This window comes from Accipiter gentilis, chromosome 26, assembly GCF_929443795.1.
Source record: "Accipiter gentilis chromosome 26, bAccGen1.1, whole genome shotgun sequence".
Taxonomy (NCBI): Eukaryota; Metazoa; Chordata; class Aves; order Accipitriformes; family Accipitridae; genus Astur; species Astur gentilis.
In genome coordinates, this window is record NC_064905.1 from 7,453,029 (window position 1) to 7,741,386 (window position 288,358).

A 288,358-nucleotide genomic window follows, 5' to 3' on the forward strand; every position below is an offset into this window, starting at 1 on the left:
TTCCAAAATGTAATTTTAAACAACTCAGATTATGTCCCATTTAAACTTTATTTTAAATAATATGGATGAATCTTGTAAGTTAGAAAGCTAATAGTCTTAGTTCAAAGTTCATAGCCACACAATTTGGAGTTTAAAAGCCCAATTTCTAAGCCTAAACCCATGCCAATAATTATCAGATCTTGCCATGAAGACTGAAAGGCTTGAAACTGTAAATTACTGACTGACAGTGGGGGCTCTCAGGGTTTGGGGATTCTGGACGGTAAATTGCTTTTCATGATGAACTCTAGGGAGGAAGAAGATTTGGCTGAATCTTCTATGCAAGTAGATGTACTGATAGAGAAGCATTTCTAAATAACACATTCTTTCTACCAATATTAAAACTGAAAAATTTTGAGCAGCACTATCAATAACTTCAATAGTATCACACCTTTGTGTAAAAAGCCTGTTTTGATAATTAAGCAAACAAACATCAATAATTTGAAGGCATTTTGTTAGCTGTCTGGACATCTACACATTTCAGTCTGAAAAAACAAAGATTTCATCCAAAATCACTGAAATTAAAGAGACTCTTTCTCCAGAAGTCAGTGGTTTTTGTTAATGTGGCATTAAATGAGAATAACATTCAAGAAGCATGTGTTTTATCCTCAGAGTACTAAATTCTTACAGTTAAAAGGAGGATGTTTTCTGTGTATCGGGCTTCCACTGTATAACTGCTGAACACCCTCTTGCTCAAACAAATAAGAAAAAGAATGGCATTATTTTAGACAGGAGATAATATAAAGGGAAGATAAGCTCCATGTAATCAATATGGTCACAACACTGCTGACAGTTTCTTTTCTTTCTATTGTTCTTGTGTCAGACACCTTCTGACATGCTAACAATGTTCTTGGTTACAATGCGGGGGAAAAAAATCCCTTATTCAGAGCTGCATATATTACTGTGTAACATAATTTCTTGGTAGAAGAGGAGAAATTAAGACTAGAATTTTCACTGCAGATTTAGGTAACTTGGCGAAAAAAATTCCATTAAGATTAGACAGGTGGTTATTCCTTTACGTGTCTGTGAATGTGCCACCAACATTGTCTCTCACTGATGTCTTACATATGTTTGCCAGCCTGCAAAAGTGTGTGCTCCTGCTTTTTAACCATAGCACTTAAATTCGAGTGATGAGCAGAAACTTTCAGAGGTAGTTGCCAATCCTGGATTACAGAGCAAATGCTGTTCTATGATGCTCAGAAGGATCCCACCTAGCACGTGTTTTGTAGTTTGCTGCAAATCTGGAAATACTTCAGTTTTTCAAGCACAGTAGTAGACTTTTTCAAAGATGTCTAACTGCTTACTTGAATTAAAGTGTACTTTACAGAATATTACTGAGAGCACCATAAAACAGCAGAATTATTTGGAACTTAGCCTACCGAATGCTAGCTGAAGTCTCTAAATCTCAGCACTTTTACACTTGCCTAATATCTAGGCATAGCATTAACAAAGAAGATTATGCACTTGAAGTATTCTATTTAACTAATAAAACAAAGGAAATTAGCATGGCATAATTAGCTCCAGCCTTACTCAAGGTAAGAAAAAGCAATGAAAAGCTATTCTTTCAAATGTGGAAAATCGAACAGGTGATTTTATAGCACATCAGATGACATCATTACTCTTTCCAGATAAATATCTAAGTGTTTGCCACATTAATGAGCCACAGGATAAAAATGCTTCTCTGGGCTCTGTAGAAAGATCAATATGGAGAAGAGATATTATACAGGCTCTTTGTTTCATTTTTGGAGAACCAGTCAATTGACTTAATTAGAACAAGAGTCAAATTTTAGCAAAGAAGCCTCACACAAGCTTCAGTACCATCATAAACACTGCAAGCACATTATTGGTATTGCACATTTATCAGGCAAACTATTCTGGATATGTAATGTCAGAAATTATGAAGAGAGACAACTGCTTACAAATCTTTCTGAGTTGTGTCTCCTATAACAACCTAATGTGAAGATTTCACTTTTTAAAAATTGTCATGTTTCACTGTAACAATGAAAGTGAATATATTAATGTTTCAGAGCTGTTAAGAGTCTCCTAGTATGTCACAGTTGTACTGGTAAAGTTTTGGGAAAAAATGGCTTAGAGGAGTCACTGGGAATGTATTTTTCCCTATTGCAAGGAGTGTTGCAAGAAAATTCTTTTGGGGATTCTGTTCACACTCTCCATATTCAGCCAGATGTATATTTTAAGTCAATATATATTTCTACTGGTGTAGAAAGTTCGGATTCTGCACTAATGCCAGACACAATAGATGTAAAAAGAAAACAAATAAATAAAATGCCACAAAAGACCTGAACTGGATACAGAACCAATGATAGTAACAGATGAGAGACTGCACCAGCAAGGAGATCAGCCTTTTTCAATAATACTCTGTAGTCACCTGTCATGGTTTAACCCCAGCAAGCAACCAAGCACCACACAGCCACTCTATCACTCCCCCTCCTCAACTGGACAAGGGAGAGAAAATGTAACAAAGGGCTTGTGGGTCAAGATAAGGACAGGGAGAGATTACTCAACCAATTACCATCACGGGCAAAACAGACTCAACTTGGGGAAAATTAAATTAATTTATTACCAATCAAACCAGAATAATGAAAAATAAAACCAAATCTTAAAACACTCTCCCCCCACCTCTCCCATCTTCCTGGGCACAGCTTCACTCCCAAATTCTCTACCTAGACCCCTCAGTGGCACAGGGGGATGGGGAATAGGGATTGCGGTCAGTTCATCACACATTGTCTCTGCTGCTCCTTCTTCTTCGGCAGGGGGCGGGGGGGGGGGGGGCGGGGAGGATGACTCACACTCTTCCCCTGCTCCAGCATGGGGTCCCTCCCATGGGAGACAGTCCTTCCCAATATGGGTCCTTCCCACAGGCTGTAGTTCTTCACGAACTGCTCCAGCATGTGTCCCTTCCATGGCATGCAGTCCTTCAGGAGCACACTGCTCCAGCGTGGGTCCGCCATGGGGTCACAAGTCCTGCCAGAAAACCTGCTCCAGCATGGGCTTCACACGGGGTCACAGCCTCCTTCAGGCACCCACTTGCTCCAGCATGGGCTCCTCCATGGGCTGCAGGTGGAGATCTGCTCCACCATGGACCTCTCCGGGCTGCAGGGGGACAGCCTGCCTCACCATAGTCTTCCCCACAGGCTGCAGGGGAATCTCTGCTCCTGTGCCTGGACCATCTCCTCCCCATCCTTCTTCACTGACCTGGGGGTCTTCAGGGGTGTTTCTCTCCCATGTCCTCACTCCTCTCTCCAGCTGCAGTTTCTGTGCCCCAGCAACTTTTTCCCCCTTCTTAAACATGTTATCCCAGAGGCGCTACCACCATCACTGATGAGCTCGGCCTTGGCCAGCAGTGGGTCTGTCTTGAAGCCAGCTGGCATTGGCTCTGTCAGACATAAGGGAAGCTTCTAGCAGCTTCTCACAGAAGCCACCCTTGTAGCCCCCCCAGCTACCAAAACATTGCCATGCAGACCCAATACATCACCCTACAGCTGTGGAACAATCATGAAAAGCTGGGATGCACTGCATGCTTGTTCTTATCATTGGTAATGAACACAAGATGAAAATATTCTGCCTATTTTCTTTTGCTTGTACCCTTTCAAAACTACAAAAACAGACATCAAAAAAAAAATCTCAGAAGGGATTTACAGTTTCTATACACATAGTTCCTCAACAATCCCTGTCCTGAAATGATTAAAATGCATACACAGCAAATCAGCACTCCAAAAAATCAATGGGATTATTCAAGCAGCTAGCCCTCACCCAAGTCAAATAGTTTCAGTCTACAACCATGAAGCAACTGTCCCAGGTGAATCTGACAAAATGAGTATGTGCCACTGCCTCCCCTTAGTATCCATTCAAAAATATTTCACACATTCTTCCCTGGCCTTATGAGCTCACCGAGCAGAACCAAATGAGAGCCTGCTGCTAACCTTTTTAGTATGCTCAAAAGAAAAAGAGAGCTGCTGTGACATAGCTCACATCCAGGCACAAGCCCAACATTATCAATACCATAGTATAGATGCATAATTTTTTTCAATTCTCTGATAACAAAAGATAATCTGATACTAAAGAGTGGTTTAAAACCAGACTGAAAACAAGCCAATTTAATCAACTGTAACCACATTCAAAAAAACATGAGAATTATTATTTTTGGAAATGAAATGGGCACAGTTCATACTGCTTATCTTAAATGATGCTTTGTATTCTCTCTGAGGCACTTTAAGCAGAAAATGCTTGGCTATAGAAAAGGTTTATTGTTTAACTGCAATGGTTGTTCTTCTTATTAACCTACTCTCATTTGCTTTTTCCAAGTGCAATAATACTTTTGATTTCAAGGGTCACATTCAAATGCCACTATCCCAAGGACTAAGTGGAGAAAATTTAAGCACAGGCCAACATCTCGCTGGGATTTGCAGAACCTTCTGTAAAGTAAATAAGGCCCTTGTGGCTTATCAGTCATTGGTGTGTTCAGCTCCCTAAACTAAGAGAATTGAGGGGATTAGTTAGAGGAGAAATGAAATGTACCTAATTAATTCCCCAGATCCCTGAAGATTATATGGCATGTTTGGAACAGCAGGAAATTGTGACTGAAATTAAAAATACATACCTACAGCAGTGATGCTGAAAAATGCAGCCTTTTTTCCTACTACTACAATATCATTGATATATTAACAGAAGTTATTACATTTTAGAAATTTTTATCATTTTATGAAAATTTTTCCTGTCATGCTTTTTTTGGAAAAATATATATTTAATACAGAGCTGAGAATTCTAAGTTTCTGACAAGCAGAAGAAAATAATAATGTTGGGAAATGGATATTATTTATCCTTGTAAATTTGTGATGTTTTAGCTTTGTACTGTTTGTTTCTCCCCTCTCTCCCATGCTTTGTTTTTCTCTGACTCTTCATCCGTTACATAAAATACCAACAAGATAAGACTTTATATGCTACTCTCAGTGACAGAGATATAAACTTGGAAAAAGTCAGGGGAGCCTAAAAGACTTTATCTGGATTTAAGTAAGGGCAGGAGAAAAGCAGAATCAAACTTGAGATTTCAGGGAGAAAAGAAGGAGAAGGTAAATAAAGAAGACTAGTTCCAACAAAAGAAAAATGAAGGCAGTTTGAATTTGTGAAAGTCTGAAATGAATTTTATATTTTATTTCCTCATTCTGTCTCACTTTGGAAGAAGTACCTTAGCTGCCTCTACATATTCTCACTTCATAGCAGGGAAGGAAAAAAAAATGCTGTTTATCGAGAAAATTACAGAACTTTTCAAAAACTATCTTCAGGAGAAGATTACATAAAGATTTCTCTAAATTCATGTAAATATCTTCAGAGTTCAAACCACATAAACTGAAACTAATACATATGCTTCTGCAGTTCTAGTCAATTTTATAGGAACATTTGCCAGGTGCTTCTGCCTGTGACCTGATTATAGGTTTTTCATGTTTTCCTAACAGGGAGTATAAATTAATATCTTTCCTTGTTTGTCCATCCTCTTTTGTGGTCCTCTCACATGCTCTCATCCATGGAATTGAATACCCATGAGGGATGAAGGTTATTTTTCTGTGGGAGCCCTGTGTAACATCATTGCCAGTAAGTAAAAGATTTAAAAGTAGTTTCAAAGAAAGGGGTTTTAACAGCAAAAGAGGAACCTCGCCTTCCTCTCGCCAACAAACAATGTGACAGCATGGAGAAGGGATAAAGAATATAAAAACAGTTAGCTCTGGAAAACATTAAGAGAAATCAGACAGGAAATCAAGTGCTTTTTCATACATCCTGTAAACAAGAAGGGTAGTCTGAATTGACCACAGGGAAGGACAGACATGAATTCAACAAAACCAGTATTGTGTGAAAATCACTCAACTACATCAGTTCCCATAGGACAAAACAATTCAATTTGCAACCCATCAATCATCTGGCATAATAATGAAAGTAAATACATCATAATAGAGGGCTGTCACAGGATCGATGTCTTCTACCTTGGAAACAAACAATTTGGGATTGCTCCAGTATTTATTTTCCATAAAACAGATAATTATAAAATAAATAATTGGTTTTACTGTGGCATTTATGTGGCAGCAGGAAACCATTACTCAGTGACATTTTATTTCAACAGCATTATCTCTAAAGAAAAAAAAAAAAGAAATGGAAAAAAGGCTGAACACTTGCAGATCTGTCTGTCACACATTTAATTTACTTAAATAAGAGCCACTGACTGACAACAAGTAATGCCGTTTTAAGGGAAATCAAAAGGCAGTAGACTAATATTATGCAGTTGTCTTCATCTGCAGATTTCCAGACTTCCGATATTTTAGAATGGTATCACTCATATAAGACCTACACACTTTTTAAAAATACCTAAAATTTTGCAATTAATAAGCTATTTATATTTTGCACCTCAACTAATGCTTGCTGTGAGGTAGAAACGTATCTGTTGAGACATTTTTGATAAGAATGATCAATGAAGTACTTGATTACAAATGTCAACAAAAATACAGAAAAATCATACTCTCAAAAATCCTTCTGTCCTCCTATGTTTCCTTTCACTAGTACTACTATAATTCAGCAGTTTCAATTCCTTGAAATTGTCTCCATTTTTGAGAAATACTGAATTATTTCAATTTTCTCCATTTGACATCTGAATAAACTGAAAAATAATGTGTTAGATTAATTGAAAACTGTCAAATGCTATCAGATTTTACATGCTACTCAGATGTTCTAAGAGATTAAAATTCTAACTCCAATTTATAACTCAAGTCCAATTAAACTGAAACTCAATGCATCTCAAAAAGTTCAAGAAACTTGGGTATTGTGCCTACACCTATAGATCAGGAAGAAAAAGTATGTGTGGCTCTGCCTATAATGAGCTCTTGCCTGTGGCAGACAGAACCCATAAAAGATTGATCCATTGTGAGAGACGGACTTATCAGTCAAATTCCTTGGAAATGCAATTCTCAGCTTTGGTATGCTCCAGTTTGGGGTAGAAGTCTGTATTCTATGCTATGATTCAGGTCTTGGCAGGTAATGCTTTCCAGTTTACCTTTAGTTTAGTCATTTTAAGTTAGTACTGTTCATATAATGAGGCAGGCTAGCAACTTCAGACACCTCTAGATCTTCTCAATTAACTGCTTGCAGAAAGTTGTTTAAGCATCTGCTTAGCTCTCATAAAGCACCTGAAGACATACCAGGTAAGTCAACCATCTACTAGAAATCTGCATAATAATTTAACAGTGCAAATGTTTCTAAAGGGAAATATATGTAGTATGACCAAAGTATTACGCAAATTTTGTTTTTACAGTGATTTAGCCTGCCATAATATCTTATGCCATTATACAAGCAGCACATTAAGCCATGTCATTGCTCACAAAAGCAGGCAGGAGCTGGACCAGATATCCTGCAGCCTTAGCCTGAATGTATGGCTGCCTTTGGGGCACACTACCTATTAATTTAAAATTCTGAAACTAATTATGTATGTCAGGGTGACCTCTTTCTAATCTACATTCATCACAGAACACAAGCCTTCTGTCTCTGTTGTTTCCATAATAAAATAGCTGTTGATAGACTTATATAATTGACTGTATCTGAAGTGGACTCATACCATGGTGCTACATTCAAATTGTATGTAATCCCAGCTGAATAAAGATAAGCAAAAATAATCCAACTATCTCAAGTAATTAACTTCTAAGGTTTCATAGTAACATTGGAAAAAAATTATTACCCATGATCCTAAAAACAATGTTGCAGGGTATATAGAAGTCACATTCACTGCCAAGCTAGCAAGAAATTATTTGCAACATTTAAAGATGCATGTAGTGCAAGATATATTCACTCCTATTTATTTCACACATAGCTTGACTTGTTAAAGACACATAGATGAAATATGCACCTATACCTAGAAAGGCCCCCAACTTGACACTGTGATTTTTAGAGGTGCCTAAAAGAATTAAGTACCTAATTCTCATTGATTTCTAAAGGAAACGAAGAAAAATCCCAGGTAACACTTTAGTAACAGGATAATTTTGTTAGAGCATGCATCTTCCACTGGACCTCCACCCACATTACAACGAAAAATAAACAGAAAAAAGAGCCTTCTTCTCCAGCCCACTTTGGAGGACTCCTTGGAGTTGCCTTTAATCACATTAAGATAGGCCAGACTTACAAACAGCCCATTCATATGCCCAGCTCAGAATACTAACATGAAGAAATCCCAACATCCTCAAGCTCCCTTTTCTTTGGCACTGTGGTTTTCAGTGAGGCTTGTGATCAAGGGAATTCCCAATGTTTTTAAAATAATTTAGGCAGTGCTTCTAAAAGCATCCAGCTCTGTACACCTGCTCACTTTGTAAGCAGTCCCACAAACTTAAGCCAAGCTACTCAGGTACGTGTTCATAGGATCATGTTTCTACTGAAGTGAAGAGCTTAAAAAGGCAGCACTGGAAAAAAAATCAAACCCCAAACAACTTCACTGTATTGCATGTTTGAACAGCAAGATGAAATTGAAAGATCATCATTAAACAGAGATTGATCTCTGAAATATCCTAGCCCAATGAGCACATGTACTCTAAGGAGACTTCAAAACTGCAATACAGACTGAGGTACAGAATGCAATAAGCAATCAACAAAGCAAGCCTCATAATAATAATATGAAGAGACATGACAGATACATCTTTTGTGAGGCATATTGAATTTCTAGTGTTCAGGAACAGACAGTTTAGTGAGGTAAGAATTCACCTGCTTTTCCTCTTAGAAAAAAATCATGAGTACAGCTACACTACAAAAAACTGGAATAACACATTAAAAGATGTGAAAAAGATTCAGCTTAAAAGTAAAAAAATATGTTTATGCTTGGAAATAAATATTAACTTCTATTGTAAGGAGTGCATCAGATCAATGTCTTAAAAATCACAAAAGCTGACTGTTATGTATAAATGAGTTGCAATGAGAAGAGGAGGAGAAGGTAAATGCATTAACCAATCTGTGTGATACCATAAATATTTGATTTAATCAGTTAAAAACATTAATTTAACATTTAATCATCAGTTAAAAAAATTAGCATTTTCAATAAATAGGTCAACATGAGCTCCTATGATCAATCTCTGAGCTATAACTGTACAACAGCTACATGCTTGAACTAAACCAAGGCTTTCCCACTTCTATGTATCTTATTCACCAAATCAGTTCTGCTCTGCAGTAACATTATTCATTTTCTCTCCTATTTACAGCCTGATTTCCCCCAATATTTATTTATGCTAATAATTAAATATTCAGACTTATTGTTTCACTGCAACATGTTCATTTGCACAATGGAGTGCTCCACTAGAACCTACCTCCTCTGGAAGTGACGGACACTCCACTTTTTAAAGGCTTCATGCTTTTCTAGAATAGAAGGGACACTTCAGATAAACATGTTATTTGGCTCAAAGATGTAGCTGGATGAAGTTCTGTGGTATCTTGCACAGAGCATACTAGATCAGCTTTGGGGGAATCTAGCTCATAGCTATGAAATGACTCCATAGGTCTAAGGATCTACGTTTGCCACTTCTGGTAAAGATGAGGGGTTTTTGACCTCACCTGCTCCAACAGATGCACTTGTACATCATTTCCAAATAAGGCATTCCCTTGAATACATTTTCTGCATGGGAGAACAAGCACTTGTAACCACCTGCACTGCACTACACTGCTGGTAGGATCCAAATACTATGGCAACAGATGCAGTGCAAGGACAGGACAGAACGGCATAGCATAGGAAGATGTTCTGTGCTATAGGCCTTAAAATCTGAGGAACCACTACTTTATGACTAAGGTTAATTTTCATACAGTTTAGTCGCATATTTTGCCCATTTGAAATGTCAATCACTGACATTCTAAGAAAACATGAAGAGATCACGTTTATTGAAAAACACGTATGAACTTGTCGTGGTTTAACTCCAGCCAGCAACTAAGTACCACGCAGCCGCTCACTCACTTCCCGCATCCAGTGGGATGGGGGAGGAAATCGGGAAAAAAGATAAAACTTCTGGGTTGAGATAAGAACGGTTTAATAGAGCAGAAAAGAAGAAACTATAATGATAATGATAACACTAATAAAATGACAACAGTAGTAATAAAAGGATTGGAATGTACAAATGATGCACAGGGCAATAGCTCACCACCCGCCGACCGACACCCCGCCAGTCCCCGAGCAGCGATTCCCTGCCCCCCCCCCCCCCCCCCCCCCCCACTTCCCAGTTCCTAAACTAGATGGGACGTCCCATGGTATGGAATACACCGTTGGCCAGTTTGGGTCAGGTGCCTTGATTGTGTCCTGTGCCAACTTCTTGTGCCCTGGCTGGCCATGAGAAGCTGAAAAATCCTTGACTATAGTCTAAACAATACTGAGCAACAACTGAAAACATCAGTGTTATCAACATTCTTCGCATGCTGAACTCAAAACATAGCACTGTACCAGCTACTAGGAAGACAGTTAGCTCTATCCCAGCTGAAACCAGGATTACAAAATACAAAGCTGAGTTCCTGTAACAATACTACGAAATGGGACTAGTGAATCTGGGTTTACAGAATTCCCCATTTAGCTTCAGAAAAACCACAGAAGTCAACTATGCACTCCCTGAAGGAGTTACTCTGTAGAAGTCACTTTTGACATTTCATACTTAGTGGCATCTCCAAAAAAAACAAAAACATACCACTCCAGAAAATGTTCACAAAATATCAAGTACTACAATAACTAAGCAAGTATTTCTTCAAAAGACATGTCAGCTTATCTAATGCTTATTGTTTATATTCCTTGTCTTCTTACTATAACTTCCACAAAAGATGGCATTTCTTTGTGAGATTGCAGTGTTTTGGTTTTTAAGACCTTCTACATGTAAATTTACACTTTTCCTAAGGCACAGTTTTACCTCCTTTGTCTGTTTGCTTGGGGGATTTTTTTTTAAGCTTTTGTTTTTACCTCTGGAATATTTGCACCATTGCCAAAGTCTATATATTTTCATCAGTTCTATCCAAGCCTCCTTCCAGTGCTTTTCACCGCTGCTATATCGGCAACAGTTCCAAATTACAGAAAAATTTCTAATTAGAAGAACACATTCTTATTTCCTTCATGACTGACAAAAACATTTCTAAGGAAAAGTGCAAGCAAATGATACATGTGTCTGGGTGGGATTTTTGAAGTAATGACTAAAGGACAGAAATGATCAAATCCTACAGACCTTTAGGATATCTAGATGTGCAACTTCAGAGCTGAAGTTTTGTTCTCATATTATGCAGCTAAGCTAGCAATGAAGAAGCTGAAATTCCAAATTGTGATGCATCCCGAAGTCACAATAGACATACCAGTCTTCTGTCTATCCTTTGGACATCAATATCCCTACTGAAGCTCTCCGAAATTTTCTAATATACCAGACAAGTTCTAGTACGTAAATAATCTTATTATAACATTGATGGGTTGGTTCAGTTCTTGCTAATGTAATACAACAGTTGCTAATATAGAAATCATTATTAACACAATGGGAACATCATTAGCACATAATAGTTTTAATTTATTAACAACCTGCTTCTATCTTAGCAATTCTGGTGTAATTTAAGCAATGGCCCCATTACAGTGGTGGATCATGTTTTCATTAATACAGCAAGAAAGACATCAATACAAAAACTCCTTCTTCTGAATCACATTAGGTAATGTACTTATCATACTATCTAGGGGTAGATTTTAACCCACATACTGAGCAACCCGTGAAGCAGCAGCTTCCAGTGGTGTCACCATCCCAATGTTCCCTTAATGGCTTTTATTATTCTTCTGTGAAGAGTTCTGAATAATTTTTAAGACTGCACGAAAAAACCATTGTTTTCCAGGAAATATCTCTATATTACATGCACAATGCTGCATTTAGGAAACCCCAAAGTGCGCCTATCTCTTCTCATAGATAAGAGATGACTCCTAAGAGATTTAGGAATGAAAGCTACCTTGAAACTTACTAGAATTCAAGGTCTCGAGTAATTTGAATAATTTTTACATCTTTAAACAAACAAACAAAAAAAACAAAACCAAAACTGAACACATAAAGCATCCGTGCTCAGCTCAGCATTCGATGAAAGGCACATACTGGCAACCCCAAAGTTTTTCCCTTAACAGTAATTAACTTCCTATTCTCAACTTTACGTTACAGCAATGTTCTCTCCAAACATTGTGCTGCATCCATCTACCATGACATATGATAGCTCTCCTCTGTAATTCCCTTCCAAAATCAATCCCTCGTTCCTTGCACAGCTGTAGCCTAATAGTTTTGGGCTGTGTAATGTGAATACATGGAAATAATAGCATGAACTCTTCACGAAATGTGTCTTTACCTCAGAGTATTTGCATATATTTTCAGCACTTAGGAGTATACACTAGGCTAAGGAATGAGTCTTAATCAGCAACCTTAACTTTTCTTTTTTTTAAAAAAAAACAGATCTCTTTTGTCAACCTATTTTAACACATGAAATGATATCTATTCTGATAACAATTTTCTCCCAGAATTATGACTACCAGTGGCAAAACAGCATGGTAAGTCAGAACTTTACCATCCACAGTACGACAAAAAGGCACAATCACCTTTCAGAAGCTTTCTCTGGTTCATGAAGCAAATATTTAATTTGGTCTATGGTAATGACAACACCCATGCACCGCAGACAGAACTAATCTGGACTTTACTATATGTAGTCCACCAGGGTATCCAGAGCTTCTTTGGGCTATTCCTTGTTTTTCTTCTCCTGTTCTCCCTAGCATAATGCCAGATAACTTCTTAAATGAGCTTTACATTTAATTCCAAAATACTGAGCGCAGTGATCATCAGGCATTTGCATTATATTGCATTATAATTGTACTTTTCAAAGAAGATAGAATAGTCATTCTCATCAGGAAATTAAAGAAACACCTGAACAGAACCTCTCTACACAACTGATCTGTTGTGATTAGAATTCACTGCTGAATCTCTACATTTATTTCCTAGGACTTAATCCTAAAGTCCAAAGTTAAACTTCTAGGCATAAAGCTCAAGAGCATTCAGAAGTGGTTGCAAGGCTGTATCAGTCCCTTCAACTATCCCACTGATGATAATTCAGAAAGCCACAACTATTTTTCGAACTCTATCACAAGAACTTCAACAGCTCTTAATAAATTGTCTATAGCACCTCTCTATAGCATTTGCACTTCTTTTGTTGCAAACTTATTTTTTTACTAATCAAGGCTAGGAGCTACATACCTACCTACTCCTCCATTAGCAAGTGACTGATGATTCCTGAAGTAATTACCATTACAGTACTTTACAAAAAATAACAAAATGGGGATTTTGTCTTTTTCTTAAAATGGATAGTACTCTACAAGTTCTCATATAACTTTATGTAAGCCCTTGCAAGAGGGCATCTTGTCATCTCTTATAGGTAAAGATTGTCCGTACCTTTTTCTTTCAGTGTCAAAGGGCTTTTGTGTGTGCCCACTTGTTACAATCAGGCATAATTCTAGGATTGTCAGTGAAGAGTGTAGAGCCTTGCAGAACATAACAGCTTATCTGTGAGTTGCGTGACTGATCCAGCTCCATCATAAACTTACACCTCCCACAGTACATACAGAGACAATGCCATGCTCAACATATACCTACAGTTTTCTCACGAAGGACCATGGAATGATGCTTATAGTTTTGCTGAGTTTGAACTGTTTGGTGGAAAATGATCATGCAAAACATCTGCTTTGGCTTACTTTTGTTTACTTATTTTATTTAATATCAGTCAAACCAGTATCACATTCCTGGAAAACACACTTTTCCAAGAACAAAGGGGTAGGAAGAGATACGCGTTACGACTGATGTTGAAATAAATCTGCTATTTTTATGCTAAGAAGCTTCAGAAGTACCTCTATGTTTCACAGTGATTACCTCACAATGAATATACACAAGGAGCTGTTTAACTATTGTGATTTCATAATTTCTGCTTGATTTTGCAACCCTTAATGTTACAATGTATTTGTATACTTTACACTGTATGAGGTGACACCAATCAAATGTTACGTTTGAAAACAGATGTTAACAAATCAAAAGAAATGCTAGTACTTTGAAAAAAAAAATAAAAAACTTCATATCACTAATAAGTTATGCAGAAGATTTAGTACATACAATAGGCAAGCCATATGCTAATAAACTACACAGCAGACTATACTTCTTTAAAGTTGCATTTTCTGCTGTAGGGGCTTGTGTAAGAGCTAGTTGGAAGAAAAGTATATTTTCGCAATTTTTCCCTTCTTTCAAGACAGAGTGAGCCATTAAAAAAATAATTTCTTGAGCTAATTTGAAATGGTTCAAGTAGACCTGTATGCTGACTGGGAGTAGATTTTTTATATATCTACATATATATATTTAATTTTTTAATTTTTTTTTAAAAGACCCTCCAAACAATATATTTTTCCTTGTAATCCACTATTTGTGATTCTGGGTGGACCATGTTATAAATGTAGCAACAATCACACTTCTAGTATAGCCTGTTCACACAACATAAGACAGGTAGAAACGCAGGAAAATAGGGCACTAGAGCTTATCGATGTACAGCTGTCAAACCTTTTATTCATCTCAAGGTTTGGTGATTTCTGGACAAATGCACTATGGTTGAAATCCCATTGCAGAAGTAAAGCTTTCAAGGTGAAATAGTATTTCATTTTCATTATCATGAAAGAAAATAAGAAATGTCTGCAGTAGCAGAATGCCACAGCAATATGTTAAGACTGGCAATTTTGTGACATTGTTAAGTGTAAATAGAATGGTGTTCATTGCTGTCTTTTCCCTTCCTCCTGATCCCCACTTGTTTCCTTTTCTTTCTCTGCACTCTTCCAGCAAACTGAAGTTATGAACAAGAAATGTTGCACCAAAAAGATGTGATTTTGAGGCATTATTCAGAACATCATTGCCTTCTCTGGAAATAAAAGCCATTGCTTTGTCTCAGGTACTTTATGAAGAAAGGCAGAAAATTGTGAAATAACCTTATTGTTACATATTATGCATAACAGTATTTTTACATATTAAAGAACCAAATCGCAACATTTTGTCTGGTGCAAATCAACTCTCTTCTGGAAGAAGGCTGCCCTCTGTCCTTAATCTTATAAATTTGTCACAACACTGTTCCCAGTACTGCTTTACTAAACATGAAAAGAAGCAGCTTTATCTTCACTGTAGCAGTAAAGCAGGGGCTCTAGCTGCCCGTACTCTACGTCCTTTGCATTTCAGTTAGCAGGGTCCTCTGCTAAACAACTGTCTGGAGGGAGCACTGCCAGACAACATGCATTTTATGACCGTATCTACCCATCAGGTTGGCACTGCAGGGCAGAAATAATCAACCAGCCCCAGTACTGTCCAGAACAAACTGGTAACGTGGAGAAATTCCCCCCCAAATTCCTCAATAGAGAATTAGCATTATATATTACAGAAAGCTCCCCAGATTTGGTTGACTGAAATCATGAACAGGAGTTCCATTACAGATATAGGAAGCACTTGAACTATGAAGTAAATTTTTTAATCTGAACACCAGGCTTCCCAGGAGAAGCCAATATTGGGCTATGTTAGGAGGGGGTAACAAAAACAAGGCAGAAAGATTGCTAACAATTATTTTCTTACCTTTTCTCTCAAGCACAAGACCTTCCTTAAAAAGACCTCCCTTTTTAAGCTCTTGAAGAAGTTAATACAGAACTGCTTCTCCTGAAAAAGAAGCAAACAGCTTTTAAAAAATTAAATAAACTAGGCTTTAAAGCCTTTTTTTTTCATATCCCAAGAACTGATCATAGTAAAGTGCTTCTATGATGAATTTCACCCATTTCTCTAGGTTTCATTTTAATCTGCCAATACATTTTCTTTTGCTGTTTTAGGTTTAAGCAGATGTACCCATGCTTTCTGGTTGTTAAGGAGATAAGGTTCAGACAATTGTTTCTGTATGAGTTCTATGTGTTCATAACTGTTGCTTGACCTATGTTTTCAAGTATTTGTTTTTCAGCTTATAAAGTAGTTAATTTGGTCACATTATACTGGTTCTGTTTCTTTGGTGGAGAACTGAAACATCAAACACACCTGTGGGTAAAATTCATGCATTGTCATTCATGCCTGCTCACATATGATTACATGCATTCACACAAAAACTGGTAAGTCCTGATGTTCAAACAGCCAAACATAAAAGCAATTAAAACAAAAGTAATCACACAGAGAAAATTTAACACCCCCCACCTTTACCCCAGCAACAAATGTTTCCAGAGGCCCTTGTTGCAGATAGAGTGAATATAAGTCTCATGAGCTTCTGAATCATGCTAATATACTGTGTTAGAATTATACAATAGAAAGGAAGGTAATTAATAGAGTGAACCCACTGAGAAACAGCTCTCACTCGCCATTCTTAGAAGCAAGGCAAGAAGTCTGAACATAAGAAAATGAAGGAGAAACTTTCAGACATCCTAGGAGGAAAACAAGCAACATAACAAATCAGTACACACAAAGACCACTAGACAATATGGATTTGCTAGCTCTCCACCATCAGCGGAACAAATAAAGACATACATTGATGCATATCATATTTTGGCTAGGCAGGATATGATGGGAAAAAAGGAAGAGTAGGGATAAACATGGAGGGAACCATACAAAAAGATGTAGGCACTGAAGAAAGGATTTTAATTACTTGAGAAAAAAATAATAAGACATGGACATGTTAGGGAAGGGTGGGGAAGTCAGTGGGAGGAGAGTCAGAGTCAGGAGGGCCAACTTCAAATCCTGTGGCTCCTGACCATAAATAAATTTATGTCTCATTATACCAAAACTCCCAACCCAGCCTTATCAGGGATTATATTCAAAACTCAGTCATTGATAGATTCTTGTTTCTAGAGGAGGGAACCTGTGAGGTCCGAGGAAGAGAGAGAACTGAAATATCTAGCTAATAAAGTACCTCAATAATACAGTATCAGAGAGCCTGTGGTAATCACTACAGTAGAAGGGAAGAGATTTATTCAGAGTAAAATCAACTGTTATCTTCCAAATAATGAAAATATAACCATTAGGAACAGAAAAGAAGTCAATGCAAAGGAAAGCAGGTTTAACCAAAAATCCTTCCCAGGAATGATGCCCTCACCCAGATTCAAAGGAAGTGACCCAGAGCCAAACACGACATAAGGCAGGTGCAGCAAGGATATGCCAGCTGACCTCAGGATCACATAAAGGTCCCTATTTCATTAAGCAGTAAAGAGTTCATTTAGTAGTATAGAGACTGGCCTGGAGGATATCTGACCAGAAGCCGCCCCGGCCATCTGTAGAATCAGCCAGAAGTGGCTTTCTTGACAAGGACTTCCCTGCTGTCCCTGTTTGGCTGCAAAAAAGGGGGGTTGGGACTGCCAAAACAGCTAGAAAAAGGCCTGTGACAGGGCTGGTGCCACCTACCAAAACCTGGGAAGGCTTCATGGTACAGAAAGCAGCCACCTCTCCTCCCTCACTGCACGGCCACAGACAGCCTAACGGGAAGAGAGGGCAACTCTCACCCCCCGTCCCCTCCTTGCCTCCTCCCAGAGACTCGTGGGAGCCTACAACACCTCTCCTTCCTACCTGATCTGATTTTGTAACAAATCACAGCTTCAGAGTACACTTACAGTCTATTGCTTATCGTCTTGCAGAAAATTTTGGTATTTTTCATGACCTTCTGGATGGTGGTAACTTGAAGTACTATTTCCCACACGCTGCTGAGGGGAGCAGCCTGCAGCAGGTCCTGCTCCACCACAGCCACATGGCCTCTGCCTTCTCCTCAGCCCTGTCGTCTCCTCTTCCTCAGCAGGCAACTGCATCTCATTACCTTTTCCCTCAGAAGAGGGTTACATTTCAGCCACAGCAGGAAGAGGGAGGCGTGGGACACCCTGAAAAGGCAGCTGGCCGTTTCTCCCCAGCAGGAGAGCCGCAGCCCTGACTGAGGGCATTAACTGCCCCTCAGGCTGGAGGCCGCCCACCTGCACAGGGCCTGGCTGTGGCTCCCAGCCAGCCCTGGGGCAGGCACAGCCTGGCAGAAGGGAAGAGGGCTGGGGAGAGCAGGATCGTCCTGAAGGGCTGCGCAGAGGGAAGGAAGCCCTGGGCCTTGCTTGGGGCCTCCAGCCGTGAGGAAACCTCGGGGGACGCGCACGGGTACGTGGGGGCAGGGGACGGGAAGGACAAAGATTTGGTTGCAGCCTGGTTTAGTTAGGTTTCTCTGATCTACTTAAATTCAGCAGTATCATTTTTCTCTCTGTCTTTACCAAGCCCCCATTTATTTTTGCACATTCCAGTCACTGGGCGAGTTTTGCATCTCTGCTATGTGAGAGGAACAGAAGGAGGGGCAGCGCTGCACCAGCCCCAATACAGGGCCCTGGCATAAAGACATTATGTTCACAGTAGTGCACAAATACCTGGGAACACATTAACAGTTTGAAATATTCACTTAGGCAGCAGTGAAAATGCCACCCCAGACATTGTATTTCTTGGCCATAGTCAACACTTTATGGCACCCAAATGATTATTGCTATACAGGAAAAAGGAAGGAAGAAAAAAAAAAAAAGATGAATCTATATCATTCCCGTCAAACACTGAGAGCCCTAGAATATCACTGCACTGTATTATTAATGGATGGAGATTAATTGCTTGATGTTGCAATTAAATTTGGGACAGCTTTTCATTGATCTGAGAAAGACAAAACACTTAAAATGGCAACAAACTGCATCTCCAAGACACAAGAAACAACTCTGTTCCTAGGCAAGTTTGTCTCTGACCTCTTGGATACATGGTAAAGGGTAAGCCTAAAACATCTGCTGCAAGATAGGCTTCAGAGAAATCTAATTAACACCATGTCCAGGAATGAGGAGAGCAGATGTATCCTGGATAAAGTTACTGACAGGAGATCACTTTGTTATGCCAACACAATTTTAGCTTGGAAAGAAAAAGGTTTGAAAAAGTCTTCATTGAAAAAAACATGTAAGATTTAAATGACAAATTATGGCAAAGGAGGAAGAGAATCACACATTTAAAAAATAAAAAATTACACACAACAGAAAAAGAAGCTAAGAGGAGGGATCCCATTCTTACTTACACCAGACCTTGCAACTGTGAAGGTCAATATATTAAAAAATGGCTGGCGACATCCTAGTGAACAGACTAGTGCACTGAGCTGATATGAATATTTTAGAGCCTGCTGATGGTGTTCACTGTGATTAAAGCCCAAATAACAGCCTTAAAATACTGACAGCAGATATCAGTGTTTTTCTCTCCCTGCATTCAGCAGCAAACCAAGCTGAAAACCAGCTTGGAATCTCATGAGTTCACTGCTAACATTGTTCAGGATAAGGTCACTGCAATCTACAATAAACTGCTCTGTCACCTAAACAAGAAGGAACCCCATACTTTTTTTCTTTTTTTAATTAAACACTGCCATTTTACAGCTTTGCAGCCCCCTTAAAACAAACTCAGACCCATTTTTGAGTGCAAGAGATTAATCTCTCACTGTTGCATTTATAGCATACCCTTTAAGATGATTTTCACTTTATTGATTGGCATTACCCAAATCTATTTTATTGCGTCCTCAAAGGATTGAACTCACAGAGGGAGATAAACAAAAAATACCAAGTTCATGATGTTTAGAACCATTTCTCAGCATCTGTGCTGCCCGTCTTCTCAACCACCTTTTGCTGATAGGCTTTTCAGAGTAATTTTCAGAATCGCTGAAAAGATGCAATAGCAGCCAGGTTTGCTCTAAGTTTTGTGATATGTGTCTGAAAGATTAATGTTTTGATTAAGAGAACCTTGATTGAATTTTCTGATAGAAAATTGTTCCTAAGCACATGTGCCCCTTATTTTTTGATCCTAGGTTAGTTTTTGTGCTTACAGTGGGACACTATATGTAGAGGAGGAAAAGAACGGAGATGCTAAAACCAGGCAGTGCTCAGACATGTCATGGTTAAATGGTAGGTGGCAGCACAAAACAAGCTGGCAGGCTCAGGCGTTCATTTTAGTGCCAGCTTGGACAACAGTCCTTCTCCTTGATCAGAGTTCACAGGTTCCCATAAATAACAAGTGATTTCATTGTACTGTCCACTAAATATTTTACATATGACAGGTCATGTTTCAGGAATGAAAACAGATATAACAGATCACAAGTAACATGCTCATTCATTTTGACTTACAATTAAAAAATTGTCACCTCAGTGTTATTAAATGGTTCCAAGGAGATTGATTTTTTTTCTTTTTTTTTTTTTTTTTTCAAGTAGAGGCATGTACTAGAACAATCTTTTGATCACATATTTATGGAGTAACTAGTGTCTAGTGGGTAGAGAGGAAGCTGGCAATGAGGCTTCCTGAATTTTACTTTTAAGCTCAGCTATTGATCTTTATGTTGCTTTTGGCAAGTCACTTTTTGTATTAGAGTTGATCTAAGCATAAAATACTGTAAATAATGCAGGTGTGCTGAAGTCTATTTAATCTCTGTAAATCATTTTGCAAGATTTAAGCAAAAAAGATGTCCAAACACTACTGTGATGGGAGATATAAAATCCCAACTGGACTAGAAAACCAGTACTGTGTCTATTGAGGTTTCAAGGGTCAGTCTCAAAACAAGCAATTTTCAATTATCATTCGCATACTACTTGCATCTCCCTGATTTTTTTTCATTAAAATGTTTCCTTCAGTCACTGACAAAATGACAGATCCTGTTAAGTGCTAATGGTAAGGGCAGCTGATTTTTTTCTTTTTTAGTTTCATGCCTGATTTTCCATCAACTTTAATCCTGAATAGTCCTTTTACATTATGATTTCACATTCACTTTGAACAGACATAAATGAGAATCTGCAGTTTAAGGTAGTGAAGAAGTAAGCTTTTGATGCAGAAATTTGAATAGCTCTGCAACTGTTATTTAGCTTTCATTTTAGTATCCTGAGATGGGATGGAAGGAGACATCCCATCTCCAGCATCCCATAATTGCTACAAATATGAAGGCAGAAGGCTATTTTCAGTTGGTAATTTCTGTGCTGCTTGTATGTAATAGCAGTAGAAAAAGAAGATATTAAGTTATACATCAGCCTTAGAAGGATGCTCCATGCTCAAGAGACAGTAAGAAAGAAGACTTCAAGATGTTTAATGAAATACAGATATTGCCAAAGAGGAAGGAAGCAAGGTATCAGTAAAAGAAACTTGGGTTTGGGATTGAAAGAAATACAGGCTAAGAAGATATTAAAGTAGGGATGCAGGGTGACAAAAAAATTCAGGAAATAAGGAAAACTTGGGGACAACATGTCTTGAGTGAAGTAACAGATTACAAACAGGCAGCAGTTACAGTTTTATGCAAGAAGCAAACTGAAAAAGAGAGCTGATGACACTGCGTAAAATAAGTAGAGAGATGGGGGGAAAAGAGAGAGGAGTAAAATCAAATATACAAACCACTGTTCTTTCTGAAATCCTGTATTTCAGCTTTTTGAATCACCCCTTGTGGTATTCTTTCTTCGTACCTCTTATCTTTCATACCCTCACCCTTTCTGCAACATCTAACAAGAGTCTCTTGCCATTCTGCCCTTCTGTCCCACATTCTCCCAAATGTTTCCTCCACAAACACAACTCAGGCTCCATCTGTGATGTCTTGTCATTCTTCTCTATAGTCCAGACCTATCTTTGTTCACACTAGAGAAGTGAGCTGCATCTGTGACCTCTCCTCATGGATCTACATGATGCTACTTCCATAGAACTACCTAGATAACTAGAAGAGAGCTCTTAAACCCTCATCCCTGACATCTTCCCTTATCTCTCCCATAAAACAAATCAACAAAGCACCTACAAGCTTCTCCGCATCCTTATCCTGTCCTCTCCTTGTGGCCTAGGGCATTCTTTATAAATCCAACCTCTCTCTAGGACCTCATATCCAGAGCATGCCAAACCCTTACAGAACTTTTCTGCATTACATGCAAAATATGTATGTAATCATGCAACCTTTCCTACTAGTCTCTGAAAACACCATTTTCCTAACTTAACTGTTTTTCCTAAGTGCCCTTTCTTCAGGCACTTCCTCCTCCTCCTGTTACCTCAAACATGATCTGCCTATCTTCATGTTCAAAGCCCTTCTTAGCCTGTGTCTATCTTATTTGGTTCTCATTGAGTATTAGAAGGTCAATCCCTGCCTCAGGTTAGCCCATGACCCCATCATTATTCATCTGCTTGCTACATTTTAAACAAGCACTTTCTCCCCTACTGCTCTCATACTGGGAAGAGGTCCCATAAATATCCACCAAATTATTCCATTATACATCTTCAAACACCTCTTTAAACCACACTATGATGCCCACAAATATTTTAACAAAGCACAAGCCACTTGTTTTATAAGACCATAGCCAGCCAATACTGTTTCATATGTTCCTGTACATCTAAATCTGTTGTATCCTGTCAAATACTTAAATGAAATGCCTGTATAGTCTCTTTTTGATCTGTGTTCGTACTGTGTCTGGCATATATAGGTGAATTTCCAAATGCTACTACATAGGGCTTTTATTGTTAAATATATAAATACGTACTTTACTAAATCATGCAGGCATAAAGTCCTGAAATCACTGACTTCAAAATCTGGGCTTTTACAACAGCTCTGGTTTTGTCATATTACAAGTATTAAAAAAAGAAGCTATACCTCAGTTTATGGGGAAGCACTAATGAATTGTAACACAAAACAACAGATACTGATTTATAGACTGACATGAAGAAAGCTTGTTGGTATTATCGGTATATGATTAGACCAACATTCACAGATATAGGAAATGAGTAATTTCTTCCATTTTCTGTCTATTGCATGTTTATAATCCTTTCTCTTCTTAAAACAGGAAATGTGAAGCAACCTGAATTCTAATTTGGACCAGAAAGTTTATTTCGGGGAGATGTGCTGAGTTTTTTAAATATCAACAATATGCAGGGGTTTTATTATAAACAAAATTTAGTGTAAATGAATGAACAAAACATTAAAGCTTCCAGTGCTTCAGAAGACCTCAGCAGAATGGAGATTCACTTATTTACCAGACTTTGACATATGTTTGATTCCTCAAAGTCATATTTTAAAATAAGCGATAAGTCTGAAGAACCTCAGTGTTCTAAATGAAATCATTATTCTGCAGACTGAACCTAATGCTGAGGTAATGTAGAGTCTGACCTTTACAAATAAATCTCTCTTAATAAATGTTCCTCTCTGGTCTCTGAAACAACAGAAGCCTCTAAGGCAGCAACAAACTAGGAACAAGGGCAAGATGCAAGAACGTAGCAAGAGGCAATGTGATTTAAAGGTGAAAGTATTTGGACATGACCCTACTGGGCAAAAAGAGGCAGAGAGGCTACATTTTTCATGAGTGCCTAGGGCATCTTGTTTGCAGAGTCTGAACCTCTGGTGAACAGCTCACTGCAATTCCTGTCTTCTATTTTTGAATTTTATCAACCTGTTTTTTATGTCAGAGAGATGAGAAGTACACCAGCTGCTGTACATCAGTTTTCATCAGGGAATTATCACTACATATACTAGCCATTCATAATACCACTAGAGGTGCTATTATTTTTACCAGCATCAATAAGTTTTAATTCCCAGGTATAAAGTAAACTTCTTTTAAAAAGTTCCATACAAATATAAAATGAAATAATCCCACATAGACCCATCTTTGGTAGGATGATGCTTCACTTTTCTGGTAAACCAGGGATAAAGGATTGCAACAGCGGTGAGACAGAAATGATGCTAATAACCCAACTGAAATGAATATTTGAGAAGAAATTTTCGGAAAGAGGATTAAACAAAGGGGCATAGCAGGGGAGCCATCCAGAGTCTACAGGGCAGCACTAAGAAGCCACTTAGGGCACTTTGGTGGAGTCCTTAAACAAATTGCGCCACTTACTGAGTCCAGGAAAAGTTCCTTTCACATGTAATAGGCTGTAATGGTTCCTCCTTTGTTAGCCTGAGTATTTCAGACAAAGCAACTCCAGTTAGACACTGGTTCTGATTGGACACCTGTAGAGGTAATAGCATTCAATGACATCTTCTGAGTGACAGGCCAAACACAAAAGGACTTTTCAATTGCATCTAGGATGAGGTTGATACACACACACAATCACACACAGCAGAAATGCTGACAGAAAAGCACAGCAGAAAAGCAACTTGCTCACACAACTTAAACCCCAGAACTATGTAGTTATCCTGAGATTTCAAAGTGATGCTCTCTGCTCAAAGCCACGCTGATGCTTCTTCTAGTAGATCTCTGCTATCCGGATGGACAGCAGCTATATACTAGTGAGGTCCCATACTGAAGTTCAGTCAGTTTATTCAATGAGTTCATACTCAAAAAAGAAAATTCTGGATGGATTTTCTTTTTCTCCTTCGAACATGGAAAAGATTCTTTAACAGAATGTTAATGTCCTCTAAAAATCCTTCTAAAGAAAATATATAAATAAAAATGCCTTGTATGTTTGGTAACTTTACTCTTATAGAGGACAGAGAGAGACCTATGCTGAGGTAATACTCCAGTTATGCATTTCTAGGTAATGAGCTTTATCTCTCAGGATCAATTTTCCATTAATAGCATTCAGTGCTCTATCCAACTTTCAAATTAATGCGACCTGTGAACCTGGGGTGTTCTGATGCTGCTTTTTAAACTACTGGAACGTAATGTCAACATAACACAGAAAAACTACAGCAGCAAGACTTTAACGGCCAAACTGATGCTTACTGGAGAATTTTAAGGGAGTTTAAAGACAAGTAGACCACGTAAATTCAGAAGACACTAAACAAACAAAAAAAAAAAAAAGAGAAAATTTTTAAGTACGAAGGTTTCTGCTGTTTCTACCTAAGCTGTTGAGTCAGTAAGATAAGCAATCTAAAACTGCATTTATCAGGATTGTCTGAGGCAAGAAAAGAAAGAATGCTATGCTATTGATCTGCAAGAAGTTTATTTCTTCCACTCTGCAATGTTAAAGGAATCAATCTCTTAACTAGAAAAGAAAAAATAATGGTATTGATAATCAAAATGATGGCTTAGCTTTTGTAGGACGAGTGGGTTGTAGTGGTAGTGTAATAGCGTAACTGCCAGGTTTGATTGTGTCTTTGACATGCTAGCTGGTAGGTTATGATTACTGGAATCAATTCTTGACCATGAAAGAGACATCTCCAAAATGTTCAGTGGGACAAGCAAGTTATTAGAAGACAAACTGCATTAATCTCTCAGTGTTGTGCACGGCACAGGTACATTTTACTACACATAGTCCAGAGGGCTGAGAACATACTCAAGTGAATGCAAATGAAATAGCTGTAGCCAGTGTCAGCTTAAATAACATTTCTAGCCCTGTATGTGTGGCTGTATAAAGGAGTTTACAATCCTACCTGTTCTATTTAATTTTTGGTTTGTTTGTTTTTTTTTTTTATTAAGGAAGGTTTCTTAGCAGGCATTGTTTGGGTTTGAAAAACAAAATCTGCTATACCAAAAAAAGAGTTTATTGGAAAAAGATGCTTAAACTTCTAGAATGATTAGCTTTGCCAGAATCCAATATCTTGTTACAGGAAAAAAAAAAAAAAATATTAAACTGTTTCCACTTATTTAGAAGTGTACAGCAAAAATATAAGAAATTTCAATTTTTTTTCTTGAATTTCTAATAGGGAAGTAAATATCACCAAACATCGATCAACTTTTGGAATATCAAGGGTTTGGCTGTGATATCTAAGTTACAACTGTTTTAAGAGTCACAGTTAAAGATGCACACTGATGAATTGAATTTTTGAAGGTACTGAAAATACACTGTTGTGTTCTAACAAAAATATTATCTCAAGGAAATAGTCTACCTTATCATTGAAAAAAACAGGACATCTGAGTTTATCATTGAAATGAGAAAGTACAGGCATACTGAGAGTAAGTACCGCAGATCTCTGGGTACAGGGGGCTATCTGGAAAGGATAAAAACAGGGGGTTTACTGTAAAAAAAGTACACAGACCTTTAGAGTAGCAAATCAGAAAGCCTGTCTTCTATGCAATTCATCAACGAACTAAGGCACAATAACAGCAAGTAAGATTACAAACAACAATCCCTGACCTCTTCACTCTAGTCTGACCCACAGTAATCATCTTCCTGTAGCTATATCTGCATAAGAATTACAGCCTTTTTTGTGGGTTTTTTTGGTGTGGGGTTCCCCCCCCCCCCCCCCTTTTTCTCTCCTTGGCCTTTTAGAAGATGATGCAACATGCTATTTTAATTTAGGGGATGATCTGTCTTTACACCCCCAGCAAAGGAGAAGAAACAGTAGGTACTACACAGTTGAGCCTAACAAAACAACATACTTGGGAGCTCCAACGAGCCACATTGCAGCCACAGAAAGGCACAGTCACACTAAGATTCCAGAGCTGGCACCAGCCACAATAGCAATAACATCAGGTATTGGAGAATCCAGTTCAGAGCTTTAGGAAAGCTCATGGAACCCTTACTTTCTCTAGGATGCCCACAAAAATAAATATCACCCATCAGGCTAGAAGCCTCCCACCTTGCAAAAAGGTGTGCACTCTGTCTCCCTTCCATTACAGCAACGCGCTATACCAGGAAAAGCATCTGCAAGGCCTGTGAAAGTTACAGCTACCACAGGATGCTGCAATACATCTCTTCTGCAACAAGGACTACCATGTGCATTTCTAAATTGTCCTCTTTTGTTTCCCAGAAAACCTCCAACCTATTACATGTGCTTACTTTTCTTTCCTCAGGGAAAGGCAGGTAAGTATAACCACATGACAGATATTAGGTTGGATCACATGGTAGGATGCTTCAACACTAATGGGATACTTATCCTTCTATCACTCCAGTGTAGAGCATGGCAAAGCATGCTTTACAGAACAGATGATAAATTTAGCTTGTAAAGAAGGAAAATACTTTTTTTTTAAAAAAACCCAAAACTGAAGAACTGCCAAAATATACAGAAGTGGCTTGATTTTTGCACCTTTCATGTGCCAGGATGAATTTCTCCTTTTCCAAGTAAATCAGATATTTCTCTTAGTATATATCTACACTACTATGAAACCCTGAAGGTTAGCCTATGTTACAACAAGGTTCATTTTCTAAACTCTGCTTTTAAGAGTACTTTAGGTCTGTAATATTAAAGTACACCCTCACACAGTTATTCCAGAATATCAGATAGCCTATCTTATTACATGCAGAACAAGCAAAAAGAACACTAGCTCTGGTTCAGAAATCAGGGTAATTCTTACAGCAGAGTAGACAAAGATTACATTTCAGATAACTTTTAATTAGTTGCTAGGATGATTATTAAAAATATATCAGGAAAATCTGACAAACATAGGTGGTAAACCTTTAAATATGAAGCTCAGAAAAAATACAAAAAAGGAGAGAACCATTCAAAAGTAGAGTTTTAGAGTGTATCATTATGATAGGTGTTCCCATTAAAAATGCTAAATGCATTAGAAGCTCTACAGTAATTTAGCAGTTCTTTTTGTGCTCCATGTCACAGCATGCCTCCACTGAAATGAGAGAGGATGTAGCTAACATCACTTTTAACCTTTTCTGGGTGGTTAATCTTAGAAAGTTTTGCTTTTAAGAGATTATGGAAAGACACTCAGTTTGCATGAACATTTGGATGTCAAGTCCTCTCTTCATCCGCTGAGAGGAAGAAATAGATAACAGATTTTAAGGTTTTTACATAAAATTTATAGTAGTCACTGAGTCAAGCTCTTCAATAACATAATTTTATCATAGCTGATAATCTTAGTGGATTTCAATGGTTGTAAGGCAGAGCACTATGAATATGCTTTGCTCCAACACTGAATACAATTTTAGTATTACTCTGAATATTATATGACTTAGAAATAATTCATTTCAAGCTAAATATTGCCTTATAAACACAGTCAATTGAAAGAAGCAATACAAAACTGAAGAAATCAGAAAACGCTTTACTGAAATCCTGTCTTACGTGGGGTTTATTTATTATAGTTCCTGAAGATAATCTGTATTCAGGAATACTGAGCCATAGCAACCGATGAATTTGGATCATTACTTAGAAAGACCTAAAAAACCCACCACCAAAGACAAAACGTATGCATTTACTTAAATAGACATAATTACCTTGTCTAGTGCACAAAATGCTACTCCATCACACTTTTTTAAAAAAGCTAAACACCATGGTGATTCATTCATATTCTTCTGAGGTATCTGTTCACTTATTGATTTACATTCAGTGCTCTTAAAGAAGATGGCTTATTTTGCAATTAAAACAAAGATGTTTTAATAGGTCTTTGCCTTTCAGTGTCTCTCACTATGGTTGTGGAAAATTCAGTGTTTTTATAAAATACTGTATGCACTCGGTCAGCATTTTTGTTACAGAAAGCCCTTGATTTCTTCCAACAGGAACAAAAATTGCTATTGGAGACACTTCAGTGTATACTTAAACAAACATCCTTGACTGTTAGAATTGACTAAGCTGACTAATGCTTGCTACAGAAAACAAGTGCATTACTCAAATATCACATCAAGTAGGGCAAAATTCCAATAACGACATTCATATCTAAACATATTTTTGTACTAAATAAGTATTGCAGAGCTCTGATTAACTCTGTTATAGACACCATTCCTTCATCATGTAGGGGTTTTTTTCTAAGGCTTGATTTAGTGAATTTACAGAGTATTGAATTTACTTAGTAGCCCCCTTTTCTGAGCCGAAGAGTAAAATGGGATCATGAAAACAAAGTCAGCAAAAAGCTCAACAATGTTACAATTCCTAGAATGCCAAGAATCACTGAAATGGTTAAACACACCACCATCAATCATTTATCAGCCAATGCCATGTCCCAGAATGTTAACTATATCTGAGGAAGGAGGAGTCTGACTCACACTTCTTTCAAGGCTTGCCTTTGACTCTTATTCTTAGGAAAAGCAGCTAAAAAATATAGATAATATCTGTATTTTTACATTGGCTAGTGCAATGGGGCTAGGGCCTCTGAGAAGCTTACAGTATAAATAACACAGAGTAAATAACAATGACGCGTACTTTTTAACTGCAGAAACTCATCAACCATGCTAAAACGTACATCACATACACTGCTACTGTCTCTCACTGTTCATTAAAAGAGAATGAATCCTGAGGGAGGCATCATTGAATACAGATATGTCTCAAACACACCAAATCATATCCTGAGCCTACAGTAAAGCTAATAAAACCATATTAAATACATTCCAAAAGTTCCCTTGGCTTAGTCCATGCCACTTGGGCAATTTATAATTTAAAGGAGAATACGAGATTAGAGACAGATGAAAATAGTGTGATCTAGAATTTGAAACAACAGTTTAACTGATCTGTCATACTCGGAGAATGTATTGGTTTACAGTACAGAGTACTGAAACTTGCTTATAAAGAACACTGAAATTCTCTGTATTTTCACTTTCATAAATTCTATGTCCAGTAATATTGGACTCCCAAATAAATGGCAAAAATATACTACTTGTAAAATCAGTATAGTCAAACCCACTACATTTTAAAGATGTCTGTGTGTCACAGAGATCACATATCTATGTACATGTTGTATCTAACCTAACAGTCAACAGCATCCTGCTCTCTGGGCTGATGTGGCTTTTAAGTGGCAATGCCCGAGATGCACTCTCTGCCCTTGGCTGAGCTTTGAATTTTAAATGGTGTAGCATCATGGTTTTATTATTTTAATCCAAAAGCTCACCATATGATCAATCAAGAGGCTTTTACCATAAACATTGATTCTTTATGAGTAAGTGCACCAAAATTCAGCTTCTGCAAAAGAGTGAACTCTACAAAAATTCCTTACCAGGTTTTTTAAATTATTAAGATTACATTAACTCTTGTTTCCAAGCAAGAGCAACAGAGGTGCTGATGCTATCCTGAAGCTATAATAGGTATGCCCCCTTTCTAAGCAGAGCAGTTTTACCACTTGATTTCTACTATAGGCCCACAAAACAATGTAACAGTATACACACCAGTAAAACCTACAGCAATAATAAAAATTTTTTTGAATATTTATAGAAAAGACTGTCTGTATTGCCCTTCCAGAGAAATATAACCTCTGGATATTTTCTTCTCAACAAAGAGTCTATGAGAAGTGCTGGTGAGATAAATAAGCTTGGTGTTATGTCAAGTGACAACTTTATATTTTTTTCCTATGTTCTGTTGCAAATACAAAATTTTGACTTGTCTGTGGCTCAACAAGAACCTGATAATACTTAGTACTGACTAGAACTAAAATTCTTTCAATGCAGTTGACTGGTAAATCCTAAAGCTTATTGTTTTAAAAGGAATACCTCCCTTTGACAAAGAAGGTCTACTTGAGGTAATCAAAGCTTTTCAAAACTTTGCTCATTTTTATAGACTAAACTATCATGGAAGATTAATCTAAAGACTACACAAAAAACCTAGGTACCATTTTCATCCAGAAAGATGTAATTCCAGCATGCTGTATTTTGAGATATACTGGGGACGCATTCAGATTAACACCTTATATCAGGCTAAGGTAAAAGGAAAAATAAACTTGCACATATAATAGCATCAAAATCTGTAAATGCTCTCTTCCAATTCATCTTAAGTGTTAAAAATTCTGGGAATTCTTGAAATAAAACTATTATTATTAATATGTCTGAATATGCTAAGAAACAGATTCCATGAAAGCCACCTTAATTTAACATTAGCCGGATTTGTTTCAAGACTAAGGAATATACTGTTTATAGCTTTTTCTGGAGCAACTAGAGAACTTCTTAACCAGAAGAAAAGAACTCTCCTGCTTATTCAAATAAACAGACAGAATGGGTGCTGGTTATATTTTCCTACCTGAAGACTTCAAACGAATCTTCATTGCAATTTTGAGAGACAGTCTTATCCTAGTCTTAGAATAAGCTGCTTTTCCCACATACATTAACACAAAACAATGGAGTGGGGCATTCCTTGTGCTTTTCATTTGTTCAAGGATAAGACGTAAACAGTAACTATATGCTGTAGACAGCTACTGCATTGTCAGCTAACATCTGAAAGGGGGCAGGAAATTCTACATCTTTGAGTACTATGGGGGCTGTACAGAAGGAACTGCTGAAAATTAATTTCTGACTGTGCTTACAATGTTGACATACGCTCCGGGGAGGGAGGCGGGGGGAGCAACACAGGAATCAGCCTTACTGTTCTTTGACTCTTTCTGTAACAATTTCCACATGAGAACACAGCGGCAGTGGAAGGTTTAATTCCCCACCGCCTGCCACCAGCCCACTCAGCACTGCTGCAAAGCAAGCTGAAACATCACATCTTGGCCTCGCAATGCTGAGCAAGCATTTTCACATCCGAACATTCCCTCAAGTGATTTGGCTCATGAAAAAACAGTGAGACTTACCCGTTTTGTGAGTATTTATTGGAGAAAATCCTTGGCTCCTATGTTATGTAGGGTCTAGTTCTACCTTCTCGTGCTCCTAAGGCACAAACCAGACCCCAAAATCAGAGGGAACTAATTCCTAATCGCATAACTAATTCTATTAATTGCCTATATTCTCAGAACCTGTAATATCAACAATACAATCCAGCATGGTGCTACAGCTTCTTTACACATCTTTATCAGGACACAGTCAGTCACTAACACCCAGCTGCACCATATCAAGGTAGTATCTCCTCAGAATCATTACTACTTTTCAGGCCCTGCGCTGCACTTTGTCTCTTTCTTTTATCCTGAGCATTTAATAAACATGATACATTTGGATACCTGTATCAACTTCATATCTCTTTCCTCATGGGCAAATCTTGGCTTTGCTGTAGGCTACAAAAGCTTTGCCACATACTTGAGAGTGCCAGTATTTCATTCCAATTTCTATACTTCATTTCTAATAACTTCTGACACCAAAAATGGCCTGTTAGCTTTCCTTGACAGGATCCTAGAAAACTTGCTTAATCTGATTGAAACTTTTATCTGAAAGTCCTAACTAAAAAATACAAAAATTACCTCCCCACACCTACTAGCACAGCTCTATTTCGTGTCACTTCATTATACTGTGTACTGTGCACAAGCATTCAAGAAATAATAGACGAACAGTGACTAAAGAAATTTAGTTTTGACCTTTCTGAAACCTGCATTAAAATCTCTTTTCCTCCATCAGTGGGACTGAGCACAGGGGTATTACTTTCACACTAGTAGTGAAACCTTGTTTTCCTCCAGTGCTAACTGCCATGTTTTCTGCTGCTGTACAAGCCTACCCTGCTGCAGTCCTAGCAGACACATAAAGTGTTACTTCAGAGGCTGCAGTGACACATTTATTTCTAGCAGCTCAATTCTGTCGTGCTCCTAATTTCAGTGGAAGTTACAGCTCATAAATGCCCAAGAGCAGTACAAGGAATATTTGCTGGCCTCAACTCTCCTTCTCCCTTCATTCTTGCTATTCAAGACATTCATCTTAAGTCAATCTCTTAAAGAACTGAGGGATTCCTGAGAGAAAACTAAACTAAACTAAGAATGACCATAACAAATAGTTGATTAGTTTAAACAAACTGGTGAACAATTACTGGGGCAATGAAGTGATTAAGTAAAATGAATGAAATAATGAAAACTTATTCGCTAATTCTATTACAGTTCTTATGAGATTCAGCTGAGCGTGTAAGGTTTTCTGAAAGAGAACAGCAGTAAGCTGCATGAGAAATTTAACATGGAATTCAGCGATATGAGTTTACTTTCTTCTAAGATGTTTAGCACCTAAAATCCCTTTCCTGATATTACTGTCTACACCATAATGTTTCACCAGCAAATCTGAGCTTCCAGGGTGAGGTTGGCCTAGGAGAGGTTGAGGGTCTTTGCTCAATTCAACAGTCATCAGGAGGGCAGAAATTCACCCACTAACATACACTGCCCGTTCACGTGCTAATGATTCCTACCACTTGGGAACTTCTGCACAGTTACTGAAGGCTTCAAGCACTGCCTGCTTAGATAATATTACTAACCCAATCCTTAGCAACAGATTTAAGGAAACTCATCCTTGTGAAGCAATTGCTCACTTTTGGCTAATTATTGGTTCTTTGTGAGGTCTGTATAGCAACTGTCAATTTTATGTTGCAAAATATCGATTCCCTAAGATGCAGTGACAAGAACTTTTTCTTAGGGGTCTAGGATTCTCTCCCAGCTAATTTTCAGGGTGCATTTGTTTCTGCAGGGTACGTGAACTATTAAAACTAGACAAATCCTTTTGTCACAGCAGCTAATTGGCACAGAATCTACTAAATAACCTATAAACAATAAACTCTTTCTACTTAACAGAGACTCAGCTCTGGAGGGAGCAGTACATGCCGACAGAAAACTGGCTGACAGCAGAATCCATGAGCTCGATTTTCTCTTCACCAGTCACCCTGCCTCTCCATGCACCTGCCGATCACCCACTGCTCACTGGATGAGCAACTGCTCCTTTCACACTGCTAACAAGCATTCATGCTTCTATTTTTAAATAAGATGAAGTCTTTGCTGTTTAACCTGAAACGAGCTGCTACTTCACCACATCTCACTCCTTTGATCTATAGTGACTATACAGCCTGTAAATATTTTGAACCAGAGGTTGTCTCTTGCTGCTTTTGTACAGCACCTCCCACAACAAAGGACTGATCTCAGCTGGAACCTCTCACAACTGTTGTCGCCAACATGACTGAGCTGAAGTGGTGGGAGGGAAGTTAAGACCATCATTAGCTAGCTTGAATTTGTTTTCTATGGAAAGGTTTTTACTGTTAAGGACTGCCAACCCATATTCTCCTAGAGCAAAATGTTTTTCTAAAAAAAATAATAACAATTAAAATTTAAAAACATCCACCACAGTTACCAACACAACAAAGACAGTAATTCTATCTAGAGGTCAGAGCTTTAAACTTGTGTTCAATCCACAAGTCTACCATTATTTAGCGATAGATCTCTTGATTATAAAGACAATCAAGAATAATTTATTAAGAACTATATCTTTTTTTTTTTGCATATTCAGTCTCCCAGCTGAATATCTCATCTTCTTTGGTACTTTTAGTCTCACTTCTGAATGAGGCTGTCATCACAAATCTCATTGGTATTGTAAGAAACATACAAATTCATTGTTTGCCATCCCCACAAGTTTCTTGTCTGCAGTTTGATGTCTGTCTGCTTGTTAAATACTTTAAAATTCTTTAGTTAAGATGCAGGGAGTCACCTGATGCCAATTTTTCCTCAATTTTCTCTCGCTTTTTTGTTTGAACTACCCCATTTACTCATTTGCCCCATCCTTTATACTTACACTAAGTGCCTTCTGTTTATCCTCATGAGTGTTCTTAACAGTGGTTGTCAGGGTTATACCCCTAACTTCTTTAGAACACACTGACTTACACCTGAGACTTAGATTCTACTGGAACAAATAATTATATCCCTCTGTTGCTTAAATACCTTCCACAGTTGTGGTCAAAAGATGATTCCAATTAAAAAAAAAAATAAAAAATTCAGTATTTTTTTTTTTTTAAATAACATTTAAATATTTGGAACCACTTCTCTAAAAGATCACTGTGAACCTGTACTATCTGGATGCTATTATGAAATCTGTGGGGCATACATGTGCATTAGCCTGACATTTATTTATAATGTCTGTCTTGGTTTTGTGAAAATAACCTCCCCACTCCAAAAATCTTCTGCACGCTTCTAAATTGTAAAGAAATATCCTTTCACTTCGTCTTTTTTTTCTCCATGCATTTTATTCCATTAATCCAAGCAAAAGAAATATTCCAACTACTATGAATCAAAATAATGCTACACAAAGATTCCCTGATCTGACTCCATATTATCTCCTGCCACAACAGAAGTCACTGACACAGTGACTTTCAGTATGGTTTGGACTGAGCACTAGGAGACTGAAATTCACTCTGCCTCTGTTCCATACTCTTTAAAAAAGAGAACAATGGAAGGAATCTGATAGAAAAGTATAAAATCACATACAGTTTGAAGAAAATGGAACACAGATACATGTAACTTTTTCACAATGCAGAACATGGGGCATGATCAGAAATGCAGAAGTAGCCAGTTTAAACAAAACGAAAAAAAAAAAATCAACATGATATACACATTAAATTGTGGAACTCGCTACCCTGGGTTGTTGCAGAAGCTCAAACGATTGATGAGTTCAAAAGGGGGTCATAATTTAAGAATGACACCTATGTTCTTGTGGATATTTAACATGATGGTCTGAATACATATAATCTTCAGCTCAGGAGAGACTGCAAAGAATCAAAAACTGAGGAAGTTGCCATATTCCTTACACATTTTCTCTTACAAAAACTCCCAGAAAACCCTATATTACTGTCCACTCAGAGATCAATTCTGCTAACATGAAACTTCAAAAGTAGCTTTTTGTCTTCAGTGGTGCAGCAGGAATGCTAAGAGTTCCAATGTCCATAGCCTCTACACCACCCATATCTGCACTGATTCACAAAAGGCACTTCATAAGACATTGTGACCTACTGATGATGTTGACTATTATTGCCATTTTGTTTCTGAAAGTACAGACATTCAGCTAGAGTAGATTACGGACAATTTAACTTAACTTTGTATCTAAACCTCTATACATATCCTTGCATGCATGTGTGCCTACACAACAGTCACAAATACAAAACCTTTCATAATTGCAGTGTTTCATCTTGCAGGTTTCTTTTCATGGATAAATCCCCCCAGGGCATCAGCTTGGTATGAAACATGGAAGATTTCAGAGAAGTATCTATTTTAATCTCAACAAAACATACTTTTTTGTAGCTTTGCTCATTAAAAAAAACAGCTAATATTATTCTTTGAAGTTGTTTTGCACCAACAAATCTGGAATTAAAAATAAATCTAAGGAAGATACTACACATCACTGCTGAGCTCAGTCAGCTTTTCCTTTGTATATCAAAATGAACTTTTTGATGTTTACAAGCCACAAAATGTTTAAAATGGTGTACAGTTTTACATTGACACTAACACTAGTACATTATTATTGTATTTGTCAGTGGCATTTAGAGCAGTTGGCTTTTTGAAATAAAGCATGTATTCAGCGGAGTATCATTAAGAGCAATTGAATTGCCCTTCATCTGTTTCTGGGGCTCTGAGGACTAAAAAGCAGCGTCTGGAAGCTTTATGGGCATTAGCTGGCTTTCTGTTTTGTTCTGTTTAGGCAGCCTTGTCTGTGTTTTCATACGTTAGAGTCAAAGAAAAAAGGATTTCCAGCAATAACCTTCTTGTGATGAAACTCATCTTTATCCACTTCTTGTTTCTTAGTAAGTGATGAAAAAAACCATTATGGGCATAAGATTACTTAAACCAATAGCGATTTCTCCATGCAGAGCCGTGCTCAGTTGCCTGTTCATCAAAATGTCTGCTTACTGGCTGCACTGACTGTCAGCGGGAACACTCACCTGTCCAAGTACTTAGCTCGGTGCTGTAGTAAACAGGGAGTTATTTCTTTATGACACTAAATATTCCAAATATTCATGTTTTCAGGCTCATTGGTACCAGGAGCAAAGCCTGGTTTCTGTATTTGTGATGGCAGCAATGCTACACTTGAAGCGAAGACAGCTGGCAGTTCCTAATAACTGTACAGCTTGTTGCCCATATCACAGTAAGTGCCACCAAAAAGTGGCTGGTACTTGCTTCCCAGGAAACTTCCTCAGCTTGCAGGCTGGGCTCAGTCCCAGGTATGTGTCCATTCAGCTGTCACCATCCTCCCTGTCCAGACAGCTTGCAAAGTGATTACTACATAACTATGAATTACACACCTTGAACAGTCAGTTCTCTTTGGCAGTCCCACAATCCCCTGTCTGTGCCTACTGCCTCTTTTGACCTCTGCTCTCTGGAAAGCATTTTATATCACACTTATTGGATATTTAACTTCTCATTTTCCTTGCATACTGCTCCAGACAGCCAGTCCAGTTCTTGCTGACTCCATCCTGCCAGCTAATCCCTGCTGGGCCAAGCTAAAGATATGCTCCTGACATACGGTTAGCTGGCAAAAGAAGTATGTGCACATTTTGGTGAACATCTGGAGGGAATACCCCAAGCATAATGATTTTGGCTGGATTATGAGAAGTGCTCATTATTATATCACTTGAAGCCAGTTTGTTCAACTGGGCATTTTCAAGGCCAGGTTAGCATGCCCAGAGCAATGCAAGCACCACAAAGAGCTGTCACTGGCAGGAAAAGATACTAACTGGAGTTCCATTAATACCCAGCGTTATACCCCTTCTCTAAATAGGTGGTACCTGCCAGTTGCCCAAACATCAAAATCTTCCTTACCACTGACTATCTTTTATCAGAAAGAAAAAAAAGTCAGGCACATATGCTACAGAGATACCAGTCACTCTTCACGTCATCCCATGGAATAAGCAAGAAGTTCTATGGAATAGTTTTGTAGCATTTGCAGAGGGTGTTTGCCTGCCTGTGATCCCAGGAAAAAATGCAGATGCTGAAGGAGGTAAGAAAAAACTTCATCCCAAGAACTGCATCCTGGGAGACTTTTTGCTATAAAAAAGAAGGGATATGAACTGAACTATGAATTGTCCTTGTAAAGAACATGGTTCCTTTAGTATACATCAGCAGAAAGCACAACTTTTGGAGAACTGTTGGAAGAAGGGAGGGAAAGAGTGGCTACTTTCTGTTTTCTCTTCAATAAGGCTGAGTTACTGTGGAAATAAACGATGTGATTGACTGGACCGTCCTTGTCTGGTTCCTCACTCCTTTTCATTAGTGGGTGGCAGCCTAACCTCTAGCTATTAATCTAGTACACTGTAGATACCCTAGAGGTAGCAGCAAGACTGCAGGAGTCCAGCACGCATTAAGTTGGAGAAAAGAATAATTTCCATCCCAGAATTTTGAAGAAGGCAACATATTACACCAATGATCCCAAAATAATTACATCATAGATCTATTAACTGAAGTTTAAAAGCTATACAGCTAGAAAATTAGCAAATGCTGCATCTCAAGATAAAAATGGAAGCCTGAACAGACCTGTTAGAGGGTGTCTCCAGACTTTAAAGAAATTTTTTGAGGGAAAGAGTAAAGATACAAAGGTAACAGAAGATGACAAAAATGTAACGTTCATTTATCAGTAACAGAACAAGGCAGATTAATCCAAGGAGTGACTTTTTTAGAAGACACGGCAGAGCTTCCATCTGAACTTCATCACATTTGAATGGAAAGCTGGGAATGAGAAAGATTTACAGAGACCTGGAAGTAAAGCAACTGTCCTAGCTATAGCAAATGTATTTGTTGAAAGCGTATCATAGAATCATTTAGGTTGGAAAAGACCTAAAAAGCAAAGAGTTCCTACATTTTCATCAATTTCTTTGACACACAGAGTAGATGCAGTGCTAATGAAATAGGCTGATAGGAGGAGGCATCATTAGAATAGAGCAGGATTTTAATACATAATTTTATATATATAGATACACACATACACACACACATACATAACAAATTCAATGTTGAAAGATAGAAATAAAAGGAAATATGATACTCCAAGGTACATGGTGAAACATGTAAAGAATAAAAGCAAGAAATTCTACCCTAAACTGGGATAGAACTCATTTTTTAAGATGGCAAATGAGAACAACATATACATGAGTTGATAATTTTCCTCCAAAATGTGGTTTAAAAAAAAAAAAAAAAAAAGAAGCAACTTGTAGATGCTTCACGTGGGATATTTCTAGCAGAGGGATAGAGGTACTGGGCCAATATTCAAAGCACTAGTAAGAATATCCAACAGTACGCATTCTCCCCTGCTTTGCACCTATGCCTAAAACACCTTACTGTAAAATAAGATACTGATAAACATCTTTGCTTGGACAAGTGTGTCTATCTTTTACAGACCAAAAAGCTCTCCATTCATTCAGGCTATCACAGTGAGATCAAGGAATGGATGTTTTGAGGAATGCCACATCAACATAAATAAAAGAAAGAAAATTATTATTAAAGCTAAAGCCGAACGCTGTCACAAGAACACATGGATAAAAACACCCAGGAACAAAGACTGAAAAGTGCAAAAAGAACCCTAAACACATGCATTGCTACCCATTTGTTTCTCTGAATTTAGTTGCTGTTAGAAAATTTTATTCTGCTTATTTTAGTTGTGTTTACAATGCCTGAAATGCAATGCCCACACAGATGAGTTGCACATACAGAGGAGATTGAAAATTCATTATGATCCAAATGCATGTGCAGATCAGACTGCAGTGATCCATTTTGGTCTATGATGTGTTGAAACTATTGAGCAGCTACAGCTAATTGGTACATTCTCGGAAGTTACTCTTGGAAAAGGACAGTGGGGTTTCATACCAGGCAAATAGCAAATCTACCAAATCAGAGTAGTCAGGTTACCACATCAGTGTCAGCAATAAAAGAATAAGTCACATGCAAACTGGAACTAGTCTGAGAGAGAAAGGCCAGAACTCAGCAATGCCCCAGATTACTGGTAGTCCTGTATCCTATGGCCAGAGATTATAGTCAACAGTTGTGTCACAGTTAAAAGGACTTTTCTGGAGAATAAGGATCTCTGAGCCTTTAGGAAAGGCCCCTGGAGCCTATGATGAACTAGTTTTGTCAGCCAGTCAGATCTTTGTTGAGACATGCAGCACTCTCATACTTCTCAAGTTCCTTCAGCTAGCATTTATTATTTTAGCTTTCTTGTCACCATACTAAGGACTCAGTTGCAATTCTTAAGAGACTTCTCATTAACCCCCACCTCAAAACACTGTTTTTTAAAGCAAAGGAGATAGCATGGCTTGAAACAGGGAATAAAAGGAAGCAAGAAGGGTGACAAAAATCACGAGTTTTCCCATGACACTATAACTAAGATGTTCATGGATGAAGCCAGTAACTCAGAAAGAGTCAGGGAAGAATTTGGTCTATTCATGGATGGAGGCAGAGCTACAAAGGATTATAAACCAGTCATCTCCCACTTTTTTTATTTAAATATTACTCAGTCAGAAACATTAGGTTTTATATAAGAGTGTACAATTCAATTCAACCAGCTTATGTTACAGAGATTTGAAGAATACTGTACTCTAGTAGGAATCAAATTTCTAGATTATCTCAGTTTCATATGACAAATCAAAATAGAAACCTTAGAAGCACAGAAGTTTTAAGACTTGAATCAGACATATAATTTCAGAAGGCTTCTAGAACCCCTAATTCAAGATGTTTGTTTAACAAATCAGAGATTTAAAAGCTAGAGAAAAATAAGGACAGAAAATGCTGATTGAAATGTGGAGGGATAGCGCAGAGAGGAATTTCAAAGCAGTAAAATGGCTCAAATCAGTTAAGTTTTGATGGGGAAAGCTAGACATAGCCAGCATGGGCTACATTACCAAGTAAATAATCTGAACAACACAGGGATGCATGAAGAAGTCAAAAGTTTCTAGGAAGAACACTGAAAATGTAAGCAGAATGACTGTACATGCAGAATCAAGTGTTCACAAGGTACAAAGACAAACCTAAGCACTGTCCTATTTTTGTAAAAGGTTACTAAATTTCTGAGAAACCAAATCGTTTCACATAAGCTGTAGGCAAGAGAAAGTGATGCTCTTAAAAAGGTGTACAAAATACTTACCCTGCACAGCAATGAGGATCTAAGCAGGAGTAATGAAGAATTCTTTCTGGGACTTTGTTAGAAGACAAATAGAGCTTAGGATTGGAATACAGCCATGAATAGCCCAATTATATGACTGCGGAGTTGGTAGTGCCTTGCTATGGGTTTGTGTGGCGTGGGTTTTTTTGGTAGCAGGGGAAGGGCCGCAGGGCCAGCTTCTGGTAGAAGCTGCTAGAAGCTTCGCCGGCTCCAAGCCAGACCCACTGCTGGCCAAGGCCGAGCCCGCCAGTGATGGTGGTAGCGCCTCTGGGAGAACAGATTTAAGAAGGGGAACCTGCAGTGGAGATGGGGAGTGGAATGTGAGAGGAACCCCTCTGTGGACAGCGAGGTCAGTGCAGAAGAGGGGAGGAGGAGCAGGGGAGGAGGGGATGCCCCCTATGCCTGCGGTGAGGCAGCAGGCTGTCCCCCCACAGCCCGTGGAGGGGAGCACAGGCTCCCGAAGATGGCCAGGACTCTGTGGGAAAGCCCACGCCAGAGCAGTCTGTGCCTGAAGGACTGCAGCCTGTGGAAGGGACCCACACCAGGGGAGTTTGTGAGGAACTGCAGCCCGTGGGAAGGACCCACGCTGGAGCAGTTGGTGAAGGGCTGTCTGCCACGGGAGGGACCCCACAGCGGAGCAGGGGCTGAGCGAGGAGTCCTCCTCCCCCTGAGGAGGACGGAGCGGCAGAGACAAGGGGTGAGGAGCCGACCCCAGCCCCGTCCCCTGCGCTGCTCAGGGGGAGGAGGGGGAGAGAACCGGGAAGGCGGGAGGGCTGGGGGGAAGGTGTTCTAACGTTCGGGTTTACTTCCTAATAGCCTTGTTTGGGTTTGATTGGTAGCAAATTAAATTGATGTTGTTTCTTCCCCAAGTTGAGCCTGTCTTTTGCCTGTGACTGTAAGTGGGGAGTGATCCCTCCCTGTCCTTATCTCGACCCACGAGCCTGCCTTTATGTTTTCTCCTCATCCCACCGGGGCGGGGAGTGCAGGGGGGAGGTAGTGAGCGAGCAGCTGCGTGGTGCTTTGTTACCTGCTGGGCTTAAACCACGACATACCCTTTCAAATGCAAAGTATAGAAGATGCACATTCCTGATGACCACGCACACCACATCCATTCTGGGTGCTAGTCCCTGAACAACAACAGGCCAGTTAGCCAGGACTGCACATCAGGCTCCCAAAAGAAAAGCTACTGAAAGTTGGTAATGGCATGTGATTAAGTACAGCTGAACGAGTCTTACACACAAAGTATGTGATATGAAAGGTCAAATACTTTGTCTGAGGTCACTGGACAGCCCCATTCACCAGATACAATACCTCGAGACTACATCCATCTAGGAGGTGGAAAAGGACAAATACAAACTCATGAAAATTTTCCTCTCAGTCTGTAACAAGTTTCAACCCCACTAGAAAATAATACCCAGAGCTATTCAATAACCTTGATTCTGCAGAAGCTTTACTCTGCAAAAACTTTCTGGAAACCTACAGAAATTTTGCAAAGCATTTTTGCATGGGATTTATTTTTCCCTGATCTTCTTATATAAGCTTATGGTTTACATGCTGCAAACATCATGGATGGTGTAGCAAAACCACTACCATTTGAAATGCCAGATTGCTTGGACACAGAATTAAAATAATTTTAACTCTCTAGCTATTAACATCTAAAAGGCCTGCCAGACTTGGAGAAATGCCCTAATTTATAGAAGCCCTCTGTTTGGTTAATGGAAAAATACACCCTTTTGCCCCCAATCCAGTTTGGTGTGTTAAAGCATAGACATTTCATCCCAATAGAGCATTAGAGCACAACACTAAATTTTGGACACTCTTAGCATGATTACTTTGCAATTATGGCATATGCATTATGGCAAATCTCAAGTAAATTATGAACTCTATACATTACAAAGGCACTGTGAAACACTGATTGATTTGGACAGTTTGTAGTTAATTAAGTTCATTTCCAATTCCATCTCTTCACACAGTTTCAAAGCATTCTGCATTGAAAGCCCATTTTCAATTAGTAAGGAGGATGAAACAAAAAAGAATTAATTATAAAAGAGGCAATCCCCATTTAAATCTTCATAGTGCAGCAATTATTTATGTTAAGTGTTGAGAAATTGGAGAGTTGTCTAATATAGTTTTTTCCTTGATATATATCTCATATATATTAAATCAGTACAAAGTAGTGGCATAGCATTTTTTTTAAGTAAGGACTAAATTATTGCTCACAAACTTGTACAGACCTCCAAGAGGTAGAAAAATGTCTGTGCTTGGCTAGAGCCAAATTAAGTGTCTTGGTTTGATTCTTCTCACTGCTACTACACTCTTACCCTAAGGTAATTCCATTACTTAGACTAAAGCAAACATCCCTGTTGAGAAAGTAATGAAGGAATACTAGTATCAGTAGAACTTTATGCTGGGGAATGACTACCCAAAAGCAGTTACCCAGTTTTATTCTGGTGCTTCATGCTGTTCAAAATGGTATAAACCACTATTGCAAGTTACCACAGGGAACAATGGGCAGGAAAGCTTTCAGATACCCTGTTCTAAAATCCCTTCTATGGGTACATGCCCAAATCTTCACATCTGGTCATCATTTTCAGATTTTGGTAATTAAAGAACCTTACACTATCTCTTTTCAGAATAGGTCCAAGCACCCATTACCAAACTGCTTTTAGAAAGCAGTTCACACATTGAACTTTTGGGAATATGAGGAGATTAAAAAAAAAAAAAAAAAGGTGTGTGGGGGGGCGTTGTCATCCCTTGAATTACTGATGTTACTCTTCTACAAAACAGACCTTCTTTTGGTACATGAGTACCTTTCTTCATATGAGCCAAATACCTCCAATGCCCATTAAAAAGAGAAAGAAGGAGGAAAAGACTAAATGTATTTGGTGGTGCCATTTAAAGATGGCATATCTTAATTTGCTGATTGTACTGTCTTCACCTCTGTCAAAGACTGTCAGCCATAAACATGACACCAAAATGAATGGTATGAGGTTAGCTGTAACTGCAGATGCACAGTGCTGTAAAACAACTTTGTTAACTTCATTCACTAGATTTTAAACTCATCTATTGGCCATTTGTAATTGGCATCGGCTTCCTGCTCTACAGCCAAGATTACTGCTTTAACCACTGGTGCATGCTTCATTGCCTAATTCATGGTTGGCTCATTCCCTCTGTCCTTTTCTTTGCCATTTTGGTAGCAGGCTTTGTAACAGCACAGCAACAGTGGTGAAGGAGGAGAATGATGGGCACTAGAAAACGGAGTAAATGATTCAGGGAAGGTTGAAGGGTAGGCAATAACGGGGGGAGAAACAAAACCAAACCAAAAAGTTAAAGTAGGGCTTTATGAAATGGGAAACATAAGTTAAAGGCAAAAAAAGATAAAACAAAACAAATGCAGATAAATAGCCTTGCAGCTGTGAGAATGAATGCAGATTGAGGGAAAAAAACCCAAACCAACAGTGCAAATCTTTCATGTTCCTGAGCTGCCTGCAGTATTCTGTGATGTTCACAGCTCTCACCAAGCATTGTAAGAGGGAAGAGTCTGTTCCCCACTCTACTGGAGATGTTTTTAAGTACCAGAGGATAATTTTTGTTAGACAAACCTGGGACTCTGTGATGGGGGTTCAGATACGGCTAGACCTCACAGTCAGCTACAGACAAGCTGTGCCCAATGACAGCTTGAAAAAGGGCGTGAGAGAATCTTTGGGAGTATTATGAGATACATTGCAAAACGTTTCCTTGTTTTCTTCTCTTCGGCTTGTTTTCTTTGTTTGAAATTGCCTCCAATTGAGAAAAAAACTTAAGCAGTATGAAATTTTAACCAAATGTAGAGATCCATGGAAGATGATTTCTATCAGGAGCTTATTAGAAGCTATTTCAAAAAAGTATTCTACTCAAAATTACATTTATGTCGTCTGGGTAGAAAATCTCTCATCACTGGCACAATATATTTTTCCTAAATTAAACTGTACAATCAATGGAACTACAAATATTGTATTGGTTTTGCTTTTTATTTTAATGAAGGACAAATTATAAGAAATGTTTGTGCATTTCTTTTAAACACTTATGCTTACAGCTATAAACATGCTGAATCAAGCCATTATGCAGTTAAGTCTTAACTATCAAGCAGCATGGACTGTTTTCTTATCAACACAATGCATGGTTTCAAAATATTGCAGTGGTTCACTGTGACAGAACTAACAGTATGAACCAAGTTGTTAACACCTTCCATTTCTAATTCCCATAGCCCTCCTCATGAATAACCCCTGAATCCCTGTCATTCCCACAGTCTCTCTAGTATCCATAATTTTGCTCCGCTACTTCTGCCTCTGTTTGTTTATGAATTCCTTTGAATACATCCTACCAGATGATGCAGTCTCACATCTACAGGGAAACAAGAGTTATGACCATAGCAACCACCACAATCTACTTTAATAGACTCTAACTACTGATCTTGAATGATGTACAGCCTTGACAGTGATGTCCTCACTGGTTTAGGTTAACTTAAGAAAAGCTTTGCAGTTCTCCCTATCAGTGACTGAAAAGTCTATTAACCTGAAAGCAAAATGCCAATTTCTTATATTTTATCTATTTTTAGAAAGTTCAAGTTTTTAGATGAGGAGAAATACACACCATACCACCACCACCCCCTCCACCCCCCATCTTTTAGAACTGTAATGGCTACCACGCCTTCCACCCCTAAAGACAGGCATGCCAATAACCAGGGAAGGTAATCCAACATTAGTCCTGTAATAGGCAAGAAAGGTGGCATACATCTTACTCAGACACCCACAGTTTCAAAGTAAAATTTGTCACTAGCTTAGGAATATGTTATCCTGCATTTCTATAGAAGATTTTTATTCAATGTAGGAAAACAGCCTGTAATTTTGATACCCTATTTCTACACCTTCTGGCATCCGAACACACGGCTGAGCCCACACACACCAGTTACAGCACACCGGTACAAGCAGTCTCGCAGCCACGCGAGCAGCCTGCATGGCTAGATCGTGGGTTGGTCTTGCAGTGCTAACTTAACAGTCATACATTCCTCCAACACAGGGCATGAGAACTTTTTGGTTTGGAGACATTTATCCATCAATTCATATATATATATGGATAGATAGAGGATTTTTAGGATATATGGATATCTATATTTTGGTTATATAGAGAGAGGATATTTATCCTTTATAAAATTCAGGTGCAACTGAAACAGCAATAATGAAAAGATACTGGGGAAGGAAGTCTTGGAATCAGGGTCACACTTGCCTGGTTTTGAGGGGTTTCTGTGTGTGCGTGCATGCCTGCATGAAGGGGGTATTATTTTGGATTTTTATTTTTTTAATCAGACTGAGGTAGCCAATAGGCAGAGAAGTTACTTCTAGGCTGGTTCCCCCTTAGGAAAAATAGAAAAAAGAACAGCTGGCCACAGAAAAACCTCTTCAGGATTCAGTATTTTTCACAGGGAATTGCCTTCCTCAGTACTTGATATCCATTTGGAAACTGAATTTGAAACAGAACACAGCAATAAATTTGTAAAGGAGCATCAATTTAACAGACAAAATCAGTACTTTAGGACATATACAGGCTTGCCTATGGATTTCCTTGGAAAATTCAAGCAGCTGGGGTGTGGGGTTTTTTTGTTTGTTGTTTGGGTTGTTGGTTTTTTTTATATGTAGAGGTCCCAATGGCCTGAAACTGCTTTCATGGTGTGCAATACTGCAGCAATTAGAATCACAACCACTGGAATAATACCATCCTTGAGAGGAAAGTAAGAAGCTGCCAACTTTAGGGTCTCAGCCACCTTCCTCCTTGATTTGAATTAGCTCAAATCTGATGTGGAAAAGAAGGAAAATAAGAAAAAGAAAAAAAGAAAGGAAAACAAATGGTATTAAGAAGAGTCTGTTTGGTTAACAAATAAAGTCTAAGATGATGACAGTGCTGAATATTGATAAGCTTACCCTCAAAGGCCGGAATAGTCAGAACACAGTAATTATCTGGAGACTGAATTAATTGCCCATCAATTTATCATTTTGCATATTTATTATTTTCAGATAGAAGTTCACATCTTATTTCAATAGTGATATCTCAAACATACACATACCTCTATCCAACAACTCTGAGAAAGACCATAAAAAGAAAACATCACATTGACATTCTGAATGCTGCAGCTGAAGCACAGGACCACATTCCTGAGCATGTCAGGAGTGTTTCAGTTCTGTTGCCCTGCAGCGATCCTGTCACTGTTCCTTCTGTGCCCAGTAATAGGAAGTGCAGTATTAACAAAGAGGATCAGGCTGGAGGCCCAATGAATATGGACTTAACCATGGACTACACTGTCACTGGATCAGTAAAATACTAACTGAGCTACAGGTAACATCACCTGCACATGGGGCCAGCCAAAAGAACAAGGCCCAGTATTTATTCATGATACAGACTAAAATATTTTCAGCTAAGAGAAGCCTGGGAGTTAGCTGAGAGAAAGAAAAAAAAGTCAGGGTTACCAACAACACTGATTTTCCTGACCCTTGAATAGTTAGGGCAAAGTAGCTGGAATGATGCTAATAAGCAGAATATATCAACCGTCAGTTCTGCTTTTTAACACATAAGCATCGAATCTTTAACCCATATGTACGACAAATAGACAGAACTCCAAGGATATTAAACCATAGTACTTTAAAATTTAAATTAATATTAAAATAGGTACATTAAGTTACAAAGGTTGACACTTCTGATTATTTAGATTAGCCATATTGGGAAAAATTATCTTAGCCCAAACATCTGAGAGAGGGGGCAAATTCATAGAGCTCTCTATAAATATACTATTATTAATGTCAATATACGTCTTATTCACAAAGGGAAATTTTATTCAGGACAACCAAAGCTTTAAAGTGAATTGGATTCATTCTCTTTTATAAGAAAATGGTACATGTATTTTATATGTATATAAATTTCCTTAGTAAACCAGGTGTGCTAAACCTGGGCATTCTGTGTTCAGATTAGAGATGCAAATATATTAATTTTTGGATCAAAATATTAGACAAAGTGGGATTTAGTGTTAATTTGGAACTACACAGTAATTTATGTGCCTACTAATTCATAGTGATGTTTCTTCTTAAAATAATCTTAGGACATTGCAGAGAAAAAATTGTAAAAGCAAGTGAGAAGATAAAGTAAATTATAGAAGATTGATGTGACTAAGCAGTACTTAATTTTTTAAGTGAAATTTTTAGATTTTTTTATTTAATTCAAGCTGTTCTAAGAACTGATAAATACAATTTAAAAAAAAAAAAAAAACAACAAAAAAACAAAAAAACAAAAAACCCCCAAAATCCAAACAATTTTGTTTCACACTTACACTTCAATATCTAACTTCATATTTATTTTGAGTGGAAACTCTATTGATAATGGCTTGAAGAGCAAATCTTTTCTTCCAGATTCCACGCAGAGGAACTAGAGCTCTCAGCACACACTAACAATAGGTTCTAAACATATAACATATGAGCCATATAACATGAGCCATATAACAAATGGCTCATGTCCCTTAAAAGTCACTTCTCTCTATTAAAAAAAAAAAAAAAAAAAAAAAAGTTTAAAAAACCCTAAAAAAAAAAAAAAAAGTTTAAAAAACCCTAATGATAAAGCGAAAAGATGTGCATTGCTATTTTTCTCCAACTATTCCCACAATAATATATGTAAGCTCCTCAGGCAAGTAAAACAGAGGTTGGCATAGGACAGAAATTTTATGAGATACTATGAAGTGTTGCTTTGGTTCAAATTGGAATAAAACTTCAAAATACCTATGTTTTCCTGAGGAGAACTATTCCCCAAGTGTTTTTAGACTGAATTGTATTACTAATCATTAGATAATCTGGAATTTAAAACTGTGAGAAAAAGAAGAAAAATCAAAGTGAAAAGACACTTTGAAATGAAAATTGCAATACTGAATGTTTTAACATGGCTTTAATTTCCCTAGTTCTCCTGTAAAAATTAAATTTTGGAGAAAAAGTAATCTTGCAAAGCATTTTTACTTCAGTATATCCGTACTCCTCAGCAGCAAAAGATGGTTTGGATAAAGAATAACAAGTATTAAGAACCCTTACATTTACACAGCCTAGTGTCTCTGAACATCTCCAAACTTCTCAGAAATACAACTGAATCAAAGGTGGAAGGCAAAATGAAAGTAACGCCCTACAATGCTTCTTCCTTTTTCTCTTCTAGCAGCCTACAGAGAACTAAAAATTACATCTATGAAGAGCAAAGTTTTTAAAGGTGAAGAGTATTTTTGAAAATTTAAACTAACCATCCCTGATAATCTTCCCCATCACTGCAGCTACCTTTGTTGACTGAAGGAGGTGAACCTGTCACTACCTGACCTAGTAGTCTATCGTATTACTTCTGCTGCATAACCTCTGCCACAAAGTTTCATGACAAACCTAAATGCAAATATTAAACAGACTTTCTTTTACTCTTTACAGCACAACGAAGTATTCCCAATTTGAGACATCTAGAAACCAAGATTCTTAAATGGGAATACAACTTAAACCAGCTGAGTTTATACTGGTCTGGCCTCCTGCAGTTCACATAATGTGGTACAGACATTGGTGCTTTCAAGACAATATTGTAATCTTCTTTCCTTGGTAATTACACAAGACCATTGATAAACAGATGATTTGTCATAGGAAAACTGAATTTTTGAAAAATCTGTAATACAAGTGCCTGTGAGACCTTCAGTTAAATATAAAGGGTTTACAATATTGCTAAATACTGTGTCCACAATTATTCTGACATCCAGTTTAATCTCCAACACATACACTTGCATGCTGCTTACCACCAAATAAAGCCTCCCAGTTAATAGGATCACTTCATTAGTATGCATGAAAAAAAAAATAATCTAATTATATAGTATCTTGAGTTCTAACCAATTTTAAGATTTATTAGCAGCAAGAATGTTTAAAACAACCTGCATTCTAACGCCACCATTTTTGATTAATTAGAACATATTTAAAAAATAAAATCCTTAAAATCATGCCTTTGACCAGGTGGCAGATGATACAGAAGTTTGCAAAGCTGTTTTCAAATTGTTAACTCCCTTCCTCTCTATTTCAGTTTGGAAAAACTGAACTTCTTACTGAACATACACAAGCACATTTATCGAGCAATAACCACGTTGCCACGTGAAAGAGTTAAGGCTGTTACACATCCTACTGTAACAGAGCTGAAAATCTGTTTCTCTACATGGCATTGGGCATTAAGCTCTTCCAGAAAATTCAGCAATCTTTCTTGAATTCCTACCTTTTCTTTTTTTCCCCTCTTTCTTCTGTGTGAAGATTCTCCTCCATAGCTTCACAGCTACAAAGAAAAAAAGTCTTAATATGAGAAATTTTTCCTTCCCTATTGCTCACCAGGTATTCTGCAGTATAATGCCATGTAGTACCACTTCAGGGAGATTCCTTATCTAAATTAGATACTGTAATAAATTACAAAAGCTAGATTGCAATGGAGCAATCACCATGAAAGGCTCAGAGTAAGTTAGAAGAATAACATTTCTTTTATGGCATTTTTGCTATAGCTTTCTCAAGTGTATTTGGAAGAACTGTTTAAGGCTCTGTTTTCCAACTATACAGGCAAAAATATATTTAAACTAGTCTTATCTTTTGTTTGTTTGTTTTGCCCACCCACACTTGGCTCTCCTGCTTTGTGGCTTCAGCTGAGGCACAGGTGCTTACACAGTGACCCTGCTCATCACACTTATAGCAGTGACAGAGAAAGAAACAAGAAAGGTGCAGATCCTGAAAATTCTGTGCCACTCAGGAGCTTCTAAGGTGCAGGCTCCCATCTGGATATTGCGTACTGCTAGGGTCACAGAGAATTCAAGGCAGGCGAGTTAAGATTTAAGCTTTATACCATAATCTTGAGAAAGCCACAGCAGGTTCTCCTAAACACACACCAGTAACGGAACCACTGCACAATCACTGCTACTGCACCGGCCCTGCAGCAGGTGGAGGAAATCCTCTATTATCTTTGTAATCTGCCTTGACTGCGCTTTATAAAACTAAAGAAGCACAAAGCACCTATGTTAAGACCAGAGAATTGGAACCACTGCTGCCACTTAAATCAACAGCTGAGCTCCCATTAATGTCAGCAGAAATAAGAGTAGGTCTCCCGTTTCTTAACAACCTCTTCAAAATAATGGCAGCAACAAGCATGAGATTGGGTTGACAATCATTTACATGCAAGTGTGACCTTTTTACTCAGTGGTGACATTTGTATCCTATTAGCAAAATACTGTATTGTATTTAAGCAATAATTGCATTTTCTATGGAGACAAACGACATGTAAATCAATAAGTGACGAGGCTGCAGGCCAAGCACATTATTGATTTTCAGTCACATTCATCTCTGAGCTTAATGCTGAGAAAATACAGTATATGCTATGATTTTTTACAAGTTACATCTTTTGGGCCAGATAGAAGTTTTCTGAGAATTAAGAAAGGTTTTCTCCAGTTGAGAGAGAGGAGATTAAAGAGGAGTAAGAATTTCACAGCTGTAATCGAAGTTAACACACAGTATCTTAAAAGCAAATGCTGAATAGATCAATAAAGGCTTGTACGACACCCTTATCATCTACTCAGTTGTTATGGTTGATCAAACTATGCATGCATATCATCTGTATTAAACCAGTGGTTAAATGTAATATCATGCACTGAAACCAACAGAAGGTTTACAGAAATCTTAGTGAGAACCATTCTTACTGCTTTTGCCCTTTGTGAGAAAACCAAATTATTCAAAATCTACCCGAATAGGACCCTGGCAAGTGACAGATATGGAGAAAGGTCTTCCTGACACACGAATAGTGTGTTTCTAAATTTGCTGCATTTTTCAGTCAACAACACAAATTAGAAATTTCAATACAAATCTAGGAAGGGAATAATCTCCCTGTTTTCCTTTTATAAATAAATAAATCAAACTCAAGGGTCAGATTTTCATGGGAATAGGCTATGAGAAGGCCAGGTCTCAGAGGAACATAGCTTTAATTTAAGACCCAGGCTGTCAGTTATTAAGGATACTATATTTTGATACTTAAATGAGAACTGTGGTTTTAAACAAATTAAGTTTTAGAAAACACAAACCTAAATAGTTCATGATTCCTCAGTTCTGTACTGCAGAAAGAAAACCAAGAATAATCTGGAATGCATTCCTTAATGGATCAAAAAAGTGATCACTACTTGGTCTCTCCGAGATGTGCACAAGTGGCCTGAATCTCCTAAAAACAGAGCAGTGAGTGAAGAAAAACTTCAACACAGGCACTCAGCCTCAGACATCCTAGGAAGATACAAGCAACCTTCACTAGCAAAGGTACCAAGTCATCATTTGTGAATGAGACAAGATGTTTAGCTGCTTCTCAGGGTCACAAAAAATAGTAAATTAATTACACTCTAACTGGTACATTATTGAGTAAGAGCACTGGCTTTTTCTAGATCTCTTCCTAAATCATTAATAAGGTCATTCACTGAGAATACTTTAAGAGACTTAGTCAGGCTGATTTGGGATATTTTTCACATAAATTTCTGTGTGACAGCCTTGATTTAATATTATTCTGGTTTTAAGTTCTTTACTGTGGTTGAGTAAATTATGTGAAAGAAAAACTCTTAACACTGTAGCCATAATACCAACAAGCAGGGTTCACCTTCTCCTCTATATCAGGAATAATCCTGCAATATTCTTTCATGCTGACCAAACCTTTCTATACAATATAAAAGGAGCAGACACAGACATTAATTTCCTCCACAATAGCCAATTTTCCTTCCGCTAGAAGTTATTTTGAATATGGATTATACAATCTAAATGCAGTTGTTCAGTATGTAAGACTCCATAAAATCCTACAATTGAACTAACAGGTTAAGACACTTTTCATCTGACTGCACTAAATAATTGATCTACTGGTCCCTTTTTCAGATTTTAAATCACCAAAACAGAAGGAAAAATAAATGTGTTAAGACTTTCCCACTCTCAGTCAGAAAATATATGTAGGTAGTTTGAGTCCCAACAGTAAAAATAATCACATAGAGTATCTTACGGTAATCCATCTGATTTTGAATTAACCACTCAAAAAGCAGTTTATTTTTAAAATATATTTTTAGTTTGCTTGAGAGTTGACTATATAAGTCCCATCTATCAATTCCTGCAGTTCGGGTATTACAGTATGAATAATATATGCCTTTGTCGTGTGAATAAGATAACAGCCTTCACTCTTCAGCGCTCTGCATTACTTGTTCCATAAAACTTGTGACATAAAATAAAATTTTTCTTGAGTAACTGAAAAGGAATTTAGAATAAATGAATTATGAATACAGAGAGAGACACTAATTTTTTTTAAAAGGAAAAAAAAAAAATCCTAACCAAAATATCAAGAATTATGCATTAAATTCAGTGAGGCCCTCATAAGGGCCTAAAGATTTAGCTGAAGCATGGTGTTTTCTCAAAAACACACTTGAATACCTACACTTTTTTAAAGTTACCGCTCCAAGTTTCTTAAGCTCTTATGAGCCTTTTCAGTAGCCAACAACAAACGTAACCCTTGACCTCCTGCATGTGTGAATTCAGATGGATTCAATTCGAGTCACCTTGTCTTATTTTCAAAATTTTGTTTCCTCTATTTATTCTGGAGGCTCTGGCAATCTCCTCCAAAGCATCAGGAAACCACATCTGTTGAAAACAGGTTCCAAAGCTGAGCAGAACACTGATATCATCCAATACACCAGCCCTGGAGTTCCTGTTTGGCAGAATCACGATTTCTATTTCTGAAAAAATTCAAATACTACATTCAAATATCTGGTTCATTCTTCATAATGCAATACTATCGATCTGTCTGGATGCTAACTACAGTACCATATAGCTTTGGCAACATAAAAAAAATCATGAGAAATTGTGAGCTGACAAGAACCACTACCACGTGATTATTTGGCCCAGAACATACAACTGAAACCTCCTCTGTAAGTATTTTTGGCCTGTGGCCTCCCTCCCCCCTTTTTCCTTATGTTGTCAAAAAGAGTAAAGCTAAGTCTTAGCTTTCCCATTTTTCATTACCCCAGACATATTACTTTCTTCTTGGGCCAAAAAGCAGCTGGAGCTTTATTTTCACAGAAGAGTCAGGAAGAAGCCCGGTACGTATTTGTTTTGGACCAAGAACTGTTTATTTTTCTGACTTGTTTTTTCCAGGTTTTAACGTTTGGGTGCACACAGTTATTTGGACTGTCACAACAATTGTTAGAGACAACTCTGTGTTTGATGTATGCCTAAAGATTCATAGAAAGAGCCAGAATTGGAAGACTCAAACAATTACAGGCAAAATTAAAAGAGTTTGGGGCGGGGCAGGGGGGGAGAAGAAAACAAGAGGGGGTTGACCTTTTTTTATTTCAACTTCACATAGCAACAAATGCAAGAAGCACTGAAAACACTGGAAGTGTCAAAATTTTCAAAAGAAAGTATTTGGATTTCTATTTTAAAATGTGTATGTACCTTCATTTTTAAGGGCTTACAAGAGTAAAATGAGATATTTCAGAGAGGACCGTACTTACTAGTAATGCAAAATTATTTTCAAAATTATTTTTCTTTTCCTAAGGCAGAGGAAAATGCAATGCAGGATAACTCAACGTAACTTTCTTGCTGCGTTCTCCTCTGGTAAAATCAGCAATCTAACAACATAGTTTATTCACACAGAGGTAATCAGTATCTCCACAGACCTGTGAACAGCACAGCACTTTCCAAAAAATTTGAGAGCAAGCCTTGGCCCAGTGGTCACAATGAAGAAAGCAGCCCATCATTTTAACAGCAATGGGCTTGGCTTTTAATCTGTTATGGGAAAGAAAATGTCCTTATTTCAGATAGAGAATTCAGTCTTCAGGCCTTGGCTTGACCTTTAAATCACCAGGAACCTGAAGAAATGCCACAGATGGATAATAGTTAATGATGTGCACCAAGTTGCAGTGACTGAAAGAAACAAAGCCATAGTCCTGCACTCTCCTGTTATTCTTGTTAGAAATGGAAAGTCACAAGCACTAAGCAGATGATAACATTTGTTTTAAAGGAAATGTTAATTGAAATTGGCATGCCACTGCTCACAGCTAGGAGAAGGACCCCAAGAGATCAGCGGAAAGAAAAAGAAAATTAAAAAAAATAATAATAAAAAAAAAAAAAAAAAAAAAAGGTGAGAGAGTTTTGCCAGATGAGCACTGACTCCCAGCCAATGATGGGGAGGGGTCCATGTCTGATAATCCATTTTTAACTACAGCAAGATTAACTTTGACCTGAATAGAAAACCATTTCTAAAGTGCAGAAAGCCTATTATCTGCTCTTCTAAGCATATGAGTGGGAGATGAAGAAAATAGTCACAAAAGATCTACATTTTCTTGATTATTTTTTTAAACAGATACTGGGACCTGAAAAACTCAAAATTAGAAAAAAGAAATAAAAATATTCCTTTTAATGCATGACATGTAATGCTTATCACTTAATCATTTCAAAGTGCTGACAGGTTGAATTACAGCCTTCAGTGGCCCAGCAGGATGAATACGTCATGAATCTGAACACCCAAATCCAAATGGTGAAAGATAGCTTTCTCCCTCCCTCCCAATGCATACTGGAGCCCTTAAAAAAACCAACATATTTTAACACCCACTTTTAAGCAGAACACCAAACTAAATCCAATAAAGCCTTTGTTAAAAACTGGTTTTATAGCAGGGGCCAAAGTTGACTTATGGGCAAGCAGTAACCTAAACCAGCCTCATTCTGCATTAGTTACTGCTTAGTAAAGCAGGAGCTTTACAGGGCTGGGGGGGCCCTATAGATACTGAATAGCAGTTATAAACAAAAGATTCAGATACCAGTTACTGCAGTGACTGAGCAAGCAGAGAGACAGAAGAATCTCAGAAAGCTCAGTCCAGCAGCCTGCCAAGCCTGAGCACTGGCATGCCCATGATCAAGAAGTGTGGCATTCTTCCCAGGGATAAAACTCCAAGGGGAAGACTTCTTGAATGTTTGGTTGGGTTTTTTTTCCTGCTATGCTCCATCTTACAGGTATCCTGCAGGCATGAATAACCACTAAGCCTTATGCTGCTCATTTCCCCAGGAGTTTGTTTATTCATGAACACCTATGTGCTTATTCAAGTGCTTAATACACTCAAAAATTTACAAACATCTGAATGTTTTGATGAACTGCACTTAAGAACCCAATCAATGAAAAAATCTTTCACTGACTTCAAAAGTAAGTCCAATTTCAGACAAAGATATGAAACACTATTCTATTCAAGGTAACTGCTTTGATTCAGCAACTAATCTCTGATATTTTGAGGAACATGGTAGATTCCCCCCCCCCACCCCCCTTATAACTTGGAGAATAGTTACTGGCCTTTGGGAAGCAACCTGCTGGACAGCAGTTACAGAAGACAAGTCTGCGTGTCCAGATCTCTAAATAGATTTATTCACATCTCCTGCCATGAAAAAAAAAATCAATGCAACTACAAACTGAAGACAGCGTCGAAGTCACAGCCCCATGGCAGCCCCTCTGTAGGGTGAGAACCCTTGCTGATGTAGCTGGCCTTGGCAGCTGGACAATTCACTTCCTTTGTGCAGCAGGGTTACCCCTTCTCCCAATCATTGTACTGCCTTATTACTCCCAGATGCCCAGACAGCAGGAATGAGTCTGATCCAAAATTCACATTCTTCAGCAGGATGCCTTCATTTATTTTAAACAGGCTACCAGTGAGATTTCCCTAACTTTTGTTCTCTCCTTTGCTCTTCTGCTTTGCTCTTCTTCACCGTGTGAATATGAATGCAAAACACTGGTCTCTTTCCCTTCTTGCACTCTTTTTGCTCTCATTGGGTCTATCCCTGTTTCTAGATTACATTGGCTATGTGTCTGGAATTGAAAACCCATTTCCTCATTGCAAGAGAAAAGCCTCCTTACAATATAAGCATCTCCTAAGCCATTCCAGTGACTTCCAGTAATCACTAATGCATATGAAAATATTGCCATTAGACACCCCCTCCCTGAAAAAAACACATGTAAAAATTCTTAAGACCCGAGACAGTTAAAGTCTTGCAGGTACAGAAAAATAAGAAGTGAATTTGTTGATAAGATCAAAAATAGTTAAATCAATTACTCTGAGTATCAACATATGATTTTTTTTTCCTTCCTTTTCATTACATTCAAGTTGATTAGTAGTTGCAGTATCCATTGTTTAGAGAAGAAATAGGACATACTTTGCTGCCGCTCTTTTCTGACCTGAATGGGCTGTCGTATTTCTAATGTGAATACTCAGTATTGTCTCTTTCCACAGTTTTTGACTCAGCAGTAAAACGATGCTTTTAAGGAAAAGAAGGCCTAAGACCCATGCAGAAAAAAAAAGGATGCATTAGAGCTATGGAAATAATTTGTTTATACCCTAGTGTGCAAGAGCCACTCTCGGACAGGTATATGCATATGACAAAACTCTTTAGGAAATCATCTTCTATAATAGAACATATTTGGAAAGGTAAAGCTGATAACCTATCTGAAGTACATTCAATGAGTTTCTTCCTTCAAGCTTTTATAATTACAGCTTTAAATTCTATGCTTTTTAATGCATTAGACACACCGAGGACATACAACACTCACTTAACATTATACAGAAAGAAAAAAATGAGGTCTTCACAAAAGAACTCAGAAGTGGAATTGGTTTATATTTTACATAACTGCACTGAGCTTCTTTCTGAGAAATAGGAAGAAGAGGGAGAAACGTTGGTAATGGAAAGAAGGATCACCTTTTGCAACATTAGGTCTGTTGAATGTTACTTTCAAATACTACTTTTGACTATGTTTTATTTTGATCAATATTAAATGTGGCTATGTGTAGAAATTAAATTAGTTGGACAGAAAAATCCTAGCCCATAACCTTCAAAAGCTGCATTCCTATAAACTGGAACCTAAGCTTTGATACAGGCACATAAACAGAACATTGCACATCCCACAGCAAGAATTAAGAAGCTCCTGATACAGAATAATTAGAACCTTGCGGAGTGGACAGGTTGAGAATTCAAAAATGCTTATGAGTTTACACAGCTTCCAAACAGATGTAAAGGTAAGGGGTTTCTATTAATCTGTTTTCTAAGATGGTGGAAACTCTGCATTTCCCACCTGCGATTGTCTGCAATGCTTTTTTTTCCCCACTACCTTACTATCAACATTCATCTTCCTTTTTTGTACAGCTCTGAGGGGAAACAGCAGTTACTCTAGAGTACTAAACGAATTCATCCACAGAATACAGTGTACAGTTCTGAGTATCTTGTTGAAAGACTGAGATTATCAGAACTCTGATCACTTTTCAGTGTCTGAAAAAAACACCAAAAAAAACGGAGTACCTTTCCAGAGGTCAGAATAATTATGTGTGCATTTCAAAAAGTGTTTTAAACTTGTGTTATGATGTAAGGGGTTAACAGAACAGTATTTCCATTCAGTTTCTGGCGCTTTCATTATGCCATCAATTATTATAGTGCTGTCTTCTAATAGGAATTTCATCATGTATTCTAACTGGTGTGCAGAGTAATTTAGCAGCCACAACAAATTGAGCTCAGCAGGCTTTATTTCAACAACTACAATGGTGTCAAGTGGTCAGTCCTTCATTTTTATTTTCTGGATATATGAGATGCAAATTGCATGGTCTCTCATTCTAACAGCCAGTCATGGCAAATAGTTACAATTACATTCTAACATACTCTTAACTATGGGTAAACAACATTATCAAGCTGCAGATAGGGCAGTTTGGATCACAAAAAAAAAGATTTATCATAATAAAGAAATTTTTAGATTTTTTTATCTTCATTGACCACAGTCACGTTTTCCTAATCAGAAAAGTAAACACCAGAGTTTGTACTTTGATCTAATGTAGAGAATTTCAATAATTGTATGAATTTTTTCTTTCTTTCTTTCTTTCTAGATCTGCAAGCCTGAAAAGATCAAGTCATCTGCTTCATAAGAAGCTCTGTAGCTAGATTTTAATCACTGCTTAATGGTGGAACACCATGTCCTACTACACAGAACATACAGTGACATCTGCCAAACAGGTATCTGTCGCTATCTGTACAGCAAAAGGGTGCCAGCAGTATTCAGTGTTCTCAGTGACCAACTATCTAATGATGATCAATGTAATTGAGGCCTGATACTCCCCGCAGTTATGGGGATATCTCTCCCTATTCAGATCAGAGAATGTTGAAGCCTTACTGACAACTGATACTGGCCTAATGAAATTAGTGAACATACTGGCACTCTCTTGTGGCTTTAAGGCTTGGAGGACACAACTGGGCCACTGGCAGTTCCCAACAAGCAATGCAAAAACTTAATTAATTATTCAGTTCTTCAGCCAACAGTCTCTTTTCCAAGGGCTTTATTTAGTGAGACCAAACACATTCTTTTATTGTAAGCGCTTTTAACTATTGACTGTTTTATTTTTATTTGGCACTACCGAACAACTTCCTCTGACATATCAGATCTTTGAAGTCCAATCTACTCTTTATAACGCAAAAGTGAAGCTGACACTCCTTCCTCTACTGAATCAGAAAAAAACCAATCGTTCTAAATCAAGCTTCTGCTTCACACACAGATAGAAAACAATGCTGAAATTTGCTATAAGAGAGTTCAAAACATGCAAGCTTTACATTTGCTTTCTGAGCTGGCCAGGTCAGTAAAATTTTAATCACAACACTCATGCTATGAAAACGAACATAAAAAAGAAGAGGCTCACATGCAAACGAACCAAAATCATTCAAAAATACCAACAATCATGAATACTATCAGGAATGTTATTACTTTTTCTGTGTTGCACATCCATATTCTGAGCCTGAAAAGCACCCTGCCCTACAGCAAGCCATTTCTGAAGTCCTGATGAGCTGTAACCACTTGTTTCTATTGCCAGTGTGCCAAGCTATTGACCCATAGCACCTCACAGTTGTTCTCATTTTCAAAGAGTAGCTTGAGGAAGATGCTGATTTTAAATGCCAGATGTATTTTGCTGTTTGCACATGGGAAGCTCTTCTGTGACAAGAATTGGGATGAATTGGTGTATGTAAAAACCAGTGGAAGGCAAAGGGAAGAGGTCAGCTGGTTTCATAGTGGGCTACTGTAGAAAGCAAGAGTGGTTAATCCTCACCCAGACCAGTTTATGTCATATCTGCAGCCTTACTTACACTTACTGTCGCAGCAGTACTTACTCCAATTAGAAGGTTACACACCACTGGATAAAATGGAAGATGTCAGTTAATGAGGTTTTATGTCCTTTGTAGTGGTTTAATTGCGGAGTAATTTGAAAGAATTCTCTTGGAATGTACAACCAAATAAATTACAACAGAACCTGCTTATCTCTACTTAAGTTATCTTTTCCATTCATAGACCAGTCCTCAAACTCCAGACTCTTGTTTCACAGTGTTCTATTTAACTATAAAATGCTTATTGAACAACAGCTAACTAATTTCTTTCCTTTAAGAGCGCACAATGAAACTTTTCTACAGCAGACATTTGTTTAGTATTGGTCTCCTCACCCATATTACATTGAAGATAAACATTAATGTTTGGGAGTCAGTCACCCCACATATGTTCACTCACAACACATCTTCAACAAATATCTTAATGAAGAAACAGACATTTTTCTTTCTTCCGCACTACCACAGCGTGGCTAAGGTCCATCCACCCAACCTCCCCTCTACTGCCAGGACCCTGAAGAAGTGCTATGTAACACTACTAATTCATGCAATATCAACATGAAACTCAATCCTGACTTTACACTGGATAAATTACAAGCAATGGAAAGAATTTCAATAGGTCGCCCAGGGGAAGCAGAATATTTATTTCAACAATGCTCCAATTTCTAAATAGTCCTAAACTAGCTGACAACATGGTAAGATTACACTGCTGATTCGTTGCTATGTTAGCAGATGGTGAGGACCTGTAAAAGCAGAATGCGCTACCACTTGGCTGTTCTAACAAATTAAAACTGAAGTCTTGAAAAGTTAATTCAATCGACAGCAATAACAACAGAAATGTGAAGTTTAGACCTTTGATAAATACAATAATACACATAAATATAATTTTATGGGCACTTATGCCATCTTCTGAGAAATGCAGAGCTGTGGAAGAGTTTTTCTGTGAAGAAGATTTTGGATTTTGTTTTTATACATAACTTCGGTATCAATTCATAGTTCATTTATCATTTTGATATTAAGTCATTATAGCTGCAGATGTCTTCAAGTTCTGGCATGGAACTCAGAAGCTCCAGAAAAGACCTCCAACAAAAAAAATGAAACAGATTGTAAACACCTAAGTAAGTATGATAGCCAGCCTTGAGTGCAAGAGACTTGTCTTTTGATATGTTACATTATTATAGCTCTCTGTCGAATAATTTTCTTAGGAATAAGAGATTTCACTCCTTGGCCCAAATCCCCAAAACATCAAAAGACAGCAATGCTAAGTGACATACTTCAGACTTCATCTCTTGCTGTCTTCATATCACAAACAGGTTATCTACAGCCTTTAATCCACAAATTCCTGCTCTGTGGCCAGAACCATTGCAATATACTCACTGACTGATGCTAACTGAGTATGATTTCTGACCTATTTATAGACTACAGCTATTTTTCTTACAATTACTGCATCTCTTACAGTGTCTGCACATCATACAACAACATCTGAAATGTTTGTTTGTCCGCATGGATTTAGACTGACACTCCTGGTGAAACAGGCGATTATCCCCCTTTTACAGATAAGGCAGGAGGATGATGAGTCTGGTTTTGGTTTTGTTTTGGCTTTCTTTCTTTTAAAAGGCATTTGGATGCCTGTCTGCTCCACAAGACAGTAGTAAGTGCTTCACTAAATACTCATATTTTTACAAGCAAGTTTAAAACACTCTGTATCAAGTCAGATGTTCCTTAACGAAGATGCTTCTGGAAATAGAATTTATGCCTCAGAGCACTAAACAGATCCATACTTTGAAATATGGGCTATGGGAGTACCAGAAGGTCACCCAGGAAGCTCACAGCAGAACAGAAAAGTGAACCACAGCTCTATCAGTCTGCACTCAATCTGCTGAGACAGCCTCTCGCACTTGTCTAATCCCCACCCATTAAAATCTCAGGCCATTCTCTCCCTTTATCTGCTCTCCTCTCTTCCCCTCTCCTGCTTTAAAACTGCCCACTTCACTTTCAAATATCAATTGCCCTTGCTAAACCTTTTAACAAATTACACATGAACAAATAATCACTTAACTCCTTATCATACCTTTTCCTCATAATTTGTCTTTCTGCAGCCCAAAAGCGCTATGGAACTTGCTCGGCATTCCTTTGTGTTTGTACAGCACCTAGAAAACGTCTCACTGATCCACGTTGGCGTTTCTTTGGTAACTGTGGAGATAGAAGTAACAGCAAAAGGACTGAGGATGAAAGAGTCTAATAAGAAAAAACACACACCTATAAAAATTACATCATACTATCCAGACCCATTGAACTCAATGCAATAACTGACTGGGGTTATGTTTCTTCATTGGCTTATTTAATGAGGAAGGAAATCAAAATTTTTCTCCCTGATGCACATGACAACACTCTATTGAATGTCCAAGCTGAAACTCTACTGAGGTAGAAAATGGGGATAGGAAAGAAGCTTTAAGATTGCTTATATAGTGAGGGGGGTTTATCAAGATTTAGAGATAGATTGCCTGGAAGTCTGCTGAGGTATGCTGTGAAACCATACAAATGCCCAAATAGCATGTTAAAATCTGTTAATTTTGATTGATGCTACTATTTGGGCCTGTCCTGGTTTCAGCTGGGATAGAGTTAATTTTCTTCCTAGTAGCTGGTACAGTGCTGTTTTGGATTTAGTATGAGAAGAATGTTGATAACATACTGCTATTTTCAGTTGTTGCTAAGTAGTGTTTAGACTAAGTCAAGGATTTCTCAGCTTCTCACGCTGTGATGGGTTAACCCTGGCTGAACACCAGGTGCCCACCAAAGCCGTTCTATCACTCCCCCATCCTCAGCTGGATAGGGGAGAGAAAATATAACAAAAGGCTGGCGGGTCGAGATAAGGACAGGAGAGATCATTCACTATTACCGTCACGGGCAAAACAGACTCAATTTGCAAAACATACTCAATTTATTACAAATCAACCAGAGCAAGGTAATGAGAAGTAAAATGAAATCTCAGAACACCTTCCCACCACCCCTCCGTTCTTCCCAGGCACAACTACCCTCCCGGATTTCACCACCAAGCCCCCCCAGCGGCACAGGGGGACAGGGATGGGGTTTATGGTCATCACACGTTATTTTCTGCCGCTTCACCTCCTCAGGACGAGGGCTGATCACACTCTTCCCCTGCTCCAGCGTGGGGTCCCACCCACGGGAGACAGTCCTCCACGAACTCCTCCAACGTGGGCCATTCCCACGGGCTGCAGTTCTTCACGAACTGCTCCAGCATGGGTCCATTCCACGGTGTGCAGTCCTTCAGGAGCACACTGCTCCAGCGCGGGTCCCCCACGGGGTCACAAGTCCTGCCAGAAAGCCTGCTCCGTGGGCTCCTCTCTCCACAGATCCGCAGGTCCTGCCAGGAGCCTGCTCCAGCGCAGGGTTCCCACGGGGTCACAGCCTCCTTCGGGAACCCACCTGCTCCGGCGTGGGGTCCTCCACGGGCTACAGGTGGAGATCTGCTCCACCGTGGACCTCCCTGGACTGCAGGGGGACAGCCTGCCTCACCAGGGGCTTCACCACGGGCTGCAGGGGAATCTTCGCTCCGGCGCCTGGAGCATCTCCTCCCCCTCCTTCTGCACTGACCTTGGTGTCCGCAGGCTTGTTTCTCTTACATGTTCTCACTCCTCACTCCGGCGGCAGTTTCTCTCCGTCCCAACTTTTTTCCTTCTTAAAAATGTTATCACAGAGGCGTTACCACTATCACTGATTGGCTCGGCCTTGGCCGGTGGCGGGTCCGTCTCAGAGCCGGCTAATATGGGCTCGCTCTCTCTCGAACACAGGGGAAGCTTCCAGCAGTTTCTTACAGAAGCCACCCCTGTAACCCCCCCCGCTACCAAAACATTGCCAAACAAAACCAATACACATGCCCAGCCAGCAAGAAGGCTGGAGGGGCACAAGGAGTTGGGAGGGGACACGGCCAGGACAGCTGACTGTCCTGGTTTCAGCTGGCATAGAGTTAACTGTCTTCCTAGTAGCTGGTACAGTGCTGTGTTTTGAGTTCAGTATGCAAAGAATGTTGATAACACTGATGTTTTCAGTTGTTGCTCAGTAGTGTTTAGTCTATAGTCAAGGATTTTTCAGCTTTTCATGCCCAGCCAGCGAGAAAGCTGGAGGGGCACAAGAAGTTGGCACGGGACACAGCCAGGGCACCTGACCCAAACTGGCCAATGGTGTATTCCATACCATGTGATGTCCCATCCAGTATAGGAACTGGGAAGTGGGGGCAGGGAATCACCGCTCGGGGACTAGCTGGGTGTTGGTTGGCAGGTGGTGAGCAATTGCCCTGCGTATCATTTGTACATTCCAATCCTTTTATTACTACTGTTGTCATTATATTAGCGTTATCATTATCATTATTGGTTTCTTCTTTTCTGTTCTGTTAAACCGTTCTTATCTCAACCCAGGAGTGTTACTTTTTTTTCCCCTATTTTCTCCCCCATCCCACTGGATGGGGGGGAGCGAGTGAGCGGCTGTGTGGTGCTTAGTTGCTGGCTGGGGTTAAACCACGACACTGACCCAAACTGGACAAAGGGATATTCCAGACCATTTGACATCATGCCCAGTATATAAACTGGGGGGAGTTGGCCTGGGGGAGATCGCTGTCCGGGAACTAACAGGGCATTGGTCGGCAAGTGGTGAGCAATTGCATTGCTCATCACTTCTTGTGTATATTCCAATCCTTTTATTAGTATTGTCATTTTATTATTGGTATTAGTTTCTTCCTTTCTATTCTATTAAACTGTTCTTATCTCAACCCACGAGTTTTACTTTTTTTCCTGATTCTCTCCCCCATCCCTCTGGGTAGGGGGGAAGCAAGTGAGCAGCTGCATGGTTAAACCACAACAAGGCCCAATATAAAAACCTGCACAGATTTGCCAGTCTTTCTGGGTTGTAAATATCCATCCTTGTTAGATACATTAGCCTACTGGCACAAGATTTTCTTTAGCTGCTGTTCCTGCTTTGTTCTGCGTTTCCTCCCTCTATTTCATTCTGAAACTTTTCTCTTTCACTACCTGGCAGAATTAATCCCAAGTGAACAGATTAAGCTGTGTCACTACAAGGCCAAGTACCTTCCAGTACAATAATACGACTGACCTAATTCCATGCAGTCGAGCTCCATCTACAAATTGCAGCCTAAACCCAGAGCAGCAGAGACTGCTGAACAGCAACTCACACTATATTTCAGCATACAAGGGAGACAAAAAATAGTGGAGCAGGTGGTTCACAGAGGGCTTGAGATATACATACTGGGACTTTTCTCATACACTATCACTGGTTCGTAATTTTTGCCGAGATAGTGCAACAATCATCATGTAGAGGTTCACCTGTTCCAAGTGAGTGACCAGGACAATGGCAAGCTGAGAAGATATGGGAACCCACTGCTGAAAGCAGTAACACCACCATGGTGTTTCTGCATTACCTTTCATCCCAGATAAATTTACTGGGCGCATTTAGCTATAAGCAGGAATGGAATGTAGTTAAGTGCTGTGCAGCTATTTAATATTGCAGAGCAATACTGCACAAAAGTTTAGGAGAGGAATTGATAATGAACATCACATTCAAATGAAACTTTACGATCCTTTAACCTTAAGAATATAACTACCTGGTTGGAATTTGTCCAGAACATAGAAGATATCAAAAAGTACCAGGGGATAGTTAATGTGCACGACATTGTCTAAAGAACAACAATTTTTCCTCAAGGCCCCTTAAACATAGATGATTATGTTAACACATTAACTGCGTTGACACTAACAATCTTCTGAAGACACATATGGATAGCTATGTATATACATATTTGATGCATTACATCTTATATTTTTACAATGTTCATTCCCTTTGGACAGCATCACTTCTCTTGAGGTGTCAGAAATGCAGATTTATCCCTAATCTTTTTCTTTTAAATACTTTGTAACATGAAAAAAAAGATTTAAAATGAAAACTGTATGTTCATCTAACGTGGAGAGTCAAAATACCTCCTCCAAACCTTCACATTTCTCTTCTTGACATCAATTATTCTGTATTTTTTGTTAAAGTTAGACATGTAATCCACTCTAACACTATGTGTATACAAGGCACAAGGCAAGGGTAAATATGCAAAGGTTTCATCATTAGAAATAGAAACAAACCTCAAGAAATTTCAAAAGGCAAAAAAGAAAGTGTTACTGCTCTAGTAGCTATACATATATTCATCTGCTAAACGTACATACCCAAAACAGATGTACAGCTCACCACCTCCACAAAAAGAACATGCCTACCTCAATAACTATAATTATTTTTTTCCCCCAAAACAGGCACATCTAGACTATATTTGAATGTTCTGGCTCAGATCCACTGGTAGTATTCATGTTATGTATTCAGAAGGGAAACTATTCCCAAGGGAGAATATGGGCAGGTGTGCTCCTCACTGAAAATATAGTGAAGTTGTTTCATTAACTCTGCTTCAGATTTTTTGCACAGCTTATGAATAAACTAAGCAGTTATGTGTGTACCTGTAAAGCATGTGTTTACAGCGATGCGACCACCCACAGGGGATGGCTATTTGCTTCTTACTGCTGTTAGTAAAACTCAGGAACTCGGATCCCACAGATAGGTTCCAAAATCAGAGCCACGATGTAGTGAGAATGAATGAACTACAGGAGCTTTGCAGTTGTTTTTCTTGTCCTTCTCTACCTCTCTTGTCCGTATTGCTAGGTGAGGGAATTCAAGTGTTAACCTAAGTATCTAGAACGTAACCTTTGCCTTGAGGATTGTCATACCTTGCTGGTCATCTGTGTTACTTTGCTCACGTTACGGGGCAGCCCTGACAGAGAGCTCCCTAACCTCAAGCGTACAACGTGGAGTAAGCCCTTCTCTGAACTGCACCAGCACATCTGCTCTCGGTGCTCTACTGCCCAGAGAATCACCACCACCCGCACCGACCCCCTGTCTGCCTCTCGCACGTGCGCTTTCCCACAATCTCTAGGGCTTTGCTATCAGCAATGTTTAGGCAAGTAAAAGTTTTCCACAAAGATGGCAAGATTTCCTAAAATGAGAGAGAGGCTGTAATAGAAAATCCACATCCTTCAAAAAGTAAAACCAGCATGCTCGCGTCTAAACCAGACTCGTGTCAAAATCATGATTTAGGCCTGTGTGTAGAACCAGCTACTCCCAGCTGCGTTTGCTTGTGGATATGGTATAATTTCATCATCTATTTCACAACTACACACAAAAGTGTTTTGCATGTAAATATTCATAAGGTGCAAATTAGTGGTTTCACAGCTCTTTTCCCTTTCTTTTCCTCCTACAAGCTGCTACAATAAAACCTCACTTCACAGAATCCCAGTTAAATGTAAGCAAGGTCTCTCCCTTGATCTACACTCATGCATTTCACCTCTCTAGGTTATTTAAAATACTGATTATTCAAATGTTGTTGATGGCTATGAAGCATGACATGCACATGTTGGTACTGATTTTCAGCTAGAGAAAATAATTGGAAATCCCAGAATATTTCGAAAAAAGACTGAGAGATTAACTCAGTGGCTGGTTCAAAATTTGCAGAGTTAACAAAGGCATCACACTTAGCAGGTCCTTCTTGAAAAAGCACATCCCAACAGCGTGACCTTCAGGCAACACCACTGTAGCAAGTCATATTTGTTTTACACAGGGAGAGGCGTAGCTTGGAAATCTTTGGTATGTTGTGTGGGAACAAAACAACAGAGTACCCAGAAGAAAGAAAAAAAAAAAAAAAAATCCCTCTCCCTTTTAAGCAAGGTGCATAAAAGAAATATCTATGAAGCTAATACAAAAGGTACAGGTCAAGTCCAGAGTCCTGACTCCCATAAAGCCTATGTATTTGAAAAAACTAAATCCTAGTCCCACACTTTAGCTTCCTTAAACTACGTTTGACCAAAAGACTAGGGCTTGTAAACTCAATATTGACATACAAAAACTTACACAGAACAGACCACATTGTAAGGAAATCCATCCTGATCTTAGTACTGAAGAAACATTGCCTTCAGCTACCACTGCTGACGAACCTGTGTCTATAGATCATTCTAAGTACAGTCACATGAAGACCATACACACAATATCCCCATCACAAAGGCATTGCTTTTTATAAAAAAAAGTTTCTTTTTAAAATGAAAAAGATAGTCTTTCAGTCCCAGACTCCTAAATTAATAATATTTAAGTATTTATTCTGCACACCAAAGAAATTAATCCCTATCATTTGCTTATACACAGTGAACGCATGCACGATATCTAATCTGTTTACAGCATTGTTGTATTTCTTACAATGAAAAAAAAAATTTTTAGGAAAAAAGTCTACTTTGCAGATGAGCTTCTTGTGCTGCAGACCCTACAGAGCCATCAGACAACACTTTGCAATGTCAGAATGGCAGAGAGGGTAGAGGACAGCACTGAAGGAAACTTCCCATTGATGCTACACTACCTCAGACCCCAAGATGTTCTAGGGGGTTATTTTTAATTTGGTTTACATGCACTAGGAGAAAAGCAGCCATGGAACATTTTACTGTTTTCCTTTCTTCTCATCCTCAACATTTTTTTCCTCCATCATCTAATGTCATTACCAGAGATAAGAAAAGTTAAACATTTACACCAGCTCCAGGCAGACACTGAGAATCCCTTTAACAATTCCCTTGAAAACACCATCTGTCTGATTCACTTTTCAATGAACCAGAAGACAAGTATCCTTTCCTACAAATACAGATGATGCTATAGTTCCAGGTTCAAACTGTTGTCCCCCCATTTCAGACCCAATGCCTGCATAAACAAATTCAATTTGCTGTACTGTTTTATTCCACTAGCTTTACCAATGGAGATAAGTAAAATGTCATCAACGTTTGAGTGATTGTTGGATATTATTTATTTGATACAGAATGAGCACTGAATGAATTGGCAAATTAATCAGCAAATTATATTATTACCTTTGAATAGATTTAAGCTACTCCATGTGAAACTATAGCTTATTGTTATACAATTTTGATCACGGGCTAAATGTACAAAGCCAACAAAATGTACAAAGCATCAGGGATGTTCTTCATAAAAATATGATTAGTGGATAATAGGAACAGGGTGGATGTTGGAGACATTGCTGACATTTCATATTAAAGCCAGAAATTGTTATGAAATTGAGCTGAAATGTGCTACAGCAGGGAGGAAAAAGTGATCATCAATAAACTTCATTTATTAGAGTACACTGTTATTGACATTTTGTAAAATCAGAAATCATGAGATTGTTGCCTTCCATGAATTTGACTAGGAGTAGGATCATCTAATAACATACTGAGAGAAGGCAACCACCTGGAAGTGCACAGTGAGCGGAGCATTTTCTCACTGAAGTTTAAATTATTCTATGCAAATTCATTCTTGTCCTCATCTAAAAGAGATTTAGGAACACGTGCCTCAGTGACACACATAAGCAGCACGTTCTTGCAGCCCCATGTGTTAGGGCAATGCCTGAGACAGAGGGCACAGAAGGATGCATACCCTTAATGGTGTGAAGGTTTAAAAGTGAAAAGTCGGGAAAAGTCTCGGAAGGGTCCACCTGGTACTCAGCTCCCTTTGCTACTCTGTCTTCTTCAAACACTCTGACAGCAGGAGCAGACCATCATAGCTGAAAATTGTCACTCCCTATCACATGCAAAGGAAAGCGATAGTCAAGCTTCTCTACAATTTTATTGATTTCTAGACAGGCAGACATACAAAGCACAGTTTGTTACAATTTTGTCCTGTTAGCCAAAGCACTGGATAGGGTTCCTAATTGCTCATTTATTAAATACATTTTATGTCTGTTTCTATCAGTAGGACATCTGAGAAAACATTGCTATCTACACAAAAGCCTTCATTATTCAGATGCATATTCTAAATAGTTTTCCAGCCTCTATAATTTCCTTATTTGTAGCATTCTGTATTTGAGACATTTCCAGTAGGCAAATGTTGCATTTCATCTTTCTTCATCTATTCCCAATAGAACTATCATAACTTATAATAAGTAAATCCGAATGGCAGATTTCTGAGGCAAACACATGATTTATGATTTAGCTTTAGAGAAGACCTCTTACATTTAACATTCAAAGTATTGCCAAACATTCTTGTAAGTCAACACATATTCTGTCTGAATATAACAAAAGATGAAAACGGTATAAATAAGCCAGAAGAATATTTTTTTTTACAATTTTTTTTTTTTTTTTTTAAGACAAGTTATAATCACTCCCTTAGAGCTTCTGGGTATTTATTGCAATTATGGAACTAAGAATTTGGTTGAAGGCAGTGAGAGATATGAAGGGTTCACTGCCCTTGGGGTGCACATTCATTTTTTCCTACAAAGATAATCCTGTGGGCCAAATCAAAATACTCTCCACAGAACACAGTCTTGCTCTTTTTAAGTGACAAAATCAATTTGATTGGGATTGTTTGAGTCTCATGCTAAAATGGCTGATAACTAAACATACTAAGGCATTCCTTTAATTTAGGGGAGGATTATTCATTCAGTTATGAGGTAACTGGTTTGTGTCCACACATCATCCTCATCACCGTCTGCTTTACCCATAGAAGACTCATAGCCACAAATACAGGTGTTTCACTTGAATCACACTGTTGCTTCAGCAGGCAAAATTAAATCAATATCATCACAAGAAAAATTGTCTCAGTAACATTTACAGCATCATTACATACTTTATCTTTACATACCTACCTTGATAGGACGCTGAATTTGCACCCCTCCCCATCCCAGAAATTTGTGAATAAAAGTTTCCCTCCACAAGCTTTATATTTGGGGCTTTTTAGTTCCCCCTTTCACATGATGAATAGCTTCACATATCACAATTAACTCTTTCATTCTTCCTGTACAGAATATACAATCATATTTAAACCCATAAGCTTTGCATAGATGACTGCATGGATATATCATATATATTTCTATATACTCATAAACACACACATACAGAACAAGAGTACAAATCAGAACTTTTCTGTATATTATTCTGATGATATTCACTGAAGACCACATGCTAAAATGTGGCCCTAACTGTGGTCCTATTTAAATAGTTTCTCAAAGAAAAGGGTCATTTATGACAATTAATACCGACCTAGAGAGGCTAATTCACCACAGTTACTGTGTGTAGGGAAAATAAGAAACTCTTCAGCTCAACGTAGATTAGCAAATCTTTTTTGTGGTGGAGCAGAACCATTTTTTCACGCTAGGCTTGTTTTATAGTTTTGCATTCTACCTCATGACACAGGTAAACAAATTAAGCATACAGGCAGAACTGTATTTACTGAGCCTCTTGACCATGACCTGCCAGGCTGGCTGCTGGAACCGCCAGCTACCCACGAGCATGAAACAGAGAAGGGAGCGGTTCTCCAGCAGCACAGCTCCAAGGAGCCCAGACTTTTACCAACTTCAGAATGGTTTTGCACCAGGACCATGCTATGCTTTGGTACATCAAGGTTTTTTAACATGGTTTACAGCTCTTCGGTGAGCTGCAGTCTAATTCTAGCCTTTTCTTGATACCACCGGAACCTGGCCCTTCTTTTAGGACAAACTAATCACAAAAACAGTTTTCACCCCTAAATTGTAAAGGAGTCTGCAGAAAATTAGCTGCAAAGGAGACAGGAGGCTTTTGTGGCAGAGCTGAAAGCTTATGAAAAATAAATTACAGAAGAAACATTTTTAATAGACATGCTTAATGTTTTTATTGGTGAGAATGCTGAAGTGGCTGCCAATTCAAGTTTGCATCCGAATTGTCAAACATAATTGCTTGTATACGTAACATAATAAAAATCTTCATTGTAAAAGTCTTAAGAACACTAAGTGACATAACACTGGCTTTTACAGCATTAAAAACAAATAATAGATTTGTGTCAAGTTATTGTATTCAGAGAAACGCAGAAAACCCATTAGATTTCATCAAAGACAGACAAATTGTTAAATGGTTTTTGCTGCTTTGATCTGCACAAAAGATACAAATCATTCCTTGGGAACATTTTCAATTTAAACTTGCCTCCTTAAAATATGCTTTTCAAACTGTGCATTAAAATAAAAGCTATATTCAAATGCAAACACTCAACTAATAAGTTCTCCATGTTGATAATTGTATTAATCGGGTAGCAATCTGTGCATCTGTGATATTGTTGTGACCTCTTCAGCTGAAAGCAACTTCTAATAGGCACTCTGAAAATTCAAGAGTCATTGACATGAGTGCAAGAATGTTCTATTTACAAAGAAACATGTTCAGCTGGTAAACAGGAAAAAAAAGAATTCAAGATAATCTGAAAGATGAAGGAAAGAAACTAGCATCAGTTGAGGCACAATAAGAAAATGGAGTAGCAAAAAAAACCAATTTAAATGGCTCTCCTGCTGCCACAACCAGTCCAATGTGAGTTTAAATTCTTTCCTTAAGTTGAGCATATTCCCTTTTATTCTAACCCTAGCACATCTCAAAACTTAGTGAAGGCATATTCTATTTCCAAGGGAAAAATCAGACAGGCAAAAACAAAACTAAAAACCCCCCACAAATATATTGGGAAAAAACCTCTGGAAGGTAATGTCAATGTTTATGGAAAGCAACTAAGTGAAAAACAGATCAGGAAGTGATAAGGTTATGGTGGAGATTCAAGCTTATTAAATATAAGCTTTACCCAGGCAAGATCCCCTTTGACAACCTCAGGAAAAGGGAGCATGAGGAAACTTCTGTAGTAAGACATGGATGACATCCTGACGCTCTATACTTACCCTCAAACTAGAAATCAGCACAAAGAACAGTAGGCAAAAATAAAAGAGAATCTTTTTGTACCTTTTTTTAAAAAAAAAAAAAAGAAAAAAAAAAGAAAAAAACTGCTGAAGCAGCAGTCAGAAGGAAAAGGATAGCCTCATACTTCATCCTCCTTTGAAAATACAGCCTTATTTAAGTATTTTGTTTATGTAGAATAAGAAATTCAAGATTTATTTTCTAAAAAGTTATGACAAATGTCAGCCTTTATGTCTTCCAAGTAGAATAATCCGTTCCTCATAAAAACAAATAATGTCCTCATAACACACAGGAGCTATGACTTCATTTTGAAAAGGAATAATTTATCTGAAAGCAAGTGCCACACAACACTCCTCAATACTTAGTCTTTGAAGGGAAAGAGAGTGTGAGACTCATACCATCTAACATTTAAGAATATAACTTGGGTTACTGGGGAAGCTGGTCCCCTTCACTGCATGGGCAGCAAATCCAGGAGAGTGACATCAGACTACCAGTACCAGTGCAAGAACTCACTTCCATCTAGACTGCCCCGAGTCCTTCTCCTTTGCTGTGGTAAAGACATTGAGAAATAATCAGGCAAATAAATGTTACAAAATTACATGCCCGCAGAGACAGCAGCCACTCTTCCTAATTATGAATGAAACCAGAGACAATGCTACTTATTCGCTAAACAGTGTCCCCCACCATGAGCTTTCTCTTTTAAATCCTGATCTGATAACAACTTCCACATGGAACAGCAAGTTTGGAGACCTAAATTAAGGCAGAATTCAAGAACAGGATGCAACAAGTAGTATGAAGGGGCAGGGTTGGGTTTTTTTATTATAAAAAGATATAAATAGAACAGAAATGAGATACATACAAGAATTGCTGTCTAGACACTACTTAGCTATTTATCTGGCAGTAATTTACTTCAGGCTTCACAGAAATAAGTTTAAATGCATGAGTTGATACACTCGAGAGTTTGAAGATCACCTCCAAGTTGCAATTGTTAATGTTCCCTTTAATTTTCCGTAATCACAGTTAGAAACTCTTGATATTGCTATAAATGTGCATTCTGAGGACACACTAAATAAGACACTACTGCTCCAGCGTCAAGCCTGCAAATATCACCGGTAGGATGTGTTGACAGTGATTAAAATCAGGAACTGGAAGGATGAAGAGCAGAGACACTCTGTGCCTCTTTTGCATTTAGGAGGCAGACTCCCCTCCAGCCTGTCCCTAGAGCAAATGCAAATAGGACTGGGTCCTTAGCAGTATATATAGAGACAACCCCTACAAGAGTCTGTACCGTTATCAGTTTATGGCTTGCTTATATGTATTACCATTATTCTTAGAAAGAGCTTATCTTCACTCCCCTCTGTGCCCGCTATTATCATCAAATTTTAACAGCTCAGCTCATCTCCTGTGCCTGGATTTGATTTCCTACTTCCTTGAACTGCTACTATCTTTCCTCCAAAGGAGGGGAGGTAAGAAAAGGGGAAGAAAAAAAAAGAAAAGAAAGATAGATGCCACTTTCAAGCAGGGTTTCACAGTATCTCAGTGTTCAAATTGGACAGGGAAGGGCATGCAGCTGGGAGATCGGAGGACTCATACAGATAGGGCATCAGCTGTACCCACATCACGGAATCTCCAGCCAAGGTACCGCACTCTGCGCAGGGCAGACGGGCTGAATTGGCAACCTCTGCGGCTGTTCTCATTTACAATTGCACACCTCAAACATTATCACACACATCTTTTTAAAAATACTTATGACCAAAACTGAAAGAAGCTACAAAACTCTTCCCTGACCCCTAATGCCCAAGAATCAAACGAGACGCCTAGTCAGTGCCATTCTGCCTCCCACCGCAGGCCCCGCTCTGACAGTACACCTGGCCTGTCACCCTTACTTAAGCAATGGGAGAAACATTTACTTTCCTTCGCCAGTCTCACCCAGGCAGATCTCAAAAGCCTGAGAATTTCTCCATGCCCTTACCCAAATGCCACCTTAGCTAGCCTCCTTTATCCCCAGTAGAGCAAGTCCTCTCCTTCAGTTTTACAGTTTAAATATTTGCACAAATATATTGTATTCTCTTAACATTCATAACTTCTATTCTCAACCTCTATTTATTATGGTTATTATTTGGTTATATTACCATATATATTATATGGTAATATAATATTATTTGGTTATATTATATGGTTATATTACCATATTATATTATATGGTTATTATTTCCTCATTAATCAGCCCTGGCAATTTGTGTGCCCTAGTTCCGATTGAAACCTAAGAACTTTTATGAGGAAAAAATTCCAAAGCTTCAGAGCATATTTAAAGCCATAAAACTTACCAATATATATTTCCCAGGAAAAGCAACTTCCTCAAAACTGGCTATGGTAACAAACCTCACCCTCTCAAACTGCTTCCTTGCCCCAAAACTGGCCAAGCTCAAGAAGGTTTTTTTCCATGTAGTTATGTGAATTCCAACCCCTGGTCCATATTGCTCTTCAAAAAACAATTTCAAGTGCTACACTTCAGATGATTTCACCACAAAGCTGCAGAATGGAGCAGCAGAAAAAATTCCTCCTACACAGTGATCCTACACATATTGGGGTAAGAGGCAAGAGCTGTAAAATTTCAGGAAACATCGTGTCATTTCTTAGAACTACTCAGCTAAATGAGGGGGGAAAGCAATGTCCTCCCCGGGTTGGTTGTTCAGCTGACAGCAGGACTATGCCCTTGGCATCAGCATCTAACACAACAGGTTTCTCTCAAACTTTTTGTGGCAAGTCTTTTAGAATTCCAGACTATGCAAAATACTTCAAGCCCTTCTTTCCTTTGCTCAGCAGAGACAACAGTGCCTTCTAACTAAAATATGAGATAGCACACAATTTCTAGTTTTAAATGGCGCAATACGTACATATGCTAATAAATCTATACTTCCATTATGCTCAAAATAAACAATGGAGTACTGTACCAGAAGGAGGATTTTCCACTCTTCTAATAAGAAAAAGAATGTTATGAATGTCCAATTTTGCATTAGGAGACTGTAACATCATTACCATCAGTTAAATATGTAGCTAATGTGTTTTAAATGAAATAAACACTTGAAAAGCTGAAAGAAAAAGGATGGAGTTTACCGTAATTAATACCCATGCAGTACACAAGGAAATGGGATGTGCGCAGAGAAGAGCTGGGGCATATCCTGCTAAAAGGTTTTAGGTCATTAGAACAAAGTAAAGAAAGAGCAGTCTATACTCCAGCAGCTGGCCACAGACCTGGCAAGTACCCCCCCTCATCTTGTTGCTAAATAATGCTCTAGAGAAATGTGGATAGAAGACATACAGAAAATCAAGGTTTTAACTGGAACAGACAAAGAAATAATGAAAATTAACTCAGACACTTAGAAAGCAGAATTGAAAAGACAAGGAAATGAAATGGAAAAAGGAAATTCAAAACTATCGTGCAGTGCACCTTCGGATAACTAAGCATTTAAGTGCTATCCTGATGAACAGAAACTTCATTAATCTTTCCTGACAAGTTCCTTGTGAGAAACAAAATTGTGGCAATATTTCTGCTACTAAAGTGTATGTGCCTAAATGGAAATGGTTGAACTGAACAAACACGGTAAAACCCAACAAGAACACAGAAAATTTGCTTTAAGCAATTGTAATCGTAAATATCTCTCCTGCAACGTTATTTTCTCCCCCAGCACTAAGCTTTACGGGGCATATCATCAAATGGAGCATTGTTGCAATGACATTGACCCTAGCAGAGCTGATATGAAACTTCACAGTGTCTGGCCCTCAACTTGTGTCTGTTTTTCCTTTAAAAAAAAATAAAATATAATTCATTTCCCCCATAATTCAGATGCTGTTCCAAAATTAGAAGAGCAAAGTGGGTTTTTTTCAACCAGAAAAGAAGCCTACTTGTATTCTGGAACGATATTTCTACCTTTCCCCTTAGTCTTCCCTCAGGGTAGCATCTCCAAGACAGGGCTACAATAGCAGCAGGGGAGGGCAGGAGGAAACCTCGCCACTCAGCAGTTTGAGGAAGACACTGCCTCTCAATCTTCCTCCTCCTCCGTAAAACAGATCAGACGCTTTTAAGGCAAAACCTTCAGCTTGCTCTGAAAGCCAGGGCTTCTCCTTGAACTTGCCACCAGTGGGAAAGGAAGAATGGATGGCATGGAGAGAAAGACAACATGGGCCAGAAAACAAGGCCAAAACCAGTTTCACATCCCCTTCTCCTGTGCCAAGGCAACAATCTGACTGTAAAACACTGAAATAACAGGTTGGCTCTACAGTTAAGTCATTAGAAGGTGCCTTGTATTTAATTCTACAGAGGCAAATTTCCTCTGGATGAACCACTCTTTGCTCATGCCATAAATGAAAGCAGTAACTGGCCTCTCTCTTATGCAGCAAAGGGACAACAAAGAAAATATTTCCCTCATGGGGATGCAGACAACGTTTATTTTAATCAGTGATACTGGTTTGGGTAAAAGCTTACCAGCTTTCTTGCTTTTCCTTCCATTTCAGGCAAGTTTGCTTTCCTGCCTCCTTTCCTGGCTGCCTTGCCAGAGGGGAGGGGAGCTGGAGGAGAAGGGACAGCACGGAGACCTGCACTGAGATGAGAGGAGCCAAGATGCTGTCAAAAAAAGGGCTCTTTTTCAGGTTTTTGAGGCACTGGGAACAAGTGCAGAGGTGATTTCTCATTTTTATCGTTGCAATGAGAGTATTCTTCCCTTGTGTGAAGCCTTCTGCGCTTCAAGCCACCTCTTGGTTTTATTAAATGGACCTTCCCTCCACAGTGTGCACCTCTCAGAATGTAAATTTATTATGCACAGTCCATAACAAGGTGACTGGATTCTCCGTTCTGGAAAGGAGATGCTGTATCAATGCCCTCTTTTCTGTCCCTCATTTGGTAACTACTGCACATGGAACATATTTCTTTCCCTTTCCGCCTCATGACCCCTAAAAGCAGTAACAAGTAATAGATTTTCTGCAGGAGCCATCTAATGCCCTCTCTCCTTAAAAACATGTTCCGTTTTGTTTCTCCGGATCTAACTTCTGTCTTAGGAGATAAATCCTACATTTCAGAAGACCACACCAAAGACAGTATGGCAAAAGTCCAGTTTTCCCCATGCTTGGCCTTCATGAATTATAAAAGTACATTTTACTTTAGAGTTTTAAATGCGATAGCAATTTCAACTATATGTCCTACAGATTTTATACATCACGCCACAATTCAAAAAACCTGAAAAGCAGGAGGATCTGGGTTTTCTCTTAGACTGGGCATAAAACCCAATACTGAGAGCTTTTGCAGACAACTAGGGGCGGGGGGGGAGAAGCTAGGTAAGAATCTGTTTTGACTTTTTTTTAAAAAGAAGACAGACAACACCACACCTTCAGATTGAGACCCTGTATAATAACCATGGCCCACAGAGAGAGGAATGAAAAGCTGCATGCACCCATTCAATGCTGCTTTCTTATGACATTAAGATTTTAACTGCTTCACCAGAAGCAGGGTATACCTATGAACACAACACCTTCAAGTAGCAGGTCATGGTGTCTGTCTCAAGAGATGACACCCTAAAAAACCTCAGCCTCTTATTACACACAAAAGTGCTTGAACAAAACACAGGTTTCCCCCCCTTAAAAGTACAGATTTTCACTTTGTATAAAACAAGGTCAACATTGTGTGCATTGTTTTAGCAGAAAAAGAAACTAATTGGAACATATTTTTTATTGAATTAAGTACAAGGCCAGGCAGTTCTTCTAGTTGAATAAATGTAACAATAAAGACAGCTCCGAATATCAAATCTTTGTAACAACAGTATTTACATTCACCCCTCATATTAGCAGCTGGAAGACGAATCAATCACAAATTGAGAAACACTTGAGCAGGCTGACTCCAGGAAACTGAGGGCAGTGGCACAAATACACATTACATGTTCTGCAAGGTTAAACTAATGTGAAGTAAATTCCTCAAGTTATGTAAATAAATTACAGTAATGTTGTCTGACAGCTTGTATTAAATAAGATTAATTCAGCAAGCATAAAATATGCAGGGAACTTATTCCACCCATATATCCCTATGCATCTTACGGCACACCAGGCAAAACTTCACACCCGAAGAAGATTGTGCAGTCTGAAAGCCCACAGAACCAAGTCCAATATCTGGCTGTTCAGCAGCAGCAGGGCTCTTTGATGGCTCTGCAAAAGCTTATTTCTGAGACTCAGCCCATCTGATTACACACTGGAGACACAGTGCATGCCTGCAACACTCACTAAGAGGTAACACACTGAATTCTGCAGAACTACTGAAAAAGGCAAAAGCTTGAGAAGTGAAGCAGAGACTCCTTTACCTTTTGCATGGATGTAAACTGACTACCAAGTAGGCTTATAAGCCTGTGGAACAGACAAAGCAAAGAAGTTCAAAATAATTCAGAGGAAAAGGAACTGTTTTTGTGAAGTTCAAGATCCTCCTCCCCCGCCAAGTTTGTTTGTTTTTTTTTAAACCACCTTCTTTCTCACAATCAAGACTTCAAAAACAGCAAACCAAAATTCCACCAGGAAATAGCACCAGAACACCACACCTCCATAATCAACACCGATACTCTCATTTGTCTATAACACAGTAAAAAGCTTCCCAATCCAAGGTACTCTTAGGGGGAAATAGATACAATTTCATCAAACCCACCATTAAAGAATTCATCTTTTGTCCTATTCTACCCCTTCAGTTTAGCTTGGCATCCAGCTTCTGGAAGTTTCCTCCTCTGAATCTGCTTTTATACACAAAATAATGTATTTCTGTAGTAAAAACAAAGAACCACATAGACACATATATGCACACTGCTACAGAAAAAGGAGAGCAACCTACTGAACTTTGAACTTTTGAACTTCTGAAACTCAGCCCTAACCATTTCACCACAAAAAAAAAAGGTACCGAAGAATGTATTTTTTTCTAGTGATTGTATATAATAGTATTCAGTTTATAAACCAATTAAAAAAGAAGATATTTTCATTAAAGGAAGGATAAGTGCAAAAAGCTTTGTTTGAAAACCTCAAAGTAACCCTAGCTACAGATCACACAAAAACTAAAAATGTGGAGACGCTGAAAATAGCACTCTGTCCAAAACCATAAGCCATTCATAGCACAATATATTACCACTTCATAATACATTAGATTAAGACTGACTTCACCCATCTATCTGTTTGCAGGCATGACTCTAGCAAGCAAAATTGTTCTGCTCTTGTTAGGTTTAATCTTACTTCTTAATCTTCATTTCACCTTTCATCTTAAATTTCCTGCTTTCACATATCAAGCCAAATTGATTTGATGCTTAATGCTTGACAAACAAATAATGAGCCTCTGAATTAGCCCACGTGTGATAAGGCAATGATCCCATTATTTCTAACATTCTTATAATCAGGCAATGATTAAATTATTTCTAATGTCCTTAGTTGAATGCAAAAATACACTAAAAAGATCCTTAACAAAGCTCCCCACCATGTTTTTTTATTAAATGCTCTTAATTTGAGTATTTTATCACATGATTACACTAGCTGGGCCATAAGAGCTTATTTTAATGAGAATGGGAAGAGCTCAAACAGTGGGTGTTCTGTGTATCTCTTTGACATCTTTACAACCATTTGCCATTTTGAGCGTGATTAGCTGAATAGCAACCATTAGAAAGGTTGATTAATACTTTTAAAATATTCCAAATCTTTGGAGAGCACTCAGTTTATTTTCTCACGGAACAGACTGAAACAAAGACTTCTACTACCTCCACCCGAGGACACGGCACAGTATAACATGGGCAACAAAGAAAAGGCCTCACGCTCCGCTCACCGCCAGCATCACTGACATTTCTATTTACAGAGATCTGGACTCATATATGATATCCAAGGACTTATCTTAATTAATATCACGTCCACATTAGAAGCATGAGCAGAGTTCCAGTTAAAGAAATGTTGTAGGCAGTGTGGTTTCAATGTGTGCCTCCAGGACACTGCTATTGATAGCAGACACCTATTAAAGTGCTGAGAATCAACATGAAATGCCATTTAACATCCTATTTTAAAAAAAAAAGTTTTAAAAAATTCCTCCACATATTGAGCTTGCAGAACAAAGAAGTGCATTAAAAGCACTGATAAGGGTATTAGAAGGTAATATTTGATGTATGCCTATCTAGTATATTAATATTGAATCTGGCTGTGATAGGAGTTGTACTAGTTAAAATTACATATTTCTCTTTTTCCCTTGAATCAGAGGAGACAGTTACAGGAAAAATCAATATCTAAAGCTTACAAAGCCAAAAATCTTCTTTCAGCACTAAGATACCATGGTGATAAAGGCCATGAAATAAAGGTCAGAAATATATAAAACAGACATTAGATGCACAGAGACATTCGTAACATGTACTGAAATTAGTAATGCCTTGTTCTTACAGAGGTTTGCCCTAAGAGCTACTCCTGCCAGCATAACACACCCTCTTCTTTCCATTAGCCCCCAGGTATGCAGGACGTGTCAAAAGCGAGTAGGCTTGCCTGTCTTGTACACTGTGACTTGTGGGAAAGAGATGGGGAAACCTGCACTGTTGGCACTAAAACCAAGCAAACGCAATTTTCTGTCATTCACCCTACTATTCAGCCCTGAGGCTAACAATCATCCATAGGAAAGTACTCTTCCAGAGGAATTTTGGGATGCTTCAAGTATCTGTAGACAGCAAAAGAAATGGCTGAAGGTTTCCCAGCTCCAGGAGTTTCTGAGGTATTGCAGCACTGTGCAAGAAGGTGAAGGACAAAATTCTGTGACCAGGTGGGGAGGGAGGAAGAGATACAAGCCAGAAAGACACATCTTAATGTGCTTTCCCATTGCCTGTACCTCATGAATACAGCCCAATTCTCATATATGCATCTTGAAATTATCACTATCTAGCCAACATAGAAAACAATTACAAAGTAGCAAAACGCACTACTCTGGCTATCACAGCAAAACACAGGCTATGCAGAATGATCTTCTCCAAATGATAAGGCGCACATAGTCTGCCGACACTGTCTCCACAAGCAGAGAGGTTGCAGGACACTCTCAGATACCTGGCCCGGCTTGCACTGGTTCAGACCACATTGAAACTGAAGCAGCACAAACTGTATAATTATCAACTTCTGCCAACATTAATTTCCTCCTAGAGTACTGAAGGAAGGCTAACTGGAGTAACTCTTGGTTAAGTCATATTTTCAACCCATGCCTAATTGTTATAGGGATGTGCACACATGTGGTTGTGCTGCTGCTCATCTGTGTACTTTTATCCAAAGTCCAGAAAGTAGTTCCAAGGCAAATTTAGGTGGAAGAAACAACCGTTATCTATTTCATTGTCCCATAGTTTTCGGATATAGCTAAATGGCCATCCTGCCAAGTCAGCCTCCTATCTCTGAGGGATGAAGGAGATCTCCAAGAAGATCTGTAATGTTTTATTGAGAGACATGGAGAAAACATGGAGAGACATAGAGGCATGGAGAAGACAGCATGTGTTCATCTGCAATTGAGGAAATAAACTACAGAGGAATTTCTTGTGCTCATACAAACGTACTTGGAGTTTAGATTGTCACTGGTAGATAGGACTAGTCCCCGGCTTCTTCATGTTTGCCTACACTAATTCTGTTGCATCAAGATGAAAGGAAAGCCTTAAATGTGTATGCCCCATCAAAAAGCAAGAAAGGCCAAAAAACAGGTAGAAAAAGAACAAGATGAAAAAAATCACAGAGAACTGGCTTTACTGATGTTTCTGTGAGGAAGCGGTAGGAGAGGTGTCCCCTGACTTACTGTCAACTACTGCCGCCTCTCTCGGGCAACAGCAACAATCCTCACATGGGGACAGCCAAGCAGGAAGGCTGTTGTCAGTCTGAATTCCCTGGCAAGCTCCTCTACGCCTGCAGTTTGCCCTGGGGTGCATCCACTTTTAAGGAGAAAGGGGCAGAAAGCAAGACTGGAAGAAGGCCTGGGGGAAAAGACAAAAGGGAACCGGAATGAGAAACAGAGATCAGTGCAACAGGGAAGAGTGTTTACGATAGTAACAGAGATCGGCACATGCAAGCAGAGTGGGTAAAGAGAGAGAAAAGGAAACGAAAAGATAAATCAAAACCTATTGAGAACTATCACCAATTTCTTGCATTGCCTGCCTGAAGACTACAGAGCAGGAGGTGAAAGGAAGCATGCCCAAGGGACTTGCCTATTTCTTCTCATACTTCTCCATTCCTCCCAGTCTCCGTTCTCACTACTGTTAAAAAAAGGTTGTATTTATCATGACTATATGACAACTCTGAAGGAATAAAATTTACATTTTGTGCCCCAAGCACTGAGGGTAGCAGAACATACTGATGCAGAGAAAAGGGCTGATTTTTGAAACAAACAGAAAATAAACAGAAAGTGTAGGAAAACGGATAGGAGGTTACATTTACTTTTGAAAAATTAAACCATTACAAGTCTAAAGAGTTTATGTGAGGGCTCCAGTAAAGTTCACACAAGAGGGGGGGGGGGGGAACCAATAGCTCATTTTATCATCCAATATGTAAGAGTCACAGTCCTGCCAATGGAAAAAATGCCCTTTCTCTTTCATGCATACTGTTCTTCTACCCACACCCTCTTAGAGAGACAATACTGCTAAGGAGACAAATATTCGGTGGGCTCTTTACCAGAGATGACCTTGCACCACCCAGCTCGGGGGTGCGGCACTTGCAGATGGGTGTGCGAGGCATTGCTTTCCCTGGCCTGTGCTGGTAAATGTGCTATTTGTGAAAATGTCAGAGCACCACTGGAACCATGAAATCCTTCCCAATAGTAAATCATTCCCTATTAGCACCACACCTCTTTAGCTTTTATATTATGATTCCAGAAACTTCCCCAGCAAGCTGCCCCACATAACAGCCCCAGCAATCAGACAAGTTTGCCTACAGCAAAGCAGATACTAAACAAAGAACCTTCCCTTGCTTTGTGTGCATAGGGAAATCACATTTCTGCAGACAGTTGCCCTTCATTTTTCATGAGGGGAAGAAAACCACCAAAAACATTTAGTCTCCATGAAAGGGCAGCGCGCATGCTTGTCATTTTGCAGCAGGATGCTGAGCTGCAGGTGAAATGGCTGCCAGCGCTCCAGGCTGCATTGCCACCATCCCTGCTCACCTCTTTAAAGCCACAGAGAACACCATCCTAACAACTGACAGCTAAATACACACACAGTCATGTTTATTTTCCAGTAGCGAAGCAAGGCCCTTTCCTCGAAGCTGATGCAGTAAGCAGTTAAATGCATAACAGGGCGCAACTTAAAAATGCTCCCCCAGAAAAGTTTAATGATATGTAAATATGAGTGGTGTTCTCAACTAGCGGGAAGTCAATACATCTTCACTGTATCACCTGGCATCCAGCACTAGGGATAATAAGACAGAAGACACTTCAGAAGTGGTCTGGAGCTACAGACATCGACAGATTGCTGCCATTAAAACAACATTTATCAGGACGCCGTCAAAGGGGCTTTAATTTCAACAGCGAATGACTGGCCCTTGGCAAGATTCTGGGTCAGAAAATACTCAAAGGTGGCCAACAGCCACATTCCTACCCACACTACTCAGCTAGCTATGATGACAAGCAGCAAAGTAGTTAAAACAGTCTTGTCTCATTCCCTCCAGAATGTAATTCTACCACGATGCCCATTTGCTCTGTCCTGGGAGTGCTTCATATGAACAGCTCTGCAAAGAAATGGAGAGGACAAGCAGCTTTTACCCATAGGACAAGATAAATCCAGTATCATATTTAACGAGGACTACAAATCCTACTAAGTGCTTTTTCATTTATAAGCCCTAGATAAAGGGACAGGAGAAAGTATGGTTCCCCTCCAGGATGCTCCAGACAAAGACAATGCCAATTTTGGCCTCATGACAGTATGTACTAACAAGACATCTTGCAATAAAGCCTTTATGAAGAACACCACAGAGCATATGTTTTAGTGATTATGCCACAAGACCGGCATGCTTTAACAGCATAATTCCCCACCATTATAGTCAGGCTTCAGTGAGGTGGAAACATTTTCCCATGATAACACACTAACAGTATTATCTCATTTCTTTTATGCTGTGTAATAAATAGGAGTTTCAGTTACTTGATTTGGCAGATGCTGGAGCAGAACCAAGCCTGTTGTTCTTCGCCACTGAAACCCAGTTATGCTGCTTTACAGACCATTTTCACATGCTGTTTCTCCTTACCAGATCAGTCAATGGGGACATTTCCAAGACAACCTATATATTATCTGGATCACAGTAACTAATATTAAATATAGAGGAAACAAACTAGATTAGAACAAACTACAAAGTAACTCCCTCCCCCTCTTGCGTAATCCTTTGGTTTTGAGACCTTGGAAAAAAACAGCCAACCAGATCTAGTATTATAGGACACAGAAGAATCATGCTTTGCTCAAAGGTAAACACCTTCTCCAGGTTCCGTCACTAAGAAAACAACTTGCAGTATCATCTTCACATAGTAGGTATCACAGTATCCTCAAATGTCAACACACACCTGGAGAAATGGAGAAACTTCTATCAAGATAAATCAGTGACAGAAACAGGAACATAGCCCAGGCTGCATCCAGCTGGCAGTGCATACAAGCTTAGTTGATATATTCTGCAAATAAAAATGAAGAATACAAAGATGATGCATTTTCCCTCCAGGTTACCTTTGCTTCCCTCTCCTCCATGTCCCACCCAAAATATCGCCTATGAGGCAGCCTTCAGTAGGAACACACCCTCAACTACACGATTCTTAACCCATTCAGGGCTTAATGTCCTGCAGTGAAGGTACAGCTCCACAGTGCTTCTGTAACTTGAAAAGCCTTCCTAACAACATGCACACATGAGAGTTGACTTTTATACATTATACATGATTTCAAAATGAATTTCCACTCTCCAGGACTGAATGAAAAACAGGCAAAGAGCCACATGTTTGCATGCCAGCTGTCTTGAGCAAAACAATCACATTTACTGTCCCACTTCCAAAAGGCAAAAACCCTGCTACCTTTTCTCAAGGGTTCCTCATAGTTTTGCTTTCCTCTTTATCAGCTATGAAGAACTAGCAGCCAAACACATCTCTACCACCTAAGTTGCAGAGCACATGCTTCCCCTTGTCAGCTAACAGAGCAGGACAGAGGAGTGGAGGCTTTCCCGGTTCGGGGCTCCCTTTGCCCTCAGTCTCCCCAGCAGCTACACCAGCCCTTGCCAGATCATTTAGGTTACAGGATCAGGGACCCAGAATGCAGTGGTACAACTCTGAATTTAAGAATTAAGCAAAACTGCCTACTTTTTCCTGCCAGCCAGGGCAATGAGAAGTAAGACAAGAACATTTACCTGCATTTATCTGCAATTTCCCCAGTGCCAGAATTTGCCAAGAGAAACCAACTTCCATGGATATAGTCTACATTTAGATGGACTGTGATAATTCTTCTAGTGGCTATAACCAATGTTTGTCAGAGTTTGCACCTCCAGCTCACCGTACAGTGCTCCAATGCAGAGAGAAATAACTTGCTAGTAGTTTTAACCACACATTAGTTTGTGTTATCAGCACAGACATGTTGAACTAGCGAACCATGGACATTTACCCTCTTAACCCGCTTACAAACACTGTAAGAGCTGATAAGAGACTTGCTATCCATACTGATAGACAGCAAATGTTTATTTTTCCTCTTCCAGATGCAGTAGGGTAGATTATGTTGCATTTTGCTGTGTAGTGCAGTGTCAATGCTGTGATGTAGTGCAGTGTCACATCACAACGGGACGTGATGAGGGGCAGCACAACGGCACTTGAGATAGGCAGCTGGCTTTGCTAGTAATTCATATTCCTGTTAGCCCTCCAAGTTGATGTCTTTTTAACATCTATAGTCTCTCCATCAGACTATATCACACTGACAAAGCTATACATATGTATACATATATTTTCTCTTTACGTATGTATGCATGTGTGAACTTAAAACTATCTGCTTCAGCAATCTGCTTCAGCAACCAATCCTCCTTTAAACAGTTCCCCATTACATACGAGCATCTACATCTTTACATTCTGCTTTACCCCATCATGACTACAAAAATCCATTTATGACGACTAAATTGGCCTTTTAGTAGAACAGTTCATCTGCTGGAGGAAGGAGGGGGACAGGAGGAAGACACCAATTGTGCAAGTAAGAATTATGAGAGAGAAAAAGACTTTGCACCTTTTAAAAGGTTCTTAATCAAGGAAGTCATCCTCAGCACTTGAGAATCTGAGAAAAAGCTTATTACATGAAAAGTGCTTGACAAATCTGGTACCTCAGGTTTCCCTTTGAATTCCCAAAGAGAACTAAAATTATCAGAGTGCACAACACAGAGCTGTGTAGCAACAGTTCTTCAGACCGCACCGTTCCTAATTACAAACCCAGAGAAAAGAAGGAAAGTATTTCCATCCCTCAGGAATACAAAAGAGATAACAGAAAATGTCAAGACAGACTCGATGAAAAGTTGCCATCATTAATGTGTTATGACCTAATCTGAACTATTTAACAGAACTAGGTAAGCTTTTCCTTGCAACATAAGGTGATTATCAAAGACCTTCTGCTTATATGTAGTATTCACAGAAGAATTTCATATAGCTTTACAGTACCTTGAATCTATAAATTCTTTTGGAAACAAATGTGTTTCTTGTGTTAAGGCACAGCCTCAGTCCAGGTTAGCCACAAGGAAAAAATATCGCTCAGCTTCACCAACACAAAGTCAAGCTAGAGAGAGCCAGCTCCGCTAGTCTCACAAGCATGGAGGATATCGCTCTCAAAAATGCTTTACTGGCAAATCCTCACCCAACTGTATCGCTTAAACCAACCTGCTATTTTTCTGGCAAAAACAAACAGAAAAATCTCTATAACTTTTCTGATCTGCTTTCCTGACAACATATTAGTTAGGATACTTAGCTGAGACACAGGCTTTTTACAACAAAATGTAGCTCAGAGTTAGAATAAAACAAAGGCACTGAAGGCATGTTGGTGTGTCAGTTAAAGGCTTCCAAAAAATCCCATCCTTAGAGGAAAATGGAAGGCTTTTACTCTTTTTTTTCCTCCTGAGACAGTGAGTGATAATATGGCTTATGGGGTGATGCAAAGATATCCTGATTTCTTGTATTCATTTCTGTAGATCCCTCACTACGGCATAGCTAGCCAAGTGAGAACACGAGGGCAAATGTTATTTCTGCAGGAATGAGAAACACATAACCAAATCTGCTCAAACTGGCACAAAGAAGATGGAAAATGACAAAATTTGGGGGTGAAGTTTTTCCTGAATAAATGATCCCCGAGTTTCCTGAAATGCAATAGACTTGTTGCAAAAGGCTTACAAAATCACATCTAAAAGTTTTGTCCAGTTTGAAATAAAAAGCCCTGATTGACAGCAAAAATAGGTCTTTGCTAGTAATCAACATGCTTTGTTTTTCAGCCTCTCTGCATTTTGTGGACAACAGCCCAGATTTGGGCAGATTATTTCATTAGGGGAAGCTTGCAGTTTAACTAAACATGGCTTTCTCTACAGAAAATTGGTATCAATCATTTCACATTTTTTTAAGCAGACTGAATGATTCATCACCAGGAAATCTGTATGATAATCTAGAGTTACAGCTGATCAGACAAAATTAAAGCAGCAAATCACTTGATTTTTGCCACTTACACTATTGTATCTTTGTACACATACAGGAAAAAAAGAAGAAAATAAGTCCCCAAACAAGTCTATTTCATTACTTATTTTCCTACTTCTTTCATCATTAAGTTTAACTCCAAATACATCCACTGCAATTCATTTATCTGCAGAAAGGTAGGAATAAGCCAAGCTATAGCCAACTAGCATGACTCAGCTCCTGCTTTATGAAATTCACTGTTTTCTACTCACAGTAGCTTGCATAAACCTTTTGTGGCTGTGTTTCAGCCGAATTTCACGTGCAGCATCCTGCTTAGATTCAGTGGGTCTGAACAAAACAGCTTATTTCTGCTGGGGGTGGAGGGGAAAGAAGAGGGTAGAAGGAGCTTTATTAATAAAGTTATAAATAGTTCAATACTCAAACATCAAGCCAGGCTTGCCAAAGCAACTACATTTGTTCAGTATTTGACTGTTGGTACAATTGTTGAGTGAACAATTTTCGTTCTTTAAACTCCATTGAACTCAATAGTGCAGAGTTTATAGTGATAGCGAAAATGTGCACAATAGTGCACAGTTTCTCCCCTAGAATAGTTTTAAATAAAGAGGCCTTGGTTGTTTTTCCAACTTCAGTAGAAACATGACCCACATCTAATCCTACTTATTTTACCAATTAACTGGATCTACATTTGGACAGTTTTCTACAAGATATTGCCTAGGTAAGTAAATAACAGTACCTGAATCCTCCCATTCTAGGTGCCCACTAAGATCTTTCAAGAGGGTCCTGTATCTTCTCGGGCTTGGAGCACAATAGGAGCAAACAGCTCCCATGCCCCAGCTGGGCTTTAAGAAACAGGTGAGTTAGATCTAATCAACAGCATTAAGTGCTATTTTGTGCCCACACCTGGTCACAGTGATTTCATTTGCCCACAAAGTGGGGCAACACAGTGACTCCATTTGAAAGGTGAGGTTTAATTTTCTCTCTGAATGAGAATTTTTGTTCCTACCTAAAAGGAACAAAAGCATTCCCCCCCAACCTGGCATCTGCAATTTTCTTCACAGTCACTGTTTTACTTAGCCAAGGCATTGCTGGGTCAGACAGTCACTTTAAAACTAGAAGAAACCAGGTGCTTTTTATATAAACATAATTAAGCAATTTAATGAAAATCTGTTGAGTCCATCTCTCTCTGAGAATATGCAGGGCTCAGCTTGGTGTATTTCTGCTTGGTTTTGAATGCACATTGCACTTAAATGTAACTTTGCTGTCACCAACAGGTTGCCATGAGAATTAAATGCTTTTCATTTATTTTTTTATTTTACAACTCGGGCTAAAAATAAGAATGTGACTCACCCAGACTTATTCTTAGTGAATATTGTTTTAATTTGTAAGTATTCCTGTTAACTTTGATGCAATTAATGATGTAGTTAGTAATCTCTGACTAAGAAGGGTAAATCTGGTATGGGAAGGCAGATTAAAGTTGCTGCTGTTCCAAACATCACAGATAAAGAGAGAACATAATTAAATAATCTTTTTGATTTTCAAATTGTAACAGAGAGATGCATCACACAGCATGTCACTTCTGGTTTCTCAGAGAGCTTATTCTTCTTTTATTATGAACAGAATCATCTCTATCCACTGCATGAGACAATTGATTGGCTTCAATATAACTGGATGTTTTGCCAGCCTTCACTATGCTCCTACTCAATATGTCATGTTAAATAATGTGCTGAAAACTGGCTGACCTGCCTGTCTGCTTGGTGTTTATAAGGAGTTTGTCTCCATGGTATTTCAGTTCTTTATCTGAAAACAAAACAGGAGATACAGGAAGCCAAGGAAACCTTGAAAGGAAAGCCATAACAGTGATATACTCAAATAAGACTTGATGGCCCAGACACAATCCGGAGAGGCTAATGACACGTCAGTGCTCTCACCCTGCTTCCTGAGAAGCCCTGGGAACGCCACAATTCTCTCCCAGCTTCCACCTCGCTCAGGGCATATATCCTGCTCTCCCTTCATTGCAAGTATATCTCATACAAGCAGGCTCAGCTGCCGAGCAGCGTGCTAGCGGGGAGGGCAGAGCCAGAGCTTGACCCACCTCCACCGCTTCCAGCCTGCCTCCTCCAGGGGTCATTAACACCACAGACCCAAAAAGGGGCAGGTAAGTCTTGAAAGGCTTGCAGGACATTGCATGACAGCAGCTGCGTGCAAGAGATCGGACAGTGTACTGGAAAGCTGAAGAAACAGGCTGCGTACGGAGGCAGGCAGTAGAGAGCACTGGACGTTTAGATCCAGGGCTCCATTTGCTACTGTTGGGGCCAAGCTAAATCGCTTTTAGGAATTGAATCATGCATTTGTAGCTGGGACAGCTCAATTTGTCATGAGTTAACCTGGTGTTTTGTCCATGGCCTAAGTACCTTTTGTACAGACCACTCACTTTATCATGCACATAAGGACCATAGAGGCAGAATGAAAGGACTGGAAAAAAGACTTAAATTCTCACTTTCTTTACTCTCTCATTTTGCGTCTAATCCAAGTTCAAGTAAATGATAAAATAAATGATACAGTTCTGTGATTCTGTGGTAAGAGACACAAGCCTTCTTCATATGGCTTTATTTCAGCAATACCTAAGGGCATCAAAAAAGAAACAGAAACTTCCAAGTCTGGGCTTGTATGTAACTCACCTGGAAAATTTAAACCACCTGCTTGGCTTCTAGGGGTCTAGCACATATTAAAATAGAAGGAGGTTAACCTGACAGGACTCATGGGTTCCTGCAGGTCACTAGAGAGGCTCAAAAGTTTTGCCAAAGTTAAACTGGGATCAGAGGCCTGCAAATGCCAAGACTACACAACAGCCGCTTCTACTTGTGTTTGTTTATTACTGGCCTCTCTGAGTGGTGGTGCTGAGAGTCCCTGTGTAAGTTCACATGATGAAGAAGAGGGTAATGTGACAGATGTTGTCAGAGAGCGTCATATGGCCGCGAAGCAAAGTCTTTGCTAAAGAAGTGGAGACATCCAAGGAGGGTGCCTGATTAAGAGACTCAACGGGAGGCTGCAGCTCATCCCTGTGGTACCTCCCTATACACAAGGCACTGTCCAAAGCAATGGAGCAGTCTCTGTTCCGCACAGGTGAGACCCGAAGCAGCCCTAAAACCTGTCAACAGGGCTTGCAGCAGGTGTGGGTGTGTCTCTACACATGGCCTTTAAACCTTGACAGTTGATGCAGATTTTTTATATTTCTGCAAAGACAAAGGAATTTCTGTTGTCCCTTGCTTTCCACCACTCTGCTTTATCTACTTTGATTTGTGTTGGCTCTTACGTTTCCTCTTCCTTAGACAGCTGTCTCCTCTGCTTGTGTACTCATACTATCAACAACTGTAACTAAGTTAGGGTGTAATTCTTAGAATGACATATGGCACAGCAATAAATGGACCTCTAGAAAGCACCTTATACCATACGGCTTATTACTTATGTCATACAGGAAAGGGTTATGTATAGAAGTTTGCCTATACCAGGAGAACTACCTACATCTACTGCCAGGTCTGAGAGGACTGTGATGATTAAACACCACCAGTATCGCAAAAGTGGTACAACGTTTATGTTTAGACAAGGCTGCAAAACCCTCAAGCATCTGCTGCTTAAATAGGGATCAGGACAAGAGAAGGGAGAACAGGGAGTGAATGAATTTCAGAAAGCTGTCACGTTAAAATGGCTTCACTCCTGCAGCAGCTCTATGCTGCAAGCTCACACAGCTGAATGTGCTTGGGAAACAGCTAAACACAAAACAAAACAAAAAAAAGAGAGCTTGCTCACCACCAGGTAAGTTTTCCCTAGTGTCCCCAGCTAAAATGTTAACCTGGATGTCTTTCAGGATAAATATCTCAAGAGTTATTTGTACACAATGCTGCAGTGTTTACCTTTTGATTACAGATCTTTACACGCTGTCCATTATTATTGAATGCCAGGATGAAAGGCAGCCTAAGGGCCTGAATGCAATGTTCTGTCACAAAGAAAATACAGCAAAAGTAATGGCAGGGTCTGAAAGTAGAGATACACTAGGCTGGAAAGAAATACGAGCGCAGTATCGGGGTTTCTTTTGCAGAGTGCTTGGCTTTTGCTTTTAAAAAAAGCTTCATGCAGTTTTGCCTGGACAGTGGCCTGTAAAGCCTGGATTTGGATATAAATGGAGAACATATGTATCAAATCCTCTTGACTAATTCCTCTCTCTTGCATTTGTGTCTGTACAAATAAAATAGGAATTAGATAGCTACGCTTTCCAGGTTACTGAGTTTAACTCCCAGAAAGTTCCCTACTAGGCTTGGATCCTAAACTGGTCTTCAAGGGTTAGGATAATGTAATAAAGTCTAATGTTCTCACTGAAGGTAACTGAAACAAGTGACTCCTAGTATTTAAACTAAAACCTCTCAGCTAGTCCATATACCTTCTTCTTACGATAGCACTCCCAGAGAAACAATTTAAAATACCACTCTGTATTTTGTTAAAGTAACATGAGTATGGATATGCATCAGTATTTTGTAAAGATACTGTAGATTATTTATATTGAGTCAGTAATCAAGTTTGATTTTGACCAACTGTGAAGTACAGTTATTTAAATACAAAAAAAAAAAAGTTTTAAGTAAAATGTGCCAGGACTGGCATACAGATAGAAATACCAAAAAAACATTCCTACAATACACGTACACATACAATACATGTAGTAATGCATGTACTTCAGCTCTGAAGACGTGATCGACTTTCTGAGGTGTTAGTATATCTGTCTTTCTATCCGCAACCACAATGAACACTATACTTTTCTTTAAGCTATCTAGAAACCTAATTTTTAAGCATCTGAATGAAGTTTAATATGTAGCTATGCTCATGTTTCAAGTTATTTGTACAAATGTCTATAATTTTTATTAATCTTCTTTTCTACACTGGCACACAGTTTACTCCTTTGTCTACTGCTAGAGTCATACAACTCGTTTGCAATTTTTACGCTCATGTTCCAGCAGTCTAGATTTGGATTTTGAAAGCCCAAAGCCTGGGGCTGTTTCCAGGAAGCATTTTGATGTGTCACCTGGTATAGATTATTTACATTTTGAACAAGGTCACTTGTGAAGTCTTAACAGCAGCAGAGGTGTCCAGAGGTACTTTTATAATTGCATCATGATATTACCTGACTTATCAGCACATTTTCCTCCACTAGCCAAATTTTGGCAAGATTTTTAATGAAAAACCTTTCCACAGCTATTCATTAGTGCACCTATACCTGACCGGTTAAAGATTTCCTGTAAGTCTTGAGCTTAATTTTTTATTTTTGTTCTCTTTTACAGCACCTTAATGCTTGCTGCAATACTTCGAAGAATACAAAACCCACTTACTACACTTAAAAAATTCTACCTGTTGACCAGATCCACTTGAAACGATTCCTGCCACACGCCAGTTAGGCTGCAACAATCCCACAGCGCCACCTGACTTCACAGAACAGGAAAAAACCCGACTTCAAGTACACACAATTGCTTTACATTTAAGGGTAGGAAAGCAGGCAGTAACAATTTTTCATACAGTCTTGCATTAGATTTAATTCTTAATAAGAAATGAGAGTCATTAACACTATTAAAAATCTAATTACATTAGCAATTTTCCATCATGTCATATATGGGTAGTTAAGTATTGGTATTTGTTTTTCCTAATGGGATTCAAAAGTCTAATTAAAAGTCTCTCTTCTGTGGTTAAGTGGAATGAATCTTTATGAAAAACAAGACACTTTTAATAGCCACAGACAGCTTACTTCCTTAAATATCATGCTCCACAACCATCTTCGTCTTCAGCACTTTAACCAAGTAAGTATGATACAGAGGCAGCCAGAAAATCAAATAAACTTCCTAGCTGCTACAACAGCACAACTGCGAGCCCCTTTTCCTCTTCTCATTCCTCTCTCCATGCCTAGTTGTTTTACAGATTATAAGAATTGAATAATGGTAATAAGGGCAGGTATAACAAAACCTCTTGAACCTTTAAATAACACTCTCTAAGAATATGATTTTACAGCATTTATCAGTCATGCTTGCAAAAATTTATTGTGGATAGAGTTACAATGGAATAAATTATTTCTCTCAAGAAATCAGTACAAGAGATAGCAAAAAAACCCATTTTGCCATACAGTTGCCCCACACAGTTTGCCAGTACCCTGTATGTTTCAGCACAGCTATTCTAGCAACATTTGGCTAGGTTAGGCTGAGGTCTCAATTTCATTTTGTAAGCATAACTGGTAATAGATTTTAAGGTAAAAACTGCCATTGCCACTGGAAGCTTCCCCTGCTTTCACTTAGAGAGGCAGCCGGGTGGCTAGCCAGCCCCTTCAGAACTAATTCAGAATTTCTGTCTCAGTGGTGGTTAATGCTCTCCAGAAAAACCACAATTCTCTGCCTTCAACCCAATTAACATTTCCAAGATACTTCCTACCCTTGCTTGTGTTGAATGCTGAATCAAATGTTTGTGTAACAGAAAACCCTGGTAAGATGGAGGAGCCCCTAAAACACCAAGAAAAAGATAAAATAATTTTGTGAGTACAACAACCAGTAAAACCAGCTATCCCTTAACAGTCTAGGACTTTGACTACACCTGAGGACCAAACTAGCAGCCATCCTATCCTGAAAGCAGCCTGTCCTTCAGTTATGCCACTTGACTTGCCAGTGACAATAATGGGGATTATTTTGCATATCACTGAGCATTGATGCTTTTTTCTACAAAAATCAGAGCATTTTACCACAAAATGCAAATCTAAAGTGCTCCACAGCATGCTGGCTTTGCTCTTCCTTAACATGTACAGATCAATGACAGGTTAATGCTTAGTTAACATTTATTAAGAGCAACATGGTTTCAGAAACTTCAGACTAAAGGTGTCAATTAGATGACAGATCCTTCATGAAAGATGAAAGCAGCTCTGTATTGGGCAGATACTCTTATGTTTTGCTGTCAATGATTTATTAGTTACAAGGTCCCAAGTGTCCAAGCTTATCAGTAATGAGATAAGTAAGTATGAACTAAAGGGTACTGTTGATTATTTATTTCACAGAATCTCACTAACCATGGCTGCTATCAAAATAGTCCAGAAATTACAGATTCTCACAGTCTTACAGTGACTACCATAAAATAACATATCAGACACAGCGTTAGGTGGTGAGCCAGCTTGAGGTAAGCCTGCTAAAAGCCTGTCTAAGGGTAACCAATCTATATTCAAGGTCATACTACAAATCAGCCACATCAATGCTGATTACAAATTAAATTCTCTACTGCCTTTATGTTGGTGCAGACATTGAGACTGTGTGAAGTATCCCACATCCTGTACATAATTACTACTAAATCTGAGTGGGAGAAATTCATACCCACTTGAGCAGTGTACAAATGCTGGCTTCATATGACAGGACAGTTGACCAGGCAGCATCTTAGACCCAACAGGTTTTCACACCTTTTCAATTTGTGAACTCTCAACAATTTTCTAGCAAAGGTGTAAACTCAGTGCAGCTGTCTGAAAATGGTCGTCTTTTACCTGTTTGTGCCCTGGAGATCAAAAACCACTGCAGAGGACTGTCATTTTGCACAGGTATGAAGGGCTGCACAAAACACACAAAAAGTTAGCAAGAACCCAGACATGTAAGTCTAATCTTAGTTCATCCTTAGAGCGCAAAATACAAACAAAAGTCAATATCCAGAGTACAAATACATCAAGCACACAGGGATTTTAGAAGCTCCATAGCATTACTTTACAAGGAAGAATGTCTAGGGTACAACTGATCCCTGTCTTTGTGTGGGCTGGCAAACAGATCTGCTGCTTTCTCTTGCTTCCAGTAAGTCACTTATCAGTACTTCCAAAGCCATCTTCTAAAGAGCTATCACAAAATCTATGCTAGAAAAGGCATATTAGCAAAAAATATTTTTTCCCCATCTTTTTTTGTGCATGGCTGAGACTAATTTTCTTTCATGGCAGAAGAAGTTGCAATGACAATCATCCTAAACCTGCAGGAAGATTTCCATTTCACATATTTATTTTTCAGGGTGTACAAAACTGAACCTGACTTCAGTTTATCAATAACATGAGTATTAAGAATACTTTTTTGTGAAGAAGATTTTTTCCTAATGTCGTGGTTTAACCCCAGCCAGCAACTAAGCACCACGCAGCTGATCACTCACTCTCCCCTGTCCAGTGGGATGGGGGAGGAAATCGGGAAAAAAAAAGTAAAACTCCTGGGTTGAGATAAGAACGGTTTAATAGAACAGAAAAGAAGAAACTAATAATGATAATGATAACACTAATAAAATGACAACAGTAGTAATAAAAGGATTGGAATGTACAAATGATGCGCAGGGCAATTGCTCACCAACCGCCGACCGACACCCAGCTAGTCCCCCAGCGGCGATTCCCTGCTCCCCCCCTTCCCAGTTCCTATACTAGATGTGATGTCCCATGGTATGGAATACACCGTTGGCCAGTTTGGGTCAGGTGCCCTGGCTGTGCATGAGAAGCTGAAAAATCCTTGACTTTAGTCTAAACACTACTGAGCAACAACTGCAAACATCAGTGTTATCAACATTCTTCGCATGCTGAACTCAAAACATAGCACTGTACCAGCTACTAGGAAGACAGTTAACTCTATCCCAGCTGAAACCAGGACACCTAATCAACACCTGTCAGCAGAAAAAAATATCACAGGGCAGTGAACTACTCAGTGAAAAACTCAGTGGACTGCTGAAATTTTTAAAAGTAGGGGGGAAAACCAGATCTTTTTTCAAAAACAGGGACAGTAAATTCTCCTTTGAAGAGGTACTACCAGAAGCTCTTCTGCATCTCAATCAAAAGGCTGCAAGCTACAGCCTTGAATTTCAATTGCAGATGGTAAGATGGCAAAGAATTAATATGATTGTATTTGTGTAGTCTAATCAAAGCATGAGAGAACAGGGAAAAGAAATGTAACATAGGTGTCTTCAGTTTCAACCTATGATGCTCTGAAAGAGACCTTAACATTTCAGTACCAAATTCACATTAATTTCCCTGCATCTGCAAGAGTTCCCTTCTTTCTCAATACCATCATGGATCCTGAGCCAGAGGCAACTCTTATCTCTGAGGTGTTTACTCAAACTGCCAAGAACACATTTTTTCCCCTTTGGAATGAACCAGATGATGTATCAGGTGTCAGATTTTTCTGCCAAAGTTTCCACAAGGGTGGATCACAAAATCTTCTTTGTTATACGTCACTCATTTCATATTTGACTACCCCCTTCCCCTGCTCCCCTGCCATTCTTTGTGTAAAAAAACACCTACTGGAAGAACAACGTTTTGCTCCTGATGACTCTCTGACGTCTTCACTTTCTGTCTCTGTGTCTCCTACAGACACAAAAAACTTCAATGCTTTCCTGCTCACCACATGCACCTGACTAAAATCTCAGTATACTAGAGTGCTGTGATCCTGTTCTTTGTTAAATTTTTGTTTCATTGTAGTGACAATGGCTTTTGGTCCATCTGGATTACTTAAAGCTATAGAGAACAAGGGGAATGTTCTGCAGGGAACAACGGTACTTTGGTAAAAAAAGAGAGGCATGAAGATGACTAATAAGTCTTTTCTATACCCTATAATGCACAAGCGTAGCTACTTTTCCTAAATAGCTCCCTTTCTTAAGAAGCCTGTTCTTGACATAATGCTAATAATCTGCTATTAGCTACCCAGTTCTGATATTCTGATGTATCGCATCATGAGATTAAAAAACAACAGCCACATAACACTGCAGTGACAAGAAGACATCATTCTGAACATAAAAGAAAAGGACGCATTTATGTATTCCGATCTTACATATACCTTATTTGTGTTTTAAACTGGGAATTTCCTTGAAGAACAGCAAAAAAACCCAGATAGGACAGATCTAAAAATGACAGGAGAATGGCAGTTTACTAATGTTTCTCAGTACAGCACCATATTCATAGAAACCATTGACTTATTGCTCCCTAACCTGTCTATTTTTCCTACTAATTATTTTATTCTATCAATTGATTCGTTTTATTATACCAGGTGAGGTACCGTGTGTCCCAACAGTCCTTTGCAAGGTGAGACACAGGTGCACATACTTAAGTCTGGTAAAAGAAATTGGTTTGCTGAACCAACTGCCAAAAAAAATAACCTGTTCCTGGTTTAGCTGAAGAACTCCCTGTAAACACGTCATCCCCCAAATGGAGCCATTTCTTCAGCTCCAAGACCCTCAAATCAAGCACAAGAGATGCTCAATACTTCATGCAAATAAATTTAAATCATCAGATACTTCACAGACTGGCATTACAAATATTCATCAGCATTTACCAGAGTTGAATTTCAGTCTCTGTAAGGATCCATCCATGAACAGCACTGTGCTCAGTATGGGGCTGCTAATATAGAACGTTAACAGTGCATGGGTAATGGTCTGTACCACTGCACAAACTGAATTTCATCCATTTAACTACATGACAAGTCATTTGGTACTGTTTCTGCTCCCCTTTTGGATGAGAATGATTGTATAAGCTCTTAGATCAAAACTGTTCATGTTCAAACATGCACATCAACAAAACCTTCCTTCTTGGAACCTCCCAAACAATATACATAAAGAATTGGTAGACGATGCAATCAAATACTCCAGCATTAGCTCCTATAGAATTCTTGACATAGTGTTTTCCCACATTCAGGCTGATCTGTCTGTGCCTGACTTTGCAGCTCAGCTCAGAAGTTGGTCCATTCTTAGTGAATTAGTGAAGATTAATTTTCAGCTTCCAAATGGAATTAAAACCAAGAAGGGCATTGTGCTGGGAGACATAACACCCTTCTCCATACAGTACAGATTTACTGCTACTGAGTATAACATATGTATAGTGTGATGAGCATGTAGAATGTTAAATGAAACATGAATGAATAATTCTCCTTCTACACTTGATTAATTAATCAATTTTCAAGCATATAAGTAAATGTTAATAGCAAAGGTTTAATGCCAGTGCATAATAAATAAACTTAAATATCACTAGCATATATTTTGAAACATCAAAGGAAGAAAAGGAAAAAGGAATTGTGAAAATGAACAGTTTGAATGAAAATGAAGTTTAGGTGACCTAATTAAAGGCTTTTCGTCAGCTACAAAAAGACATCAAAGTGCTGCTTCTGAAGTTCTTTTGCCAAACCAACAGCCTCAAATTAAAAGACTGCATTAATTTCAAGGAATGAGTCACAGAAGTACTACTATAAGAGCCTTCAGTCCCTCTGTGTTGCCACAGAAACAGAACATTATGGCTAGTTTATAATCCGAGTGCTCCATTTATATAAGAGAATTTATTTTTCATTTTCACCTTTTCATTTACTTATCCAGATATATAAGAAAGCTCCTCAGAAATTAATGATGCTCCTTCCATGATTGACAGCTGGAGTTTGGATGTCAGAAAATGCCTGTTTTATATTGTTCTTTCTTAATGGCTTTCTGACACAAGAGAATGTGGCAGTCTTCTGTGTATTTGCAATGTAGATCGGCTGAACTGGTGAGTCTCTGGCAAAGCTGGGCTCAGGTCCTCTGCAAACAGAGCTAGGATCCAGAGATGAAACAGAGCTCATGACAGCAATGTGCTTGAGGGTAGGCACAATGCACCTAGTGCAGGAAACACCTTTCTGGCAAGCACAGGAATATTTAGGGGACACCATGGGTTATCACCCAGGTTTGAGGTATACGGGGTCCTGTTCAGAGCTGGTCACAAACACTCCTTCCTCTTCAATCTGGTTTTAAGTGGTTTAAGTACTAACACCAGATGGGAGTCTGGACCAGCATCGTAGCACAGGGAAAGCACAGCTACAGCAGAGATGTGATGCTCATTTTAAAAACTGTGTCTGCCTTTCCGTCCCCACTTAAAATGGCCAACTGCTGATTAATCGTCTTCCTCATGCAGCTTGATGAGCACATGCTATGCAGCGGGGACACACATACCTATGTCCCCTGGTGCTGCTGAGGGAGGGAAGCTGAGCCCTGGACTGCACGGAGCACACGGGGCAGCCAGGGAAAGCAGGGGCACCCCAGCACCAAACACCTCTGCCAGTGAGATTACTTTTGCCACTGATGTTTCCTGACTGTAATGGCTGTGTGTTCATAATGCATAATGCTGTATGTTCATATGGCATAATGCAGCTCTTAATATTAACAGATAAAACTGGGGAGACACAAACTGGTGTAAAATCCATCCAAATAGTTGCTTTCAAGGTGAAATGGACATAAGCTTTTGTTCTACTCATCCTGCGTTCGCTTTGCTACAAAGGGTATAAACTATAGATTCTACACATTCAATATATATACTATGCTCAAAATACAAGTTAATCAGCTTGAGTATTACCTTCTTGGAAACAGCTAGCAACATGCCTTGTTTCTATGGCTTTTAATGAATACTCTAAATTGAAGAAATGCATAAACATAAGGGTAATTTACATTGCTAAAGTTAATCAGTTTTCTTATACATTTTATGCATCTGCATGATTTTTCATCTGTATTGCATAAATGCATCTTCTCCTCATTTTTAATATGCATATGTACATCCAAACACTCCACTCATAGTGCCTTTTTACTTTTACAAATTTCTAAAACCACGCCTGTCTCAAGATTTAAGAATTCTGTGGCTTACAAGAAAAATCATCAGCAAAAGGTTGTAAAATACTTACAGATTCAAGGCAGCATTTAACTTAGATGTGAACTTGCCCTTTTGTAACTCAGTTTTTCTATCAGTAAAATGATAATAGAAGAATCTCCTTCAGAAGCTGGCATATCAGCAAATGTCCGATACAAAGGACAACTCCATTAAAGAGAATGGTTTTGTACATACAAATGTTAGGTATGAAATTTGACAAGGGTACTGCAAATCTTCACTGATTAGCATTTGCAAAGGTCCCTGAGATGCAGGGATGAAAGATCTTCACTATGGAACAAAATGCATATTTGTTGTTAACATCATTCTACATTTAAAAGCTTTCTCAGTCCACCCTAACCAGATACTAATGAACCTTCAAACATTTCTCTGGTTTATTCCAGCACAAAACCAAGGACTTTCAAATTCTCCTGTGGCAGGGTCAAGAGAATTAGGTACCTAACAAAATAAGTTATGGTTGTTTTCTCAAATGGGTTGACCTTTACCTGATTTTGTTTAAACCACTATATATCCAAGTTAATTCCAGTCAAGTCCCCATCTAATTTACATGGGTAGAACTGGGAGCAGTATTAACCTTACCTTTTAATATGCAACATTTCATTATTTACAAACCAACGAAAGAGGTTTAATAATATAATTTGGGAACTCAAGCACACCGGTTAGTTGAAGGGACTTTTAGATCAGTGAAGCTGCTATTAAAGTGCCATCAAAGCATTTTTGACTCCATAGAATTAATCATGAAATCTGTTCCTGCCAGCTCACTTATCATATCCGAAATATTAATTTTGAGCAAAATTAAATTGGACACCTACCGACAGCAACATTTTGCCCTTCAGAACTCCCCTTCACATTGATTTATTAACGGCTGCCAGAACAGTGTACCAGAGCAATTTATTACTACTTTCTCGATGTTTCCCTGTGCTTACAAATAGTCCTCCAGAGTGAAAGGTGCTACCTGACACCATTCTGACAAAGGTGCATTTTTCAATTTGCACAAAGTTCTTCAGATTTATTAGGATGTAAGGAAAGGATTTTCATTTTATTATCAATGGGAATGGGTGATTCACATAAAAGAAATCAGAGCAGAGATTCTGTGTTGAGTTGCTTGCAAATAAAGCAGACCTAGCATTTTTATTAGCACTTGGTGTGATTTCAGACAGGATAGTCAGCAAATTCTTTTGTTTTGTTCATCAGCATCATTTTCTCTGCATGTGAGACAGCCAAAGACATTTGTACAGAGCATTAGGTAGAAGTGGGTCTGAAGATGCAGCTTTAGCCCTAAGAGAGCTAATGGCATACACACACGTGTTTTAGTGGTTTTTGGAAAATGCCATGTTAGAAAGGCACTTTTCATTGGGTGAAAAAAAACCCAACCCAAACGCCAAAGTTCCCCTTTGACCAAACTGAGGCTCCTTCCCCTGCAGCTAGAGGCCCTGGGATAGATCCACATAAAACATCATGGGGAGTTTTAATCTGACACCATAAAGGTACAACTAACGGCAGGGAAACTTGAAGTCTAGGTATGCCTAGTCTATGAGTTACTACACCAAATGATCAGCCTGATCCAAACCCCTCACTTTAACGAGGCTTCTTCAATCTTTGAGATGTTTGGTGTCTGGAAGCAGATGCTAATTCAGGGGCTTTTAATTCCCTCCTGTGGAACTATTCCATCCTTCCTGTTTCTTTTATTTCTGTGGCTGCACAAAGTACAAGCAATCTCACTGTTACAGATACTGTTTTACTAACTTGCTGCCTGAGAGAAAGACAATTCATAAATACAATGGCTCCTGCCTGTTAATATTCCTGGCTCCAATCCAACTATTCAATCTATGTGCTTATTTTTAAGCCTGAATAGTCCCATTAACTTCAATTGGGCTGCTTGTGTTCTTAAGTAAAACAGGTGTTTAAGCACTTTGCTGGATCAGAGCCTACAAATGCACATCTGCAATCTTCTTTGGCTCAGTTAAAGGTTCCTTCCTAATCATTATACATTTATCTAGGAATTCCTCTTGTTTATACTTGCACACGCATTCAGCCTTTGCAACAGGCTACTTGACACATTTAAAAGCAATTGTGTTTGTAATCAGAGACAAAACTGTCTAGGTAGCAATACAAATTTGTATATATAAGCTGAGGGAACACACGTAGCTGAAAGTATAATAGGAGAGGAGAACACACGGTTGGACATTAGTGGTGGGAAAGCTTTTGGTAATTCACTGGAAGGCAAACCAAGCTAAACATGCACAGAACCAATTAAGACACTCCAGATGTGGCTAGAAAAAATGTCATCAGCATGTATCAGAAAGCAGTCTTTTAAAACATGAGCATTAAAAGTAAAAAACTGTTAATGCTGTCCAGCGGTTGTCAACTCTAAAAATTCATTAAATACAAAACCTCCTGTCTTCTCTAGAGCCACCTATGGAGAACCTGCTGCTAGCAATTATTTGCATCATTGTATATGGTCAAGGCCAATTCTGTGTGAAACTTGAACAGCTCCTTGTTCACAAAACATGAAAATTCTCTTGTGTCCATTGCCATCATGCTCCTAGATATATGTACAGCATGCTATGCTGGTTTATACTCTACACTGATACTTGCCATTAACAGATAAAGCTCCCTCTTGGGAGAATTTTACATTCTTTTGCCAGTCTTTGACAGCCTACCAAGTGCCAACTTCCTTGTAGCTGAGTTAGCTCTCTCACAGTATGCAGTTTTATATTTTCACCCCACAACTTGAGCTGTTTGACACCGTCCTCTATCTCTCAAAGAAAGAAAAAGGAACACACGTACATATACACCCCCAGTGTCACATACTGATACTACCTAAGCTCACAATTAGGCCCAGGAGTGCTGGTCTGTAAAGATGACTGTCTGTGGCAGGAAAGGGGCTAGCACAAACAAATCAACAAATGGGTATGTCCCCATCTGCGCCTGAACGTGGCAAACAGAAATCATGTCTCTAATAAAGGAAAAGACTGAAGGAACAGCCTTTTTTGCACTGAGATATATATTTCTAACAACATGCTCCAAAGCCCATTTTTGTAGTCTTCACCAAGATCGGTTACCTTCAGCCTTGATCTTTCAGGAAAGATAACGTGTCACAATAAAAGTAGAATGAAAATTAGTACAGTGCGGAAGTGCAAAGGTTTTAGACCATCCCACTGTACTCAGGGTTAGGAATGGGAAGGGCTCTGTCTAGTTTATCCCCCTACAAATGCCAGTTTTCATGCCATGTGGTCTTCCATGCTCAGTTTCAAAAACTATTTAACCCACTTCTTCCCTTAAGTTCCTTCTACCATCTAGAATAATTTACTCTTTACTTTGATAAATATCCTTTTATTTGATTTTTGTTGTTGTTGTTGTTGAACAGCACCCTCGTTATTTGGATTCATGGTTTAAACAAGCTGTCATGTTTTCCGAAGCTAGTTATCCTTCAGTGTTCTCAGAGGTTTATTTTATATATATTTTATCATCATTTTGGCAAATTGCTTTTATTTATTCAGCTTACTGTTTTCTCTTAATCAGCTTTTCTAGTTGCTTAATCAATCATTTTTGCTGACTTTTTCTGACCTACCTTCAGTTTTGTCAATGGCTGTCAACTTTTCACGTGCATAAGAGATCAGTATTGTCAGAGTAGTATTTAAAAGTTAAGACTCAAATATGTCAAGATAAGACTAAAGAAACACAGACTAAAGAAATACCTGAGTTTCTTTTTACTAGTCTTATGAGGTAATTATTTTTCTTATTTAAATACCAGAAGCTAAAAACTCATTGAAAATTAAAGATGAGACTCTTATAATAGCATCAAGAACACAGGGGCTTTCAAGAAAGAAAAAACATACAATGATTTTGAATTTTGTACACCAAATCCGCAGCAAGCAGCAAGCAAATGCAGGAATTCAGTCTTTACCATTATTCTATGCCTAGTTTATTACATAATAGCCCTATAACTATTCCTTGACAATCCCTTCCCCATTATTTCACACACATTTTGCATTGTAAAATAAAATCATACTGGCTTCACTATCTCATCGCATCTCCTTTGTGTTGAGGTACTGCTCTCTTATTACATGAAACACTAGTTTCTCTGTTTGCACACTTTCTAGATGACTTTATTTATTATATTCTGTCATATTTCTAACTGCAAGATCTTTAAGTTATCATCTGATCTCACAGGTATTCGCAGCTCTTCCAAAATGTAATATAACCTGTGAATTTATTTGCCGTGCTGCCTACTGTGCCTTCTAGATTATTAAGGTGTTAAATAAAACCAGGTCTAACAATAAACTCAGAGATATCTCCCTATAACTCAATGTTTCTATTTACCAACTTTTGTGACAGATAACGCTCATATCGAAGATAATTTGAACAATTTTTTCCCAAGTAGTCTATGGCAACGTAAGAGATTCAATTCTCCTCCTGGATGTAACTGCACAAATACAAAGCATAAAACCAATGTAGCCTATTAGGGATCAGTTTTGATATAGAACTCCAGATTAACCATTGCTGTTGATCATCCTTATATTACTAAAGCTATACATATTTTATAGATATACATATAATAACACTAGGAAACCTGTTGTTTCCTTAATATGTCCACAATACTTATTGCTCACAAATGCATTTATACACTGCTTTGATCAAAGTTATACCAGACAAGTATTACAACGTGCATATGGTAACAAGACACAAATTAAGAGCTAATGATCCAAAGCGTACCACCATCAAAAATAGAGGAAGAATACAATAACCACGTGGGGACTGAAATAAGCCCAAATGATCAATTTTCAATGGCTTGAAGACTGAAGCATGAGGAAATGCTCCAATTTTGTGCAAAAGTGCCCTCATCCCAAGGTAGGAAGAAAAGAAGTATTCTACACTGCCTAGTCCTTCTTTTCTTCTTGCTTTTTGTGCTTTGGTCCCTCATACATCCATCAAAATTAAAAAGAATCAAGCCAGGATCCATCACTGAGACAGAGTCTTCTTCCTCCTTCATTACAATCAAGTGACTACTCACCTCTATGCCTTAATAGACTCTGCCTCCTTCGACACTGGTGGAAAAACCCCTGCCTATCTCGTTTCAACCTTCTGTAAGTTACTGGCTTCAATTTACACGTGGGGATGAATCTGACTCAGAATCCCGCTCCCCCAATTCTTATCTGTTTATCTTCCTTAAGAGAGAGCATTCTTACTAGAGAACCGGCCTTACAGCAGGGGTTGAGTAGTGCAACAGTGACATCCGATGGCTGGCTACATCAGTCTCCAAGGAGCTTTCTGATTTGCCAGTGGCCTCCTCTACCTTGTTAAAGACTAGTGATGATATCTGAATATTAGCTGCCCTCAGTGCGTTTTATTCATTTTACCTCTACATTAAAACCACCTAGGCAGTTTGCTCCATGTTTCCAATGCACTAGGAATTGTCTTCAAATGCAGCCTCAGACACAGACTGACTCACTGAGATCTCGTTGCATTACTCACTAACAACGGAGACTCAGGAACAGACAGATAAGCAGGTATTCTTTTCACTCCTCATTTATAGCTGGAAGGGAGGTGCATGTGAGGCATTTTTTGTGATGAACACAGCTCTCAGGAGTCTGCTGCATTTCTTCGTATATCAAAAAGGTAACTAGATCCTAGCAGAAACACCGGTGAGTGTGTGCACGGCAGTAGTCTGTATGCAAAGGGAGTGGAAAGGTTATGAGAAGTGTTAAATATAGAATTGCTATTTAGTTTAAAGAGATCCAAAATTTACACTCCTCAAATCAGGGACCACTCAGCTCCAAGGCTAAGTGAGCAAAAGAAATCTGAGCTTTTTATTGGCTGAAATCTGAACTCTAAATTTGTCTTAATACCTCAAGTGAGGAGTAGGATTCTGTATTTTGATGGCAGCAGATTTTGTTATGCAACCTTTATAGTATGCTTATTTACTGCTGTTTTACAATACAGCGTGACAAGGAGTAAACAAGTTTATTATTCTGTAGACTGTCGCCTGCACTAAGAGTACCCTATTCTGATGCTCCCCAGGATGGCTATGGACCTCCTTTGGCTTGACCACGTATGACTGGTCTGATGCTTTCTCCAGACAGACATAAATTACTCAAGTCTTGACTGAACAGTTTGGTAAGTTAAGTAGCAAAACATTCCTCAACACAAGGTAAATCTGACACAACATCTAAATAAGAGAAGCCAAATAAACTACACTACTCATGATCAGAATGAATCCACAATACAAAACCCCTTCAAAGCTGTAAGACAAAAGAACCAGTGACCACCTCCTGATCCAGTATTTTGCATTTGCAGCCAACCATCCAATGTATTTTTAATTCAGAACATTTATTTCACATGCTCATATAAAGCACTTCACAAACTATACAATGGTCTTAAGACCAAAAGCCACAAGTATGTTGTGTCATGGGTAGAGTTGAGGCGCAGCTAAGTTCTTTGTTGTTAAACCTCTGTTTGGACATGACATACTATAACATGGCACCTTCTACTTCATCCATTTCTTCCATAAATAATGTTGGTTACCTAAAGCTTTGTTATTAGCTAATGCAGTAAGCAGCTGATATTTTTTTAAAGCGTGAAACATCTACAACTGTGGTCTCTTTATAACCTATTTATATTGTATTTGTAGGGAAAAGTCACCATAAGGAACAGACATTCTTCCCACAGATTATTACGAGGACTGTAAGCCATGTGTAACTATCCATTTTTAGTCTATTGGCTTTCCCCTGAATGCAGAATACTCTCCAATTTACACACACACACTCCTTTCAAACTTGGGGAAAAAACTGAGGTGAAGGGAGTTTGCCATTTTCCTTTTTCCTCCCCCCCCCCCCCCCCCGCCTTTGTCTTACTTGTCTACTTTATTCTGTTGTTTCCACTAATGAATCTTACTTTGCCCAAGTCTTATTGTCATTTTGTTGAAACTATTCAAAGTGCCTCAAGCTGCTAAACAGCTGGCAAAATACACAAACATTTAAGACTTTAGTCTGAATACTAAATCATGATTTCCAGGAGAGAACAATGTGGTCCTTTCTGATTTAATGCCTTCTTTTGAACTGTATGTCATTTTTGCTTTCAGATTAATCTGAGTGTGGAAAACAGGTTGAGTATATTTTTATTAGAAGACACTCCAAATATTTAGACAGTTATTTGAATCGTGTTTTGGCAAAATGATTATGCTTGTCAGTCTGAAAACATACAATTTCCATATTTCCCTTACATTAACTCTCTTAAACAAATAATTATTAAAATCTTCAATGCTATTTACTCTTCTTTTTCCCTCCCTCTCTGGCAGACATAGTTAAAAGAAGCCCTAATAAAATATTTGGGATACATTAAGAAACATCTGAATTGCAGTTGCAATTCTAGTGTAGTCACAAGCTTGTCATTAAAATGCATAGCACAGTGCTAGTGCAGCTGTATACAGCTTTTATTATTCAGACTGCTAAATGGATAAAACATGTTTTAATTTAATGTAAACTGTGCAGCTAGAAACATGAGAATATGAGGCTTTTTTATTTCCTCAGGAGAAGCCTAGATCCTTGAGCTCGATGATAACTTCTCTTGGCCAAGGGCCAATCTAGATTTATTGCAAGAGTCCCCATGCTGCCTCTCCAGACACACATTTTGTAATACTTGAAGAAGCTGGTGGGAAAGGCGTGATTTCAGCCTCTACCACCTCTTTTTATTAACACATACCTGTTAATGTTTTCAGGATCTAACGCTATATTCCACAGCTAGGATAGAGGCAGCAGTACTCAGCCTGGCAGGCAGCTCTGATACCACTGAGGCCAGCTTACACAGAGATGCACCAGAGCCCAGGGCCTCACTGCTGAGTTACAGAACAAAGATGTCCCAACCCTGCAGCCTTATGCACCTGCTGCACCTTTTAGTAATGTCCTGAGGAGCTCACGACAGCTTAAACTCTCTCCTGCAAAGATTCCATCAATCTCCATATTGACTGAATTCTACATGACCAGTTCATAAACAGACTCTAATACTAACTTCGTGTCTCAAGCATTAGTCGGTGTTACTAGCTGCTAAACATCCATTATGTCTAATCACAGCCTGTGTAAACACCTCTAATTTTCATTTTGAATTTCCTGTATCAGGTGAACAATAAAGTAGAAGAAATACTTCAAAGCTCCCACACAAATCATCTGGAGCAGGTTGCAGAATAACATGGAGATCCATAGATGCACGCTAGAAGACCATACAGAAGTACGCTCTGAGAGACCAGCAGTCAGAGTCTGGCACATACCTTCCTCTTTAAGGCGGTCTTGCAGCAGAAATGCAAGAGAAGATAATAACGCGGGCTATAAAGGACAGTCAGTAGAGCCCATGAACCAGATGAGCCATCAGTGTGAGTAGTAAAGGGTCTAGCCTTAAAAGGAAGCAAGTCCTTTGCCAGATTTCAGCCCTCTGTAAGCTAAGCAACAAGGTATTTTCTGGCCCATTGTGAGCCCTTCTATTGAGGTGGCAGTGGAGTCTCATTATCTCCGTGGGCTGTAAAAGTGCCTCTAATTAGCTAGTCACCAATGCTCTACCAGAGGGTATTTTGGAGTAGATATATTCTAATTGTCTCTGTTGGGTGTCTACAGCGATTCCATAGAAAACAACCTTCACACAGGGTATGCTCAGCTTGGAGGCATTCCTGTCTGCTCTTTCACTCATTCACAGCATTTTAAGCCTGGATGCCACATAAAGCCGAGATGGACGTGCTACGATTAAAGACAGAATAAAAATGAAATGAACCAATAGACCGAGGTTAAAAATTGGAAGTAGCAACAGCTAATTAGTTCCGTAGTTGAAAAGAGAGAAGCCACAGCGCTTCTGTTCAAGAGGCTACTGCTGCTATTAGAATACACTGCTATTCCAGCAATGTGTTTCTACATCTCTATTTTTTTAAATGAAAATGTGCATTTTTATTATTGATTTCCAGTTGCTAAAGCTTCAGTATTTCTCAGTCTTCCTACAGCAATCTCCTGCTAGTCACTCTGACATCTACAATGCCTGACATCACCTACTTCTCCCATACCACAAAAGAGGGTTCTGTAATGCAAAGTAAAAGAGAATATTCACTAGCTAGTGACAGAAAATGACGTGCATCATAGACTCCATCCTCTTTTCCTCTAGTTAGAGGCTAAAGCAGCCATAAACATTTGATTGTTTTTTATCTCTTCCTTGTAATACTGGCGATACAGATGCTCACTCACACACACACACTTTCATTCCCTCACTTAGATCCAAAAGGCAGAGTTCTTCTGTATCCCACACCTACAGGGTTAAGGGAATGCATACATGTCTTACTGTAGGTATTTACGGAGAAGGACAGAAAATGGTTACTTAGAAAAGATCTTATGGTACCCTAATTTCAGAATGTGTTATATGCAAGGACCTTGGCCATAGGCTCTTGCATTCGTCTGGTAACATCTTCAGAAATGCAAAATTCTTTTGTATGATTCATGCATTTGGAAAAAAAAAAGTTAAGCTAAACAAAAAGTCATATGTATAACACAACATCCAAGTGACTCAGATTCAAGACATTTCACTTAAAATATCTTATCACCCGCCTGCTGACAGGATTACTAGTGCATCTGAAAAGAGTTATCAGTCTCCATCTTTTTATTTAAAGCAGACAGTGCTTCTCTTAGGTCTCTGACACCAGACCTCACTGGCCACCAGGCAAACTCTAGTCTAGACTAGTTTGGGCTACAGCAGTTTTGGTCCTGCTACAGGTTCCCTCGCAGCACGATCCATGTCAGCCAACTGGCCCATAGCCAGATATTAGCCATTTGGAGCAGTATTAAGCTTTCATTCAGGTGGAGGAAATTTTACTTTACTTGGCCCTCAGATTTTCTATCAATTTTCTACACAATCAGATCTCTGTGGCAAGCAAGGCTGCTTAGTCATTCCTCTGTCCTATCTCTAATTATTACTCACATCTTTAGATAGCAGCAAAAGATCTATGAATAATGCTGTCACATTGGAGTCTCAACACACACCAGTAACCTCAGTCTGTTTGTATTATATTCTTGGCCATATATGTCTGCTGCATGCAAGATTATTCCTATTTACAGCAGAACATTCCTGAAAGCTTTCTCATTTTCCACATGCAATTCACATCTTTTTCTCAGCTGTTTATGACAAGATTTCATCCACTTTCTTTCTTAAGTTTGAAGGTTACTGGAGTTCCTATTCACTCACATTTCACAGAGTCATGCATGACTTAATCTTTGATAGCAAATGCAAATCACAGCAACATATTTTCATGAATTTATTGCTTTTAATCAGAAATGAGACTTTCATGTCTGGAGATTTATCTAGATACTTCATCACTTAAATAAGGACGCATCTTAATGAAAAATCACAGGGTGCTGACAACACTGGTTGAAAAGTTACTATTTTCTAGGAACACAATGTTCTTCCATCCATCCAATTCAGATGTATAACAATAAGAATATTTTTCAAAAATAGTATCCAAAACAAAGTCTAACTTCCCTTCAGCTCTTAGAAACATGTTTCAGTTGACTGAACAAATTAGTTCCTCAGTATCACATAAAGGATACAGGTAACTGAGTTTCTCTGCCTTTCACTCCTTCTAATCTTGCTGATAACGTTATTTACATTCTGTTCAACAAATAAAATCAAGATTAAAAAGTTGAGCTGCCTGAGGGCACTCTTTGCTAACAGAGATTTTCAAATGTACAACTTGTTTTTGACTTCTAATAACATCCAGAGAGATACTTTGTTTTATAAATTATCCATGCGACATGTGTGCGTAATCAGTGGCGCTCCCAAGAAATAACTACATTTTCTCTTCTGTGTACCTGCCATCTACTTTTTGATTGTTCTCTATGATCTGCATGAACACGCCACTCTAACACCATGTAAGCAACTTGCTGGATTAGGACCAAGAGAGCAGGAATTCATGATGTGACCACAAAGAGAAACCTTTGAAAGAGTAAGGGTGAGAAAGTAGTGCTAAAGAATTACAGTGCTGATACACCTCACCAATGGAAAACAAGGACTAGCCTCTGGGTGCCACGCTGGGTTTCTTGGGGGGACTATACTATGTAAGGCCCCAAGCTGAGTGGGATTTGTTGCCAGACCAACAGTTGCCACTGTTTATTAGAGCCATTTTTCCGCAGCCAATGAACTGAAAACGACAAGAAAATAATCAACAGTTGTCTGAGAATATAAGCCACCAGCAAGCAGTCCTTCTCAACTGCATTAATAAAAAAAAAAAATAATTAAAAAAAGCAGCCATTAAGCTTGCTTAACACAGCTGGAACTGGAACCGGTTCTGTTTCTAAATTGCTAATGAAAGCAATGGAAAAGCCCAACTGAGAAAGAAGTAGCTGTAGTAGCCAAATTGCAAATGACTTGGAAAGAGGGATTTTCAGCTGACACGCTCTTCAGTGCTTTATAAGACGGGTCAACAACCTCTGAAGATTGATATGACAAACTGTGTGCTTCCTTCCCAAATTAGGAGTTAAGTGTGCAAGAAGGACCTCGCGCAGAAAGCTGCCGATCAGGATTCCTGCCCAGTTTTCCACTTTGGCCCAGCTTCTGCTGCTTCTCCTAACATGCGGCAGTTCCCAACCCACAGGCCTGTGTCAATGCTCCCTTGTGCCATCCAAAACTTGTGCTGGTGCTGCCTTCAGTACATGTATGCCACAGATTACCATCCTCTCCTGCTCTTCATGCCGTCAGTGTAAGCGGAAAACAGGAAGCATGTCTGAGAGAGGGACATGTCTAGAGAAAGCGTGTTTCTGAGTTGTCCTTGTCAGTTGCTCCCCGATAGAGAACCACAAGACTGACACTGTTTGTTTTTCAGGGCCAAACCGGTTTGTGACAATTAAATGTACACAGGTGTCCTCTGTCCAAAGCTGACCAGGGTCTCACATCAGCACCAAGACACCAAGAAAGAGATCATGAAAATCTTTTGCTCTTCTCCCTTGCTGGGAAAAGGGGTTCCTTCCTATCATTAGTCTGTCTCATTCTTCTCTTTCCTTCTCCTCCTTCCCCATTAGTGCAGTTACAATGAGAAAGCTGTAACTATAATAATGCTGCACCTAGATAAAGTGGGAAATGGCACAGGATTACTCATATTATATCTTGAAGTGTTCAAGGCTTAGGGACTGCCATGCTCATAAATAACACTTCAAACAATTCTACTAGAGGTCCTTAGCTCAATATGACATAATTGCAGTCTTGCAGGTGCACTACTTAGCCTGCAGCCATTTCAGAGAATTGTTAAAAATTAAAATAGAAAAATAACTTAAAAATTCACCAGCTCACACAAAGGTTCTTACTTAAAAATGTGGCACTAAACTCTACTTTAATTCAGGTATTCCTGAGGCAAAGAAGACTCAAGATGGCTGAGAAACCATTTCCTTGCCTAAATGTACAAAAAGCAACCAAAATTGAAATTAAAAATACATAATTATTGTAGAGGTAGGACAAATTTTTTTAATAGAAAAACCTTGTTGTGATAAACACTCAATTGGACCCAAACTGAAAACAGACCAACCAAATTAGACATTCTGTATTATACAGATTCTACACTGAGGAACACAGTGATAAAGCTTTATTGAACAGATGTAGCAGATGAAAGACACATTTTAGAAAGTCAAATAAGCCAAGATGTGATATTTTTTAATATGCCTTTATGGACTTTTAATTACATCAAAACCTGATAGTATCAAATACTTTCTGAAAAAATACATTTTGCAAAGATGTCCAACCTACTGTTAATTCCTGAACATTTCCTAAGAAGCTCAAATAAGTATCCGAAATTCTAAATTCTTGGCCAAATTTCTCAATGTAGACATAGACCACAATCAAAACCCTGAAATCAAAACACAGTGAATTTTCAGGTTTTTCTTTCAATACATCATCACCTTTCTCCTGACAAAGAGAGTTTCTTTAGAGAGATTAAAACCTGATTATTATATTTAAGTGTATAATGTCTAGTAACTGGCTTAGTTAAATGTTTGATAACAGTGAACAGTAAGGAAGCTTCTCAAGAAGAAAGAACAAAACAAACAAGCAGCAATTAAAAGTAATCAGCCACAAGACTATCTGGAAACTTATATAATTTACCTGATTCATTTCTGATTCTGAAACCAGATGACAATCACCTGCTCTTTGGCCAGCTAAGAATCATGAAATTTTAAAAAGCGTAATTCATTAGTTCACATCTTCCTAGCAATTACCTTCTAGAACTCTTGCGATTTTCCTTTGTGACCCACGATTCAATTGTGGCTTTTAGCAGAAACTAATTGAGCTTGGTAAGGGTCAGAAGGGCTGGCCACTCCTAGCTGTAGGTAGGACCAGCCCACATTTATTTGGGCTTGGTTTTAGTTTGGGGTTTTGCTTCTTGAGGATCCCTTCCTTTGGCTACAGACAACAGGTCCCTCCAGCACCCAGAAACAAGGCTTTCCCTGCCACCTCCAGAGCTAGACTCACAACAGACCTCCCTCATCCCAGGGTACTTTAAAATACAGCAAACTCATTTTTTCCCGGCATCAGGAAGGCCTTTCCCATTAAGTAAAATGAGAGATCTACTTCTACTAAATCTGTAACTGTTCTTCCCTTCTGGCTCCACACTAGCAGGGGGGGTCACTCCCTCCATGGGCTCTTGCTGAGCTTTCCCAGCTCACACAGCACTTGTCCACCTTGACCCACAACTGCTTCCTTGCCATCCATTTCTTTGGTACTGAGTACACGAAGCAAGGTGTTATTTAAATAGCCCACATCAGTCATCCACGAGATTTCTTATTATTCATCCAGTAGGATGAAATTGTCATACCCCACACTGGCATCTGAATATTTCCTTCAGATAATGACTGAATAGTCCTTGAAATTGTACCCATTATGCTTCCAACCCCCATTTGCCACCTGCAGTCATCATCTCTGTCCATCTGCACTCATCATGGTTGTTCATCTTTGTCAAATTTATAGCAAACAGTCTTGGAAGGAACAATGCAAAAAGCAGAACTGTAAAGATGAGAAACAAAATATGGGTGGGGGTGTCTCTAACAAAAGCCAGGTGTAGAAGTTATTAATTAACTGCAGAGATATGGCATGAGCGATTCAAAGTACAGTTTAAATAATTGGCACAATCCATTTGCTTGATGCATCTGAGAATTATGTGCCCTTACTTTTTCACTAAAGCACTAAATAACATAAAATTATTTAAGAAAGCATGTTCATTAAATTCTACCATACCGTGAGAAGCAGGTCTTAACCAAAGTATTTAGAATAAAATATTCATATTTCAGATGATACAGGCAGTAAATTTTGACAGCATCCAATCTCTGGGACTGCAGTATCTGTACTCAAGGCCCCAGAGAAGTAGTGTTAATTGTTTCTTTTTTTAAAGCAGTGCTTAAAAGAAAGAGCTTGAATTTGCTCAAATGAAACTTAATGAAGGTGATTTCGCCTATAAAGTTAATCATCACTTTGGTGTCACTGTTTCACGGGTTTTGGAGACTTTCCATTCTGAGGCAGGAATGCAAACTTCACAGACAAGGGCACATCAGTGCTTCTCCCGCTATCAGTTCTACAGATAAAGGAGAAGATGTAGAGTCTGATTCACAGGCACACTGCTTTTCCCAATTGCATTATGATAAATATAATCTTCCTCTTCTTGGACTTACTTGTAGATAAGCCTCTATTCCGTGTACCTATCTGTGTACTCTCCAGGCTCCACAGTGTGTATTTCTGTGCATTCTAGAGCACCTTAAAGGAAGAAAGGTCTATTAAAGCCCTCAACTGCTGCGCTGGGCTTTCCCCTGCGCTCTCAGGGCCTGATCCAAAGTCCACATTAAATCAGTAAGAGTGTTTCCAGTAAATGTAATATGCAGTCAGTCAGGTCCCTGATGGCTCACTCTGGTCCCCAATTATTTAGCCTACAGAGGATACAAGCTTTAATGAAAGCAAAACACACTATTGCAATAGGGACAAATTATTTTCCCCACTTTAAACTATCTTCCTGTGGTAAATGCAGCCTGGGACTGTAGAAGCTAAAGGGACTGTCCAGAGATTTCCAAGCTGTTTCCCTTTTTTCTGGCAACCAAAATAGACAGAGATTACAAGTGCTGTAACTAAAATGAGAGTATCTATGTGTTTTAAAACTGCTTTCTGCATCATGTCCGAAAGTAATTTCATTGTATTCATATTGCTAATGATAAACAGAAGATAAGATCTGGTACCAAGGTAGATTATTTTCTTTCTCTAGGAGAAAAGTTTTGCTCTGTGAATCCAGTTATTCAGTATCGTACACATACGTGTCCACAATAATCCTCTCCTTCAGCAAAGCAGGCTAACAGGTCAGCATGAGGGATCATCAAAACCTAGTATTATGAATTAATTATTATTAATTATTATTAAATAGCAATGAACAGTAACTGTCTAGGATTACGGTACAGTGACTGCACTCGGAAGATAAAAGGCAACTCCAGCAAAGTGTCAGAACCCTCAATTTTACATTTAGATAGGAAACTCAGTACCATGTTCAGGCTTCCTCACGTTTTTATTCTTCCCCATGACCTATTTTCCACTTCTTTATACCCAGTAGAATTAACCTGGACAAAAATACACAGGCACTTTCATCCACCTGATCCAGTTCAAAGTTGTCTGATGTCAAGTCACAATTTTTGTGCTTTAGCTCATTCACATTCTATCAATAGCCAGCAGCCATTACAAAGTGAGGGTTTTTTGCGTATCAGAAGGCTTTTATTTGTGGAATATATAACACTTTGATAAATACCATAATTTTAAGTGGTTTAATACCATAATTTTAAGTGTTTTAAAGCCTGCTTTATGCTGTTAATGAGGTTATACAATGAAGAAATGGCAATTACAAAGAATTTCTTTAAAGCTACTTTGCTTGAAAAATAAAATGCTTGCACAAATTTGCCAGTTAAAAATCAAAATTGTAATAAACTACATGTAAGCCTTTAGTACAAATAGAATTCCTGACAGATTTATGTTCAGGATAAAAAATGTTACCTGTCAAAAGCAGCTATAAAAAATTAAATATCTGCTTAATGTGAAGCTTCAAGTATTGCGAATGTAGCATTCATTATCATAAACACAGTAGTATGATCTAATTATGTATTCTGTACTAAGTTTGTCAGATAACACAATTTGAAAATGGCACAACTAAATCAAATATGTTCTACTTACCTATTGAGTGATAGTGAAATTGCACATAAAAAGGCTTCTTTACAATCAATTTTGAGATGCTGCAACTTTGCAATGGGTTTTATTTTATTTTAGGATTCTATCATCAGTTTACCATCCTATTTTAGAGATTTTTCCAACAGGAGAGTGCCTTCGTATCCAAACACAAATAGACGAGTTGTTATATGATTCATCAATCTTATCACTGTTTATCTTCATCTCACACACACTGTCAAAGTACTCATCTTTTTCCACTGTCCTTTGATTTGTAATTTAGGAAAAGGCAACATAAGTCTTTACAAACTGCATGATTGAAATGGAAAATCAAGGCAAGAATCTGAAGGTCAGTTTGCTTGGTTTCAATATCAGGATTATCAACCTCAAGGACAAAAGCACGTCGATCGTATCATGCAACTTAGACTACATAAACAATAGCCTGTCCTGTTAAACTAAAATCAGACATAAGAAACTATAAGAAATATAAGAAATTGTTTTCTCATGCACTAGAGAGGTAGAGCTAGGGCAAAATTAATTAATCTTTCAAATAACTTTTCCTCAACATGAAATGAATCTCACCTCAATCAATCTAGTCTCTAAATACAGAACCCTGGGATCTAATGTAGGTCTCACTTTTGCTTTCCACTCAAACTCATATGTCATTGACTGTTTCTCTTAGTAGCAGTGGAAGAGCACAACTTCTGCTCTCTTACCCTTCAGCTAGAGTCATTTTCTCTAGAACAACGCCTCCCCTGCAATTCTCTGACATGGGCTTGCCCTCACAGCCTGCCCGAAGACATACAATGCTTGTTCATCAGGTGCTTTTTTAACAGTTCTTCAGGAATCAAGTGCTACACCTATTTTCTGTGGTGGTCTGAATTTTCTACTCCCTTCATTGCTCCCTCCTTGCAAGTAAGGTTTTGATCATTCCCTTGTTCTCAGGTTCCCAGCTCCTTTAATGTCATTCTGAATGTATTCTCACAGTGTCTCTTTTTACAAATTCTGAACGTCTGACCAGAGCGTCTCAATGGGATTTGCAAAACTGTGTTAACACAAGGAAATAGCCTAATTATTATCATCATCATTTCCATTCCTGTTACTGGCAAAACTGATCCTAGGGTCACAGCCCCATTCTATCTGACACATACACAAAACATCCAGCCAAAAGACCATCCCTGATTCAAAGAGTTTGCCACGTGTGCACATTGAAACACTGTAAAAATGAGTTCTGAAAAATTACTGTGTTCTTCCTGACATAGAGGAAGATGTCCCGTTGATCAAGACATCAGAATTCAGGTTTTTTCCCAACTTAATTTTCTGTATGTTTTTTAAACTTGTAAAAGCAAATTTATATCTTTTTAATAAAAAGTAGGGCAAAGAGAGATCCTAGTATATGCATAAAACAGCATAACATGAGGCGGCAAAGTGTCCTGGTTTCAGCTGGGATAGAGTTAACTGTCTTCCTAGTAGCTGGTACAGTGCTATGTTTTGAGTTCAGTATGCAAAGAATGTTGATAACACTGATGTTTGCAGTTGTTGCTCAGTAGTGTTTAGACTATAGTCAAGGATTTTTCAGCTTCTCATGCCCAGCCAGGGCACAAGAAGGTGGCACAGGACACAACCAGGGCACCTGACCCAAACTGGCCAACGGTGTATTCCATACCATGGGATGTCCCATCTAGTTTAGGAACTGGGAAGTGGGGGCGGGGAATCGCCGCTGGGGGACTAGCTGGGTGTCGGTCGGCGGGTAGTGAGCAATTGCCCTGCGCATCATTTGTACATTCCAATCCTTTCATTATTGCTGTTGTCATTTTATTAGTGTTATCATTATCATTATTAGTTTCTTCTTTTCTGCTCTATTAAACCATTCTTATCTCAACCCACAGGTTTTGCTTCTTTTCCCAATTTCCTCCCCCATTCCACTGGATGGGGGGTTGTGAGTGATCAGCTGCGTGGTGCTTAGTTGCTGGCTGGGGTTAAACCACAACACAAAGATACATAGAAGAAAATGGAGGAAATTGAGTAGTACATAGACATTCAAAAGTTATTCACTCAAACACTAATATTTACTTCCAAATCCCAATACTAATTGTCCACACAAAGATTCATGAAAGACATGGGGAGGACCATCACAGATGCCATACATACAGCACAACTTCAGACACAGCACCTGTGGATAACCTGATATGGCTGAATATCACAATTTTCCTCAAAATCAATTTATCTCATGAAATCAGAAGGCTGCCACTGCATGGCACAATTGTTTTCCAGTTGTTTAGTATAATTATTTCACAGTGAGCCCAACTCCAGAGCTTATTGAAAGCTCACACTTAACGACTAAGCAAATTTGACCTCAAAGTGCAGAATGAGGCATCTCCTCACACCAAGATCCAGGTTATACCCAAGAAAATCAGCTCCTTAAGGGCTCTAGTAACCCTGAATCTTGCTGTGAAGGATCTGTCCACTGCACGCACTAACCAAAAACCTGTTTTTTGAAGACCTCATACAGAGTTATGCACAAAGGTCTTCTTAAAAAGGAGATGGTCTTAAAAAGGAGACAATCTTAAAAAGGAAGCAAGAAGGTAGCATCTAGCATATCACTGTTTCCAAATGATGGTACAGCCATAGATCAGAAACAACTAAACACGGCTTAAGGATCCGAGAATGTTCTGCTGCACTGGTTATGGGCTCCTGTGCTCTGTCAGTTAGAAGCATGCACACAAATAAATGCCATCAATCTGAACTATTTTGGTGTGTATAAAAAATAGTCCACAGTATGTAGATTATCCATAGCTTGTCCTTTCCTAATTTCAGTTACCATAAAGGAAAAAACCCCCACTTTTTTAGATTTTTTTAAGAGGTTTTGTGACTCCATCCCTTGGCACATCTCCATTTTCTGCTCAGAATGTTAACATGGGTGGCACAAATCAAGAATGCTTAACGTTTGTCTGGCATTTGGGGACATCTGGCAAGTTGGTTTGAGCTACTGCACTGCTGTGTGTCTGGAAATCTTGGATATTTCTACTCAGTGAAACAGATCAGGTGCCAAGCAGTTGCAGAGTAAATCTGAGTGTTCAAAAAGCACTAAATATGACTCCTCTTAAAAGCACTGGGCTTATTATGTAGGGCATCCTTGGTGTTACATCATTCTGTGTAAAAGAAAAAAAGATTTTTAAAGCTATGTTGCAAATGTTCAGCTGTAAAAATGGAAGGAAGGAATGCTGAATAAATATCCTGTTCAGGTAAGCATCAAACACTTCAGAATTATGTCATGGTTTAACCCCAGCTGGCAACCAAGTGCTACACAGCTGCTCACTCATCTCCCTCACACTGGATGGGGGAAAGAATCAAAAGGTTCAAAGTGAGAAAACTCCGGGTTGAGATAAAGACAGTTTAATAGGTAAAGCAAAGGCCGCACACGCAAGCAACGGAAAACAAGGAATTCGTTCACCACTTCCCATGGGCAGGCAGGTGTTCAGCCATCTCCAGGACAGCAGGGCTCCATCATGTGTTAATGGTTACTCCAGAAGACAAATGCCATCACTCCGAACGTCCCTCCCTTCCTTCCTTCTTCCCCCAGCTTTATATTCTGAGCATGACATCATATGGTCTGGAATATCCCTTGGGTCAGTCGGGGCAGCTGTCCCGACTGTGTCCCCTCCCAACTTCTTGTGCCCGCCCCAGCCTGCTGGCTGGTGGGGTGGGGTGAGAGGCAGAAAAGGCCTTGGCTCTGTGTGAGCACTGCTCAGCAGTAGCAAAAACATCCCTGTGTCACCAAGACTGGTTTTAGCACAAATCCAAAACATAGTCCTATACTAGCTACTATGAAGTAAATTAGCTCTATCCCAGCTAAAACCAGCACAACTTATCTGTAAGATAATTATAATTTTAGATTTTTTTCCCCCTGTTTTTAGCAAATGCTAGTATTTGAAAGAAATTATTAGGGAACTAATTAAAAAATATTTTAGGGATTTCTTACATTATTTAGTAATTAATAGTAAGACCACTACAATAACTGAAAAGGGAGCACTAAGCACTGTGGAGCCCTGAATCTGTTCATGTGGACCTGAACAGTATGTTCACATCCCTATGATCAGATTGTTCATCTTCACGTGTTCATAATGAAGTAGTTCTTTTGAGATTAAGAGTCCCCTTACAACAGCATTAGTTTACTTTACTGGAGGACAGCAGGTTCTGCCTTCACTTGGTAACTTCTGAGTTGTTCAACTCAACTGATTATTAATTTTAATGTATTATTCACTCAAAGGACTTTTTTTTTTTTTTTTTTTTGCTATAGACACCATTCATCTACTTTGAAATGTAAGAGTAAAGTCTTCAGCTGATTAGAATCAGCTGTATCTGGATGTTTTTGTATAGTCACAAAGGAAGAAACAGAAATCACAATTTCATGTTTTCACATAGAACTCACAGTACTCTTCTTATAGGTACCCCTTTCTCATTTATGGTTCCACTTTAGCTGATTTTTTTTGTATTGCAGTTTTTTACATTTCTTTGACTTCCAATGTTGCCTAATGCGAGCCATTAACTATCCTGATTTTTATGTTTTGTCTCACCTTTATTTATTTTACTTTATTTCTTCAAAATGAGCAAAGTACAAGTGGCAAATAATTCTTGTACAGCACAATTAATTCTAAAATTATGACATTAATAAAACAAACCTAGGTATAGCTATATATAAGATACAGGCCACAAGCACCTGTGAGTACCTACTGTGCACAACATGCAGTAATACAAGTCCTCTTCCATTCAAAGGAAATACTAGGCCTAAACATCTTCAGCAAATAAGCACTCGAATTTAATCTTAATAATACAAAGCAAGGGACTAAATTTTTTCCCTCAACATTCAGCCTGCCATGATATTGTTCAAAATAGGTGAAGAATTTAAAAAACTTCAAAAAATATTGAAAAAAAACCCCTCAGTTCATAATATTGCAGCTAAATCATGAATTGAAATCATTCCATTATTAACACCACACAGTTGGGGCTTACAGGGGAAATAATGGCACACTATGAATTAAGAGTTGCAATAATACAATTCTTGATTCCTAATACTTAGAATTTTCCCTATAGTGAGTATAGTAAGAATAGTAATAATACTGTGCAATAACAGTAATTTCTCTAATTAGTTCATTAAAATGATGATGGCTATTATTACTACAGGTCATAAATTAAGACACCAAAATATTGTACAAGACGTTCTCTGAACATAAATAGAGATGAAATATGTTTTCCTCTGCACAATGGACAAGACAGAAGATGTTTCCTTGGTTAAAAAAAGAGAGGGATGATTATCTAAAGATGCAAATGAAGTTTCTTTCACTAACCACTGTGAAGATTGAATATTGACAACAGTAAAATAATTTTTCTTCAGATGGAATGACAACAGTCACGGGCCACCGCAGACCAGGGAAAGCTTTTCATTTTCAAGACCTATGGTCTGGCAGCACTTCCCCTGCCCTATTCTTCTTCCCTTGTCCCCTTCCCCATAAGAAACTTCCATATATAATGGAATATATGTTTATCACTAAAATTTTAATAGTATGCTTGCTTTCTTTCTCTAATATATTTACAGTGTTTCATGTATGATCTTTTGGGTATACATTTGTACGCATTAACTATCTATGTGAAATGTCATATATGATAATAAACATGTATCTTGGTATGTGGAGGTGAAAACCTTGGGAGAAGTTGCAGAAACATATGATAAATCAATTATTTATGCCCTTTTTATTGCCTCACTGGCCAGATAATTCTGTGTTCCCCAGAGCTTTACCCTAACAGTCCAATCCAGTGAGCAGATTACAGCATCCATCATTTACTTGAAATCAACATGCCAAATAAATATTTTTTCCATCTGCCTCTAATGTGAAATGTCACCGCTTTTCCATGAGCACTGGTAAAATTCAGTCTTAAAAGAGCTCCAGGTTTACCTGCTATAAAAGCTTTGGAGTCTAACAGCACCTAGGCCAAGGAAAATGATGCCATCGAGACAGCACATTCCAGTGCCCTGCTCATATCAACTCCAAGCCTTGGAAGACACCAAATCATCTACCTTGAATACAGGTAAATCACATGGAAAATATTTTATCAGAAATACATATCACTACAATCCACCCTTTCCTGTATTTCCTAGGAAAATGCACTAGATGCTGTGCCACTACACGAAGCCCTCCATGGAGGTCAGCCTTATGTACCCTAAATATTGCCTCTCTCCCTACATCCCAGATCCTGCCAGAAAATGACATCCTGCAGGGAACACCAAGACAGAGAGAAGAGCAAAGTGGATGCTGTAGAGAGATTTTTCCAAATGAAAGAACTTGCAGAAATCACAGACAAAAGGAAGGTCACATAAACTAAAAAATGCTGCAAAAGCTTCTCGGATAGTAGCATCTCTGGCTGGCCTGAGCTACGTAACCAGCTTCACCTGTTTACAAAACTTATTTAGCACTGGCATAGACAGTCTGATCCTTTCATAAACAAATACTCTCTATACAGAAAAGAAGTTTACTATATCCTGAGCCGCATCCTTCACATATTACTACTGGTATACTAAGCTGTCAAAAATAGGGGTTATATTCATAGACAGACAAATGCCATTTGCCCACCTCCCTCCTAGAAGCAGAGTTTCTGTAACATTGCTACTTCTTTACGCAGCATCCCAGATCTATGCTTTTGTGAAGCTCATGTTTTAAATTCACTTACTTTGTATTTTCCTACCCTAACAATTTAGGTTAATGCCAGTTGATATAGACATGAGTGAACCTGAAATATGACCAAACTGTAGTATCTGAATATCCAAAAAAGAATATGATGAAAAAGCATCATCTAAAAACATGTAAGGAATTACAATGATAAGGTTGCATTTCAGCTGGGAAATGGCATCTGATTTTGCTTTCAAATATAAATCCAGAGAAGTCACAAAACAGGTATCTCTCAAAGTATGCTAATTAGTCAGAATCTGTGGATGCTTCCTAGGCAGGGATTTATTTTTGTTATGTGCAACTTCAGTGGGGGTCTTAATTTAAAAAAAAGAAGGTTATCTTCTGTGCAATTTAAAGGAAATCATGAATAATGCAATTTTAAGGAAGGAAGCATAGGAACAATTGATTCAATCTTTCCTTTTCACTGTATTATTTATGCTGGCCTTTCTTTTCATAAGAGGTAAGCTCCTCTTTCTTTAAAGAACTAATACTTCTACAACAATTGTTTTTAATTACAAAATTTCAAAACATTTTCCAAGCACTGAGTCTCATTTTGTGAAATTAGCTTGAGGAAAAAAGAGGAAAAGACAAAAAAATGCATAAAATTTGAATAACATTCAACAGCAATTTTTGCAAAAGTGTTACAGACTATTAGCAATTTTTTCCTATGAGCTGTTCTATTTACAATAAGAAAAATGTTAGTCTACTGAAGGATCTAAAGAAAAACAGGGGAAAAAAAATCCCAACCTCTTAAAACCAACAGAAAGTTTAAAAAAAGTGTTCTACTGGATGACACCATTTTCCTTGGCCTTCCCCTGCTCAAAGCCTGGGTGCTGTTAGAAAGGTAATCTGAGACAGAGACAAATATTTTCTTCAACAATTCATAATGGTTTCTCACTCTGCTTTTTATTTTTCTTAATGAATCACCTAAGGTTCCAGAATGCTCCATTCTATAGTACACTATAGTATGATAGCTTCTTTAGGACCTGATTCTGCTTTCGCTTTCCTTTTGTTTTCCTTATTTTGCTACTGCCAATTTACTGCTCCTTATATTCAGTGTTGTAAAAGAAATATGGGTCTCGCTGGTCCTATAAATGTTTCTGATACACTCCTGCTGAAAGACATGGTTCTTCCTTTCAAAGAAACAAAATAACTCCAAGTGATAAAAAAAATTCTCTCCCTCCCTCCAAATTACGAGCAAGCTTTTAAAGGTCTTAAGATCTTGTTTCCAAAATGGTGGCTTTGGTATTCACTCTCTTATTTTGCTGCTTTTTTTTTTTTTTTTTTTTTTTTTTTTTTTTTTTTTTTAAATGTGTCAAGGTTCACATTTTCAACTTCTCTCTGGAACAATGAGAAGCAAAAAAATGCACTTAAAAAAAATCAAAGCTGGCTCCTCTAAAACCATATCAGCCCATCAGCTGGAGCATTACAAATAATACCAAATACTGCAAGGAAATAGAACCTAGAGAAATAAGAGAAATAATTGTGAGAGAACATTAAAGAAAAACTGCCTTAGAGGAGACAAATTTTGTCAGAAAAATCCACAAGTAGAAGATGACCAACCTGCCTCTTCCTCTTTTCTCACATCCTGCACTTGTGTCTTCATGGTTATTCCTGGGATTTGCATGGTGGTGAGCACTACTGGTAAGCACAGAACAAAAATCACAGAACATTGTTCAAGATCCCATTTTTAACTCTGGCATTTTCTGTCTGCTTCTGCCAAAAATACTATTACTAATTTACAGGTTAGGCACTTATGAGGTCTAAAAATATTACCAAAAAATTCCTGTCTTCACTTGGAGAACTTTTACCTCCTTGGCACTGGATACACAGGTCTTTCATACTTAAAAAAAGCTCACTGAAAGCTTATGCATAAATATACTTTGCTTATGACTTCATTGGTATAGTGCCCTCACCTATCTTATGGAGACAATGAAATATTAAAGAAACAAATAGCAAGAACTTCTTATAACACCTTGTGCTGCTTTTGGCTGGGATAGAGTTAATGTTCTTCATAGTACCTAGCACAGGTCTGTGTTCTGGATTTGTGCAGAAAACAGTGTGGATAACACAGGGATGTTTTTGCTACTGCTGAGCAGTGCTCACACAGAGCCAAGGCCTTTTCTGCCTCTCACCCCACCCCACCAGCCAGCAGGCTGGGGGGCACAAGAAGTTGGGGGGGGACACAGTCGGGACAGCTGATCCCGACTGACCCAAGGGATATTCCAGACCATATGATGTCATGCTCAGCCTATAAAGCTGGGGGAAGAAGGAAGAAGGGGGATGATATTCAGAGTTACGGCGTTTCTCTTCCCAAGTAATTATTACATGTGATGGAGCCCTGCTTTCCTGGAGATGGCTGAACACCTGCCTGCCCATGGGAAGCGGTGAATGAATTCCTTGTTTTGCTTTGCTTGCGTGTGCGGCCTTTGCTTTACCTATTAAACTGTCTTTATCTCAACCCAGGAGTTTTCTTACTTTCACACTTCCGATTCTCTCCCCCATGCCACTGAGGGGGGGGGAGTGAGCAAGTGGCTGAGTGGGGCTTAGTTGCCGGCTGGGGTTAAACCACGGCACAACTTCAACATAATGACTGGCTTACGTTTGTAGGTGTCAATCATGACACCAAACAGAGTCTAATTTAGATACTGTTTCCAAATTAGCATGGCATACATGTGGTATGTTTGTTGTCATGAAATCTACTTCTTGCCTTCTTAGAAACATCACCAGCAGGTTTCCCTTTTGTCCATCTTGTTGCTGCAGCAGTCCAGATGTTTGCCTTTGTCCCACTCCAGTCAGAAAAAATCATGAAACATTTTCTCATTTCCTTGTGGGCAGAATTGTGTAAGCACAGCTGGTACAAACCACTGACTAAGAATCTGTCTGGCAGCAGATGGAAAGGAAAGAATAATTGCAGTGCTACATTTCAATGACTGCCAGTCACGTTTTTGTTGCATCTTTGAACGAGGAGCTGGAAAACACAATTCTGAACCCATCCAGATCATCTGCATCACTTGAGATCACCTCATGTGGGCCTGTGTCATCACAGCTACATTACACTCCTGCTGGTCAGCTAGACCATTCTCTTTTCTGTCCAATACAAGGGATAAACCAATATTGCCTTCATTCAGGATTTTGAAGTGAATAATGAACTTGAACCCCTATGCCAAGAAATTCCCATGAAGCCTGATTTTTAAAATGTAGGTGCTCAGCAATTTCTAAAAATCTAGGCCTCCTGAAGGGTACTCAAGAGAGGTACTCCTGAGTATGAGGCAGTTCAAGTCAACACTCAGACTTTAAGATCTTATCCCTCATTTGCAAAACTAGCGTGGTGAGAAATCTTCATACTCTGCTGCTGGAGCTGCAGGGATCCTCAAGATGGGATTATCAGAGGCTAATGCACAGTGAGCACAGGCATCCACTGGGGCTTCGTCGCTGTCAGAGCTTCCTCTGCAGGGAACAACCAAGTATATTCCATTGCATTCACTACCCTATTAAGCGCAGATAGTACATTCAAGAAAAGTCTTCATTAGTATATTTTCAGGGGGAAACAGATCTTCCTTTCAAGTCTACCTGTTCCTAAAATTTACTCTCTCTGCTACAGGTATAACTCTCCTTTTTTGATTTCCATGGGGCTCAGCACATGCTCAGACCGAGAAAAAGCACATCTCTGCTAAGGTCTAATTTTTTTGCCTAGTGACACTCAGGTATGTGCTTAGATTAAGTTCCAATGTTTGACTGTCAGAATTAATTCTGTTAAAGAATACTGAGTAGAAATTGCAGAGCCATGTCATTAACAGATGATAATTTAATAAAGTGAAACATTTTTGCATAGGAAAACAGTAAAAAATCAGCATTTTTTCTGGCGTAAAACCGATACATGAGTCATCCCTCCTGCACTAGAAACAAATAAAACAATTAAAAGGGAAAACAGCTTTGCTTCTGGGAGAAATTATGACTTTCTCTTAATCAAATTCATGAATTTTAATCAGCAAGTGCCTTAATGTGTGAAGGGAAAATGGCAATTTTCAGAGCTCTTCTCCCTGGAAGGATATTACATTATATCTTTTCCATTCTGAATGTCCCAGACATATTTTACAAGTGCCTACAGATACTGTAAAGGTGGGATTGATTTCTGTATTTAAATTGCAACCCATCTCCAGTTTCAGGTCATTGAGATACAAAAGGTCATGATATTTGCCTTTCATTTTTCTTCTCTCAGAATACTAAAACTTGAGACTATAAAGAATGCTGTATGAAATATAATTTCTTGCCAATTGCATGAAGAATATACAGTGATTAAGTAAGTAGTTTGACCTGAGTTGTTTAATCTTATTCACCTAGGATCACCTTGAAAAATTTGGCTTCTCAATGCAAGTATGAATATTTTAAAGAATACAGGAAAAGATTCAAGGTGAAAAAAGGCCACAAAAGATTAGAATCTGGTTCATCTTTAGGTCAAAAACATTGTCTCTCAATAAAAACAATGGAAAAAAATGCGTGAGTGAGTTTTCTTTTACATTCAGAATAGACTACATTATTTTCAGTGTGGGACCTGAGAATATAATATCTGATAAACAAGGAGCTAGACTAGAGATGGACTCTCTCCTCCCACTCCCAAAAACTTGCAGTAAAGCTTTGGAATAAAGCTTTCAATCCTATTTACACACAATCCCTTTTTACTGTTCTACTTGTGAAGAAATGAGACAAAGTCAGTAAACCTTGCATGTACTTTAAGGCCACTTAACACTTCCAGATGGATGCGAAGAGGTCACAGTGCAAATGACAGTCAGAGTCAGCATTTCTACTGAAATTATTAGATTCACTGATTTTTAGGAACTGAAATGGACCATTATCATCATCCAGTTTGACCTCCTGTGTATTGACAACCATAGTTTTTTTACCAATTTATTCCTGAAGCAAGCCCATAATGTCTATTCCAGCCATCTTATATCTTTTGAAATATGCCCATTCTGATTTTGACATTAAGTAATGGATATTCTGTCTTATTTCTCAGTAAATTTTCAATCGGTTAAATCAACCTCACTATTAAAACATAATGCCTCAGTTCTAGGACAACATCAAGTCCCACATTTTTCATGTCGTCTAAATACATTGTCACAGCTTTGCACATCACTTTTGCCAAGCATGTATTTATGTATCAAAGCGAAGGCTGTCTTTTAGCATCTCACAGTAGGGACTCCACGGACTCAAATTAGTCCATAAAAGTTACTATAACAGAAAGTAAAAGTACAGTTACTGCGTAACTAACTGCTCAGCAGCCAGGCTCAGGAATACAACTCTGAGGGCCAAACTGCGATGGGGACAGTGTGCCTCATGCGCTATTCACTTTCCTTTCCTTTGGTAGTTTTAGGGGCTCAAGGCTTATCTTGAGGCTTCATTATATGGATATATATTATACAGATACACCCACAAAAACATGGGCTTGTCTCAATGTAGAGGGACTAACTGCTTAGCTCTATCTTACCTCCCACCAGACCCCCAGTGACCCGCACTAGCTATCTGCTGGAGATGACCAGCTCCAGTGCTGGAAGATGTCACATCCTCAAAAAACTGAACACATGAAAGCATGCCCTTCCACCTTTCCTGGGAAAATTTCACATGCTGCTTTGTATCACTCTCTCAACACTTCTACACCTGCATATGTCCGCAGCAGTTACGACCCAAAAAGCCGCCCGGACTTGTGACACTTGCTCCCTTTCCCCCCATACCTCATCGCCTCAGGTGTGCTGGCAGGTCACGAGGCGCAGTGACCGAGCTGGTTGAGCTTCCCCCCTTTTCCTCTTTCTTCTTTGTTTAACTAGAAGAGCACCTCGGGGAGGTCAGAGAACAGCCCCAGGAGTCAGGGAGAGAGGGTGAGGCCGCTGGGAAGAGGGAAGGGGCTCTCTGTGCCCAGCACTGCCGCACAGCCAGCCCCCGCCGTGCGCAGGGGCCGGGGCGCTGACACCTTCCCCCGGCAGCCCTGCCCCGGCAGCCGTCCCGCGGGGTAGGCGAGACTCACCACAGCTCACTTACAGGTACACACAAACTAACTGAAACGGGAGCGTGACGTGCTCTTGTAGCCTGCCGTATTTGTGGAGCCAAATCGATACCGAGCCCAGAGCGAGCAGTCACGAAATAATGTCATAACCCACCGATTCCATTATCAACCTCCTGATTACCCTTTGAGGAGCACATTCGAGATAGCGTTCACCAGAGGGTAAGGGCTTTCTATTTACACAGCTGTGGATCTCCAAAGATAACTGATTTTTTAAAAATCTGCTCCTTTTGAAGAGATAAAGTATTCAGCAGGTTGATAGAGCTTTCAGCTGCAACTCTCTTGCTTCCTCACTCTTAAGTCTAATAGCTCATCAAGATGCAGCTTGCCAAATCTGCTTCTTTTACTCCTCCCCCATAATTTCCATTGTCCTTTTCAACATCCGGGGTTTTAAAGAATTTCTGCTTATGGGGTTTATGGGCAAGACACTCATATGTCTGCTGATGCTGCATCATATTACTGACTTTTAATTTTGAATCAGTATCTTCTCACTTTCAAATACATGATGGATCTTTACTAGCTATTTGTTTTGTAAAACTGAAATTTGATTTTGTGCCGTGACTGCTAACTTGAGGCCCCCATCTGATGCTAAACCACTTCATTCTCTTCTCATAAATGCCACCTACAAATATCTATTTAACTTCCCTGAATATATTATCTCACTGTATTGTGCATTTGTGATCTTACTCTTATGCAGAAGTCACAATTTATTACTATTAAAATCTTGTTACAGAGGATTATTCTCACTTTGTTGTTAAAATTTAGCTTCTATGCTAGAAAACAGGGAAGAACAGACAGAAAGCGAGAGTGTGATGGACTTATTTTCCAGGATGCTTGTCTGCATTCATGCTAAGGGTATTAGATGGATTTACTTCCTCAAAGAGCAGTTAGAAGGGAGCCAAAGATAAAAGGAAGATTAGTTTGACACTGTTGGACTGGGAATCTTTTTTTTTTACACAGTATTTAGCAAACAAAAGAGAAAAATATAAAACCTAGCTTATGCCAAACCTTCCTCCCACTCTTGGCTCCACTGTAGGTTATATATGAATGATAGATTTTCAAGTAATTTATTATTGAAAAAAAAAGACTTAATTTGTTTTCTGTTAAAGACATAGAAAACATAAATAACTCTCAGTTTTTTCACTTTGAAGCGTCAGGTGTCACTTTTCAGTGCAAAGTTTATTAGCCCTAAAAGTCTGTTTCTTCTTTTGCTTTGTGCTACTGCTGTTTTTATCAGGTGTCACATTTATGGAAAACTTAACTAACATTTCAGAGTGCCCTGTTTATACCACAGATGGTGTATTTTTAATTTTCATATTTATTTTTATTTACTTTTTTTCTCTTTTCTGATTTAGAAATTTACTGAGCTCTCTCACACCTCATACCCAGGGGAAGTAAGAAGACTGAGTAGGTTGCATAAGAAGCAGTAGCCGATTTTATAGCTGTTAAATGTGAAATACCCTATTTATAACAGAAGAATTAGAGCCTGTGGCCCCCATAAAAATGCTCAAAGTCTGATGAGGAGATGCTTTTAGTTGGGGGCAAGAGTAATTTCTTCACAAATCATCCTACTAAATTGAACAGGAACTCCTGTGAAACAACTGAGTGTAAAAGAATGATATATGTCAAAGGATAGCAGCAAGAAGGACACATTATCTCCTTTTTTCCAGAGTGAAAACTCAAAAAGAAAGCAGCCAATTCAGCAAAGTTTGATCCAGCAAAGATGCTTCAATTTTAACTATAATCTTAACATTCAACAGGAAAATATTTAAATACTTAAACATTTTTTAACACAAATTAATCACTAAACACATTTAGCCAAATCAAGGTCTAGATGCCTGATATATGACAAAATAGGAAGTTTCTAGCAGAACTGGGATTTTACTATGGTTTTCCTGAACATCAGTCTAATGCATTCAGAATGTGACCCATCCTCTCTCTATCTAAAATATCTCAGGAAGACATCAAATGTTGTATCTTTTTTTCTTGTAGATATGAAAACACTCACAAGGTATGAAAACGGTCCTGGTCTCGCTGTAGCCAGGCACATCTAGAGGAAGCTGATACCAAATACTAGCGCTAAATTATCGGCCACTGGCACTTTGGCACCTTCCCTGCTCTGCCTGCCGAGAGCACCTTATGCAGTGGGTATTTTAGGCTTTTGGAAAGAATGATGAGAGACATAAAGGCTGCAATACAAAGCTAGAGCAGTAAGGAACTGTGAAGGAAGGAAGTGAGCAGAGTAAAAGCATGTGAAGTATAAAAACAATTCAAAGAACTGAGCTAAACCAGGAGCTAACAAGAGACATTACATTCAGCCCAAAGAAAGTGAAATAAAGTCTAAGATACAAATGTCATCAGCGCCCATGGCCCTGAGTGGGAAGGCAGGCAAACTATCAAGGAAAAACAGAGATGCTGAAGGCAAAGGTTTTCATGAACAAAAAGCGATTTTGTACAGATCTCCATTTCCATACACCCCAATTACAGACCCCAAGACTGTGCTCAGGGCAGATAGCACAGGACAGATAGCCACTTCTAAAAATCCTGACTCGGTATGATATACTTTTGTAACATTCATGATGTTAACTGTATGTTACACGTTGAATATATATTATCTATATACACCTTAGCAATTTTGCCACTGTAATAACGTTGTTTCTGCTTCTGATTGCAGAAATGTTGACAGCAAACCTGTATTATGGCAGAAAAACTGTGAAGCTCTAGAGAATCTACTGTGCCTATATTTACACATCAACTCAGGAAGGATATCTTCCGTATTACACAGTTAACTTTGCAGCTATTTCCATTTTCCCCCTATGGCTTCAAAGAAGTCAATAAGCAATTGATAAATCTTCTGTCACCCTGGGCAATTAATGGGAGTTACACAGCATTGGCTGCATCAATTTTTGTGTATGTGAAAAGCAAAAAATTGATTTCACAAACTTACTGGTGCTTATTGATTTAGTGCCTGTCCCCAGGCCATTCCCATTTAACGCTTTTGTGTGGTCATTGAAAAAAATTTCAAGACTGTCAAATAAAATCTGTTTCTTCAGAGCTTTATCTGTTACATTATTTTGCAAGTATTTTTAGCCTCAGCAATATGTTTTCAGGCTGAGCTTCAGGCTTGTAAGATTTTCATCATCTAGAAAGTAAGCATAAACAAACCGACCCAACCAACCATTAAGTGAAGGTGTTTCAAAGGTTCAGTGTCCTTTTAAGAAAGCAAAAATTCCACTTACAAAAATCCATACTGAGACTTCACAGGCTGAAGATGGGTTTACAGACAAATCAAAGTACTTGTGTATCTAACCATCCAATTTGCATCTGCATGCATCTGATTGGCAGCTGAATACCATGAACATACATAAAAATTGTTAGTCCGACTAGCCAGATTTGTTCCCAGAACTAAGCTACTAGCAGAGGATCACAGAGACAAATGCAACGGAAGTAAACTGAATGTACAAAAGAAGAGCAGCCTTTGGGGAAATTTGTCCTCTTGCACCTGTAGCTCACAGCTCATCACCCACATTTGTAAAGACACAATAGGCAGAACAGCAAGGGAAAACTACTTTTCTATTTTTTATTTTTAGATATTAACCCGATTTTTCAAAAAAAAATAACATTGAAGGGGAAGTCATTCAATTTTGAACCCTCTTTAGTCTTATCCTGTTTCAGGCCTTACAGAGTACAGTGCCGTTTGATCTAGTTTTCAGCACAGCGATACTCTGTGTACCCTTTCATTTCTTCCTTTCTTTCCTATACAGGCTACTTCCTAGAATCTGCTGTCAGGACCAACAACAAACACTCCTGATGCTCATGAGCTTGCTGCAAGGAGCAGCTAAAATGAGATTTAGATATTCTAAATGAGATACCAATCATCCTCCTTTGCAAAGGGATGACTTACCCCCTGCTCTTCAAACACTGAAATAAATTGACTTTTTTTCAACAACATTTTTATTGTAAGGAAATACACTTCATTTCTACAGGATGTATGGATGTAAGTCATGAGCTGAGCTGTGAAGACAGTCTGGATGAGAGACCATGGGGTTCTTACCTACTTTGAAAACCCAGTATACCATCTTTTGGAGTAATTTTGCATTGGAACTTCAAAACCTCAAGTCAAAAATCTAAGTGACAATTTGTTTCTACAGGAGTGAAGCATATGCGCATCATTTGATATACACAAAAGAATAAGGTAAGAATACATCTGCAGTCATAGTTCATATAGAAAGCATGATAACCTAAGAGCAGCAAAGATGATCCCTTTATACTCAAATGCCAGCCTCAGATAAATCTAAAGGTGCTTTAGGGCCTCTGGATGTGTAAAGCATGACTTGCGCGACCTTCCTCCACCCCCAGCCATCACACCTTTACTCTGCATAAGATACCAGTCTCTGCTAAGAAGCCTTCATTGGGTCTGAATGCACATCAGGCCATGCAGTCTCCAAAAACCCACTTGGTACAGCATCTGTCTAGGGTTTAAACTATCTGCACTCAGGATCTTCGGGAAAACAAAAAAGTAACAGCTTTGCAACAGAATATTTTCTAGTGCCTGTATAATACAATGAGATCCTCTGAAAGATGAAATAAAAACTAGTAATACTGTTATTCACAAAGACATGGTAAGTACTGAGGTAAACTTTGATATGTAAATTATAGTAAAAGAAATCAGAAATAATGCAAAACCAATTTCCAATTGTGTAACTGATATCAGAAACACCAAGTGCATATATCAAAATACTGTGAGAGAATGATAAAAGTAATTTTTAATAAGAACTAACAAACTGAAATTTAACAGGATGACTTGTCAGTTTGATATTCACCAAGTCAATGATCCCATATCTGAGTAACGACGACTAATTATTTAAGCAATGTTGCTGTGGTGACAGTGTCAATTCCATAAAATGTTTCCATTTTTCATTGACAGAATAAAGGATCCCTATGTATTCTAGTAATGACTGCCCTTGAACACTGGAAAAATGTTCTCTGAAGTATTTCTAAAGGAACAATAAATAAATAGATAAATAGCTATTCTTTCATTATATTGTTTAACAGTTGCACTTTAATACCCACTAAGTATTTTATAAAATAATATTTACCTGCTTTTTAAAAACTTATTAAAAAACATTGACTTGCTACTAGACAGATGGTTTTTCTTTTATTACAATGAGAACATAAATGACCATGAAAATATAACAGTAACAGAGATTTTACAATTACAGATATAAACAAAAGAATAGAAACTAAAAAAGTTGAAAACCATGACAATTTTATTTTCAAGTTTATACAGAGATGAAGAAGCTTTATTCTTCCCTAAGTTGCCTTGATATCTTTACGAATACAATTACTACTTCAATATAGTTCCCTTGTCCGTAGCTGTCCTTGGTCTGTAATTTACCATTCTTACACTTTATTGTGAATATATGACTTTTATTAGTTTATAAATGTATAATTTTCATAACATTACAAATGAAAGCTCCATAGAATTCTGTTTCACTTACATCAAGTTAAGAATTTGCAAGGGCCTATTTTACTCTAATAAAGAATTATAATCTCTTTATTTCATGGTCAGGTGTGATAATCATACTGAAAAACACAACAACATAAAGCTGTTACTTTTCTATGTCTTCTCAAACATGGTCACACTACAAGCACCAGGATATAAAAAGGACATAAGCTTTTCAAACATGAAGGTACATTAGGTATCAAATTAAAACAGGGAGTTATGTAGAAGGTGGCTAGTATCTTGGAAGCAGCTCCTTCTCTCATCCCGTTGCAGGATTAAATAAAGGTTATAAAGTAATATATTAACTAATCACCTTTACTCTGTCAACAACCTCACTCCTACCAAATTCTGAGCTGTGAGTGAATAGCACCAATTCATTTCATATCATCAGACTACATACAATAGGAAAATAGTATTTTACTGCCATATATCGTAATTTATAACCCACTAAAGACTAATGCCAAGCCTCATATCAGGTACCACTTCGCTGATATAAACTACAAATTCCTTGGCTTTTGGCAGGTGAATGCAGAGTTGAGAAAGAACATGAGAACATGCAGTTCTTATCTGTCACTTCCAAACCTTTTATGTCACCCAGCCTACATCATCTATATTCCAAGCCAGCAGCCGCTGATGCACTCATGTCACAAGTGACTGATACCACATTAGTTACCTGACATCAAAAGCAACTACACAGGGATGGGAGATATTGAAGATGCCATCAGATCACATTCATTATAGCCAACAGAAACAATTAGGTTGCTACGTGATGAGTGATTCACCCTGGAAAACAAAGATGCTACTCACTGTCACGTAACACAGCTGTGGATATTGGTCTGCACAGAAAGCAGCTAGATCACTCTAAAATTTCCATTGTTGGAACATTCTGTCTTCCAGTTCAATTTCAATTTTATGCCTGCAATTCTTAACTTTTGGACTTTCTTGCCACTTCACAACAGATCAACAGAGAGCTGGTAATAAAAGCCTTTTAATACCAATGTGGTCATAGATTGGATTTGTGCCAGACAGGAGAGATTTACTAGTACATATCTGCTCAAATCAACCATCAGGAGGTCAAAGGCCTCATTTCTGAAGTTTAGAGAAAAAATTCTCAAAAACTTAACAAAACAAAACAGCCAAATGCTTTCAAATTGCATCCCTACAGTAATGATTGAAATAGAAACACCTGTTTGAATATTCCTCTTTGTTTTGCTCTGTATTGACTGAAATGATTGAGAGATGCAGAACGGGAAGGAAGCAAACATCATTAAAAGCTGCACAACACAACTTCTGATCACTTTCCCAGGAAAAAAGGTTTAAGTCTTTTTGAAATAAACAAAATCTTGACCATTCCTAAATTCAGAACACAATCTGGAACAGGACCATCAGGTTATGGCTTCAGCAGACATAAACTGGCATCCTTGTCTTGAGGGAAAGAAAATTAACATCAGGCTGTATTGTATCAGCTTGAATTTACAAAAACTGAAAATAATCATTTGCTGTGTTTAGGGGCCACACACTTCAGAGCTATTTAACACTGAAATAAAGTGCTTTGTAGGGATATTATGACTAAGCCCAAGCCCTTGGTGGCATTTAAAGCCCTTGCTCCCATTGAAATGAAACTCCTCAGTGCCATTTCCAAAAGTGATTAAAATGTTCAAGAAACAGTCAGATAATTGGAAAATAATTACATGCTAAAACTCTACTAAGAACAAAGAAAAAGTATGCTACACCTATCATGTAATTCATTCACAGTACAAAAGAAATTACATTTTAATGGTATTACAAATATTACATTTATTCAGTGTGTAGGATTTATTATTAAAACAGTAAAATGAAATATTCTGTTTAATCAAATGTATTCAAAGTAACTTCCTTGGTTGAAAATGCAAAACCCAATTTTCTTTTTAGCTCTCCATGGAGATTCTCCTACAGACACAGACTGCGCCCATGCTCTGTGGTAAGCACCCCACATTCTGCATGGTGCCATTTCCCCCTTGCCCCATCTGCTCTTCAGTCTGCTGCTTCTGACCCCCCTGATTCCGCTTTGCAATGGATCTAATTCAAAGTCCACTGAACTGAACAGAAAGACCTGGACTGATTTCTGTGAGCTTTGGACCATTCCTCTCCAAACAGCAAGCAGAAACAAGAGTACCAATTAAAATGTTGATTCAGACACCACTGATTATGAAGCTATGTAGTTCAGTGGTCTTAGGACTAGACTTAGACATTTTTTATTTCAGAAGTCTGTATTCTCTAATAAAGAGCTATGTAAATGCAATAGAAAAATATCTGATAAACGTCTCTATTCACAAAACTCCAATATTAAATTTGAAGAATCTCTGAGAATAAATGCAATTCTTAGATCATTCAGTTTTTCTTCTCTGGAGTCATTTTCCAACAGCACTGATGGCACAGAATAAGGAGGAGAGGTTTTGTTCATTTGGGGGAAATTGCATGGGTATTTAAACATTTATTCTGGAAGTTGTTCAATTCATCCGTTTTTTTCACCACGGCCGATTTTCGTAACATACGTGCTGTGCATATACACCTAAGCAAGATCTGAAGAGCTAGTCAGGAACATCAGGAACAATGCAGCCACGCCACTGTAGGATCCAGAATGAGTTACCTCTCAGGGACGACCACAGCTCAGGCAGAACAGCGTGCTCTTATGAGTTTACCACTTTGAACTAGCTGTTCAAAGGTAATGCAGGTAATAGTGGACATAAAAAGACTTATGCTTAGACGGGTCGTTCCTGCCAATGTTAGCATGTTTTAACACTCCCTTTGCCACAGTGATCTGTTAATTTATTTCTGTTACGCATGCTTCCCTTCCTCTGTCTTGTCTTGGACTTTATCTGAGTCCAGCCCACTTAGCTATTATTGATCTTACATTAGGTTTTCTATCTACAAATTCCTCTGCAAGCATATACTTTGTATTGTGAAACTAGAAGTCCTTTTGACGTGTAAACAGAAAATTGAAAGTTGAAACCCTTATCAACATAAAATACAAAATTCTCATTCAACTGTTACCAAAGTTCTAGTAAACATATGTAAAAGATGTTTTTAAATTACATTGATACCTTTTAAAAGTGCATTCAGTAAAAGTAAATGCATATTCTACAAATCTCCAAAAAGAAAACACTTTAGGGCTTCTCCTTCTCAGTAAAGACTTTTCCAGGGAGTTGAGATTTAAAGATATTAACTAGCGGCTACTAAAATGGACATACTATGTCAGCATTTTAATATTCTGTTGTCTTAGAAAGAATGTAAGAGAAATGGATAGTCAGAAAGTTAATTTCAAAAATAAAATGAAAAACTGGCATACATGAAATGAAAACTCTAGAGAACTAGAGAATAAAAAAGTAAGCAGATACATTAATGCATAGTTTATTATACCAAATACTTTCCAAATTTAAGATTCAGAGTATTAATGTTTTATTACTGTGGGAATAACTAGGTGTAAATCAAAAGAATGAGCCACTGCATACCACATGAAGTAGGTTAATTTTCCACTAAAAAAAATAGTGATTTCAAGAGCATTGTGAAGTCTGACTGCGTTAGCAACAATTCAGTTATAAGACTGTTAGGCTTACAGGGTGGCTGTTGTTCAGTCAATCTGCATATTGATTTTATGTGGTGCCTGCAACAGTTCATGGTACTCTGCAATAAAGCCACAAATGTCTCATGTGCTTTATTTCACCTGTAACAGCTCCACACAAGCAGCAGGAGTCTCTGAGTGAGGAGGAAGGTGCTCCCTGTTATTACCCAGTCATTTTTATTTTCCTTTGCTCTCATGGTCTATTAAATAAATGCAGAAAATCTGAACACTTCCTTCTACCCTCCTCTCTCCGAGTTCCAGCTACAACTTCATCCTGTCACAGAAATCATCTACCCATACTTCATTTTCTAGCATCCCCTTTAAACTCACTGTACTGCAGCTGTTAAGGTCCTCCTGGCTGCTGTCTCCTGCTATAAGAAGTACAGGAACAGTATCCAAATTTAAATCCAAATAGCTACTGGGTAAACACAAATTATGCAGGCTGCCGCTAGATACAGTTCTTTAAATACTCTGTAAAACAGCCTTTTATGGACCAAACACCACTTCAATGGAGATTTTACCGGGCAAGCAAAATAGACACGTTAGTGTCCTGTATTCAAAGTTGTACTGATATGAAGACTCAGTCCTCAGTAGACACATTAAGTCCTACATTGTAACACAGCAAAACACCTTAAACCGCAGCTTCAGAAAGAGCTACCGAGACTGCCTGGGAACAGACAGTCCATATCCTATCCTTTTTGAACGTTTCTGGGCTCTTCACGTTGGATTATCTAGCTCTAATCTAAGTAAGTATGCAACCAAAGCCTATCTAGTTGGATTTTGACATCTCTCTCTACTGGGCCAAAGACAAAGACAAATGCTAGAGCAAAGGATAGTGGAGAAAGGCATCCCTGTTAAGTATATTGAAAATAAATTTAAATGTTATTTTCCCTCTACTGAACCAGCTGATTACAGTTCTATTGAACTCAAGAGAAGCAGCACTCAGAAGTGTTGTGTCATCATTATAAAACATCCCCTTTGTAAAGTAGGTCATGTAACAATGATCTGATGAAAAATCGCTGACATTTGGGTTATAAACAAGCAAATATGTTAATTTGAAAGGTGAAGTACACCAGAGCTTGCCTGAATTCTAAATAGTTCCCACCTGCTATAAGGAACTAAAGACCGAGTGGATAGCAGTTTCTGTTATCGTCTACTTACCTGTGATTAAATCTGTGGTCATTAGTTTCACCTAGAAAAACAATCAAGTTTGCTGCTCCTCTACATTTCTTTCAAGAGGATGGCAAACCACATACTATGGTTTACTTTACATATGGCACTTGAACCACCTGATGTAGGTCCTCTCTATGATCAATGATAAGAGAGAAATCATTCTATCACAGCTGCTTCCCTTGTCTTTGTGTTCTGGTAAGAAGTATCCTATTTTCTAGATATTGTGAAAGACACATTACATCTTTGTCTTCCTATAGAAAAGAATGGCAAACCCTACTCTTATATACACAAGAAGAGAATCTATATGACATATGAGGTGTAAATATATTGATCTTGTCCCCAGAAATTGATTTTTCTCCTCTAGTCAATTCTTGCTTTCCCCATCTATGCAGGTAACATTTTGTTTGCTTTCCTATTTGTTCTCTCAGCTCCTTTTCTTTCATTGATCTCAGTCCATTTTTCCTTTCCTTGTATAAAAAAAACCTTTTTTTTTTTTTCTCTCTACACTTTGGTATAGTCAGCCTCTTCATCAGTTTAACTTCAATGATACACAAGTCTGAAAAACTGATAACCACAGATGGCTATGCTTTGGCTTCTGCAATAAGAGAGAGTCTCCCAGGTCTCATTTTAAAAGGATCTTTCTTAATCAATTTTGTAGCTTATGGTTTTCCTGCAGTGCTTTTCTTTCACTGTTACAACAAATGCTTGTCAGTAAGGGGAATATGCCACTGAACCTTTGATAATGTCCTTTATTCTGCAGTTCTCAACAGATTTGGAGTAATCCAGTTCTGCATTTGTTCATTTAATGCTGCACTGCATTTCATGCTGGTCATCCAGTCATCTTAAGCTCTTCAATGAAATAACAGGAGCTTAAATAATTTTCTATTGCTTTAGGATTTGAAGATTTATAAAGACAGGATAAAGGCTTAATTCTGTTTGATCAGTTCTGTGAAAACTGTTTTCCTTTACATGACATCAGTCCCATAATTTCTCTAGTTTTAAAAAATACTCTGGAATTATAGCTGTCATGGTTCAGCCCTAAAGTCATGGGAGAAAACAAGAGGTACATATGCATTTTGCATAATAATGAAACTAACGCATTTCATCCATTTATTGAAACAGGTGAATAACTATTCACCGGATGGCACAGCTTGGTGAAGTTTTGCTTTGCTAATGAGTTAGCGTTTGTGAACTTCCAGGAATAAGGCAAATTTTGAATGACAAAACAGTCATGATGTGTATGTATACATATATTTTATTTATTTATTTATTAAGATTGAGAGAAACCCTGAGCACGTTCTGGTTTTAGTCTGTTCACTGGCACAGGGCACAGCTGTTGAAGTTACATGCAACAAATGCAGTGTTCAGTGTCAGACATACACTGTTCCAACAGCCTCCCATGGGAGCTGTGCCTATGAGGACTTATCCAAATTCTACTGAAGTCAACAGCAGCGCTTCTAGTGACCTTGACAAGTTCTGTCAGTTCCATGATGAAATTAAGCAACACTGCCACCTCCTTTGTGATCTACATCACAGAACTGGTTACGACTTCCCTGTGCCTCCCAGTGACAAATAGCTGTTCAGGAACAGCAAAAACAGATTCTTACAACTGAGCTACACACAGAGTACAGCACCACGGTAAAGTTTCAGGGAAGTAATACATAAACCAGAAAGCAGATTTGTGACTTTGTGCTTCAAGTTAAGATATAGCAGGGCACTTTCTCCTTATAAGGTTGCTTCTGTGTGTCATTGATTTTGCAGTTTATTATTAAAGCGTCTTACAAGAGAAATGGCAACCAGATTTGACACTGGGAGACATATTAATGGCATGAAACCTCAGAAAAATGGGCACTCTGATACTTATTAATCAGACCAAGATACTGCATAGGCCTCCCCTTGCTCCCCTTTGCTTTGACAAAGAAGCAAATCCTCAGGCATCCTCCAACTCATTTTAACAGTTCCACGACCACGGATTTCCTTTCTGCTCATGAAACAAACCGCTTCTTCAAAAACTGTCACACCGGTTCCCAAGCAGTACTTACTACTTATGACTCTACAATAGCATAATACATTAAAAAGTAATAAAAGCTTGTTCCTCTCTTAAAAAAAAATAATACAGAAAGTTACGTTCCTGTAGTCAGCTGTGATTAGTTCTAATCTAGCTCTCTGGAGGTGGAGGACATGACATTTAAGACATTGAGCCCCTCTATTCCAAAAGGCTTATTCCTAATAGCATTGAGGGGAAAAATTGATTCTTTTGATCTTGTATTTTAATCTTAAATTTTAATTTGAACCATAAAATTTTAATAACTGTCCTCTAGGTTTCAAAGAGAACAGCACTAAGTATTTTCTGCACACTGCTTATTACACATGTAAAGCCAGATTCCTTTGTATCTGCAAGAACTGCGAGGGCTGCTTATTAAATTAGTAATGACCAGCAGTCAATGGCTTTCAACCCCTTTGAGTGTGTGTTGTGTCTTAAGCCAAGAAAAATAAAATCACTGTTGTCCGTGTAGAGCCTTCATTTGCATAAACATCATGGCATTTTAAAATAATTATGTGTATTGACTTCATATGGGATTTTGAAAAAATGCAGGATTTCCCTAATGATTCACTTATCAGGTTTCACAAGGCTGAAATGCAAAGTAACTGCTTATGTCCTTCCAAGATCTAAAAAGCTGATAATGAATTTTATATGGTACAAAGAAACATGTACCAACCGGTGTAATAATTTCACCATACAGCTTGTAAGCAACAAATTTTCTCATATGAGCCCAAGAGGAGAGAAAGTCAGTTCTGTTAAAAGGCAGTTATTACAACCTGAACAGTTGTCATGGCATTCTTCAAAATGACCAACAGCTCTATTTTGCAAATCAGAGATATAATTTTTATCTGAACAAAATAGAGAAAAGCCAAGAATAACTTCATAAATTGCAATAATTTACCAGCTGACTTGGTCTAATGTGTCTGTCCTGACACATCCTGTCTACCTGTGAGAAGAAGCGTGCAGCCTTCTGTAGCATATGCAGCTTATGTCAGCTTATACGCTGAGACAGCATCTTTGACTTTTCACGCTTTCACTGGTAGTAAATGTTATTCCCGCTGATAGCATAATTACACAGAATAGAAGCAAGCACGTAAAAAGTTGAACTCCAATTCATTTTACAGTATCAGCTATTTGCCTACAGTTCTTAGTTTAAAAGGCCAGGAAGGTTCCTAATGTTTGCAAAACGTACTACTGCAGGGAAGTTAAGGCAAAAAAAAGATATTTCTGAGGCAATAAAGACTTCTTTCATTTCCAATTCCCTTTAATGTAGTTGCTATTCATGAAGAAATTGCCTTACATTTTCCAGGCAATACAAAGGGGGAAAAAAACCCTTTTTGGCAAATGATTCTACACCTGCACACTATTTTAAAATAAAATTTGCTTGTGTATAAAGGCAGGACAGCCTTATAGATCTGGCTCAGGTTTCAGCCAAATTCAGGAAGTGTGGGTTATGGTGATTTTTACCCCAAACTGTTGGCTTTTTCTGTCTGTTGCTATAATGTAGGATTAGAAAAAAATGCCTATAATGTTTAAACTAGGGTGAAGAATGATGTACAAGCAAGTTATTGAGGCTTCCTTTTGCTGTATCCCCTGTACGTGCCTCTACTACAGGCACGTTCAGCACAGCACTGTCCTAAGCACTGGTGCCATCACCGCTCCCCCATTCCATTATTCTGGTGTCAGCTTTTACATAGGCCGGTATGGAGAACAAGACTATGGCTGCATCTTGTCATTTCCTGTAGTCTCAGGGCAGATCAAACCTTGCATTGTCATCCACTTCACTGTGAATATTACTGCGTAAAACTGCTGGAACGCTACTGTGGGCAAATCAGAGCTTGTATATGAAGATTCAAGTCAAAGGCTGAATGAAGGCATCCTTTGATTAAAAATATTCATTTAGAATAAAACCTTACATTAAAATCAATCTGTTGGTTTTTATGGTTCTGTACATAAAGATTCCTATTTCCTGAAAGAAATATAACAGTTTACATACCTGCTGTTCTAAGATATAACATGAAGGTATTGAGAGGCTTGTTCCCAAATCCTTCTCACAGCTCTCCCTTAGGACGTCTAGGCAGAAAACACCTAGGAGGGAAATTTTTAAGACATTGTAAGACAATGTTCTTTGAAAATAGAGCACTTTATATAATCAAGAGCTGGAAAATATTGAAAACTGAGATCAGAAAAAATTATGGGGAGTTATTAAAAATGTATGGAATAATAATAATATGATAAAAATGTTTATGATATGGTTGTGTATTCATTGCATGATATTTCTCAGATTGATAGTCATCCTATATGTCATAAGATGTTTCCATAAAACAGGCTCAACAGGTCATTTACTGACAAAATAATTAATTCCTCATTTCTGCTAAACAGGAATTTCATCAGTTGGCAGAGGTACAGCTTTTGAAAATGGAGTAAAAATCCAAAGTTAATATCCAACCATTCCACCAGAGATGACCAAAAGGCTATCAAACATTGTAATGCTTTTTTTATCATGATGAAGTTCATGTTAGCAAAACCACTTCACCCCATTTTATCCCTGTTTTGAGCACCCATGGGAGATGCTGATGGCAATATAAATTTAAATTAACAGTAATAGATTAAGATAAAAATTCCTTGTATTTCTCACAGGTTCCTTCCTTCAATTAAGATTAAGACCCATGCAGGAGTGAAACATTCACAAGTCTGTGTTCAGAGAGGATATTGCAGACAACAAGCACAAACCACCTCATGCAGAAGTCACTGATACACAGTAACATACATGGAGAAATATAAACCAGCACAGGCAAGCGAGTTTTGAGGTTTTGCTTTTTTAAAGGCAAGATAGCATGCAAATGCATGTGTAAGACTGGAATGCTGAAACTGAGCAAGACCTCCTAGGGAGAGAACAACTGCTGATACACGATTAACGGACAAAGGCAAGTTTCCAGTTGCAAAGTAGTAACTGAGAATGAAGGCAGACTGGGTAAATATTAATTGTTCAATTCTATCATAGCAATCTGCAACATGCAGCAGAACAACTCCTTTGCTTTTCCTCTCCCACTCGCTGTGTTTCTGTGCATTCTGGCAGACTGGCTGTGCACCGACAGAACACCTGGTTGCAAAGGGGAAGGCTTCGAAATTCAAAGCTTGTCACAAACATCAGTTCTTGCCTGTACATGTTTGATTTCATTCTGCCAAAATCTTAGGTTGATGTGTGTTACCTGGTGCAGTGTATCACTTAGTGAAAGCTGTCACTGATTTTCTACTTTCTCTAATTCTGCTTTAATTATATTGTATTTAAGAACATGCAGGTGACAAACGCAAAACAATCATGGATGAATTAACTCCATCAGTTCCAACTACCAGGAAAAGAGTTTTTATTGTTAACTGGCCTCAAATAAGAATTCTGTATTTCCAGGGTAAAACACTGCTTCTTTTTTTTTTTTTTTTTTTCTAAAGGCATTCACACAGAGAGCATTTTAATTTTCCACACTGTAGCTATGTTGACCTTCCAGACCTTGCAAAGTAAAGTATTTATGATCCTGGGTTTTTTTATGGTATTGTTTCAATATTTTTGTAACATTTGTATTTCTTGCTGATGTTTTTGGCATTAAAAATCACTCAAGCTGTGCTGAAATATAATGATATTCACTGAACCATAGTATGGAAGGATAATTCAGTTCAGGGAGGTTATTCTAGCTCATCATGTACACAAAGGCTTGAAAGAAAATGCAGAGGATTCTCAGTTCTTGACATGTGCACTCTTCAATCTCTCTTTAAAAAAAATAACGTGACACAGAGGAGACTTCACTTACATATCAAAATACGCAGCTTTATGTCTGCAGAGCCAGCCAGGCAAAACAGGTATCCAAAATGCACACAGAAAAACACCTTTTATGGTCTTCCCAGAAACACACTGTCTTTTAAATTCAACTGATCATGGAAAACTCAAGTCTGTAAGAACCTCTTTTTTCTTTTCTTCCAGTGGCAAAGTCTGTCACCCATTAACCCACTGCATCTCAAAATATTATAAGCAAAGTCACAAAAAGTCACTGTGATAGTTTTCATATAGGCTATGCTGTGCTTTATATTTATCCCCATCTTCTCTCTTTTATTTCCTATTATCTCTTCTCTGTCTTTGTCTTTATCTTGTCTTTTCCTTCCTCTGTCTTGTCTGTCATCTTCAGTGGCAGTAGTGGAAACTCATGTGGAAGAAGACAGTTCTGTACTTGACCATTTTGATGCCTGTGGTCAATCTTCTATTCTTACATGAGTTTACAAACTTCATCCACATATTCTCTCCTGAAGCTGACCGCTTTGCAAACTCTAAGGGGATCAATGGCAGAAAATTAGACATGTATCTGGGGTTTTTCATTCAACTCCACTAGTGTCCTTTAAACATTATGCTGAAACCTTGACTATGGTCCAACATACTGTGGGTTACCAAGAAGCAACGGTGCAGGCAGAGAGCAGCAGACAAATGATCTCTCAGCAGCTAATTTTCTGAAAAGCTAGGATATCAGCACTACCTTAAAACTTAAATTTGCTTAGCACAGTGGTAATACCTGGGCAAACTGAACTGCAAGAATCCAAAATAGAATTAAAACCACAGATTTAAATCTTGTTTACAGGGCAAGTCAGGTTCCTGAATCTTAGTACTGCAAGTTGCAAAGCCAGTTCCAGCTTCAATATCCACAGCTTGAGCTGCTCAACTGTATGTTAATTTAATACAATCTTTCCAGTCTTCTAATTATCTCTGAAATGAGACTACATGAATGCAGAATCTCTCCTATCTTGGCATTAACTGCCACGGAGCCAATTCATAATTTACAGTGGTATGAGGTACTACTTTGACTCTTTGTAGCAGTCTGTATATTGACTGAACAGCTTGTCCACATCAGCATTCTCTGCGTTTCTGAGCAATGCTATGATGCAAAGCGCATGCTGACCAGTCTAAAATATTTAAGACGACCATATAGTAATCCATAAAGACTACAACATAGCATATTGATTTCATACAACTTATTGTCGTGATATAAAATAAAAGAATATTACAAAAAACAGACAGTGAAACTTAGCCAAACATACGTCTTAAATTCTGTTGCATTTTATACAGGATGCTTTCAATAGAATTTCTATACTATAATATTTCTATACAAAAGCCAAGTTTCAGAGAGGAAACCTTCATTGCCCCCTGTGCACAGGGTGCCTAAAATAAGAGAGTTCAGAAACAAGAATTAGGAAATATTGTGCAGCCGTGTGTCATTCATTACACTTCATAATGTTAATGTGTTCTATTTCTGAAATATGAATTGATATGCAAGGATAGGCTCAGTGACCCAGTGGGTGCAAGAAGTCAGATAGAACATTTACTCTATCGTTAAGTTGTTAAAAATGGACTTAGCCCTAAAATAGATCTGTATTTTTATGGTTGTCAGTGAAACATTTAATTGAGTTCTCATCACAATTCAAAAATTTTAATGAAAAACATCATCCTAAGCCTGGATGCCCAAACTCTTCAAGGGAAGTTGATATATATATGAATAAGAATCCTTCATAGCAAGCAGTAGAAACATTGTATGCCTGGGGTTTTTATTTCTTTTTCCTATCCCAGTCAAGCATGATTCTCTCATACACTCTGGTTGCAAAAATAGTTAACACATTAGAGAAAATTTCCATTTCACCTCATGAATTTTTTATAGATAAGTTGTAATAATTACAGAATTCTATATATTGTGCAAAATTAGCATTGCTATTCAGCTACCAGTCTGAAACAAGCTGCCAGGAGCCTTAGCTTACTTTGAGACTTGACATAGGAACTTACTAGGGTAAGAGTATTTGTCTTTTTTTTTTCTTTTCCTTTTTTTTTTAAAAGTGTGGAGATGCAGTAACATTTGTCGAATGTGTGTGTGTAAATGCAGTAACATTTGTTAAATGTGTGCTGTGAGAATTCAGCTTTTTACATATACATACTACACAGAAATACTGATTTATAAACATCCACATGTCAGGATATTCTGAAAGCTTGGTACTGTAAGTACCATAACTCCAGTATCACTGTGGAGAAATGCCAATGCTCATAATTCTCAAAACTCCTTCATATATATGTAAAATATTTGGCCTGTTTTTTAATATCTCCACTTCCTACATTCAAGATTTTGTGTTTTCATTTAAAAAGTGGGCTTCCTATACCTTCAATAAGAGAGAAGCTGGGAAACATGGACTGTGAATTCACACCTTCAGAAAAAAATCAAAAGAAACTATTGTAATTGTTTGTTTATTAAATATCAAGGTTTTAAAATAATTTCATATTTTAGGCAGACATGAGTCACCATTTTGAGCTTTTGAGTTTGATCACACTGCAGATGGCCTTGTGATGATTGACACTTGTTCTGTTCTAAAGGGTGACCTCAGGAGACAGCCAGTTGTACCTTTTCTTTCTCAGTGCACTTTTGCTTGTATGTAGTTATACTGTTCAGAAAAAACAACCTGAAAAAGTCATCATGAATTTGCATCCAAACCACATCTTATTTCATTTTAGGGCACTATTTAAAATCTGAGTGTTGGTTTTCCTCCATGCCTTCTGTAGATCCTCCTAGAATCAAGATCTATGTAGAAAGGACCATCCTCTTCACAGATTGTAATCTCAACAAACATAATCCTGCTTTTAATTGGCTGCAAATCAGATGCATCTGTTGTGAATACACAAGAGCAATGAAGTCTTATGATGAAATCATTTTTTCTCCTGTGCTCAAAGAAATCACTGGAAGAAGAATGGCTTAAGTGCCATTTTGTGTTTCAGTTTTTCAGTTGGGATTCGGCTAGCTTATCATTTATTGTAGAACAGTGAAAAATGGTATTTATTATGTGGATATGTAAGATTGCTCTCCTTTATAAAGTTGGCTTTGTCACAGTTATCTACCCATTTGTTATGAGCAAGACGGCAAAGAGAATATGAAGTTCAGCAGCACCAGCAAATCCATGTTATTAGTTTCAGTCTGAAAACTTGTGGCTCATTTTAGTATATTTCAAATAATGTCCACTTGTACCATTACAACAGTAAGAATTAATTACTCGTTGACATTTTCACCAAAGTGAATTTTGGGGACTAACATTTTGCCAAAAGGTCTACAGCTCCTATTCAAATTCTTCTGGTGCTGAGTTTCTGATGCATATTTGATGTTCATTTTGCCTTTATGAATCTATCTTCTATCTTAAGAAACATGTACAGACCTGCACCTGTAAGGACCTGTTCATCACATAACTCTCTTCTTCGCCTATCTAGAAAACTTAAGCTCTTATCTGGAATTTCTCTGAATTTCTACAGTACCACCATACCTGAAATGAATAGTCTCTGTTTTGAGCCTCTAAACTGCTTTTGAAAATGCAACTGAGAATTTCACAGCCTAGCTTTATCTGTAGGAACTTCATATTCCCTCATCCTCTTACATAGTCAACAGAGGAAGATGGACCATAGCTTCATGTTCTGTGAACACCTCCATGAAGGAAACTCTCAGCTGACTGTAACAAGAATGGAAGGGCATTAGCTCCTCTAGAAAACGTACACCTCATATACCGTTTTCTTGAGTTCTTAAATCACTCAGCTCCTTTGGAGTACTTCGCCGATCTGTCCTCTTTCTCTCACTCACCAATAACAGCTTTGCATTTGTACTTAAAAATCAAAATTCGCACCTATGTAACATCACTGATCTCCTGTCCAGGACCTGCTCGCACTGCTCTGGTACAGCCAGCCTGTGAACTGCTTGTGGGCTGTCTGAAGTCTGCCTATGCAGACACACTCACCCAACAGGTATGTTCAGGTGCACATACACTCTGGAAAGTAAGGTCGGTGAGTTTAAGCATATGCGTTAGGATGCATACACTAATGGGAAAGTACTTCATTTAGGAAGCCTGAGGGGGGAACCTAAATAAGGAACTAGCTGGGAGAGCTAGCTAGTCAGTGCTTGCAAGCAACACGCTTGCAAAGTGCTCCACAGACACTCCAGCAGAGTAAGAACAATTGGAACAGCAGCTAACCACCCTACACAATGTTTACATGCCACAAGTTAAAACTGGGTTGGGTCCAGAAATGAATGAACTTCCATCACCTGTTATACTGGACAACACGGATACTTTTTTCCTAATTATATATCCAGCTGACTTAAACTTTTAAGATTTATGGAAAAACACAGAGCAGTACTTCCAAAGACAGCAGTTCTGTGGCTTAAGTCTTATTTCAATAAGGTTTTCATAACTTCATAGCACAACTGCCTCTCAGTTTCCATTTATTTTTTGTGAAACCCTGTCAGTGAAAAAAACCACCCTTTCAAGGGGCCAAGTGAATAACCAGTCTTACTGAAAGTTTTGTTAAGTACTGTTTTAATTTAGAGTCAAAAAGGGATTAAACAACCACATGCTTTATTAGGTTTAATCTACATACCTGTTCCTTGTATTTCTGTGCTGGGAGGTATTTATATTATCTATTCAGCACTATACTAACCATCAGGCTGACTGTTCCCTGCAGCTCTGCTGACTCAAAATAATGACTTGTAGGGGAGCTCTAATGACAGAACAAGGGGCAATTATAGACACAGCACGAGCCTTGGAATAACTGTGTGATATATTTTGTGCAGTTGATTGACCTCGTGTTCAAGTTCATTTGGGCTCTGCTACTGTAGATCTGGCTTATGCCTGAAGGTATATGGCTTGTTAATCTCAATATAAGACAGAGCAGATTAGATCACATCAGATTGTTCACACAAAAGCAAAACAGCTCCAGTTCTGGGACAATAAATGATAGCAAGAAGATGGGGCTCTGAAAGCAAATATTCCTTTGCCTACAGACAGTAAGATCTGAGGTTGTAAGAACAGATTATTCAGCAACTTTTAATGTTGATCTCCATGTATGAAAAAAAGAGAATTGCACTTGTTCCCTTATTTATTTGAAAAAATTATCAGGAATTTTGAACAGTCAGAATAAACTAAATTTCTAAAGAAAAAAGTTCCTATTAGAATTGGTCTGTGGACCAGGAACAAAACCAATCAGACTATGTCCCTTCATGTTCTTGTCCCTCTGAAATAACACCCTGCTGTGACAATTCACTGCTCAAGACAGAAGAGCTTTCCTTATAACTTGCCTTAATCCCAAAGCCAATAACTGTTACTATAGAAGAGAGAAGAGGAAACTGTAGGTGGTTTCTCCCATCAATATTAGTATCTATCATCAAATCAACTACAGTTATCCAATGTTACTACGAAAAAACCAAGGAGACAATGTTTAATGATAGTGCACATTACCTTACAAAACACCATGCAACAGTTACACTGAAGCACTTTCCTCAGAAACAAGGCTTTCATTCCGAACTGGTTCAAAACCAGTGCTCCTCTTAGTGTAGCCTGTTTACAAGCAGTCCCGCCTACCTATCTGTCTTTGAAAATGACTGTTAATATGGATATTAATATTCAACATAAACCTAGGAAAAACTATAGGAGCAATTTTGTTACAAGCGTGTGCATGAGGAAGGAGCTACTCCTGGGTTATACAAACACAAAAACGCTTCTAAAACTTTTATCCCAAAAATATCCCCTCTGATATACATGCTTATGCTAATTTATGCTGAGGGGTGTTTTTTTTAAACATCAGTCTGTCACTTTGAAAAAATTCTTAAAAGCTAGCATTTCATATCTACTAATTTTAGGATCTCTTTATAATGCCAGAATTATGTGAAATGGTCTCCTCATAAATCAGAATCCAGAAGACAGCAAAAGCAAACCCTAAAGAGCCAGGTCTTAGGAAAAAAAAAAAAAAATCACATTTTGGAACAAAGAATTGCGTGCAAGATACAGATTTGGTTTCTCTAAACAGTTGTGATGTTTGACTAAGAATTATTTCCACATTGTGACATGTAGCAAAGCACCTAAATGGTTACGCACGTGACAGACATGACAGAGAACTTGGATCGAAATATGAGGTAGCAATACAAATGCTTAACTTGTTCATAGAAACCTTCAGTGAATGCACGGTCTTCCCAGGCAATCTATTCCCATGATTCATAATTTTTACATTTACTATTTAGGTAGTCGAACATGGAAATAAATTTACTGTCGGCCACACTGAATGCCACTCGCAAATGTGTTTTTCCAGAAAAGCCTTACTTTGATTGAGACATACTTTTAATTTCTACCTCTAATAAGTATGCTTAAAAAAAACCCCTACTTTTGAATACTTTGTCACCATAATTCCAGGCTATCATAACCCAGACATTTGAACAGAGAAGCAATACATCTAACCAGAAACAAGCTGAGCACAACAGTGAAATAAATTACTCATAACATAAAAGCAGACTACACCAACCATATGAAAATGAATACAACTTTTCTGTTTTAATGCTCAGAAATGAGCTTATGACTTAGCACTTAGACGTTATCAAGGAAACAGAGCATCTGCCTTACCAGGAGGAACTAAAAAGGCTAGGACTTGGAAACAAGAAGACTGAAGGTCTTCTCTGGGGGAGATCATGGCTGCAGAACCCTTCTTCCTCAAATCTCAAAATACTAGACCTAGGGACAGTCAATGAAGATAGGAGGGGTTAAGAACAGATCCCTGATAGGAAGGCAAAGCTACCTCTCTTCTTAGGGTTTTAACTTACAGGACAGTTTCTTACATCAAATAAAACAGTAAAAGTGTGGGATATTTGGCTTTGTTCTTTATATCTTGTTTTAGAATAGGTATTGCCAGGGATTGTGCTCTGTTACTTAAAAGTGTGTTTATGACTGATGAAAAGCAGCAGCACTAGTAAGCAAAGTCTTCAATATTCATTTAAACAGCAGGTAACAAAGCCTGCCTTGAATTTTCCCCAAAATTCACAGCAACTGTTTGAGATGATTATTTAAAGATTAAAGGATTGGTGTTGCAATACAGAATAAGCTATCTGGAAAGGAGTGTTAGACAGAGCAGCCACTGATCAACTTCATTCTGAAACCTGTAATATTAAGTATTTTTATTAGCTGACTTGACATTTTACAAATCAAAAGAACTAGAAATAATATATTACTTCTGGATAAGCTAATGAACATTAAAAGCCATGCTAATTAAAATCAAATTCAAATCAATGACTTAGACATGAAGTGTCACACCTTCCATTTAAGGATACAACTCAGATGAACATTTTAGCATAGCAGATTTACTACAAATAAACTACATTAAAATAACCTTGAGATTACACCAAATAAAAAAACCAAACAAACCCCACAGATAAGAAAAATAACAAGTTGAAGGCTTTCTGTGCCTGAAAACAGGCCTCTCTACAGCAATGCATGGCTAAGAGTCTGCTCTGGAGTCCTACTGCAAAACTTTCATCGATCTATGGAAACAGGAGCAAGTAATAAATCATTCTAGAAGTCCTCTGCTTAAGAGGGGCAATAAATGCAACACTTATTAATTACTAAAGAACATCACCATCTATTAACATCTGCGGGTTTTTTTGATAAATTCTCTTACTGATTTTTTTTTTAATAGCAAGATTAATTTATTGACTTGTATCGTATCAATTACACAAATAAACTATACAACTGCTGCAGTGCAAGACTAGATTTCTTTTTATCCCCATCAGAGAATGTCAGTGAAGCTATTTCTCTTATTGTAAAGGTCAATATCTGATTACAATCTGAGTTTGAAACAAAATAATTTAATGAGACATATCCTAAAGACATTAAATCCTTTCTGTCTCTGATGGGCTGCTTTCTTCCTTTATCTTACGCACTGGAATGTGTTACCCAAAATGACCTTTCTTCTAGTTAATGAGGGCAAGATCTTGAGATGTCTAACTTTTATTTAGCATGAGATCACATCAGCACTGACTGACAATTAATGTGAGGCAAGGTCATCTTCTCTGCTTTGCTAAAGGAAGTCTGTCTTTGGTAATTTTTATCTTTTTATTTACAAGGCTAATGAGATTTTTCTTAGGTAATTCTTCCTTGAAAAGTTAGAGACAAATAAAAATTAAAAGAGCATAAAAGCATCTAGTAAACTTGCTTTTTTAAATAACAGTAAACTCTTGCACATTCTGGTTACAACGTGGGTTATCTAGATATCTAGCATTCCTCCAAATGACCAAATCTCTTCTTTTTTATAGCTCCTTCAAAAAAATAGTAGGCTGCAGTAGTGTCTGTTCTTTGCTGAAATATCCACGTACATTTCAAAAAGATAAGAAACAAAGAACTTCTTACAGTTGTATTTATACCTATTTACTCCACTAAATGCTTATCAACACCTCTTTATGCACATCAATGTATTTGATGGAAAGGAATAAACAGTGCCGAAGTGCTCATAAATGCAAAACACATTTTGTCAAACTGCTCTATAGAGTCAACATATTCAAAGAAGTGAAGGCAAAATGAGGGAAGTTAAAACCAAAGTGGTAAAATGCAGCATTGTATGGGCTCCACTGAGAGCTTCAGTGAAGCTGAAGCTTGGGAGAACTTTTCCCCCAGTAGTTCAAAAATTTATTCAAATAATTTTTCAATGGGTGCTCAATAGTAAAAAATGAGTGGACCGAAGCATTTTACACCAGCCCAGAATGGAAACTCCAGTTGCTCTTTAGTTGCTGGCTGTTGCAACGAAAAATGGCAATGCTTAATTTGACGCTGAAAATGGAAATGGGTAAAAGGCAGACGTTTTGTCTTGTAAGACTCGCACACAAATTAAGAAGAGATAAAGAGAGAAGATTCCAAAACATCCCACATTCTCTCTGCTCAGTATCAGGCACAGCAGCAGGACAAGAGGTTTCTCTTGTTCTCACACACTAGTGTGGTTTCCGCAAAGAAATCTGTCAGGGGATGAACACCTAGAAAACACCAGGAACCAGCTCCCACCCATCTCTGCTGCACCTCTCCATCCCTGCAGAGCAGCAACACTGGGGTTGCAAGACAGACGTGGCAGACACTAGCACCCTGGATCACTGCCGCTGGAGGTACGAGAACATCCCTTCCCCTTTTAACGATTAGATGGCCCAAAGGAAAGGCAGAGAACAACTATATTGTTTCGTCTCATTTTTCCCCCACAAGCTTTTGCTCTAACAGCTTCCACAAGATGACAATAAAATCACTTTTGAGACTGTTTGGAGGAGATTAATTTGCTCACTGATCATTTTGCGCAAGTAATTAGTCACAATTGCTAGTAGGAGGGGAGAAGGAAAAAGATATAGAAAGCAGATTAAAGAAACAAACCATAACAAATTCCATAAAGTCCCTGGAAGTGTCAAAACCTTTTTCAATCTTATAATTGCCTATGTAAATATCCAGGTTTTATTCCCAGTGGCTTAACAACTTTAATTTAAATAGAAAATAGCTGAATATATAATAATTGCTTGATCATTTTACATGCACTATAGTTCATTAAAATAAAACCCATACTCGGCTGGATATCCAGTACTTAACAGTGATTTTATAGCACATGTAGATGTTGATAAATTAAATTGACAAGAACTGACTGAGGATATATTCCAAAATCAATTAGGATTTTAGTTTCTTCCTTTAATTGTGACAGCAGTAACTAAGAGTAAATTTACTACAAATAAAAGATGTAGAAAGCATTATATTTTCAAGTGTTGCTTAAATATCTAAAAATAATCCAAAAGGCATTTTAAGCCAGTTTTAACTTGGGCAGCTAGCTCCTGCAGAAATCAGGAATCTAAGGCAGTATTGTACAACCAGCAGGTCCAGCAAGTTCTTTTCAGTTCCTTCAGCAAATGAAATCTTTCACCAAATGGTTAGTGGAAAAAACCCAGCAACGTTACAATTACAAATATAAAACATCAGCTATGTTAAATAAGTAGAAGTAACAACATTCCCAACATCAGTGAGGCCAAGACATACTTGAATACAGATTTAAATGACTGCAGCCTGAAACTGAAAGAGGGGAGCAGACTCGCTACTATTCATGCAGCCTAGTTAAGCTTCTTTATAGAAGCAGGTAGGTAAAGAGGGATCTCCACCCAAACAAGCAGAACACGCACAGGCTCACACGGCACTTGTCCTCTTACAAGGCTTTCAGTGAAAGGAAGCAGGCAGAGAACAGCAGCAAGGAAGTAAACCAGCCAGACTGAAGCAGGACCAAAAAGATGGCCCCGAATAAAACAGGAGATGGCTAAAAAGGTCCTGAAACAAGAAAGAGAGCTTTTAACCCTGCCATGTTGGGACTATGTCTTTTTGCCTTTGTAAATAAGCAGAATTTCATAGAGGTGCAATTCAGTAATTCTTTTCTCCTTCTAAAACAAAGGCCCTACAGGAACACAAACTCTGGACTTCTGCTCTGATCAAAAAGCAATGACTATTTAAAAAGAAGAATTTATAGAATGTGTAGACTACACTGCCTTACTAATTAGAGGCAAGTTATGAATCAACATGGATAGAAAGCAAATGCTGCCACATTAGGCACTTCCTTGAGGTGCTGAAGTTAAGAGACCTGGTAAGTGGAGAAGAGATTCGTAAAGATCCAGGCTTTAGTTAGGTAGGCAGAATCCCCTTTCTGCCCTCTCCATTTAGTGTTGTGGCCTCATTTTTTGTGTGCAACATGGAGGCCAGTACTTCAGTGTTTAAAATACTTCCTTCCAGATCATCTTCCTTTTCAAGAAATAAAACCTTTGGCTCTTTGTTATACCTATTGCAAGATACCCCCATGTTGTCAGTTGGTTTGATTCATAGGAGTAAACCAAGCACGTAAAAAAAAGGAGTTTGATTTTTGTAGCAAACAAAACCGCAGTTCAGCCTGGACATGCTTCTAGCAAAAAAAAGGAAAAAAAAAAAAAAACCCAAACATAACAAAAAACCCACATACAAACAAGGGTGCTATGGTCTTGTAAAAACAAAAACCCAAGCTCACATCAAAATGCGTATCTGGAACTTCTTATTAATGTATACAATAACACTATAGTTATATTGGTGGAACACAGTGTTCAGATTTCAGTTAAGATGCCAGCAGAAGAGATCTGAGCATAAAGTCTGACAGTCACAACATTTTAAAATTTTTTCACATTATCATTACTTCACCAGTGATCTGACACAGCACTGACGCTCACTGTCATGGCCTACTAACCAGAAGATAGGGAGGGCGGGGGGTTTACGGGAGGTCTTGTCTTTTTCTCCCAGAAAGGAAGTGTCAGAAAAAAGCAGATTTTCATAAAACTCAGGCTTCTGTAAAACAGTAGGTTTGTTCAAATGTGGAGTGCTGCATGGGTTCAGATCCCCTCAGGGAAATCGCCATTACAGAGGTGGGATTTACATTGACATCTAAAAAATAACACAACTTTTGTGGCAGATACAGCCCCTGTTTCTGAAATCTGCCCCTGGTCTGACTTCAAGAAAAAAGATTCAGATCCTCAAAGACCTCTCTCCTGAGCTAAAGAAAATCTCCATTATCATTTGGCAGCAAGAGATTTGACATCCCCTCTGCATGTTCCTGCTGCTAGAGGGCATGAACATTAGACCTGCAAGCAAAACACACTTATGTAGAAAAGCAGTAACAAAAAGTGCACTGAGGTGAGAAGTTGTTGTCTTTTTACCATATATCCCATGGCCTATTTTGATATATCAATGAAAAACTTTATTTAAAAAAGGGGGGGGGGGGGGGGGGCAGAATACCAATCCTGTCTCAATTAAAACATCCCTTCAGTTTCCCTGCAAGGTAGCTGACCTCATTTGTTGTTTCAAAGGATGACTGGATGAGCACTAAAAGGCAGAAAGTATTATCAGGGCAGTAACCTCTCTGATGCTTTATAGATTCACAACAAAGCGGCTTTATTGATATGATTTTAAAGAGCTCTCAGAGGCACAAAATGCAGTTGCTGTAGGAATAAATAGCAGACATCCCTTTGAGAACAACAGATGGCATCCAAGGTGACTTATCTCCCAAACAGGTAAGCAGTCACTTTCACTTATTTGTAAATAGCCATCATTTATCCTGGTTTGTTCAGCAGGTCCCAGTGGTGTCACCTGCATCAATGACTAAAAGGAATGGATGGCAAAAATAAAATGTAAAAGTGCAAGTTTAACTTCTTCTGCCCCTCAGCAAATCTGAGACCTGAAGTGCTACATAAATAAACTGATGAAAATAAAAAGTAATGGTACTCTTGATAAAAATTATGCGTTCCAGTAGATTCTGAATTCAGTGTAGGGGAATACTAATGTCCTTCTTTTCCCACTGAGATTCTAGTATAAAAAGAACTTACCTCACTAGAACATCTGGGTAAAACCAAGTTTTGTAACTAGCCTGGATATCAAGAATAAGGCTTAAGTGGAGATGCACAGCTGCAAGTTGCTTATTAAAATGCTTTATCATTCTGTAAGTCCCAGTGGCAGAATCAGAAGAGCTAGAAGACCTTCCAAGCTGTTCTTTTAAAGTTTTTCATGATCAGCATTAGAGGAAACTCAATTAAAGAGAAATCAGGTCTCAGCTACCACACACAAAAAAAACCCCCACCAAACTGCAAAGACAGACCTCCCCGGCAGACATGTCCCAAGCTGATATTCAACTCATCAGGTAGGACTGCAGAATGGTTTGATCTCTAGAAGAAGAAAGGTGTCTAGATTAGCACCGTAGTTTGGATCAGCAGTGCATTTTGGAAGCAAACCCCTCAGCTGTCCCACTGAGGACACTGGTTTCTATGACACTTGGTCTTACAGCACTGTAATGGGGATTCCCCTCCAGAAGATGCTGAAGAGAAACTGCTCACTGACAGCATACTAAGCACGCTCGGCTACTAGAGGGCATTTAGTCCATACAACCACAATAAAGGTATTATAAAGTAAGCTCCTCCCCGCTCCTACCAGATCCTCACCATCAACTTCTGTTCTACAGATCTGCTCCTACCTGCACCGTACTGTGGCTAATGCATTTATTTCCAGAAGCAGGGGCTCAGCACCAAAGGATCCTACATTAAGCTACCAAACTGCAACATTTTTCACAGAACTCAACATTCCTTCTGATACAGAGACAGCACTCCTCCTCTTCCTCATCCTGGGTCAGACCCTGTTCCAACCTAGTTACCTGGTCTGTATTTTGCTTTTAGAGTATAGCTAGACCAACATTTCCAAGCTCCCAAATAAGATGCACCACTTCTCAGATACTCAGTACCTCACAAAATTTGTAATCTTTAAAGCTGATAAATCACTACATTTTTGTCAAACAGTACTATTGCATGTTAGAATAAAATATCACTTCTCTTATACCTAAAGAATAAACTAGTGATCAGATTACAACACTTAGTTTTTCTGTTGTCACATCTTCAGTCCTGACAATGCAGTACAGAACATTAACTCCCTTAATAAGATCTTTCTTCCGAAAAGTCTTGAGAAAGAATCAGGGGGAGAAAGGAAGAGAAAGAGTTGTGACTATTTAGCTCAATTTTGAAAACCAAAAGGATTCAACTGGCTCCAATTACAAACAACTTCGAATTGCCACTCCCATTCCTACAGTTCCTAGAAGTTTTGGGTTAGGTTGCTGCAGTGGGGTTCACACACCCTTCAATTATCTCAAACCTCTCAAGCAAGGCCATTCATGCCTGGTTTTGCATTCAGGTTGCATGTCTGGAAGGAATGAGAAAGGAAACAGGTTTGATCCCTATTCCCATTAGAGAATTTCTACAGAAATGTGCTCTCACAATTTTCTCCCATGGTCACAAGAAAACCCACGAAGCACTAACCAAGGAGGGAAAAGCTGGGCAGCTATACCAAGCACAACGGATATTCTGTGTTGTCTGTCTGGGAGCATCACTGAAATGTGCAGCAGCAAGAATGAGCCCACAAATACACGTCTCCTCAGTGCACTACACTGCTAACTACCTACAGACTTCCCTTACTCTTGACCACGCTTCACCTCCACAACCACAGCTGTGTAAGATCACTGCCTATTGTCTTTCCAGTAAACTAAAACTCATTCCTAATATGTCTGAGCACCCCTCAAGTGTTCCGTTCTCAAGGTACTGCAGCATGAAAAAAAATCATCCTTTACAATGAAGAGAAGGATTGCAGTGTTGAGGACTTGCTGTGAAGTAACACAAGACATCCTTCAATACCTGAATATTGCCTTCAGAATAATGCCCAAACCAGCAGAGACTTAAAACATTTGAAAGAAGCGTCATCCAGACACCAGCAGTGCCATGATGCTGCTAAGTCACAGTCCAAATCTAGGCCACTTCTTTCTGCTTTTTGTACAATTTCTGCACAGTGGGGGACTAGGGAAGTGGCTACGAACAAAAGAAGGAATGACAGAAGAGATTTGCTTTTCCTTAACAAATTGTTAAAGAGAGCTGAAAAATGCTCATAGTTTACTGATATGAAGATGTATTTTGGAGATGTTTCCATACTGCATACAACACCTCCTCCCCCTCCAACAATGTTATTCACAAAATATTAGCATTCAAATTCATCTGTCAAAACGATTGTTGATGTAGTATAGAAGGGCTACATTATCATCTGCTCTGCAGTTTGCCTCAGAGCAATCTTGATTCAGATATTTACATAACCAAAGATTATGACATCTTTTCCAGCCCTTTTGATGTGTCTGTCAGCAAGATGTCAGTGGAATCAGATTAATTCCAGCTAGATTCTTTCCTGATACCCAAGAATAGCTTCTAGGCATGAAGCAGTCATTTTGCCGAGCAGAAAAGTTTGTTTTCAAAAAAAACCCCTGACAAATCATTTGAAGCAGAAAACACATATACACAGGAGTGAAAAATGTGTATTTTATTATACCCGAGGCCCGAGATGTAGTGGTTTTGAAGGCAAGTATGACCATTGGTAGAAATATCTTTAAGAATAGTTTAAAAGTACTAAAACATCTCCCATATCTCATATCCAGTATCTTATTTTTTATTACTAGTCCTTGCATTATAGCGACAGATATAAACTGTGAAAAACTGCATATGCTAAAGGACGTAGAATTGGTCACCATTCAGGTGAATCTTGCAAAGAACAACTCTTTCCACATACTGTTGAGTCTTGTCAAGGTTCACAGGTTACACAACTTAAATCTCTATGAAACCACACACACACACACACACACCCCTTACATCCACTTTGCCTAACGCTCTCATTCCTCCACAGTAAGAAGAATGGAACAGAGCTTGTTGACATTGATGAAAATTGTCTTCTAACTTTTCACAACTGATTCAGATGACAAAATGGGCAAAGACACTTGTGCTTTGTCAACATTAAGGCTGCTTTATGCTATTGCTAAGGAAGCTAAACTAGGTAGTAATAGAGAATAAAATTCTCATAAAGGTCAATATCCAAGGACAGAATGAATAGGTGTAGAATAATTCTGTACTAAGACCTTACAGCATAAAATATAAAGAATATTTACAGAGAATAATGTTTGTGTATAAATTGATGCTGAAGGAGAGGAAAGGATTATCGAGTAGATAATAGAAAAGGGTCAAAAAGGACAGATTAAATGACAGAATAGAAAGAGAAGAAATGTAGTAAAAGAAGGATTGGGAGCTTACACATTAGCAGGAGAAAATAAAAACAATGAAAGGCAATGCAACAGATGAACTAAGAAAGGGCTAGATGCAAATCCCAAACCAGGACCCTATAACTAGAGATCGAATGCAGCATCAGATAACTTAAGAGAATTTCTCCAAGCCTTTCATTCACCTCCTCCTCCTGATGGAGGACTAAATCAGGTGCCCCTTACTACGAAAGGCTGAAAATGACAGAAAAGAGGTGGAAATTAATTTGGCTTACAAATATTCTCATAGTTGAGCTTTACAATCCCAAATATTTTACATTTTCCAGATTGTTTTGCAAAACTTCAGATTCTTCCAGAAAACACGTCCTGTTTGTCTAATGGCTCTCATTGTTAGGAATAGGTTACTTAGCAATGACATACAGTGATACAACAGTACATCTGCTGACCTTATTTGCTTGTCTGTTTACAAATATATCATACTAGAGATAAAATACTTAGTCTACAAGGGTCCAAGTTAAATATAAACTCAACCATTCTTGCCCTCAGAATACAGTAACTACTGTCATTACCAATCACTCATTGGCTCAACTGTCAGGTTTAAATCCTCCTCCATAATTTTAAAGCTTTTTTTTCTCCAGTGTACCAGCACCTGACAATATATCATGTGTACAGATGAAAGACAAAGGTATCTGACTGATATTAAATGTTGTCACTCAGCTGGGGCTGAGAGGATGCCAACTGGTCAAATTCTCCAAAATCTTTGAACAGATGCTGTGGATATTCCAGTTATTACTTCAATTTCACACTCTTCCTATCTATGCTGACAGCTGGTTGTGACAGTCTGCTTTCTTCTTCTCAGCTCTCATGTCAACCTCAGACACATAATAGCTGGGTTACAGCTTAAACAATAGTGATTAGATCAGGTAGAGGAGGAGGCATGGTGGCAATAAAAATTAAGATGCTTCAGTAAACCTTCAAACTCTTGCTACTTCAGCTGAAAGCAACTTTACAGAAACTCATCCAGCAAGACAAAAATTATTCAGAGGAGAGGAGCAGGAATTTTATTAAGGCCTTGGGGTATCTTGTTGGTTTTGTGGGTTTTTTTAATCACGCTAAGACTAATTTCCATGAAAGAGTCTGACTGACCAATTCAGTCTTCACAGTCTCAGGATTTAGATGGGTCAACAGGTTACGGTGCATCACCTTATACTTGGCAGTTCTCTTTGTGAAAATATCCTACACCCTTCAAGTCATTTGATGCAATTTAGCCATCATTAAAATAACGAAGCTCCTTGGCTTCGTAAACACTTTAACACAGGCGATGTCAAATAAATAAATAATCAGAAGAAAGAGTTGCAGATCAGACCCCATCACATTTAAGATGCCAAGTAGTGCTGTATGCTGTCAACACTAGAATCTAGCCCTACATAAACACTGCTCCCCTCCACAAAAGGGATAGCTGTAATAACTGAAATGCATTTTTGCCATCTGTTAAATAATTCACACAAAAAAGAACTGCAAATATATTTTTTTCCAGAAATGCTGGCTGTATATTTAAAAAGGTAACCTCTACAATCCTTACATTCATAATTAGGTTTGTGGGTAGACTGAAGAAAAGAATTCCATTTGCAGAAAAGCTCAACAGATGGTATTGTATATTAAAGTATAAGCATGTGAAAACTATTTGAACAAATGGCAGATGTGTCTGTCAGCCTTCTCCTGTGTTATTAAAATAAAGATTGGCATTTAGGCTATTATTCAGACTACCAGAATTTCACAAAAGTCCTCTGAAGCTTGTGTTGGCTAAGGACCTTTGCAGGCCCGGAGATAAACCAGCCGGAGGCAGGGAGAGGGGGAGGCAGGGAAGTGTGGGACTTGTATGGCATCTAGGTTTGTCTCTTTACCCAGTCCCACTCTCAGATTCTTTCCAAAGGCCCCTCTTTAAGTATACAGAAGAGATCGCACTTAGCTGTATTTCAGACAACAGTGAGTGGCTGTCCATTATTGCAATCTTTTGGGGTTTTTCCCTATAAGGCTGAACACACTGCACATCCCATCAAGGGTTAACACTGCTTCAAGAAACACTGCCTTCTCTCTAGTCTCTTCTGCAATTGCTTTACTTTAATGTGACTCATGCAAAGCATGCAGAAGACAAACAGTGCAGTACAGAAAAGGCAACCTACTGTGGGTTCGTAAGAGCTCAATATTTTTAGGATCTGCATCCTACCACATGAAATCTAGGTTTTCCCAGATGCTACCTATTGGTGATGCATCCTTTGTATTTAAAAAACACATTCTTTTTTTTCATGGGACCAACAGTGAACTGCTCTGTATCATAGTCTGTGTAACCTGGGACCACTGCAAAAAGTTAATGTCTCCAAATACATACACTTAATATACATAGACTTTCTCCTAAGTGCTTATACCTGCTACTACTGAAGCGAGGCAGGAGCTTTTCCATTAGTATAGCAAAGTTGGATGCCTATTCACTGAGTCAGTAAGAACAAAAAATTTTGTTCAGTTACAAGAGAAAATGCTGCTTAAGAAATACACATAATAAAAAGAACGATCTGTTTTACTTTGAAGAGCTTAGATCATTTTATTTTTAGGAATACCTTTGAAAAAGTCAAATCCTCTCTAAGAAGCAATTGCCCAAAGCAATAAAACACATCAATATTTTCATGATAAAAAATCCATAGTTTTAAATTTAGCTGTTATGGAAGTTAATTCTTAACTAAGGCTTATCTTAGGCTTTCGTTTACCCAGAACACACGAGCTATCTTCCCCAGGGAAGAACAGAGAGCCTGCTAGCTAGCTCTGATTAGCAAGGAATCAAAGCCTGTCTCACACTCTAACGCTTTAGGAACCGCCTGGTCCCAGTTCTGTCTGACCTGCAATCCAGGCTCCAATTCTACACAGCACCAGAGACTTCCTTATTGCGATAACTTTTTTAAGAGTCTCTCTCATTCTAATGCATTCTGTTACTAAGAGAAACCTTGCCTAGATATAAAATGAGAAAGTACCCTTAGAGCCAGCATGTGCTAAAAATGCTTTCTCATTGTGTATGCTGGTTTTAACAATGGGGGCAAGTCTATTGGTCCAAATTCAATGCCAAAGGGAAGAGCCTGTCTGCCTCTTGGGAGGCAGAATATACTACCATCACACAGGCTGCTTAAACTCAAGTAATCCCATTATACACATCAGGATGTGCAAGAGCATCCTGAGCAGCCCTGTTCTCTATCTACTTTTCTTTCACTAGCTCTGCAGTCTGCCAAGGCATAGACAGCCAGTGACAAGCGAACAGCATGAGGCATATATAGAGGCTGTTTCTCTGAGAGCCTGCCGCAGCAAAGAGCATGCAGAGACCAAGGAGAGACTGCTCCACTCCCAGGGGCATGAAACAGAGCTTCATGCAATACACATGTAAATGAAAGGTAGCTGTAAACCCATGGTGCATAATGCAGCATCAAGGAAAAAAACAAAACAAAACACAAAACTCTATGCCTTCACCCCCAGGCCTGGCATATTTTGGGGGTACGCAGGTATACTGATTGCTCTTTGTGTGTGCCTCTGCAAAATCCCTTTATCAAAGAAAGCTTAGATGAATGAATTCCCCAACTTCATGAGCAGAGTTTACTCAGAGAGCCCTTCTCGTGACTGATACTATGTCGTGCATCTTCTGAACTTTTGGCAGACAGTTGCTGCACATTTCTTTTCTTCTACTTTACTGCATCTTCCCACTTTCATGTACTCACATCAGAGATGAAAAGCTAATCTTAACTACTTTCTTTAATGCAGCTTTTTGTCTTCAATTTTACATACAACATTTCTTTTCTGCTATCAACTCCAACTACTTTAGGGAAGAGTGTTTATGTGTTTAAGCCTGCAGGTAAGTGGACTGTTTTTCTAAAGAGTTAATTCTCTAAATATTCCAGCTTTCCCAGCAGGCTACAAAGAAAAAGGTTGCAGAAATGTGCCTATAAAGACAGATTAAAACATTGACATCACATCCTTATCTTAAAATGGAGGATATGGAGTTTGCAAATTTGCCTGTAATCCACAGATTGTATCATTGAATGAGAGGAAACTTTTTACTGCTTCTACAAGCTTCTTTTACATTTGTCACAAAGCAAATAACAGGTAAATGCACTAATCCAAAGATCACACAGCAAAATTATTTCGCATTGACTTAAAAGTATTAGGATTGTTTACACTAAAGCAGTTCTGTAACTGAACACACAGGACCAATCCACAGCTCTAAATGAAGATTCGCAACTAACCAAAACCACAATAATTTCAGAAATACACTACAGTGCTTTTGGTTTTGTTGTTGTTTTTTTTGTTTTGTTTTTTTTTTGTTTTGTTTTGTTTGGGTTTGTTTTGTTTTAAACAGAGCAGGCAAAATGCTAGGAAATACAGAGAACATCTTCAATGGCAAAAAGTTCTAGTAGCTCTAGCTGGTCCACTCTCCAACAGTATTTGCTGTTTGCTGAATAGATTGGCATAATATAGACTGTACAATACTAGCTACTATTAGTGACACTTTGCAATGAGAAGGTAATTATTCCAGTAAGGAAAATAAGTATTTTCAAACAGCATGTTCTCAAAACAATTTCTCTTAGTAATTGACCTTAAACCAATTTGCTTTATACTGGATGATACCAGGGCTTAAAGCTCAAATCAAAAAAAAGAAAGAAAGAATGCTAGCTAAGTAAGAGCAAGGGAAGTATTTTCAGGAACAAGTTTGCCATGGCTGGAAGAAGATATTAAACTTTGCTGTTAATCCCAGTTCACATTTTGAATAATTTTTTAGAAACAGTGACTTAGAAACTATGGCAAGGAAAAACAAGGGATCATTTTGTTCAAAAGAAAACAATGTTACATTAACATTCTACCCATAACATAACAAACAAATAAACCAAACCCCAAACCAACAAACAAACAAAAACCCCACCCTAATTCTTTTACCACATAACTCCTAAGAAGCCTGTACTTACAAATTCTGATTCCCAAACTTGGGTTTCACCCAAATCAATCTGGTGGGGAAACGTGCACATTTCACCTTTTCCTGTATCTAATACATCTTAACCATCAACTATGCATCAATAGCCAAAATATGACCTGAAGCATGTTTAAGACACCAAGTTGCACCTAACTGCACTGATTGCTAAAAGCAAGTTATCACGCTCACACCCCCATTTTAATCAAGGTCCTTTTTCTTCCTATAACGTTTGTGCAGTGAAGTGAAAGACAGAGCACGGCACCTGAGGATATTCCCATAGAAGAGGCACTTCCTACCAGTGGACAATGCTGAAGCAGACAGAACACCAGAATGCTTGGAGAAGCCACATCAGAGCAGAGCAGAAATTTGATCTTTGAAATACTTATCCTCTTTGTCCACACTAAACAGATGTGCCTCCTTCCTCACTGAAGATCAAGCATTGAGGTACACTAATAAAGGGAGAATATAGCATAGATGGAGCTGTTCTGAACCAAATAGTTGAACAGGCAGCTGAGAATTAAATAACTTTTCCACCAAGCCAAATCATCAAATCAATACTGTACTGATGGTCATCACCTGCAGGTTCATGTTACATCATCTGGACAGCCCTAAATAGAGTTGATACAAATACGAGCAGGAGAGGAGTCTGACAGATGGTGAAGCACTAACGCACAGTTCTATAAGGGAAATCTGCAGTGGCACTGCTTGGGTGGGCTGGAGGATTTTTTTGGAAGGACATTACATTCCTCATTGCTCTCAATCTTCTTCCTTTCATTTGTGTTAAATTCACTCCAACTAAAGGAAGAATGAAACAAAAAAAATCTTCTTGCCTCCTCCTGATCAAACTCCCATGCAGGCTGTTCAGGTGAAATTTAATTTCTGAAAAATATTTATATTCCCCATTTCTAAAGCATATTACATTTAGAAAATCACAGTTAACAAATCATGCCTCTAAATGAGGTTTTACAAGAATGAAATCCTATTCAACTATTTGCAACATTACTTATTTGCTCAAATGGAACTTAAATCATCACCTTTACACCTGTGCAGCATGCCACAATGATGTACTGCACACTGACAAAGTTTGGGTTTGATGCTGTTTTTTATACTAAAATTCACGTTACTCTAGTTATTGATCCACTGAAAAGCAGGATTGATTTCCTACTTGGCTTTGCCTTTGCCATTAAACAGAGAAAGTCCCAGCAAATGGCTCTCTTTGTAAGGTGTCCTAGTACATGAAAATCAGTGCCTACTCCTTAATTGCTGACAGATGGCTAAATTCTAACTACAAGCTATCAGACAAGTAGGATAAATGCACCAGAGAGTTGACATGTATTAGATGCAAACTTAATATACCTTCTGAAACAGTTAAAGCTTCTGTCTAACAGGAAACATTTTGGCCAACTGAATTCTTATCTTCCTATTCTTGAATCTGCTGTATTTAATCAGCCCTTGACACAGAGTTTTAATACCGTCTGCTGTATGACATAACAGCAATTGGGCTGTTTAGCTCTTTTCATCTTTTGACACCATATACCTGTTCAGTTTGTCTGCATGGATGTAGACTGAAAACAGAAGCTTGGCATTGAGAAAATTCTTTGTAGTAAAACTGAGATTTTACTGATGATGTGAACAGAACTTGGGAATATTACCACCCAGTTCAACAAGTTTTCATCAAAGATCTACCTGCCTACTTGAAGAGGTTAAAAAAGAAAAAGAACGAGACATCACAATAAAAATAGAATCACGCAATTCCATTTTTGTACTGGCATTACATTAATGTTCTACTACAGCTCCAAAGACCAATAAGTAAATAAACAGGAAGAACAGGCAACAATGTTTTTTCTAACCTGATTTTCCCCAATATCTGCTTGGGCCGTGAGTAGAACTAGTCTCCCATTCACAGAATAAAATTTAAGGAAATTTCTCTAACCACACCATCTAATGAATCCTGATACTACATTTTCCATTGTTAAGTGTCTAGTTTCATGAGATTTGAGGGTAATTTAAAATCAGTACAGGTCCTATACTTTTACAGTAATTACACTACAAAATTTTCCTAGCAAGTAACATGAGCGACACTTGGAATTACCCCTGAACATATAACAGTTTCAGCTACTGAAGAAAAAGGCAGTTCCTCCAGTGGTTAAATCAGCAATTAACTTTTGTATTTAATAATTGCCTTTATTTATACATTCATACCAAGATGATGAATGTTACTGAATGGGCTTGCAGGGAAAAAATGGTATTGAATGACAGCGAATCTTTCCTACCTTGTCACTTTAGGAGGTTCATGACAAATGGAGGTAGAGAGAAAGGAAAGAGAGAAAGTCAGAAAGCTTCCCTTCCATACGGAATCAGGAAGAGAGGAATGAATATAGAGAGTATATTGACATGACAGTGGATCCAATTCAATTCAGAGCATCACATCAGAACTTCCTATCCCTCATCTCATTTACTTGTCAATACAAGGGTATCTTAAAGCAACCACAGAACAGCAAAGTTAATCCAAAAGACAGAACTAGTCTCACGTAGCTAAAGGTAAGAAACATACAATGGAACCTAGGGCTGATATACTTCACAGAACCGGCTTATTTTGCACTAGTTTTTCTTAGACTCCACTATAATATGCAGTCCTTTCAGACAGAAAAATAATGGTGTTGGATGGACATCTTTCAAGTAGCATACACTTATTTTCATAAAGCCTTCTCAAGACTTGGAAACCTGCTTACTGTCTCCCTTTATAAAAGGTATCATTCTGCCAGGTGGTTTATCCAGACTCCCACAAGCTTTAATTATCTCTTCACTTAATGAGTACAGTAGCTGATCTAGATTTATTGCAGTAGCTAGAAGCTTGTGTGAATAAAATATCAGTTCTGTTTGTGATGTGGCAGTTATCTTTGTTTGCAGACTCTTCTAATTACTTCCAGGTCATTAAGCCCATCTCCAGCAGATATTTTACTGTCATTAGAAAAAGTGGTATAACGACACTAAAAGAGTCAATGAGTACAGAAAAAAAAAAGCCAGAAAAGGTCACAATAAGGCTCAAACCTGCTAATTCAAAGCTGGATTACAGATCATAGAAATCATGCAGATAACTTGGCATGCATCCTATGAGACACAAGAGGAATCAATAGGTTATACTGGGCATGTATCAGGGCAGTCACCACATTAAGTGATTTATTTCATACAGATTTGTCAAGGTTACATTATAAGAATAGGTTAAGTTGTTCACTAGTCCAAACGCTGACTTCTTAATATTCAACATAGTATTTGGAGGAAAGCATATAGATATATACACACACACAAATACATGTATACACACATCAGAACTGACAGAAGATAATCACAAAAGCTGCCTGTACTTGACCAAAGGCAGCATTGGACCATGTATAATTTTCTTCCATTTTACTAGTGAACAATCTTTTTAGAGGCAGAAATCCAAACACACTCATTTCCTCCATCATCTTCTCCCACCTCTTCCAGAGATACTATTTGCTGAGGCAGAAAGCCTGGATGCTCTGATTGCTCGATCCACATGTTCACTGAAAGATTGCCTCCATTTCTTGTACAAGTCCATCTACTATCAGTCCTTTCTTGAGTCGTTTGTTTGTGATATGTTTAAAAATGGTATAGGCATAGCAATAATTAGATTCTGACACTTCAGCTAGCCAGTCAATGGCTGTGAATGGAATTCCAAAGGCAGATTTCCAAATGCAATGTCACAGAACATCTAAAAAAGTGCAGTTTAACCTAAATACTTAATCGACCACTTATGCTGACAGCCCTAATTGTTCACATGTGGACAAAACTATGCATTAAAATGGGGTTTTTTTTGTCATTGTTCTAAATCAAAGGATAATCTGACTTCAATCATCATGTTCAAATTTGCAAACTAATTGCATCTCTTCCTCTTCCTTTCAAAATGAGTTGTTCCTACAATTTAAAAGATTGCCAACACAGTCTTTGAGAAATACTTCAGTCCTTAAAAACAAAAAGGCATTATTCAGTACTCCCCAAAAATGAACCACACAGCTTCATAGTAAGTGTCTATTTTGAAAAGGATTCTGACCCCCCTGGATAAGTGCATGGTGTTGCTTTTCATTCCCTCTTAGCCTGGTATGTATAGGACAGTTTATAAAGGTGAAAAGAACAGAGATAAAACATGTAGTTTGCAGCTTTGGACTTAGACTTAAGTAAGGAGAACTGAAATAACGAAGATTTAAAAGACAAAATCTACTGAAAAATGTACCTTCACACTATGCCTAACCTCACAATTACTAGAACTCATCACTCAAAGAGGGTACCTGTCCTGGGTTCAGCTGGGATAGAGTTAATTTTTACAGGAACCTGGGAGGTGGGGGCATAGCCGGGGCAGCTGACCTGAACTAGCCAAGGAGCTATTCCATACCATGTGACATCCTGCCCAGTATATAAATGGGGAGCGGGCCGGGGGGTGCCCTCTGTTTTTTTTTCGGTGGGGGAAGTGGCGGAGCGTCGGGTCCCGGGTGGTGAGCAGTTGCACTGTGCATCACTCTTTTTTGTATACCTTTTTTTCATTAGTGCCGTTGTTGTTGTTGTAATCTCTTTTGTGTTTGTCCCAGTAAACTGCCTTTATCTCAACCCTCGAGGTTCCAGTTTCTTTTCCTTTTCTCTCCTCCGTCTCCTCCCCATCCCACCGGAGGGGGGCGGAGGAGTGAGCGAGCGGCTGCGTGGTCCTTTGTTACCGGCCGGGCTGAAACCACGACAGTCCTTTTTGGCGCCCAACGTGGGGCAGAAGGGTTGAGATAACGACAGATCTGGCCAGAGCGTGTTGAAACAAATTTGCCAAACGCATTTCTTAGATATATAGATGTTAGTCACAATGTTGTTTCATTTGTTTACATGGTGGCGTTTTGTAAGCTCTTATATGCTCTATGTATTGCCTGTAGTTGCGTATCTCATCTCTGGGAGAGTGATTGGGATTATCATTTTGCTGTACTGGGCAATGTCGACTTATGAAATGATTACATCACTGGTCATGAGGTTAAGCTGGTATCTGTATGAGGCAGTGATATCATTTCCATACTTTGGGCGCCTTCTGTCGGATTTTATTGGTAATTACACCCAATCCATGGGGAAATTAGGGGGGGATACCTCCCCCCGTCCGTTCACCTCCCTCTTCTCCTTCCGACTAATTACAACAGCTTTTGAGAATTTTGAATATCCTTGGGATGCGCAAGCCAATGTGCTGTTAGTGCTATGCCTCCTGAATATGTTTCAGGTCTTGTTTAGGGCTACAAAAACGCTCTTTAAGAGTACCACTCAGAGATCTCCCCCAAAGCTGGAGACTCATGGGTGGCACGGCATGTGGGAGCATATGGGCAAGTATCTAGAGAACTTCTCACCGCCAGTGACTTGGAAGTTCACTCCCGAACAACTACAGAACCCTTATGAAGTGACAGAATATTTGAAAGAAAAATGCTGTGGCTATTCCAAAGACATACAACTCGCTGCACTGTGCTGGGCTCTGGCCAATATCTACCAAACACTGCTTGATATTATGCAGCACCCTCGGGGGGAAAAGGGGGAAAAGATGGAAAACAGGACAACATGTACCGTGGCTACCCAAACCCTGACAACAGACACCGTGGCTGCCCCTACCCCGACAACAAGCACCGTGGCTGCCCCTACCACGACAACAGGTACCATGACTACCCCTACCCCGGTGACAGACACTGCAGCTGAACCAGAGAACCAGCCTGTGCCAGTATCAGTCGCCCCTGTACAGAAAAAGAAACACACAAAGAAATCAGTTCGCTTAGCGAGAGATGAAGATGAACCAGGGTCATCGCGAGAACAGGAGGTAGAGGCAGAACCTGAAATAATTACCCGATCTCTATCCATGAGTGAGTTGCGTGACATGCGAAAAGATTTTAGCCGCCACCCAGGTGAGCACATTGTTACCTGGCTGCTCCGATGCTGGGATAGCGGGGCTAGTAGTGTGGAATTAGAGGGTAAGGAAGCCAAGCAGCTGGGATCTCTGTCTAGGGAAGGGGGCATCGACAAGGCGATTGGGAGAAAAACACAAGTCCTCAGCCTCTGGAGGCGACTTCTGTTAGGTGTAAAGGAAAGATACCCCTTCAGGGATGAAGTTACATGTCACCAAGGCAAGTGGACCACCATGGAGAGAGGTATTCAGTACCTGAGAGAATTAGCCGTGCTGGAGGTGATTTACAATGATCCAGAAAATGCGCAGTCACCCACAGATCCAGATGAAGTCCAATGCACACAACCCATGTGGCGGAAGTTTCTACGAAGTGCACCACCAACCTATGCCAACTCATTGGCAGTAATGTCCTGGAGAGAAGGCTATGGACAAACGGTGGATGAATTGGCTGTCCAACTCCGGCAATACGAAGGGAGTCTCTCTTCCTCCCTACGGGCCTGTGTCTCAGCTGTGGAGGAGTTGTCCCGAGAGTTCCAGCAATTCAAAGTGGATCTGTCCTCCTCCTCACCTGTACAGGCCCGCATCGCAGTTATTGGGAGTAAGCGTTCCTCTGCCCAAGAGAGAGGAGAGAGAAAGTACACTCGACGGGCTAACCTGTGGTTTTACCTGCGTGACCATGGAGAGGACATGAGGAAGTGGGATGGAAAACCCACTTCAGTCTTGGATGCACGGGTACAGGAGTTGCGAGAAAAAGCAACCAGAAAAGAGAATTCTTGGAAAACTGCTGCTCCAGTTTCCCGTGAGCAGTCCCCCAGACGCAGTAGATGGGCTGATCTCATTTCCGATCCCCTTGAAGGGACTTCCGATTTACGTGTGCAGAAAGTGAGTAACGGATGTTCTAACCAGGATTAGAGGGGCCCTGCCTCCAGCCAGGTGGAGGAGAGGGACAACCGAGTCTACTGGACAGTGTGGATTCGATGGCCTGGCACATCAGACCCACAGGAATATAAGGCTCTAGTGGACACTGGTGCACAATGTACCCTAATGCCATCTAGTTATAAAGGGGCAGAACCCATCTGTATCTCTGGTGTGACAGGGGGATCCCAAGAGCTAACCGTATTGGAAGCTGAAATGAGTCTAACCGGGAATGAGTGGCATAAACACCCCATTGCGACTGGCCCAGAGGCCCCGTGCATCCTTGGTATAGATTATCTCAGGAGGGGGTATTTCAAGGACCCAAAAGGGTACCGTTGGGCCTTTGGTATAGCTGCATTGGAGACGGAGGAGATTGAACAGCTGTCTACCCTGCCGGGTCTCTCCCAAGACCCTTCGGTTGTGGGGTTGCTGAAGGTTGAAGAACAACAGGTGCCAATTGCTACCACGACGGTGCACCGGCGACAATATCGCACCAACCGAGACTCCCTGATCCCAATCCATAAGCTGATTTGCCAACTGGAGAGCCAAGGAGTGATCAGCAAGACTCACTCACCCTTTAATAGTCCCATATGGCCCGTGCAGAAATCCAATGGGGAATGGCGACTAACAGTAGATTATCGTGGGCTGAATGAAGTCACGCCACCGCTAAGCGCTGCTGTGCCAGATATGTTAGAGCTTCAATATGAACTGGAATCAAAGGCAGCTAAGTGGTATGCCACAATTGACATTGCTAATGCATTTTTCTCCATTCCCTTGGCAGCGGAGTGCAGGCCTCAGTTTGCTTTCACTTGGAGGGGCGTCCAGTACACCTGGAATCGACTGCCCCAGGGGTGGAAACACAGCCCCACCATTTGTCATGGACTGATCCAGGCTGCACTAGAAAAAGGTGAAGCTCCAGAGCACCTGCAATATATTGATGACATCATCGTATGGGGCAACACGGCAGAAGAAGTTTTTGAGAAAGGGAAGAAAATAATCCAAATCCTTTTGAAGGCTGGTTTTGCCATAAAAGAAAGTAAGGTCAAGGGACCTGCGCAGGAGATCCAGTTCTTAGGAGTAAAATGGCAAGATGGGCGTCGTCAGATCCCTGTGGACGTCATCAACAAAATAGCAGCTATGTCCTCACCGACTAATAAAAAGGAAACACAGGCTTTCTTAGGTGTTGTGGGTTTTTGGAGAATGCATATTCCAAATTACAGTCAAATTGTAAGCCCTCTCTACCAAGTTACTCGGAAGAAGAACGATTTTAAATGGGGGCCTGAGCAACGACAAGCCTTTGAACAGATTAAGCAGGAGATTGTTCACGCAGTAGCTCTTGGGCCAGTCCGGACAGGACAAGATATTAAAAATATGCTCTACACTGCAGCTGGGGAGAATGGCCCTACCTGGAGCCTTTGGCAGAAAGCACCTGGGGAGACCCGTGGCCGACCTCTGGGGTTTTGGAGTCGGGGATATCGAGGATCCGAGGCTCGCTATACTCCAACTGAAAAAGAGATCTTGGCAGCATATGAAGGAGTTCGAGCCGCCTCAGAAGTGGTTGGTACTGAAACACAGCTCTTCTTAGCACCTCGACTGCCAGTGCTGGGCTGGATGTTCAAAGGGAAAGTTTCCTCTACGCATCACGCGACTGACGCCACGTGGAGTAAGTGGATCGCACTGATCACACAGCGAGCTCGCATAGGAAACCCCGGTCGCCCAGGAATGTTAGAAGTGATTACGGACTGGCCAGAAGGCAAAGATTTTGGAATGTCGCCAGAGAAAGAGGTGACACGGGCCGAAGAAGCCCCGCTGTATAATAAACTGCCAGAAAATGAGAGGCAATATGCCCTGTTCACTGATGGGTCCTGTCGCATTGTGGGAAAACATCGAAGGTGGAAGGCTGCTGTATGGAGTCCTACACGACTAGTCGCAGAAACTGCTGAAGGAGAAGGTGAATCGAGTCAGTTTGCAGAGGTGAAAGCCATCCAGCTAGCGTTAGACATTGCTGAAAGAGAAAAGTGGCCAGTGCTCTATCTCTATACTGACTCGTGGATGGTGGCAAATGCCCTATGGGGGTGGCTACAGCAATGGAAGAAGGGCAACTGGCAGCGCAGAGGTAAACCCATCTGGGCTGCCGCACTGTGGCAAGATATCGCTGTTCGGATAGAGAAGCTAGTGGTAAAAGTACGTCACGTAGATGCTCATGTACCCAAGAGTCGAGCCACTGAAGAACATCAAAACAACCACCAGGCAGATCAGGCCGCCAAGATTGAAGTGTCTCAGGTGGACCTGGACTGGCAACGTAGAGGTGAGCTATTTATGGCTCAGTGGGCCCACGATACCTCAGGCCATCAGGGAAGAGATGCAACATATAGATGGGCTCGAGATCGAGGGGTGGACTTGACCATGGACACTATCTCACAGGTCATCCATGAATGTGAAACATGTGCTGCAATTAAGCAAGCCAAGCGGCAAAAACCCCTGTCACATGGAGGACGATGGCTGAAATATAAACAGTGGGAGGCCTGGCAGATTGACTATATCACACTCCCACGAACACGCCAAGGCAAGTGCCATGTGCTTACAATGGTGGAAGCAACCACTGGGTGGCTGGAAACATACCCTGTGTCCCATGCCACTGCCCAGAACACTATCCTGGGCCTTGAAGAGAAAATTTTATGGCAACACGGCACCCCAGAAAGAATCGAGTCGGACAACGGGACTCACTTCCGAAACAACCTCGTAGACACCTGGGCCAAAGAACATGGCATTGAGTGGGTGTATCACATCCCTTATCACGCACCAGCCTCCGGAAAAATTGAACGGTACAATGGACTGCTGAAAACTACATTGAGAGCGATGGGGGGTGGAACTTTCAAGCATTGGGATACACATTTAACAAAAGCCACCTGGTTAGTTAATACTAGAGGATCCGCCAATCGGGCTGGCCCCGCCCAACCAAGAGATCCACATACTGTAGAAGGGGATAAAGTCCCTGTAGTGCGCATGAGGAGTATGTTAGGAAAGACAGTCTGGGTTAGTCCTCCCTCAAGCAGAAGCAAACCCATTCAAGGGGTTGTTTTTGCTCAAGGACCTGGGTACACCTGGTGGGTGATGCAGAAGGATGGGGAGGTTCGATGTGTACCTCAGGGAGATTTGATTTTGGGAGAGAATAGCCAGTGAATTGGGCTGTATGATATTTAACTGCTAAATAACCTGCCAATGCATGTCATTGTATCTATAGTGTCTATATGCCATATCAAGGGTATTATTGTGAGAATTATCCAAATGACTACAGGATGGACTTTTGAAACTGAGCCAAGTACAACAGCGATAGAACTTGAACTGGCACCCACCAATTTCCTCAAGATCAACATCTTCGACCTGCAGACCAGGGGCATGAGTTGCACCAAATGTACTAGCCACAAGTTCCAGAGGCAGCGTACAACAACCCAACATCTCACACCATCTCTCTCTTATCCTGAAGAACTGTTACAACAGATAGAGCCCCAAAATTGATGGACACATTAGAGGGATAGCCCATAGGCTAAAGGAACACCGTGTGTGTGTGTGCGAGGTCAGGGGGTGGAGTCCATATACTTATATATAAGACAAGGAAAGTTGTAGTGGTTGATTGGAAAAAAAAATAAAAAAAGTAAGATCTGGGCATGATGTAGATGGTATAGAATAAGGGGTGGATAATGTCCTGGGTTCAGCTGGGATAGAGTTAATTTTTACAGGAACCTGGGAGGTGGGGGCATAGCCGGGGCAGCTGACCTGAACTAGCCAAGGAGCTATTCCATACCATGTGACATCCTGCCCAGTATATAAATGGGGAGCGGGCCGGGGGGTGCCCTCTGTTTTTTTTTCGGTGGGGGAAGTGGCGGAGCGTCGGGTCCCGGGTGGTGAGCAGTTGCACTGTGCATCACTCTTTTTTGTATACCTTTTTTTCATTAGTGCCGTTGTTGTTGTTGTAATCTCTTTTGTGTTTGTCCCAGTAAACTGCCTTTATCTCAACCCTCGAGGTTCCAGTTTCTTTTCCTTTTCTCTCCTCCGTCTCCTCCCCATCCCACCGGAGGGGGGCGGAGGAGTGAGCGAGCGGCTGCGTGGTCCTTTGTTACCGGCCGGGTTCGGGTCCCGGGTGGTGAGCAGTTGCACTGTGCATCACTCTTTTTTGTATACCTTTTTTTCATTAGTGCCGTTGTTGTTGTTGTAATCTCTTTTGTGTTTGTCCCAGTAAACTGCCTTTATCTCAACCCTCGAGGTTCCAGTTTCTTTTCCTTTTCTCTCCTCCGTCTCCTCCCCATCCCACCGGAGGGGGGCGGAGGAGTGAGCGAGCGGCTGCGTGGTCCTTTGTTACCGGCCGGGCTGAAACCACGACAGTACCCCAGTGAAAAGTTTCCTGGTAGTCTTTGCATTTCCATCTCCAGTTTTTTTTTCATCCAGCCCCTCCCTATTAGGCAGATGTCACCTTCAGCTCAAGATCATAGTTTTATATCTTTTCATCATAAAATTTCCCCAATAATAAATGAGAAGCCCTAGGCTGCATAGTGTAGTCAACACATTGAGTGCAGTAGGTTTGTTTTCCAAGGTGCACAACTGCTCTTTGGTTCATATGGATTTGGCAGAAAGTCAGAATGGTAGCACAAGCTTGTATTTTCATTTGTACAGTTCCTGTTCTGTTCAAGTATTTACTGACAGTATACATTGGTGCCTTTCTCTCACGCTTTGGATTTTAGTTCCCTAAAACATGCTGTACTAGCAGGTGAATGATGGCAGTCACCATAATAGAAAACAGCCCCCCGTCATCTTCCACCTCTTAACAGAATCACCAAGTATTAGACCATGTACTTAAGTTTCATAATGCAGTGAAGGGAAAGGATATGGTCAGTGAAGTTCCCTATATTAAACACATCAAATCAGCATATACACTGTGACTGTAAAATGAATACTACTATGATTTCTGAATTAGACATCCCACTCCATCACTCAAGAAATGATCATCTAAGAATCAACGATACATATGAAGCTACAGAAAATACTGTATGTTATCTGTCCAGTGCGCTAGTCACTGTACCAAAAGAAAACAAAGTTTTACAGAGTAAGTCAGGTGAACCAGAGGCTAGAGAATGCAGAAGAAGGAACTGCATTGTGGAATGACCACGAAAGCAGGTAAGTCACTGCTGCACTAAAAGGAAATTATTTATATCGGTGTTCCACTGGAACACTATACATTTTACATACCATTTTGTTCACAAAGGCTAAAGACAGATACAGATTTTCCTCAGCACTTCCCTCTCCCCCCCCAAATCAGTAGGAGCAGTCACTGGACTTTGCTCTTTCTGTCCTTTTACTCTCCAACTCCCTGAGGTCTCACGCAGCCAGGGCTCCAGAGCTCTGACAGTCCCCTGCATAGTTATCAAGAATCCACTGGTAGCCATTTAGGTCCTTTCTCAAGCCTTACCCTATAGCTTCAGATTAATTCCGACTCCTCAGAGTCTGAGCAGACCGTATTCCTGGAGATACTTCCTCAGATGTATTTCTTTTCTCTGTAGTACTCCAAATAGGAACCGCTTGATAACCTTTTCAATTCTTCATTTACTACTATGGGTCACCAGAAAAGAAGAAATGGTCTTCCTCACTAGACATGTATTTTACAGTGTCACAGACACAACAAAATGATTCATAATCACCTAGGGCTACACTGGTCTTTCCTTTGTCCCAGACACTGAAAGATGTATTTTCTATATTGAAAAGATGGGAAAGATACTGAAAATGCATCCTTCAGCTCAGAATGCTTAAATCATCTTGGTTCCTTTTTTGTATTCTTTGTATGTCCATTCACTTGCAGGCTGCAATGATTATAAACCAAACAGCATCACAAACAATTGCACTCCAAAGTTATAATTTAAAGGATAAATAACCATATATGTTTAGGCATGTCTTAGTGATGCTATAAAAACTTAAAATTTCCATGTTCTAATCAGAGATGCCCTAGCAGAGAGTTAGGCAATCTCTCTCACCATGGGCTATTAGGAAACCACTGGAACGTTAAGTAACTCTTCTTGGAAAAGGAATTAAATAATACAATCCTTATAATGCCAGGGAGTTGTCAAATCACTCATAGATTGCATACATTCTATTCTTTCTTCGAACCTAAATATGCATTAAAAAAAAAAGTCAGAAGATGAAGTTATTAATAAAAAAACATTCTGTTTCAAAGAAAATTTATGTTTGTAGCCTGATAGATACACTAGATTGGGTAATTTATCTCCTTGGCATAAAGCGTTTGTGTCACTCATTTCTTCTTTTAAATATACAATCTCATACCTGTTATTAAACAGTCCGTAAATCTTAAATAGCAAAGCCTCCAAAAAGCATTTAAACCAGAAAGAACTCCCGTTCTGTAACTGAACAGTAGCTTCAATCTTAAAAGAAATCTGATGTAGTATGATAAACTCCCAATTACATTATCTATGCATTTTCTTTTTAGAAACATCCAAGAAATAAAGTATTAACTACAAAAACAGTTCTAGAAGGTATAACCTATGTTGTTGACCTTGGGCTTTCAGTAATTGCCTTACCAACAAGGCATGCACCTATCACTGAACTAGTTTGTATTACATTTCAGAGTCAAATTATTCGATTTGCAAGTTATGATCTTTGGTCTTGATTTTGATCCAGCTTACTCAGTTCACTACAGTAGAGCAGCCTTAAGATATACTAATGAACATAAGGATACAGGAAATTAAAAAAAAATACTGGCTGTAACTTTGGCTTCCCTTTCTTGTGCAAATCATTTAATCAGTGATGTGAGCAGGATACCACCACTGCATTTTCCTCCTTTCAGTTCAATTTTTCTGCCAAAGCCTAATGGCTTTTCCTTCAAACCTAGTGGGTGTTCCAGCTCCAGGGTCCTTTGAGACCACACGACTGTGGTCATGTCATGTAAGCCAGTGATAAGAATCCTACGCTAATCTGGAATTTTCAATAATATAGAATTGGATGTCAAGTTCTTCTTAATTTTCATGCATTTGCTTTAGACCAATTGGAAAATGTTAGGGCTTTAAAAGTTAAAACCAACCATTAAATTCCAGGTGGAAAGACACCAACAAGCAGTGCACTGGTAACATGCTGCCACCAGAAGGCTCTCTTCAGACATGAGAATCCTTTTTCTACGTAGTCTAGAATACCTCTTGAAAAATAATGAGGTGATTAAGTTTTAGGAATGTAAGGACTACAGAAGTTGAGAAAATGAGATCCTTTGAAAATGAGGGAAATAGAACTACTTTACCTTAACAGTTTATTCTGTCATGTTACTTAACAATATCAGAAACTGCTAGTTATAAAAGCCGTAATGAACATAGCAAAATCTTTAACAAAAAGAAAACATAGGAGTTAAAACAACCACCCAAATCCTGCATCCCTATCCTCATAAAATTAAACAGAGCTGTTGTCTTTGTCTTATTAAAGACTAGCTCCATCCCTAATGCTGATTCCCATGTACTTAACTGGGTTCTAAACTGGAAATATTTCTACACCTGTTTCAACTTAAATCAGACATTTTAAGGCCATTCACTTGATTTGAACTGAAGCGCAATTGCACAGACTCAAGTTTATGTGCTTCTCCAAGACTGACATCCACTACTTAGCAACCTGCATTAGCCTCTACAATGTAGGATCAGATCTCTTACCAGCAGCAAGAAAACAAGCGCATACATCACTGAAACCACCTGCACAACAACTGACTATCTCAGCAAAGATCTTCTTTAGGTGGTCAAAAAGAGAAAGATGATGAATGATTAAAGTAATCCTTGCTGCCAATCGGTTCCATGCAAAAAAAAAAAACCTCAAGTGGGAAAGGAGAGAAGCATATTTACAGTGTCTAACTTCAAGCCACAATTTATATGTTGAAGGTGGGGGACTAGCTATCTATCGAAGAATGCTGTTCAAGTCCTCTAAAGAAGCACTACTCCTGCAAGGCTCCCAGAGCATCTAATCTCCTAACCTGAACATCTAAATTAGATTCTTACTCTGTAGAAACAAACATCCTTACTTCAAACCCTTGCTGTCACGTATATTGTATATACACTCAGTGTGCTGGCCCACGTAGCTGTCTCCACTATCTTCCACCGGTAGGAACAACCACCCTAAATCGCCAGTCAGAACAAACAAAGAAACAAAAAAATCAAACAGAAGAATTAGACAGCCAAGAAGCTGTCTACCCACATGGTCACAAAGAAATCAGGTGATTTATTGGATTAACAAAAAAAAAAAAAAAAAAAAAAAAAAAAAGGCAGATCAAAAAGTCACTTGGTTCAGAGATTTGTGGTCCCTGAATAAGCACAGTGTTCTATATTGTGGCTGGAAGTGTTGCATATCATAAAGAAATTATTATTAAAAAGATAAAAAACTTGGGAAAAAGGCTCATGTTAGACATAACTTTACAAGGACTGTTATTAAGGATCTAATTAACTCGTTATTGTTAGTAAATACCTTTGAGGATTGAAGTGGCTATTTAGGTTGCATTATATATTATCATTACACCATATTATATATAATGCATGTATTAACATTGCACTTAATTTAAGTCTGTAACTAAATATATTTATTGTAAAGTATCTAACATGAAGCCATCCAGACAGAAATCTGAGAAAAGGATTTCAAACACTCTGGTTTTGCTCTTCAATTAGAATAAGTTCTTTTGTCCCCACGTAAATAACTGATTGGAATCAGCATTTCAAACTCCTTCCCCTTGTATCCTACAAATATTTCATAACTTACAAATGTTTAGTTCCTAAGCTTTAAATAAGGCTAAATAGGTCAAACTCTGTATCAATTCATCTATTATGCAGTACAGAAATTTTGGCCAGGTAATTTTGTCTGACTAGCTCTCTAAGTCTGTTTCTCTTCTTTTCACGTACTAGCTTCACTAAAGGACTATGAATCAATCACTTCTCCTAAAGTGATTTTTAGAGTTATTTCAGGGACACTAAGCAATTGCAAAGGATGTTCCAAAGCATGTATTATTCTTTCTCCTCCCTGGAAAAATAGTTAGATCTGAAATATGTGATTGTAATGGTTCAGAAATGTTGTTTTCTAGCTACCGCTTTCTGATTATTAGTATATTAATATACATATCATACATAGTACACACTAATATATGTGAATATATAATGATGATCCATATAATACATTTTATGCTGAATAGTGCATTTTGGGTATAAATCTCGATAGGGAGAAGCCCAATCCAAGTTTGTATTTAAAGCAAAGATTAAGCTTGTATGAAACCAGGGTTTTGGTTAAAGCTTACATCTAGTAAAAACCTTTTCAGACTTCTGTATCATGAAGTTTCTCATTACCACCCAAGGTGAGTTAAAATTACCCAGAAATGCATAGCCTATTGAGACTTACTGCTTAAATATACAAGAGGTTCAATCAGATAAATTACTGAATCTCATGGTTTTACTTTTCTTGCACAGAGTATATTAGACTATTGCCTTTTACAATATTTAATTAAACAATTCCATCAATTATCCTGAGCAAATATGCAAATACAACCATAGCTGCTTCATGCAGTGTTTTCAGACTTAGCATTCATTAAAAACTCTGCTAGACTGCGTAGCATGTTAAATTCATTTTGCAAACATAGCAATTGTCTTATCTAAGAAAACTGTTCCTTATAATTAAAACATTTGCTCTTATTTGGCACTTTTTCCTCTGTAAGTTGAATTAAGAATCTAGAAAAGGCTCCCCTGCAGTATTGATAGGTCTGGTATCTGGGGGTGGAAGCACACACTCACGGCTGGGTTGTGGTTGATTTCCCCCCAGATGAGAAAGATATAATTAGCCATCAACAAAACTGTATCTCTAATCTCATCCACACAACAAATAATAAGCTTGTAAAACCCATTGCCACAAGATATTACTGGAACCAAGGCCCCAGTATTATACACAGTTAGACTGGGTACCTACACAGAAAATGAGAACTCTATATTTACGGTGGTAGAATTTAAAAAAGGCAAGCTTTTTGGAAGGGATTCAAGCTCCCATATCAGCATGGTTTTGCCTGACACTGTTACAGGGCTGCCTATGCCAAGATACGTCTAGGATGTTCAGGATTAATCTTGACATTGTACTCAACCACACTGAACTGCCTTTCCACCTACATTTGGTAGAGGCTATTGAATGCATCTACGTAGTATCTCACCTACTCTGAGCCCAACGTAAGCGTACATCAGATACCCCTACATGAAAGTAGTCATGTCCCAAACATCTGTACACAAATTTGCTGTGTCCATCCCCTGACCCCCTGCTGCAGGATCCCAAAAATTCAGCCTCCTAAGAGAACAGGGAGTTTGGAAGTGAGTGGAGACAGGTCTACATTCAACTGGAAATACAACAGGGTTTCCACATGCAGGCTGAACTGCTGTAAATATCTGAGTTTTGAGGCTTACAGTTCAGATACACGGTGATACAAACCTTCCTTTTCTAAAAGAGTAAGTTCCACTATTGGAGATGGTAAACTGAAATAAATACCCAGCAGAGTAAATAGACTCATGGTACAATGTGATATAGCAATCGCCATAGTAATCACCAAAAGCACTCTTCTGTACTAACAGCATTAGGTTATCTATATTAGAATTAATCTCAAGGACAACTAGCTTCCGCAAAGCAATCACACTGCAAAATAATGCTTGAGCTGGATGGTGTGGTGGTATTAACAGCTTAGTCCACACTGCATTACCAGCTCAAATTAGCAGAAGCATCCAGTTTTCAATCTATATCTTGCCAGCTACGACATTTTTAAACTTTGTGCATTCAGTGGAAGAAGCATACAGACACAGACAAAATACAACAAAAGCATGTCACGCATCCATCAGTTAAAAAAAAAACAGATTTATTATTTTATGTATGCAATTTTGGAAAATAAACTGAATTCCATGAACATATATAAAAGGTTGATGTGCTGTGTCTGAAGGTCTTACCAGCATGTGGACAAGTTGGGATGAGCAACAATGCATGAGATATTGGACTCATAGACCTTAGTAAGGAAAGCAGAGAGGGAAAGAACAGATTTCACTGTGTTCTGCCTACATCACTTAAAACTTCTTCTCTGAAATATTAAGCAGTAAGAATCTCTGAATTAACTGAAGCCACTTGCATGGACAGTCTTTGAAGAGATGATCTTCACGCTGTACTAGACAATTTTAAGAAGATTTTGCTGGGCTGGTTTTTTTCATTCATCTCCACACTGACTTAGTAAAAACCCGTAAAAAGCCAAAAATTAACAGGGTTTTTTTGTTTGTTTGAACATCAAGAGATCTCAGGCTCCACCTAGAGAGCAAGCAAGACTCCTAAAGCAAACAAAAAGATTTTCTTTCCTGTGGTATGTTTAAGTAGACTGGCCCATGTTATACCAGCCTTTCACACCCAAAAAATCCAATTTAAGTCAAGAGAAGCGAATAGTCACATGCAGAGATGCAGCTTTATAACAAGTACTTGCTGTAGGAAGAACACAGCAACATTTGTGGACCAGACTGGCACTTAAAAGATCAATCAAGAGAGAAAATGCTAGAAAGTTTCTAAAGAAATTATCCAAGTCAAACTAACTTAGTATGAGATATCACCTTGTATTGCTGTGGAGCAGGTCTGCTTTTAATTCCAATGTATTTTAATGGTATTTTTCTTTTGTTTTAAAGTAAATCTGTGCCTGGGTATGATTCTTTTTAAAGAAAACTTTTGAACAACTTCTAAAACATTGGAAGCGTGTACCACTTTTCTAAGCAGTTTTAAATGGACCTGCACTTTACACAGGACTACTGGTTCCATATTTATACAGTGGCACCACTGGCAACTAATTAAAATAAAGTGCAATTTTATGCTGAAAATGTTTACTGGAGTACCTTCATCAGAAAATTACTCTTCATAGATAAAAAAAAACATTGTTTGACTTTTTAAAAACAGGTTCCTAGTAAATCTGTTTATCAATAAACAATAATTTAAGACACTATTTTAAGAAAGGGAACTTATACACATAAACAGTATTTCTACCATTAAAGATAAACATAAAATTTTAAAGCAGAAATGTAGTTTAGGAATTCTGCTATTTTTCCTTCCTTTTATAATTCATAGCTGGAAGCTAAAATAAATGTGCAAAGCACTACGACCATGAAATCATATATTGAAACTGCATCCTGAGCATCCTAAAGTGTTTGGTGGGTTATGTTTGATACATAACATATTGTCAAGAGCACCTCCTGTTCTCATCACAATAGCTTTGTAGCTATTTAGGGAATTTAGTCACTTGAGCAAGTCTTTTCACATAAGTAAAGACTGGGACCATGAAAGGGAAAGCATTTTCAAGGCTTTTAAAAGAGATAAGAGATTAAACAGAACATATTACTCCATGTTATGGGTTCTGAGTACTGAAAAGTAGTGTTACATTTTTCTTTATAGGCCAGTATTTGTGTTTGTCAAATTAGAAGGCAACAGTAACATCTAAAACCCTTAACTTTTTGAAAACAGTCTGACATGGTACACTTGTGAAAGCCACAGAGGCAGTAACAATAAAAGCAATCACTGAGAGATTTCCTGTGTTTTCCAAAGCATGGTGTTCATCCTGTATGATACGAGGACATAAAGAAAACAAAAGATTCATCATCTCTTTGATAGGTGGGAAGAAGTGGAACTGCAGATCCCAATAGGATCCTTATCCCTCAAAGTAAAAAGGAATGTTGAAGAAGAGTTCATTGTGAAGTTAACCCAATAAATGCTATCCTTCAGTTCCGTGTAGCATTCTTAAATGTTCCCATGTTTAAAGATCACTGACAGTGCTCTAGAATCCTGCTCCACTTACTAGCCCTTACAAGAACAAACATTTGGGAGAACTAATCTGAAACCACCTAAATCATTTTTCACTTCTGAAAATATAGGCCACTGACATATTTCACACAAACAATTATAAAATAGGAGAAGCATGTTTCCTTTTTCAGCTATATTTTTTAACTCCTAGTTTCTGTTCTGCTGTACACCTTCTTCTCAAACATGTTATCATCCACACATAAATCTTCCAGTTATTTCCTAGAAATCCAGACACAAGGTGGTTAGGGTTGTTGTTGTGTTTTTCTCCTTACTTTCCTGCTGGAAAGTGAAGAGGAATACAAAAGACTGGAATCATTTTTTTCCATTTGTTAAGCAACTTCATCCCACTGAGGATGCAGTTGGTGAGATTCAAGGGAAAATGAAAGCTTGCAGAAGCTTTTCATGAAGTGTCATGTAAATACTTTTCCAGAGTTCAAAGACATGCCCTATTGCAGATTCATTTTACTTTTAGTAAAACCACTAAATAATTGATTAAACTATCCAATTATCAATGTAGTAGGTTAATTTCTATTTTGTGAAAAAATAGCTAAAAAGGATATTTGAAATTATCACAAGTAGTGTATGTGCCACACTGTATGAGTCTCTCTGGGGAGTGAAATATGTTTTACAAACAAAGCCTTCTCATTATCAATAAAAAATAAAATGTAAAAATTATTTTCTCATCATTGGGTACTTTAGAGTCCCAAATACTGATCAGCACCCTATGGCAATAAATGCAAACACAAATCAGTATCATTGAATTTTCACCTTTATCTTATTTTATACATGTATATGCACATAAAGCTGTGCCATTACTCCTAAATCTATCAAAAGGCCAACTTCATAGGCAGCAACATTTTTACTTTAAAATTTTTTACAACTTCAGTACTTATCCTTGAATTTTTTTTCCTAAAGCAAGTTTTAATTTCATTAGACTTTAGAGTGGAGAACTGATGGGTTAGCTTTCTCACTGCAATGTTCTAGTTGTAAATAACTTGAGTAACAGTTGGAAGATTCACAAGATGACAACCTACCAATGTAAAGCAACAGTTCTTATCCTCTTTTCCCTTTCTTGTTTATCATCAGCTGTCATTGTCCACAAGGGACTCCTCTGCTGCTATTGCAGCACAGCACATGCTGAAGCTGTGTACTCCCTCCACCAGGTTCACTGTGAATTAAAAAATTTTTATTACAAAAAAGGTCTTTTGCTCAAGACAGAGAAATAACTTGAGTCTCCATCAGATATTAAAATCACTTGAAGTCAGTTGAAAGAAACTATTGACAGTACTGTGAATTAGATCACACCTTACAAGAAGCTTCCTTTATATGTCACATCATGCTAATTTTTCTCCCTTGATATTTTTCACATTCTTCTTTTTATGATGCTTTATTACTATCCAGTCTCTATAGTAATAAGGAAACCATTCAAATATAATCAGGTATCTCCTTGCTAAAATAGTAGAATTACCAGATTATTCCCTTGCTCAAGGTTAATCTTTCATTGTACACAGGAATAACATTCAGGCACAACAACCATGCTGCATGTTGCCCTCTTTAAATCTCAGTTCATTGCATGAAGGCCTACTCTTAAAGGTGGTATTGCTCCTAAGTCAACTTGCAGTGTTATCAGATTGCATATGCATACCAAAGAACTCATTCAATTAGGACATTAACGATTTTTTTTAATCATTACTAGTACAAAGGGGTGATGTATTAGTATTTGCATGTGTAAATAAATTCAATTAATGAGTTAATTGCAGAGAGACATGAAAATTAGTTTAAACAAGTCAATTAAATCATATACAGTTCAGAAATAAGAAAGCGTGCTTGTAATGCAATTAGTGTTCTACTATGCTAGTAACTTTAATAAACAGGATCTTAATTATATGGCAGGTCAAAAAGAAAAAATATTTTAATTGATATAAAAAGGAGCTTTTTTGCTGCTACACTACACAGTCTAGCTGAGTTTAGAGAAAATGATCCATGTTAATGAGATCAAAATGCTGTTATCTAGAACAATAAATAAGGATTTTTTTTTATTTTTAATAGAAATGTATCTCCAAAGTAGTCCAGATGACTGAACGAAGCATTAATGACTGCTAGAAACTAATCGTGCCACAATCTACATGTGATTGAACTATACATTTATACAGTGCTCTCCCAAAAGCTTTTCAGAAGAGTAAAACAACCGCTAGGATAAAATATTTGGTAATATTTTAATATTCATCATCATAAATTAATCTTATATTAATACACTGAACAGTACTGATGCTCAAAATGAAATGTGTTATAGTGATGACTCATGAAAAAGGCCATCTCTCTTGTTATTGTGTAATCGTGTGTTAATTTATGGGGCACTGAGATCTATGAGCAGTACACTCAAGGTCGCTGAATTCCACTCACCAGACTTCCTCTTAGCTGTCAAGTTGTAGCGCTTACTGAGAATGCTCATGTTGGAAGGGCTTCTTTCAGGTGGCTGGTCAGTGGACTGAGGGATCATTATTACCTATGATCAGATTCACTGAAGAGAAAAGCTAATACCTTCAAATGCAGAGGATGGTGGTTTTATTCAAATGTAAAGGACAACTAACATGTATTACTCCATCAGTTTATAATTTCTACTTAGGTAAGAGCAACAAGGAAAAGCCCTGAAGTAGAAGAAAAAAAAACCCTGTCTATCTATAGCAATAACTTTACTTGCTAACTTCAAATTTAAATACTGAACATAGCTACTATAGAGTGCTATATCGCTGGGACTTAGAATAGTTCAGTGTATGAACTAGCTCCTTAAGAACATGAGTTTCATTAAGCTGAAGTCCACAGCACAGATTCTTGCTTGCTGCACATTCTCTGCTGTGTGCTGGACATGGTGGAGCGGGGATGACATGCCGCCCCTGTCCTATCCCACTGCACTGGCAGAAAACAACTACGCCTCAAAATGCTGATCTCCCCCAACAACCCTGGAATGAGAGGGCACAGTAGTAACCATTTGCATCATCAATCAGTTAAAATATTAATAGCAACTGTTGTGAACATTTAATTCCTATACTGAGCAAGCAGCAATTCCCTCTGTAATTGGGGGATGCAATACCAACCTAGGTAGCACGAGGCAAAGCCATTACTTGCCTGCTTTTTCGTTCCAAGAAAAATCTCTAATATTTATTCCTTTATTGAATCCACAGTCCAGTAAATTAATGATTAGCTTTATAGGAAGAAGTGGCTAAGAGGATTTTCCTAAGAAGTATTTGCCTAATACAAGAGGGAGGAAAGTGTTTTCCTACCTAACATATTTATACAGACTCATTATCATCCTATCTCGTGACATATGATATTAAAAAACTTGATCATAAATCACCCCCAAAAGCCAGAGAAATGCAATTATCACCTTTAAAAAACAAACAAACAAACAACAAAAAAAAAACACCACAGCGCTCTAGTCCAGAGACACAAATGGCTGTTTTAAACCTCTTTTGGTTTTTAACAAACAAGGTAATCTACTGGGATTTTCTAAATGTCTTGACATTTGGTCCTAGGGACTTCCCTCTGGTCACACAGGAATTATTCTGAACTCCTAGCATACCCTTCTCATTTTTTCCAAGTCAGTAAAGAAAAATACATTAAAAGTGGAAATCAATTAGTGATATTTTTACAATATGCCACACTCCCCATAATTGGAATTGCTCATGTTTTTAAGATTTTTTTACTCCCTAAGAATGAAGAGCATATTTAGTTGTTCACTCAGAGCTGCCTAGAGACCTGGGCAGCAGCAGAAGAGCAACAGCCCGTAACTCCCCCGGGAACTCACCACTAGAGCAAACGGCCCAGGGACCCCAGAGACACTCACATTGAAACACGTACCTGTTTGCCCTTTCCTTAAAGGAACAGCAGTAGGTAGGGGTATCAGCCTGGGCTGAGCAGGATAGCAGGGTAGGGTAGAGATGAGGGCAGCTAAAAGAGGATGGAGGGGTTCAGTGCTTTTGTATCTGTGTGGTAATGGAGCGGGACACAGCAGCACTGCTGACCTTTCAGGTTCTGGTACCATTAACAAGAGGTGGATGATGGGTACCTAAATTTGTCACCCTGAAGTCCAGTAGGGATGAGTATTCACTACTCCAGTGACTTCTCAGCGCACATCACCAAAAAAACCAGCCTTCTTACACTTCCTTACAGCACTTCTATTACACCTTACCATAAATCAGAGCATATATGTGCTATTTCTGTCCTCGCCTGATTTTTAAATCACCTGCTTATCTTTCAATAGCATATAACTATAAATGGCTATTCAGCAGTCTCTGTTGTTTTCAACACTTCTGTGCAAAAAGATGTTACCAGGGGTGGGAGGAGCATGACTTACAGCTAGTAGTTTTTCCTACACTGAACTTCAGCCGAATACTTAGGGGCTCCCAGAATTTCACAAAAAGACGAAAAAGATATTATGAACCCACAAAATTGGCTAAAAACTTCAAGTAACATTTTTAAACAAATTCCTGAAGCCTGATGCCCCAACACCTTTGGAGAGTTCTTTCTGTGGCTTTCTTTAGATTAGCTACTACTAGGCTGTCAGCCAAGGGCCTGCTGCAGACCGCCACTCATCCCCTCAACACAACAATCACACCCACACATCTCACTGCCCTTCTGGTACTTCCCTTTTCCAAGCACATCAAAGCAAAGCTTGAAATAAAATTTACTCTTTGCTCTCAGCGAGAACTAATGCTTATCAAATGCCCTGGTCAAACACAATAAAATCCCATTGGGTTAGGAAATTGCGTTTGTAATTGATTTACTAGTTCTCATAGAAGAAAAGGCATTTCAGTAGCATTTTCATTAAACTGCTTGTCTACAACAACAATCACCACTCCCCCTCCCAAATTCCTGTTTTTAAAAAGCCAGTATCTTTCTTTGAAATAAGTAATGGAATGAAAACAACATTGTATATGGTGGGATACTGTGTTGTAAAAGGTCTAGACATGGAGATTTTGAGAATTAGCCATTACTCGGAACTGCCAAGCATAACACAGGAGGAAGAAGCAGCATGGTTTGCTGAAGCTGAAGCTGCAGCACATCACTCAAGCACGGGGTGTGCAGGAGACGGGGTCTCAATTTCTTTGCACTTCTCCTGTCTGGCTACTGACAAAGCCTACTACAGCAGAGACCTGGCTCGTTTTTCACCATTTATGTTTTCTCTGTCAGGGATTTAACAGTGACCAGCAGGATAAAATACCTGGGCCCCGGAATATTTTCAAGACTCCCAATTATGTCACTCAGTGACAAAACAAACTTGTAAGAGCCTTAAATACCTAATGGAAATAGCCCCAGGAGAAGCTGCACTTCCACTCTGCCTGGAACAAATGCCTCAGTTCACTCTCTTCAACCAGTTTTTTTGTGTGTGTGTTTTTTTTTTTAAACAACTTTCAATTAAGATGTTACGCCAACAGGACCAAGCCCATAGAAAACCCTGGGCCGTACCACATTACCACTGCCTGCAAAGCAGGAACCTATATCCTTCATCACTACCTAACAAGTTAAATTCATTGACAGAGAAGAAGTTCCACGCTACTCTTACAGGAGAAATAATTTAAAAAGCTGAAGTCTTATATAATACAATGCAGTTTGTTTTCCTTTTCTAATTCCCCCACTTTCTTCCCTAAGAAGGAAAACACCCTGTGAATAAGCCATGTCTCAAAAAGAACAGAGAAATGTCTTTATTTTACTAACAGATACATGTGAGTTACATTTATTTTCACATATTTTTCTGAGAAAAACTAAAAAGGCTAATTTTCCAAAAGGCTAATTTGGGAACACGTCTTCCCAGATGTGTTGCCAAAGCTTTGCAGTCAAACCCCTGAGATCTTAACCCCACCGTGAAGAGGTTTTTCCCTCCAGCTGTTAATTTCCAGTTCCTCGGTACCAGCCCCATCCTCTGCAAATCCTTTTGGTACTGCACTGCCTGTGCACCTGTCCAGCACCCCCCAATTTTCCAGCTCACAGAACTGAAGAGTTTGCAAAGATAGCCATGCATATATAGCTGTATCTGAGACAGCCTAGAGAGTTAATTGAAGGTAAGGCTGCAAAATTTAGCTTAGTCCACACAGAGCTCGGGGTTTCTGCTGTTTGAATTCAGTCTGTTGTCAAGACAGTTCAAGATTGTCCAGACCAGGAGCACGGTCCCTGCGTCTATAGATGGCTCTATCCTGTCACATACCACCCATGTTGAGCTCAGAACCTAAAAACCTGGAATACCTACTCATTTTTAAAATATGTAATATACAAATCTTGTAAATAGTCTCAGACACTTGATTGTGTCCAATTCATACAACATACCAGAAAAATACCAGGCAGAGTAAAGATCCCAAGAATCTTCATTAAAATCAAACTTAGTTTCTGCTGCCAAATTTCAAATAAAATGCTAGCTTGACATTTAAAACACCTTCTTGCACAAAGGGCACTGTTCATATTAGAAAAAATTAATTAACTAGATCTCACGTGCTTTTATGTATTGTAATTCATGGATTACTGAGATTCATAATTGAATAATATGTAGATGTCACCTAGAGGTACTAAACCAATTCTCCTACTAGTAATTGCCTGACTAAGTAAGAATGACACTAACTTTAGCATTTTCTCTCTGATTAAGGCCGCTATAGATTTGCAGTTGCCTCTATGTAATATAAATCAATAAAGAATAATTTTCCAGGCAGTAAATCAATTGTCAGTTCACAGACCCTAATACCCCTGTGCAGGATTTATCGAAAAAATGAATGGCAGTCTTGTTAGTGGATGTACAACATGCTTTACAGGCACATAATGGTGTAAGGCCCAGTCCATTACATTCACTGCTGTATCTGCCAAGTTCATTAACGCTTTCCTTGCCTTTTAGAACTGTGTTAAAATGGAAGTTGAACAGCCCTCTTAACAGGAAAAAAGGAAATTAAAAAATTTTATTTGCATTATACTCCTCCACATTAGCATCTTGGTGTCTGGATATTCCCATTTCTCCTATAAGACTCTAGTGGGACCATGCCACTATGCAGAGTGAATGTTTTAAAATTATTAGCCAATAGATAGAGCTGAGACTGAGATTTTAGCAGTTAAGCTGTCTGGAAAAGCAGCAATGGGAGAAAAAAAAATATTAGAAAATGCTAACCTGATTAGATCCAAACAATTTGTGTGCACATTTTTGCCAGTTTTTAATTTTTTTTTTTTAAATCAGATCAGACTCCTTTTTCTCTAGTTCGTTTCTCTGCTTTCATACAATACTGCATTGTTACAGGGTACAGTTCCAGATCTGATGGACCTCTTCCTGGATCCATCATGGCATTGTTCATGTTTCCACATAAAAGTTAAATTTTTTTGTCACTAAAAATTGGTTTTATTATCTCTATGCAAAAAGCAATGTGACAAATGGTAAAGGGCTAGTGGTAAAATCATTATCTAGACAGCTTGGAAGTCCCAGTCTATCAACATAAAGAGCATGCACAACTAAAGAGCATCCATGCAGACCACTCCCCAGGACTAGACCAAGAATTTAGTTCCTCCTTAAGGGAGGTAATTGCATCTTAAAGAGTCAGTGAATACATACAGTTATCATTATCTAACAATGAACAACAGGCACATTCTTCACCAGTGTAGGAGGAAGATAGCAAAGATGACCTTACCTCCTTCACAGACAATTGCGAAGGGCAAGTTTGGCCCCACCTGAAGTGGGAATTAAAAAAAAAAAAAAAAAAAAAAATATATATATAAATTAAAACTCCCTACACCACAGGAAGAATTTTAGGAGATGGTTCAAAAATCTCTTCTATGACAGTCAATCTGCATCACTGTAATTCACTTCTGAATCACTTACCACTGCCACCAATGTCACCTTTAAAAATGAAAGGTATTTGAACTTTTCTCTATACAAAGAACAATGGTTGCTCTCTTTCTTACAAAGCAATGGAAAGAAAAAGTAAAATAGAAGCTATACACATAGAATTTTATGCAGAGAAGGCAAAAATTATGCCTTATGCCAGACTACTATGAAGAAAGAACTTGTCATAAATTCAAACTAGGCTCATTCTCTTACACATAAAATAAAGGTTGAGTGCAACCTTCAAGCAAAGGAGACAGAAAATGTGCAGGCATTGTAATATCCACACTCTCCCACAGTGCTGAGAAAATAGGACCTTAATTATCCAACATTGTTGTCACCTAAAATAAGAACTAATGCTCTCCCACTGGTTTCTGAAAATCTGTTCCACCCTCAATTCGGTATCAAACCCACATTGCACAGTCTAACTTCTCATCCTACTTCCAAGGTTTGTATTTTTTAGTATTGTGAACTTTATGTCTTTGCTGGGAAATAAATAGAATTGGACAAGAGGTATTCATTAAAACCCATTTCTCAAACAAAATGGCCTTCAAAATGAATACCATTCTCTCCCCCTAACCCCTGCCATTTCTGCTGACATTTTTCAATACAAGAGTCAGATACTATTTAAAACCAGTTTGTATGTTCTTTTTGTCAAGGTAAGATCTGTACATCTAATCTGAGAGAACAGAACATTTAGGGGTTCTATGAAAGAAGAAAAAAATAATATTAATTCATACATATGTCTTTTGCCATTTATTTAAAATATACTTGCAGGCAAATGCTCTTCATTCTTCTTATTAAACAAACAATCTTTCCAACCAGCTAACCCTAGAATAATACAGTTTAGGTTGGAAGGGAAGTTTGAGGTCTCTAGCCCCTTCCCCTGCTCAAAACAGGTCCAATTTCTTCAGGTTTCTTAGGGTCTTGCCCAGCTGAGTTTTTAGTATCTCCAGAAATTATATTAAAAAACCACTTTGGGCCCCTAGTTCACCATTCAACTACTCACATGATGAATTTTTCCCCCTTATATTTGACAAGACAAAATTACTATTCATCTCTACCACTTGCACATCGATGATGAATCTCAGCCCAACTTCTCTGTAAATAAACAGTATCCTGTAATTTATTCTCATCTGTCATATGAAGAGTATCCAGAGACTTTCTCTTTTTCCAAAACCCCAGCTGCCCAATCCTGCAAACTCCTACTCATTTCCTGCATTCTCCTTGCTAGCTTCGCCAGCCAAACAGAGTCTTTTCCTAATGACTTATATCCTACAGCTAGCAAATAATGCACACTGAATAACGTTGGGAAATGACAAAAGGACCTGCTGGAAGCTCTTTTTCTGCCACACAGCATGAAAAATTTCTCCTTTCGAATCAGGTTTTAGAAGTGACCCGTAAATGACCAATAGTTACACATCATTCTTCATTTTGTATTTAAAACAAAAGAATTCAAATCACAGAGAGGAGAACATCCCCATCTTTTCACTGTAACTACCCGATGACTAGAAGTGATGGCAACTGAGCTTCTACGTAAGTTATTACAATATAGTGATAGTAAAAAGGAAATGTTATCACATTAAAAAAAAAATAAAAAAATAAAGCTATTATATAAATTCACAAACATTACAAATTTAAACCACAAAAATGGCTTTCTAGAACTGGAAATCTGTTCATAATTAACCCATTTGTCACAGGTATCACTTTTCTGGGGGTGGGAATTGTTGGCTTTCTTCTCAAGATTTCACTTCTTTGCTTTTTCCTCCTATCTTCTCATCATAAACAGAGAGAGATGGATACTCAATGCATCAACTGAACACAATTTAAAAAATAAGAGAAAACAAGATACACCAGACTTAAAACTGGAACTTGATTTTCTTTCTATAAAGTTTGACTAAAGGCAAATTATTCCAAGTAATTATTTGATGAGGAAGGGCTTAATTCACTGCTTACATATGAACCTGAGTAACGTAGGTTTCTCCTTTAAAAAAAAGTGAACAAAAACATTCTCACATTCCTGAACCATTTCATTTCATTATTCCCCACACTATTTCAAACAATGCTTTGGAAATAAATCTAAATATTTTGGTTCATTTAATTCAATGCCATTTCATAATCTGTCTGTGCTGCTGTAGGAATTTAGACAACAATTCCCATCCAATTCCCTGCCTAATCTACACCTCCCATAAATTACTGCCACCTCAAGCCTCCTGCACCACACCACACAACTTGCAGTGCAGCCAAGGATTACAGCACACAACACTGACTGAGCCCTCTCACTCAGTTTTGTGGTGTAGTTTGTCACAAATGATTCTGAGAAACACTGTAACGTTTCACTGCTTGTTCAGTCCAAAGAAAAAAAATATTTTGACCAAATTTACCTAAAACTGAATGTTTCATTTTCCACACATGACTTGGCATTTTGAGGAGAATGAAGAAAGGCAAAACCAAACATTTTCCCTGATAAATTTCTGAGAAGCTTTGTGCAAGAGCAAAGGCATTATCCACTAGCTCTACAATAACCATTCTTGCAAATGAAAAAAACAAGCAAGAAGCAGATAGCTAAGTCAATATGTTTATGCCTCCATACACAATTCAAGCACCACTTCTGTATACATATCAGCATAAACTGTTTTTGCACTGTGCAACTGATTATATAGAGAAAGCATCCATTATTGCCAGAGCTGAGAAGCTCAGATTGTATCCCCATCTACCTATCCCACTTATTCCATAAACACGAAGTTGCTCAGCATAGACATTTGATTCCCAATAACAGTTTCCAGAGAGTCCCTAACGAACAGGACTCCACACAAAACACTGGGCTCAATTCTCCTCCCAGCTGCAGGTCCTGTCTTTGCTATAGAAAATGCATGTCACACAACAGCAACCTAATTCCAAGCTATCAATTACTTCTGGATGAGAGGAAGAGTACCAGATGCCCTTCTTGTGGAAACTATTCCATTTTTCATCAAATCACTCAGTAAAGAGAGAAAGAACAGCAAAGAATATTGCTGCTGCCTAGGGGAGCTGAGAGGGCAAAGACTAGGTGTCTAGTTTTCGTTTCAGTTACAGTTGCTGGATGTCATTCAGTACCTGCTTAACATAAAATGGAAGCACTCAATGCAAGGACTGTGAAATACTGAGCTGTTAAATGAAAAGGGGATTATGACCAATTCCTCCTACTCCTGAGAATATGTTGTAAAAAAGTAATCTTACCTTCATTCTTGAAAGGAAATCTGAAATGATCCAGAGCTGGTGCGAACCCCATTCTGAGCCATCACCTGGAGAGCCTAAGGGCTGAAAACTGTGTACTGAAGGACAGATGCTAAAAAAAATGCATAATGAAAATCTCAATCTTGGACTTTCTGTCCCTCTTAACTCTGCTGCAGATCTAGCCCAGGAACCTTAAAAACTTTAAAAGGCAACATGGTTTGTAAGGGCTAGCCAAGCTCACAGAAACCCACTCTATTGATGTTCCTGAAAGTTAGACTTTTTTTGAAGATTTCAGAGGTTTGGAACATTTCCTGAGGCACACAGGTTCTCAATGCCTCCCTTCTGCTATACTTGTGCATTCTGCACTCACTCTCAGCAAAAATAAATTCTTGCTTTTAATAACAAATGATTCCTTTACATAGAGTCTCATCTATAGCCCAGTAAAGATGTTTCTACTGACTTAAAACTCTGAAGTAGGTGGCTAATTTCTATTATTTTAACCATACTTTTACATTGAGCACAATATTACACAGTCCAATAGTTCCAGATGGCTAGATGACTTGCCTGAGATGCAGTCAATATTTTCTTTTAAATTAGTTTAAATATGTCTACAGCTTTTCTGCTGTAATGGAGTCATCACTAACAGTAACCCATTTTAGCATTTTTTTATGCATGTGCATTATTTTTAATACTTGATCACTCAAAATATATCAGAAACAAGAAAGAAATGGAAGGAGATCTCATCTGCAAAACTAATCTCATCACAAAGACATCCAAGCTGACAAGGGATTTGAACTCAAGAACAGTGAACATAAGCTTCAGGAAGCTTCATCCAATAACTTCAGAGCTGAATTGAGCCTTATTTTGTTTATTTTTAAGTGTTTTGTGCATATTCTCCTCTATAATTCGCACATCACCTTGTTCATTATTGAAATAGCATTTCAGTACATGTCTAATCAAAATAATTACTACAGATTGTTTAGAACTGTGAAGCATGTGGGACTAAGCTTTCAGTTCAGCAGTAAGTCTATATAATCACACAGAGAGCTGCTCTAGAGACTTTTTATAAAGTAATCAAATTGTGAAACTTAGCAATGCAATTGATTTTCTTGTCAGAAGATCTACATCACTGCCTGGGATGCCAAATGGCTGATGAGAAATTCATTCACCTACTAGCCTAGGAGCAATCACCCACCTACCAAAACATTTGAGTGAGGGGAGGGGTGTCTGTTTTAAATGAGTCACTTAATTACCTGCAATACATTGGTACAGCAAAACAAGCAAAACTGAGAAATACACATTTTACTCAACAGTTTCTTTCTTTTTCATTTCTCATTGGCACTTTTTCCTTCTCAAATAAAGCTCCCTCCTTTCATGCCATGTCAGAAAAGACACATGATAATGTTGTAGCACTCAATGAGGAGCTGCTTCATTAACAACTGAGTTATGTCACATCCTTTCATACCTTCCTATATGACTGCAACAACTTGACAAGACAAACCCTAACACAATGCATCAGCTGAATTGGATAGAGAGATAGCGCTTTCAGAAGCCTGCTGTCATGACAGTATTTCTTTATTTTTTGCTCTGTAGGTTCTCCTTGCTGAAGGCTGCACAGGTGTTTCAAATACATCTTGGCAGGCCACACACTGACTCATACATCCTACTGTTATCTGCTAACAAGTGGTCACATGGCACAGAACTGTTTGAAGTAAAATTGCGGACAGTACCACAGTACTGTACACAAGCTGTTATTCCTTCTCAGCTTCTAATTTGGAATTTCCAAATGCAAAAGAAAGGCATGCTATTATGCAGGGCTTCATATTGTTTTCCTGATTTTCCCATTTCCTGCATGGTCTTTTGCATAATGCTTCACCTCGCCCTGTTTTCCAATCTGAATACAAATACGTAATATAATACAGTTTCATTTCTCAGGACTATTATAGGAATGCACTAACCATTTGTTAAATGGATTAAGAACTTTTTTCAAAGATGGCTAGAGGACCTAAACATCCAAAGGCAGCAAAAGACTCATACATAAGATACTGTTTTTAACACTTTCATCCCAGAGTTGCAGGAAACCAGGTTGTACCACTACAACCTGCAGCTGATTTTCAGACGTGCCCCAGGAGACTAAGTTCTGCAAGAACCATTAAAATTCAAAATACCTGTGCTCCTAAACTCCATTTAGCACACTTAAAAGGTTCCTCCTCTTCCATGTATTAGCCGCAAGCCTTGTGGATGAGTACAATCATCATAATGTGCAAATTAAAAGTACACATTTTTAAAGATAGGAAAATTGTACAACAAAACTGTTTGACCAAGTTGTATGCAGAGGGTTCATTTCATTGACACGCTGAGTGCTGCAGTTATTAGTGAACTCACTTACTGTGTGCCCTGTGGAAAGCTATAGGTGGCTGCCACTTTTCCCTTATGAATTGCTGTATCTACTTCTGCACCATACTAGTCTTAAGTGTTTTCTGCTTTCACCTTTCTGGAGAAGTAACTCCTAGTTAATGATGTGGAACAATCTGACCTCTCCAAGTCTCTGTTTTACAGGCAGGAATTTGTAAAAGAGAGATAAAGATTTTATACTATAAATTTTGACATTCTTTTAACACACTCAAAACCCCTAGAAGATAGGAGGTAATATGAGGCCTTGTTAGCCATGAATTTATTTTCATGTGTCTACTCAAAAAGTGTGACACACTAATGTCACTAAAAGAATTTCCTTCACCATGTGGTGGGTTGACCCTGGCTGAATGCCAGGTACCCACCAAAGCTGTTCTATCACTCCCCCCCTCCTCAGCTGGACAGGGGAGAGAAAATACAACAAAGGGCTTGTGGGTCAAGATAAGGACAGGAGAGATCACTCACCAATTACCATCACGGGCAAAACAGACTCAACTTGGGGAAAATTAACTCAATTTATTACCAATCAACCAGAGTAGGGTAATGAGAAACCCAAATCTCAAAGCACCTTCCCTCCACCCCTCCCTTCTTCCTGGGCACAACTTCACTCCCGGATTCTCTACCTACTCCCCCAGTGGTGTGGGGGGACGGGGAATGGGGTTTATGGTCAGTTCATCACACATTGTCTCTGCCACCTTCGTCCTCTTCATGGGCAGGACTCCTCACACTCTTCCCCTGCTCCAGCATGGGGTCGATCCCATGGCAGACAGTCCTCCACAAACTTCTCCAACATGGGTCCTTCCCAGGGGCTGCAGTTCTTCACAAACTGCTCCAGCGTGGGTCTTTCCACAGGCTGCAGTCCTTCAGGCACAGACTGCTCCAGCGTGGGTTCCCTGCAGGGTCACAAGTCCTGCCAGAAAACCTGCTCCAGCGCGGGCTTCCCACAGGGTCACAGCCTCCTTCGGGTACCCACCTGCTCTGGCGTGGGGTTCTCCATGGGCTGCAGGTGGAGATCTGCTCCACCATGGATCTTCCTGGGCTGCAGGGGGACAGCCTGCCTCACCAGGGTCTTCCCCAGGGGCTGCAGGGGAATCTCCGCTCTGGTGGCAGAAGCACCTCCTCCCCCTCCTTCTGCACTGACCTGGGGGTCTGCAGGGTTGTTTCTTTTACGTGTTCTCACTCCTCTCTCCGGCTGCCGTTTCTGTGTGCCCTGCAACTTTTTTCCCTTCTTAAATCTGTTATCCCAGAGGCGCTACCACTATCGCCGATTGGCTCAGCCTTGGCCAGCGGCAGGTCCATCTTAGAGCCGGCTGGTGTTGGCTCTGTCGGACACAGGGGAAGCTTCCAGCAGCTTCTCACTGAAGCCACCCCTGTAACCCCCCGCTGCTACCAAAACCTTGCCACGCAAACCAAATACACACCACAATGAACTCATGCAATGACCCTTCACTCATGTCTTTTTTGTTTAAGTCAGGTATGGTACTAATATGCAGTAGGATAATATGCCTGGCCACTTAGAATGTTCACAAAACCCATTCTCACATGTGTGTTTTCCACTGACTCCAATATGTATATTTTTCCACTTTTTCAGACAGTTGATGCATCAGACAACACTTCATAAAGATGAATTTTTATGAGATTTTTGTTGAAGTCCAAACAATTCTAGAAATTATTTTCAAGAACAGATTGAAAAGGGAGATTAGTATTTTATGCTTAAGACTGAAATATCAAGCAACTAATTGACAAGGACAAGCCAAGGTAAAGAGAATATCATCTGGTATACAATAAAGGATTGATATGTACCTCATATGTTCATCATCTTAGCACGCAACACCAGTTAAAACCAAATATGTAACATGTTTACTAGTGTTTTTCCTGAGACACCAAAGATTTTAGTCCATTTTGTCATGCTATGGCAGCTTGTGGTCAGCAAAAGTCCTAGTAATGCTTTCCCAAGTAGCAGGGATGAGCTTCTGAATACTGGGGAAAGGAAAAGAAAGGCATTTTACACAGCTCTTCCTATAAGTGTTGTTGGGATAAGGTCCAAGTGTGCTCCAGAACTTGAACAAGATCTGCATCCTTAGCTCCAACTTCTCAAACTGAGCTATTTCCATTATCTCACCAAATATATGACATACTTGAATTACGTAGATGCAGATTATGAAGACAAACACAGTCTGACTATCTTGTCTGACCTTCTGCCTGAGAAAGGCCCTAGTACTACCCTATCCAAGCATCCTTTGAATATCACTTTCCAAACTTGAATTAAGATGGCAGAGAATGAGACAGCAATGGCAAGTTATTCAGGAGGTTAATTACCTGTACCGCTGAAGCAATGCACTTTCTTTCTGAGTGTGTATCTCATTATACATCTATGCAGTAAAACAAAGAAACTTTTGTTTTCTCAGCCCTTATGTACATACTGATTAGATTCCTCTCCAGTTCTGTCTTTGATAAAGGCAATGGACTATACTCCTTGAATCTCTCAGTGTAATACGTATTTAAAGCCTACTCTGTGGACTTCCTCCAACTCCTCAGTATTGTTCCTGAATTGTGTATCTTTTAATAGCCACTGCATCCTTATCAAGTAGTCTTTACTAGTAGTGCTTTTTTTCTTGTTGAAACACTAATAAGTTTTTATGCTTCCAGGGAGGGGCTGATAGGACCAATATTCAGGCTTGCTTGAATCTTTCCCAGAGCAGTTCTCTGCCCTAGAGACAGAACTACTTTTTTTTTAAAACATACTAAAAACACATGGCTTTCTCATACTCTGCTTTTCAAGTGAAAACAACAGCTCTCTAATTAGCAGTTTCCGCTATTGTTTACCATTTTACAATTGCTGGGCCCTTTGTGAATATCACCAGTGCCAATACTCTCTTTTGGTGGCCATTTCCCTTCATTCCCTCTCTTCTTTCTGATATTCCCCTCTAACCACCTTCCTCCTGCTCCCAGCACAGTGAACAAACTACCTTGAAACACAAAGCTCCTCCTGGAACTTCCCTTGGAAACATTCCATTCTGGACCACTTCTTTTTTTTAGACTATAACCCTACCTGGAAAACAAAGAATCACCTGATTTTTATTCTTCTATATGCCTCCCTACAAGTTAGGTGATGGTTATTTTTTTTATCCTAAGTCTCAGGTCCACCTTTATGGTCATCTACAGATGTATAACCTACCAAAAGACTTCAGCAGAGCAGGTGATCCCAAGATGCAGATTAAAAGGAAAGAACCTCCAAGGAAGTAAATTTGAGTAGCTTCATCAAGTGTATAAAGCCTTAATTAATTATTAATTGATACTAATTTTTATCAAGTAAGCATATTGCTCTACAGTGTTTAATAAGTTTTACTGTGAGGTGAATGAAGAAAACACCTGTCTTCTTGTAAGCCTACAGATGTTTCTCTACACATTCACAATATTAGAGAAAAGACTATAGTCTGTAACGGCTGACCTGCAGCGTGGGGGGAGAGGGAGAAAGAGACACTGCACAGTAACACAGACACTCACAGTCTTTCCCTTCAGATCAAAAATTTTCCATAAGCATACATTTAATTAGCCTAGGCTACAAAAAAAGCTGAGTACAATCTGGTTCCACACTCCTTTGTGGCATACAAGCTCAAAGGGGAGGATATTACTCATTCGAAGATCACTTGGGGGTGGGGTTGGAAAAGGTGCAAGTAGACAATCCATTCAACTCTCTCACCTTAATACTGAAGTCTGTACCAATATAGCAAAGCATAAACAGGTCCCTCTGGCTGTTGTAGATCTGTTCTCATATTCTCTCAACTGTTACAGTTTGCTCCCCTAGTAAGCTACCATTTTAACCAGTCTCTATAAAAAGAACTATTGGATTAAAAGAGGCTCATTCCAGACTTGCAAAATCTTGTCCAGCCTGAAGACAACTTTTACAAAGGCTCAGGCATTTCCTGCCTTTTTTTTTTTTTTTTTTTTTTTTTGTCAGTGTTCAGCACAACGCAAACTTTCATGTTTTTTCATAACTGCTTTTATTACATCTTTCTCTCTCATTCTCTCATTTAAATAAAAGCCCTGGAAACCTATGGTTTCATAGATTGCCCACAACCCACAATTTATGGATGCTACTTGCAACCTTCAAAAGCCTTTAAAAATAGTACTGGATCTATTATTGTGAATTACAGTAATTGCAGCAAAGGTTTAAGAGGCACTTTGAGAAATTTCAATTTCATGGTATGTTTCTGAACCCACTTCCTTGGCATCTGGGGGAAAGCACAGTTATTTTTTGTGAAAGAGCTTTTCTTCCTAATTTTTGATATAAAGTTTCAATTGAAACTTCAGTATCAAAATTTCTCTTTTAAAAAAAAAATATGCTGGGCTTCCAATTCAAGCTGCAACAGAGACAAAGATGGTGTAAGACTAGAGCCTCACCTCAGGTATATGACTGTAAGCAGAAAGCAACCCCATCAGTAGAGAACAGCCATTGGGATCTCCATTTTCTTTGACTTTCTAGAAGTTTCTTTTTCCAAGGTTTTAAATTGAAAGGCCTGATGTAGTCAATGTATTCTTTGATGAACAATCAAAACTGAACGTAGGAATATGCTATTCATGAGAACATGAGCAGGTTTGGGCTGAAGAAAGAGTTCATTGATATATAGGACTGGAAAAAACATTCAAGGAGCTCTCCAGCCTCCCCTGCACAGCCTGCCCACTACTCTTATCACAGAAAGAGATCACTTGCACTTGGAGAGGACAGGAACCATGTGACAATAAACTAAGAAAAGAGGACAAGGTCTCCTCCTTTACCTCTTCCTTCTGAAAGTGCAGCTTTTCCTCCTTAATGCCAAAAACATCTCTACAGTCTGCAGCCTCAGGGTACAGGCTGGAACAGGCATACCTACCACCTCACAGACAAGAACTGAGCATGCAGCAAAGACAGAGGAGAAACGGGCAGGCACGATGAGCCAGATGCTAAAAATATCCTAAAAAAAAAAAAAAGGATCCTTAAGGTCCTAGCGGCCTCACAAAAAGTTTGCTCTTACTGGGCTGAGACCAGTCCTAAAGGAAAGGATCAACTCGCAAGGACAAAACCAAATTTGAGACCAAATACTAGAACTTCCATATTGTTTCCCAGTGATTTCTGAACCTCCGAACCTTCACCCAGTGATTTCTTCCTCGGGGGGGGGGGGGGGGGGGGGGAATTGTGCTAGTTAACGTTCTTAAAACAGCCAGGTTTCATAAATGCAAATTATTTCTGGTGGTTTTCAAGTGTTAATTCCAGTGAGAAGATGCAAACAGAAAGATGCAAATAGATCTCCTTGAAATTTCTAGCTGATACTACTACAATAGCTTGAAGTCTAAGTCTTCCTCATCTGGGCCACCACTGATGCAGTCTCTGCAATTTGTATCTGTTACATCCTCTGGAACTACTTTGTAAAATTTTATAGACAAGCTTCTGAAATTGCCCCCATCAATGTACAAGGGAAATTTTTAGTCTGATACGATAGAGTAATTTTTACAGTTTTAGATGCTACCCAGCTGGTTTTCCTTAAAGTCAGCTTAAACCATCTCTGTCTTTGAAGTTGTAATGTTACACTTCGGTTGGAGGAGAGGAAAATATATTTTTGCTTTTGATTTTATGTAAAATGGGGAATGAATTGAAAGTAGTAAGTTCTTTCTATGCAACTACAGTGGCAGTAGCAGAGTAATCCAGTAGCAGAACAGAAGTATCTTGTCCCCAAAATACAAGCAACTTTTAGGAGGAAAAGAAACGATCACTAAAACCATTGGCTTTGACTTCTGATTTGTGTGCTACTTTCAAGGCAGTTTTATTGATGGCTCATCAAGTTTTAAACTACTGATATGGGAGCAATCATGTTGTTCAGATACCAGGAGGATTAGCTATTACCATAGGAACAGGAGCTGAATCACACTCTCCCATGTCTCTTCCCCTTCCTTCACCTCCAACTCCCTCATACTACAGATACTATCAATGCTCATGTTTGGATGAAAAACTGGCAGAGCCTTGCTAATACTGATCTTCAAATAACAGATTCAGACAACTGCTCTACTAGTAAGACTCCTGCACAACTGCATTAGTTGGTGTTGGACTTGGTCTTAAATTTCCTGTTCAGCAGGTTCTGAAGTGACTTCTCTATCAAAATTGTGCTACTGTGACCCCGAACTCTCTCCCTTCTCTGAAATTACCAGCTGCAGAAAGGGCAGGACTAAACCAGAAAAGAACAAAGACTCTGGACCTCTAACTTTGGCTTCTCAGAAGCAACAAATGAAGACCCTCTTGGTTCCTTTGGATTAAAAGGAGGGTTGCAATTCTCCTAGACATGCGAATCAAAAAACAAGCCCAAAAGTAGGTTATTTTTTTTCTTTGGTGATGAAGCATACACTAACTAGAAGACAGGATGGGAGCAGAATGGACTAAGAGTTGCAGAGAGAACAGGGGAAAAACAGAGGCTTAGGACATATTGCTGCTTGAACAGTAAATGCAGTGAAGTCTACTGCATAAAAGGGAACATGTTAAGTACTGTCTGTGTAAATTCTTGTTAGAACAGCATGGTAACAGTACAGTAAAGGGATTCCTTCCTCACTCTCATCTCTCCTTCGTTTCTTTGAATATCAGGACAACAGAAATAAACTTGCCTGTTTCAGAGGCTGAGATGGGCTGCCTCTATTACTCTGACATAGATGGACTCAAAGGCATGCCAGCTCCCAAAAACCTCTTCCTGTACTGCACTGATCTACTGCAGTATTTGCTGGAGCATGGCAGAGGTTGTTGAATAAGCTGTTTCTGAAAAAACGCTATTAACAAAGAACATTTTTTCCAAGGTTCGGTTTGGTTTTATTTTTCCCCTTACTGCTCTCCTAATGAAAAGATAACTACATTGTCCATATATTGTAAATATTAGTAAGTGCTTCTGCTCTGTTTTGTACAGCTCAAATTCATGCAAATTTTGACAGTGACAAGCAAGCTTATTCTGTCCAATAGTATTTTATTATTTTAATTTCTCCAAATGCTGTGGATTTTACTATATTTTAGCATTCACTGTGCACAATTTTTACAGTTAACAGATGCTCGTTTAATAGGTCCCTTTAAGAAGAGGATCTGGGGACCCGTCCTCTGCCTGGTATTAGCTTAAGCTACAGGAAAAATCTGGTTTTATCAATACACATTTTTTGCTAAGTTATCTGACAATGGGATGTATAGTCAGAAAGCTGCAACAATACTTCGTGAGTGGTAGATGACATATTTGATTCCTTCAGGAATGTTCCCCACCAACACGTTTGGTTTTCAATGGCCTTACTCCTTCCTTGTTAGCAATATACTGTAGAGCCTGGAGCAACATGCTAACAGTTCAGAAGCCAGCCAGCTATCACTGCTTTACAAAACAATTCTGTTGCTGAATCAATATTTTCATGGCCTCTAGCTACTAGAAATGTCAGTATTTTTAGAGCTGCCAAAACCCTGAAATGTCATTTTCAAATCAAGGCCTGGATGATGATCTCCATTACATTTGTATAATTGGATGTCAGCAGAATCACTCGGGATTTGCAGATGAAACTGCTCAAAATACAGCCTCATCACCTTATTTATTTTGTACCTTGTCCCTGAAACCATTATTTTTAGAACCCCTAATCGTGAGGAAAAGTAAGAAGCCAGAGACCTGACTCCTATTAGGACAGCTGTTATGGCTTCTTAATTCTCCACTGACCAACCTCCTTGCAGGCTGTTAAAGTTCTGCTGCTGGAATGGGTAGAAACATCATCAAAAGAACAGTTGCCTCTGCTGGTATGCTGACCAGATACTCCTCCCAGCAAATTCAGTGCTCCTTTTGAACTTACTCCCTAGCTTTCGTTCTATCCTTTATTTTGTCCTCTTCCTGTAATATTAGCCAAGTTTCTGGCAATCAATTATCTTCCTGATAGGACTCCAGTGACTTTCTGAAAGCTGATAATCCAGAGAACAAAGCCTTTGCTTAGAAGTTCATTTTTTACTCCGTTACGTATTTTTTTCTTCAGTTCATACCTTGTAACATGATTGCACACACAGGAAAACTGCAGCTTTTAAATATGACCACTGACTGTGCAGTTAGTAGTGGCGAAGTAAAGTATCCAACAAAAATAAAAACAATGATCAGATAAATCTAAAAGGAAGTAGGGGGAGGAACAAGTAATTTATGTTTTTTCCCCCACCTGGCTACACCCTACTAATCATCATCATTGCAAAGAGTAGAGGAAAGGGAATGACATGAGCCAGAAAAGAGCTCCCACATAGACTGAAGGCCAGACACAGCTGTATCAAACAAGCCAGCTCACAGTCTCTTGGGTCAGCAGATAACCAGCAACTGAAGAGAGTTAATTAATATTTTTGGTGCATGACCATGCTCTTCAGTTTTAATTGGTGACAGGTGAGCAACCAAAGAATTGTAAGTGGAATTTCATTTATCTGTATACAGCAGATCAATATTCACTCAGCATGCAACAACTTCTTGCACCTCAAAGGGATAAAATAAATTGTCAGTCAGCAGCATGCTTTTGTTGTTGTTGGAATTTTCCTAGCTAAATTATTCACCTTCTCAAAAGGCAATCTGATAAATGTTTGTTTCTTCATAATTGTGCTGGTTTTGGCTGGGGTAGAGTTGATTTTCTTCACTGTAGCTGGTATGGGGCAATGTTTTGGATTTGTGCTGAAAACAGTCTTGGTGACACAGGGATGTTTTTGCTACTGCTGAGCAGTGCTCACACAGAGCCAAGGCCTTTTCTGCCTCTCACCCCACCCCACCAGCCAGCAGGCTGGGGGGCACAAGAAGTTGGGGGGGGACACAGTTGGGACAGCTGCCCCGACTGACCCAAGGGATATCCCAGACCGTATGACGTCATGCTCAGCAATAAACTAGGGGAAGGTTGGCCAGGGACCGCTGCTTGGGGACTGGCTAGGCATCGGTCAGCTGGTGGTAAGCAATTGTTTTCATTGGCATCACGTGTCTTTCTTGGGTATTCTTTCTCTCCCTGTGTTATTTTCCATGTCATTACAATTTATTGTTATTATTTTATTTCAATCATTAAACTGTTCTTATCTCAACCCACGAGTTTTCTCACTTTTACCCTTTCAATTCTCTTCCCCCCATCCTGCTGCAGGGGGAGTGAGCGAGTGGCTGTGTGGTGCTTAGTTGCTGGCTGGGGTTAAACAACACCAATAACGCATTCTAACAACTGCTGATTTGCGACACTTAGAGTGAACAGAATTTAAATTCAGAGCAGGGCTCTAGGAAAATACTAAGCGGTACAAACAAGACAGGGCTGCAAGAATTATTTTTTTTCTCCACTTCAGATATTGCAGTGGCCTCCCATGGTATAAGGGGCACTAATTGAATTTAAGAGATGTAATAAGCAAGAAATTCTCCCGCTCATTCCGTATCACAATGAAAGCCAACTCAACAGTACTGGCAGCAGCAGCAGCACCAGAGCAGCACATAAGTACCAATTTCACAAGCAAGCAGAAGAGACTGTGGAGCTGTAAAGTTCACTGATGAGTGTTAGATGAGGGCAGTCCTGTATAGCAGCAGTGAACGTTTCACAAGCACTCTTCAAGATGGTACACAATCAGACTATCCATTTTGCCAATAATAATCCTTGACAGGTGTCATTTTCAATGTCACAGAAAATTTAGATTTCACTCATCCCTTGTCAGAAAGTTTAACTGTATACTTCAACAGTATACTATAAAATCTGGAATCAAAGTCCTGGAAACAGAGATAATTACAAGTATCATTTCTACATTAAAGCATTTCAGATTCTGAAGTATTACCATCTCATGAGTTTAACTTAGTTCTTACCAAAACATAAATCATCTCTGTTAGTATCAGTTCTATTATTAGTTTCAGCGCTGAAGAGCATAATGCAGACAAAGATGCATAATTCATATTCTGAAGAGCCCATAAAGACACACACCTGCAAACTACTATGAATATGACCATTAGTGTCAATTTGACTTCACATGAACATAGAGCTCAAACCTGCAGTATGCTCAGAACCACGACAGAATCGCAGTTGTGATTCAATGTTTCGGCTAACAAAAGACAATTTGAGATCAGAGCAGAAGATTCTTGGGAATACAGCAAGATTAAATTATTATCAAGGGAAGTTAAATATTTTGCACTGTTTCATTATCTTTGTTGAAACAAATACTATGGATAAAAAAATTTCCTTCAGGAAGAACTGGGTCTCAGTATGAATTTTGATTCTGCACAGAAAGCCTCCAAACAGATTAATATGGCAGGAAGCTACAGTTAACCAGCAGAAAAAAAAAAAAAAAAGAAAGAGGTTATGATCATTAGTAAAGTAGAAAGAATATGAACAATGCAATAAAAGATGATATAAAAAAACCTGAGCAGCACAAGATGTAAACAGGATAAAACATAAAACAAGAATCTGATGAAGCATAAAGATGGAGTTCATTTAGGGGAAGGCTTCATAGGCAGGATGTTCAGAGCTGCTGCATTTTCATATACACTGGAAGAGGGTGATACAGCTTTGATAGCAGCTTGCAAGGATGCTGCAGTAATCCAGATGGTAAGTTATGAGAGCCTGGTTAAAAGTCCTAATGGTAGAGAATAGAAAAGGGTAAACAAACTTATACTGCCCAATTTTGAATGTGGCACATTTCTCATTTGATTCAAATGCTGCTGAGTTTACCTTATACCAGAGGGAAAACTTCAACATAGGGAGCAGAAAACTCCACTGGAAAAAAAAAAAAAAAAAAAAAAAAAATCCTGGTGAACATGGATTAATCTCTAATAATTATTTTAAAAAGTCAGGCAGAGAAATACAAATTGTACATCAGCTGTAATTTATGTTAAATGCAGCCATAAGTGCCACATGATATGCCCATATCCTGAAAAACAGAAAAGGGGAAATACAACAGATGTTGCTGTAAAACATTAGACAACATGAATGAACTTGTTTTCCTAAATAAAAAAGCAAGAGAAATGAACACTAAGGACCGAAATTCATAAAATATTAAATACCTCACTTAGTTGACTCAGTATGTGACACCCTTTCTCACTGCAAATCTCACAGCTGCTGCTGTGTAAGTGATGGTAAAAGAAAGGAAGCAAAGGAATGGGCATTAGTGTAAAATGATGGGGCTTTGACATAAGTCATGGCAGAAATGAGAGACCCTAAAACCTATAATTTTGAAGCTTTCAGAAAATTTGGGGTTGCAGAGCTTAAGGTCATAACCTCAAAGAACTTTCTAAGGTTATGTTATACTGGGAAGGGAAGCAGGACAGAGTTTAAGTCGTGACATGGGAGTTATTTAGGGAAAATATCTGAAGGCTTTTCGGAAATTTTTCAGACCTCTGCTAACTGAAGAATTTCATCTGTCCCAAGAGACTTCTCTGAAGGGCTTTTTAAAATAAGATACTAGTTTTATCCCTCTCACCTGCCTGCTGGTAGAATAATCCCAGTGCTAGCAAATTCCCTTGCAGCAAGTTTTAAAGTCCTTCTGTCTCCAGCCTCATGACAACCTACCCATTTTATTCTCCCAGGACAAGGCTCATCTAGACAGAGCAAAGGATTGCATAGAGCAAGTCTGTAGTGAGTGAGTGAGAAATGGATGCAGAAGAGGAAATGAAAAGCACAGAAAGGCAGAACCTGCACACAGCTAGTGTCTGGGTCACACAGCAGCAATCTCCAAGCAGATAGACTCTTTTGTAGGTAGGAGGTTTGCTTGTCTGTTTGTTTGTTTATTATTTTATTTTGTTTTGTTTTTTAACTGGACTTTCAGGGACTTTTACTATTTTTTTTTAATCCCCCACAGTTGCTCTGATTACTGTTGTTTGCTCTTTCATTATCTTGAATTTATCCCTTTGCTGACCCAGTTTACTTTATTGCATACCTATCACTCACTACAGCAACAGAACATTGAAAGAAACAAGATACTGTGGGATCAAGGTTCTGCTCTCACCTTTCCAAAGAGCTATGGGGCAGGGGAAAATCAAGAAACCCAGTTTTCTACTCCTACGCGTCCCCATGCCTCAGACTGCTTTAACAGAGGAATTTGAAGATTACTGCCTCATTTAAGTCCACACATATTCTCTGCTTCGGCACATTCTCCTTTCCCTGAACACAAACTACCAAAAAACCTTTGTAGTATTACATTTGCACCGTTCGGCAAAATCTAGCAAAACCCCACAGTAATGGCTGAGAAATTTTTCACTCCTCCCCCCCAGTGTAATTCCTGTCTGCTGCCTGCACATCCTCCCTCCCCACTGAGCCAGTGCACTGCGATAATCACGCCAGTAACATTCAGATAGAGATCAAGTGATGCAGCCAGCTCTACCTCAACTCTGACTTTCAACTTCCCATTTTGCTTGGATGTACATTTTTCGTCTAACGAAAACTGCTTTTAGATAACAGCAGAACTACCCCAGATTTAGATAGGGAAGGAAGCAGTGTAATCCATCTAAACATAGGGAAAAGGGTGAAATTCTGTTAGGTGTATGCAGACACGGGTCATGTCAGAACATGCAAATTAACCATCCAAATTAATTCCACCTGAAAAAGCATGTTTCATACCTTTGTGGCTATAAGGACATCACTTAAATTTGACAGGCATTCCTGAGAGCTGATATCACAGTTCACCTAATTCTGATGCTAGTGAAGACAGCAAGTTTGTCAAGTGGAGTGTTACTGATCTGATCACCCATTTCATAACAAAGGTATTTTAATCTCCATTTCAAAGTAAATTTCCAGTCGCTATTCTTACCTGTGAAATGTTCATAGAGATATAGTTTATGTAGCTGCATCACCTCCTTTCTGCCTGTGATAGATTTACGGGGATTAACAAATAGTCCCCACACTGGTGTGACAAACGCAGCAAGCATTCACCCTCATGAGTAACAGAGGCCCAAGGATGGATACTCAGCTACTGTCAGAGCCATTACATTTTAGATTGGCTAATGGCTTTAAGATCTGAACTGAAAGCTTTTCTAGGGGAAAAACTTTAACATTAAGAAACACCTAGAACTTAGAATAACAGTTATGAGAAAAGTTTGGATTGGTACAGGTACTGTACTAAAAAAACCAACCAAACAAAAAAAAACCCAAAAACCCAAAACAACTTTAAAACTATCAGGATCAAGACTTGCAATGACTTTACAAGCCAATGCCTACAGAAAGCTGTTATTAAGTAAAATATTAAGTAATTTCTGAATTATGCAAAAGAGTAATCCAAAGTTTTTGGAAGATTCTGCCAATTTCATGTTTTGTTTGTTTTCTGGGTTATGATGTCCTCTTTAATACTCTCTGTAAATTTAAGAACACTGCTAGAACCATTTATACCTCATCCCCCGCCCCCAGCTTATTGAAAGGAGCAGCACAGAAAACATCTCATTTCTATCAACCTTTCCAATACTGAATTCATACTCCTACAAAAAGCAGTCCTGTCCTGTACATATACACATAGTCAAAAAACTGGATATGTACAAGACTAACACTGAATATGTCAGATATCCAGAGGCTTCCTGAGCTATACAGAAAGGCCATGACATAGCTAAACACAGGTAGATAGGAACATATATCATGAAATATGAAGAAAAAACCTGGGGTTCCCTTTCTTGTTACACCCAACTCAGATAACCTGACAGTGAACTTTCTGGCTTTTTTAGGTTTTTGTTTAAGTCTTGCTTTCTGCTGGAACACTTATTGAAGAGGAAGCATTTGGGTCTGGTTACTAAGAATACCAAACTAAGGGTACAACTTCTTAGCTTTCATGGAAGTTGTGTGTGGATACCCATAACCACTGCTCCCATCACCACTTCTCTGTATTTTAACATTTCGACTTCGGTGATTCTGGAAGAGCTCACAGACAATGAAGTGCCTGAATAAGCAAATATGTATAAACAGCTCTATTGACTTCAGAGAGGCTGGCTGTCTAAGAAGCTATTCTACAGCCATGACTAATAAGGAAAAAAAACATCAATATCCTCTGTTTCTTCTCTAAGTTGTCATAGAAGTTGAACCTGCCAACAATCACAACCCCAGTTACATAACTCAAGCTTACGGTAAGATACATTACCTTATTGCTACAATGGTTGTCTCCATGACTTACCATGGACAGAATTCCAGGTTTCCTTGTAATCTACAATCAAGTGCTATAAAATTGTATTCATCCATCTCATGCTGCTTTTATTGGTATGAATACTTATAAAGTGCCAATACACTTAGAGCAAACATATCCCTAAATGAAGAAACATATCAGCTTATGCTTCAAAGCACAGCCTGTGCCCTCTAATTCACTGCCTGCTCTCTCTTTGCTATCATATAACAGCAGAAACTTGGCTTCTAAATCAGCTGCGGAAACAATCATGGCCTGATGTAGCAGTGAGAGACTGGGGGAACCAGCTCTCCCCCTGGAAATCCAGTCAATTAAATTCTGCCCGGAAGGGATCCAATCTAATATCAAAGATGCTGCCATAAGGGTAAGTTCCCTGGAGCACAGGGTTAATGATTTAGAGCATGTCATGCTGGCCTGAAGCAGTGGAAATGAAGCCACGCCTAAATAAATAAATAAACACATAAGGAAACAACCAAAATAAATACCTGCAATAATTACAAAAAAAAAAAATTGCCATGGAGACATACTGCAGTAATTGGCACCCCATTTAAAGGATATTGAAATTTTCCTGCAATCTCACCTTAATGTCTGAATATTTTATTTCCCAAGATCACTGAAACATAAAACACCAAAGAGTCATGAAAAAAACCAAATGTAAGTCAATCATCTCCAAAAGCGACTGCAGCTCCTGCTAGGAGCAGGTGAAGAATTTTTTTACATTCAAAATGGAGACTGAAGGTTGGATGTCTTCTTTGCAGATTGTAATTCATCCTTGTATATACACTGTCACCAGCATTAAAATACAAGAACCTTCATAATCTCTGAAGTATTTATCCCTGAAATCACAGTGAAGTAAAGCTGTCTAGTGATATGAAAGTTAAATTTTTCTAAACTTAATATTCCAGACGCAGTTAGTACAACTAACAGCACTAAAGTCCAAGTATGTGCCTTTTTTTTTTTTAATTAATATTCCTGAATCATTTTTGCATTTATCTCACTGCAGGTGCCAGACGGACGTCTATTTTTTAGAACTACAATTAATTCACTATGCAAAAATTAACAAAACATTTCTTATATGAAAGCCACTAAATGCCAACAATTATAGAATACTATTATGCTGCTTCTGAGGTTACTTTTAAGGCAATCTCGTCTGCCTGTCTGTCTAGAAGGGTTGAAAATTAGAAGGAAAAAATTTACACTTTGCAAGTAGGGCTAAGATGTAAAATAACCCTGTTTTGGATAGCTCCTTCTGAACCACAGCTGAGCAACATCTAGAAAAAATACTGTTCAGACACACAGCAGCTGAGAGGGAATCTGTATTAGAATCATTATGATTCAGCACACATTTGAAGAGGCAGGAAAAATACTGTTGTGATTTAGGTTCTGGACAAGATCTCACCATTAACATTTCTTGGTGTGCTAGTTCTCCATGTAAGAAAGGGATTAAAAAGTAGTGTCAAGATGTCTTTGCCAGGAATGACGAAATCTACATCCCTAAACGTGGATTTCAGAACATCAGTTCTCTGGAGTAGAAACATAGAATTGCTACTGGAGCAAGAAGCATTAGATCTCTTTAACCATCAACTCAGTGCTTAAAGCACATCCTCAGGATATGGAAGACTCATCCTGACCTATCTCCTTTTCTTAAGGGGTATGATTCTCCCTCTCATTAAAGCATCAGGTGCTACAATACTAAGCAACGGCTCTTGTAGCCTTTCCCACTGGCCATGTTCTGCTGTTAATAAATGAAAAATAATACAAATTAAAATAAATAAATAAATAAATGAAGAACAAAAACCAAACCAAACCCAAGCACACACAAAAAACTCCCTTGACCATCTTGATAATATACAGGAGTATACATCCTCATTGATCAATATACAACAACCCCACAGTTACAACACCCTCAAAGAACACAATGGCTCAAATTTTCTGCCAGAGAAATTCAAGTCTGCCCCTTTTCTATTTGTTCCAAGCTCAGCTGCCAAATTAAGATATTCATTACTTTTGCTCCCCAAAACCACAACACGGTCCTCCTTTCCTATTTTGTGTGCACTATTTAATAAGATGTTAAGGCAAGGACAATTTATCCACTAAATCAAGAACCATCAAAAGCTTTGAGAGGATATTTTGAACTATCGTAATAACACGTAACTGAATCCTCCAGCAGCAGGAAGAACACACCATACATTCATGCCTATCGCAGCAACACCAGCAACAGCCAGAGGAATCCAAAGAGGCTGAGCTACTTCTTTCGAAGACAAAGAAAAGAGCAAGTGACATTTTTAACAGCTGTGTTTGATGATTATATATACACAACATATCATTTCTTTATATGTATTTTAACTTTTTTCTAAAACTTCTGCAACATAACTTTTAAATACATTTGGCTAAGAAGATTTAGAAAACCATGGTAATGTTATAAAGTAGGCAATAGTCATGCTCCTGTTAGGCTCATTCTAGTTGAATTACCGTCCCATTTACAAGCTGCATCTAATAAGTTAATTAAGTGAATGGAGTTAGTTTCCAGGATCATTAATAGACTGTGTTAAGGTCATCAAAATGAAAACTCTCTAGAGTTGGGCAGGTTTATGTTTGTAACTGAAAAATATTTGGCCATTTTGCCAAAATAGTCCTCCCATCCCTTCACAGGAATCTTGGATATTTTTGCTTTGTCAAAAAAGTATTTACATATTTATAATTAGGTCTACACAAAAGCCTTGCTTTAGGAGCTCCCCATGCTATAATTTGTAGCAAGCTAGTTAGTTACACTACTTACGTAGTTTCTGTTAGCTCAGCAGCTTAGCCCTCCGGTACAGGGGAGTGCTCTTGTGCCCACCTTATGGCCAGGGACTAAGACGCAGGAAAGGTTCAAAGGAGCTTCCAGTAGGAAGATTAAGGCCTTGAACCCATGGTTGCTGAAAAGTGAAAAAGAGAGACAATATTTCACAAAATATATTTGGAGAATAAATGTTTATCAGAGAATTGCTAATTAAAAACAAAACCCCGTTGACAAAGGACAGGACTTACTGACTCCTCTTTCTTTGTGACCAACAGCCCGAGCTGGATCCTGTGACATAAACAAGAAAGCAAGCGCTGAGCCTTTAGATACTGTGAGAGAATGTCTGATGCTAGAATAAATCAGTTCTATGCTGTTAAGGTGAACGAACATGACAGTGATGGGCACGGCATAAGAAAAGAGAAGTCAAAACAGCAACATAACAGTCAAGTAGATAGCTACTTGTTACCATGGCAACCAAACAGCATATGCTAGAAAGCATATATGCTAGAAAGAGCCTCTGAGAAATTACAAGGAGAAATGAGAGAAACTACAACCAAAACAGGCGGTTGCCTACACTAGACTTGAAAAGGAGTCCTCTTCCATATCTATTAGCAAGATGATGACATGCAGACCAGAGGACTCTATATTACCTAGTGGCTAGGTTCTTCAGGGGCATCCACAGTACAGGGAAGTCATGTTCAAGTTTGGCAATAAAGGCACGGTATGAATGAACATGGCAAAAGGAAGTTTGAACTACCAATTAAGACAGACCATTCAAAAGTCACTGCTGTATCCCATTTGATAAAAATCTCTCCCAGGTGATAATCCAGATAAATCTTGTAAAATCTGTATTTAGTGTCTAGTACATGCCACATGGAAGATTAAGGTCTAATTACTAAATTTTTACTCTCTCTTTAAGAAGTTGGACAAGTTCTACAGACAGCATTTGATGCTTCTATGAAGTGTCAGCAAGGAGAAAAGGCACTGGTGATCTTACTAGGACATGCCAACCTACATCACCTCAAGTCACGTCCACGCCCAGCTCATTAGTCACTGCAGTTTTTGCCCCTCAGATCACCCAGATATTTTAGCTTTCTGCAGGTAGTCAAACAGGCAGAACTTTTATTACCTCTTCCTTTGAAGAGAGAGAGAGAAGCAGCAGCCAAGGGTCCTTTACTTTCAAGCACACCTTTCGAGTTGGATATTTAATGTTGGCAGTCATACTGTAAGCTCATTCCTTTAGAAAAATTCCTAGGGGAAGAAGCTATACCAGAAATACTGGCTGAAATAGTAACCCTTCATCCTTAAGGTCAAAGGAAAAACTGTTCTTGTAAGCTCAATGAAAACCAATCTGATGGATACGAATGAAAGAAAAAAAAATAAAAGTTGCCTACTGTATAAACACCTCCAAACTAAATAAAACCCTTGAAGGGAAATGACAAAGTTACAGAGCCAAGAGAAATAGCAGAAAGATAAATTATCTCAAGAAGCCAGATTCACTTCTGTGCAGTAAGTCAGTAGCAGGACAAAAAAAAGATTGGAAATCATAGCAGGTTTTAATAGATTGGAAAAAAAAGGATGAACAGTCTGACCCAACAACTGTGCCTTCTCCCTCTAAAAAAAAAAGAAAAACCCAACCAAAAAACCAAACCAACAAAACAGATCAAAACAACTTTAGTGAAAACTGTTAGCACTGGAAATTAAAATATAACAACTTCTCTAAGCATTTTTGATCGTGATGCTTTTGACAGGAGGTTAGAGGTGCTCATTTCAAACTGGCAAAGCAGATTAAAATCTCACTTGATAAGTTAATAACACATGGAAAAAGGAGCAGAATAAGAAAGTTCAGCACAAGCACTGATGGAAGAGAGCCATTGGGCCCAATTCTCTAAAACCAAAATACATTTATTTTGATTGAATTAGTCTGGATTTACAGTGCTTAGCTGAATGGAGTATTTGGACCAGTTACCATCAATTTGAAAGGAAAGAGCTGATTTATGAAACATCAGTAGGACAGGAGTTTGCTGTTGGTGAGGAATGTAAACACCAGAAATCTTTCTGTTTCTGTGATGATACACAATATTGACAATTCTAAACACAAACTGTTCAGGAGATTATTTAATAACAGTAGATATTCATGTAAGCCCTGTTGTATCATTATACCCTGCAGTATTATTTTGTGTGTAAAGCTTTACCGAGAAAGAGTACTTCAAAGCAAATACGGTCAGGGCACAGGATGAGGATTCCAGAGACCTGCTTTTTTAACTCTGTCACAAGCTCACTTTCATTTAATCTCCATTTCCCTTTACATATATTTGACCATCGCCAGACCTATCCTTCTGGACATACCCCTAGGTATGTCCCACCCTATGGACATCCTTTGAATATTCACTAAATCTTGCTTCATGGAAATTTCAAGACCCATGCCATCTACTAGGAGGTTTTTACCAAAAATGGCAGTGCTCTAATGGCAATAACAGTGCTGCCAACACTGTAGATCTGTTTCAATATACATCGTCATGCCTTACCTTCACCCAACACAACAGAAGTATAAGAGGCAGTATCAGGAGAAGTCATGCCACAAGTTGGTACATGTTAGTGTCCTCAGAGAAGACTAACTTTCAGGGGCATTTTTCAAGTGCATAATGACAGACACATCAATTCTCCTGTCTGGAAGCTGTACAATGCAAGAATCAAAATTTCACTTTTTGCTTCTATTCTAACCCTTTTTTACATCTTTCTTAAGAAAACTCAAAATTCGCTTTTTATACATTATTAGTATCTTTAAATCTCCTCCTCTTTTTGCAAAGCTAGCATGGCAATGCATAAGACAGAATCTAGTTCAATACTGATCAGACTCATGATATGACAGGATTTAAATAAAAACAGCTCCTTCCAGTTTCATTTGAAAATATGACAAAGCCTGTTTATCAAATACAACAAACTCATCTATCACCTTCTAATTGGAAGCCTTTTTTGCCAGCGTGCCTGGTGCCTCACTAATCTGTACACAACTTAATAGGGAAGTTAATAAATTATACAAGAGAACTAATTATACCTATTTGTCAAAAGATGAGATAGTTAAACTGAGGATTTAAATAATAAGAAATGAGCGGTTTGTCCTAATTAGCTTGACCTAAACTTTGGGGGACAGGGGAAAAGAGGCAGAAATTTTTCTGACTAATCTCTGAGTGGTAGGAGCTATTATCATACAGGCAATACAAGGCTGAAAGGGCTACTGTTCTATGAAACACTGAAACATGCATTTCTTCCAAACCATAGCGTATCATCCCAACATCAGTCTCCCCAGCCATCCAATCTGTTTATGGTAAAAATCCATGAAAGGGAAAAATTAACATTAAGCCACTTTATCTTCTTCCCCTCCTTGTTACTCTGAGGTTGTTTGTACCCATACAAAAGACCATGAAAGACCCTTACAAAATCTGCATAAAATGCCCTTCTCGGTAGATGTATTTTCCAAATACAGTTCATATTTAGGTGAACTGTCTTCATCATAGCTTTACAGCATGGTTACTGTATACCAAGTGACAAATTTAGAGCCAAAAAAAGAGAGTACTGTTTTTGAGATGAGCTCTGAACTTTTAAGTTGGTGTGCAACATCTATGGTTCTCTAGTTAAGCATCTCTAAAAGAGAAAAAGCAACAGTAATATTCCATACTCTAAAAGAAATTTACAAGTAAACATTCTAATATCAGGATAGGCTAGCACTAGAGCTACTGTTAACCTGTATTACATGTATATGGCACACCACAGCCTTTTAAAGAAAGAAGACTTGACCCCATACTTCATTCCTATGCTATTATATACAATATCAATATAAGCTTCAGAATCTTAAGTCTAGTGTTCTAAGCTAAATCTTTAGAAATAATTTTTATAGGAAATATACGAGAAGTTGTAGTCATGAGGCACAATGAGAGTCTGATTATCACGATGTCAAAACAAAAGTGATGCAACCTTTTTGTTGACATAAGCTTCCAGCCATATCCTAGGGACTGTTTCTCCAATCCTTGCAGTGAATAGCACTACATGTGAGAAACCCACTGACATCAAAGGAGCTACATGTTGCATGTGTTGGTTAATATAAGCATGCACAGTGGAACTGGATTCTGACACATGACCTACAACAGTGCAAGCATGAGGATAGGCTTGCTTAATCTCTATTAACATCTAACTTAGTTCTTCAGTTAACTAACTTATTAGCAGAAGAAAGTCTAAAAAAAAAAAAAAAAAAAAAAAAAGTATTACTTCCACAAGCTACAGGTACTGTTAAAAAACATGTGGGAGAATAAAAAGGCATGCAAAGAGCCTGAAGACCTGGGCCAAGACTGCCAGAAATTGACAGTTTGAAAATCAACTTTCAATTAAATGCACAAGAACACTTCAAGACAGTCCAAGGCAGCAGTGCCACTGAAAGAGGTAATTCCACCCCTTTGCCATCAGTCTTGTTTCCATTCCTGTCTCACCCAATCACTTGTCCTGGCACAAGTGTTTGCTCAATTCAGTGAAACCCAAGGGACATAACTGGCTAAAACAAACACAGGACTGAAGGTGGTGGAAGGTTGAAGGAGAAAGTAAAGGTTAGCTTTAACCACATAGCGTTTCCCAATCCACTTTTCCTCACAAATCTTTCCCTCTGTAAGAGAAGGGTGTGAAGACAGAAACACAGACTGTAAACTGGAAGGCAGGAAACACTAATTTAAACCTGCTGACTGTGAATGTGCCATTGCAGTCTTACTAAGGATATACTGGGCTAACTTTCTTAAGTCTTGAAATTCTGTTTTCTTATAAAACACACATTTGTATGCCTATTTCCTGCTTTTATTACAACCAAGATGGAGAACAACTTGTTAGTATGAGGAAACTGAAGTAAATTCCTAGTTTTGCTAACAGCAATAGGTATAAGCGCTTTTTAAAACTTAGTACGCAAGTCCTTGCTTTTTAATTGAATCCAGTGATCACTGATCAGTTTCTAAAGAGAAAGTAAGTATTTTTGTAACCAGAAGTCGGCAGAAGCTGGTCTTCTCTCCCCTTACTCATTACAGTTCTCCTAAGCTGTTTTTTAAACTTAACCTTTACAGGCTTGTAACATTTACTAGACAATTCCACATTTAGGTTTTTGAGCTGGTTTTGAGGAAGAAGAGACAGCAGGAGGGAACAGATAATATTTACTGCACAATTTTAAGATTCAGTCTGGATGAATCAAAACCAGTCATCCCTCAAGCCAGGAATTATATAAGAGTGTTTAAGTACAACTGAAAACTTCACTGAATTCTGCTAAGGAAATTCTCTTTCCAGCACAGATCAACCATGGACAGTCTCAATCCTAAAAGGTGGGAAGTTTCAAAAACTTAATGGTTATAAATAGCTAGAGAAGGCTTAGAATGGAAACAACTACTGCAATTATGACCTCTCTGCTGTTACAAGCATATTTACATGCATATAAGATTTTTGAGCAAGTTGGTTTTTCTTGTCAATTCTGTTTTTATCATCTTCTTCACTGGAAAGCTAAATTAATCGGACTTTCTTGCCTTTGAGTAGTGAACAGATATAGGCATAATGTTATAAAATTTGAGTTCGCAAAACCACATTTGATAAATTGAATCTTCTTTTTTAAAGTGTTCAGGCTTGCTAGTTCAACTTGGTAAGGTTTTAGTCTGATCAAGATGAGTCTGCAGTAAAACCTGTTGTTGCCTTAAGTGGACGACTCTTGATCAGGAGCTTCTGGGAATGCCATTACAAACCCTTCCAGTATCAGAATGTTTTTAATTAAAAATGAAAAAGGGTTTCTGTATTAGAGCACAGCCTTTTATCTTCTGCTGTAAGACTCAGACAAATGCATGAAAAAATATTACAGGAAAAATTAATATCAGGAATTTACTCCACACAATTTTAATTGCACCTACTTTGTATTGGAGGGTTAAAAACAGACAAAACCCCCATCAAGGACTCACTTAGGTTTTGTATTACATCCACAGGGAGAAGTTTCACTAACTTCAGTGGATTTTGGATGAGTTGAACAGATTTCAAGCCATATCTTTCTCAGCAAGTCTGATTTTTGCTTAACTTTCTGAATTATATTTCTCAATGCAAGAGCCCCAAGAAGAGGCAGGGTATATTTGCTCACCCCCCGAATTTCTCAATGCCAGAAGAACCCAGTCTAGGTACATTAAAATACATTGTCCTGAGTATAACTTTGTTCACGCATATTCATGAGAAAATGACACTGCAATTTCTACTTTCACCAATTAATGATAGTTTTGATTGGGTAGATGCTTACCACTTATACTGGGCTATTCTTCCTCATTTTTTAGGATTATTAGTATTCAATAACAAAACATACAAAACACCATACCGTTTCTCTGTCAGCACAATCAGCAAGAGACACAGTACAAAATACAAGATCCGAGAACGAGGGCAGAATTAGACGTGAAATCACCACAAAATTACTGAGTACATCTTTGTCGTGGTTTAATCCCATCCAGCAACTAAGCACCACACAACCACTTGCTCACTTCCCCCCCCACCCAGTGGGATGGGGGGAAAGAATCTGGGGGGGGGGGGGGGGGGAAGTAAAACTCGTGGGCTGAGATAAAAACAGTTAAATAGGACAAAAAGGAAGAAAATAATAATGATAATAAAATTATAATAATAATAATAAAAGAATTGGAATACACAAAACAAGTGATGCACAACGCAATTGCTCACCACTCACCAACCGATGCCCAGTTAGTTCCCAAGCAGCAATCCACCCCTCCAGGCCAACTCCCCCCAGTATATATACTAAACATGACGTCACATGGTCTGGAACACCTCTTTGGCCAGTTTGAGCCAGGTGCCCTGGCTGTGTCCCCTCCCAAATCCTTGTGCCCCTCCAGCCTTCTTGCTGGCTGGGCATGAGAAGCTGAAAAATCCTTGACTTAGCAGAAACACTACTTAGCAACAACTAAACACATCAGTGTGTTATCAACATTATTCTTGTACTAAATCCAAAACATAACAACTATACCAGCTACTAGAAAGAAAATTAACTCTGTCTCAGCCAAAACCAGGACAATCTTCCTGCAGCAAATACATTCCATAGGTAAACAAGACAGACCAGTCTCATCAATCTAATCTCAAAGGCAAGTTTTAAAGACTTCTTACCATGGAGAGTTTACAGCCTTTACGAGCTTCTATGGCCTTCATGCTATAATTAATGCTCCATATTTGCCCCATCCACTACGAACAGATAACAGATTACTCCCTTCTTGAAACAATATTCTGTATATTTTAAGATTTATTACATTCATCTTCTTCCTGTTTTTAGGCTAAACAACTCTAGCTCCTCTTCATTACTTTCTTCTTTCTCAGCAATGTTTTCTGGGCCTGCTGTTTTTTTCTGACGGCTGTCTTCATTGGGACAACAGCTATCTGAAAAATAAAACCGGAAAGTTTTCTAATAGAAGCCTCACCAACACTGAGTAAGGCAGTGAGATTATTTCACAAGTGTTACAGGCACGTAACAATATGGTATTAACTATCATCTTAACATTATATTAATGACTCACTATTAGTTGTGATTCTCTATAAATCCTAAGTCCCTTTACGCAGAAACACCGTTTAGCCAAATGTTTCCATGCTGTATTTATGCAGCTGATTCATCCTGCTGAAGTGCACTGCACTGGTCTTGTTCCTGTTGAACTCCATTTCCCAAGGTCTTTTTTAGTTCAGCACCTGTCTCCCCATGCTCTTGTGTTCCTTCTCACTCTGCCAGGGGTGGCAGATTCAGAAAGTACTCCCCATTCTAACATCCAAGTCATTAATAAAAATATTGATTAATATGAAACACAGGATATTGACAAGCTGTCCTTGATATATATTACTACGTTCTGACATTTGGCCAACTATACATATTCTTAGAAAATTTTTTTTCTAACCGATTCTATATCCATCAGGCAGTAGACTCCTCTACACCACTTTTCCTCATCTGACTTAAGAGAATGTTATATGAATACAATGCAAGAAACTTTAGTCAAGTCAAGGTATATAACATCAACTGCTTCTCTCCTAACCACCTGACCTGTAACACTGTCTTACAAGGAAATTAAATGGGTTTGTCATGATTTGCCCTTGAGAAATCTGTTTACTCGGTAACCAATCTTGCTAACTGGCAGGTGCTTATGAGATGTCTATCCAGTTATTATTTGCTATATGTAAGCCAAACAGACTGGTCTTTAATTACCCAGCTCATCCTTTCCCTAGTCCCTCCTGAAGTACTATATTTGCTTTTCCCCAGATATCACTTTCTTCCCTACACAGCCAATTCTTTAAATGCCCTAGGATTAATCTCATCAGGTCCAGCTTCCCTGAAAATATTTAGAAGCTAGAATACTTAGCGCTAGAAATCTTCTGCACCAATTTCTTCATTGACATAAGTCCCTCAGTACAGAAGACAGTTCTCTTAAGCAGCTAAAAATGTTTTCAAAATACATAAATCCTAAAAGAAAACACAAAGTGACAGTTACTTGGCTTAAGAAAATTTTCTTCCTATTCAGCAGGCATTAAGATCAAGAGAAGCAGTGATTTTTACCAATAAAAATAATTTACAATTTTCAAGCAACTGAGAGCACAGCTGTGCACCTGGGTCTCAGGATTTTTTAAAAGTGCATTTCTAGCTCTCCCTCCCACCATTTATTTCAGCTTTATTGTTCCATTTTTAGAAACTAGATCATAATAGTAAAGCTTTCTGCTTTACATCCAAAACATGAGAAAAGGGAACAGAGAAACCTGAGAGGCAACACACCACACAGAGGGCAGTAAAGTCAAATGACTGGTTTCATTCTTCATATCCTGCTGCAGAAGGACCTGAGCAAGCCACTTGAATGACTTTGAAACATTAATTCCTTTTCAGCTCTCTCACAGAATGGTTGAGATTGGAAGAGGATTCATCTTGTTGACTCTGGAGGCCATCTTGTCCACCCCTCCTGCTCAAACAGGGTCACCTAGAGCAGGCTGCCCATAACTATGCGTAGATGGGTTTTGAATATCCCCATGGAGACTGTACAACCTCTCTAGGCAACCTATGCCAGTGCTCTGTCACCCTCACATTAAAAACATGTTTACTGATGATCTAATGGAGCCTCATGTGTTTCAGTCTGTGCCCACTGTCTCTTGTCCTGTCACTGAGCACCACTGAGTAGAGCCTGGCTCCATCACCTCTGTACCTCCCTTCAGGTATTTACACACATTGATGAGATTCCCTCCACCCACCCCACCTTCTCTTCTCCAGACAGAACAGTCCCAGGTCTCTCAGTCTTTCCTTATAGGAGATATGCTTCAGTCCCTAAAGAAATTCTTTACTGTGAGGCTGGTAAGACACTGGAGCAGGTTGCCTAGGGAGGTTGAGTATGCCCCATCCGTGGAAGTGCTGCAGGCCAGGTTGGATGGGGCTTTGAGCAACCCGATATAGTGGAAGGTGTCCCTGCCCATGGCAGGGGGGGTGGAACTAGGTGATCTTTAAGCTCCCTTCCAACCCAAACCATTCCATCATTCTATGTGTATGAGCTAAGAGGTGACTGAACTAGAGATGTGTCAGTGGACAGCTTAACCCATATTTCATATTGGGTGGTGTCAGCTGATCCTCATAAAGCAGCCACAGTCTGAAAAATCTGTCCATTGCACACAGTATAAGACTCTTCTGGTAACAAAGATATCAAGACCAGATTAACATTTTTTATGACAGTCAGATGTTCTATGAATAAACACCTGCAGCTTCCCACTGCTACTCCTCCTAAAAAAACCCAAACAACAAATCCTTAAGTCAACCTCTGTACATGCCCATTCCCTGAATTTAGAACAGTTGTAACTTTCAAGTTACTCAGTGTTTGCCAGAAAATGCAATGGTGTAATGCAGTAAAGAGGACCAAAGATAACACAATGGATCTCCAGAGGACTTCTTCAAAATATGACACAGATTTTGATTTCACTGCTTCAGAATATACAACTGCAATAACAGGCAATAATATGTTGTCTGCTACTTAGTTGACTGCTACCTTAGTTTTCTTCTTTTATTCTTTTTGAGAATACACTTTTACTATATGCTGTCCTAGAAAGATGCATTTCATGTGTACCTACAGACAGCTATTTCTCACCTTGAAAATGTTATTTCTAGGGGCCAAAGTAATTACATGGCAGTTAGGAGAAACGAGTTTAGTCCTAGAACTGTGTCTGTTACTCATTATGAAAACTTCTGCCCTCCATGCTTTTAACCGTGCAAATAGCTGAGATGTAGTGAGAAAGAATTAATTCCTTCTTGTGTGACTTTTCTTAGAGATAGAGTTCATTGCAGTATAAATATCAAGGCAAGAATTTAAACCAGGGTCTGGACTCACTCTGATGCCAGCAATTCCAATTCTTGTCTTTACTTTTCACTGACTACCGACATTAGTGTATCTCACTATGGTTGTGCACAACTTTGAACCTTAAAATGAGAGCTTGCTTAGTATAGAGGGCCTTGTTCCATGTCTAAGGTAGGATATAAACTAAACTCCCTCCTTGTCTTTTCCCGTGTAAAAACAAATCTGTTCTAGAAGGAACAAGCCTCACTAGAACAACAAAGCAAGTTTCTGACAGACTATCACCTTCTCTAAGTACTGCAGTTACTGCTTACTGGGTTACACATGGTCACTTGATAAAGAATTAATTCTTGGCAAGTCCCTGCTACCAAATTTCCACAGATGGAGATGTTTCCTTGAGGGAGCTACAAAGTATTTCACCTCTGCACTTGTTCTTCCCATATTATTTTATAGCTCACAGCACTCCTAGATGCCAGAGCAAATGACTCAGCCCTTACACAATGATTGTTGATTGATTACAAAATCATTACTCTGAGTCATTTTTTTGCCAAAAATGCTGTGGTTTGAATATCAATTTTCAGCTTAGGTCAGCTTAAAGGTGCTTAAACAATTACATTCAGTTGATCCTAATGGAAACAATCCTGAAGCATCTGCATTAAGGACATCATGATATCAGAGAGTAAACTCTAAACCACATAAGATAAATACAGCTATTACAATTAATTACACCAAATTGCCTGAGCCAGCAAAAGGGGAGGGTGCCAAAGATCTGAGGCAGTTATCATTCTACCCAGTGTAATGCTTGTATAATCAATAAGTATAGAGACTTGCTTAGAAATTAGAAAGGAGCATTGGGGTTTTTTTTACATACCTGCTATATAACAACTTCTTAAAGAACATTTACAATTAAGGATCATACTTGTTTAACAGCTAAAACAACCAAACAAAAACATCACCAAAAAAAGCCAATGTAGATAAGTATCAATTTCATTTTCAAGGGGGCAATCTCTCCTCCTCAGAAAACCTAATCTGTCCAACATAAAATATTCCAATTGACCTTCAAGTATCCCTCCAAAGCAAAATATTTAATTTTTGATCTTCTGAAACAAACACAAAGGAAACCAACACTGCCCTTCAACTAACCACTAAAAGGAAAGACAACCTAATTTTTTTCCCCTTATCACAGGATCAAACTCCCATACCCTTATCTCTACAACTGTTACAGGAGAGACACTTTGCACTGGGGATTCTTAATATTTGTTGAGGTTACTACAGATCGCATAAATAATGTAACAATGATTTTCTGTTGCAAAATGTAGAACTAGTTACCTCAGCCCTCTGGTGACACGTTCTCCTCACTTGACTCTACCACTCCAGCAGATGGAGGCATTTTTCTTACAAGGAGAATAGCTCCCCAGAGAGACCAGCAATGCCCCACCTAAAAATTCTGCAAAATGACTGTCATTATGACTTTCTGCAGAGGAAGATGGAATATCACAAGCTTAACACGGAACAGGAGTTTGAATCAAAGTCTTCCATTCCTGAACTACCTTTTCTCACTACCAGTTTAAAAATATTCCAATTGTTTGCAGCCTAGGCTACAGAGCAAAACAGTGGCAGAGTAGCAAACCTACTAAAGGCTGTTTCTGCTACAAAAATTTTGCAGTGCTACTTAAGTAGCATGCTATAAATCCTTGCCAAATGTATCTGCATGATATTTTACAAAATATCTTCAAGAGGAAGTAAACAATGAACAAAAATTGCTGCTGAGCATAACAGATCTCAACCCAAAAGCTACAGATGTTTTAAGAGGTGAAACGCCAGTTTCTGTTACTCAACAGCTACAGGCTAAGGATGGTTGGGAAAGACAAATCTTTGTTTACAGTAAAGACAGCAGAGCAAATCAGTAAACAGAGTAATAAATAGCTTGTCTGCATATTGCACATCTTTCAGAAAGACACAAAAGGGGGACAAAAATACAGAGATAATTTTGTCCTCAAAGTGAACTGTAATACCGTACTTCACTGGAGCTTGTTTCTCACTGATCCACACTCCTCCTACTTCTGCAGGCCGGACTAAACAACAGGTAAAAACTACTGAGCCATTTCATTAAAGTTCTGTTTTTACAGTCTACTTTTTCTATGAACTTGCTGGTAATTAATTACTTCCCATAAGCTTAATTACAACCAGTTAAAGAAATGTTGTGCAAGTCTGTAAACAAAGCTTGGTCAATTTGAGGTAATGGGTAGTTGAAACTAAATGAGATTTCTACTCAGCTATGTTCATATGCAGCCTGCTCAACATGTTCAATATTACAGCATGAGGTTCCACAGGAACCTTGAAAATTAGCAGTGGAATTGGTACCCATAACAATTGATAAATTTGTACTTGTTTAGACTGACAGGGCAAAAAATATTCTTACAACAGACTCTTTAAAGGAACTTGGAGCAGCTATGTGATCAGTTCACAGGACTGTCCTAGCAACACTTCCTCAAATAAAATAGAAAAACTTGGGCTCACTTAAGGTGAAGTTTCACTCCAGATTACCAGAAGGTCATACTGATTAAATAAACAAAGTATATCTAAAGAAAACAAATTACATCAAATCTTGTCTTAAATTTCTAAGAGGAGGGAAAGCAATGGGCATCTGTGAGGAAACAACTTTGGGTTTGCAGTTAAAACTAGTCTCTATGGAGGCACATTTCCATCAACTTCCTGCTGACTGAGATCCAACTCTAACACTCCGGAGTACCCTATCCATCTGAATTCTGAAAGGCAAATGTAGCAGCAAGAGACAAAGAAAATCTAAAGGAAGGAAACAATACTGAAAGGGTAAGGATAGTTATCCTGAAGTACTCACACAATAATCAGCATTAGATTGTCCCTGCATTTCTGAAGGTTCCCTGGCAGATGTCTCCTTCCCACACAGTTCTTCCACTGTACATTTGATTACATTCATTACCTATTCTAAGTATAATTCAGTGAAGGCTACAAGCTTATCAGTTCCTATTGAGGGGCCAATTGTACTCTCACAGACATGACAGCTCATGTTCCAGTCTCTTCCTTCACTGGCTATTCCTTTCTTTATTCACTCTACCACTTTTCTGAGTTGCTCTGGCCTATGAAACTAATAACTCACACTATTACTGTTTACTACTTTGCTTTGTTCTCTTTATTAGCGATCAAAATACTGCACTCCCAATGGCTCCGAGTCCACATGTACCATTTTAACTTTCCCTTTGGACAATTTAATATTCTTTAAAATCATGTTACCAAACAAATCTTTCAATGTAACCTACATAATTACTTTCTGGCATAGAAATGCAGTTTCAGTCTTCCTCAAATCCACACACATCCTTAAGCAATTCAGCTAAACAGAATGAATCGCAGTTTGAGAACTGCAGTCACAGTTCTTTGTTAATCCCGAGTGTAAACTCGTCAGTAGTCAGCCTGTCCAGTAAAATGTGTATTGGTCCAACAATTCTTTCTCAAAACTAAGACAGCTACAGGTACTGTTGCTTGAAAAAGCACATGGTATAAATTGAATGTCTGCTGATTAGTTTCCATTTATCAAATCAATTTTCTTCCCCTAGAACACAGACAGTTAAATCCTGAGGAATTATTCCATTTATGGAACTGTAATAACATCCCTTCCTGACCTTTGTGGTGCAATACTTTAAGTCAATGGGGCAGCATCATGTTTCAACATTCAAAATCACACGTCCCCTATTAATCAATAAGTCAACCGACTATAATACATTTTTTATGTTGAGCAAACATTAATGCCTCTATTACAATGAAAGCAAAAACTTGGCTATTTGTTTAAGAGTCTACCCATAAGCACTGAAGCCAGTGCAGGCCAGTACCAGAGAGAGATGATCACAAAGAAAGCAAGAGTGCAGGAAGATAATATGCATGGCACGTCTCAAGCTTTATGCAGTCCCCCATAGCTTGCTCCAAAGGCACTAATTTTATTCTAAGTTAAGATTGTGCTGCAACAGTTCAGAACATAGCATCTGACCACTGCTAACAGGGCTGCTGAAGCAGAGGGAGTCTGACGGGGCAGCTATCTCAGCTTACGTTTTCTTCCATTAAGAACTGCATTGTTCCAATGCAAAAAAAAAAAAAGCCACCTCAAAATTATTAGCTCAAGTTCACTTAAGATTGCAACATCAAATGCCCTGTATTAAAGGTGCTTGTTGATGTCACTCTGTTTGCCAGAACTAAGTTCCCAGGAATATAAACAGCTGGTACTTTCTGTGATTATAAAACTTACTAATAAACCCAACAATTGAGTCTTCAGATGTTAAGCTACTTTTTCACAGATCATCACTCAGTTTTGTTTTGAGTCTTGGCACATTTCCTTCAAACTCACCTTTACTGACAAATTATTATAACCATTTAGTAGCAGAAGTTTTTCAAACAGTAGATTTCTAACTGTCATCTTGTTTACACACTGTGAGAACATTTTAAGGTTATTTTTCAATTGTTAAGATCTACTGTTTCATGTGTCTCATCACCACAACCTTAAAAAGTCAGACAGACTTCATGAGTCCCTTTGGAATTTTGTTTGTCTTTTATCATCAAAAGCACATGCTGCTTTATGTGTATGCGTAAAATTTTTCATTTTTTTCCCCTGAAAGTTTGTAATAGTCAGCACTGCAAATTCAGAAGTGGCTTGCAAAACAGTATCATAGTCTTATTTTTAAAACTACAGCAAGGATTTCATAGAGCACTATGCATACAAATAGGTGGGTTTAATGCAATAGAGTTATACTGATAAATTAACGTAACTCAGAACCTCAGCCTTCTGCTCATCTTGCTTGAAAACTCGTCTACATGTATGTCTACCGAGACACATCCTCCTTCATGCATTTTACTAAGAGTGACAGACAAAAATAAAGAGAAGGGAAGTAACAGATTTTCTGGTATGTCTATACATCTAACTTCAATTTAGTGTACAGAAATCCACATTAGTTTAAAGCAAACCAGTTCATGCAGGAAAGCAGTCTAGCTGTAGCAGGACGGTAATGAAGGATAAATTAGCTCATAAAGACTTCTGGACTGCTGCATTAAAAAATTATTTCTGGTACACAGCTAGTCTCTTTGAAGTTAGCTTTGATGCAGTTTACAACATACACATTTTGCTAGTATCTCTGTCATTGGTTATTTCTGAAACCTACAGAGAAAAATTAGATTTACAAAGGGAAGCAGTATATATATATATAATATATTTCTTCCATTACTATAACACCTTTCATTCTATGACTTTTTGGTCATAGGATCAAAGAAGTGTTGACAAGAAACCATCTTTGTTAGGTAGCTTCGGCTTCTTTGCTTTTGCTTTTTTAAGAGTAGTTTAATGTAGAACAATGAGGCGGAAGGAGTCATATGAGAGATGCACAGCAACAACGTGAGTCAGTGTAATGATGAGGCTACAAATAAGGCCAATTAAGATTAGCCATACTAAGATCTTAGATCAAGAATCATGGTGTTGCAAGGTCAAAAGGAATTTTTAAAAGGATTTGGGGACTCCAAAAGATCATGAGAGCATTGGCCATAAGAGCAGATGTCTATCCTTCTGGCATCAGGTTGTAACTCTCCCTGAGCACCAGGCAAATGCAATAGTTCATTCCTCTATTTGGCCCACCACACAAGATGAACTCGTCATACCCGTTTGGTTTACAGTTTCTCTGGAGTCTTAAAAGTCTTCTACCTTCTTGTGTGGACTATCCCAATGTACCAATAACAATTGCCAACTTGTATAAACTAACTTGCACAACAACTTAGAGATTTTTACCCAACAAAGTAAGTAAATCTAATGTGCAGAAGACACCCTACTCTGCACTACATTTCTCTCCCCTTCTGCAGAGATCTCCAGCTGAAATATCATTTCCGGTTGGTATTGCATAAAACATTAAGTACAGGACAAGTAATTAAAAAAGTGGTAGGATGCCAGGTCCGGCTGAAATAAAAAGTAACAATCAAGCCCAAATAACAATGAGTGATCTCTAAGGGGAAAAGAGGGTGTGTGAGAGAAAGACATTAATCCTGTAACAGAACTAGCAACTCTGAAAAGAATCAGAAAAGGATAACTGCAAAACACTTTTAGATGTATTTTCTTCAATTTTGATAACTTCATTTCTCTCTCCATTGGTGTTAAGTCAGTTTCCAGGTTCTGGAATTTGATTTTAATTCCTAAATTTTTGTTGCAGAATCAGCCATACTCAGTTTTCTCTGCTTTAAAATCCATGAACAGGAAATGCTCATACAGATATTTGCGAAACACCTCACTAAAGGTGGCATAGCAAGGAGCTGAAAAAATGAAGTGTTATCTGTATATGTCTATCACACAAGCCTTGTACTGAAGGAAACTACACAGTTGTAAAGTCAAACACTTAAAAGTTAGAAAGGACGCTCTACTAAAGTTATTGTTAAATGCTTAGAAAAATATGGGAAGTAGGGTCATTTTTGTCACCTTATTCAACTCCTGTATATGTTTATTTTACAGATATTTTACAGAATATATTGCTTCCAGCTGTTCATTAGCCACACATCAGATCCCAGCACTTCAATCTACAGGAAAAATAATTAGCCCAGATTCACTCCTCTAATGTTAAGCACGTACAAAGTAACAGTGCCTGCACAACCAGGGAGAAGGATAACAAAGTGGAGTGGAGAGCAGAGAGGGAAGGGGGGGGACAGAAGAGATGCTGTGAGAGTAGTTTTAAGCTTTTATTCCTGGTCACATTCCTATCCTCAACTTGCATCTTGTCATTTCTCCATCCTAGACTCCAAATCCCAGTCACATTTGCTTTATTGAGTTTGCCACTTTGTCCAAAAGAGAGAGTTCCACAGCCTTTCTCCCTTTCCTGATTCTGATTATACTCCTCCCATTCCAAGTTGGACACTTCTTGTCCAGCCAGTCTTATGGCTCCTCATCACCAACTGTCCCCCAGTTTGGCTCCTCACCCATTCAGATGGTGCAATCCTGCCTTCAACATACAAATAAGAACATTCATCTTGCAAGAAATCATCACTTTTTTTTGCCACTATCATTTACAGAACTTCTTAAAGAGAGAATATGTTCTCGGTATCAACACAGCTTAAAACTCCTCACTACCCTTTGAAAAAGGCTATGTGTCTCCTTCAGTATAATTGCACATCTTGGGAAACAAAACAAAGATGATAGGGTTGCTTGCAGAAGAATGACCCATGCTATACGACACTTTTCAGATCAACAACCTAGAGTCTAAGCAGACAGATGTGCTATGCAAGAAGTATTTAAATAAATGGAGTAAACAACACACATGCTACAGTTCTCTCTAATTTTTATGGAAATACCTGCAAGTACATTCAACAGCTGTCTCTCTTCAGGAAAAGAACAGTCTCAGAGCAGGCACTGAAATGGTTTAATCCAGTTTCACGTTTGAACTGACAGCAGCATTAGAAAACAAAAACCTGCAGTGCTTTCATATCCACATATTCAGTTTAAAATCCCTATCATAGATACCACCATCTCCTTTCCCTTCTGAGCAATATCAGAAAACTGTCCATCAGCGACCATCTATTCTGACTCTGACCAACATAACTGAAAGATGGCTGCTCAGAGTGTCATATTTCAGACAGCACTTGGCAAACCTAGAGGAAGAAAGATCTTCTGTTATTTTGGTGAGACTGCAGTTCACAAAGCTAGAGTGGCACCAAGTGGTGAGTGGCTGAATTTGGGTCTATTATGTGAGGTTTTTTCAGTCACACTAGAAGCCACACTTCACATGAGTTAAAATAAAATGGCTCAGCAGCTCACTTTTACTGTGGAGTCCAGATTTATTAGAAATTCTACTTGATCCACACATGCGCACAAACTAACAAGGTGTAGGGCTTTCCACAGAGTACTCTTAAGTAAGTAAAATTCAAAATTACTAAGTTGACAAAAAACATGTGAATGTCTGTAGTGAGCAGGAAGAGAAAAAAGGTATCCTCATTTTCACGATCAGATACAACCACAATTAATCTTTATCAGACCGTTTGACTTTTAACATTCAAGGCTACCCATTACTTCACACTGGAGCCATTATATCTCTTACTACATTCTAAAAGGAGCACCTTTGTATTTGTCTCCTTTCTAGCATCTGTGACATATGCACCACCACCCCCATTCTTAAAATGTCTGGCACATTGTCACTTCTCTTAGCAGCTCACAAACAAACAAACAAAAAACCTAAGGCAAAACACACCCCACCCCCCCGAAAAAAAAAAAAAAAAAGCCAACACACAAATACCCCCCCCCAAAAAAAAACACCACACCAAAACGAAGCAAAACAAAACAAAACGAAACAAAACAAAACAAAACAAACAAAAAAAAAAAAAAAAACAAAAAAAAAAAAAAAACGAAGAACACTGTGTACATTCAAAGATCATGTCAGGAAAAGGATTTTCCCCTGTGGTTAGTTGTAATAACCATACACTTCATCCCACTCCTTCCCACAATACACAAGGCTTCTAATCAAACCTGGAGGAACAGAAGAGAAAAACAGATGAGTATTTCTGTGAATAACAGTTAAGAAAAAAAAAAAAAAAAACCACACATTCAGACACACACACACCCAGACACACACACACACCCCATTTCCATGCTGTGACTCTCAATTAAAAAAAACCTACAACTATTTCAAGGGCACCAGTGCATTATTTCTATAGAAAATGAGAGATTGTTTTCATCATGCATTTATACTGGCTAACACCTAATAGGAGCTATTATTTACCCAGGCAGCTGACAAAAGTGCTTGTTCACATGGAACAAAGTATTTGATGTTAAACATCTGTTGGCTACTTTGGCCCAGTTTTTCAAGTAGTGAAAGGCAATTGCACCTTTTGCCTGGTATAACTGATAAGTTGAGGATAGAAAAGGCATTGTTGTAGAAGCAGTAACTAAAACCAGAACTGACTGAGTATCTTCACAAATCTGAAAAAATTAACTATGGTTACTATCATGATCAGATCCTTAAAAAGAGTTGAATAGGAGACATCTTGGGAGGTATGTATAATCAAAAAGCCACAGACAATGTCAGTTACATACATGATTTATAAATTATTTCAATATTTACAGAAAAGCAAGATCTGGAGAAGTGAGGAACTGAAAAATGGAGCCTTACTAAAGCAGGTCTTTGCTGTACACAGTGCATCAGAGTAATGATGGGCAGGTTTATAATACACCAGTAATGTAAGATGACAGCCCAAGACTGCATCTGGGGTGAGACTTCACTTAAGTAATTTGAAAAAACAGCACAGTCTTGGAGGTTCCAGCAGCCATAAAAGTCCCTGGAGCTTTTGACCCCTTTCAGTTGCATAGACAGTTAGTAACATGATTGTGTCCCAGCATAATCAGGTTTTTTGGCTTCCAGGGAGCAAGGCTCAATCTTCACTTAAAAAGTCCGATGATGCAAACTCTGAGTTATGAAGATTTTTACTACACAAACCCACTAAATGTCTCATAGTTTTTCTTAAATTTGAATTCAAGGTCAGGTGGTAACATTCTGTGTATGAACATCCCAACTGCAAATTAATGCTTTGTCCGTACACTCTACTTTTTTTCCTACTTTTAACAGATGGTAGCAATGTTGATCTACACATTAACAGCAACTGATTTCCAATTCCAAAACAAGTGAAATGATCTTTGTATCACTTCCCACCAAGAGGTAATTAATGGATATTTGCAAGCTGCTTGGAGATCCTCCAATTAGAGTTTGTTTTTGTTTGTTTTGGTTTTTTGTTCTCCCTTTTTCTTTCTTTTTTTTTTTTTTTTAAGTGCTGTGCAATATTTACAGCCTGTATTTCACAAAGCATTACAGAGTTTACTTTCATGAGATTTCTCATACCTCACTTTACTCTCTCCTGCTTAAACCCAAGATTCAAAAAGACCAATTTGAATCTGAGGCACCACCACCTTCTCTTTCTGTCCCAAACCAAACACCTTCCTCTGTCCAAACTCAAAACCTTCTAAAAGCTGAAGAATTAAGACTGTGGCAGCTATGCTAGGCCCATTGCTTCATCAGTTCCCTGTCTCCACCAACTCCAGCCACTTGATCAATTTCACTACTGACAAGTTTTATCCTTAGATTATAAAAGATCTGGGAGTAATTTATAAGCTTCATGTTGTGTATTTGCACTGAGCACAACAGGGCCCCAGTCTAAGGAGCCATACTTCCTACTAATTGCTATTTATTATGTGAACTTCAAAAGTAACAAGGTAATAGGACTATGTTATCTGCAAAGACACAGATGCCCTAGTTGCTTGGTCATTATAAACAATGAGAGAAAAACCACAGAAAAATAACCTAGTGTTCAATAAGGTTAGTATACAGTGATTTTTATAAGCTGTACAAGGACAGCTATGCTTCCTTGGAGAAGCAGAAACTCATACAGTATTTTACAATAGCACTCATTTCCTTGGAGATATGGCCACTGGTAGGCAAGTGTTTGAGAATAAAAAAATATTACCTACCAATTTATTGTAAATGAGAATTTGCATGTTGTGCTTTATTTTGAATTCTCTCATAAGTGAGTGTTTATCCTGGGGTAAGTGGATATGGATGAATGGCAGACTAAAGTACCAACTGCTTGCTTAAAAGAAGAATTATCTGAAATCAGATCTTCTTTGTTGGATGAAACCTAAATTGCAGAGGGAATATTTAACCATGTAAGGAGAAAATCCATAGATAACCTACTACTGACTGCAGTTAGCAGAACTAATTGTCTTTATCACTTCCTCTTTCACTCGAGCTTCTAATAGAATGCTTTGTCTAAATATCAAAATATAGTGTCATTAATACCCTCTGATGCAGATTTCTTGATAATTAGGCTTTAATGATAACAAAGTGCTGGCATTTGGATTGCTTAGCAGATAAAACTCGTGTTTGCTCAAGAGACCCCAAGTCAAGTTCACCCTTTTGCACTAAGGCAGAAAAATCTGCTGAAAATAGCTCAGTGAGTATAGCAGCATTTTTGACTGCAGCTGGTAATATTGACTCAAGAAAACAGCAATTTTCATGAAAACTGATATATAATTCATAGTCTTTGATAATGACTCTCAAGTTAGGCATATTTATTTTGCCATATTTTTGTCTACCTACTGTGTTCCTCAATTCACATTTTATGGTTCTCTTCAAAGTTTGGAGTACACATTCCGACACCACCACAGAAGAATTGGCAACTGCATTCCAAGACATTACACATCTGTTATATGTGCTATACATATCCCACCTTGTCATATCCTTTAGTTATTAACTGCTATGCAAAAAAAAACCTGGATTCTTTGCTATATTACCACTTTTCAGAGATACGCAGTGCAAAGACTACAGGATAGTAGAGCAGAAGGGCTCATTTCAGTCACTGCTGTCATATATGACCCTGCTTGGTTTTATTTAATTTGCTTTCAGAGAGCATTACAACTGGCTGAAATATCTGAAAGGCCATTAATTATCCTTCTTGAAAGAGAAGAATTACAAGGAGTTTCTCATAAAAGTCCTTTTACTTCTCCTAGTTCTGTCTAATCACTTGCTACTTGTCTGCAAATGGATTTGGTCTCATACATAGTAATAATGATGACAGATGTTTTTCTGCCAGTCAAACTTAACATTCACACTTCAGTTGATTATTATGAGTAAGCTACAATTTCCTCCATAATTAAGGCTGCAACTTTGTTCCCATTAAAAAGTACAATTTTGACCTCCCACTTGCATCTATTAATGAAGGAGAACTTAAGTGATATGTGAGAATCGTGGCAGAAGAAGAATTTTCCTTCCCATTCAGAGTAAATTGAAGGAAGAAATTCCAATTGATGGCAATGCATTATAGATATTGCCACCTGTCAGTTATCTGTCACTTTATTGGAGGGAGAGAAGGGAAGAGAAGAAGAAAGCAATATAACTTTACTGGACTCAAAGCATGTCCTCATGCACAGAACTGAAGCTGAGACAACAGAAGTCTGATTTTAAATGTAATTGACAGCTCCTTTACTAAGATCAGGATGGACTATGGGCTCAGAAATAATAGGCAACAAACAAGCACTATAGCTATCTTCCCCCTACTTTTGCCTCATTAAAATGAACTACCTTCCCTCTTAGGCACAGAAATCCAAACACCATCAGTAAGATGACCCAAAGAAAAATAGAAAATTTTCCTAACACAGCAGAATTTATTTGGATGAGCTGAATGTAGTGCAATGATAGCTGATTTATGATGTTCCAGTGTTAGAGGTACTCACTGGATTTCTAAAAATTCTTCTTTGGGCAGCCTCTAGCAGAGAGAAGGAAGGTGATAAGACATAGTTTAATAGATTTATCTACTGAAAATCTAATGCACAGGGACAATGTTTTGTTACCCAGAGTCCAATTTTAAAAGTTATTAAGATTTTAATAGGCTCACTAGATCGGTATGTTGCCTCTGACAACCTAATTTAGGCTCACTGGCAGTTTCAGAGATGCTGCATTAACTGTTGGAGCTGGCCAGTTTAAATAAACTCCTTACTTCACAACAGCCACAAACCAAAATAAACTCTTCAGAATAGCTGAGGTTAAAGGATTTGAAAACAACTGAGGGTCATGAATAGGCAATATAGAGCCAGGACCCATAAAGAATTTCTAAGTAGACCTGTATTTGTTATGCAGAACAGAAGGCACCAAGGAATAGCCTTAGTGAACAACTTAAAAAAAAACCAAAACAAACAAACAAACAAACAAAAAAACACACAAAAAAAAACCCCAAACTAACAAACAAACAAAACCCTACACCTTTGTTTTTCTTACTGCATGCAAACACTTTGAGCAGTAGCAGGAGGACTGAAATACAGCTTGAGAAAGCTGTAGATTAAGAATTTGTTTCTATAAAAATCTCTGTTTCATTCCAGAACCTGTGGTTACTCAAAAAAAAAAAAAAAAAAGTCACAGTCACTTTTCAGTCAGAACCCATGAATAAAAATTCTGATTGACTCCCATGCAACTTTTATTTTTCAATGGTGAGAAAAACAGAAAAAATACTTTGTTTGGGGTTTTTTTTGTTCGATGTTTTTCTCTACATCATTTGTTTTTATCTCATCAGGAACAAAATAAAAAGGAAGAAAGTGAGACAATATCTTGGTACCAACATTTCAATGGCAGTATACTTAATTCCAGTACACTTTTTTTTTAATTAGGGGTGATATGAGCTTATAACTACCAACTGATATTGCTCCTCAGCTGCTAGCATTTAAGAGTGGTATTTATTACAACAGAAAATTAAGACTATTCATTTACTGAGGGTATTTTATTCCCTCACTAAAGGTCTTCCTAGGTGCTTGGGAGCACCATGACCATTTCTAACAGAAGCTTTGGAAAATAAAAGAAACTGCTAAAACACTTGTCCACTAACTTTTTTGTATCAGCTGCTGTGAGGTTTTCCATTAAGAACAATTTGGAAATTCTAGAAAGACAGATGTGTCAACTCAAAGTTATCATTAGATATTACTACTTATAATTATCCATTTGATTCTATGATATGAACCTTATTTTCAAGTGTTTTGTACTTCCCACAGACAGAACAGTTTATGTTCTGTGAACACATGGTATAGTAAGACCTTTAGGAAATGCTAGCACCACCATTTCCACCTAAACAATATCCAAGTGCTTACCAAAAAAACCCCAACCAGACCAAGCAACCAACCAACCAACCAAACAAAAAACCTAAACAAAACCACACCAAAGTGAAGCTTGCAGTTGATGCTGCCCAGCAATCTGGGCTTTCTCTGCTATCCTTTACACTGCAGAGGAGATTATTTATGGCCAAGGGTGGTTTGAAAGAGATCTCTTTTCAGCAGTGTGAGACACTGATCCTGTTCAACAAATAGTTCACGTTAAGGGCTACTGAGTCATTTGAAATAATTCAAGAGCTGTGTTTTTACCTCGAGCACTTTGGTCTAACCCCACATTTACTTAAGTATTCTTAGTGTTTATGAGTCACCACAAAACCCTCAATTTACATTCTGTTGCCAATACTTTCTGACTTTTTCCCTGTTGGTTGCTGCCACTGGGTTCACATCTCCTCTACTGGTTTAAGAGCATTTGCTTCAGGATGTTTGTATGTAATATTTGTTCACAGACAAAGTGAAAGAACCAGTATGGTTTTTTCCTTGGATGTCTTTGATATTCCTCTGACTTGCCAAGGGAAAAGAAAATGTGCATGTAATCTGTATGATATACCAAAGCCTAAAATGATAATCCAGTGATAAGAGTGGAAGCTCACATATCCCAGGTAGACGTGCAGTTGTCTTATTCTTATATTTTCATTTGATCACAGGCCAGTAGTACCAGTGTGAAGTAGAATTCTTGAAGAAGGCAGTTAAGATACCAAGGTTTCTCACAAACTCTACTTAAGTTTGACCCAAGGACACAATTCCTATCCCTTCTAAAATTCCACTTAACTGTAAATATATACCCTGCTAGCTCTGGATGATCTTGTCCAGCCAGCATTTCTTAGAATCCTGCTAAGCTTTTTGCCTCAGTGAAATCTTGCTGCTTGTTGCTTCTGTAGCATTGCTTCATTTGCCTCTTCAGTCAGACCATTGCTATATGCTTTTTCTTATAAAACATTTATCTTGTAAGGCAGGCTGAAAGCCGTCACTATATGCCGCCAGTACTCTCAGGACCTTTGACTTCATACTCTGTTTCCTTTTTATTGATTTAAATTTTTTTGTTTTGGGCTGGGTTTTCTTTGCAATGTTTGTCTCCATGAAGACACATCACTGTCATTTTCTTCCTTGCGGCAGGAATAGGATGACAATTCTAACATTTATATTCTAGATGGCAGAGTTCAGAGGAATGCCTGCCTTATCTGCTTGTGCTTTCTTGGTTGTTGGTACTGAGGTTTCTGCCATCTCTCAAAGTTCATTGTGCATTTACCAAAATGTGAATTCTCCTTATTTCACCCACAAGCCCACAGGTGAATTTTATTCACTGCAGCATGAGATAGACACACTTACCTAAGCTTACCTGATTTTTCTATCAAAGTTGCTGGTTAACAAGAAGTCTATTATCAGCATATGTCAGCAGCTGGCAAAACTATGATACACAAGAACTCCAGAGTCAGCTCCAGCCTGCAACATGCACCTCCACTAGATAAGACTGACTTTCAGTGAAGTGACCTATCAGTGGGACTACATTTATCACAGTAAGGAAGGATGGAAGGAAAGACTGGTGTCCTAACAGTAGCAGCACAGAACAAAAAAGTATTATTCACCCTGCAATATCAAATACAAGGATGTGCAGTTTCCCTGAGAACCACAATGAAAATAAAGAACTTTATTTAAATTAGCAGATGCCAACTTGTTCAGCAGCAGAGAGGGCCAACTCCGACTTCTCAGGTATAAGGCACATAAAAACCAAACCACACTACAGCACTTGTTCACATATTAGCAATTTGATTCAGTCTCATACACAGATTTCATACAGCACTCCAATGGCACCCATAGTCTCTCCTGAAGTACAGCTATTTGCATCTTCCACTTAACACTCCCCATCCTTCTAAACAGAAATCAGAAATCACCAACAAACTAAAGTGCTCTGTCAAGTCTCTCTGAACAGGGAACACTTTATTAACCTAATCAAAATATCTCCCTTGCCATACTTACAGTTTAACACTACATTTTACACTCCTCTTTTCAGCACTGAACCACAGCTATGTTCACCTTTGTTTCTTATCACTACAGTTAATCTGAATACACCAAGCCCATTCAACAGCACTGTGGTACTCACTAATTCACTTCTCCCTTCTGCAAGTGCTATGTCACAGGTAATGCAAAGAAATCACACATCTAAAACCCTCCAAACAAAATGATAGGGCAGATGAACAATAATAGTACGCTATACTTAAAGAGTCCTAAACCAGCTTGACAGGGTAAGGGCAGTAAGCTACACCTCTAATAATGTTCTCAGGAAAAAGACATGCAGACAAGCAAGCATTCCAAGTACTAACAAAGTTTTTAAACATCACAGTACTGTCATGAAACCAATTAATAAAACTGCCATCTTAGGAACCCAAGACACCAAGTAATTTTAACATGGCTTTGAAACTGGTATTGCCTGAAACACAAGTCTGAGTTACTGATTATTTAAGAAAAAGAACTATCCATGTGTGCATGACACATCTTCAAAAATCTCTTTGTATAAATCAGTGAGAAAGGATGGAAACTTAATCTATTTTATCATCACCTGTGTGGAGTAGATATCCTGCAACTGTGGAAACGGTGTGTACTAAGAGGCAGTAGGGAGACTGCATTTCAGGGCACCACAACATCCCTGCATGGCAACAGCTGTGGTAAAGCAGAAAGAGCAGCTTCAGCCGACTGGTGAGATGATGCTGCCGACAGGCACATCATGAGTGGACCATAAGCCTGAGGTAATACTAACACTCTAAGATTCACCTCATGGGTTGGCACATAAAAAAAACTCCATAAAAATCAGCTTCAGAACAAAACACCAATACAAAACAGACATTTTAAAGTAACCACTGACTACTCTGCCAACATCACAACAAATCTTAGGAAACCTTTTATCAACCTAATTAGTAATCTGTATCATCATGAAGATGAAAAGAATATAAACCATTATATGTATTACATACACAAAACACATATAGATCTACTTTCAAATCCCATACAAATTACCTGTCACAATTAAGTCGTTCATGGAGAGAAGCTGATATATATACACCCACACATGCATGCATCAAGCTAATTATTTTGCGCTAGTTTTTAAACTAAGATAATGGGCACACTGCTGCTAGTGGGCAAATCCTGATCATACTTTATATCACACTTCCTAGCAATTTTGATGAAAACTACAGGTGGAGACAGATTATAATGGGAACATCTAATTGAAATTCATCTCCATTTTGCCTCAGATGGAAGACACGCTGCTTGAGCCTTGAAACATATTCAATTTAATTCAAATTGTATGCAGATTTTCAGGCAAAACTGAATTTAAAAAAAAAGTTTCAGAAGGTCCTGGAAGAGTTCAGAGTGCTGCAAATGCTTTATAACTGTATTTTCAGCATCTGTATACTCTTCTACCTCCATGAAGGCTCTTTGCCAAGGCAGGCAAGGAAAGATACAAATCCCACAGAGGTCTATCCTTTTGATAGGAGTTTGACATCTTCCACTGACATGTTCAGTCACTTTAGGTCCTTGCGGATTCACTGGGGCATTAGCTGTTCAGTATGGCTCCTTCCAACACATTCCCATCAAAAAACAGACAACCCATCTGTCTTTCACCTTTCAAAATCATCTTGTGACTGGAAGTTGCAGCTTGGGTGTTCTGGTTTGGGGTTTTTTTTTCCTCTTTTGGTGTTTTGCACACTGAAAGCTGCCAGTTATACAGATTTAGGGAAAAAAGCAAACAACACAACAGGATTTCCTCACACACACACGCACCTCCCCCCAATATGGATACAGTCCAAAAGTCTACTGCATCTTACAATAAAAACTTACAGCAAACTCCACTTTAATAATTGTCTGAATTTACATAATTTTTTACATGTTATTTTTACATAACTTTACATAAAGAATAAAAATACTGAACAAGAACTTTGAAGCGGTATTTGTAGCAAATAGTAGCAAATGGCCCTCTTCCTGCTACTCATTGATGCAATCCCATTTTAAGTTAATTCAATAGAGCCTGCCCCGTCATGTGAACTAATCATTAATCCAATTACATGACAGAAATTGATACTCTATTGCTTATGCTGTTGTCTCCAAACACCAGGCACGTTAGAAAACAGGAATCCCCTGTTTTATCCAGCCCTGAATACTAGGTCCCTGACTTTCAGTGCTGTCCTGGTTTCAGCTAGGGTGGAGTTCACTGTCTTCCTAGTAGCTGGTACAGTGCTATGTTTTGAGTTCAGTATGCCAAGAATGTTGACAACACTGATGTTTTCAGTTGTTGCTAAGTAATGTTTAGTCTAAAGTCAAGGATTTTTCAGCTTCTCATGCCCAGCCAGCAAGAAGGCTGGAGGGGCACAAGGAGTTGGGAGGGGACACGGCCAGGGCAGCTGACCCAAACTGGCCAAAGCGGTATTCCATGCCATATGATGTCACATCCAGTATAGAAACTGGGGGGAATGGGGGTGGAAGGATCGCCACTCAGGGACTAATGCGGCACCGATCGGCAGGTGGTGAGCAATTGTACTGTGCGTCATTTGTACATTCCAATCCTTTCATTATTACTGCTCTCATTTTATTAGTGTTATCATTATCAGCTTCTTCTTTTCTGTTCTATTAAACTGTTCTTATCTCACCCCATGAGTTTTACTTCTTTTCCTGATTTTCTCCCCCATCCCACTGGGTGGGGGGAAGTGGGGGAGCAGCTGCGTGGTGCTTAGTTGCTGGCTGGAGTTAAACCATGACAAGTGCCATGATACCAAAGTCATAGAGCAGGAAGGTGGAAATTAAGGATGCTGACAAGTAGGTGATTACGTAGTATTAGCCCTCATTCCTGCCCAATGCTTTCTTTGGTATCTGAATTTCTAATTTGATCCTCAATAGCAGATTTTAGCTCATAATTAAATCCTAGTTAAAAAAAAAATAAAATAAAACAAACAAAAAAACCCACCAAACAAACAAAAAAACCTCCACAAAAAACACAGGATTTGTTTGCTGGTTTTTTGCCCTTTTTTTTTTTTTTTAAACAAAGAATAAGCAGTGAAGTAGAGGATTAACAGAAGGAACCCAAAATTTAGAAATCAAGCTCATTCTAAGAATGGATCCTGAATTAAAGTTCAGAGTTTGAACATGCCTTATTAATAAGGCTCAAGCATTTATTTGTTACTGCATTTTATTTTGATGCATACACACAGGGAGAGAGAAGTACTAGATGTGCCACCTTTAAGAAACAATAGGTAATAGAGAAGTATTTATCACTATTGGAGAAGACAGTGACAAACCTGCTTTCTATTACTGTTGTTTCAGAACAGAGAATTTCCCTTTTGCTGTTTAATACAAGAGTACAAAAGGTAAACCTTGGTTTGTTCCTCTTCTCTTCATTTAGGCAACAATCATTAATTAAAGCTGAAACACTCCTACACTTAATTTCCCCATACAATTCCTCATGAGAGGAAAAAGGTGGGAAGGGAAGAGCTAAGTGTAATGAAACCCACTCCTGCAACCAATTCTACCACACCAAGTTCAGACTACAAGGAAAGCTATGCAAGGCAGAGAGGCTACAAAAAACTAAACTTGTAGAATTCTTCCACCTAAAAATGGAGTGGAATATATCTCAATTCTAGAAGAAGGGAAAAAAAAAAATATTCAGACCATATCCTAATATCATTTTTGACAAGGAACACTCCACCTCTAACCAGGATTTCAGCCCATGCTAGATGAAGGGCTGCACCAACAGCAGACCAGGTCAGCTGACACAAATATTGTGGGCACTGAATTCGGGATCTAAGAAAACTCCTAAGGAAAGCATTTCTCAGGAGCTGGCAGAAGATTACAGGACAATTCCAAAGAACAAAAATCCATTTTCTTTAACTGGAACTTGGATTGCAAATTATGATTTGGCCACAGATATGGCAAAATGTTGTTCAGTACAATATCCATGTGACAGGATATGCAGCCATCCAACTCTTCTGGTGTGGTATCTTGAGCCATTTCTCACCTTTAAGAATAACTAGCACTACAATAAATACACAGTTACTTTATGAGGAAAGGAGAAAGTGTTACAAAATGTTAGTTCCTGATGACATTGAGACCCTTCAATCACCTAAAATAGGTATTGGCAAGGCACACCTCAAAGATAACAGTAAAAAGTTGTTTGATGTACCCACAGATGAATTATTGACACTGGGAATCTCCTGTACAAGAATCAGTGTGGATCAGAGGATACCCTCTCTTGAAAGCATAAGCAGTCAGAAAACACACTAAACTGACCATCTGTTCCTCTCTGATAACATGTAATTAAGTAATTTATTTATTCAGCACTTAAACCCTCTCCCTTCTCTTCATATTAGTCAAGCATGATTATGCTAAAACCAGATGTAGTTAACATATTGTGCACTCAAGTGAGCAATGTCCTTACAGGCACATGACTTGCCTTCTGGCTATCCACCTTCAAAATCTCAGCTGCGTTGCCTTGAAGACCCTGTTTGCTACCCTCTTCTGTTCTCACAAGCTGGTCAAGTATTAAGGCATTTTGTACGGTGATTAACTGAACAACGCACAGAATTATACACTGTCCTGTGGGCCACGGTAACCACACACACACCCCTCAGCTGATGTACACATGTGGCTAGAATTTCTTCCTTTCTATAGGATACAGGACTGCTGATGACGTAAAATCAGGTCAGAGTATACTACCCAAACAAAGATTCCTTCAGTATTGCCAGCAACCTCTATTACTTTGGTACTCTAATAGACCCCTCCTGGGGATCTCCTGGATGTTGGGAGTCTTACTGACACATCAGAAAGTCAATGACTGCCTAAGACAGTCTTTCCTAGCAAAGCCCATATCTCTCTCTGTGCTCTTCAGGAAGGTTTGCATAGAATTCCCAAACTGATGCTCAAGTGATGTAACAACCTGTCACACAAATACAGCTGAAGAAAAGAAACCATATTCTGACAAACTCAAATGCACACCACGTTCAGTATAAACTTATCTATTCACAAGAAGTCAAAAACAAACAAGCAAACAAAAAAAAACCACAAACCAGTATCATGTAATTCACTGTAAATTTTCCCTACTGGTCTCTCCAGTTCTTCTAGTTCTTTAAGTCTGGCAGAAGCTCCATTTCTAGTTCTCCTCAGTACACAGTTATCAGCCTTCCAAGCTCATTAAGTTGACACCATTTCTTGTATATGTGTTTTTCCCCTTGCCTTATGGCTCTTTTGAAGATTATTTTAAACATTTGGATTGGTGCAGTTTTAAAACAAGACATTTACCTATAGTTCTGAAGAATTTTCTGGGGTGGTGTTTTTTGGTTGCGTTGGGGTTTTGGGGGTGGGGTGGGGGTGTGGTTGTTTGAAGATGAAGAAGCTGCATTGGGAAGAAGTAATTGAAATAGAAACTCTTATCAAGTTACTGCAGTCCTGCATCACAAAGTAATGCATCTAGAGTCACGGAAGTCTCCAACAGAAAGCCTTCACACATTCTGATGCTGCACACAAACAGCTCTTCCCCTGGAAAATCTTTTCTAAGACAACACATTTTCATCTGTACCAGCTTTAGGATTAGCCTCTAGAACTCATTAGAAAATGAGTTCAGGTTTCCAGTGGGCTAAGGTTTTTTGCCATAAAGGTAGATGTGATTGAAGGTATTCTTAATAGCAGCTTCTCTGTATTTTTCTGGGAACAGAATGCCAACTTAAGATATCTTGAGCTAAGGTCAACCTTTGTTTTGTATGTTTGATTTATGTCATTTCTACAGCCATTACTGGCATTTCTTCAAGGTGCCAAAAAGCCTTTGATTCCTGTATATATTTAGCCTTTTTTCTATTTGCTTTTACTATTAAAGCATAAAGGCTGGATTGAACTGTTCATCCCACTTGTAAACCAAGAGGAACAAACTCCCATAAAGCTCAGCAGCTTACCATCATTTGTCTTGCAGACTCACACATACTTTCAATCCAAATTACTGCTCAGAAATGTGAAGGTGTGATTTACACCAGCTCGCTAAGGGCATTTTCCAAATGATAACTATTTAGTTCCAAAACCTGCATTTTAAAACCAGTTTTTATTATTTTACCTGCAAGTTACCAACATATGTTATTTCCATATTGCAAACACTAGTGTGATTTTTCACTGCAAATCCATGATTTAGCTCAGGTTCACCTAAAACTAAACCATGACTTGTAACAAAACAGAAAATTTCAAGGAGCTCTTTAAGTGCCTCCCCACTTTTAACAGCAGTATTGAATCAACTTGGGCAGGATACAGGGCAGTAAGGACAGGAAAAAAAAAACCAAAATGAAACATTTAATCTCAGTGAAGCTAGAAGGTAAGGTTTCAGAAAATTTCAGGTTTTGAAGGTTAGGACTCTCTTCCCTGGGCCCCTGCTAACAAATCCAAAAAACATCCGTGTTGACATTGACATTTTAGGTTTCATGTCTCGCCATTCCTATGATGTGAAACACTGGTTGTACAGAACAAACCACATATCTCAGCTGAATTAATAACACAAAACTCAAGAACACATATTGTTTCATTTGCATGTCATTAATTGTGGGGGAGTGGTAAAAAACCTTTACAAATATAAATTTCAAAGGAGTACACCCTACTCCCATAAACAAAGATCCTACTACATAGTATAAGGAACCTATAAAAACGGTGCTTGTATGGAGCATCTGAATAGAAATTCATTGAACAGTCAAAGGACCAGAAAATATCCAATATAAAATTATGTATTTTTTTTTTCCTTTCACTCCATCCTAATGTTCTTATTTGTTACAGGTTACTGGGGTTTTGGTTTGGACTTCTTCCTAATCAACTAAAATCAATAAAGAACACAACAGTCAAATAAAAATACCATTAAGCAAGTTAAAGCTTGTTTGCAGGTAGAGTCAAAGACTCTAGGTCTGTAACAAATTCCCATTTTCCCAAACTTTGCACTTCCCATTTAATTGCGATGATTTATGAGTCAGTCTCCTGGGTGCTAACTGTATATAAAAGAAACATTAACTCAGTGGAGGCAATAGTTTGGGCTTTTAATAATAAAAAATGCATACTGTTTATACCATTATTGCTTAGGAAATTAGATAACATTCCTTCTAATACCCTGTGCACAGGATACTGTAGCAAACCACTTAACGTGCAATAATAGAGTATTGACTAGGCACAGTGATATGCAAGACAGTGCTCCCACCAGATTAGACAAGTTCCATGCTGTTAGAGCCTCTGTAGTAATACGTTTGTTCCACCTTAACAAAAAATTGGAGATTACCTCCAAGGCATAAAAAGATCAAATTTAAATGAAATATTTTGTGTTTATTTCATAATAAATAGTGTTCATAATAATCAGTGTTCATTTCATAAACAAAAAAATGATACTTTTTTTCTTTTGTCAGTAATGGCTCTATGAATGGGGTAGTCTGGAGTGGTGTATATACACCACAAGAAGGCAATACAGTATTTCCCACAGAAGGTACCCAGAAAAACACTATTGTCATAGGCTGAAAGCTTTGCACAAACCCTGTGTTTTTAAAGTCATCTTTAGTTACTCCTGAACAGATGTGATCAGGCATACTTCACACAAGCATAAGAGCCTCTGTTTAGCTAACTTGCTCCTGCGGGCACAAGCACCGTGATCAATGCTTAATCCACTGGGCAACATACTCTTAACTTCCTTAAACAGATCTTAGCTGTTTCCCAACTTCTCAGCACACTTATTGCACTTCCAGCAGAACACTGGCAACATCTGGCTGTTCAAGTAGGCAAAATAAGCAGCTGCCCTGGGCCAAAGACCATCAGAAGTAACACCCAGAGTCCTGCTGCCTCCTGAACCAGCACCCTAGAAGATAGACTCTTATCAGTGCTGCCACTTCATGGTTACTGTGCGAGTCAGGGACCATGGTGACACCTCCACTCCTCCCATCCTCCTGTAGCAGTAAGATGGACAAGGTGAATCCTTTAGGCTTCCCTCATCTTCTCAGAACAAACATGACTGTGTCCCATCTCCTTTTTATGTGGAAGAGCACAACAGAGTTACTTATAAGCTGTGATTCAGCTTTGGGTTGACTCTACTTGTACAAACGTATCTGGATGCAAATATGCAACAAGCACATAAATGGCAAATAAATAATTCCCCCAAATTTTCATATACAGTACACGTTCCACTCCACCTGTAAAGTAATGCTTCATTTTAAAAAAAAAGCCCATCTTTTTGTAGACAGCTGTACATGCTAGCAAGAAAAAAACAACTCCATGCAAAGCAAACCCATCTGCTCCTTTCAGAGAGAGTTCACGTTTATTTTAAAAGGACAGAGACAATTTGTAATTTAGTCAAAGTTTAGTTGGTTGGGCATTTTTTTTCTTCATTAGTTTGGCTTTTTTAAAGAAGAGTTAGAGGTGGTTTTATGTACTATATTCACCCTTGGGTCTTCCTGACAGGGGTTACTCATTTTCAAAATCATCCTTCTCCATTTTTTCTAAATATTTCTGTCTCCCATGCCACCACACGAAACACACGTTAAAAAAACCACAGGGGGCTCACTGACATAAAGGAGAAATAGCAATGCTACCCATGCACTGAATGCTGTCAAATGCAAAAGGCAAAAAAAGTAAGAAGAAAAACATTTTCCAGATGCAATGAACTTGAAGCAAAGATTAAGGAAGTGCACTGCTCATAAATGTGGAAGTAGAACTGTTCAGAGATGGAGACACTAGAGGAAAAGCAGCAATAAACAAAGGAGAAATAATATTCTGGGTAATTGCATCCTTTTTGGGCATAAGTAACTGGAGAAGAACCAAAATATTTATCTCAAAAATTAAAATATACAGACTATTTCTTCCCACAATGCACAAGGTGTTTAAATATTTTGCAGCATGGGAAATGCAGTTAGCAGAAGGGAGACGTGAAACAGCCAAATGTCAGCTCTCATGAGACTTCATAATATTTCTATTTTCAGTAGCAGCATTTGGAGGCAAAGGAATGGAAGCTTTTTCTTTTCTTTTTTTTTTTTTTTTTTAAGAAAGTAATACGTGAAACAGATCACTCTACAATAGTTTTCACTTTTCCAACAAACTGGTTTTACTGAAAACAATTTTTTCAGTCTGAATACAAAACTCTTACTCATTGATTTTAAGCTGAGTTTTAGAGATCTTCCTTAAAGATTTTGCCTTGTACCTGGAAGAGAGGCTGATCTGTGTGAAGGCAACATTTACTCCCATGTACAAGTTCTGTTCCCCCCGCAGAAGTGCCACTAAATGGAAAACTATAGAGCGATGAATGTAAGTACTTTCCATCATGAGTAAGGATCATAAAATGTAGCCTTTTGTGCATTACTGCACACAATGTAAGTTTACTGAATTTTTTTAAACTATTTTGATATCTGTTCCATTTATAGCTATAAGCTAAAAAAGCACTTCATCTTTACATAGACCAAACATTAGGGTATATGCACCTTAATGATGACATGAAATCCTTCTACTGCAAAAAAATGTTATGAATCCTCAAGGAAGGGGATTCAAAGGTGCTTTAGGAGAAGAAACCTTGTTCTATTGGTGCTATGACTGCAAGACAACTCTCAAGTTCCAAATATTGTAGCAGAGCTTGTTTTGACATCAACTGAAATAATCCACATGAAAAAGACTCAGATAAAAATAAAATCACTTGAGAGTATGTGTTTCTGCACTCATACAGCTGCATCCCAAACTCTTTTAATATCAAGTTAGCCAAGGGAGAAGAGGATACAGTGAGCACCTGCTTGCTCCAAGGCAGCCCAAGGCCCTTCACTTGGTACAGGCAAACACCCTTGCAGCATTCTTTTCAGATGAATGCAACACAGCTAACAAGCAGGACTTTTGCAAGAAAATTTCTCTGGCATTTACAGTCATTGTGGTTTTGGTGTACTAGAATTTAGAAGATGTCCCTTTCTCCAGTGCTAAACAAACAAATAATATTTTGTCCTATTAGTTACCTTGAACCACATCAGGTAGATTAACCTTGTGCAAGAGTTCTGTAATATATTAAGACAAACATAAGAACAAGGCAGTCTTAGTGAGGAAATGATGAACTCATGGTTGAAGGCCATCTCGCCAGGACTCAGGGTAATATCTAGCTTCTTTCTTTTCCCATCTTTAACTTCGTCTTCCTGCATAACTTAGAGCAAAACATTTAACCATTCTTTGTCTCAGCTTCCCCATCTGTAAAATACAAGTATTAGCATGCTATCTGTATGCTTTGAGGTGTTGTACAGCTTATCTCATTAGCATCTGTGAAGTGCTTTTCACTTCCTTACTGTGTATCAGCTGAGAAGAGCAAAAATGATACTGCAAATATGAAGGTATTTTTACTGATGTCTTTGGAGAGTGGCAAGTGGGGCCATGAATGAAAAAATGCATAAATGTAGAATTAACATAGATTAAAATATAGAATTAGCATAGATTAAAATACAAACACCTGCCAAATAGACAAATATAGTGTACAATAGCTACTGAGCTACCGCTATTTAAATTCTACATCTGGGGCACTACTAGCCTACAGAAAAGAAAACTCCTTGCAGTAAGTAAAAAAAAAACAACAAACAACTCTTAAGGGTCAAATTTTGAAAGTGACCAAATTTTATCAAAAGCCTGTCAGTCTCCCAGTACAGAAACAATGCATCCCTCTATTGTCTATATGTAACAAGAGCTCTAATGTGGTAATTCATTTGCTAGCACTGCTGCTGTTGTTCCAAGTGAAGACAAGACAAGTGGGACTTTGTGCAAATTGAACTAATCGGTAACACTTGATCAACTCAATTAGCTCAAATCAACCCAAGTGTTTCTCTGTCTACAGTTACAGCTCAGCACGGATGCAGTCAGGCTATAAAGGCAAATTACATGCAAAGAAATGCATATTTGCTCTGCCTGCCCTCCAAGCTGGCCAGAGGTTACCTGGTTTGGAAGTTCCACAGCTGTGTTAGCAAAACACTGTGTCCTGCTGAGGTGGCCTAGCTATATTCTTGCCTATGTCAGCATGAACTGGGAATATTTCCAGGGAAGACATTTTGCTCATGATTAAAACAAGCAGGAATAGTACAGTCAATACCAGTATTCTAGGAATAATTTCTGCATAAAACCAGACAGTATGCATACCTTATATAGGTTTCAACTATTTTAATGCAACAAGACAGGATTGCTTTGTAGGATAAGAGAATTACATCTTAGATGACCTTGTTGAGTTAGTCCTGAGATTACGAGGTGTCTCCATGTGGCGGAAACAAGAGGAAACAAAAGGAAATGTAACCAGCTTGCCCACTTTGCCCTCCTTTCTCTTTGCTGGCAAGAAATCATGCTGGCCACTGAGACGTGGACAGATTACTCCACTGAAGAGTATTGGTGATTGTATTGATGAGTCTCTCAAATCATCAATAAAACAAAATAAGTTGTTCACTTCTCAGCTAAAGTCAAATGGACTGATGACTATTATCTCAGCCTTGGCTGATGATAAATGAGGCTACCTTACCTGCTCAGGTCCTTGACCCAAATTCACAGTTAGTCCAGTGACCTAGCCAAAACCTTTGAGAGAACAATGTCTAATGATGCTTGTCTCTATTCAAACTACTCCTTGGCAACTCTAGTTGCAACTCATCTGCCAAAACAGATATTCTACAATAATCAACACAGCTGCAAAGGCACTTCATGAAAAATCAACACTTCCTCTTGCTATCCCTTGTCTGTCCTCCATAGTTAATATACAATTCTTTGTAGTTCCACTGAGTGCCTCAAACTTTTCTTCTTTGGATGACAGGAAGACAAATGGTGCTACTTCATACAAACTCTTAAAAAAAACTCAAACAAAAAAAACCCACTGGTTTCAGTTAATTGCTTATAACAACCCAAATGCCTATCTGAAATGATAATTTTACTGCACAAGGCACTGTACAAAAGTAGAGATGGCAAAGATTCAGATTCTGAAGACACCCAAATTGCACATAAAGCAGGCAAATTACTATCAGTTTTGAGGAGTGAGGCCATGGAAACACCATGATAAGATTCCTGCCAAACATACAAAAGAACTTTACCTACAAAATAAAGTGCTTTCTATATATAAAGTCGGGGTATGCTGCTGTTTGGGGAGGTGATGTTGTTGGTTTGGTTTTTTGAGTCTTTTTTTTTTGTGTGTGTTTTGTTTGTTTGGTTGGGGCTTTTTTTCCCTTTGAAGAGGAAGAAGGTTTTGTGAGGGTTTGTGTTTCTTCAAGAGTACTTCCTTGCACAGCTGTGGCAGGTTGGTCTCTGCAGGACTACCCACTTGCATAAAAGCACATTTGTATTCAGCCTTTAGGGACGGACAAGACGATATTCCATATTAGAAGCAAAGATGCTGGTGGGAAGCAAACATCTAACTCAATCCAGTGAGTTGACCATGTGACTTCCAAGAGTCAAGTAATAATGCAGTAATTGAACTGAATTTAAAGCCTGTACTGGTTTTGGCTGGGATAGAGTTAGGTGTTGTGTTTTGGATTTGTGATGAAAACAGTGCTGACACAAGGATGTTTTAGCTATTGTTGAACAGCGCTCTCTCAGCCTCAAGGCCTTCTCTGTTTCTCACCCCACCCCACCAGCAAGTAGGCTGATGGGGCACAAGAAGTTGGGAGAGGACACAGCCGGGACACCTGACCACAACTGACGAAAGGGATATACCAGACCGTATGACGTCATGATCAGCAATAAAAGCTGGAGGAAAGAAGGAGGAAGGGGTATGACATTCAGAGTTACGGCGTTGTCTTCCCAAGCAACCATTACACACGATGGAGCCCTGCTTTCCTGGAGATGGCTGAACACCTGTCCGCTGATGGGAAGCAGTGAATGAATTCCTTTTTGTTTTGTGGTTTGTTCATGCATCTTTGTTTTACCTATTAAGCTGTCTTTATCTCAACCCACAAGTTCTCTCACTTTTACCCTTCTGATTCTCTCCTCTATCCTGCTGCATGAAAGCAAGCGAGCAACTCTGTGGGGCTTAGCTGCCAGCCAGGGTTAAACTATAATAAATCCCCACCCTCATTGTTCATCTACCCATCATTTCATCCTCCTCATGAAAAACTTTGCCCAGCATTCCTTTCAACTATTACAACTCACAGACTTATTGTGATGTAGGGTTATAAGAAATCTGCATAATATGCTGGTATTTTCTAGGAACTGGAAAAAATAGTGAAGAGCCAAAGCTAAGGGAGGTTTATCATCATCCCTCAAATTCTCAAGGAAGAGACTTCAGTGCTTTCAAGTTCTCCTTTATCCTAACAAAATCCAACAGCCTTTAAAAGAGTATGTCCCTAATTAAGAATAATTATCAGATTCCACAGCTGCAGCATTTGCATTTTTTCTGACTTATTACTAGAGCAGTGCAAAAAATCATCAGCACTAGTGAAAAGTTAGACCATATATATATATATCTTCCAGAACCTACATTTTGGCATTGCCTTTGACAGTAATCATTCAAGCTAAGCCAGAAACAAAGCTTAACAAAGCAAGTTTGATTAAAAAACCAAACAAACAAAAAACCAACAATCCACTCCAACCACAAATGCAGTATACTACTTCAGTGTTTATTAATATTCAAGGCACATATTATTATCTCCCGCATAGTCACCCAAGCAGAAACAAGCAGATATACCTTACAGGGGTGTTATGAGATTAATTAGTTAATAACTATAAAACAATTTGAAGGTGTAAAGCCATGTTACAGAAGTGCTAAGTGCTGTAACATTATATATGTAGAAATGAAGGTGAGCTTGCCAGAAATTCTATGAGACTGACTGCATGCAAAGTAATTACAGGAGCACTTCAAGTTATTTTCTTGCTTAATATAACAATCCATGTCCCAGGCCATCAAATCATTGTTTCCAAGGAGTGAATATTGAGTGGAACTAACAGCTCACAGTAATGGAACTGTTCTCCAGAGGACACAATACATATCACTACCTCCTAAGAAATAAAACTGGAGCAAAGCAAACTCAGGATGAGCACAGGAACCAAGCTGATGCCATTCTTTTATCCATGCAAGGACTAGAAGAATTCTAAGAGAAGCTTAAGAAAGAACATCCCCAAAGAACAGTTTTAATCCTACCTTTTGTGCCAATGCAGTGCCTATTAACCTCACTTTACCTAGGGAGTACAGCATTAACGGCAATGCCTCAAAACCTGCCCAGAGTGCTTTAGGAAGATTTATTTGTAAGCACACATATACACACGTACATACACTAGAAGTCAAGGCCAGATTCAGGTCTCAGGTCCAGTAGATTTAACTCAAGGAATGATAGCAATTCCACAGAAGTAACGCCACACTTGTCAAGAAATGCAACCATCTTCAAAACCACAGAGGTCTAATTCCGCACTTGGCAGTCTTCAGAGTAGTACACATCTCTAGTTCAAGCCAGTACTACTGTGTGACGGCATTAAGACAGTAATGGAGTAACGCAGTTAACTTTGAGAAGTTAAAAGTACAATGATGGGGCAAAATAAAAATGCAAACAAACAAACAGAAAGCATATTGTCAATGTTACTTCGAATTTCCACATTCCTACATCATTATCCAGTCAAAGTTAAAAGATTCCTGTGAAACTGTCCTCTTGTATGTTACATAAAGCTACTGTGTAACTGGTCAATGACATGCTACTCCCCAAATCTGCGTACTTAATTAGTCACACTGATCAACTACCTTACCTTCAATAATTGAATATTTGAAAGACTGAATTTTTAGCCTTTACCAAATTCTCACATACTACAATCCTAACTACACAGCCTCACAAAATGAGCATTCTTTGAAGAACAATTCCGCAAAGTATATACATCAGGTAGGTAGGTAACACACTCGTATCTTACAACGGGTAAGAACAGACAGCACTAAGAATGAAAGGGAAGTGGCAGCAGAAAGACTCTACAGTACTATTGCCTCTTGAACTCTCTTGCTTACAAAATTAAATGTTAAAGTAATCTAGCTTTAGAGACAAAACTCTCACAACAAGAGCAACAGTGCTCCTGCTGCATGACGCCATTAAATAGGTACCTTGAATGCAGTAAATGGCACCAGAACTTAGGTGCTGGGTCAACTTGAAAACACCAGTCTCTGGCTCTCCAATGGAAAACACGCATGTTCAGAAACATACGTGTATGTGAGAACAAATGCCTCACAAAATATGGTCAGCATCTCCTACACTGATAGGACAGATGGTAACTGAATATTCTGTAATACATGACAGATGCACAAAAGTGATGATATTACAATGTGAATAACTAGAGGAAAGACCAAGAAGAGCTCACCTCCTGGACAGTGCAAGAGCTGAGTGACAGCCTCCTCATTTCAACTGACAGAAGGGGTAGCTGGGATGCAAAGCTTCTTGCTCAGCATCCTCCCTTGACTGAGCTACACATTCATACTGTCCTCACATTCTAAGATTGCTGCAGAAGATGAAATAACATCTTTTTGTCAAACCACGTGCACTGAGATCCAGTGAGATTAGGTCTAGACTACAACCAGTGCTCAACTGCAGCTGTCCACAGCTTTCTTTGTACTAGCCCTAAATTATGTGTCCATAGAGATTTCTGTGCACATTGTATCACCACTTCTACAGCTTCACTTGAAACCAAAGCTGATATAAGTGGCAGCAATAGAAAAATATTTGCACTATATTTTATTTAGTTTTAACTTTCCTCAGTGCCTTCTCAACTGCTTACCATTTTCCTTGCCATTCTGTTTACAACACTAAATTCAGGGTATTGTCAAACAATCTTTGCAAAGCCTCCTCATATTAACCAGCTTTACCGAGTTCTGCTGTACTAATCTTTTGTCAACTCCACGACCAGTGTGGGAAACGTTCTCCTGAAGCTGAGAAGAGGACAGCAGAGATTCAACCCATGAAAAAGTAATGGGCAGAAGACAATCTCTCAGAGATTACTTTCCATAAAATTGAATTGGCAACATCTGCTCAATCTACTGTAGATAAACAGTGAACTATTTTCCAACTCATTAACTCAGAGGATAAGATATTAAATAAACCCCAGGGGTCTCATGCTTTGTTATCACATTTAAGGCTTGTCCCAGACTCACCAAATTAGTTCTTCTGTGCAAGACAGAACCTAAGAACGGAGTTGCAGTTACATAGCAAACACATACCCATATAAATCCCTGGATGACCAAAAAAAAAAAAAAAAAGAGTCCCTACTTAATCTGACTGTGTTTCTAATTACTAGTCACTTAGCCTAAATTATTAACCATATCTTCGGCAGTGATGTATGGTACATGTAAATCTCCAAACAGGATTCTAATAGAATTATCTAATTCTATTAAACCACAAACCACTATCCATTAAATATTTATTAGAAGCTTGCATTCACTTAAAATAGATTGGAATGTCAGCAAAACACTTTGCTAATCCCTTCTTCATTTCAGCCTTCTATGCTAGCAGTTCAAAATGAGCTAATCAGAATCACACTTATTGATTAAGTACAAATTAGTTGGCTAATCAAATCAATAAAAATAAAGAGATCTGAAAAGAATTTACAAAGTAGACTACGGACTTCTCTAAAAAAAAACCCACAATCTGTTTAAATAAACAAGTTTGTTAAATTCAAGATTATTTGATTATGTAAAGCTTTTTAGTTTGTTCTACCATAGGGCAGGGGCTATAAATGCCAACTTATTAAATTTTCTTTGTAGCATCAATGAGCTGCACTTCTTAAAGAGAGAGAACTGTTTTAAAGCACTCAAAAAATTCAAGAGCATTTTAAGTTCTCAGTACAGTTGTCAGGTTGGATTTTTCTACATTTTATACAGTCTAATCTGGCACCAGAGCAAAAGCAGTATTTCAAAAAACAAAGGGACAAAGATTTGAAGATACTCAAAATCACGCACAACAGCAACCATTCACCTTACAAAAAAAGAAATGCTGAGGACAAGTAGAAAGAACACAGAAGACAAGTAACCAAATGCCACATTCTCTCTATAGTGGTTGTAGACGAGTTATGCAAAGTCAATCTTTATGTCATTACATTTTGTGGCAGATCCCGCCTTTGATCAGCACAGTTTTACATACATCCACATACACATCTGAGTCATTCCAAGAAAATCCAGGCTGTTTACTGTTGCAGTGTAACCAGCCCCCTAGTGACACACATCCTCTAGTCACCCCCTCAGGAAAATACAAACCTACATTAGCTGAAAGAGTAAAATTTAAAAAATCCTCATGCAAGTACCACAATGTGCCTGTCCCAAAAGCAGACACAATTATGTGTCCTTGAGCCCTGGAATCATATGAAAACAAGCCAGTCTCTTCCTCCCCTCTTCCTTGAACAGATGTACTGTTCAATCCCTCCCATGTCATTTGCAACTTTTATCTATATGAATCATCTAAGTGGCAAACTCCATACCACATCTGATGCAAATGTTATAAGCACTGCTACCATCCTGCAGGTGAGACTGGACACTGCTCAAGATGCAAGTCGTTTAAAATGTTGGCCTGTAGGTGCACATTTTGCAAGGGAGGAGGAAGTAGAAATCCTGGAACTTTTCCTTGCTTACATGAACTATATACCAGTGCTGAAAAACCCAGAGAGGCATAAGGCAAATCAGACAGATAATATGGTATATTTCCCCTGATCTTATTACGACTCCAAGTTCTTTTTCATTTCTCAAAATGGCAGGTGTCTGCACACAATCAGAATAAAAGTAATTGTTTTTTAAGTTATGTGGGTTATTTTAAATTAAATCAGAGTTCAATAAATTAATTTAGAAATGCTAACATATAGTAAGACAGAATATCTACTAACAGGAAACACAAAAACATGAAGTCATAACTATCTTGAACAGAAATGCACTGAAATTGACATCGAAGAATGAAGGTGAAGCATTAAGAAAACTAAAGATATGGAAACTTTGCAAGTAAACCCATGACGAGCTAATCAGACTGTGCCAATTTTAAGAGAAAAAGTAACCTTGTGGTGTAAACATTGCACATTGGAGGTCAAACCTCCATTTTCAGGGCCATTTGTTTAAAACCAAACAATTCACATGTGAACATGGGAACAACCATGTCATTAGCTTACTGTGTTTCATTCTGCTTTGGTTTACAGTCCTGTGCAGAGGCAACAAGCCAGCTTTCCCTGTGGGATGTGTTTGGTTGGCCAATACATGAGTATTCCTATTTCTTTTCCATCTCTGCCAATTCTGAGGATCCAGAAACACTGTCTTACTTTTATAAAATGGGTTGGGGTTTTTTTTTTTTTTTTTTTTTTTTTTTTTTTTTTTTTTGGTGTGTGTGGTTTCCCCCTACCCACCCACCCAGGCAACTACTCAGCATTGGCCTACATACTTTGCGGGGACTGCAACAGAAGTCATGTTAGGCTGTTGCATGCTGCCTGAAAAAAATCGCACTCCTAAACAGTGCAGAAGGATTCTACTGCTGTCATTACTCCAGACCAATTAGTAAGAAAGAATACAAAAAAACCCTAAAACTTCCTACACTTCACACTCCGTAGACTTATGAAAGGTCCTCAGTTATGTAATTGAAGGAGTCCAGCTCATTGCAGAGCCTGGCTGCTCAAGCAACTCGCCAGCAGAGACTGATCTCCACTGTATCTCTGAAGTGTCCAGTGAAAGTAAAGCCATCTGCTGCTGTCTTGTCATCTCTTCAGCATTTTGGGGGGTTGAGTCTTTTAGACACCTGCCCAATGCTCTTGCTGTTTTCACATGTTTTTCTATGGGTCTATGTTATGAAGTACAACTCGTTTGGTGGTAAGAAATGTGGGCCTGATTCTGCACTGCATGCTACTTTTTGAAGTCTTGTAGACAGGGCACAACATGAGATAAAACTCTATCAGTTCATAAATAGGAGCAATTTACAACCACTTTGCACAGGTGTAATTGACTGCAGAGAGCACAGGATGGGGAGAAGCAGGCCTGATGAGATTTTACAAGTGAGCAAGGCAAGAAGAAATTGGCCTTAATTTTTGTACAATAGCCAGCACTTTAGCTCTTCACTTGGAAACTTCACAGCTGTGAAACATTTACAGAAAGGGAAAGCAATTACAGAGCACTACCACTGGAGGAGCTTAAATAATTTAAGGTTCACCATGTCTCTGATACATTTTATTTCATTTTTTTCCTCAAGACCAGATGCTGCTCATTTTAACGCCCTTAATTTCCGCATATTGAGCTGCAGTTCTCTTTTCATTTAAATGTATATAGACTACATATGCCTCCACAAAAATACAGGGTGATTATTTCCAGAATGGGAGGATATGGGTTCCTTTCCATATTTGAATCCTGGAAAGAGTCCCTTTTCGATCTCTAAGAGAGATTTTCAGAACTCATAAACCAGCCATGCTAGTTTATATGGGGCTGTTGGCACATCTACAGAGAACTGCAATGTCATTATAGAAGTTGAACTAATGCATGTAGGGAAACACATTGTCAATGCAAAGTGACTTGTATACATGTCTAAGTATGAATGCATGTCAGCCAGAGCATAAGCATTCAACCTTTTGTTTGTGCAATGTCATGCACTTTATAGTCTCGTTTTCTTAATAATTACAATTTTAAGAGTTAGAATTGGGAGAGATTTACAATATTACATTCTCTACCAGGCCTTGATCATTCCATTACATATATCCATTAGAATCTGGTTAATCGGAACACTTCAAAAATTCATGTTACTGCAAGACTGTTTTTTAGCATTACAAAAATAAACTAATCATGTATGTAAAATACACTCATTAAAATCCAAGATGGCCAAGGCTGGTGTATGACTGGCCAAGTCATTTGTGTTATGAATACTAGAAAAGCAAGATAGTGGATTTTCTGTTCCAAACACCCCTCTCTCCTCAGTTCTGGTCCAAGCCTGCCTACCCTCTGATACAGAATTATGCTAGTAAACCCAAATTTCACTCCACATACAGTCAGTGCACACAAGAACACACCAGTCTGTCAAGCTTTAACAAAGATAACCCTGAAAGCCTAAGCCGAACAGGTAGTTTGGGTTTTTTTGTTGTTATTGGGGGTTTTGTTTGCTTGCTTGTTTTAAAATGCTGTTTGTTTCTAGGCCAAGTCCTTACTAGGGGAAGGGGTGATTTGGGGGGGAATGGGGTTTAAGGTTAGTTTGGGGTTTTTTTTTTAAACACACAAATGTTACGTCATTACTAATTCCAATCAATAACGATGACAACTGAGGAGCAGGAACACAGATGATAGGTTCTTACACAATATATTAGTTAACCAGAACATAGGTAGGCAACATGATGGTAACCAAAAGGTTGTTCTACTACTGACAATAACAACTGTACTGTCCAGCCAACAATATTCATGATGAGGACATAGAGAATAATAATTCAAGTCAACAGTTGTTGGCACAATGGCTGAGCTCCCATATCCTGCCTGTTACTGTATTTCTGGCGCATTTCTCAGCATTGTTTACCTGTCTGCCTTCATCAGCACTTGCAAGGTTGTCCTACCTGAGCACTGTAACCGTTTCCTGTATTTGTGTTGTATGCAAAAATACAGCAGCTTCAACAAGCTGATTAGACTCCTTGCTCCTTTTGTTAAAATAGTTGTAGACTTGTCTTTCTGCTAAGGAGGGCTGATTTGTTTGAAATAGTCCTCCATTTAATAGTTTGTCACAACACTTTTGTTTTAGGACTAGTAATACGACTTTCAAATGCCCAAGTATTTTACTATATTCACTTAGTCTGTGCTATGCAAGCCTTGAAGGAGAAAGACTTCCAATTAGACCTTCACACAAGCGAAACACTGTCATTGTTCCAGGTGGCTTTGCTGCTAAATACTATAGTGTAATTCAGAGCAGGACCTAGGGGCAACGGCACCATGAGCCACTGACTGCACACCCTCCTCACATACAGGGAAAGCCTAACTTGACCAATCTATGGAACACTACAATTGATCTCACTTCTGACTCTTACTGATTTTTACTGAACATCAGAAAAGAAAGAGATTCAATATTAACCCCCACCTTCTACTGACTATTCTGTCAAGCGTCTTCTGGGAGATTTTGCATTACTTACTTGTACCAGAGGAAGAGTGGCAAACAAGTCAGAGACAACAGTATACATATTGGCTTTATTTTTCCACTCCTATTTTCAAACAAGCAAGTAAGAAAAACATAAAACGGTGCAACCACTCAGATGTGTGAAGAATAGCTATTTTACTAGCCAATTATTGTAATAATATCAGAAATACTTGCAGAAATGCAATACTGCAGGAAAGTTTCTCCAATGGCAATGGAAGCATATCTTTCTAGCCACAGCTTTTTCTATCCGCTTTATAATTACTATTGCAGGGCACAATGTAGACACAAACACTATATATTTCTCATTTGGCCTAACTATATTCTCTCATCTTCTCCTACTGTCTCCTATAACCTGAGGAAGACCTTGGAACCACAAAATTCCTGAAAGAAAAACCTACCTCTGGAAGAACGGAGAGGAAAGAAAGCCTAGGCCTTTGTGACAAAACAAATCCCATGGGCTCAGCAGCATGCAAATTTGACAGGGCTAGGTACAAGCTGGAAAGATTATTACAATCAAGAAACAAACAAACAAAATTACATAGAAAAATGGAACAAGGAGATGCTACTGGATTTTCAAATTCAATCCTCTGCAATCACACACAATAAGCATAGGCCATAAAACAGAATTGCAAAAAAACCCCAAACCCAAAAAAACAACCAATAAAACACCACACACACATCTAAGAGTGGCAGAGTTCTACAGCCTGTAGTTCAAATTCTCACTGTACTTTGTATCCTACCCATCTCCTAAGTCTTAGATCTCACCTTTTATCCTAGTTTTGGCTGGGATAGAGCTAATTTTCTTCATAATAGCTAGTATGGGGCTATGTTTCGGATTTGTGCTGAAAACTGTGTTGATAATACAGGGATATTTTCATTATTGCCGAGCAGTGCTTATACAGAGTCAAGGTCTTTTCTGCTTCTCACACCACCCCACCAGCGAGTAAGCTGGGGGTGCACAAGAAGTTGTGGGGGACACAGCTGGGACAGCTGATCCCGACTGACCCAAGGGATATTCCAGACCATATGACGTCATGCTCAGCATATAAAGCTGAGGGAGGAAGAAGGAAATAGGGATGTTCAGAGTGATGGCATTTCTCTTCCCAAGTTACCATTAACACATGATGGAGCCCTTTTTCCTGGAGATGGCTGAATGCCTCCCTGCCCATGGGAAGTAGTGAATGAATTCCTTTGTTTTGCTTTGTTTGTGCATGTGGCTTTTGCTTTACCTATTAAACTGTCTTTATCTCAACCCAGGAGTCTTCTCACTTTTACTCTTCCAATTCTCTCCCCCATCCCAATGGGTGGGGGTGTTGCCGAAAACCTCGGAATAAAGAACTTATCAACACCAATTTAGTGCAGATAAGCAGACACTTCTTTATTAACGGCCGGGTGCGTGGGTGAGTCCTCTCAAAAGACCACGCACACCGAATACCAGAATCATACACCTTATATTGAACTTATTCATTCATATTCATTAGATTTCCGAGAAAGGTTATACATATCCATTAGATTTCTGGGAATTCATTAGCATATGTTAATGTCCTTTACGCATGCGCATTGAAGGTCTCTGGTGGTCTTCTAGAGTCCTCTGGTGGTCTTTCATAGTCTTCCTCACCTTGTCCGATAGTTGACCTCTCAGGTGATTCTGCGCAGTACGACTTTCGCCATCATGTATTTGATTACATAAAATACATTCAATGTTAATTCTTAAATTTAACCTTTCTAATGATTGGCTCTCAGTCACACCACTTCATCAATATTCTTATACTAAAACATTCATTGGTTGATTTTACTTAATTCCATTAACTGGAATCTTGACCAAAGTGGGGTTTCTAAGCAACAGAACTAAGGTCCATAACGATCTCTCTTAGTTTCTTAAGACAACACTGTAAAACTAACAAATTGGTCAAAGTTTCTATGGTTAACTAATTTTAGACAATACTTATTCTTTTGTGATTGTATACAGCACATTTTGTATGTTCCTAAGTTTTTATATGTTCTTATTACTTATTATCTAAATTCTAAATGTTCCTACTAAATGATTTTGGCCAATTCCTTCGGCCTTGGTACCGGGTTATACAGAGGGTTTCACAGCAGCTGTCGGTTGTTAATTAAATGTGCAAAATACAACAGAGGTACTTTTGCTAAACTGCTTCTTACCATTTTATATTCTTATTAAACATGAGCTATTCTAACTACTACCAAATCAATAATAAATCAAAGCTACTAACTAGTCAATAACAAATAACATAATCAATAACCAATCAGTAACAGGGGGAGTGAGCAAGCAGCTGTGTGGTGCTTAGTTGCTGGCTAGGGTTAAACCAGGACACCTTTCCATAGCACAGCAAAGGAAAACAGATCATTGAGGCTAGGATCCAAGAAGTAATCTATTTGCCTATGAAATATCACCTATCACCTTAAGATTGTTCTAACCCAAACCTTTACTATACTAGCCAACATAGTAAAAAAAGCCAGAGGTAATGGTTTTACTTATAAATAACAAAGATAATGGTAAAGACAGATTAGAAACTCTGTAAACTGATCACAAAAATGATTCCCCATATGTAACCATATATCACTAGCCAGATTTCAGACACGTAAATGCAGCAATAAGAACTCCCACAAAGATCAAGCAGAATTATAAAACATGGAAGGGCATTATGTAATTCCTGGCATGTGAGCAATTAAAGCAAAAAGTACCAGCCACTGACTGCACAAAACTTTGTTCTGCTATCAAGACAGTCAAGGGTTTGAGTCTTGGTGAGATATATCAAAAACAACTACTACCAATTTGAATCACCACTTATCAAATCTAACTCCTTCTTTTGTGAAGTATTCCAGAAACTTACAACCTTCAAGAGCAGCCCTTCCAACAAAAGGTATCTACCAAAAATGCTGCTGAAGAAAATACTATGCAAAGTCAAAATGAACTGAAAAGACAACTTGCTCATGAAGTACATTAACACACTGTGGGCCTCAGTGTCTCGATGTCATAGATCACAGACTTTGAAAGTCCTTATAGACTCATAATTTACAGACTTTAAACTATGGATTTAAGTGATCCTAATCCAAGTAAACCTGGAAGATAGCTACACATGATCTAAAAGCAGAAGTCTTGATTGCTCAAGCAAAATATCCAGCCCCATAACCCTCAGGGCCACACATTATCTGACTATCAATGAGGCACAAAGACTGAGACTGCAACTCCTACAAATCATTTGGAAGGATTTGCATAATAAAAGGTACTGTTCTCAAATGTCAAAATCTGAACTATTGCCCATTTCATTTTTGGAAGAAAGTTTGAAAAGGTATAATGCTTTTTGAATGCTCTCTTTTTAAAGGGAGCCAGAACCCTAGATGTCCAAGGGAGTGAAAACAGGTAATGCCTTGCACAAAGCTTACCAAGATGAGTGAAAGAGCTCCTAATGACCCACTGGTCACTGAATCCAACTTGTACATTTTTTTACTTCTAGGTTATAACAAGATTCAGGTTATCAATTGTTAGCTTTAATCCAATTTTAAATGAGTAATGTGAAACATGCCCATTTCAATTTCTTAGGACATAAAATCACCCAAACATCCTCTATTACCCAGACTGCCCACCCCAGAAACAACTCAATTAACCCTCTGACACGTATCAGCCACCTCACTATTTGAGAGTGCTCAGAGGAATTCCATCCCAGTTTTCTTCTAAGGTTTTCTGGCTTCTTTCATAAACACTAAAGCACTTTCAGACTTAAGATATTTAGTTACCAAGAAAACTTGGTAATAAGGAGAAGATTTATATCACTGTAAATGAACTCTAGTTAATAATTTGTGAGTTACTGATAAAGCAAGCATTGGTAGGTTCCAAACCACTAATGTTTAAAAGGCTTTATGAAGCAGTCATATATTCTTTTATGCAGTGGCAAGGATAAGGGAATAATAATAAAGCATACATAAAGGTATTTAGTTAATTTTATTAACAAGTTCCACATCAGTAACTTCCAACAGCCAAAAAGCTAGCACAGGCCCAACAAAAGGCAATCTTTCTCCAAGCAGAAGCTAGGAGAGGAGACTCATAGGATGATCTCTACGAACCGAAATGTAATCAAACTGAAAACAGCAGTTGATTTGTCTGAATAGGGAAAGGGAAAATGTGCAATATCTTTAATATATGGATGGTTGGGTAGACTAAATGTCTGTCACACAGAAAGCTTATCTGTAAACACTGCAGAAAGCCTTAGGATTTTACCACAATAAATGACTGGTTTCAATCAAATGCTGCTAAAGCAAAAGGCATGGCCCACAGGAGTAATTACCAGTCTCTTGACTGAAACAAAGGGCAATTACAACAAGCTGAAGTATGCTCACAATAGTTGAGCACTTGATTATAGAGTGCTGCAGCAATCAGCAAGAAAGGGATATTGCGGGGGTGGGGGGGTGGGGAGGAATGCCTACATGGTCCCCATTCGATATTACTGCATAGTGAAGAATGGGCTGCCACAGAGGCTAACTTAATGCAAAGCTTAAACTTTGACTTTTAAAGCACAATACAAGTATTCTAAGTATTTTTAAGGAATTTTAAGTCTAGAAGAGGAAAAATAAAATCACAAGGCAGGAGGCGAGGCAGGGAACTCAGTGTGGTCTTGTCTACATCTAGTTGTGACTGTGTAAAAAGCTGTAGAATTCCTGCTGCAGAAACTAATACTACATTGTGGTACTGCAGTAGCAGCAGTACTTTGCCTACAGTCATTCTCTGCATTATTTTTAGATTTGTCTTCATGGCACAGAGCTGAAGCAAGGCTAGCAGAACTATGTTACTACACTGAAATACACAGCTCAACTGCAATAGCACTAGAAATATTTTCATAAAAAGCAGTTCAGGCTACTTTTAAAGCCAAACAAGTTTCAGCACTGCTCCTTTCACATTTCAAATCAGTATCTCAAAAATTTCTATCTCCTCATTAAAATCTCAACTATGGCAAGACTAGTGGAGAAAACATAACTAAGCTGACAGAAAAGAGCTCTCCTCTGGCTTGGGTAGTCTGCAATGCAGTACAACTACGTGGGGAAACGCAGTTCTATTAGCATGTGCCACACTCGCAGTACAGGGCTTTGCTGGAGCACCTATTGTGGTAGAGGTTCCAGAGTGCAGGACAGCACTTCAAGTGTCCACACACACAGTACCTGCAGCTCCCTTAAATTCTAATTCCATCAAGTAGCTTATACTGCATTAGTTACCCTTGGCAGAATTCATCTTCAGATTTACCACTATTTTCTTCAAAGCACTACTTGAACATGCAGACTCACCATACAGAATGGACTCAGCCTCTATTTTAGTTTCACCATAGTCATGCCTAGTTCCTAGAGGCTAGAAGGCTGGCAGAGACCCAGCAGTTAGTGGAAGGCAGGTCAGAGGGTGGTGATGGAAATCACAAAATTGTAACGCTTCATGAGACAGAAAATCTACCAAATCCAGTATCCCACCTCTTTGCTAAAGGCCCCCAGGAATGCACAAATAGTACTATAAACACACCTCTCATGGTATGTCCTCTTTGACTCCATCTTTCTGCAGTTTTTAGATGCTTCTCCACTCTAGAGAAAGGAAAACTAATGAAACGTGGTGGGTTGCCCCCCCGCCCAGTGCAGGTACACAGGAGCAGAACAGGACAGCTTCCAAAAAAAGTGATTTATCATTGTAGTTCCGTTAGGCTATAGCTGGCTTTTCTGATCTCAGTAGCACAACTCCAGGACAGTAAGACAAGCATAATGTGGTACATTATATCCAGAAGTTCAGGTGGTTCAACAGGGTGTGTTCTCACTGTCAGTGATGCATTGCAATGTGTCATATGGCCATAGTATTATTTCAAAGTTCAGCGAACAGACACTGTCTGTAGGGAAACTGCTGCACTGACACTGGTTTTAAGGACTCGGCAAGAACCTTTGCCTCATACACGGGCCAACTGTAGCTGCTTCTGCTGAGCACCTACAGACAAGGTAAGGCGCGTTTCCTTGGGATACAAGGGTCCTGTTTGCTCCACTGCAAGGCAATGACTTTCACTCTGGTAGAAGTTCTATAGAAACTACAAGTCCTCATCTTATAGAGAGCCAAGTCGAAGATTACCTTTCTATCCAATGTATTACTTAGTGCACTAAAATAGTTTGAGGAATGTCATGTTAAATACCACATAAGATAGAGGAAAGAAAAAAAAAAAATATCTGTGGAATGAGAGACAATTTCACTTCAACTCTATCCGCAATACAGCAAGGAGAGCTGTGCTGGTTTTGGCTGGGAGAGAGTTAATTTTCTTCACAGTAGCTAGTAGAGGGCTATGTTTTGTTTTGTACTGAGCAGTGCTTACACAGTCAAGGCCTTTCCTGTGCCACACCACCGGTGAGTAGGCTGGCAGGGCACAAGAAGTTGGGAGGGGACACAGCTGGGACAACTGACCCTGACTGACCCAAGGGATATTCCAGACCATATGATGTCATGCTCAGCATATAAAGCTGTGGGAAGAAGAAGGAAGAGGGGATGTTCGGAGTTACGGCATTTCTCTTCCCAAGTAACCTTTACACATGATGGAGCTTTGCTTTCCTGGAGACGGCTGAACACCTGCCTGCCCATGGGAAGCAGTGAATGAATTCCTTGCTTTGCTTGCATGCACATAAACTATCTTTATCTCAGCCCACGAGTTTTCTCACTTTTACTCGTCTGATTCTCTCCCCCATCCCACTGTGAGGGAGATGAGTGAGTGGCTGCATGGTGCTTGGTTGACAGCTGGGGTTAAACCACAACAGGAGCTGAACAATTTCCCCACTCCCCATCCTGAAATGGGCTTTCAGGTGCATCTCCTCAGCCACTCCCAGAAGCGCTGATGCAGTGTATACAAAATATTAAACAGAGAGTATAGAAACAATACTATCCCCTGGCAATTAGAAGATGTACCTGGGAGGATCAGACTCCAGTCATCGCTCCAAGGTATGCTCAGTAGTTTACTGAAAGTTGAGCAAGTCAACAGCAGGGACTGAAAGTCACCTTCCCAAATGCACAAACTTGGTCAGCCCAGTACATTCTCTCACAGATGTGCATTCTAAAACTCCTATGGCAGATGAAATTATTGCAAACCCCTCCCCTCTCATTTAATACAGCATTTAATATATTTTTCCCCTTGGCTTCCTCCAACTCCTGCTCATTTTATTTCAAACAACTTCTTATGAGCAAGAAATCATTCCGTCTCTACTAGAGCAAATGGGAACACAGAGATTGCAGTCTCCTACCCCATGAGCCACAGGCTTTAACTGTGAAACTCTGCAAGAAAGAAAAATGGTAGGGAGGGTAGAAATCTGATTTGTTATTTGTGGTTCCTGGCATCAGACATCAAGCTAAATAAACAGCAAGCCTACATGTCCAAAACAGAGTGGAGACTATTATAGTTAATATTATCATCTTCACAACCTTTCATGTTTAAGTATATTCCTTGTAAATCCTATGACAGTTTGTTTTAGTTACTTCATTCATTTTGGAACAATAACAACAAAAAATAATCAATAATTGGGAAGAATAAAAAAGATAGACAAGATCTAAAACATAGTAAAAGTGATCTTTAGTTTGGTGCCTATCTTTCCTGAAAGTCATGTGCTGCTGTGAAAAGCCATGTTCTATATTCTGCAAGGGATCTGATTGTTTTAGTGCTGTGATTCTCATATTCCATTAGATTTTCAGTGAGATGAGAAAGTGCAGTGAGAAAAAACCCTATTTTTCTATCAATCATTTAGTGTTAATTTCTACCATATCAAGCATTCCTATAATTCCCCCACCCCCCACTTAAACACTAGGGTTTGGCTATCCTAACACTTTCATTCCACATCATTCAGCTGGAATTAGTATAGACAAAACTTCGCAATTATAAACCAGTAAAGATGTATAGGAGTCAGTTTAAATTGAAAATAATAACAAAGTATGAAAGTCAAAAGTCAAAAAAAGAAAGAAAAAGTCAAGAAAAAAGTAGGTTTGTGATGTTAAATTCAGATTTGTTAATACTTAAGGTTACAACACAGCAATTAAGCAGTGAACAGGTAAAAACGGTATATGGCACAATGTAAGTAGCATTCAAGTTGAAGATAAAAATGGCATTCTTCATTGAACTGTTTTAATCTCACTGCATGTGCTGCTCAATCTCTTTAGCTCATCATCTTAAAGATCTACCCATGTAATCAATATATGCCAACACATCACAAAACAGAACGAGCTAAAAATAAAAGACCAAGTTACTCACAGGTGGTTCTCAAGCTGTGGCCTATGTTTTTCTTTTTCTTATTATAGACATGCAAATCAGTCCACATCTTTTCAAAAGACACACAACTAGGCATGCACGCATACAGCCAAAAAACCTGAAACATCAAGTTCTCAGCTCTTAAAAAGCAAACTTAGGCAACAACAGGACACCTTCTCAGCTTTTTTGCTTCACAAAATGCAGGTATGCTGAACAAACTGGATATAGTTTCAGACCAGTTATTTTCCTGTGCTCAGTCTAAATACTGCACCTTTTCAGACTTCCTCATCATCTATCACCTATCTTTTTCTTTTTTTTTTTTCAATTTCAGTGATGTTATTGTGCATCAGTATAAAGACATAAATTTGCATAAGCATATCACAAATTGGATGCAGTAGGAATAGATTCCTTCCCACAACAAGGTATTGTCTGTGTGGCTTGGTCATTAATAAACTTAATTGAGTTATCCTTTGTGTATAAACGCCCAGAAATAGGTTATATGGCCATATTGAAACAGTGAGCTTTGTCCACAAATGCAGAGGTTTCTGTGCCTGAATTAAGAGACCAGGACAGTTACCTTGAAGGCCGTAACAGTCTCTTTCAGGAGTCCAGAAACAGGGGAAACAAAGTCCCACAGTACGTTAACATGGGTCATATTTATTATGTGGGTAGGGCTGACATTTTCCAAGCTGCCTAAGGGATCTAAATGTCCAATTCACATAATGCAAATAACAATTTTAATAGTAAAGCAACATCTGCAGGCTCAATCTTGCTTATTCAGGCAAAACTCCCCATGAAAATGAGAATATACAAACAAGTTTCCATACAAATCTATCTGTTGAATTAACCTCTGAATAACTTTCAGTGATCCAGCTGTTGATTCATTCTGCTGTCTCAACTGCCTTTGAGTACTCTGCCTTTCTTTTGCAGTTTAATGTCTGCCCTACCAAAACCTAGCTCGGGCTTACCCTTAACATTTATCTGTTCTTCTGTGGGTACCACACTTTTGTAAGTCCCCCTTACGTTTACTGACATGATCTAGTCTTTAATTTGAAAAGCACTGTCCTACATGTTGTCATATCTGCATTAAACTGCAGCTCAGTACTATAATTTGATCAATCACTGTGAACTATAATACAAGTACACTCTAAAAGGTTTTTGGTTTTTAAGTGTTAGAAAAAAGCAGCAGACAGCAAGAGAAACTAAAAGTTCTCCAGTAATCCAAAAGACAGATGCAGCATAGGCAAGGATGGTGTAAGCCTTCAAATACTGCCCCATCAGTATGTCTGGATGCAGAGATGGATGGGCCACTTACAGAAGAACAGAGGCTACTCAAGCATCTGAGCACGGGCAGTTTGAAAGCTCTCTGCCGAGTCTGCTAACAATACTACTGTATGGTATGGATCCAGTGTTGGGTCTGAATTAAATGTCCTTCTCTTGTGCAGCTGAAGACAGTAGGACAGGCAATTTAATCTGGTCTTAACACTGACACCCACCTTTAAAGAACTTGACCAGTACTTCCAATTGCCTGCCTCAAGGCTTTTGTGCTTTTTCTGAACACACACAAATGTGTGTATGTGGCCTTCATGCCTTAACTTGAAGAGTCACCAGTTTCACAAAGTACAGGAGAGACAAAAAGAGTAACAAACCTTTCACAGAGGAGGATGCTCTCAGGCTAGGGAAAGGGATTAGTTGTTACAGACCACAATGAAAGGGAGAGGGAGGAGGATATGTCTGTGTTTGTTGCCATCAGACAAGACAACATGCACAGGAGTCCAACATCACATGCAATTAGTATTGTCACTAGAGCACTAAATAATCACTTCAGACACCTTATCTGTCTCTCACACCTCCCTGCCTCAACAGTGTCATCATTTACATTGTACAATGCTGCTAACTAGAAATAAAATAGAGGTTTAACGGCCCACAGAGCAAGAAGCTTAAAGTGTTAGTGTTGTTTCCCTGCCTCTTTACCTAACATAAATAAGGCTATTAAAACACCAAACACTTTGTATGGATTTGGCAGAGGCTTCTCATTCAAAGACATACAAACACACACATTGCCAGATATAAAAGGGTGCCAGAAGAAAAATGGTTAGTGATGCCTGCAGCTACTCCACACCAGAAAGGCCACCTCATGGCATCTGCACTAAGATAGACAGAGATACCCAAGCTGACTTTCCACTGGACTTCTGTCTGGAACTTTTTAACAACACAAAGGCATCCATGATTGCAAGTCCCATAAACAAGAAGCACATCTGTAGTTCTGATAGCAAGGGTGTAAAAACAGGATAACGCTTCTTCCAGTATTTCTGAATTTAATAGTAAAACAATTTTAATTTTTACCTTGAAAAAAAAAAATCACATTCTTTTTTTTTTCCTTTCCAAGTAATTGCAGTGTTTTCACAAAACCCAGAACAGTTAGTTGGGCTAAGTTCAGGAAGGTGAAAAAAAACACGATAAGAGTGGCTTGAAAAATCCTTAGCTGTCTGTATTGGGTTTGTGGCAAGGTTTTAGTAGCAGCGGGGGGTTACAGGGGTGGCTTCAGTGAGAAGCTGCTGGAAGCTTCCCCTGTGTCTGACAGAGCCAACACCAGCCGGCTCTAAGATGGACCTGCCGCTGGCCAAGGCTGAGCCAATCGGCGATAGTGGTAGCACCTCTGGGATAACAGATTTAAGAAGGAAAAAAAGTTGCAGGGCATACAGAAACGGCAGCCGGAGAGAGGAGTGAGAACATGTAAAAGAAACAACCCTGCAGACCCCCAGGTCAGTGCAGAAGGAGGGGGAGGAGGTGCTTCTGCCACCAGAGCGGAGATTCCCCTGCAGCCCCTGGGGAAGACCCTGGTGAGGCAGGCTGTCCCTCTGCAGCCCAGGGAGATCCACGGTGGAGCAGATCTCCACCTGCAGCCCATGGAGAACCCCACGCCAGAGCAGGTGGGTGCCCGAAGGAGGCTGTGACCCTGTGGGAACCCTGCGCTGGAGCAGGTTCATGGCAGGACCTGCAGATCTGTGGAGATAGGAACCCACGGAGTAGGTTTTCTGGCAGGACTTGTGACCCCGTGGGGGACCCACGCTGGAGCAGTCTGTGCCTGAAGGACTGCACCCCGTGGAAGGGACCCATGCTGGAGCAGTTCATGAAGAACTGCAGCCTGTAGGAAGGACCCATGTTGGAGAAGTTCACAGAGAACTGTCTCCCATGGGAGGGACCCCACACTGGAGCAGGGGAAGAGTGTGAGGAGTCCTGCCCATGAAGAGGACAAAGTAGCAGAGACAACGTGTGATGAACTGACCATAAACCCCATTCCCCATCCTCCTGCACCACTGGGGGGTAGGTAGAGAATCTGGGAGTCAAGTTGTGCCCGGGAAGAAGGAAGGGGTGGAGGGAAGGTGCTTTGAGATTTGGGTTTATTTCTCATTACCCTACTCTGGTTGATTGGTAATAAATTGAGTTAATTTTCCCCAAGTTGAGTCTGTTTTGCCCATGATGGTAATTGGTGAGTGATCTCTCCTGTCCTTATCTTGACCCACAAGCCCTTTGTTGTATTTTCTCTCCCCTGTCCAGCTGAGGAGGGGGGAGGGAGGGAGTGATAGAACAGCTTTGGTGGGCACCTGGCATTCAGCCAGGGTCAACCCACCACACCATCAAATAACTCTTCCACTATACACTGGAAAGCCTAGAAACTGTGAAAGCCTTGTTCAAGCTGGGGTTCCACGCTACCTATTAAGGTAACTAAGCAGGTAGAGAAATGAGCCTGCTTTCCTGTGACATACCTCACTCTACGGCACCTTACTCAAAAGGGAGATATTGCTTCAAAATGTTTCACAAAGTGAACTGGCATTCTTCCAGGGGAAGCAATGTTCAGTGGGAAACTCTGAAACCTACTCTAGCTAGGAGATGGGAATTTTGTTTTTTTATGCTCATCTCCCTCAAAGATCTGTTTACTCATCTGAATATAACCGATTTCAAAGATATTGTGAAGACCTTCCATGGGTCATACCTCTAACATAACCAAAACCTTCACAGGGACATAAAGCTAACTTACCTTAACAGACAAAAAAAATGAACATGTGGATTATGCTTTCAAGGACTGAAACCAGGAATTCATAACATTTTAACAACTTTTCAAACATCTATTTAATGTAAAGAATTCTGTCTGGGCCCATAACACTATGAACAGAGAGCATTAGCTGCATGGGTAGATGTTGCTAATACAAATGAAGATGACAGCAAGGAAAGACTTTGTACATTTTTTAATTATTTTTTTCATCATTTCAAACACAAAGATTATTTTTAGAGCACTATTTAGCATGTTCAGTTGTCAGCTAAGGCTCCTAACTTCTCCTTTGCAAATGACCTAATGGCCTTGAAAATGCTACAAACACGTGTGAAGCTGATTGGTAGGCAGAGGCAGAACAGATTCAGATAGGCAAGTTTTGTTATAATCAGACCATTAAGCTTTTACTTTTCATCCATAGTTTGACAGCGACCGTTCAAAACCCAAAGACATGTTTCTTCTTCAAGATTAACAAAACTGTACAAGAGATTTGTTATTTTTCCTATGTGATACAAGTTCCTCAGATACTGAAGTGGCCATCTGCATGGACAGATAAAAGTGAACTGGAAATTTTTGAAAGGTCAGGTATTCTTTGATGCTACTCGGTATTTTAGAAATCTTAACAGACAATCTAATTTCTATCAACAAATACATAAGCCACACAAAATATACATCATCTAGGTAAACAGCTTCAGTGGTAATATGTTGGTTACAGTCACATGGTTCCAAAGTAGTAAGAAGTTCAGAAAAATGAAGACGGAAGAACAAGATCCAGAAGAGGAGAAACAAAATTCAGTGAGAAAATGAATTATTACAATGAAAAGCAATTATACTTTGAAGACAGAAGGAGATGTTTTCTGGAACAACTGTCATGATGCTACAAAGATTTCACCCCTATCTAAAACAGTTTCTGGGACTCAGAAAAAAACTGCTGTTCTGTTTTGATATTTAATAAGATTTCTCAATAGACATTCCTCACTTAAAAAGAAAGAAATTAAAGAAAAATGGAAGGGATAAATCAAGTACCTTCACTCACAACTTTGATCTCAAGTCATTTACATTCATTGTTATCACAGAATCAGGGAGGCTGTTTTCACTGGGGGTTGTGCACTCTACAGTATCTATCACTGACAGAAAATAAACACATTTGGAAGCATGAAATTATTGCATGTCAAAGTGTAGAGTTAAACCTATGGAAAGCTGAAGTCATTTCCTTCAAACAAATCACCAAAAAGTTCTGATCAAAAAAAGAAAATCTCTCTCCAGTCAGAATAACTTCACATACCTCAAATAAGACAGTAAAAAAACAAACAGAGTAAACTAATTTGTAACTGAAAATTACAGCAAAAGGCTTTCTGGGATACTACTGGAATAACAACTATTTCAACCACATTTAAAGCCCTGTTCTGCAAATACATTGCTAGCAGGGCATAAAGCACATTGCAGCATGTTATGATTCAGTGCTTCACCCTGGTTCATACTTGGATATAGGAAAACATCCAAGAAGAGATGAAAGTCTTCTTAGAGAACTTTTATTGTCCTTGTTCAGACATTGTAACTTTCATACAGGTTCCTTATAAGCATTTACAAAAAGAAAATGGCCAACTTATGCCTTACTCCAGACCACTATCTCACTCTACCTGGGATGGCAGAATAGTTGTATTCCACTATATTCAAATTGTCAGAGAAAATGCTAATTTACATTGCTAGCACATAGATGTAACACGATCCCAAAGAAACAGCTTATGGCTTTAAGTATGACAGTGTGCAGTCAGTCACAAAATCACCAAACACACACACACAGAAAAAGTCATAAGGACCTTAACAATTACATTTACTTGATAGTCTGAGATAACAGCTACTCAATCTGCATCAGTCTGATCCTCCTTTCAAATTCCATATGCTAGCCTCCTACAGTTACTGAACACCAAGAGATGCATTAACATAGCCCATCCATGAAGATGAAACACAACAGTAAAGGCTGAGGTAATAAACTATCTGTGAGCTTAGAGCCTGAACCTTGAAAGCCTAAGAACTAGGGGTCAGTGAGTTTTAGATGCAAAAGTGTTAGGGAGAAAAAAAAAATACAAATAAATGAACTAAAAGGCAGGACGGCAACAATCAAGTTGACAGAGTGGAAATACCTGTGTAATTAACGTCAGCAAACCACAAATGACAAAGGTTTAGAGAACAAGGAAAAGACAACATATAAGCAAAGCATCTTGCATCTACAAATGTCATTTCAGCTCTCCTTTTGAACTGGCTTTGACTTTCCCCATCCCAGTCTGCTTCATAAAAACAACAGAAACCAAAACAGAACAGTAGAAACGGCATGACACACTATTGATATTTTAAGGGTTTATTTTCTTTTCCAAGAGGTAGCTTGGCTGAAAGGACTGCAGTGAGTTGCTTATTATGCATCATACCGCTTTACCCAATTCAGTCAACTAATTATGGTTTGAATACCTGTGCAGGTGCCACATATCTTAATGCCCAAATATAAATTAGAATTATTTCATTTTTACTCATTACACCCTATCAGTTGCCATATTTATTCTCTGCATTCTGTTGCTTTCACTGCGATCCTTTCCAGTCACTTCTAAGTCTTTGCTGGTAAGTGAGTGAAGGAAAATGTATTTAGTAGTAAAGAATAGAATCTATCTGCTTCTGTACAGCTACAGAAGTGTGCCTGAACATTACTATACACTTTAAGGAGTTGGAGAAAAAGAAAAAACTCAGTGGGTCAAACGGCCGACAGCATGCCACGTTGCTGAACTTTTAGCTGCTAAGTCAACAGCTTTGAAGCCAGAGCCTCTTAGGAGAGCCAAGGCTATCACCAAACCACAGCTGCTTGCAGACTCATTTTTCTGGGTTCAAGTATGGGACCACTAGCAAGAGAAGACAACTGTAGATGGCTTTTTGACGTCTGCTAACTTCTTCTAGGCAACTTCATTATCGGTGGCATGGAAAGGTTTACCTGCTAAATGTGTGTCCTCCATTTGCTTCTGTAACAATTCTTTTAGTCACATGCTCATAATATTCCAACAGAAATAATGGCTACTGGTATTCTACCTCAGAGTGGGAAAACGTCCTATCAGTAAGGAGAAGCTGAGCCAATTTCAAAGAAAAAAAGTGTAAAGAGAAAACAATCTTAGAAATGCATTGTACAGGCAAACAGACTTCGGAACTCTATCAAAACAGGCCTGAACAACCACAGGCAAGAACTGCCAGAAGCAGCCAAATATTTTCAGGCCCTTTCCTGCTGTAGGAACCATCAACACAAACTTTAATACAGTATTCCATACAATACCTGCTACCAAAGTCACCAGCCCAGATAAACAACTAACATTTTTCTTTCAGTAAATGTCATAATCCATGTTAAGATCAAAAAAAGTCTATTCAGATTAGGATGTTTGTTATCTTCTTATTAAAGCTGAAAGTCAGGCTCTTGGATCTCCCCCTTTTCACACTAATTAACAAAAAATAATAATAATAACGTTGGCTCTTTCATGTTCTGACATTGACCCACAATTTAGCTAAACTATCACCCAGGTGAACTTTCCCATCTCCACCTTCTCCAGATACGAATATGCCATTCTGACAAATATCCCAAATGTCTGTAATGGAGTGCACTGATTCAGCTATCCCCAAAAATCTACAAAGTTTTTCTTCCACTGCAAAAGAGTTTCCTTCTTGAAGCCAGAGTCATCAGTGAGGCTTTATAACACAAATTTCACTGCTTTTGCATTCTGCAGCACCATGCTACATTTTAATAATTCTGTGGTATGTTTGTATCCATGTCCCATTATTTGATTTTACAGTATTCTTCCTTGTCACTTTGTTTTCTTTCTTTCTGCCCATGTCACTGATTGCAGCACTCTTCTCAGAGCCAGGCAGACTACTCCTAGACAATCACTTATCCACAGAATATAAGTTTGGATTTCAAAGACATCTCGGGAGCCTACTTCCCAACAGATTTTAACAGCTATTTGGCTCCTGTGTATCTTAACCTTAATTACCTTAACGTATTAGCAACTAACTCTCACTGAGGTCAAAAGAAACTCAATGTATAAATAAATACCTCTGAAAGCAATGGGAACTAGTCACTTTGCAGATGGCAGACATTCACATGAAAATCCGTAAGTCCCAATATCATTCAGGAAAAAAAAAGAGGAAAAAAACCCCACCCCCCACCCCCCCCACTATACCATACATGTGAACTGCTAAAAATAATCAATAAATGAATCCACAGTCCCATATTTTTATGAAAACACTGTCTAGATGAGTTACCTAAATTGTGCCTTTGGGCTGTCTATTATTCAAGATTTGTCTTTCTTGTTCAGATTGAGTGACTAAAATACTTTAAGCTGGCAGAGCCCAGATCTTGGAAGAACAGGAAATATTCACATTAAATTATAGTTTATTCACTGACAAATCACATGCTATCAGTTCAACTCAATGCAGAAAACAGTATTATGAAGACAAAAAAAAAGTTTGCTCTAATGTCATATGCCACACACCAGGAACTTTAGTGTACATACAGTTTGGACTATGTAACTATAGGGGTGAATTTGAAGAAGGTATGAGCTCTGATGTACTGTTCAGCTCAGAGGCATTTGGATTCAGTTTATGCTAGAAATGGGTTTAACCATTTACTTCATTATTTAGTTATAAACCCAGTTAAGAGCCTCTACTCGGCATACAGCTGTAGCGGTAGGACCTGAGGTTACAGGATCTGTTGTGTAAGACCACCTTTCTCTGCTGAGCACGGGCCGCCTGGTGCATGGAAATCTTGATTCCACATACTAGGACATTTAACTTACCACAGCTTGAAATCATTTATACTGTAACACTGAGGAGCACAACGGGTTACTTCTGCTCAGTCTAGTATCTAAAATACTGTAAGTCTGAAAGACTAAGGAGGAAGAAAGAAAGATTTTGAAATGTTTTTCCCATGATCCTCAGCTCAAAAGTATTCCTATGGGTGAAATTGCTTAAGGTTTTCTCGAACAGAACTGTCTTTGATTAAATCTTTTCTCTGTTCACTCCGTTCCAGCAATGGCATCATTATGGTTCTGATAAGCCGATGTTAGACGGTATCTCACTTTACAATCCCATTTGAACTTGCAGTGATCATGGAAGAAATTTTTTTCCCCCCTTTACTGTTACATAAGATTGAGCTGTTATATAAAAGGCAAAGTCCAAAGAACTAAAATCCCATAGTGTGTTGAGAAAACTACTTATGCAACAGAATAAATGTTTGCAGAAACTTCAAAGAGGAGAGCTCTAAAACAGCGGTATTAATGTTCCTTGCTAACTAAAAGCAATATTTTTTTCCCCCATCCCCACAGAGGGACATAACTAATATCTGTCTTCCAGAAGAATATAATTCAGATGTTTCCATTCAGGCTCATACAATCACAAATGTCAGAAGCAATGACCTGCTATGGCCTTTACTATTTTCCTTTCCTTAGGCCTGGATTCGTACTGGATTATGTTCTACCGAGTAATTTAGGTATCATAAATAAAGGTATTTTTACCTCTCCGTTGGGAGACTACCTAGTAATAGCCTAACTGACAGGGTACTATTTTGATAACACATTTTATTATCATAATGACTAGATAATGATAATTGCATAACAAAAGCTAAATCCTAGTGCAAGCTCTATCCAGCTGAGCCCCAAACAGTCTGTCTCTTACAACTTGCTTGATTTGTGTTTCCTGTTGCTTTCATCACATCAGTTCTAATTTTTCACTTAGAAAGTGTCCCTCTCACACCTACTGTCTTCCCTTTTGTGCCTGTAAGCATGGCACTGAGCAGGCTGCCCCACTCCAAGCTCTAGTAGGACTGAAAAGCAATCATCTCAACAAAACTCTCTCAAGCCTCTTCTGAAACATGAGATGATCCTAATTTGCTTATTTCATAGATTATTAATAACCTAATGATATAGCTCTGTTTTCTCTTCTTCCCTACCAGCTAAATTGTAGAGGTAGCCATACTGCCAAGATGAGAGACCCAATGCCACCCAGCCATCTGCTAGGAGAAGTGAAGAAAGAGCAGAATCAAAGCTGATCACTTGGGCTTATTCCAAAACATTCATGCTTTAGAAAGAAAAGCCTAAATACTTCATTTGAGAGTTTTGGGATTATCACAACAGAAGCAGGTAGTAAACCCACCAAACTGCAAAGCCTACGTACTAAGGTTGCAATTTGATGCAATTTGAAAATATTCTATGTAAATATATATAACCCTTCATTCACTCATAAAGCACAGGCTACTTCAAGTATTTGTAAATGGTACATCCTCCAAATTCTATCAGTTTTACTCAACATTGAAACATCCCAGTTAAAGGAATAGACCAAATGTGAGATTATGTCCTATTGAGACCAAGTATGAAATAACTGGACACTTAATTAGACAGTTTGAGCAGTGAGCCTCTCCCTTTCTTGGTCTTTATTACTCAACAATTTTTGTTTTCTCCTCTCTTATGATATGCCACCAACCCTGGATACGAAGCATGGTCAAAGTTGTGAGGTGTTTGTGGTTTTTTTTAAAATTAATAACCTCAGAAGTAAAGCAATGGAACAGGCACCCCACAAAGATTTAGTTATTCTCAAACCTATAATGTTTATAACCCATACCAATTAGTAATGGATAATCTAAAAAACCACAGAGTTCTTTATCTCTAAAGGTCTCTAATTAATTACTAATTACAATTTAGAAAACAGTTTAACAAACTTCAAAACAGTGCTGTGACCATAAAGAAGAGATGAGGGGACTGTCCTGCCTACCACAGAACTTAAGCTGTTTCAGAAGGGATCATAAGAGCTGGTTAAACCACAACAGCACAGATGACGGGCGATGGAAGGAAATAGGGATGATGAAACCACCAAAGTAGTTTACCATTATGCGATCAGCCACATTAAATTTTGGCTATTTATACTCTCCCTGAAAAAAAAAAAAGAAAGTTTTAACAGTCAAATACTAAGTTTGCATTTCTTTAAAACATCCAAAATTCCCAGCATTGTACCAGGTGATGGGTTTCAAATCTCAGAGGAAAGGAATAAATTCATTTAACCAGACCATGTTCCACAGCACTTCAGTTTTCTTGGATACTCTCAGTCAAGCATTTGGAAATAGGCTGGACTTGCACATATGGGGCAATTGTGCCTGAGGACCCACATTCTCTTCCCAACTGCCACTCATTCTGTGTGTTCTCTCTAAAATCACTTCATGAGTTTCTGCAGCATAGCACAAGAAACAGTTAAACATCCTGAGTCATGGAATAAATAATAGTCTGACCCATTTTTCTTTAAGGTGGGTATGGGAGAGCACAAAATCATCTGGTTTTCCTCCTCCTTCCCAATATCCCCTAGAACATTACACATCAGCTAACTGGCCTCAAAATTAAATTTGACTAACCTTACAAAAAGGCCTACATACAAGTGAAAACTAAGTTCTAGCTATTTATTGTTTGGAGTAGCTTCCCACTCCAAATGAAGCATAGTTTAAGCATGTTGGTGGAATGCTATTGTAAGAAGCCTGGAACATCACTGCTTGCTCCATGGCTAATTAAGCCATCCACTTGTATTGCTGTCAATCTAGGAACCTCCCACTAGAATCAAAAGGGAAAGAGTAAGAGATTGCTTGTAGTTTAAAGGCATTTTATTAATGCTTATCTTTGGTCATAAATTACTGTTTACCTGTCAACTGGGTTCAGAACACCCACAAGGTGTTCTTTGAAGTTAACCTCTTGGATTTAAGATTTTTAAACAGCTGTTGAAGGGCTGTTTGATCTGAAAATCTGAGTCTTTTGAAGTTGAGAGCTAATGGAAGATTTATTTTTTTTTCCTACAGTGATCAAGCAGTTAATGAGATAAAGTGATGGGAAGACAGGCTTAATAGAATATGTGGATGTATCTTGTGGGTTTTTTGGGTTTGGTTTTTTAGGGGGTTTTGTTGTTGTTTTTTGTAAGGATTAACAGGAAACCCAGACCTAGTCAGGGCCACATGAGTCAAAATCATAACGAAGAAGAAAGTTAACTTTAGTTAGACACAGCTCTTTACCAGAATCAAAGCTATTTTGGGACTGTACTCTAAACCCCTTCACTAATGCATACAAAATAGAAAATTAAGCTATTAGGAATTTGGCCTGTGCTGGTTTTGCATACTAAGATAGCTGGTCCCTGACACATGGCTAATACACCAAGGAAAGGGCATGGCTAAACACAATTAATATCTGATATAAATGAACTATACACATGCTCTTAATGTTTTTAAAATCCATCAGGCACAGAGTTTTTATGATACCCCAAACATTCCAAGGAGTGCCTTTTGAACCCAATGAGTGAACCTTTTGAATGTTATTATTGAAATAAAGTGTTTCACAATAGTAAGGCTAGTATTAAAGCATTAATGTTTTGAGATACAGAAACATCCTGCTCTTGTCAAACAAAATCCTCTGATGACAGAGTCACCTAGCAGCATGTACCAGTGGCATAAGTTAGCTGCTCTAATTCATATGGCATACAGCACCAGACAAATCAAGACACAGGAAGAGGAGTCAGGCAGTTCAAGGACAAATTTTAAGCTATGGACAGTAAGTCTAACACATAAAAAATTAGGTACTGGATTAATTTCATTATATTAAAAACAAATAGACAAAAATCATGGCTTAATTTAGTATGAAATCAAATAAATTACTTGCCAGTTATGTCTGCCTTGGCCTTCGTTTGGTTTTGTACAAGTCATTTGCCTAAATCAGAAAAAGAGGTCTAAAAATACAGAAAAGTATTTTTTAATACACCTCTTTAAATAGGGTCATATTCTACAAAGGATGCTTAATAATAACAACATACATCTGTAGTGAAAAAAAATTGTTTTCCTAATTCTTGCTACTTTTGTAGAAGAATAGTAAGACTACTTTGAGCATTAAAAAAAAATTAAAAAAAAAAATCAGGCTACAGATACAATCCAGTTATTTGTGTCCTTCTTTAGATCAAGCACAGCATTCCCCTTGAAATCAACACCTGAACATGATGAATCAGTCAAAACAGTTGGTGAGCAAATAAAATGTTGAAATGTAAAGAAAACAGCCCCATAAAAGAACTTGCAGTCTGGCTTGATAGCTTTGTGCACTCTACTTTAGCCCTCATAAGTCACAGTAAAATGGCAGAGGATTTCAGTCCTGCATCCTCTAAGGCTGCAATATAACAGTGACAGAAATGGCAAATAGAAGCCACAGGAAAAAAAAAAATAGGATACTTCCATTAATTTCCTTTAGCACATTCTGTTCTAAGGCAGCAGTGCCAAGGACACTTGTAACAGAACTGTTACATGACCTGAGCAAACTAGGTAAAATGTAAATACCCACAAAAACATAGGAAATAAAAGCACATCTAACACCTATTTAGAAATCATGTTACGAACTGTAGATATAATCACTGCTAAGTGAGAGAAAGTAGTTTTCACTGTCCTTTCATTATTGCCCACCAGTAACCTAATAATTACTAACTACATTTGCATGTGTTCTTACAAATCTTCTCTAATAGGACAGTTAATACTGCAAAACCTCAGCACAAGGCACGTTTCTACTCTTTAATATACTTGCTCAGCCTATGTAGTACATTTGTTGCTAATGTTTCCAGAAGGGGAAAAAAAACCCAAAACACCCAAAACCCATAACTATCCAATGCTCATCTCATCCAGCATCTCACCTCTGATAGCAGCCAAAACTAGATGTTTCAGTAAATACAAGAAAACCTCAAGGTGAGCCCATCATAACACATATGGAAAGATGCTTCTTTCTCTCCTTAAGGTAAATACCAGTTTATGCTCAGTTTTCTCCAACGACCATTATTACCTTGAAGTGGAGAACTGAGCATAGAGTGGTTGGACTATCAAATATTATACTCACAATAATTTATTTCAGGGTTGCTGTCTCCAACGCCTCACCTAGAGCACAAAGCAGCCAGTATAGCATTCCCCGTGCAAAGGAGATATAAGACTACCCAAGATGTGACGGAGAAGCAGGAATGAGGGGTGGAAAACTTCAAGTCACCCAACCAACACTGAAAGTCAGCTGCCTTTGTGGCAGTGCAACAAGTAAGTGCTAGGAAATACAATCACTTTTTTTTTTTCCAATTTTTTGTTCTAGTTGTAGCAGCAAAATTCACAGTCCTATTTAGAATTATGGTTCATATTAAAGGGAGATGTTATCTCTCAACTCAAGCCACTTGTGAGCAGAGCACAGTCACATCATAACACATTATTTCTTCACTGTAAGGGTGGTGAGGCAGCTGGAACAGGTTGCCCAGAGAGGTTGTGGATGCCCCATCCCTGTAAATGTTACAGGCCAGGTTGGATGGGGCTTTGAGCAACCCAATATAGTGGAAGGTGTCCCTGCCTGTGGTGGCGGGGGTTGGAATTAGTTGATCTTTAAGGTCCCTTCCAACCCACCCATTCTATGAGTCTGATAAATCAGGGAGTAAATTCTGTCAGTATATTCAATTAGAGCCTTATTTGATCCATCTTTTCTTTTCTTTTTTTGTCTTCTATTATACTATATATACTATAACATTAGCCCAACTCTTCAGCTTTAAAAAGGAATCTTCAGCTAGTCCTGTTCTTCAGTCATCTGATGAGTATTACAGAGGGTAATGACAAACACTGGAGAAACATGAAAAAACAGCCTATAGAGATATGTACATTTGAAGAAGGGAGGCTTACTATTCAAAGTGGTAGGCAGGAGTCTGCTCTTACCCAGTGCCACCTGGAAGGTAGCAAAGAACAAAAGAAAAGAAAATACAGATATTAAAATTCGACAGGAAGGACAGAGCTTTGTAGTGGCAGATGCCAAGGACAGTTCTACCTTGCCAGATAATAGATGCAACTGCTGACATTTTAAAATACATGGCCTTGGTCTAACACCCACTTCTTGCTATGTAACAATTGTAAGAAGATACTCAGCAACATCCAGGTTAGGTCTAGGGTTTTTTTCAGCAGCTTAAACAAGGAAGACATGACAAGGAATTGTGTGCTCATAAATGGTGTGCTTACAAGCATGTTTGAATAATTAGCTATCAAATGCTGCCAAACACTGGTTCTGCTTTAGAAACCAGTATAATTCCTTGTGAAATTTCACTATTTTCTGATCCCTAGACAAAAGGTCAGAAAGTTAAAAACCTCACAGAGCTACCAAAGAAAAATGATCGCAGTACTGTGGTGTTGGCAGTGAAATGTTACCCGCCCAGCTCTACAGCATGCTGTGACCTCTATTTGTTTACTACCTGCATTCCCCACTTGTCAATTTCTGCCAGCCTCCCCATAAATATTGAGTTCAATGTCCAGCTGAGAAGTGGAGCAGAGAGCATGATGACAAGCACAGAGATGTTTGGTTAATCTTGTCTTTCCAAATAAAAATTATTTTTTAAACAAACTGAAGAGCAAAAATACATTATACTCCCATTTACTGGATACAAAATGGAGAACATACTGACAATAACAAATCCATACCACACATCCCAAGATGAGGGTTATGATGCACATAATTTAATTGGGGGACTAACTTCTTTCATAACTGGTTAGTTGTGCTACCATGTACTGTGGCTGAATGAGCAAATTATTACTCCAATAAATGACACCATCCACGTGAGGAAAGTTTCTCTGATTTGAGAAACAGTTATAGCACTGAGACCTATGTTCTCACCTCTTTGCATGTTCGGTAACAGGTTGGCTTAAATAATATCATCAAAAGTATAAAAAGGTCTCTTTTGACAAATAGAGAAGTCCAGACTGATTTTTACAGATGATGTTAATAGCACTTTGCATGCTGAAACCACAAGCAATGCCCATTTTCAGGTGTCTGAAACCAACTGAATAAATATAATTTGATGGAATTATTTCCTCATCCTACAGTTGCTACTCATATACTCTATGCTTTTAACCAGTTTTAAACAGTTATCAAATAAACAGAAAGCCAAGGTTGTTTTGCAAGTGTAATCTCTTAATGAACATAAACTAAGTGTATCATGGGAAGTCTCTTCCTGATACCAAAGTGTTGCACTCTTGAG